At 36.4% G+C, this 261262-nt stretch overlaps 1 protein-coding gene across 1 annotated transcript; it reads left to right on the forward strand.

Moving 5' to 3' along the window:
* The first annotated feature begins 11852 nt into the window (after window positions 1–11852).
* LOC138923694 (collagen alpha-1(I) chain-like) lies at window positions 11853–233008 on the forward strand. Its single transcript, XM_070264300.1, has 6 exons — window positions 11853–12013; window positions 12248–13287; window positions 136138–136191; window positions 156571–156754; window positions 229741–229818; window positions 231497–233008. The coding sequence occupies exons 1-2, from the start codon at window positions 11853–11855 to the stop codon at window positions 12687–12689; spliced, it is 603 nt and encodes a 200-aa protein (XP_070120401.1). The 3' UTR covers window positions 12690–13287; window positions 136138–136191; window positions 156571–156754; window positions 229741–229818; window positions 231497–233008.
* Window positions 233009–261262: the final 28254 nt, after the last annotated feature.

A 261262-nucleotide genomic window follows, 5' to 3' on the forward strand; every position in this document is an offset into this window, starting at 1 on the left:
GCTTCCAAGTTTTGGCAATTATGAATAAAACTGCTATAAACTGTGTGCATGTTTTTGTGTGGACATACATTTTCAACTTATTTCAGTAAATACCAAAGAGTGTGATTGCTGGATCATATGGTAAGACTATATTTTGTTTTGTAAGAAATTGCCAACCTGTCTTCCAAAGTAGCTGTACCATTTTGCAATGAGAGTTCCTGCTGCTTCACATCCACGCCAGCATTTGGTGTTGGCAGCATTTTGGATTTTCGCCATTCTAATAGATGTACAGTGGTATCTTGTTGTTTTAATTTTCAATTCCCTAATGATATATGATGTTGTATATCTTTTCTTATGCTTATTTTCCCTCTGAATATCTTCTTTGTTGAGGTGCCTGTTCACATCTTTGGCCCAGTTTTTAATTGGTTTATTTTCTTATTTTTAAGAGTTCTTTGTATATTTTAGAAATAGTCCTTTATCAGATATGTCTTTTGCAAATATTTTCTTGTGGCTTGTCTTCTCATTCTCTTGACAATTGCCATTCACAGAGAAGAAGATTTTTATTTTAATGAAGTCCAGCTTATCAATTATTTCTCCATGGATCATGCCTTTGATGTTGTATCTAAAAAGTCATCACCATGCCCAAGATCATCTAGCTATTCTCTGATGTTATCTTCTAGGAGTTTTATAATTTTGAATTTTATATTTAGGTCTGCGATCCATTTGGAGTTAATTTCTGTGAAGGATGTAAGGCTTGTGTCTAGATTCATTTTTTTGCATGTGGATTTTCAGTTCTTTTAAGGTTTTAACGTTTGTCTTATGACCTTTTTGTGATAAAAACTTTGAAAATTTCATTTATTTTAATAACATCTTACAAAGTTAACCCTAGGAGTAGCTACCAAGGGAAAATAAGAATTTTAACCACAATTGTTTATGAAAAGATTAGCCTTTAAAGGCATGAGACAAATATTTAACACTTTTATAGAAATCAGAAGAAACAATGAAAACATTTCCCTAATCATTTTAAATTATATGTTACTGAATTATACCTCACTGGAGAAACAGAGAATAGTGATTTCACTTTTAACTTGGGTAGTATTAGTAATTATTTATTAGACAAATTCACATCTAAACCTAACCAAAAAAATGGTGTACGTAAATAAAATGGCATAGTTTCCATAATAAAAGCAAAGTAATTGCTTCTCACAAATGAGAGAAATGATAAGCAAGGAAGATAAATATCTATTATGTTCATTCAGCCTGTAATTTTAACAACTTATATATCAATCACTGTATACCCTCTTGAAGCACTACTGCTAAAAAATATTGTAAGTCTATAGGCTTACTTTAGAAGGTAACTATCCATCCTTTAAATATGAAAAACGCACATTTACCAAAAGAAGATGTGTTGTGTGAAGGGTCATTGTCATTTTAGGAGTCATTGTCTGATATTGTGATACACTAAATGTTTTTTCTCAATCGGCAAGTAATATCTTTTTCACTGTGCATTGTTAGGATGAAAAAGTCACATGTTGTAGTTTGTGTGTGTGTATATGTGCCTGTTGCATACACATACTCTTTTTTCATGTATATGATACGGGGGTGAATAATTTTTTTCCAAGACATTGAGAACTGCATATTTGTCTCTTCCTAAATCAAGCACAAAAAGATAGTGTTAAAAATGGTGAAATATACCCAGAAGTGAGGGGAACAGAAATCATTGACAGAAAACTTAGATATGGAGAGAAGAGAGTTAAGTATGTATGTAGAGAAGTTAAATTGAATCAAGTTTTCCTGGATATAGCTCCATGCACACATTATTTCAGTAACTTATCCTTTTTGTATAAAAACATTTTATTTTTATAAAAGAATGTATTTGATTTTTTTGAGGTATATTATTAAAATAAGCAGATTCCCCCTTTCTCTTTCCTCTCAACTCCTGATCCATTTTCCAATCCCCCACTGATTCCATGTCAGCATGCTCTGTTTTTGACTACACAAATAGTACACAGATTTATTCCTACAGAACAATCTCTGGTAAAATCGTAGAGTGTCTGCTTGAATAATACCCAAAAGTTAACTGCGTGCTTTCCACTGGCAAGAAATAACTCACAGTAAATGAAGCCACAAACCAGTCAATGGAATATTATAACCCTCTTAGGGGAGCCATTGTACTATGAGAGAAATTTGAGGCAGTGAACCAGCCTTTATTTTATACACACACACACACTGTACTGTATATGGTATAAGTACGGTACCATACTGTGTATGATAAGAATGTGAGACTATTGAACCATGAAAAATTTCCACACTTGAAGTCATGTAATGTTATCTTAATATTCCTTTCATTTACATTGTATCATGGTGGTAATTTATTAAAAACAATTATCATTTATTGTTGTAACACTGACAATAAACTGGACTGCAATAATTCTAAAACAAGAATGGACTGATGTTACTTCTTAGCTATAAATTGACATGGATTGGAACACTAGTAATATGGAAACAGTGTTCCTTAAACTGCATTCCAGAATTTATTTCAGGGGAAAAAAAATCTCACACTTTCAGTGCATATGGGGATTCTGTATTTCTGAGATTAACTATAAGCATTAATTTGATAAATTTCTTTTACTACAAGTCACTTTGGAATTTGGTGGCAGAGCTAGGGCTGAAAGTATGGAAAAGTGGAGATGGAAATAAAAATTTTCAGAAATAAAACTCAAATCTGTCACATGGGAAAAGTCATTAACTTTTCAAGTAGGAAGGTCTGACTATTGTTATATCATGGTTCTGCCAATGTGCAGATTCATCATTTTATGCTGACATGTTGTGTTATAACTTTTGTGTTATTTTTGGAAGCTCAAACACTTTACTTTCTGTGAACATACTGGGAGAGGGTCTAATGTGTCTGAAAACAAAGAAAGGTAATTTTTTGAAGGAAATCAGTGCACAATTAAATGTGGAGATACATTTTCAATTTGCATCAATGCAATTTAAATACGTCACATAAATCTAAATATCACTAAGAATTAAGTCTTCCTTTCAGCCTAGGAATTTGGAAAATCTTTTCCCCTTCCAAAATGATATTCCAGGGGATTTCCAGACCTTTCTTCCCTATTACACTTGATTACTTTCTATCTCATCACCTCAAAATCTGATGTTTCCTAGAATATCTACACACTCACCCACAAACACACACACACTAACTACAATATCTATGTTGTGTTCCCTTTATTCCTAATTATATTTCTCACTTCATCCAAATTCTGGGATGGTCATATTTCTTCATCTGAAGTCTGCGCAAGGGTAGGATTTACCAAATCAGGACTGACAGTGACAAAGGGCATGATGGTGAGGTGAGCACACTCTTGCCTTCCACCTTGCCCACCTCACCTCCCCTGAGAATACAGATTTAATCCTGTCATTTTTCAGAGGTGATGCTCCAAGAGATATAAAGAAGTGATCAGATTTGCTGCCAGTTAGAGTGCTGCTGAGTACACAGGACCCTCCACAGGAACCTCCCCTCAAGTTTCTGCACCTTTTCATAATTACTGTTCCTGTGTGCTTATTATGTCTCTAGATTCTTAATGGGGAAGACACACACACACAAGAAAAAAATCAAGAGATAAAAATGGAGTCCTCTTTACACAGCATTTTCTTTCCATTTGTTAATAAATATGAAGATTTTTTTAAAACTTCTGAGTTCTTATTTAAGGACAAGAGACCAGGAAAAAAAGCTGTCAACTTCATTCTGTTCATGGAAGGAGACAGAGAATAAAGGAGTCTGGCAGGAACAGGTAGAGCCAGCACAGGGTAATTATGCAGCCAAAGTCATGGCCTCAGAGGAACACAAAAAGGGTGATAGGAAGATTCCTAAACAGAGAAGTGTGCTCTTAGCAGAGCCTTCCTTCCATTCCACATCTCTATCTCCCTGGTCCTCCCAGACTCTTTGTCCCAGACGTGGTGCCATCAACAGTGCTTAGAGCTCATGAAATGCCAAATACTGCATCCAGGTAGGGTTTTCCTATTCCAGTGTCAGGGCTGCAGTGTGACCGTGGCATCTGAGCATAGGATTTTGACTGAATTTTCCTTATGTTTAATAATTTTTTTGTAATCTAGTACAATTATTGTTTATACAGAATACATAGGTTAAACAGAACATTTTTGGTCAGTCTGGAAACACAAGATTGACTTTATTCATTTGCTCAATAAATATTCATTAAGCATTACAAGGATGTATCTCAATTTACAAGCAAAGGAGAATAAAAGGACCACAATGCCACAACTAGAAGAACCTGCAACTAAGATATACAACTATGTACCAGGGGGATTTGGGGAGATAAAGTAAAAAAAAAAATTGGCAACAGTTGTTAGCTAAAAAAAGAAAAGGACCATAGGTTTCTTAAATTGGTGATTACCTGGATATGGATGGGATTAAAACATGCATGTTGAAGTTATTCTTTTTCAACTTAGAAAAAGGCTTAATGTTATCTTCCAGAAGATGGCAAAGAATGAATTTCAATTATTTTTCTCAACACTATAGATTTAATATTCCTTCTCCAATTAGATGTACTGGGTAAGGTTTTCTTACTTTCAAAACATAGATAATTTATATACATATATAATAGACAGAATATATATATCTTCTATCAAATATGTACCTAATAGCTAATATATGTCTTATATACCTAGAAATATCTCTTTCCATTGAGACAGAGAAACTTTCATCTGTCTTAATAATTCAGATATATATCTCCTTAGTAATAAAGATGTGTGTATGTCTGTGTGTGTGTATACATACCTACCACATCTCAGTGGAATGTAAACTGGGAGAGTACTATATATTTCTGCCATAAAAATAATAAATAGAAAATGACGTGATCCGAAAAAGCATTTTATTCCTATTTTCATAAGATTTTCATAAGATTGATTAAATTCATAAGATGTCTTCCTAATTTAAAGAAAGCAAGCTTCTATTTGAAAAAGACACTGCACCAAAAAATTTATTTCTGAGTCCAGACTCAGGTACAGAGAAACGTTGAGACATTTTATTGCTAATCATATAAATTAAACTATCACATCTCTAATAACTACCACATGGTATATAAATATCTCTGTATCACAGAAATAGATAATATTTAATTTAGTGTTATTTAATATTAGTATTTAATTTTTGTAAATGCATATCTTAACTTAAAACACTCAGAAAGGTTGAGTTCAAGAAAGAAATGGATTGAGGCAAAATTATATTGAAATAGTTGAAGAAATATAAGCGAGCAGTTAGAAAGCACTAAACGGAACTTCTGACTTCTTGTCAAATTCTAATTAACTGTTTTGATTTTAAATTTAGAATTTTTGACTATATAATATTTGTTTATGAAAGAGTGTGATTCAAAGATGTATTGACAATTCTCATAACAGCTTTAAAATGTAACATTTATATTTGTAATATTGTGCTTGACACAATGAACCACAAAAAAGATTTTCTTGAACTAATTAGGTGAACATAAAAGGCTTTTAACAACCTCTATGTACAAAATGATCACCAAAGTTGGAGGTCTTTAACAATATGATACCAGTCTATGGTTTGCAAAGTAATAATCTGACTATAATCCAAGCTTAACTATATTCACAGGGTAATATCATGCATTTTTCTTGAAAATGATACTTTGAGAACCAGTTTCTAAATGATTGCATTTTCCCATATAATTTCATTTATTCAGAGACATAGTTCCAGTTGTCTTTTCCATGAGTAGAATATGGATTGTTTTAAAGTGTTTCTTCTAAAAAGACAAATTACATTAAACGAACCCAATCTTGGAATTTGTAAAATGCTTATTATTGGATGAGAAAAGCTCACTCAAGTTTGTGGTTTGGGGACTGATGTAGCTAGGACATTCTCAATGTTCATGATTTACGATTGCCATTAACATGATGACAAATCTTCAAATAGCCTTGGAATAATTTAGACCTCTGGTATTTAGAACTTTATTCGAAATACATATGTAAATACATATGTATATATTCAAGTATTATACATATGTGTATATAATTTTTCCCCAAATAAATACTATTATAGTAGAAAAAAGTAAAAAGTAACAACTTAATGGGTGACTTAAAGCCATTGACTTGATTTAAAATCTAGTCAAACAGATCATGGTTTTCTGTAAACAAAGCAGCACAGGCTGTATGACTACTGTCTCATTCTTTCCCACACTTGTGTCCTGATGTCAGGAGGATATATATTTGGGTTCCCAAATTCTTGCCTCCCTAGGGGAATTTTAACTTCCATATGATTCTCAGCAGTGAACATGAACCACCATTTCACACTGTATAACATTTCTTTCAACATAGCAGATGCTTAAGATGACATATTTAACTGAGTCACACTTTCACATGATACAATGCATTTTGAGCGTTTGGGTTATAGTTGGAAATAAAAGTAATCTACAGAGATCTAAAAGTAATCTAAAGAAAATATTCTCATGACATATGTAATTTAGATATTAAGAATACTTTTTTTACACTGCCACTTTTTCTATTTTCATATTTTTGGCAAGGAATAAATATTTGGAGATCTCCCAGAATTGAATTTTAAAATTAAAAAAAGTTAAGATGGTAAACTCTAATTTTTTAAATAAAAAATGTTAAAATGTTATATTAAAATGTTATAGACTTTAATACCTCACATTCAGAATGCTTCTTGAGTGCTCATTTACACATGGCCTGTATTAAATACCATGTGAAATAGAGAAAAGAGAAGATATAGACCTTAACTTCAAGAGTACTCCTTATCTGCTTTTAATATGGAATGCCAAACTAAAAACTACACATTTTAGATGGCATTTATGGAAGTTTTCAGTGATAAATATTAGAAAATGGACATTCTTAGGAAATACATGAACCCTGTTAACTTTGCAATCCTTTGAACAGAGATGTTTTGCCAATTATTGTATACGTACGTTATTTTAAAATTTTTATTTTAAATGTACAATACAAATCAACAGAGTATAACTCCTTCAGATAATTACATGTTAATTTCTCATAACAGAGTAGATTTAGGAACAAACTTCTAAAAAGTGTTTTATTGTTGTTGTTGTTGTTATGAAATGACCTATAATATGTAGATGTGGAAAATCCCTATTTTTCCAGTGGTCAGATGTTTTGAACTTCTGTTGACTGAACCATAAAAATGGCTGACTCTACCACTCTGCCACTAAGGAAATTAAACCTGAAAGATATATTTCCTTGTTTTGTTCTTCTTCTTTGTTTTGCCTCAGAATTATTTGCTTTTCCTACAAATTTCAGAATTCCTTCTCTTATACTTTAAAATTATTCATTAACCTCTCAAGCAAGCAAACAAGATAGTTTTAACCAGTTATTTGGCTGAAAGGTGATAAAAAAGAACACTGAACCACACAATTTACTATTATTTTTTAGCCCTGCATAATTTTAAAGGTTTAGATGTTCTGGAATGAAAAAGCTGCACTGGAACAGGATACACTTACAGCCACAGACAAGAAAAGCCTTATTTCCTAAAGAGCCTCTACTTCCCACACCTGTATAAGCCATCACTGGGACCTGGATGTGGGGGAAAAACACAAAAACAAAGACCAATTTAAAAAAAGAAAAGTTGGAAAATATGCCTAAGTGTTGGAGAAGTGAATGTCTGTCAGGAACACCAGATTTAGATACTTTAATTATCCGCAACAACAGTCCACCAAAAGTACTTCACAAAATACAATGACATTTCTAAGAATTACCTGGAAAATAAATTCTTAGTATATTTAATACCTAAGAACATTCCCCCAACAGATTCTGCAAATAAGAAACTGGCTTTTGAAATTCTGAGAAGAGTGGAAGAATTTTTTCATCTCTGACCATGAATCGCACCCTGTCAGCGCCATCTACCAGTTGCAGTTCAAGCTGCAACGGAAAAAGATTCCAAAACAAGGCTTTTGTAAATAACAAAAATAATTTCTTAAACCATGTAATACACAGTTGTGTCTAATATGAAACATCTTATTTTGAACTCATCACTTTATGCTTTTTCTCTGGCCTCATAATAAATTATATAGATGTGGTTTCCAGTTAGCCAAAAGTATGTTGTCACACGGCCCATGAATCATTATAGACAGATCTACATGTTACACAAAAACACAGCTTCCTAAGCTAATTACTATTTGAAAATTCAATTTATTTTAATCACGACCAACATTTTCTCCAGGACAACACAGTGTCCATAGTTTGTCCATGTCTTTCAAACTGTCATGGGTGTCATACAGTGAATACTTTCATGAGTTTCTGTATCACTGGCCGACTCATGGTATTCTAGGGTCCAGAAAAATCCTATCTTTTATCCTAGTACAGATTTGAGCTTGACATTTAAAGGCCTAGGTTAGTCTTTATTTTTCTCTTGTGGTACTTGAAAATAATTGAAATGAAACATTACTAAATCATGAAAGCTTTATCATGAGATGTTTTCATATAGTCATTTGGTTTGGAGCCTGTGGAATAGGAAGCACACTATTCTAAATTTGGCCTTGGAGCCCAGCTTTAGCTAAAAGACATTAAAGTCTCTCATGGGCATGTGGTATAAGCTTTTCTTTCCAAAACTAACAGTCAATTGGCTCCATTCTCATTTCCTTCCCTCCTTTTCTTCCTCTTCCTCTTTCTCCTCCTCCTCTTCTGACAGAAGCAGACAAATTATTTGAGCATTTTGAAATAAATGTCCTTCTGGGGCCCAACATGTCTCTCTTTTCACTACACAATTAGAAAAGCAGAAGAGGCTGTGTAAACTCGAGAACCAGTCCAAACTGTGAGGCCGAAGCGTAAGCAAGTTTCCAAGAAGAAACACAAATGCTTCCATGCGTAACTGAAGTGGCTTTGGCGCATGAATCTACTCTAAAGATTCAAAAATACAATTTGCTTACAAGCATAAACAATAAAAAGTTGTACACATTAATTGTTTGCCTGTAGATATTTCTTCTTTCATATATAATCTCCATTATGTGTTACAAATGAAATGAATGAAAAGAATATTTGTTGGATCATAAAGCTCTATTTGGTTCACTTCTCCTTTAAAGACTTTATGAAGAAGTTTAAAGGTCCACAAATAACTTTCCAATTGTTTTTCTTTGAAGAAAAAAAGACTATTCAATTTGCACTAGTCCAGATCTCAGCAATATAAACGTCTTTTCCTTTTTGGAAAGGAAGCTTTTTATATACTCGGTTGACTTCAAAAAAAACAATCTGGGACGCAAATGTAGGCAATTTAAACCGGTAGTTTGGGTGAAAATCTCTCTGTCTTCATCTCACTCAAAATATTACCTAAATGTAATCTGAACCATTTAGAGTAGCTCTACTTAAACCATGTTATGTTTTCAGTAGTGAAGACTGATAACTTGATAGTTCCCAAGGGTTTGATTCTTACAGTTTAAGTACAGAGTTGACATTACATGCTATTTTTCCGAAAATCCCCAGGGCTATGTTAGAGATGAGATAAGTAAAGATGTATAGAACTGTTTAGAAATATGTAGGTATCTTCAAACCAAGTACTATAAGTCAAAATCCCTATAGGTTTATTCATTCTCACATTAATATAATCTTGTTAACTGGAAATTAGAAGATAATGAAAACTTGGCCTCAAAGTTCTAAATATTCATAGATGTGTATATTATTTGTACTGTGAAAATGCCATTATGAAACACTTTTTAGGTATTATTTTTTGAGGTTATGAGTTCAATTTTTCATTCTTTCTCTCTCTCTCTAACACAGAATTAGAACTTTACTACCAGAAAGGCTCTTAGTTCAGGCCATCATAACTTCTCTTCTGGACTACTGTTTCCCTCCCTGAGTGCCTCAGCTCATCTCACCATTCTTCAATTCATCCTTTCCACAGTTATCAGATTGATCTTTCTAATGTGATTATCCCACCATCACTGCATAAAAATACACACTGGTCCTCAACAACAGTCCCTCATGATGAGAGTCCATCTCCCCATTTCTTTATCTCAAATATGCAATTCAGCCACACTGAATTACTGACAGTTATTTTAAAGCCCTTGCTCCCCTTCTCTCACTCACTCCCCTACTCCTATTCCGTAATCTCATGTTTAGGACACCCTCATTCACTTTTTAATACCTAGTATAGTGGCACTCCTATGAGAAATCTTTCCTGACCTCTTGAACTCCTCAATTCATCTCCCCAGGTTCCCTACTCATATTCTACTGTAACCATCTATCTGCAATTCACTAGTCGATAAGATTTTAAACGCAGAAGGCATGCTTGATTCATTTAGTAATCCCAGCACTGGACAATGCCTGCTTAGAGACAGTTGATCAATATAAGTTCACTGAATAAATGAATGGATGATTGAATAAACAAATAGATCAACTCAAAAACTTTACAAACTTGGAACTTTAGAAACAAGGAAATTGAGAAGTAGTTTGATTAGGAGATTTGTCTAAGGCCACTCTTTGAAAAAATGGTACTATAACCTACCAGATGACAAGTATCATTCAGTGTCCCTTCCCCTTCTTATATCTTGATAGCAGTCCCTGAAAAGTCTTAGTATCAATAGCATTACTGTATGAGTAAATCCTAGCTACGTACAATGTCCCAGTAAGAATAATATGCCATGCTTCTTTCTTCGTATTTAAACAAAAGTGTATAATCTAGAACAGTGCAATTTGAATTTAGTGGCCTCTGCCTCATGCCTGAGGTGGAGAACACAGCTTTGGGAACTATGATTGAGTGACAGACCTCCCTGTGAAGCAACTAGTCTGCCCACTTAGCCCTTTTTTCCATGATTTCTTGAATTCTTGGGGTTTCCTGACTCCTCCAGGTTTGTCTTTTTGTTAAGTTTGGAGAAATACTGTCAGCTGGCTAGAATCTGCTTCCCATGTGTTCTTAATAACTTTTATTTCCCTAAGGACTAGCCTATGCTTCTCAAACCTGGCTACACATGAGAATCACCACGGTAACTTTAAAAAAAATACCAATGTGTGAACCCATAACCAAAGATTCTGATTAAATTGGTCAGGGGTGGATCTTAGGCAACAGTAGTTTTAAAACCTCCCATCAGACTTAACGTGTAGCTAGACCTGGCCATCTCCACTCTTGACTTTTTCAGGTGGAACACTAGAATGGCCTGACCTTTCATTTGATTCGCACATCATTTCTCCACACAACTTCCAGGACAGGGGATACTGCATGCTTAATATATACTGACTACTCAAATGTGGAAAGAATGATGCATTTGAAGAGACTGTTCTTTCCTTCCGTTTTATTTTGGGAATGTGGGTGGTCAATAATACCTTTGAGGACCAACAGGAAGAGAAGGAATCACTAGATCCCTTACCATCAATGTCTGACTTTGTCTTGGAAAGAATATACTGGAATGTACTGGAATCCTATTCACACTTGGCTTTGGAAAGATCCTCCTTCCCTATGGAGGCTGAAGCATGGGGTCAAAGAGTCGAGTCTCTTGAGAGATTAATTTTGGTGTTGGTGGGGGTTTAGGGAAAGGAGATTGCAGCTAATGTGGCAGTCAATTCACCTGTCTTTTCTGTGCCTCCTGTTCAGAGAAGTTAGCTCTGGCCCACAGTTATCTGTTGACTGACAGCGGGTCTAGAGGCCTCTCCTTCTGGCCATTACTGATTGGACAAGAATAGATATTCGATTTAAAGCTAATCAGTTTACTGGTTGGCCAATGGCCAATCTAATTTTCTTCCAATCAATCTTTCTAACGGTGTCAGAGATATTCACAGGGTTTGGGACACTGAAACCCTAAGGTTATATATTCTGAGGGCTGGTGGCCAACTTCAGCAATGTGTAAGCTGCTGAAGTGAGGAATCTGGTTGCAAATAAAATGTACGGAGTTATTTGGCTTAATGAGTTTACCTCAGAAGGAGTGACAGACAGAGAAGAGAGAATCAATCAGCAGGGAAACCTTGTCGGTCGGCCGGCCCAGAGGCGAAGCAGCCGGAGCGCTTGCCCAACCGCGAGGCCAAGGAGGCTCCGGGGACTCACGTGAGCAAGAAGGCCCAGTACTGCGCTCGGCGCCGTGTCGGTCCCGTGCCCATGCCCTAGCTGGGCCTACCAGCCCGGGCGGACCACCACGAGTTCACGGCCTCCAGGCCTACCTGGCGCCCAGCAAGTTGTCACGGCTCCCCAGCCCCGGCCACCGTCGTAAACCCCACCCCGCCCCTGCACGGCTACCGCGTGGCCCTGGGAAACCTCGCGAGCACTTCCACCTGACGCGAGGCCTGCTGGGGCGCAAGGGCGGAGCCCGACCTCACAAGCACTTCCACCTGGCGTGCGGACTGCTGGGGCGCAAGCCCCGACCGGCCTCGGGACGGAGCGCAGGATCCCGGCCGCCCGCGGCCCCCCCTCAGGCGCCGCCTACCGCAGCCCGGACAGCGCCCTCGCGGGTCGGCCTCGATGGCCAGGAGCTGACGGAGTCGCCCCCTGGGCCGGCCGGCCGCAGACTCCCGTCAGCGGCGCTGCGGCCCCCGCCGACGTCCCCTTCCCACTTGTTCAGGGGCGTCCAGACCCTCTGAATGGGGACGCCGACCCCATGTCCAACGGCAGCCCAGGTGATGTGCATCTCAGGTGCAGCAGCCTGCCACCGTCGATGCCCATGGGTAGTCTCCCAGCTCCTCGCAGCCCGCCGAGCATGTGCAGGGAGCCGGCCGCACACTGCTGACTGGAGACCGCTTGACACGCCCCCATTTCTCTCGCCAGAGCGAGGCTCCGCGTGCCCACTTGCTGGCAGAGACAGGACAACCCTCAGGCCGCAGGTTGTTGGGGACTCTGGCCCCTGGGAACCTCATCGAGCGCGGGCCTCGGCAGAGGGAGCTGCAGGGGGCAGCGCCTGCCTGGACCCTTGGCACTTCGTACGCAGTTCAGCACAGCCTCAAGGGCTAGGACCTGAAGGAGCCACCTCTGGTCCTGATGACTTTTTGGTTCCTGGGAGCCCTGGCTACCTTTTGTTCGAATTAGTTCGAGAGACTCCCTTGTATCCGTCCGAAATACTCGTTTTTCGTTAGCTAGTTTTGGTTCAGTAAATAACACTGTCTTTAAGAAGACGAATAAAGAGTTTCAGAACATAGATATCTAAATTAATTTGCACTTCGATTTTCTTTTGGTGAAAAAGAGATTTAGTCTTGGATTGTCACGTTAACAAGGAAGGCTTTTCACCAAAAGGATCAGACTTCTGGAAAGAACTACAGGCTTATGTGATGGAGGAAAAGCAAGGAGAACTTGGATGACAGCGTTTTGAAAGTTACTGGTACTACATATCAGTAAGTTACTTATATAGTATACATAATATTCTTGACATAAAAAAATTTTGTATGCTTTTACAAGGTTTCATGCATACACTGGTAAGAAACTAAAAAAAGAAAATTCTGTCATTTCTAGGAATGATGATGATAATGACTGATAATATTTATGTGCCAGCCTCTCTGCTCAAACAATAACAAGCGTTTTATGAAAGATAACATTGACTTCTAACAGTTTTACAAAATAAAAATTTTATGAAATATTATTACGCCTGTTTTATGGATAAGTATACCTAGGCTTAGCGTGATTAAATCACATGTCTAAAGTCACACGGCTGCAGTGTGGTAGATGCAGATTGCAAAACCAATTGAGTCATGTTTTAGAGTCTGTGGTCTTAACTGCTCTGCTTTATTATACTTAGAGGAAAACTTTCCTCAATTTCTGGAGTTAAAGAAGTGGAAAATTATCCAGGCTAGAGGCAATGCAAACCATCTGAGAAGGGAGGGTCGGAGAGTGGCTGTCTGAGAGACAACATTTTTATCCCAGCTGGTGTTCTTGGGAAGAGTAGAGACTTTGTAAAAAGACTTAATTTGAAAAAGATTCTCTTGACACTTTGGTGGATGGTTGATCAGTAAAAGGAAGATATGTCAGAAGACTATTTCAGTAATTAGAAAGACATAAACGTAAGTGGCCTTAGCTTATGGTTGTCAAGATTTGTGGAAGTTGGTATAAGAGACAAAGTACAGACAATTCTAAATTTTGAGTCTAGTGGGCTAAAAGATCATGGTGCCATTGGTAGTAATAGGAAAATTGGAAAGAGTCCATTTTTTGATGAGGGAAAGAAAAATAATTTATACTGGTAGTATAATCAAATTGTGAGTGAAAATGTGAGATAGATCTTTTCTTATTCAAGTGAATTGTCTTCCCATTCTGTTCTAGACAAATCTGAGGCTGTAGCTCAGCATCTCAACCTCAAATTCATATTTTAGCTGGTCTTACTGTGATCCTGTTTTTGGTTTGTCTTCTCATCCCTTATCCATATTTCAGTAGCTTGAAAGTACACTGTTTTATGCCCTGATATCTTGTCTTGTTTCCCACATGGCTCCAAAGTTGTGGAGACCTATAACTTAACCTAGTGGTTGAAGTTTCTAACTAGCAGTAGCTCTTTGGTGCCAATTTTATATATATTTGGATCTTTGCTTACTGACTGATGTGCCTAATTCTCATGGTGCCGTATTTTGCCTACCATCCAATATATCAACTTGATAACTGTCCCTAGGTAAGCTTGATTTTCAAAGGAATATCATCATAGTTTCCATAGACCAGCTATTTCCAGTGGGGCTAATTCTACCTGGGCCATCGTCCAAATACTTATTTTCTTTGGTTCCTCCATATATGCTGAATGCTTTGATTTTATTTAATAGATCAAATATAATATATTGCTATAAATCAATAGGTTAATAGCCAGTATGCCATCATCTTTCCTTTCTCTTACTTTTTAAACTTATATTCATGAAAAATGGAAATCACCAATAACCTCAAAAATTTTCTTTCTGTTTTACACAGTGAAAGTCATTCTCATGTTCGGTCAATTCCATCACTCAGAAGTAACCGCTACTAAATTTGCTAAATATATTTTTCTGATTTCCATATATTTGTACATAAATACACATACCTTCTGATACATTTATTATATTCATTAAATGGTTTCTTTGTTTACAAAACTATAATCATGCTAAATACATTTTTTTTATCCACTTAGTAAATTATCATGGGTATTGTTACAGGTCAGTACCTCATTCCATTTAACAGTTTTACAGTAATCTTTGAATGGATATACTCTAATTTTTCTCTCATTTTATTGTTTACTTACGTTGAAACTGCAAGTAATGTTTGCAATGGATATTGCTCTGCATGAGGGTGTGAATGTGTATGTGTGTGTGCATGTGTGTGCTATCATAGTTAGGTTAGTATGACTGAAGAATAATTTCTTAGAAGTTGAATTATTGGGGCAAGGAGTAGACAAATTTTAAAATTACATACATATTCCCAGGTTACTCTTCAAACCCATATTTACTCAGGCTAAATACTTATGAGTGCCCTTTTTACCACATCCTTGCCAGCAGTGAATGCTATCAATTTTTTAATTTAATTAAATAGCTAGGTAGAAAGTATAACATTATTTTAATTACAGCCATGCATTGATTAATGACAGGGATGCATTGTTAGTCAATTTTGTCATTGTACAAAAATCATAGAATGTACTTACACAAGCTAGATGTTATAGCCAACTATACACTAAGGCTACATGGTACTAATTTTATGGGACCATTGCCATATATGCAGTCCATCATTGACCCAAATGTCATTATGTGGCACGTGATTATATTAAAGTAATGAAGTTGAGGATGTTTTTTATGTTTGCTGACTATTTCTATTTCTTCTCACATTAATTTGCACCTTCATTTCCTTTACTTATTTTTTTATTTACTAAATCATTTTGGACATTATTTACTAAGTTTTATTTCCCATATTTTACTAAGTATTATATGTAAGAGCTACTCTTTATTAATATGTTACTGACATCTTTAGTGTAATTTATTAAGATTAATTAGATTTATTCTTCTGTTTGAATATTTTTTCAACAATTGTACTTGGAATGATTAAAAATATATTAAAGTACCACAATTGATTTTCTCTTTTGGATTGTACATTTAGCAAGGACTACATGGAGAAATAGACTTCGTTTATCTAAATGCACATATGGTTACAACAAACTACAACCCCACATGCTAGACTTTAAAAATATAAAATGTATCAGCCTTCTGTCTGCTCTTAATCATTGAAGTATTTACAAAGAATAAAAAAAGTGAGATTATGGCTTGCCTGAAGTACTATGTTTTGTACAGGTCTTCGTGTGCTATATTTTTAATGCACAGCTGATTTGTAGCATATTTATGAGGGGCATGTATAAACAAGTGTACTATACCTCCCTACAAAATATTGCTTCACAACTTCATATTGAGTATCAATATAATAGTGATTATATAATGGCAGTTTAGGACTAGATTTACAGGCAATAATGAGATTTCGGTGAATATGTTTTAGAAGATGAGAACTGAGGAGTTGAAAGAAAAATAGAAAATGAGAAATTATAGCTGGAGAGAGATGCTCAAGAAGCAAATCCCAAATTACTAAAGGAATCAAGATAAAGGTATTTATACAAGGGAAACTTTTCTTCACTCATTTTCTTACCTTTCTTTCAGCCCAATCTCTCTTAATTCCTCTAGGAAAATGAAATCAGTGGATAGAGTCAAATATGTCTATACCCATGTATTAATAAAAATCTATACCATTCTTTTATTATTTTTTTTCTCATGAGTAAATTAGATTAGCAAGAAACTTCCTTTACCACTCCAGAGCATCTTGGGTCATGAAAAAGTCATCTCTAAGAGTTTCAGAAGAGATAAGTTCTTGCTGTCAGAAAATTATAACCAGCACAAATGTCCATTGTCTTCTAAGTGCATAGTTGGTATACATTCAGGTTAAACATTATGTATATTAAAATCAATATGTGTGAATTGGTGAATATTCAATATTTATTATGTACTTATGATATACTAAAGAAGACAATGATAAGCTAAGCCAGAAAGTTTCATGAAACTCATATTTTAACAAAATATATTTTAATTGTTTTTGTAACAATACATAAAGAATATAGTGGTGTAGTATAAAACATGGACTTTGGGGACTTAAATATCTAGATTCTTATCCCAGCATTGCCACTTACTGGCTATATGAGGTCAGGCAATTTATTTGACCTTTCTAAGTGGTCGTAATTATGTTGTCAGAGATTATTTCCTCCTGTCATTCTGGAAGGCATAATGGGAAGAACACTGAACTAGAAGTAGAAGGTGGCTTGTTGGTTTCCACTCCTGGCTCCTTACAACTACTCACTCTGGGCCTCAATTTCCTTATCTATGAAAAAAGGAGATTGGATCAGGTACTTTCTTAAGCCTCTACCATATTTTACGACACAAAGAATCCTTGTCTTCACACTCAATTTCACATTCATGAGGTAAAATTAGCTTTTTTAGTGTTCCTACTGCATTCCTTTATTTTTCAAGGTCTCTTGCAAGGCTGTAGTTTTAAATCAAGGAGCAAAATATGTTGAAAGTTTTAAAGTTTCAAAATCGTTTATTTACCAGAAAAGACCTTTGCCATTGGATTTCAAACAACGATAGGAGTGGTTTTAAGAAACACAGTCTACACTACAACTTATTTCCCAAGGGCTCTGAAAGAAAGACCTCTCCTTCTAAAAGCTACATTTTTGGGAGAGGTGGAGTTGAACTCTCATCTGTAGAAAACATCTGTCAGAATGTATGACTCATTGCCAGAAGCCCTCTTTTGGAGTCTTTTCTTAATAACAACAATGTATAACAAAAAGATGCTTTGTATTTCAGTAATGCCTTTATTTAGACCACCTTTCCAATCCGTTTATAAACATGTCTAAGGAACACAGGCTATGTCTAGACTACCAAACAAAAAAGACATCAAAATTGAACAGGAAGAGTGTTATAGCATTGCTGAACTGCTGTATTCAGTAGTCTGAATATTACATTAGTTTATTCCATTGAAAACTTTCATAAAGACTGTAGTAGAAAATATAAATTTTATGGCAGATTTCATTTAAATCCTTCTCTATAGGTTTGGACATATGTAAAATATCTTTATTAGCTGTGGCTGGTGCTGGTAGCTTAAGGAAATGTGAGCTATGCAGGGCTTACCCACATAAAAAGATAAAAATCAAAACAAATGTGTCTGTAAAATCTTTTGCCCATTTTTAAATTGTGTTATCTTCTAATTATTGAATTAGAGAAATCTTTATATATTCACGGTACAAGTTCTTTCTCAGATATATTTCTTGCAAATTTTCCCCTGAGTCCTTTGCTTGCCTTTTTGCTTTTGTAACAGTGTCTTTTGAAAAGCAAATGTTTTGTATTTCCGTATAAATTTTAGAAACAAATTGTTAATTTCTAAAATAAAGTCTACTGGGATCTTGATCGGGATTGCACTGACTTTAAAGATGAATTTGCATAGAATTGATATCTTAACAATATTGAGTCATCCAAAGTATAAATGCAAGATATTTCTCCATCTATTCAGATCTTTATTTTATCCCAGGTATGTTTTTTAATTTTCAATGTATAGGTCTTACACCTCTTCTGTCAAATTTATACCTAAATATTTCATATATTTGATATTGTAAGTGGCATTATTTTCATAATTCCAATTTCCAATTGTTCACTGCTAATATAATAAATTTTGTAAATTGACCTGGTATCCTTGTAATCTTGTTAAACTCATTTACTAGTTCTGGTAGCTTTCTTTGTAGATTTTTCAGGATTTTCTACAGACAATTGACTTTTGTTTCTTTTTCTACCTGAATGCACAGCCTACAATCTCCAGTATAATAGTGAATAGAAATAAAGAGAATGTATCATTTTGTTCCTAATTTTAGAGAAAAAGCATTCAGTCTTTCACCACTAATTAGAAGCTCTTAGTTTTCTGTGTATTTTTATGGATGTTTCAAAGCATTCACCAGACTCCACCGAGCACACACATGTGAGACAATTATTTAGAGGCAAAGGATAAGGTACAGAAAGAGAAAGTGAATACAGGCAAGCAGCAGGTGTCTGAGAGACATTCCACAAGGGAGTTCCCCAGGGCCACTTTTCATACACGTGTACCACACACGTACCAAGCTGTGTCTCCAACTTGACCGGCTGATCTGTGCAAGGAATTTTGGCCAGGAGAGTTCCCTGAGAAGCTTTCATTGGCCATTTAATTGGTCAAGCAGGCTTGTCAAAGTGGTTAGGCCAGCTGCAAGCATAAGTAAAGAAACTGACCATGAGGGTCCTTAGTGGGGTTGCAGACCTTAAACAGCACATACTAACCTCCACTGCCTTTATCTGTTCCAAAAGTCATCCCCAGAGATAAAGGGCTTTTCCAGTCCAGTAGTAAACAAACTCATTATCTCCTTATAGTTTGAAGCTCACTTTATTCTTAGTTTGCTGAGAGTTTTTATCAAGAATGGATGGGGTATTTTGTCGAATACTTTTTCTGCAGCTATTCAGATATCACATGGTTTTACCTTTTTCAGCTGTTAATAAGGAGAATTACATTGGTTAATTTTCAAATCTTAAACAAGTGAGGTAAACCCCATTTGGTCCTGATGTATTTTTTTTACATATTGTTAGATTTGATTTGCTAAAATTTTGTTAGGAAGTTTTACATCTATGTTCATAAAGAATATTCATCTCTAATTTTCTTTTCTTGTAATGTTTTTATCTGGTTTTGGCATCAGGGTCATAATGGCCTCATGGAGTAGGGAAGTGTTCCTTCCTCTTCAATATTCTTGAAGAGTTTTTTGTAGAGTTAGTATTATTCTCTCCTTAAATGTTTGGTAGAATTTTCCAGTGAAACTAGCTTATCCTAGGTTTTTCTTTATGGGAAGGTTTTAACTAATAATTCAATTTCTTTAATACATTTAGGGCTGTTCAAAGGACCTGTTACTTTCTGAGGAAGTTTCGTTGGTTTGTGTCTTTCAAGGAAGTTTTCCATTTCATCCAAATTTATTTGCATAAAATTCATTATATTCCCTTATTATCCTTTGAATGTATATAAAATTTGTAGTGATATCACCTCTCTCATTCCTAATTTGGTAATTTATGTCTTCTGTCTTATCAATCTGGTTAGAGGTTTATCAATTTTATTGATCTTCTCAAAAAACCAGCTGTCACTTTTATTTTGTCATATTGTTTTTCTGTTTTCAATTATTTCTACTTTTCATATTTATTATTTCATTTCTTCTGTTTCTTTAGGGATTAATTTCTCAGATTTTGCTAGTTTCTCAACCTAAAAGATTAGACTACTGATTTGATAATTTTCTTCTTTTTTAACATAGATATTTAGTGCTATAATTTTATTTCTAAGTACAGTTTTAGCGCATCTCAAAGTTTTTCATATGTTTTCATTTTTATTCAGTTCAGAATGCTTTCTAATTTCTTTTTTGATGTGTTCTTTAACCCATGAATTATTTAAAACTTTGTCCTATAGTTTCCAAATATTTAGGGATTTTCATAATATTTTACTGTTATTGGTTACTAATTTAATTCCATTTTGGTCAGAGAACATACTTTGTATAATTTGAGACCTTCCCAATTGAGCCGTCTTTTATGGTCCAAAATATAGCTTTTCTTGGTAAATGTTCTATGTGCACTTGAAATGAGTGTGTATTCTGTTGTTGAATGGAGTGTTCCATAAATATCAATTAGTTCACGTTAGTTGGTAGTTTCATTCATGTTTTCTATATCCTTAAAGATATTATCTATTTGTTCTATCAATCATTGAGAGAAGGATGCAGTCTGGTCCTACATGTGTAGCTTTGCCTATATTTTATCTTACAGTATCATCAGTTTGTTCTTCATCTATTTTCAAGCTCTGTTATTTGGTGCACCCACATTTAGGACTGTTATATTCTCTGGATGAGTGAGCTGCCTTTGTCATTATAAAATGACCCTCTTTATTTCTTTTAATATTCTTAGTTCTGAAATTCATTATGTCTGAAATTACTGCAGTCATTTTAGCATTGTTTTCACTAATGTTAGTATGGAATCTTCTCCCATTCCATTAATTTTCACTCATTATAGTTGTATCTTGCTATTTTATCCAATCTAGCAGTTTCTGTGTTTTAATTGGAGTGTTTAGTCTATTTATATTGTATGTCATAATTGATATTATTAATTAAACCACCTCCTTGTTATGTGTTTTCTAATTGTCCCATTTTTTTCTCTTTTTCTTTGATTGCCTTCTTTCAGGTTGAGTATTTTTATGATTCGACTTTATATCCTTTTTGGGTTATTAGCTGTAACTCTGTAATTGAGGGCAAATGAGCACATGAAAAGGTACTCAACATTATGAGTCATTAAGGAAATTCAAATTAACACTACAATGAGGTACCACTGTATACCCATAGAATGAGTAAAATTAAAACGTAAGATAATAACAAGTATTGGTGAAAAAGTGGAATAACTAGAACTCTCATGTAGTGCAGATGGGAGTGTAAAAATTGTGTAACCACTTGATAAAACTGGAAGTTTCTAGAAAGTTAAACATATACTTACGTTGTGATCCAGCCATTTAACAACTAGACATTTATCTAAGAGAAATAAAAGCAAATGTCCATGTGAAGATTATATACAAATGTTTGCAGCTGCTTTATTCATAGAAGTAACTTGAAAACAATGCAGATGGGCATCAAAAGGTGAATGAACGAATTGTAGAAGATCCATGCAATGGAATTCTACTCTGCAACACGGATGAATATCAAAATAATTATGTCAAGTGTTAAGATGCCAGATAAAAAGAGATTCATAGTGAATGATTCCTGTGATGATTTATTTTATGTGTCAAGTTGACAGAGCCATGGGACTGGGACGCCCAGATAGCTGATTAAACATTATTTCTGGGTGTGTTTGTTAGGGTGTTTCTGAAAGAGGTTAGTATTTAAATTGGTGGACTGAGTACAGCAGATGGCTCTACCTAATGTGGGTGGGTATCATCCAATTCATCGAGGGCTTGAATGGAACAGAAAGGTGGAGGAAGTTTGAATTCACTCTCTGCCTGACAGTTTGGGCTGGGACATTGATCTCATGCTCCTGGTGCTCAGGTCTTCAGACCTGAACTGGAATTTATGCCATTGGGTCTTCAGCTGGCACTCTCACTCACTCGCTCGCTCACTCGCTCTCTCTCTCTCGTAAGTACACTCTATGATTTTTGCCTAATGATGAAATCACCTAAGGAAGCATTTCTCAGAACATATCCTCGTTGTTAAGTGGTGTATAACTGTATGTTCCATTAATATAAACCCCAGAAAATGCAAACTAACCTATAATGACAGAAAGTAAATTATTAGTTGCCTGGGGATGAGGGATAGTACAGAGTAGTGAGAGGGAAGAATTACAAAGGCTGATGAGAAAACATTTGAGACTGATGGATAAATTTATTATCTTGATTGTGATGATGGATCCACAGATACATAGATGTAGATATAGATAGATATTAAACACTAGATATTGTGGGTCAACTATATCTCATTAAAGTGGTAAAATCAACACAAGATATTTTATACTAAGTTCAAAGTAGAAGGTAGAAGAAATCTGTGTCATAAGAATTCCAAGAATTTGATGATCATTGAGACCTGGGACAGTTACAGGAGGTGTTTTAGAAGTTGTGAGACTTAAAATAGGTCTTCAAGTTAATGGATATGTTCCTAAAGGGTTTATGGTTAAAATGGACCCTGATTTTGGATGGTGCTAAACTTGAGCAATTTCCTGTAACTTTCCACCGAAGAATGTCTCCATATGGTACAAGCAGAAAACAATTGTGTTCTGTTTCCCCTTTGCCTGTTCAAAAGTTTTCCATGAGACTAGTTATTTCCTCTTCTTTGGTGACATCTAAGGTAGCCCTCATGTCTTTGTCTGGTTTTACTTCAGTAGTTAAAATGTCCAGACCCATGTAATTGTCAAAACCCAATTTCATTTAGAATCAATGGTCTCCTCTCTCCACTCCTCCCTTGTTATACCTGTTCAGGTATGGAGCCTGCAGTGAAAAAGGGAACGTGCCTTCATCTTCTCTGTTTTGCCAACCACTGCTTCTTTCTCTCTCCACCCTGCCATTCCCCCACTCCCCACCCCTCTCTAGGCAGCTTGCTAATCCATGTTTCTATCCTCGCCAGGGTGAGAGGAACTGGAAGAAAAGAGAGGTAGGGGAAGGAATGATTTTACTTATCTAGTACTGTCATGATCTTGTTTTAGCAAATGTTTAAATTTGACTCTTTCTCTCATGGAGTGTTCTACTGCACTTCCAGTTACTCAGGTGGTAAATCTTTTTGTTTGTCCCTTGCCCCCCAATTCAAGATTCTTCCATCTGCCTTGGATTTCTGAAGGTGTACATATTTGGTTGGGATATATCAATATATACACTCACGTATTATTGCAGGGGTTTGTGTGATGGCTACCGCACTTGTCTCTTTTTCTTTCACTCTTTCTCTCTCAGAGATCCCTCAGGCACCTGCATGCTCTCCCTTTACTCCAGAGCATCTATATAAAGGTCTCCAAATGGTTAGTTTAAACCCCCTCTGTGTGACTTCAGTAAAAGATAATGTAACCACCTTTGCTTTTCTGTCTCTTTGAGTGGAGGAAGGAAAAAATTACCATAGCAGTTCAACAACTTTATCCAAAAAAAGAAAAATTTCTCTTAGCTTCTTCAACCTCAAAACTTTTACTCTGTGATGAATATTTAACTAGGGCTTGAAAAAAACAGTTTTCATTTTTGTTTCCTTGCTATTTCCTTTGCTAGTCTTATATAGGCAGTATATCACCTCAGTGTGGAATGTGGAAGCACTTGCTAGCTATTGTCTTCTTCTTGGAATTTGAAGTCTCAGCCAAAACTGAAACAGAAAGTTTCCATTTTAACATCCGGTTAGAAGAATGTATACTGCTAAAGATAGGAGATAATTGAATTTGACTGTCAAAGTCTGTGCTTCTCATAACGTAGGATTGCTAGAGGCATCATTTGTAAGCATCTTGAAAGAATGTGTAATTAGAGTTAGGATATTTAATTTTGGGGTTTTTGTATTTATTTCAGACTGTGTCAATATGGTATTAGGATTTGGATTATAAAACAAGATTGAGGATAACTCTAAAAATGTAAAAATATTGAAAAACAGCCTTATTAATATAATAATTTTCTATGAAACCTATCAAAATAAAATTATGTTTTGAAAAATACTTGTTTCCTATAATATCACAGACTTATCTAAATTGACATTAGAATCATAACTTGCTTTTTGCAACTGATAACATATGATGATTATTTTGGGCGTGGGATAATATGACTAAATGCCAAATAGTTTTGTTATGTCTTGAAATTATCAGTAAGAGTTTAAGGTTGAAATATTCATAACAAGTTAAAGTGATAAAGTCTTTAACCCTGTTTCATAAAGCAGGGGAAAATATGTATAAACTTGCTAAGAAGCGTGTCAAAGACAAAAATCCAGACAAATAAGGAAAATTATTTTGTTCAGGCTGTTTCTCTGGGAAGAGCACCCAAGATCTAATATCAGAGTTTCTCATCAGGGTGGTTTTGATTTGGACATATATGAGTAAGAATAAGCAGTTAATAGATAAGGTGATTATATAGTTGGGATTGTTTTTGTAATCAGTGGAAGTCTCAAGTCAGTAAGCTGAATGCGACATGTTTATTTCTGTGTCTAGCTAGTATTAGGGGACAAACAGTTCTGCTAATCATTTGTGAGGCACAGAGTGGGAATTTGGACCGTCTGTGTCTGGCCTTGTTATAGCTAAGGAAGGGGATCATCTGTAAGTCTTAGGGGAGTCACAAAAAAGAGTGAACAGTGAATTTAGTATAAGTCATGTGGAGAAGGTTGGTTCTTTGCAGTAAGCCATTTCCTGGAACACAAAAGGTTGGAGGATTCTAGAAAATAAAGTAGTGGTGGAGATATCGTAACCACCACTGTTTTCTGGGAGCAAAGTGCTCAAATAAAGTTCAACATTGTCCGAGTTACCTCTGGGAAGGTGTTGGAAGGTTGAATTAGGAAATCTTCCTTTTTGTAAATTTTTTTTAAATTATGACATTTTTATAATTTTATTTTTTGCCATTGGTGCTTTACAAATAAAAAAATTCTTGACTTCCTCTTCAACACGTAAAGAGCTTAGGAGTCATCAATCCTATTCTCATAACAAGAGAAAGGATGAGCAAACTGAAAATCAACAACTCTACTTAGAATCCTCAGAGAACTGAAGTCACAGGGTAAAACACTACCCTGAAAACTGAAGAGACAGGGGAATACAGGGAATCACAGTCTACCAAGAACAGAAACAGCCACAGACAACAGCAACTGGGTAGGAACATTGAAGTGTAAGAATATTTTACCTATAGGTAACAATCATATATTGTACACTTAAAAATTTAAGAGAGCAAATCTCATATTGTGTTCTTTCCACAATAAAATAAATTTTTTCCAGTAATTTTATTGAGAATATAATGGTTTATAACTGTTTAATTTCAGCTGTACATTATTATTTATCAATTTCTGAAGACACTTAATTGTGCTCACCACTAGTAGTCCAATTTTTGTTCATCACTGTACATATGTGCCACTTTACCCCTTTTGCCCACCCCACAACACCCTCCCCTCTGGTAACCACTAATCTGTTCTCTTCATCCACGTATTTGTTATCTTCCACATATTATTGAAATCATGCAGAAGTTGTCTTTCTGTGTCTGGATTATTTAGCTTAACATCATACCCTCCAGGTGCATCCATGTTGTTGCTCATTGGACAATTTTGTCTTTTTCTGTGGCTGAGTAATATTCTGTTGTATATATATACCACATCTTCTTTATCCATTCATCCATAGAAGGACACTTGCGTTGCTTCCATGTCTTGGCTATAGTGAATAATGCTGCAGTGAATATAGGGGTGCATAAATCTCTTTGGATCATTGATTTCAAGTTCTTTGAATAAATACCCTGTAGTGGGATAGCTGGAGTGTGTATTTCTATTTTTAACTTTTTGAGAAATCTCCATACTGTTTTCCATAGTGGCTGCCCAGTTTGCATTCCCACCAGCAGTGCATGAGGGTTCCCTTTTCTCCACATCCTCCAACATTTGTTGTATTTTGTCTTGGTAATTATAGCCATTCTGACTCATGTAAGGTGATATCTCATTGTAGTTTTGATTTGCACTTCCCTAATAATTAGTGATGTTGAACATTGTTTCATGTACCTGTTGGCCATCTGTATATCTTCTTTGGAAAAATGTCTGTCCATATCCTCTGTCCATTTTTTGCTTAGGTTTTTTGTTGTTGAGTTGTGTGAGTTCTTTAAATATTTTGGAGATCAACTGCTTGTCACATAAATGATTTGCAAATATTTTCTCCCAGTTGGTGGGTTGTCTTTTCCTTTTATTCATGGTTTGTTTTGCTTTGCAGAAGGTTTTTAGTCTGATATAGTCCCATTTGTTAACTTTTTCTTTTGTTTCCCTTGCCAGGGTAGACATGATATTCGAAAAGATATTGCTAAGACCAATGTCAAATAGTGTACTGCCTGTATTTTCTTCTAGGACTTTTATGGTTTCAGGTCTTACATTCAAGTCTTCAATCCATTTTGATTTAATTTTTCTGTACGGTGCAAGATAATGGTCTACTTTCATCCTTTATCATGTGGCTGTCTAGTTTTCACAACACCATTTATTGAAGAGACTTTCCTTACTCCATTGTATGTTCTTGGCTCCTTTGTCAAAGATTAACTGTCCATGGATGTGTGGTTTTATTTCTGGGCTTTCAATTCTGTTCCATTGATATGTGTGTCTGTTTTTGTGCCAGTACCATGCTGTTTGGATTACTATAGCTTTGTAGAATATTTTGAAGTCAGGGATTGTGATGCCTCCAGCTTTGTTCATTTCTCTCGGGATTGCTTTGGCTATTTGGTGTCTTTTGTTATTCCATATAAATTTTAGGATTCTTTGTTCTATTTCTGTGAAGAATGTCATTGCGATTCTGATTGAGATTGCATTGAAATTGTAGATTGCTTTAGGTACTATGGACATTTTAACTATGTTGATTCTTCCAACCCATGACCATGGAATATCCTTCCATTTCTTTATGTCTTCTTCAATTTCTTTCAATAATGTCTTATAGTTTTCAGTGTATAGGTCTTTCACTTCTTTGGTTACATTTATTCCTAGATATTTTATTCTTTTTGTTGTCATTATAAACAGGATTGTATTCTTGACTTTTGTTTCAGCTAGTTCATTGTTAGTATATAGATATGCAACTGACTTTTGTAAGCTGATTTTGTACCCTGCAACTTTTCTGTAGTTGTTGATTATTTCTAATAGTTTTCTAATGGATTCTTTAGGGTTTTCTATATAATCATGTCATCTGCAAATAGTGAGAGTTTCAGTTTGGATTCCTTTTATTTCTTTTTCTTGCCTAATTGCTCTTGTCAAAACCTCCAGTACTATGTTGAATAGGAGGCTTAGAATGGGCACCCTTGTCTTGTTCCTGTTCTCAGAGGGATGGCTTTCAATTTTTCACCATTAGATATTATATTGGCTGTGGGTTTGTCACATATGGCTTATTATGTTGAGATACTTTCTTGCTATACCAATTTAACTGAGAATTTTCATCATAAATGGCTATTGGATCTTGTCAGATCCTTTCCCTGCATCTATTGAGCTGATCACATGATTCTTATTCCTTATTTTGTTAATGTGGTGTATCACAGTGATTGATTTGTGGATGTTGAACCATCCCTGTGTCCCTGAAATAAATCCCACTTGATCATGGTGTATGATCTTTTTAATGTATTGCTGGATTCTGTTTGACAGTATTATGATGAGGGTTTTTGCATGTATATTCATCAGTGATATTGGCCTGTAATTTTCCTTCTTTGTGTTGTCCTTGTCTGGTTTTCATATCAGGGTAAGCTTGGCCTCATAGAATGAGTTAAGAAGCGTTCCATCTTCTTCAATTTTTTGGAATAATTTCAGAAGGATAGGTATTAAATCTTCTTTGAATGCTTGGTAGAATTCTCCAGAGAAGCCATCTGGTCCTGGACTTCTGTTTTTTGGGAGGTTTTTGATTACTGTTTCAATCTTTTTACTTGTGATTGATCTATTCAGATTCTCTATTTCTTCTTGATTCAGTTTTGTGAGGTTGTGTGAGTCTAAGAATTTATACATTACTTCTAGGTTATCCAATTGGTGGGCATATAATTTTTCATAATATTCTCTTATAGTCCTTTGAATTTCTGCAGTATCTGTTGTAATTTCTCCTCTTTCATTTCTAATTTTATGTATTTGAGCTTTTTCTCTTTTTTTCTTGGTGAATCTGGCTACGCATTTATCAATTTTGTTTATCTTTTCAAAGAACCAGCACTTAGTTTCATTAATCCTTTCTACTATTTTTTAAGCCTCTATTTCATTCATTTATGCTCTGATTTTTATTATTTCCCTCTTTCTGCTGACTTTGGGCTTTGTTTGTTCTTTTTTTTCTAGTTCTGTTAGGTGCAGTTTAAGATTACATATTTGAGATTTTCCTTGTTTGTCAAGGTGGGCCTGTATTGTTGTAAATTTCCCTCTTATGACGTCTTTTGCTGAATCCCATAAGAGTTGATATGTTGTATTTTCATTTTTGTTTGCCTCCAGTTATTTTTTAACTTCTCTGATTTCTTCATTGATCCAGTGGTTTTTCAGTAGCATGTTGTTTAGTCTCCACATATTTCTGACTTTCCCAGTGTTTTTCTTGTAGTTGATTTCTAGTTTCATAGCCTTGTGGTCAGAAAAGATGCTTGATATGATTTCAATCTTCTTAAGTTTATTGACGCTTGCCCTGTTTCCCAACACATGGTTTATCTTTGAGAATGATCCATGTGCACTTGGGAAGAATGTGTATTCGGCTGTTTTTGGATGGAATGGTCTCTGTATATCTATTAAGTCCATATGATCAAGTGTCTCATTTAAATCTACTTTTTCCTTGTTGACTTTTTGTCTGGATGATCTGTCCATTGATGTAAATGGAGTGTTGAGGTCCCCTACTGTTATTGTGTTGCTATTAATTTCTCCCTTTAGGTCTGTTAATAGTTGCTTTATGTAATTTCGTGCCCCTGTGTTAGGTGAATATATATTAATAAGTATTATGTCCTCTTAATGGAATGTCCCTTTTATCATTATATGCTGCCCTCTTTTTCTGTCATTGTCTTTTTTCACTTGCAGTCTGAGTTCTCTGATATAAGTATGGCAACACCTGCTTTCTTTCATTGGCCATTAGCTTGGAGTATCGTTTTCCATCTCTTCACTCTGAACCTATATTTATCTTTAGAGCTGAGGTATGTTTCCTGGAGGCAGCATATTGTTGGGTCCTTTTTTAAAATCCATCCAGCTATTCTGTGTCTTTTGATTGGAGAATTCAGTCCATTTACATTTAGAGTGATTTTTGATATATGAGGGCTTAATAGTGCCATTTTATCTCTTGTTTTCTGGTTGTTCTATGTTTCCATTGTTTCTCTTCCTTTGTATTTCTCACTGCCATTTCATTTGGGTGGTTTTCTGAGGAGGTCTTCTCAGTTTTCTCTCTTTTTGTGAATTGTGGCTCTACCTGCTCTGATTTTTTGTTTAGTGATTACCAAGAGGTTTGCATAAAAAATCTCTTAGATGAAATAGTCAATTTTCTCATAGCCTCTTATCTCCAAAACCTAAGCAGGTTTCATCCCTCTCTTCGTCCCCTTTTCAGTTATTGCTGTAACAAATTATTCATTTTTTAACGTTGTGAGTTTGTGACTAGTTGAAGTTTTTATAGTTACTTTTGATGCTTTCTTCCCCTTTATCTTTTGAGTTATAATTGAGTATTTGCCTCCTTATTCTGATACAGAGCTGCAATTTTCTGATTATGTCTGTCTATCTCCTTGCTGAAAGCTTTGTAGACCTTTGCCTTTTTGTTTCCCACATGAGGGCATCTTTAATTATTTCTTGTAGGGGAGGTCTAAGGCAATGAACTCCCTCAACTTTTATCTATCTGGGAAAGCTTTTATTTCTCCAACATATGTGAAGTAAAGTTTCACTGGATAAAATATTCTTGGCTGAAAGTTTTTGTCTGTCAGTATTTTGAATATATCATTCCATTCTCTCTTAGCCTGTAGGGTTTCTGCTGAGAAATCTGCTGAAAGCCTTATAGGGGGTCCTTTGTAGGTTATTTTCTTGTGCTTTGATGCCCTTAATCTTTTCTCTTTGTTGTTGACATTTGCCAGTTTTATTATTATATGCCTTAGAGAAGGTCTTTTAGCAGTGATGTAATTATATGTTCTGTTCTCTTCATGTACTTGTGAATCTGGTTCCTTCCTCAAGTTTGGAAAGTTATTTCTTTGAACAAGCTCTCTGCTCCTTTCTCCCTCTCTTCTCCCACTGGAATACCTATAATCCTTATCTTGATTTTCCTAATTGAGTTGAATATTTCTCAAAGAATTCCTTCATTTTTTAAAATCTTATTTCTCTCTCCTCCTTCACCTATAGCATTTCTATATATATTTTTTTTTATTAATGTTATGATAGATTACAACCTTGTGAGATTTCAGTTGTACATTTTTGTTAGTCATGTTGTGGGTACACCACTTCCCCCTCTGTGCCCTCCCCCCACCCCCCCTTTTCCCTGGTAACCACCGATCAGATCTCCTTATCAGTATACTAATTTCCACCTATGAGTGGAGTCATATAGAGTTCGTCTTTCTCTGACTGGCTTATTTCGCTTAACATAATACCCTCGAGCATTTCTATATTTTTATCTTCTAAATCACTAATTCTTTCCTGCATAACATCAACTCCATTTCTTAAGGATTCTAGATTATTTTCTATTTCATTAATTGTGTTTTTCATATCCAGAATTTCTGATTGATTTTTTTAATAATTTCAATCTATTTGGTGAAGAGATTCATTTTATTCCTGAGCTCATTGAACAGTCCATGTTCTCTTGTAACTTGTTGAGTTTCTTTCTCACAGCTATTTTGAATTCTCTGTCATTTAGATTGTAAAACTTCTGTGCCTTCAGGGTTGGTTTCTAGAGAATTGTCATTTTCCTTCTGGTCTGAATTGTTGCTGCAGTTTGTCATGGCATTTGATGAACTATTCTTTTGTTGGTGCATTTGTGGTAGTATCAGGCTATAGATTCCACCTGCTACCACTAGGGGGAAGCAGGAACAGATTTTCTGGTCCCACTCTTTCTGCTGGAAATTGAGGCGGGGAGGCTACTCTGGGCACTTGCACTGGCCTGGAGAGCATTTGGACATTTGTGTGGACTGTGCTTTGTGGATGGGGCTTCCTTGTGGGCATTGAACCAGGCCCACTCCTTGGGGCTACAGGGGTGCTGTGGGCTCCCCCACCACTGGGAAAGTGATCTCAAGTGTGTTAAGGGCTGCTGCTGCCTCTTCCTACAGTCACCCCAGGGCACATTCCCACTTTTGGGTCTCACTGGTACTATGGACATTCACATGGTCCTGGACTGCACTTGCCCCAGTGCATAGATCTGCCACCATCTCTGCTTGCAGTCTTGTAAGCCACTGTGCTTGGTGGATGGGGCTTCCTCATGAGAACTGAGCCAGAGCCATTTCTTGGCACCTCACGGGCATGGTGGGCTCCCCACCTCTGCTGGGAAGGCGATAATGAGCAGGTTAAGAGCTGTCACCGCCTCTTATAGGAGTCATGAGGTGACTCCTATTGTCACCCAATGACATGTCCCACTTTTGAAATGCTTGCACCAGCCTGAAAAGTGTTCGCACATGTGCACACGGCTGCTGGTAGGGGGTAGGTAGTGCTCACTATCTCCATCGCTTCCCAGAGGACCAGTCAATCCACCCTCAGATGTATAGCTGCGTGTGTGTCTCAGGCATCCTGTTGTGCTGTGGGGGCTTCCTCCGTTGGTCAATGAATGTCCATTTTAGTTGTAGTTCACAACAGGGAGAGACAAAGGAAACAGCTCACTCTGCCATGTTGCTGACATCACTTCCCTAAAATAACTTTTTTAAGTGTGATTGGCTAATTCCTGAGACTGACTTTGGACTAGCTTGAGAGAGAAAAACTCCTGGTTTCCACCTTTAAGGGACTGCTGTAAGTTCTGAGTTTTACCTCTAAGAGACCATCAGGTTCTCAAGTTGAAAATAGGAAGTAAAACCTGTTATGCTTCTGGTAGGGGAGGGACAAAGTACCATTTGGAAATATGCTTATAGTATTCTGTCATTCTTTTCTTTTGAAGATTTTATTTTTTTTCCTTTTTTCTCCCCAAAGCTCCCCAGTACATAGTTGTATATTCTTCATTGTGGGTCCTTCTAGTTGTGGCATGTGGGACGCCGCCCCAGCATGGCTTGATGAGTAGCGCCATGTCCGCGCCCAGGATTCGAACCAACAAAACACTGGGCCACCTGCAGCGGAGTGCGCGAACTTAACCACTCAGCCACGTGGCCAGCCCCAGTATTCTCTCATTCTTAATAAAGGCCTGGCCGCAGATGAAACTATTTTACCAGCAACATTAACATTCAAAAGTGAAGGAGAAATAAAGACTTTCTCAGACAAACAAAAATTGAGGGAATTTGTTGCCAGTAGACCTGCTTTGCAAGAAATGTTAAAAGTTTTTCAGAGAGAAAAAAAGTCATAGAGATCAGAAACTCAGATCTACATAAAGGAGTAGCATTAGAGAAGGAAATAAATGAAGGCAAAATAAAATATTTTTATTATTCTTAATTAACCTAACAGATACCAATTTGTTTAAAATAATAATAGCAATAACTTGTTGATTATAACTTATGGATTAGTGAAATGAATGACAGCAATGTTACTAGGGATGAGAGGGATGAATTGGGAATGCTCTATTATGAGGAACCTACACTGCCCTTGAAGCAGTATAGTATTATGTGAAAATGGACTTATATTACTTCTAAGTGTATATTAAAAACTTTAGGGCAACCTATAAATATTTTTTAAAAGAAATGTAATTGATATGCTAAGAGAGGTGAGAAATTGGAATCATATAAAATGCTCAACTAAACCAGAGAAGGCAAAACAAGAGTGGAAGACCAAGAAAAAAAAAAAAACATGCAGGACAAGGCTAATGAAAGAAAACAGTTAAAAACATAGTAGAATTTAGGACTTAAATAGGTTAAAAAATAAAGAGATGTTGAAAGATATGCCATGCTAGCATTAATCAAAAGAAAGCTGGAGTAATGATATTCATTCCAGACAAAGCATGCTTCAGACAAGGAAAAGTATCAAGAATAAAAAGGGCATTGCATAAGCATAAAGGGATCAATTCTCGAAGAAGGCATAACAATCTTTAATGTTTATGTACCTAACAACAGAATGTCAAAATACTTGAGACAAAAACTGATAGAACTTTAAGGAGAAATAGACACATCCACTATTATAGTTGGAGACTTCAACAATAAGTGACAGATCCAGCAGGCAGAAAATCAGTAAGTATATAGTTGAACTGAATAACACCATCAATCACTTGGATCTAAATGACAATTATAAAATATTTTATCCGACAACATCAGAATGCACATTCTTCTCAACCTCATATGGAACACTCATCAGTAAAGCCCATATTCTGGGCCATGTAACACACCTTAACAAATTTAAAAGAATAGAAATCATATAATTTATGCTGTCAGTCCACAATGGAATTACACTAAAAATAAGTAGAATAGAATGATAGCTGGAAATTCCCCAAATAGTTGGAGATGAGACAAAACACTTCTAAATAATACATGAATCAAACAAGAAATCTCAAGAGAAATTAAAATATATTTTGAACTAAATGAAAATGAAAGTACAACATATCAAAATTTGTAGGCTATAGTGAAAACAGTGCTTAGAAGGAAATTTCATTGAATGCATATGTTAGAAAAGAAGAAAGTTCTAAACTCAAAAAGCTAAGCTTCCACCAGGAAACGAAAAAACAAGAGCAAATTAAATACAAAGTAAGCAGAAAATGAGGAGTAATAAAAATTAGAGCAGAAATCAATTAAATTAAAAACAGGAAATCAGTAGATAAAAGTAATGAAACCAAAAACTAGTCCTTTTAAAATATCAATGAAATGTATAAACCTCTAGCTAGGTTAACCAAGAAGAAAGAGAAAAGATACAAATTACTAGTATCAGAAACGAAAGAGGGGCCATTATTACTGCTCCTATAGATATTAAAAGAGTTATAAAGGAATATTATAAATATCTTTGTGCTCACAAATTTGATAACTTAGGTGAAATGGAACAATTTCTTGAAAGATGGTGCTGTTCTGGGGCATTTTAAAAAAACATTGCTTTAAATGAACTTACACTGCCATGATTTTTAACTGTTTCTATCAATTTTATAACATCTTCTTCTTTAACATTGAATTACCATTTGCCGCTTCTCTTACATCTTCAAACAGCAACAGAAACCAACACCTCCAATTATATAGCCATTTATTCATCTTTTTTTCTCTGTCTTGGATATCTGCTGGTAAGTCTTCAGTCTGGGATAGGAGTCTCCCTATTCATGAATGAGGAAATCTATCTACATACAAAACCTCAGTACAAGGCTAGTAACAATTCTGTAACACAAAAGAGAGAATATTTTTTTTCAACATTTGGGAAAACAGATATCTGAAAATGATTATAATAAAGCTATGGAAAATGAAGGATGTATTTTGGAAGATCTACTTAATTTTCTCTAAAGATAGAGAAAAACATTACCTGAATCCTTTCTAAAAAACTGACTTGATTATGTTACTGGATATGAATCACAATTGAAGACTCAAACTCTGTTCTGTTGAATTCTCCTATATAAAGAGTAGGACAAAAGACAATTCATCATAAAGGCTCTGTCAGGAATCATCACTGGGGACAAGCAAGGTGGAAGGAATTCCCACGTCATTGAACCTACATGTATGTGCAGGGTATTTCCATCCTTTTACAGTGTAATCTGGCTGATGAGACAAGGGGTACAATTCGCTTTTCTAGCTTGTTTTTCCTAAGTCCTCCAATAGAGTTTGCTACCAGATTGTGAAGTCCAATGAAATATTATTACAACTGGGTAAAAAAAAAATCACTTATACTATAACTATTTGTCTACTATAACAAAGTTAGCTGATATGATACATATAAAACTCTAGAAAAAGTGATATATAATGTTTTCTGGTTAAATATATGTTTCAGAAGGCATAAGCAGATTCTCCCAAAGTATTTCCCTGTGACACTCTGTGGTGCATGTGATTTTCCTGAATACTTTTATGCGTTATTTTGAGTTCAAAATCAGTGACATATGTTTAACATTACCTGTTGAGGAAATTCCGAGTTTACATTCAATAGTTAACATAAACAAATGCTTAGAAACATAGAAAATTCTTATAAACTGTAACTACCTAACTGTCACCTGTCAATGTCAACATTTTGAAGCTAACAGGAATGCATTCACTGGCTGGAGTAATCACATGAAAAGCATGCCCAGATAAAGTTTAGGGAAATAAACATAAAAGTTTCATGCAGATGAAAGAAGATAAAAGAGAAGATGTTTTACCAAAATTTGGAGAGATCTCAGCTGGCTCTCTTCCTGCTTTGTATGCTGCCTTGATAGGATGGCAGGGCACTCCCTGGGTTCTGAGGAGGCCAAGGGGGTAACATGAGTGTTCCACCTGGGGTGGTCATCCTAGGGTAATCTAGGAAGGTCTCTGTCTCTGAATTGACCAGTGTGTGTGACATAGTCAATGTGTATGTTGCCAGCATCCCCAAAGTTGTCAGGATGTAAGAGCCATCAATGTATCTAGATTCTAGAGTGTCATATCAGTAAGCCTGGGCTGCCATTTTATCCAGAAGGGTGCAGGTACTCAAGCAGGTAGATGGTAAGGATATTGGCTATACCTTTTTTCTAGCATCTCTTTGTATTCTTGGTCCTGCCCCTGTAGCTGTAATATTGGCATAGCCAGATTGCTGCTGGGGTGAGATATTTTAACAGCTCATCTTGGAATTCAAACTCCTGGAGCTCCAGTAATATCGTTCTGGCTGGGTACATCTGAACTGTCTATCACTCTCCTTTCCAGGGAAGTAGGCAGGGAATGGATCTGTAGAACATAGCTTAAGTCTCAGGTAATCTGGACAGTAGGAATTTCTTCCTCCCCAAACTCTCTTCCCAAGATGAACCATCTTAAACCTTATAGCAGGTGGGGGCTATATCCCCAGTGGTTGCCCTCTGCCACCTCTAGAGTCTGAATGAATCAAAGTCTCAGTCTTACCAGTTACTTGTTAAACAACTCTTTTAACCCTTCTGTGCCTTAGTTAATTCGTGTAAAGCAAGGATGGCAATAGGATTTAACAGTAAAGATGCTGGAGCTATTTTCTAGCTGAGTGACCATGGACAAGTTAGTTAACCTTAATGTGCCTCAGTCTAGTCATCTGCAGAATGAGTATTATAGTAGTTCCTACCTCATAGAGTTCATAAGAAAACTGAATGAGTTAATATATGTAAGTACTTAAGACATAACCTGGCACATGATAGATATGATATAAGTGTTTGTTACTCTCACTATTACTATCATCAGCATCATTATCATCATGCCCCCAATAATGGAAAGTTGGAGAGTTTTTCATGTGATCATTGGATGTCTTTATATTCATTGGCCAGTGGAATTATGTAAAAATTACACCCAGGTAAAACTTTAGAAAACATAAGTAGATAGAGAAATAGATAAGTGATATAATGTATAGATAATAGTATTTGAGTGGCATTTCAATATTTCAATGGGCTATTATTTTCTCTTCTAACTTTTCTGTGTTTTAAAAAAAGTATAAATAAATGTATTTATTTTTAATAAAAATATAAACTTGAAAAATACTTATATCTCACAAAGAGTAATGATAAGCATGTGGAGAAGGGAAGTATTATTTAACATATGGTGGTTAGCTAATTTAAACAATTGGCTAGCGTCTATCAAAATAAATTTCTAATGGAGAAAAATTTAAATGTTGAGAAGTCAGATAATAAAAAGAGAAAATATAGGGGGAGAATTATGAAATCTCTGAATAGGGATGGATTTTACAAAGTTAAAACTCATCACAATATTTTAGACTTCAGGCAGGACTTCTGTGATGGTGGAGTGAGCAAAAAATATCAAGAAAATCAACTCTTTTAGGACTCTAGAAATTAACCACAGGCTTACAACAATCTGAAGAGTGACTATTCAAGAAAAACTACTGAGCTTCATTAAAAACAGCAGAGTCTTTGATGTTTAACTTGGCCTCCCATCCCCTTGTCCACAGAAATGCAATTTAAAACCACAACAAGATACCATTTCACACCTACTAGAGTGACTAGAGGGAAATAATAAATAAGACAGATAATAATAAATGTTGATAGGGATGTGAAGAAACATGTTGGTAGGTATGAAATTGGTGCAACCACTTTGAACAATGGCTTGGCAGTTTCTCAAAAAGGTTAAATATAAATTATCATATGATCCAGCAATTTTACTCCTAAATATCTACACAAGAGAACTGAGAACATATATCTTCACAAGGAGATGTCCATAATTATATTATTCTTCATATCCAAATGCTGAAAAACTGCCCCTTAACTGGATAGACACAAATAGATGGACAGACAAAATGTAGCAAATCCATACAATGAAATACTATTCAGCAATAAAAACTATTGACATATGCTATGTCATGGATGAACTTCAAAATATTATGCTAAGTGAAAGAAGCCAGACACAAAAGACCACATTTGTATGATTCTATTTATATGAAATGTCCAGAAAAGGCAAATTTTTAGAGAAACAAAGTAGATTAATGGTTGCCTGAAGCTGGGAATAGGAATGGGGGTTAACTTTAAATGGGCAAGAGTAATCTTATTAGAGGGATAAAAATGTTCGAAAACTGATTTATGGTGATGGTTACACCACTCAGTAACATTAATCTTTAAACTTGAAATGAGTGAATTTTATGATATGTAAAATATACCTCGGTAAAATTTTTTACAAGAACATTTTAAGCCTTGTCCCCATCCTAGCAATTAAAGAACACTTTGCTGGGTGCATTCTGGGACCAATGGCCTGGAAGCCTGATTGGACAAAGAGGCCAAAAGAATTGCTAATAATTTGCTGTGCCCAGTACTGAGAGCAGGCATAGAGAGGGAAATTTATGAATCAGTGTCTTGGGGAGCCTTGGAATGAAAAACCCATTGAAAAAAATGACCTGTCTTTAAAAAGAGAGTTCTGGGTGTGAAGTCAAATTGCTGGATGATGGAGAATCAAATATGCGTAAAAGATTTGAAGCCAAATTTAGGAAGCAGAAGCTGGACACAATTTTTAAATGACAAAGAGATAGCTGAGTGGCCTTGGACAGTTCTATATAAAAGAGAGCTATGTTGACTGCCACACGTATTTACTCTCCTCTTAGATTTTGACTAAGGAAGTAAACATTCATGGATCAGTAATAAAAGAAAAACTAAAGTACCGCATTAGTATAGACAAACATCTTTTATCACCGAAGCTGAACTTGGGGAAAATCGAAATTACAAACCCAGTTTTTGTTTATTTTATTGAATACTGCATATTTTACCCTTCTCCCTTAACAGAGGGTAGGATACTCACTCTACAGTTTATAAGTATTTAGTAAACAATTATTGGGCAAGTATTATGTCTCAAGTACTCTTCTAAGAACTTACAATGTAGCAGTAAGTAAAATAGACCACAAATGTACCTTCATTGTGCTTGTGTTCTAAAGAAACAACACGTAAATAAATAAAAACATCAAGTATTTCATATAGCAGTGCTATAGAAAGAAAGAAATATGGAAGGGCATGTGTACTGCTATGGGAAAGGAGTTGCACTTTTAGATAGAGTAGTCAGAGATGCCTCAAAGAGAAGGTGGGCCACTCTAAGAAGGCACATGACCTTGGGTGAGGCAATTCTCTCCATCTGAGGCAATCCCTGCAGTGGCTGACAGCCAAACACTCTTCACCAACGGCACTCCCAGCCACGCTGGAACAAGTCCTTCCCTGAAGAGAGATCCAGGTCCACCATGTAATCCAAGGTTCTCAAACAACAGAATTACCATAATGAATTATTCATCAGTAGTTTACATATTAATCTCTATGTGCAGGTGTTTAGGTCCCATCATAGTCAAACCAGAGGAGGAGATGATGGTGTTTTTGTTTTAAAACTTAAGACATAAACTTAGACTATCTTCTGAAGGATCTTAACCAACTCACGAATGCTCTATTACCTGATATGGGTAAAAATAGCATACATGAAACAATTGTCAAAAAACCATGAATATAATACTTTACTGCTAAATTGTTAGGTACAGAATATGAGTAAGAATTAAAAAATATAACAATATTATGATGGAAGAAATCATCAAGGGGTGGATGGGTTCCAACTTGGGCATTTGCCATCTTTTTAATTCTCAGACCTAGTAATACTTAAATAATATTATGGCTATGTTGTCTTCTTTTTTTTTCTCACATACTTTAAATCTAGGGTCTAAGCAAAAAGATTATAGAGTCATATGTATATTATTAAAGTTCTGTTTAAGCCATTAACGAATTTCAGTTCTTTACTGTTTAATCACACCCTAATACAAGATAATTTAATCTAAATCACTGTTTTTTCACAAAGACTTTTGAAGAGTACATATTTTCAGAGATAATAATAGCTATCATTTATTGAGTAATTTCTGTATGTTATACATTATATGGAATGATTCAAATAATTTATCTCAATCAATCCTTATAATAACCCTACCAACATTAATTACCTTCATTAACATATGAGGAATCTGAGGGTTAGGGAGTCTAAATAACCTATCTAAGATTAACAGGTACTAAGTAGCACATCTGGGATCCAATCCCAGTCTTGGGGTTAGTTGCAAAACTCTTAAGAGCTTTATTGCAAATAATCCTGTCTGATGACAGGAGGAGAAACATTCCTGATATGAAGCTGAGTAGCAGAGATAATAGTCATACATCAATGATGTGAGTACCACTCCTCAGTCTGACCTCAAGCGCCAACTATAGCTCTTCATCTCAAGTCTTGAATGGGACAGTCAACCACCATGGGATCATTCTCTTTTATGATGGGAAGTTAGAGAGCCAGGAGCTAACGTCCTAAATAATGACAGGAGAGGTGATAATGATTTGGAAAAACTAACAAAGTCAATTCAGTTGCATAAAATTTCACAGGGAAAGTTTATGATCTTTAAAATATGCTGTTGGATAGAGTTAATTCTCTGAAGATTTATAGAAAAATCAGTCCAGCATTAGAGGAACGGAATGCAATGTTTAACAAGAGTAAATTGCTGAAAAGTTGTCATTGCATGGAAGTTCTGAAATGTGCAATTACTTTAGCTGAAGCAGATGGAGTTAATCATGCCATACTTGAGATTTTTTTTCCCCTCCCCTTGAAATAATTAGTCACAAGACTATAAGTACATTTTTCATGTCAAATGGACAGTGGCTTCAAAGAAATTGGAGGCCGGAAGTGCGAGAGAGTGAGAAAAGAAGACTGACTTAATGCACGAAAGACAAAATATCAGCATTTTTGGATAACCACTGGACGTGTGTCAGCAAGCTTGAGGTCACTTTTTAACTGGAAACAATAGAACTAAAAAAGGTAGTTTATTAAGTAAAAGAAGCAATGACAGGGAGCTCATCTTGCCTATCAACTCAAAAATTGGCTGAATATTGGGGCAGCACGGGGGTTTAGTTAACTCTAAATTCAATTGTGATAAGTGAAAGTATGATAAAACTGCCAGAAAAAATAAGGTTAAATAAAATGTCTGGAAAAGAAGAGCAAAAATCTAACTCCTACCCTGATCAGATCAAACTACATGAGATATCTTTTGATATTTACTCCACACATTGCATAATGATGGCAAAGAAGGATGTGTCAGGAGAACATTTATGTTATAATGAATATATGTCATATATGTTATAATGAATAAGACAGCATAGTAGGAGCTGTCTTATTCAAGGCTGGCATTAATCAAACCGGTATTAGGCTAGTCAAAATGTCAGTGATATAACTTCTGTCTGTGGTCCTCTGTGCCTGAATTTTTAGTAAGCAGTAGTCAATGAGTTTTATGAGTCTGACTTTAGTTTCTGTCTGATTCTAGTTACATGAGCAGAAAATGGGCATACTTCTGGTTTGGCCGTGCTAGTACTACTTACTGCCAAAACCTGTGCAGTGCATCACCAACCACAAATAATAATAATAATAATTGCAATGTTCTGTTCAAAATACTTTACACATATTAACTCTTGTAACTGTCATAATATCCTTTGAAATAGGTCCTATCGTTATATGTACCATTTACTAATAAACAAGCAGAGATGCAGAGAGGTTAAGTGACTTCACTATGTCACACAGCTGGTAGGTAGCAGAGCTGAAGTTGAAACCCAGTTATCCTACCTTTGGAGTCTATGCTCTTAACCACAACAATATACTGTAAACTGTGACAGCTGTACTGAAGCCACTTTGCTGTAATATGTGCCATACTCTCCCTCTTGGATCTAACTGGAGGTTTCTTACCTGCTATTGCTGACTATTCTATGGAGTGTCTCCTTTTGCTTCTTCTCTAGAGTAGCCCACGTCAACATTTATAAGAATGCCATAGCTTACACGTAAACTCAGTGGAATCAAGTTGCTTTTCTTCAATATTACAGAACAAGATCCTGGGAGACCTAAACATAAAGTGAGTGGAAATTTACCCAATTCAAAAATACAGCATCCTGTATATCATAAAATAAGAATGCTCAGAGGGGCTATATCTAAACTCTGCTTATATAAACTGGGACTAATGATTGAAAAATGTTTTTGAAAAACTCCAAAAAAATGTTCTAAGCAGTTTTGGAATGAGTAATTGATGTTTGTGGTATCCAGGGACAAATTAGTCATTCAGAAATTTAAGAAAGGAAGAAAAGCCCCATGGGTGTTTCTCCAAATCTTATTTTTCTTCTTTTTTTCTATTATCCCCATTTATTGTGATGATCTGTCTAATTTTTTAATACATCATCCTCTCCATATAACTAAGACCACTTAGGAGACACCTGCATGTTATGGCATTTCCTGGGTAGAGAACCAATCCTCAGGTTGGTCAGCGACGATATAAGGAGACAAAACCAGAGAAGTAAACTCAGTCCTGCTCTAAGCTAGGGCTTCTCTCTCCTTACCTTCTATCAACAATACCCTAGATACAAGCCTCGAAGTCTTAATTTTGTTTTTATAAGTTTAGCCACTACTGTAGCCATCATCTAGGGCAATAATACATCTTCTCCTTGCTTGCCCCCCTTTCTAAAACTAAAACCAACTAGAGTTCAACCATTTGAATTTAATTCTTGTAAAGATTAAAACTCCTGCCTTGTAAAGATTCAAACATTGATCTGCCCTAGAAAAACTATCTTTTGAAACCAACTTTTCAGCTTATCCTCCATAATACTTCTGGCCAGAACATCGTGATGCTGATTGTTATTTCAACCACTCCTTGTCTCCTATTATCATTTTTTGGGGGGAATTCTGATCCATAACTTGGTTGACATCTCTAACTCCTGCCCTGTCCCCAGGCCAAGAGCCCACCCTAGGACATCTATTTCCTTTTCTGAGGCTCTTTATGTTCCTTTACAGTGCTATTAGAAATACCAACACTATTTTCAATCAAACATGGTACATTATTTGATGCTTAATTCAAAGACCACTAGGCATAAGCTCCAAGGGGGCTGGGATACTCATTTCCTTTTTCGGGGGTCTTCTCATGGTTAAATCCCTGGTGTGCAGCACATTACCTGGCATATAGTGAACACTCAAAAATACCTGTAGAAAAAGGAAGAAAAGTGGTGGGCAGTAAATGAAGTCAAACATTCTTGCATTCCAACTTCAGCTCAACTTCTCCCTAGTTGTAGGAACATGGGTAAGTAAATTAAGTTCTGTCTAACTCACTTTCCTCACTATCAAGGGGGGTAGTAATACTTTTCATGTTGATTAGGAAAGGCAGCAATTTTTGCCCCTGGGGACAACAAAGAATATTTAAGTATTGGAGTGAAAAAGAATGATAATATAAAAGAAAATTTAGTAACTTAGAAAAATGTTATTAATATTTTAACTTAATAAAAGATCATAAAGAATTTGTATTACATCAGTTTTGCATTATGATCTACACAAAAGACACAGCATAAAAGTATATTTTTCTAAAAGAACTACCAGTAATTACCCTGTGTTGTGGCTTTATCATACTCTCTTCATTGAGCCTTTATGTTTGATAATATATTTTATACTTGCAAATTGAAAAGATATGTATATACATATGTATATATAAAATACCTGAAGTAAATAAACTAAACTAAAAAGATATACATAATTTTATATGATTAGACATAATAATTTTATATATGATATGATATAATAACTGACATATCAGCTAATACAAAGTAAAGGGGAATTTGCTTCATATCAATCTCTTTAGTACATTTGTTTTCCTAAATACCAGATAATTGATAGATAATAACTTGCCCAAAGTAATGTATTAGTATTAGTGTTATTTTTAATCAATTAGTAGTATTTTAAATGAAATGACATAAAAGTCACTTTTACTATTTGTATTTTTTTAATTCCAGATTTTAAACTAATCAGCAAAATTGATATCTGTCACACATAAATTTCTCTTCTTGTACAAGAAATTATACTACCTTTCTAAGTATAGAAAAGTATAAAATATTGAGACAAATTTTGGTTACTTTGAACTGCTAATTGTTGATTATAATAATGGTACATTGAAGAGAAATATGGATGCAATATAGTTTACACTGTCATGATTCAAGGTCTCCCAAAAATATTGTGTAATTTGGCTCACTAGTGGCACTGGTCTGTTTCACTTGTCCTCATGGCAAGCAAGGTAATGAAATAGGAAATTATTTGAGCCAAGTAATTTCATTGGAAGTAATTCAGTTCAATTGTAGTTTTTGAATCTCTCCAGGACAAGTCAAAATACACCTTAACTTACAAGTATCCAGAGTTCTGACCTTTTGATTTTTCATAATTTTTTTTTTACTGACATGAGTTATTCTTCCCACCCTTTTCCAGTTAGTAATTTGGATTCTTTCCTGAAGAGGATTTTTCCATGCACACCACATAAAGCTATCCATCAACTTCTTCCCATGCTTAGGTTTTTATTCATCTTACCAACACCGATTTTTCTTGGAAACAAATCAGAAAGGGAAACTACTAATGGAAAAGATATGACATGTCAACCAGTATAACTTCCTACAAACAGGATTACTTCTTATAATTTATTTAGTTTATTTTATTATATCTGACATCATCACAATACCACCATTATCCTTTAATCATAGAGTGACAATATTATCCTTGTTTAATGCTTAATATAATACTCAGTTTTATTTTTTCTCCCTTTCCAGAGTTGGAGGAAAAAATGAAGAGAAATATTTTGGCTGCATAATTCTCCTCCCATCCCTACCCATGCCAAGTCTTTTCCTTTGAGCTCTGAACCATTAACTCATTAACTCTTAGTGCACTCAGAGGCGTTACTAAGCTAAAGGGGATTTTCCTCACCAGGGAAGAAAAAGGAACAAAGCTATTTATCATTTTCTGGAGAAGAGAGAAAGGAAAACTATCCAAATATATTTTCTCTGATTAAAAACAGCTAGCACCATGATCCTCCTAATTACTATCTCCCTTCTCCAAACTTCCTTATCTATGACTCTTAACTCTCTCATCCAATTATTCAGCAAATATTTAAGTAGTTCATACTATGCAGCAGGCGTTTTTCTAAGCATAGGATTTAAAAAATTGAAATTCTATAATCTCAAACCTCAAAGTGATGGGCAAACAGATGCCAAACAACAACTATATACTACATAAAAAGTGACTCAATAGAGGAATGCACACAGTGCAACGGAGATCTGAAAAAACATTAACTCTGGGATTACAGAAAGGCTTCAGAGAAGGAGGAATTGACTTTGACTTGAGATTTGACGTGAAGAGTAACTAGGAGGAATTCATCAGGCAAGCTGGCCAAGAACTCTGGAGATTGACCAAAGGATTACAATAATACTAGGAGCATTTATTTAAGAAAAATAGATGATTTGGGACAGATGTCTACAATATGGCTAATTAAGACATTCCTCACTGTAACTCCCTGCTCAACAACAACATATGGGCATCCATCCACAGAAAAAAGTACCTTTGCGAGAGCTATGGGATCCAGCACTATGTGTCAAGGGACCTGAGAGGAGTCTTACCCACCCAAGTGTCAAGTAATAGGCATACAGACCTCAGTCTTGGTTGTGGACCCTGCACTGACCCATGAACTGGCTCCAGCTACTTTCAGTGCCCTCTCTCTTTGTCCTTTCCTGGAGAATACTGTCTTAGACAATCACTCATAGACAAGTGAGCCTTTGTGGAAGTCTAGGAGCTCAGCGGAGAACTTCCAACACATAGTTGGAACAAAAAAAATACAAGTTTGAATGCACTAGAGAGGGTAAGAGGAATAATTTGACTTTACTCACATCACCCCTCACCCAAGGTGGCACAGCTCCAAGCCAGGAGAGACCTTCTTGGCCCAAGATTTCTCCCAAAGGGGAAAGTAAGAGCATGTAAGTGAGCACTCAACTTCTCCAGCTGGGTGGAATGCTGCCACAAAGGCCCATTTCTCTCTCACCCCATCCAGAGTACTGAGTTGTGAGCTACACTAGTTGGGAATGTGAAGTGGCTGGGAGAGTGGCAAGTAGGACCCTCATATGGCATTAAAGGGCTGCAGATCCTAGTAACTGCATTGTGGACTTCATCAAGAAGCTGCCCATGAGATACTGGAGATACCTCATCTGTGGAACCCCCACCTGGCTGATGGGCACCCCCAGGGCTCTGTGCACCTCACCCACATGCCCTGTGGCCAACTCCCTGTGCAGGCTCCTGATGGTGGCAAGAATGAACTTTGGCAGAGGACAAGTGAGCATGTACAGAAAACCGACCTGAGTCTTCAGGCAAGAAAGAAACCATAAACTTGAGCTTTTTGAGCTTTAGCACCACCCTTAGGAAACCTCAATCAGGTTAATGGCTGACTTTTCATCAGAAACCATGGACACTAGAAAGCAATGGAATGACATTTTCAAAGTGCTGAAAAAGACAACCAAGAATTCTATATCTTACAAAAGCAGCTTTCAAGAACAAAGGAGAAATTAATTTATTCTCAGATACTAAAAGACTTTATCATTAGCAGACCTACACTACAAGAATTATTAAAGGGAGTCCTTTAGGCTGAAAAAGACACTAGATAGTAATTTGTTTCAACACAAAGAAATAAAAGCACTGGTAAAGATAACTACATAAATTAATAAAAGTGACAGTATACATATCTTTTTGTAAATCTTTTTATAGCTAATATTAAAGACAAATGTGTAAATCTATAATTATAAAACTATATTGATGAGATTATAATGTATAAAGATGTGATTTATAGGATAATAGTAGCACAAAGTTGGGGGAAATGGAGCTGTATTGGAGCAAAGCTTCTGTGTAATATTAAAATTAAGTCCATATTTATCTGAACTAGGTTGTTTAAGATATTAATTGTAATCCCTAGGATAATCACCCAGAGAATAAGTCAAAATATGGTAAAAGAAATGACATGTTTTAAAATAATATGTTAGAAAATTTATGTAACACAGAAGAAAGAACTTATAGAGGAATAGAAGAACAACAACAATAAAATAAACCTCCTAAGACATATAGAGAACAAATAGCAAAATGACAGATGCAAATACTACCTTGCCAATAACCACATTAAATATAAATAGGCTAAACTCTCCAATCAAAAAACAGACATTGGGCTAGCCCCATGGCCTAGTGGTTAAGTTCAGTGTGCTCCACTTCAGTGGCCTGGGTTTGGTTCCTAAGCATGGACCCACACCGCTTGTTGGCAATGGCCATGCTGTGAGAATGACCCACATACAAAATAGAGGAAGATTGGCGCAGATGTTAGCTCAGGGCAACTCTTCTTCAGCAAAAAAAAGCAGAGATTGGCAGAATGGATTTACTATATGCTGTCTACAAGATACCTATATTAGATTCAAAGACAAAAATAGGTTGAAAGTAAAATGATGGAAAAGTATGTACTACTCAACAGTAACCACAAGAGAGCTTGAATGGTTATACTAAAATCAGATAAAATATACTATAAGACAAAAATTGTTACTAAAGACAAGAGTGACATTTTATATTAATGAGTCAATTCATTAAGGTAATAAAACAGTTATGAATATATATCCACCTAAGAACAAAACCCCCAAATAAATGAAACAAAAACTTACAGAACTGAAGGGAAAGACAGACAATTCAACAATAATATTTGAAGACTTCAGTACCCCACTTTCAATAATGGGTAGAATAACTAGGCAGAATATCAAAAAAGGAAAAAAGATGAACAACACTATAAACCAACTAGTCTTAACAGACATCTGTTGATCACAGCCCAACAGCAGTAGAATACATCTTGCTCTCTAGAGCACATGAAACATTCTCCAGTATGGAAAATGTTAGGCCCTGAAAATACTTCCATAAATTTAAAATGATTAAAATCATACTACTATGTTCTCTGGCTACAAATGATATATTAATAACCTAAGAATGATGAGTTAAAATCTGACATGATCAAAATATGAAATCATTAAGTTTTTAAGCCGGAGGAAAAATTATGAGCATTTCTTTTAAGGAAAATTAATTCAATAAGTTGATTTAATATTCAGTGGAAAAAAGATTGTATAATTATGCTTATAATGATAATTGGAAATTTGTATGACCATGTTAGAAGGACTGAATCTAAGAATTCTTCTAAACACCTCACATTCATGAACAGATGTAATCTTTACTAAAGCTAAATGATATAGGAACTATTGTAATTATATTTCCATTTTATAGATAAAGAAATTCAAGATAAGGAATATTGATAATCTTGCCTACCATCACACATACCATAATTTGTTTATCAATTCTTCTGTTAATAGGCATCAGGGTTGTTTCCATTAAGACGCTGTTAAGAATACATCTGTCATTAACATTTGTACACAAGTGTTTTGTGGAACTATAGGTTCATAATTCAGGTCCTCTGAGAACCAAACATTAAAATGAGATTAGGTGTGCAAAAGATTTATTGATGGAAGTAACTGTGAAAGATAAAGGGGAGAATCAGAGAAGATAGAATAGCTTTCAGACCACATTGCAAATCTGATAGTTTGAAGGAAGGAAGTGGGAAGGATAGTTGCTAAGAGTGTTAAGCTGCTGTGTAATACCAAGAAAGTTTACCCAGGGTAATTATAAATGTCCTTAATCAGATTAGTGAAGTTGCTTTCTATTCCCGGTTTGCTGATAGTCTTTTTTTTTCTTTTTTTTATCATGAAAGGCATTAGATTTTATCAGTTACATTTTTTGTCTACTAAGATAATCACAGTCTTTTTTCTTCAGTTATTTTAATACAGTGAATTATATTGATTTTCAAATGTTAAACCAACCTTCCATTCCTAGGATAAATCTGTTTGATCATGATCTATTTCCTGAATTTCCTGGAATGATGCTTGAGAATCTCACTTAAAAAATCACGCCAGACGAATCTTAAGCACACTAATATTTGAGGACTAATATAATCCATATATGTCTTGCATATCCTTTCTTATAGCCATACTGTATATAGATAAAACCATGAGCTCACACCAAAACCTCCAATTCCTATGTAACAGAACAGAGTTTATTCTAGCTTTCTCCCTTTTGATATTTGTAAATCTTTTCTCATACAGTGAGAAACGTGGCTCTGTTTATCTTTAATATTTTATTTATTTGATCATTTTCCCTAGATGTAAACAATTTTTCATCTCTGCTGCCACCATATCATCCTTGTGGAATCTTCCTCACCCCACTTGAGCTTTGACTCCCAGTACCTCAGCCACCCTCCTCCACATAGATGCTCTCCTCAACTTCCTGGGCTTTAGCACCTCACGCTACACAGTCTCTCTGATTGGGCACCCTCCTCACTCTGCTCGGGCTCTGATTCTTCACTCAGGGCTATCCACCTTGTTGCATTGAATCCCTGTTTAGCCCACTTCAGCTCTGACAACTCATACTCGGCTGTCCTTCTACATGCGCTCCTCACCTTGCTTGGATTCTAATTGCTCACGGTAGACTATCCTAATTGCTTGGAAACCCTCCTTGGCCTTTTTGGCCTCTGACACCTCACACAAGGCTATCCCTTCTTAGGAACACTCCACTCACTCTGCTCTTTCTCTGACTCCCCACATCAGAAGTTGCCGTGTGTGCCTTCCTTCCTCATCCAGGAGCTGACACCCTGGGAGAGCTCTTCTACAGGGATGCCCTCCCACCTTGCTTAGGCTCTGACACCTCATGTTAGGCTGACCATCATGTAGACACCCTTCTTAACTCAGAAGAACTTGGAAAATATTTCCAAGGTATTCCTGATTTTTGGGAACCCTCCTCATACCACTCAGACTCTGACACCGCTCTGTGAGCCACATATTTCTCGTTGCAATGCTGACATAGTTACTTGCCTTGTTCTGCCTCATCCTGTGCTTTCAGGACTAAATTATTCAAAAAGAGAAGTAAAGGGAAAAGAAGATAAAGGAAGGAAAAGTGGAAGAGATAAAGAAAGAGGAAAATTAAGCGCTTGCCATAACCTTTTGAGGACTAGAAAGAGGAATCAGAGGTGTTATTTCCATTCCAGGCAGATTCCTGCCTGAATAAGCAGTGACACTGGATATACCATCTGGGAACCAGACATACCAGTATTAATTAGAGTGGCCTTGGAGGATGCCAATTAAAAACAAAAAACTGTATTGAGATAATTGACGTAACATAAAATTCACAGCTTTAAAGTGTGTCAATAATGTTCAATATATTCACAGATTTGTGCAACCGCCACTATAATCTAAGTTTAGAACATTTTCATCACCCCAAAAAGGAGCTCTGTACCCATTAAGTAGTCACTCCCCTTACCCACCTCCCAGATATAGGCAACCAATAATCTACTTTCTTTCCTTATAGATTTGTCTTTTCTGGACATTTCATATAAATGGAACCATAAAAAATGTGGTGTTTTGTGACTACTTTCTTTTATTTAGCTTAACGTTTTCAAGGCTCATCATGCCATAGCATATATCAGTACTTCATTTCTTTTTATTGCAAACAATATCCCATTGCAGGAATATACCACATTTTGCTTATCCACTCATCAGTTAATGGACATTTGGATTGTTTCCACATTTGACTATTATGAATAATGCTTCTACGGAATTCATGTGCAAATTTTTGTGTGGACATATCTTTTTCACACCTTGAGCACAGCATTGTGCCACATAATGATGTTTCAGTCAATACCAACCTTATATACAATGGTGGTCCCATAAGATTAGTACCATATAGCCTAGGTGTGTAGTAGGCTATACCATCTAGGTTTGTCTAAGTATATTGTATGATGTTGCATGAGGGTAAAATCAGTTAGTGATACATTTCTCAGAATGTATTCCTGTCATTAAGTGATGCATGGCTGTACTGTATTACTCTGCTCAAGCTACCATAGCAGAATACCACAAACTGTGTGGCTTAAACAACAGCAATTTATTTTCTCACAGTTCTGGAGGCTGGAACTCCAAGATCAAGGTGCTGGCTGGGTTGGTTTCTCGTGAAATCTCTTCTCCTGGCTTGGAGACAGCTACGTTCTTCCTGTGTCCTCACATGGACTTCTTTCTGTGCATATACACTCCTGGTGTCTCTTCCTCTTCTTATAAGGACCCCAGTCTACTTAAATTAGGCTCTCATCCTTATGATCTCATTTAACCTTAATTACTTCATTAAAGGCCTTGTCTGCAAGCAGAATCACATAGGAGGTTAGGGCTTCAACATTTGGAGGGGGACACAATTCAATCCATAACATTCCACCCTCTGGCCCCCTCAAATTAGTGTCCTTCTTGCATGCAAAATACGTTCACCTCATCCCATCAGCATCGAAAGTCTTAACCCCATTCTAGTTCAACTCTAGTACAAAGTCTCATCTAAATATCATCTAAATCAAGTAAAAGTGAAGCTCAAAGTATGATTCATCCTGAGGCAAAATTCTTCTCCAGCTGTGAACCTGTGAAACCAGATAAATTATGTGCTTCCAAAATACAATGGTGAGACAGGCATAGGATAGACATTCACATTCCAAAAGGGGGAAATCATAAAGAAGAAAGGGGTGACAGGTCCTAAGCAAGTCCAAAACCTAAAAGCAAATTCCATTAGATTTTATGGCTCCAGAATAATCCTCTTTGACTTGATCCTCTACCCTCTGGGCCCCCAGGGTGGGGGCCCTTCCTTCCAGGCCCACTTGAGTGAGGCCTCACTCTCAGGGTCCACAGGACAGCAGCCCCATCCCCTTAACCCTGGCTAGTGGCCCTGCTCTCTCTGCCATGGGCTGCAGCCAAGGGGTGACAGGTCCTAAGCAAGTCCAAAACCTAAAGGCAAATTCCATTATATTTTATGGCTCCAGAATAATCTTCTTTGACTTTATCCTCTACCTCTGGGCCCCCAGGGTGGGGGCCCTTCCTTCCAGGCCCACTGGAGTGAAGCCTCACTCTCATGGTCCACAGGACAGCAGCCCCATCCCCTTAACCCTGGCTGGTGGCCCTGCTCTCTCTGCCATGGGCTGCAGCCTTGCCCCAGAGGCCCTGGGCAGAAACAGTGTGATCTTCGGAAACCATGGAGGTGGCCCACCTTCTGTAACGGAGGAGGAGCAGCCTTGCTTCCCAGGCCTGTGCACTCTGGGCCTGTGGTGGCAATGAATTAATTAAAATTCTGTCCATAACATATACCTAGGAGAGGAATTACTGGGTCATACGGTAACTCTATGTTTAACCTTTTGAGGAAGTGGCAGATGCTTTTCCAAAATGGCTGAACTATTTCACATTCTCAGCAATGAATGAGAGTTCCAATTTCTCCACATCTTCAGCAATATTTATTGTTTGAAGCTTGTCATTTTAAAGGAACTCTTGAGCACACTCACCACCATCATAGTTTTAACCACAATCTCTCACATTCTTTCCTCTGCTCTTTACTAACTTGTTTGCCTTTCTCTATCATTCCTTCTCACCAAGCTAGTGCCAGCTGACACCAGAAGGCAAAATATAAAAGAGACTTTGTGAAGCTATTTAGGTTTTTTATTTGTTTAAGGAAAACTTCGTTTTTAGTATTATGACATTTGCCATCACTTAGCTAATTTGGTTTTGCAAGGGAAGCTGTCTGAAGCTGGTTAATTTTGCTGAGACACTCTCCCTTCTGTTTCCTTCCAAATAGTTACTGATTTCCTAGAGTTTACCTAGGTGAGCCTCAGGCAAGGATTGTCTAATGTCAGAGCATTTACACATGAGCAGAAAAGTCCATTTTAAAAATATCAATATAACTAATTAATATAATAGTAAAAATTATGTAATTGTTCAGTAATTTGTGCTGTTTACTTAACAAATTAACTTGCAGTTTTAAAACAAATTTATGCCCTTATAATAACCTCTTCATGGGCACCAATATGGGACACATCTAAATACCAAGGGAAAAATAAATGAGGTAGTATAAATATTTTTTATTCAGTTAACTGTGAATTTTCTTAATAGCCCAAGTAAAACTTGTGCTTCTGGTTGCCAGCTGTGTAGTTCCTGTCTGTAATTTTTTTTTAAATGGTTCTATTTTGGTTCACAGTGGTCACATAAACCTGGGATATCCTCTTTAATTTCAGTTAAAGATTATCAATATCAGACTGGAATTATGTCATAAAGGATCATTGACTGATTCATTAGAGCTGGTGTTGTAATGTTTCTTCAACTCATAAAATGCATGTACTGTGAAGCCAGAGCTTCAAAGATTTTCTGATACACAGATTTTTCCGTAGTAACAGAGATGATCTTGTCATTTTGTAATTTACTAGACTGAAGTAATTCCCAGGCAAAGCACATGTTTGAGAAAGTGAGCAGATGCTCACAACAGGCATAACAAATTCCAGGCCAAAAGTAAAGACATTACAAATGCCTAAAATTGCAGTCTTTATCTCTAAGGCAGGTGTTTCAAAACTGGACTGGTCCCAAATACTTTTTTCCTTTTTGGTTATTGTTTTTCTAGAAGAAGTTGAAAAGGATGTTAAAGATAAGGCAGGTGTTAAGATAAGATTCCTCACCAAGAATGACTCATCAACAGCCAATCAGGGGTTTTGTATCTGTGAACATGACCAAGGGTGGTGGCTTGGCTATGGTTATGAAAACTCCCTTCAGTTCAGAAAAAACAATATTTTTAAACAAACATTTGAAATAATTCCCACTTAAAGGGGGAAAAAATCTCCATAGCCACTTGTACCAATTAGATAAGAAAGAATTTATTACTATGTCACTATAAAGTTAGCAGCTCTGATTTCATGCCTATTACGTTAAGCATAAATATCCTTAATATTTAAAATTTCATAGGATGATAAATTCATCTCTTAGTATATCTAAATTAAACATGTCAAGCGAATTGTTAAAACAAAATATCTAATAAATGAGCAAATCAGTAGCAAAAGAGAACAAACATAGAGTTTAAGATGTTCAATGCTAGTGTCTTCCAGAACTACAGCAAGTTATTTTTCCTACGAAGAAAATGGATTAATAAATAATACAAAGACAGAAGTTCATTGGCCCCTTTGTCATTTACCTCCTCTGGGAATTATGGCAAGGAACAGTTGCCCTTGTTAACCTGTGAACATTTTTCACTCCCTTAGGTCATTGGCTCTGGCTCAGGGGTCCAATTTTCCTTTCATTCATTAACCACATTGGGAAGCAGAGTTCCTAAGCCTTTCCAGTCTAAATGTGGAACAATCACATCCCCTCACAATCAACTGCCCGTGTGCTGGGACCTTTACGTTTCACTGTGCTCTTGCAGTGACGCAAGTTTTTAACAATTGAAGGATATTAACTCAAAAACTTGTTTTCTAATTGGAGGAGCTCAAGGGATTTCAAATAAATGAACTTGTATAAACTGGAAGCTGGTACATGTGCCTTTCCAATTATTTTTGTTCAAATTAGGGGAGAGGGCACTGCTAATCTCAGAAAGCAGATTTCAGAAATTATTTTAACTATGAAGCCAACACAGGATAACATAACTGAGCAGTGGTGAATTGTTTGGATAGCTAAAAAGACGTAACCTTGTCTTTTATGTTAGTAAAGATACCATATATTCAGAACAATGTCATTTTATTATTTAAATATGTGCATTTTTGTTAATCCACTGGATTATGTCCTTTTATTAAACCCATTGGAAAGAAGGAAAAGAAACATCTAATTGAATTTTAGACTTTTGCTAGACCCTTTTCACTTTCCTCTAATTTGCATAACTTAATTGTGAATTAAAAAGCCAGAGTATCCATTTGGAACAATTATGACCAAAATGTTGTCTTTGTTAATAAGAAAAGACACTTACAAATCTATATTGTTACCATCATTAGAGAACATCTTCCCACACTGTTTAAATTAAATACATCATATTTTGGAAATTGAAAGAAATATGTGATACAGGACTTTCTAAGAACTTTCAAAATATACACTGGTATGATGAGAAAAGGAAACTTGGTTTGGAAGAATGATAGGGAAATCTTTTGTGTTCTTTATCATTTCCTATTTCCTCATACAAGTGAGAGAAAGAGAACAGGGGGGCCCTAATGGTTAATTAAGTCTTTAATCAGGTAACAGATAATTCTTGAAAAGAACAAGACTTAGGCACTTAAAATCTATAATTTATCTTCAGAAGGGGATGTATTCTTTAATAAATTATCATCCAGGAATACCTTTTTAATGTAAAATGATGTATTAATATATAAATATATCAGACAATTCAATGTTAAGAACGTGCCAATTCACACACACACACACACACATACTATATCTCCAATGGCAAAATAGTGTCTTAAACAATATTTTTTTCAGTTAGCCCCTGGAATTAAGGCACTTACTGGGCCAATTGGTAAAGTATGTATATTTGGGTATAGGATGGGAATAATTAACTGCTCATTTAGCTTTTTAAAAATTTGTTTAAATTACAGAAGTAGTTCATAAAGACATAAGTCTTGCAAACGTGTCACACTATACATAACACAACTGGACAACTAGTTCTGTGAGATAGATTTCCAGTAGTAGAATTTTTGGAAAAAAGGATATCTATATTTTTCATTCCCTTATTTGTTCTGTTAATATTTATTTTGTAATATACTACAAATTACTAATTTACTGTTTCACCAAGAGTATGTGAGAGTGCTTGTTTTTTCATAACTATGTCAAGACACAATATTATCCATTAAATAGTGTTCAATGTTTTAGATAAAAAAAATTTATTTTTTGTTTGTCTTTTTCTTATTATAAGTGAATTTGAGCTCCATTCAATACATTAATTGACTATTTTATATTACTTTTATTTTTCTTTTTGTATACTTTAGTTGTATCCTTTAGGTTTCTTTTTTTATTTTTGTATTTGTTTTTATCAAAACTCTGTATGTAGTCTCAACTTGGGTTAGTTGCACTGAATGATTTGTTTTTCAATTTGCTACTAAAGACACTTACTGTAACTTAAGATAGTCACTGTTTTATGTCCTAAGAAAACAGTAATAAACAAGACATTCCAGTAAGGGAAGATAGACTAAGAATAAATAAACAGATGAATATATAAGATAAGGGTTGTGAAGAAAGTAGATTATACAGGAAAATTATAACGGAAACTCTCTTTCATTGCTGGTGGGAATACAAAATACTATAGCCACTTTGCAAGACAATTTGGCAGGTTTTTACAAAACTAAACATACCCTTACCATATGATTCAGCAATTGTGGTCCTTGGTATATACAGAAATGAGTTGAAAGTGTATGTCCACACAAAAACCTGCACACAGATGTTTATAGCAATTCTATTCATAATTGCCCAAACTTGGAAGCAATCAAGATGTTCTTCATTGGTGAATGGGTACATAAACTGTGGTACATCCAGACAATGAAATTCAGTGCGAAAAGGAAAAGAGCTGTCAAGTCATGAAAAGACATGGAGGAAGCTTAAATGCACATTATTAAGTGAAAGAAGCCAATCTGAAAAGTCTATATACTCTATGATTCCAACTATATGACATACTGGAAAAGTCAAAATTGTGGTGATGGTAAAAAGATCAGTGGTTGCCAGGCGTTAGGGGGAAGACGGAACGAATAAGCAGAACACAAAGTATTTTTAGGACAATGAAACTATTCTACATGAAACTGTAGTGGTGGATACATGTCATTATACATTAGTCAAAACCAATAGATTATACAACACGGAGAGCAAACAGTAATTTAAAATCTGGATTTAGGATGGTAATGCTATGTCAGTATAGGTTTATTCATTGTAACAAATGTACCACCACTCAGGTGAGGAATGTTGATGTTGGGAGAGGCTATGCATATATGGGGCAGGGGATATATGGGAACTCTATACTTTCAGCTCAATTTTGCTGTGAACCAAAAACCACTCTGAAAAATAAAGTCTAGGGGCCGGCCCGGTGGCACAGCAGTTAAGTTCTCACGTTCTGCTTTGGCGGCCCGGGTTCGCCAATTCAGATCCCGAATGTGGACATGGCACCACTTGGCTGGCAAGCCATGCTGTCTGTGGTAGGCATCCCACATATAAAAAGTAGAGGAAGATGGGCACGGATGTTAGCTCAGGGCCAGTCTTCCTCAGCAAAAAGAGGAGGAATGGCAGCAGTTAGCTCAGGGCTAATCTTCCTCAAAATAAATAAATAAAGTCTATTAAAAAAGAGTAAATTATAAAGCAAATTCTCATGTTTCTTCTAATTTATTTATAGTTTCGCATTCTTACATGCACTGAGTAGGATGAGGTAATAAGATCTAAGTTAAATTTTTCTAAATGGATAAGGAATTTCCATGTTAATTTTCACAATGCCTTGGAAAACCTTTAAACTCTCACATTAACGTGGGTCAGTATCTAGACTCTGTACTATCCCATTACTTATATATCTATAGTTATGACAATATCAAATGGTTTTAATTACTTTGACTTTATAATATATCTCATCATCAGGTTGCATATGGTATTGGTCAAGGATGCGGGCTCTAGAATGAGACATCACAGTTACTAATGGTGTAAACTTGGGCATATACTTAGTCATTAGTGCCTCATCTGTCAAATTAAGACAGCAGGAGTTCCTAACTGTATTAAATAATATAGGTAAAGTTTTTAGAAGGATACCTGACACATAAGTGCTATCTATTAACATGTTTAGTAATTCTATGATTGTTACTGTTGTGTGGTAGGGCAAGTACTCCCCTTCAGTGTTCTTAGTTTTGATAAACTCTTGATCTTTTATTTTATTTTGCAGTTTTGCCTTCCATATGATCTTGAAAATAAACATGTTGTATTCCATAAAAAAGAGAAAATTTGCTGTCTTGATTTCTGTTACAATTGAATTTCTGTATTAACTTATATTGAATGAGTGATTTAAATTTATGAGTGGTATTACATTGTGTCTTTCCATCTAGGAACACTGAATGTCTTCCCTAGTATTCAGACTTTTATGCCCACTGGTGAATTTTTCTTCATATAGTGATGACTTTGTGTTTATTTTAAGATTTTTATTGTGTTGCTGTTGTAGTTCTTGTTTATGGGAGCCACCATAAACAAGCTTCAGTCTCTCTTTGTCTCTCTCATTACGGTTCTTAACTTTCCTTTTTTGGTCTAAGGGAAAATAAATAATTGGTACTGGTGTTATTTGTGGTTACCTTTTACAACTTGCTTATTAGTTCTAGTGGTTTTTTAGTTGATTCTTTGTATACCTATTTTAATGGGTTGAATTATATCCCCTCACAAGATATTTTGAGGTCTTAATACCCAGTACTTCGTTATGTGACCTTATTTGGAAATAGGGTCTTTGCAGATGTAATCCAGTTAACATGAGGGCATTAGTGTGGACTCTTATCCAATATGACTGGTGTCCTTAAAAGAAGAGCAAACACCACATGAAAATGGAGACACAGAGAATGCCATGTGACTACTGAGGAAAATATTGGAATGACGCAGAGAAGAAAACCAAAGATGAAAGTCACCGCCAGAAACTAGGAAGAGGCAAGAAAGAATTCTTCCCTACAGCCCTCAGAGAGAGCATGTCCCTGCCAATACCTTGATTTTTCACTTCTAGCCTACAGAATACTGAGAGAATAAATTCTTGTTGTGCTACACTGTTGGATTTGTGGTACTTTTTATGACAGCCCAAGGAAACAAATACACTTATGAAGACATGACCTGCAAATAATGTTTTGTTCTTTTCTATTCAATGTTTATATACCTCAATCGTTTTTTATTCCGTGATGGCATTGCTTGAGATCTGTCTGCAATGCTAAAGAGTAGTGGTGATACTGGGCACTTATTCTTGAATTCAGTGAGATTATTATTTTTTTTTGAGGAAGATTAGCCCTGAGCTAACTACTGCCAATCCTCCTCTCTTTGCTGAGGAATACTGGCCCTGAGCTCACATCTGTGCCCATCTTCCTCTATTTTATGTGGGATGCCTGCCACAGCGTGGCGTGCCAAGTGGTGCCATGTCTGCACCTGGGATCCAAACCGGCAAACCCCAGGCCGCCAGAAGCAGAACGTGTAAACTTCGCTGCGCCGCTGGGCCGACCCCTCAGTGAGATTCTTTTCACTGATTTATTAATAGTATATTGCTTTCTAGGGTTTCTATTAGATAATGCTTACTAAGCTAAGAAAGTTTCCTGCTATTGCAGTCAACCTAGTAAATTCCATTAAAATTAAGTTTGGAATTTTTTTTTGGCCATTGACTGAGAAAATTATTTTTTCTTCAGTCTTTTCCTGCTATGACGTCCATTATAATATTTCCTCATGCTGAAACATTCTTACATTCCTGGAAGAAACTATTGCTGATGATGTATTGTCCTTTTAATATATTGCTTGATTCAATTTACTAACATTCTATATAGGATTATTCATACAAGTTCATAAATAAAATCAATCAAAAAATTATCTTTTTTGTGTTCTTTGGTTTGTTTCAAGATTATGCTAGTTTTGTGAAATGAACTGGGAAGTTTTATATCTATTTCCATCTGTTTCTGCTATCTAAAACTATCTTTCTGCTATCTAAAGATTTGAAGCATCTATTCCTTGAATAGAATTCATTGATAAAAATTATGTCATCTGGGTATCTTTTGTGGGTGTTGATCTTCAGCAATCTTTTATTTTTTCAATGAATCTTGGTATGTTGAGATTTTTTTACTCTATTTCTTTTCTAATTCTTGAGCCAATTGTAATGATTTAGATGATAAATTAAGTATTCCTACAAAAACATCTATTTTGTCTACATTTTCAAATATGTTTGTATTAGTTTGTAGAGTTGAGGTAAAAAAATATCACAAACTGGGTGGCTTAAAACAACAGATATTTATTATCTCACAGTGCTGGAGTCTGGAAGTCCAAAATCAAGATGTTTGCACGTTTGGGGTTTTTGAGGGCTGTGAGGAAAGAACCTGGTGCAGGCCTCTCTCCTTGGCTTGTAGATGGCTGTCTTGCCCCTGTGCCTCCTACATCATCTTTCCTCTATGCCTGTCTCTATGTTCTGATTTCCCTTTTTGTATAGACACCAGTCATATTGGATTAGGTCCCATCCTAATGACCTCATTTTAACCTGATTACCCATCTAAGACTCTCTCTCCAAATAAGGGTATGTTCTGAAGGTACAGGGGGTTTGGACTTCAACATATGAATTTTGAGGAGACAGTTCAACTCAGGACAGTTCTTCATATATTTTTTCTTATCCCTTTACTAACACTCTGTATCTGTAATTATGCTTTATTTCTCATTCTTAATATTATTTAGTGTTGTTTTTGCTCTGTTAAAAAAATTTAGTCTTGCCACATATATGTATTCAACATTCTCTTCAAATGATAGCTTATTGCATTTTTTACTCTATTTTTAAAAATTGTGTTTTTATCTATTTAATTTCTCTCTTCTGCTTTATATTATTTTTATTCTTCCTTGATATGAAGCTTGGATAATTATTTTACATTTTCTTATTTTTAATAAATCCACTAATGAGTAAACATTTTCTTTTGAGCATGACTTTAGTCAGCTCCCAGAGATTTTAATATATAGTATTCCTGACTTTATTTTTAAAGAGATTCTCATATTCATCTTGATTTCTTCAGTATCCCAAGAGATAAGGTAATTTATTTTAAAATTAATAAGTAGATATCTTGATTTTGATTTTTAAAAACTAATGTAGACTTCACGGTCTCTGCTTTTTTTGGAATCCAGGGATTTCCTCTCCTCTGTGGCTTAGTGCTTGGCTAATTTGTGAATTCCCCAACTTTTTGAAAAACATGTTGTTTTGTTTGTAGAAAATAGAGTTTTATATATACATTTGTATAATCATGTTTTTCATTTGTCTTAAAATTTCTCTAGATTTTTTTTTGTTAACCCTCCTTGTATTTTTTGAAAACTATTAAAAGGTTAATGCCTGCAACATCTTCTTGGTGGAGAATTGTCAAAAAGAATTATTTCTCTTTGCTCCATTTAATAGTTTTCACATTTTAATCTATTTATTTATTTTTATTGCTCTTCCTAAATTACTTCTAATTTCAAAACTTTCTTTGATAGTAGGAATAGGTATCTCCTGTGTAAGTCTACATCATTGGAATAATTTTAAGCAACCTGTAAATATTGATCTTTATATTAGATTTTAATCTGCTTATGTTAATTTTGCCTAGTGACATGTTTGGATGTCTTCCTGCAGTCATATTTTATATTTTCTATTTACTGTGCTCTTGATAATTTTTATCCCTTTCTGGTTTTGTTCTTTTTGATTTTTTCCTCTAACGTTATCCATCCATTCCTTGTGTTCTGGTGAAAATTATGATTTTTATTCCATAGATCTGTACTTAAATTATTCTGTCAAAGTCTAGGATTAAACAATATTCTGCCCCTCAAGCCAGTTTTCTCTCTCTCAAAACTTTGCGTATTTTTATTCCCCCTTTTCTAAATTTCCCTTTACTCCTAGGCTCAATGCATTTAGATTTTAGGTCCATATTTTACTATTATATTTTGCATTAGAAACTAACTGTTACATAGACTTAACATTTAGTGTTTTTTCTTACCATATGTCTTTACCACTTTTAGTCCTATATATTGGATTTATTTTGAATTTTGTGGAAAATAATCTTCCAATAGTTCTCTTTTGGAAGGTCTACGATTAGTAGGGAAATTTATGAGTATTTATGTTTTACAACGTCTTTATTTTTCTCTTTCCATCAATTGATGGCTTGGCTGGATATATGATTAAGACCTAAATTCACAATCATATTTCCTGAACATGATAAATAACCTATTGCTTGTGCTATATCATCTGCTGTTGAGAAATAAGCTTGTTTCAAATCTAATTCTTGTTCTTTTGTTGTTAAGTTGTTTTTGTCTCTCAAGAAGCTCTTAACTTTGCTCTTTATCCTCAGAGTTCTACATTTTACCATGAATTTGAATATGTAGTTCTTTCTTCATTTGTGTTAGGATTTTTTGTATGTATATTTACTTTGACGATGCCAGTTTTCATGGGGGAAATTTCCTTCTATGTTATTCAGATTATTGGATTTTCTTCATCTATCTGGTGATTCATTATTGACTGCTTATTTGATAGCACCTGTTCAAATTTTATTAAAACTGTTTCTGATTGTATGAATTTGCATGATCGATTGAGAGAAATAGATAGAATATGCCTGTATGAGATATAATTTTAGTTTGTCTTCTGGATATGGGGCTCCATTTCGTTTTAAAGAATTGCTAACTACCTGGAGTATGTCTAATACCTTGACTTCTTCTTGATTAGCCAAAGCAGGAGACAAAGGAGAATCCAGTTCTATGAAGTTTACAATTGGTCATTCGAACAGATCTCCTAGGTATCAATCTACTCCTTTCATTCAGTTACTTTGATCTATCTTCCATGATAGCTTGTCTATAAGTGTTTTGTACCATGTTACGCTGCAGCTTCCCTCAGTCTGATTCCACATGCTTTCTATCTTACAGAAATTCCTCCTAATGTCTAATACAGCAGTGCAGAGCTGCTATACTATGCATGGTAACTTTTGAGTCATGCCCTTGGGCCAGGCAGGCATCGTTTTCATTTCCTAATGCTGTTGAGCTTAATTATCAATTTAAAAATAATTTTTCTTCTCTTTCAAGTTTTCTCTTCTTCCTTCTCTCTTCTTGTCTTTACTTAGGAAGCAAGCCAGAAGTATTTTATTAATCTGTTATCATGTAACAGATCTCTTTATTGACTTTATCAATTATCTATTGCTGTAATCTGTGTGCCATAACCTAAAATCCTTTATATTTTGAAGTAATATAGAAAGATCTTGCCCTGTCATGAACATAAGACTATTACTACAAGAAATCAGATAATGCAATTTTTCCTTTCTTTTTTTCTTTGTGTATCATGACAGTCCACTCTTTCTGAAGAAATCTGGAATATCTTGACTCCAAGCAAACGATTGTGCTCTTTTAGCTTTATCTAAAAATTTAAGATTAGAATAAAATAATGAGTTAATTATTCAAGATAAGCAATAAAGAAAACTACTTTACACTTTCTTAGTCTTTTCAAAAGAGCCGTAATTTGTCAGACTTGGTTGTCTGAAATGACTGAGTTAACATCAAAGATTTTACCTGACTTTTGTACTGGAGATAGTTTGATCCTGACTACAATGTTTTAGGAAATGTAAACATGGCTTTCTAGGTAATAGAAAAGAACTTCAGGAAATAAGATGTGTTCCTTCCTATCCTCTATACTTCCTCTACTACAGAAAAAAAAGCCTTCAGAATTTTTTCATTTTACCTAATCTGACTCCACACAATGAGTTACTGAACTAAACTTCCTCCCATACACAGTCTATTATTTCGCAGTACTTCACCCACTAACCAATTCATCTGGAACTTTATCTAGTCACTTGCCAAAATCCTCCTCCTTAAAGATGTTCTGACCCACCTCTGAGTTTTCATTTCCTCCCACTCTACCCAAGTGATGAGCTCTAACCTCTTCCTTCCAGATGTCAAACCCACCTACTCCTCTGAGATAAAATATCTGCAACAATCTTGCTTCACTGCCAACCATTCATCAAGGTAAAAACGAATTTTCATATCTCTATCTCAGTGTTAAAAGAACCCATTTTCAACTGGAAAAAATTATATCCCCTTTTTAAACTTACCACCACTCTCCCAAAAATATCAATTTGGAAGCAAGAAATTGTTTTCAGTCTTAACCATTCTTACAGTTCCTTCAGTGCACACACACACATATGCAAACACATACCATATTCATGATAAATTGTACCCAAATTGCCCATTTCTGTATATTAACTTATGAAAAAAATTATACTCTCATGTCCCTGAATTATTTGGAGGTAGAATTCCTCAGTATTTCTCACACATATCTTATATTTTAACTCTCCTTTTTATAATTTCTTATAGTATTGGAATTATATAATCCAAACAATAGAAGAAAACATAGAAGTTACTTAATATAGCTTCCTACCCCAGCATGCAAGCTTAAATTTTAGATGTTTACTGTTTTGTGATGAAGTTTATTCAGTATTCATTCATTTAATCAAGAAATACTTATTGAGAGTTTTACCATGTCCCAGGTTTAATCTAATGACTGGGCATAAATCAAAGATCTTCACTTTCAAAGAAATTACATTTTAGTGGGAAGAGACAAAGAATAAATAATAAACATAATAATTAAGTCAATAATATAATGCAAAGGTGTAATCTTGGATTTTACCTTCTTGCAAGTTAATAAGATAGATACCCTGTTACTCTTTCATGGTTGCGGGCAAAATACATGAGACTCCTGGGTCAGAAACAAGTTTCTCTGTTATGCATAGCACAGCAGGAAGTATGAACATTAGCATATTTTGCATGGGAATTGTGCTTGTTGATGAAAATAATCCATAACCAATCTATAAATGAAAATTTGGGAGAGTTTATTCTGAGCTGAAATCTGAGGACCATGGCCCGAGGCCTTTCTTCCCGAAGGAAGAAAGGGAACCAAAGAAGTGAGGTATACAGAGTGGTTATATACCCCCATACAGGACGTTTCACATATGATTGAAATGTCCCTCCCACAATAGTCACAAGATTGCCCTGTCAGCACAGCGCTTGATGGACACAGCAGGTAGTGGGTCTGCTATCTCCGTGGGCGAAGCAGGAGGCAAGTCTATTGTCTCGAGCTGGGTGGTCACAGGTGAGCACAGAAATCAATTCCTAGCCTAAGGAAAGGTGCTTAATTCTTAAGGGAATGCCAACGTTGGGAGTGGGAGGGAAGTTTCACCTTTATCTCAAGGGCCTTTGTTCTTGCCAATCTAAAGCAGATATACAACGCGTGCTCAACGGCCTCTGTCAGGCCCTTTTGGAAAGACAAGATCAGGCCGAATTAGGTTTACACCAAATGGCTTCCTCATATTCTCCAATATATCCTATTGCTTGCCATTTTTATTTGTCATGCTGATGGGACCAGATGGATGCTGTACACAGTAGAGTTGTGTCACAACTGAGGAACACTGAGTGTGAGGAAATCACCATTTTACAACAAGCCATAAGCAAGCCTTTTCTTTGGCTCAGAGACAGACATTAATTTCTCTCTCAAGGTTGCTTCTACCAACCCAATTCTGAGAAATTGTCCCAGTTAAAGAGCTGTTAGGGATTCTTGGCATAGCCAGCAAGGTATGTGAAAGCACAAGTGACCCTTGAAGGTGATTTCCCAAAAGATGGAAGGTGATAACTGCTATGGAATAAAGAATAAAGCAGATCAGGGTCATTAGGACAGAGAGGCAGGAGAGGGGATGGCAATTTGCAGAGTTTGAAGAGGTTGATCAATTAGACAGGGTAGGCCAGGTTATGCTGTAGTAACAAACAATTCCAAATCTTAGTGGCTTATAGTGATAGAGATCTTTGTTTCACTCACCACACATTTTCACCATCAGTTGGCAGAGGACTTTGTTCATGGCAATCATCCTTTCTCTTGTACTCAGGCTAATGAAGCAAGAACAGTATTTTCCAAGTCATAATATTTGGTGAAAAAGGGAATATAGCAAAGCACAACCTATTAAAGCTTCTTTCTCACTTATGTCCCATGAGCCAATGCAAGTCAGATGGCCAAGCCCAACCTTACATTAGGGAGAGGAAGTGGGTGCTGATAATAAAATCTACCACAGTTGTCTTCATTAAGAAGGTGAAATTTGAGCAAATACTTGAAAGAAATGAGGAGCCTAACCAAGTGGACATATGGGGAAGGAAATTCTAGGCAGAAAAAAAAGCTAGAAAAAAGACAAGGTGACAGTGTGCCTGGGGTGCTGGAAGACTATCAGTGAGGCTGCTTGGGATGGAGCAAAGCAGAAAAGGGGGAGCTAATTCCTCTAGGCAAATAGAGAAAGGCCTTGTAAACCACTGTAAGGATTCTGTTATACTTTGAGTGAAATAGGGAATCATTACTGTGCTCGGACTAAACTGTGGGACAAAAAGTACAGAAGTAGGAAGATTTGTTAAGAGCAATTTCAGCCATACAAGCAAGGTGTGATGGTGGCTCAGACCAGGGCGATAACAGTACTATGGTGAGGAAATGGGTGCCAATAGGTAACGCCAATAGGATTCTGATAGATTGGATATGGGGACTAAGGAAAGAAGAGAAAGACAATGAGAGAGAGAGGCTCATTGTGCCACACTTGAAAAGTTTGTGTTATGAAAGGTTATACATGCTGTAAAATTCACATGACATTTATACTACTAATAATTAATAATCATATTCTCGATTTCTTTAAGATATTTTGCCTGCTTTCTTCTATCAGTTTCTAAAGGCCAGGTAGTAAAATTCTCCTAATATGATTATGCAGAAGAATTTAGAATTGTCATATCTTTCTGTTGGATTGAGAACTTCATCATTATGAAATGTCTCTCTGCGTCTAGTAATACTTCCTGCTTTAACATCTGTTTTATCAGATATCAGTATAGGCATATTAGCTTCCTTTTGTTTAGAGTTGTGCATGGCATATGTCCAACATTTTTACTTTTAAACGTTGAGGAGCTCTATCTTATACAGCTTATAGTTAAGTTTTATTTATATTGTTATCGAGTCTGACAATTTTGAATTCAAACTGGATCATTTGTTAATTTCCCTTTAAAATTTTACTGATATGTTGCATTTGAATTCAGCATTTTATTGTGTGTTTCCTATTTTCCTAATAGTTTTCTTCTTTTTTCTTTTTTTTTCTTTCTTTCTTTTTTTTTTTTGAGCAGGATTAGCCCTGCGCTAACATCTGCTGCCAATCCTCCTCTTTTTGCTGAGGAAGACTGGCCCTGAGCTAACATCTGTGTCCATCTTCCTCTACTTTATATGTGGGATGCCTGCCATAGCATGGCTTGACAAATGGTGCATAGGTCTGCACCAGGGATCCAAACCAGGGGATCCAAACCAGAGAACCCTGGGCCACCAAGGCAGAACCTGCAAAGTTAACCACTGCACCACTGGGCCAGCCTCTTCATCTTTTTTTAATCTGTTTTATTATTTTATTTTCCAACTCTTATTTTGTTAATTAGGTATTCCTTAATTATTTTTATTACCCTACAGATTGCAAGATTTGTCTTGGACTTATGAAACTGTTTTTCAAGTTAGTATATACATTTAGCACTTTCCAGAAATACAAGAATCTTCTTTAATTTAACCCCATTTGACTATTTCCCATCTTTTTTCTATTTTGGTAACATATTTTAAATCTGCATATATTTTACACCATACAAGATATTGTTACCCTTGCTTTTGCCAGTCAAGATTCACTTATATTTACCCTTATATTTAAACTTTTTATTGTTTTTCATTCCTGTGTGCATTACCAGGTTTTAGTCTTGGCTCATTTTTCTTCTGCCAGAAAAATTCCCTTTAATATTTGTGTTAATGCTAATGTCTTGCCAATGCATTTTTTTTGGTCTGAAAAGTATGTGTATTTTCCCTTCATTTGTGAAGCTTAGTTTTGTATAGAGTTGCAGGTTGTTATTATTGCTTTCAGAACTTTAAAGATATCATTTCACTATCTTTTGTCTGCTGAAAAGTTGACTCTCAGTCTACTCTGGCACCTATGAAAGTAATGTGGTTATTTTTCCTGGCTGTTCTTAAAATAATCTCTTAGATTTTGGTTTTTCAACAATTTTTCTAGCCCATGATGATGGGTAGTTTTTATTGCATATATCCTGCTTGGAGTTCATAATATTTAATACATAATTTCAATTATTGCATTTTTTAGTTGTAGAATTTCCATTTGATTCTATTTTATAGATTCTACTTCTATAGTGAAATTCTCCATTTTGTACCAATTTTTCTTGAACATATTAGTCACAATTCTTTTAAGATTCATATCTGATAAGTCCAATATCTGGGTCATCTGTGTATTTGTTTCTATTATCTGGGGTTTTTTTCTCCTGATTTTCAGTGATTTGGTTCTATCTTCTGGCATGCCTGGTAATTTTTTATTATATGCTGAACTTTGTATATAAAAGTAACAGAATCTTTCTTTTGCACTGAAGATTTAATTTTTATCTGGTGATAAAGTAAAATATAGGTGGGTTAAGTTGTTTAAATTAAAAATTGAAATAATTTTTGTTTAGATTTCAGTGTTTTTGAAGGCTGACATTTCTAGCATGCTTCTCAACCTAGGAAGGATCTTTTACTAGGACCTCAGTTCATGCGGAAACGTTCTCTTTGGTGGGCACTGAATTCCAATTTTTTTCTCTCTGTAACATTGTGAGACTGATAAAGTGTGTTTAATTTTTTAACTCCTCAGTTATTTTCTAATATTTTTGTTTTAATTCTGGCCCACACAAGAGTAGCTTAGGAGTTAGGAAATCCCTTAAGGGGAAATTGTACAGAGAATATCAGACTCATTTCTCTGTGATTCTTTTTATTATCTGGGATCTGGAATCTCAAATTTTGGCTGCCTTGGTGGTCTTGAATTTCCAGTTTTTCATCTTGTGAACTCAGTTTGGTTGCTAAAACCTTTTTTTTTCTCCCCAAAGCCCAAGTACATAGTTGTATACCCTAACTGTAAGTCCCTCTAGTTCTTCTATGTGGGATGCTGCCACAGCATGGTCTGATTAGCGGTGTGTAGGTCTGTGCCTAGGATCCGAATGGCTGAACCCTGGGCCATCGAAGTGGAGCATGGGAACCCAACCACTATGCGACTGGGCCACTCCTTGCTAAAACCTTTAAACTGATATTTTCTGTTATCCTCTATGATCAGTGCTCTGAATTACCAAATGTCCCAAGGAGAAAATAGCAGTGGAAATGTATGACTTATTTTGTTGCATTTTTCTTCTCTCCTAGGTCTCATTGGTTGTTCTCCAACCCCGACAATTGGCTGTTTTTGTTTTTGTGTTTTGCATTTTATTGTTGATTGTTTTTTTTCCATAGTTAGCCTAGGTGGCAGTATTCTGATACAACCAACTTTGTTATAATCAGAAGCAGAAGTCTGTCAAACGTTTTTTATATGTCATAATTTAGAAGTTGGATTATGGGTTTATGAGTCAGATTGTCATGCTTTGAAGACCAACTTTACTATTTTTCTGACATTTGACTATAAGCAATCTAGTTGCTCACTCTTGGCCTGCTTTCTCATATGTAAAATGGAGATAACAGAGTTTACATGACAGTTGTTGTGAGAAGATATGAGAGTAATATAAGCACTGTGCTAAGCATAGAGCCTGGTACTTGTGAAGCACAAATATAAGTGACAAACATGAATATCAGTCAGGTTCTGCTCTAAAGGTGCTCATCACTCAGCAGAGAGTACAGACATTATATTACTTTTTAAGTGAAACTTTGCCAATGCTTAGCAATTACAACATTTTTTTAGTAATCAAAAAATGTTTAATAGTCTGTGCAAGAATCTACTCAGTGATTGTTGCCAAGTTTACTAAATTGTACTTTTATTATTCTTTTTAAAATCTGGCTTTTTTCTACTGTCCTCTGGCACCTCACCTGTTCTACAAAATTTCCCTAATATTATCTGTAGTAATATTGTACTGTATATGCTTATTTGGACTCAGTTTGGCATGCAGTTTTATGCTGTTGTCTATTTAACTTGTACTTATATTTTCTTTCCAACAAAATTTTACATCCCTAATGGAAACCATGACTATGGTTGTTATTGTTGATAATATTCCCATGAGCAGACTACTGATGCATCATTGCCATTTAATAATTATTTGTTTAATTGGGGCATGAGTTGAAAGAAAGAAATAGGAAAAAAAGAGATTCCCACTCGAATTTAAAATGAGAAGATATATAGGGATTCACAGTTCTCAAAATTGTGCTTTCAAGAAAATGTTTTATTTCTGTTCTCTTTGGTCACCAGAGAAGTAAAATGTTAAGTCTATTAAAATAGATCACTTATTTTATATATTCCAAATGATAAAAAATACTTTCAAATTACGTATTTATTAATTTAAGAAACCAATTACGACTTATAATAGGAAACATTAGCCCGTGCTAACATATGAGAACCATTGCGCTATAAAAATTGCATTAAAGTCTTTTGTTACTTGAAAAGAATTGATGTTATTGTTTGGTTTTATGATTAAAATTTCCAGGCTCTTTGGTAATAGAGATAACTCAGGGAAGGCATAAACTGTGAAAGCCTCTCTTTAAGGGCCTCTTGGCTGCCCTAGGCCAATTAGACCATTCTTAAGACAAGGCCTGGTCTGTTAAACTAAGAGATTTACCTGCTACAGAACCCTGTCTAGCTCTGCCTCAGTTCTTTGTCTAATCCTACTTTTGATGAACTCTATATAAGCATTGAAGCATCTTTCCTTAGACTTTCTACTTTTGACTTTTATTTAGACCTTCCTTGCTTTCAGATTCCCTCCACAGAGGGCTTAATTTCAAGTTTTCTGCTTAAGCTCCCTCTATGGTTCTATTAATTGCCAATATAAAGTTTTTACCAATATAGTGTAATAATTACCCAGAACTCTCTGGAGAAGCTCTTTTTCTCTAGCTTCTAAGGAATACTTTGACCACAACATAGTCTAAAAACCAAACTTTCATTAAAAGAGATGAACCCAGACCTCTCCAAGGGAAAGATATGGGTACTATAAATGGTCATTTAAATGCAGTATACTCTTCTTCTAGGAGTAGTGTTGGATTTGGTTTGATAATCAAAGTCAGGATGCACAATAGATTACCCCCAGCACCAAGTTGGCTTAGATTTAAGAAAGAATACATTACAGAAAGCAACGCAGCATCACAACAGTAGGATTAAACTCCCAGTCACAACTTCCAACGTCCTAACTGTTTCACATTTACGTTACATGTGGTCATGAAAGATGAGGCTAAGCCATCATTCTGGGGGCCTTTCATGTTTTATACCTAGTTAGTCACTTAGCCCCCTCAGGAGTATGTGACTCTCCTATTTCTCCCTATTTCCTGGAGCAACTGTACCTCATCAATACCTTCTACATATTACCTGATAACAGGTGCTTGGTATAATGCAGAGTCCTTGGCCTAATTTCCACGTGTCTTAGATCCAATATAGATAAACTCCTAATAATCAACTGAGTTACAAGGAGAATTATCCAAAGATCAAATCCTCAGGTGTCCTGAGTCCAAAGAAAAGATCACAGAATCAGTTATTAACCACAACTATTCGACAGTGCTTATAAATTTATGAATAATGAATTAATGGAAATAATATCTACAAATATACCAATAATCTTGCAATTAGTCAATGATATTCAGTGAAGGAAGCATTTATTTATTGCTTGTTATATTTTGGAATTAAATGGGTAGCTAATGCAACGATTTTCATTCTTTTAGGTTGGTAGTGTAAGTCCAAAGTGAATTCTGTTATTAAATGTTAGAATCACTTTTTTCTCCTTTTGGTGAGGAAGATTGGCCCTGAGCTAACATCTATTGCCAATCTTCCTCTTCTTTCTTGAGGAAGATTGTCACTGAACTAATATCTGTGCTAATCTTCCTCGATTTTGTATGTGGGACGCCACCACAGCAGGCTTGGTGAGTGCTATGTGGGTGTAGCCTGCGACCCAAACCCAAGAACTCCGGGCTGCTAAAGCAGAGCACAGGAACTTAACCACTACACCACCAGGCTGGCCCCTGGAATCATATTTTTAATGGATTGCTGCAGTGACATTCACATTGCATTATTATGTATTTTAGCTGATATTAACACAGAAAATTTTAGACAGAAAATAAGCTGATGTGAATGGGTTTTGTTGTCAATGTCTTTATGTTCAAAATGTTTGTACCAAACCAGGCTTGGAAGGAAGAAAAGCATCTTCTTTACTTTAACTATTGACAAGCATCAATAACGTGAGACCCTCCAGTAAAATATCTGGGCTTAGGTTTTTTAACAAGATCAAAGTAAGCACTGCTATCTGTCAAAAGCATAGTTAACATAAAATATTTCAATACTAATAGCATTTGTAATATGTTTAAATAAGGCAGTCATAAATTTTGTTAGTCAAAATATTGAAAACAATAAAGTACAATTCACTAACCAATATATTTATGATACTGTTATTTAAAATTATAAAAATATTTATTGTCCGTTCCGAATCTCTCTTCCATTGCAATCATTCCAAGAAAGTGCCTCTGTACTTGGGTCTAAAGATATCATTATGGATCTCTGAATAATCTGCTTATTATTTGATGAAATTCTTCTGAAAGTCTTCCCAGTATTAAGTTGCAACTGTTCTGTAAGAAGGAATATATAGAAAAGCCAATTAGCTTGTCAGACTCCATAAGCATTTTAAAGCTGGTGTTTAAGAGAGGCCCATGGCTACTTTGATTTTACAAATTTCACTAGGTGATAATTTCCCAGCCATCAGAATTAATGAGAATTCAGGAAATGTCAAACTTCAGGGAATATAAAACTTCACATAACAACATTTTAGAAGAAGCATCTAGTAACCTTCCCAGGTGACAAATCAGGCCTTTCTTTATACATATTATGAGGAGAAAAGAAGGTAGAAGGTGAGGGTAGAGAATGTGGGCAAAGCTGAATCTAAAGCTTCTGGCAGAGTATTTTGATCCTCCACTGCACCTGGTTTGGATCAGTCTAATTTAACTAACTAATCCTTCTCACACATTCTGTAAGAATAGAAGAAATGCTATATCTCTTGTAAGATTTAGTAACTGGGAAGGTAGATAGAAATACAGAGAGAGGAAGTAAGAATGGAGCTTGCCAACTTCACAGTCTAAGATGATGCAGATGTCCATCCATGACCCTTCATAAGCCCTTATTCTAGAAGGTGCTGACCACCCTTTAGAGAATTCAGTTCTCACTGCATTATTCTTTAGGACTAGCATCTGTGAAGGTGATAGTATATTAGAATATTCCCTATAAAAGCGTGGAGGGAAAATATCTCTGGGTTATACAGATTGAATTTTTCCTTTCCCCTAAGAAGTGCATGCCTCACTTAGCTAAAGAGAGAAGCATTCTTTTTTTTGTAGCCATCAGCTCTAATGCCTTTTTGAAGTCTCTTAGAAGTGGTATATGTATCTTCCAAAGTCACCTGTATGTACCTAGAGTAACACTTTGCACAGCCCCCACCTTTCCCTGTGCCTTCAACCAGAAAACAACAAATCCCGGTAGTAGATGAGTCAAGGGCTTCTAGGCAATGGTGCTTCGTATAGGTTCCCTTTGGAAGGCAGTGTAGTCATTTGTGCCATTGCATGCTTCCCTCAGTACATTTAAAAATTTCTGCTCTATGACCTAGGGGTCTCAACAATAAATTGGCGTGATATCACTTTTCCTGCATTTTTCACACTGCACACAGCCTAAATTAAAAGACTGTGAATCAGGGTCATGGGAGTCTCTTCTTTTACTAGAGCTGTCCACTGGAAGCACTTTCTCCCTCCCTAAAGAGCTTATGCTTTTACCAGCTAAACTTAAAATGGGTCTTTTCCATGTCCATTTCCTGCATATTTTGTTCTTGTTCCAAAGTATTTTTTCTCTGCCTTTCATGTTAGTAAAAAAAAAAAACACTTCATTGTGCCCTAGTGCATATATTAAAATATAAAATAAAAGAGGATTAAACATGTAAACGGAAAAGTCAGCAAGCAAATAAAGAGCCTAACACCAAAAAACACAAAAAGAAAAAGAAAAACAGTAGGTTAAAAGGTTGCAAAGGAGAAGAATATGGGTTTCTGAAAGTGCTTTAAATGTAAACAGCCCCCTGACCTTGGCTTCAAATATAGAATAAATATAGGGGTTGGACATATTTATTAGGCAGACAATTTGAAAAATTTAATCCTCGGCTAAATTAAAAAACATCCAAGGAAGGCAGTATTTGAATGTCTACCCTCTAGTCCAAGAGGAGGCATCTCTAGGGATTTTCTGGAGAGAAGAAACTCTATTGCAACATTTTCCTGGCCTGAAAGCCTACTTAGGAGGAACTGAACAGGACTCAGCCCCAAGGCCAAATTTCAGGCTCAAGTGGATGGGTTGCCAGGACATCCTACACGCCGGACAAAGGCAGTGAAGCCAAGACTACCCACATTCCCATGCTTTTAAAAACTAGGGAACCTCAAGGGGGTACTTGATTTATGTGGAATAACTGGCCTGCCCAAACAGATTTCAGAAAGAAAACCTTTCCAACACTCTCACCTGGGATTGAAGACTCTGGAAAATGGGGTGGAAGAAGGAAATAGATTAAATTGCTCCTTGGCTAATGCATTAGGACTCTTGGAAAACAGCCTGAGGTTGAGAAAATAATAATAAGTAGCAGTTATTGAGCACTTACTGTGTGCCATGCCATGTAGTTTTACATGTAGAATACCCTCCTATCTGCACAAAACTCCTTCAAGGCATATGCACTTATTACATCAACTTTTATGGGTGGTGAAGCTTAAGCCTAGATTGGTTAACTAACCAATAAACATGCTATGAACATGAAATGAACATCTAGTAAATGGTGGAGCCAGGAATCAAACCTAGATCTGCCTGACTTAGGGCCTGCATTCTTGATGACCTACAGGGTGATGAATGAGCCACTGAAATAAAGAAAATAATGAATTAGGAAGGAAATTTAACAGAGGAATGATTTGTACAATTCTCTACTCAATAAAGCTCATAAGTAAAGGATGTCAAATAAGATTGTTTAGAACTCACGTATAGAACAATAGGAGCTTAGAGGACCTAATGTTGCAGGGCACAATTTGCACATTTACTCAGGTTCTGAAATTTGGAACCTCTATGAATTGTTCCTACTCCTTTGACAACTGTTATCAATCTAATTTATTGATATTAAAATAATGAAAAGTAAAACTTAAAATTAAGTGACTACAATATGTTGTTTTCTGTACTATTGCTATATGCATTCACAGACATTCTCTTTCTTAATCCAATGCCCAACTCAGTGGTTAGTATCAAATATGCATTCAAAAAGTATTTTTTAAATAATGAGGTAGGTAGTATTTCCCTCGTGTTACAGATGTGACAACTGACACTCAGAGAAAACTTACCAAAGACCACAAGACCTCATGTAGGATTCAAATTTAGTTTTTCTAACTTCGAAACCCATACATTTGGTACAATATCAAAAGCCACAAAATTACAAAATTATGTTGTTATAGAAATGAATAAAGGGAGTGGAAAGGAGATTACACTCCTGCAGGGTCTTAAACATGAGCAAAACCTTTTATGGAACAAAAATTGATTGTATATGGGGATGTGGAATAGTGCAGAGGGAAATATTCTTGGCCACTGCTTCCAAATTTGTTCATATAATAGCACATATAATATTTGTATAGCACACTGTGAGAATGAGGAAATAATTCTCAGCTGGAGGCAACTTTCCTGAGAGCTCTAGCCACCACTAGCTCTGACTGACAACCCCATGAGCTGAGGGGATCCTATCTTATCATGCTTTTAATCCATTGGCTGCATACAAATATTCCAGACTTAAAAGTTGAGAATCTTAGTTCTGGGCATATGAAATAGCAGGCAAAAATGTAGATATGAGAAAATGCATGAAATATTTTTGAAACTTTGAGAAGTTCAGCTTGGTTTAGGAGATACAGTGGGAATAACTTAGAATCAGATTATGAAGTTTTTTATATGCCAAGTATTGGGATTGTAAAATTACTTAAAAACTGCAAAAAAAAAAAAAAAAAAAAAAAAGCTAAAATAGTACTATAATAGAAAAAAGGATTTTCCTGTTTCAATTTTTTCTTCAATATCATTTTGTATATTTGAAAGTGTATTTATAACTCAGGATTTCTTGCTGTAGTGCAGTAGTTGGTATTAGACCAAACCTCCCACTGAGATCAACTATTAAAGCAGAATAAAATGAAACAAAATAAAGCAAAAAAGAACAACTACCTAAAATTATTCTCCAATAACTAAGGCAAGAAGGAATTGAGAAATCAAATTCCTGAAGAGAAAGTAAGTGCATTGAAATGAGCCCTACATTTGTCTTCACCTTTTCACCTGGGCTGCCAGTTCCTAGCTGTGAATGTAGACACTGATCACAAAGCAGCAGCCTAGAAACTGCAGGAAGACAAAAAATTGGGCTTCAAGATTACCAGAAAAGCCATAATTTGAGGGGGCCAAAATCAGGGGACTTCAGAGACATAACTCTGATAGTCTACGTATAATTTCTACTCTAAGCATTCACTGACTCGGAAACATGGAGAAACGCTGAGATTCTGCTCAGAAGCTAAATAGTTTACCAGGGATTTTGAAAATCTCACAGTGTTAGAAAGACAAAAAGCAGTGTTCAGATCCCCCAAATAAGAACAGTTCCATTTAAACACGTAAGCTTTTTTTTACATTGAGATTCTTGCAAACATTGCATATGAGGAATAAGAACAAACTAAAAAGAGGCCAGTTTTCCCTGAATGATAATGTTCTGCCTGTACTTAGATGTGTGTTGGAAAACAAATACACTGAATCCTCTTTGGAGGAAGATATCTGGAGCTTCTATGATTTTTTTCTACATACTGTCCAGCATTCAATAAAAACTTATAAAATATGTCAAAAAGACCCCAAATAACCAAAAACAAAGAGAAAACAAATAGGTACAGACATGCAGCTTATTTAAAATTTGGAGACAAACATAAATTTTTAAATAACTGAGATTAATATATTTAATAAAATAGATGATAATTTGAAAAACTTCACCAAATAACATTGTTTTAAAAAGGAATCAAATATACAGCTTAGATAATTGAAATTAAATTAAAAGATGAGTTTAATGGCATCTTAGCAACTGCAAGATACAGGATTAGTGATTGGGCTATAGATTAGTAGAAAATAATTCATAATGTAGCATAAATAAGAGGATGGAAAATAGACCAATCTAAGAAATATATAGATAAACTATTATAATTAATTAAAATTTAGCAATGTTGCTGATTATAAGGTCTATATGGATTAGATTTATATATTAGCTACAAACATTTTTAAAAGTTGAAAGATAAATCAATTTACAATAGTTTAAATTTACCAAATACTTAGGAATTAATCTAATAAAAATTGCAATACCTCTATACAAAAATGTACTAAACATTACAAGAGAAATCAAAGAAAACCTAAATGAATGGAGGAAAACATTGTGGTCAGAGATTGGAGGATTAAATATTCTTAAAATGCCAATTCTCTCTATTTTTATTTATAGTTTCAATACAGTTTTAAAGTCCCAACTTTCTGTGTCAATATTCTTCCACGTTATATGTGTGTCACCACCACAGCTTGGCTGATGAGTGGTATAGGTCTGTGCCTGGGATCCAAACCTGTGAACCCAGGCTGCCAAAGTGGAATGTGCCAAACCTAACCACTGCACCACAGGGCCGGCACCTTCAATTTTTTTTAACTAACAGGCTGACTCTAAATTTATATGAGAATGCTAAGGGCCAAGAATAATCATGACAATCTTAAGAAAGAACAAATTTGGTTTGTATCACCAGATATCAAGGTTTTTATGAAACTATTATAAGGAAAGAATATGAGATATTGGTATGTGAACAATTTGACCAAAGGAAAAGAATATGGAGTCCAGAAGCAGACTCATTTATATATATTCACCTGATTTACAACAAGATTGCCGCTAAAATTTAGTAAGGATAGGATTATCTCTTCAGTAAATAGTACTGAGTCAATTGAATTTTTTATGGAAAAAGTGGTAATTTATTCCTACCTCACACCTCATTTACAGAATTCAGTCCCAATAAATTATAGACCTTAAAGTAAAATGTAAAAAACGTAAGGTCCTACAAGGTCAAAGAATATCAACACGTCCATTTGGTAAAAAATATTTTTTAGAATCTTTCTAAAAATTATTTTTTAAATCATAAAACACTATCCAGAAAGAAAAGGATGAGTAAATTGGACTTTATTAGAATTAAAAAAAATTCTGTTGATTGAAAACACACCATTAAAAGAGTGAAAAGGCAAGCCATACAGTTTAAGATGACATTAGGAACACATATATTTGGCAAAAGACATGTATCCATAATATATGAAAAATGCCTAAAAAAAGTATAGGGAAAAGACAGCCCATTTGATTTTAATGGCCAAAGACTTGAACAGGAATTTTGAACAAGAGGATTTCCAGATGTCTGATAAATATACGTAAAGGTGCTCAAACTTATTAATGATCAGAGAAATGCAAATTAAAATCACAGTAAGACAATACTAAGTGTTGGTGAGCCTATAGGACCTTGAACTCCTGTACATTAGTAGTGGGAATATAAATTCTTCTATTTTGGGAAACTGACAGTATCTATAAAGCTTAGTGTATGCATACCTTATGACCCAACAATTCCACTCCTAGCTATGTAATCAAGAGAAACACATGCCATGTTACACCAAGAGACAGATGTGAGAACATTCACAGCAGCGTTAGTCACAATAGAAAACTGGATACGATTCTCTAGCAACAGTAATTTTTGTACATTTGTGTGATGAGATGATATAGAAGAATAATAAAGAAAAAAACCTACTGCTATATGCAGCAATTAGATGAGTCTCGCTGATAGATGAGCCAAAGAAGCCAGACACCAAAGAATACATATATAATATAACCCCATTTAGTTAAAGTTCAAAACTGGCAAAATGAATCTAGTTGATAGAAGTGAGGATATTGGTTAACATTTGGGGGCATTTTAACCGGTAGGCTTTTAGGAGGAAGGCTTTTTGGATGTTCTGTATCTTCTCTTTTTTCATTTGGTTGTTAGTTACACAAGTATGTTCCCTTTACAAAAATTCATTGAGCTATACATTTCACATGTGTTTACTTTACGGTACGCCAGTTATATTTCAATAAAAAAGTAAAATATCTATATGCATAATATAAATAAATTTTATACATTTTTATTATACATAAATCTAAACCATTCCCTTCTTGGTCAATGTTCTGCCATCACTCCAAACTAAACTGTATAAGGTCATCCTGTCTTCAGTTTCAGCCACCTACTCACATCTCTCTCTCTCCCCTTCTTTGATCCTCACAGGTCATAAAAGCCTGAAAAAATGAGTTTACTTCTTGGGCTGCTGTTTTTACATATGTAAAATATAAAGATTGGGTTACATTACTTCAAACTTTCTTTCCTTTTATTGACCCTTCCTTCATACCACTGCCACTCCAGTCTTTCTCACATATAGCTTTCATTACTCCACTGAACAGAGTCTGACAACATCTTCTTCAATAAATTTAAAATTTTCCACTTGGTTTTGAAGACAAAAACTATTCTGCCTGTCCAATCTTATGTCTTACAGCTCCCAAGAACATCCCTCTCTCCTATCTCATTGGTTCAGAATGCTCAATGCCCTGAGATTCCTACGTATTAAATTCTGTTAGGTCTTTTTCTTCCTCTCTCTTTGATATCTGCTAGCTGTTCGAGTCCACACTCAAGCCTTCCTTCACCTTACTCCTCTAGCCCTCATTGATGTGCCTATTTTCAAGTACTTTGCAGATAGAATGGTGTAATCTTATGCTGTCATACATATGCCTTATACGTGACCATTATATCCTCCCAAGGGGGTATCAGCTCTTCAAGGAGAGGAAATATGGGTTTGCATTCCGTACCACTAATTTAACGTGTGCACTCTCTGAGAAGAAGCAGTTTTTCCCAGTTTTACTGAGATACAACTGACATACAACACTGTGTAAGTTTAGAGTGTACAGCATAATGATTTAACTTACACATATCATGAAAATGGTTAGCATAATGTTTAGTTAATATCCATCACCTCATATAGATACAAAAAAACCCCAAACAAAACAAAACAAAATGTATATAGTTTTTTCCTTGTGATGAGAACTCATAGGATCTACTCTCTTAACAACTTTCATATATATCAGACAGCAGTGTTAACTATAGTCACCATGTTGTATGTTACATCCCTAGTAGCTATTTATCTTATAACTGGAAGTTTGTGCCTTTTGAGCACATTCATCCAGTTTCCCCTTCCCCATCTTTTTATCTGTTTGTGATTCTTCTACTCTAATACACTGTCAGATTCTGGAGGCCAGGCTTCAAATTGCATTCTTCTTTATTTTCTTACAAATTGAGCCTAACGTCCTACACAAAGAAAACCTTCAATATATACTTATTAACTGACTTTTACTGAATCTTTCAAAGAAACAGGCCATATAATATTAGAAACTAACACCACAGAAGTTTCCTTTACTCAAACCCTCTACTCTGTCACACTCTGCATAGGATTCTAACTACTTATCATGTGCTGCCGGGCCCTGTGGGAGCTAGCCCTTGCCTAACCTCCTGGCTTTCTATCCCTAACCATCCCCCCTCCTCCTCTTAGTGGTTAGTCTTCTTTTCCCTCTGCCTGTAATGCTCTTCCCTCAGGTCTTCACACTACCTAATTTTTCACATTCTTCAAATATTCCCTCCTTAGAGAGGTCATTATCCATCTTATCACTCCATATCCAATATTACCTTTTCTTTTTCTTTGTTACTTCACCTATACTTAACCCAAATATAAAACACTTAAACGTAGAGACTTTGAGTTTCTTATTTTTGGTGTATATTCAAGCCTTGCACATGTAATATGTTCAATAAATATATATAGAAATAAACAAATGGAGTAAACATTTACAATGACAATTGAAAAAATTCTAATTCAAAGCGTAGGTTCAGAGCGAATTAAAGCTGAAGATCCTGAAGGAAAGAGTAATATATCAACCATATGGGAAGAAGACAATCTCAGTATCTGTGAGTATAATTAATAATAATAGAGTGAATGTGACTTGTGGACAAATTGTTCTTATAAAATGATAGGGTAAGTGAAAGTGTTTTAAAACTTCTGAATTCAGCCTAAGTTGAATATTGAGCTATATAGTAAATGATGAATGAAGTTGATTGTCTATATCTAATCTTATTATAAAGAGCATCTAGAGGCCAGATGACTTTAGAATCACGTCATAGACAACTCTTTAATTCTCTAATTTAGGTGGAGACAGGGATCATTATACCATTTAACTGACTTTAAAAGTTGAGGCAGTAAAAACAAATGGCCTGTCTAATATTTCAACATTAGTTTTAGCATCATGTTGAATTTCAGTTCATAGCCACATGTTTGTTCCTGCATTTACTACATAATTTGTCACATAATTTATATTATGAACATAAATTTCAATGTAGTGAGAGAAGCATCACACTCTGCACTTTACAATAGATTTCTCTTCTGTAATCATCCAATTATGGGTAACCAGAAAGGCAATGAATACAGGAATAAGTATTAAATGTGGACATATTCCCCATTAATTTATTCAAAAAGTGTTGTCAGGAGTTGGTTCAGGTTCAAGAGTGGGCTGACTTATGGAAAGACGTGAATTCAAGCCCAAATTAGAATCTTAAAGGAATTATAGTGGGTTTGTGGTGGCAAAGTTGTAGCACATACCAATTAGATGACTCTTGACAAATCACATAGAAGCAGTTTATAAAAATTAAATCTAGACAGAAATAATATTAGTGATATATAATCATTTTTCCTCTTGTGTGATACTTCCCATAGATTTATCCCTTTACTTTCATTTATTTTTTATTCATAGATATCCAAAATTCCCCTCTCCCCACCCCCAAGAAAGTTCCAGTCTCAAAGTTGTTAAAGTAAAAACAATTGTTGTTAAAATGGAAAATAGAAGCAATTTTTATCATGGGCCTACCACAGTTTGGCTCAGGTCTTCCAGTCTCTGCTCTAGTGAGAATGAAGCCAGACCACACACTGAGGCTGAATTACAACACTTCAAAAAGAAGAAAAACACTAATGGAAAAAATCAAATGGGTTTCCAAATAGGAGGTGGTAGACAGTGCAGAAACCTCTTAGAACAGCTCTTACTACAGCTAAACTCTGAATCCAAGGCCTCAACACTCAATCATGAGCTTGCATTCCCATTTCACTGTGACTGTAGGACAGGAAATGTCCATGCAACTACATGTTGTACTAGAGTCTATCAGCTTGAATGGAAATGCAGTTTTAGAGCCTTTTACCCCAGTCCCTACTTTTTGCAAACTCATCCTATCATTTACAAAAATAAAAATGAAAGGTGCATGGGATATTTTGTTCTGTAAAATTATTTCAGCAAGTGAATGAATAAATTAGGGGGTGAATAATTGGAAGGAAGACTTTAAATTGATAGTGACAGAGAAAACTAACTTCTACAATCTTGGGCACACAGGCAGCTTCCTAAGTCCTCAAATCCAAGTAAGTGTTGATAAATCAAATTGTAGGAAGAGGAGGGGTGAAGATGAGTGTTAGGGAAAACTCAGAAAAGGTAATTGATTCCTTCTGGAATGTTCCCCATCTCTTATCTCCAGCCTAGTCACTTAGGATACAGTAGCCAGCAGAAGAAAATACTGCCCCTTCCTTCAGAAAGACAAATATAAATTTAAAAAGAGCCACACAGATGCAAAATTAGAACTGCTGTGAGTGCTAGAAAAGAGAGATACATGTTAATATGAGAGCATATAAAATGTATGACTTGACTAGGGATTCAGAGAAGGCTTTTCTGAAGAACTATGACAGAGCTGACCTATACTGTAGGCACATCAATCTCAGAATCACGAGGAAGTTCATATCCTGAACACAGCCAGTCTGAGAAGGGCTTCCCAACATTATAACTTGGTTAGACCTGGGAAGGTTAGGGTCATTTGGCCAGACATATATGTTTCCATGGCTCTTTCACAAATATTATGCAAACTTCTGAAAATCTGGACCTAACTTAGCATTTAAGGAGTCCTTTGGGGAAGAGTACAAATAGGAGCTGAGGAGATGCTATAAATCTAAATCAAAAAAATAAATAAATAAAAGGGAAAAAATAGAGGAAAGAAGCAATAGGGAAGAAAATGAACATTTTTAAGCAGCAAGTAGAAACTAGGTGTTGGGTATAAGTTATTTCATTCAATCTCCCCCAAATACTATGGGCATTTAGTGTAATTATCCCCATTTTATACGTGTGGAAACTGAGGCTTCCAAGAGTTAAGTAATTTAGTGACTATGAAAAATCAGGTAATAGATATGCTGGGATTTGAACACAGGACTCTTGCTTCAGAACCATGCTCTTGTTTTTTCCATGCACAGTGCTTCTTCTCTAGAGAAATCTCACTAGGCCTTAGGAGTAGATTAGATGTGTCATTCTAAACTCTATGTTTAACCCTATTTAAATAAAGGGAAATGCTCCTGAGAACTCAACCCAATTGCCTTATCCCAAGAGAGAAATCCCAGAGATTTGCCTTAACTCTGTGTGTCTTTGATAACTATTGTTTCTGTCAACCTAGTCATGCCCTGACCTTTCTCTTGTGAAAGTAGATTGTGCCCTCCCCTAACTATGGAGATAGACCTATAACCCAGGCTGGAATAATAACACTTTCCTATCCTCCAGCTATTTTATATGGAAATGGCCTAGAATAACCAAAATAACTTTTGAAAACAATGATATAGTTGAAGGACTAACACTTGATTTCAAGACTTACTAGAAAGCTATAGTAAACAAGACAGTGTGGTACTGGCATCAAAATAGACAGACCAATTAAATATAATACAGTCCAGAAATAGAACCACACATATATGATAATTGATTTTTAGAAAAAGTGCAAAACAATTCAATGGAAAAAGTAAACGCAAATGGTGTTAGAATAATTGGCTGTAATTATGCAAAATGTAAACTTCAATCCATACCCCACATCATATATATAAATGAATTCAATATGGGTCCTAAAACTAAATGGGAACCTAAAAACATAAAACTTTGAGAACAAAACATAGGAGAAAAGCTTTATGACATTGGATTAGGCAAATATTTCTTAGATATGGCACTATTGCAGGAGGTCGATAATGCTATTTCATTATGATTTTAATTTTCATTTCCTTATTGGCATGATGTTAAGTATCTTTTGTCATTTTTATATCTTCAGAGAAATGTCTTTTCAAATTTTCAGCCCATTTTTAAAATTTTATTTTGTCTTATTGAATTGTGTGTTCTTTACGTATTCCAGATACAAGACATTTATCAATTGTTTTGCAAATATTTTTCTCAGTTTGTGGCTTATCTTTTCATTTATAAAAAGTAATTTCCTTCTAAAAGTTTTTAATTTGATGAAGTTTATTTTGTGTTTTTTTAATAGATTAACTTTATATATTTTAAAAAATCTCTGCTTACCTGAGGTTACGATGATTTACACTGTTTTGTTCCACTAGTTATATAGCTTTCACTCTTACATTTAGGTCTCTAATCTTCTTGAAACGTAGGGTAAAGGTTCAGGGTCACATTTTTCTGTATGAACATTCAGTTCTTCCATCATCTGTTGTTGAAAAATCTGTCCTTCACCCATTGACTTATCTTGACACCTTTGACAAAAAATCAATTGTTCGTATATGCATTTCTAGACTCCATATTCTCTTTCACTGATCTATTTACACATCCTTAATACCAATATCACAATGTCTGGATTATTCTAGCTTTATTAAGTTTTGAATTCTGGTAGTGTGTTAACTGTAGCTTTTACACCTACTTCAAAATTAATTAGCATATTCTATGCCCTTTGAATTTCCATATAAGTTTTAGAGTCAACTTGTACATTTCTAAAGAAAAGGCTCTCCCTTTGTACAGCTTCCTTTTCTTTCTTATTCTGACTCACAGATTCCAGCTACCTTGGCTTCCCCAAATCCTGATGTCTGTCTTTTTAAATCTGCAAATCCACGAGGCCACCAGGCTCCATTTAGGCTCATCCTTCCTACCCTGCGGCCTGGAAATTGCTTCTAGGAAGTACACTGGAGTATTTATGGGGCTGACCTTGTTTGTTTCCCTTTTCTCAGGGATCCCAGGCCTCTGCTGCCTTTTGTTGAATGTCTGGAAACAATTGTTACAAATATTTTGTCCACTTCTCTGTTTAGGTTGAGAAGGCAATGCCTGTAGCAGTTAATCCTTCGTGGGCAGAAGCAGAATTCCTGTCAGTCATTTTAATTTTAGTTATTCTAGTGGATGTGTAATGTATCTTATTGTGATTTCAATGACTCATGATCTTGAACAACTTGTCGTGTGCTGTTGGTCTTTCACATATCTTTGTTTATGAAAAGTTTATCAAATATTTTGCTCATTTAAATGTGCTTGTCTCCTTGTTAAGTTATAGGAATTCTTATATATTCTAGAAATCAGTCCTTTGTCAGAAATATATATTGTGAATATTTTCTCCAAATCTTTATCTTTCTTAATCACGTCTTTTGAAAGACAGAAGTTTTTAATTCAATAAAATTCAATTATTGATTTTCTTCTTTTATGATCCATACTTTTTGAGTCCAAGAAATCTTTGCCTACCCCAATGTCACAAAGATTTTCTCCTATCTTATTTTTCTAGAGGTTTTATGGTTTTGACTTCTACAGTATATCTATGATCAATTTGAAATTAATTTTGCATGTATAGTATAGGGTAAGGGTTAAGGTATATATTTTTTCAAATGGATATCTAGTGGTACCTGCACCATTTGTTGGAAAGAAAATTTTTTCCCATTTAACTACCTTGACATATTTGTTAACATTAATTAACCATATATGTGTGTTTGTTTACTTTGGGGCACTATTTTTTCTTCCGTGATTTATATATTTGTTTATACTTGAAGATAGGTGGGTTAAGTCCTCCAGCTGTGTTCTTTTTCAAAATTGTTTTGGCTTGAAGAAAGGATCAAAAGTTTACAGGAACCTGAGGTCATGTCCAATGGTAAAGAAGGAAAAAATTGAGAAAAAACGGAAAGAATTATAGTGCTGAATTTTGACCCACAAAATAAAATAAATATTTATGTATCCATACTAATGTAAATAAACAATTTTTAAAAATGAATATATGAAGAGAAAGGACAGCTCCTCCATTCAGAGATTTCCAGATAATAATTATAGAAGGAATGAAGGAAATTCTAAGTTTTGCCATAAATGAGAGTTGAACTGCATTATCTATTGAGGTCATCATGTGGTATTCTTTTTAGGTTTGTGAATGTGCTGAATTAAATTGTTGATTATTAATTTTAAAAATCAATAAAAATTATATAATAAATATTTATGTATTGGTAAAATAGAAATATGTTAATATTATTTATAAATGTTTATTTATGTTGTTTAATAGTATAATAATAATTATATTAATGATATAAGGTTATATATATTCTTTTTTTTTTATTTTTTTTTTTTTTATTTTTTTTTTTATTAATGTTATCATAGATTACAACCTTGTGAGATTTCAGTTGTACATTTTTGTTAGTCATGTTGTGGGTACACCACTTCCCCCTCCGTACCCTCCCCCCACCCCCCCTTTTCCCTGGTAACCACCGATCAGATCTCCTTATCAATATGCTAATTTCCACCTATGAGTGGAGTCATATAGAGTTCGTCTTTCTCTGACTGACTTATTTCGCTTAACATAATGCCCTCGAGGTCCATCCACATTGTTGTGAATGGGCCAATTTCGTCTTTTTTTATGGCTGAGTAGTATTCCATTGTGTATATATACCACATCTTCTTTATCCAATCATCAGTTTCTGGGCATGTAGGCTGGTTCCACGTCTTGGCTATTGTAAATAATGCTGCGATGAACATAGGGGTGCAACGGACTCTTGAGATATCTGATATCAGGTTCTTAGGATAGATACCCAGTAATGGGATGGCTGGGTCATAGGGTATTTCTATTTTTAACTTTTTGAGAAATCTCCATACTGTTTTCCATAGTGGCTGTACCAGTTTGCATTCCCACCAACAGTGTATGAGGGTTCCTCTTTCTCCACAACCTCTCCAACATTTGTCGTTCTTGGTTTTGGATGTTTTTGCCAATCTAACGGGGGTAAGGTGATATCTTAGTGTAGTTTTGATTTGCATTTCCCTGATGATTAGCGATGATGAACATCTTTTCATGTGTCTATTGGCCATATTCATATCTTCTTTTGAGAAATGTCTGTTCATGTCCTCTGCCCATTTTTTGATCGGGTTGTTTGTTTTTTTGTTGTTAAGCAGTGTGAGTTCTTTGTATATTATGGAGATTAACCCTTTGTCGGATAAGTGGCTTGTAAATATTTTTTCCCAATTAGTGAGCTGTTTTTTTGTTTCAATCCTGTTTTCCCTTGCCTTGAAGAAGCTCTTTAGTCTGATGAAGTCCCATTTGTTTATTCTTTCTATTGTTTCCCTCAACTGAGGAGTTACAGTGTCCGAAAAGATTCTTTTGAAACTGATGTCAAAGAGTGTACTGCCTATATTCTCTTCCAAAAGACTTATTGTCTCAGGCCTAATCTTTAGGTCTTTGATCCATTTTGAGTTTATTTTGGTGTGTGGTGAAAAAGAATGGTCAATTTTCAATCTTTTGCATGTGGCTGTCCAGTTTTCCCAGCACCATTTGTTGAAGAGACTTTCTTTTCTCCATTGTAGGCCCTCTGCTCCTTTGTCGAAGATTAGCTGTCCATAGATGTGTGGTTTTATCTCTGGGCTTTCAATTCTGTTCCATTGATCTGTGGACCTGTTTTTGTACCAGTACCATGCTGTTTTGATCACTGTAGCTTTGTAGTATGTTTTGAAATCGGGGATTGTGATTCCGCCGGCTTTGTTTTTCTTGCTCAGGATTGCTTTAGCAATTCGCGGTCTTTTGTTGCCCCATATGAATTTTAGGATTGTTTGTTCAATTTCTGTGAAGAATGTTCTTGGGATTCTGATTGGGATAGCATTGAACCTGTATATTGCTTTAGGTAGTATGGACATTTTAACTATGTTTATTCTTCCAATCCATGTGCAAGGAATGTTTTTCCATCTCTTTATGTCATCGCCTATTTCTTTCAAGAAAGTCTTGTAGTTTTCATTGTATAGATCCTTCACTTCCTTGGTTAAGTTTATCCCAAGGTATTTTATTCTTTTCGTTGCGATTGTGAATGGGATAGAGTTCTTGAGTTCTTTTTCTGTTAGTTTATTGTTAGTGTATAGAAATGCTACTGATTTATGCACGTTAATTTTATACCCTGCTACTTTGCTGTAGTTGTTGATTATTTCTAATAGTTTTTCTGTGGATTCTTTGGGGTTTTCTATGTATAAGATCATGTCGTCTGCAAACAACGAGAGTTTTACTTCTTCGTTACCTATTTGGATTCCTTTTATTTCTTTTTCCTGCCGAATTGCTCTGGCCAGCACCTCCAGAACTATGTTGAATAGGAGTGGTGAAAGTGGGCACCCTTGTCTTGTTCCTGTCCTCAGAGGGATGGCTTTCAGCTTTTGTCCATTGAGTATGATGTTGGCTGTGGGTCTATCATATATGGCCTTTATTATGTTGAGGTACTTTCCTTCTATACCCATTTTACTGAGGGTTTTTATCATAAATGGGTGTTGGATCTTGTCGAATGCTTTCTCTGCATCTATTGAGATGATCATGTGGTTTTTGGTTTTCATTTTGTTGATGTAGTGTATCACGTTGATTGACTTGCGGATGTTGAACCATCCCTGTGTCCCTGGTATAAATCCCACTTGATCATGGTGTATAATCTTTTTGATGTATTGCTGTAATCGGTTAGCCAAAATTTTGTTGAGGATTTTTGCATCTATGTTCATCAGTGATATCGGCCTGTAGTTCTCCTTCTTTGTGTTGTCCTTGTCAGGTTTGGGGATCAGAGTGATGTTGGCTTCATAGAATGTGTTAGGGAGTTCTCCATCTTTCTCAATTTTCTGGAACAGTTTGAGGAGAATAGGTATTAAGTCTTCTTTGAATGTTTGGTAGAATTCTCCAGAGAAGCCGTCTGGTCCTGGACTCTTATTTTTGGGGAGGTTTTTGATTACCGTTTCTATTTCCTTACTTGTGATTGGTCTATTCAAATTCTCCATTTCTTCCTGATTCAGTTTGGGGAGATTGTAGGAGTCTAGGAATTTGTCCATTTCTTCCAGGTTGTTCAATTTGTTGGCATATAGTTTTTCATAGTATTCTCTTATGATCTCTTGTATTTCATTGGTATCTGTTGTGATTTCTCCTCTGTCATTCCTGATTTTATTAATTTGCGATTTCTCTCTTCTTTTCTTGGTGAGTCTGGCTAGGGGTTTGTCAATTTTGTTAATTCTTTCGAAGAACCAACTCTTTGTTTCATTGATCCTTTCTATTGTCTTTTTTGTTTCAATATCGTTTATTTCTGCTCTTATTTTTATTATTTCCCTCCTTCTACTGACTCTGGGCCTTGTTTGTTCTTCTTTTTCTAGTTCTGTTAGGTGTCGTTTGAGGTTGCTTACGTGAGCTTTTTCTTGTTTAGCGAGGTGAGCCTGTATTGCGATGAATTTCCCTCTTAGGACTGCTTTTGCTGCATCCCAAATGATTTGGTATGTCGTGTTCTCATTTTCATTTGTCTCCAGATAATATTTGATTTCTTCTTTAATTTCTTCAATGATCCATTGTTTGTTGAGAAGCGTGTTGTTTAGTCTCCACATTTTTGCACCTTTCTCTGCTTTTTTCTTGTAGTTGATTTCTAGTTTAATAGCGTTATGATCAGAAAAGATGCTTGATATTATTTCAACTCTCTTGTATTTATTGATGTTTGCTTTGGTTCCCAAAATATGGTCAATCCTTGAGAATGTTCCATGTGCACTTGAGAAGAATGTGTAACCTGCTGTTTTCGGATGAAGTGTTCTATATATATCTATTAAGGTTATATATATTCTTAATGTCATAACTTCATAGTTAGGAAATTTTCCTCTTTATTATGGTAATAATCTTTGATTAAATTCTGATTTGTCTGATTTAAACATAACTATTCCCACTTTCTGTTGATTAGAGTTTAAATGTTACACATCACTCCATTCTTATACTTTATATTATCCTTTTTTTTTTTTTTGGAAGATTAGCCCTGAGCCAACATCTGTGCCCATCTTCCTCTACTTTATATGTGGGATGCCTGCCATAGCATGGCTTGAGAAGCATTACCTAGGTCCGAACCTGAGATCCAAATCTGCAAACCCTGGGCCACAGAAGCAGAATGTGCAAACTTAACCACTGCACCACCAGGCTGGCCCCATACTATTCTTTTTTAAAAAAAATTCTAAATGGGTTTCTTGTAGACAGCATATAGTTGTATTTTGCTTATTATATCCAATCTGACATCTCGGTCTTTTAATGGGGTTGTTTAATCCATTAATATTTAATGTAATTATCAATATGTTTGAATATAAATCTACCATCTTTCTAGTTCAACATGATCCATTCACATTTTGTTCCTTTTTTCTCCTTTCCCAAATTCTTTTGAATTATGTATTTTTCATACTCTATTTTATTTCTATTATTGCCTTATTACATATACCATATTTTTAAAAAATTGTTTTGGCTTGTCCTAGGGTTTCAACTGTATAAATTTAACATACCATAAGATAACCTTAGATGGTCTTACACCAATTCATGTATATACAAGAATCTTGCTATTAAATACTTTTATTTCTCCTTTCATTCTTTATCCAATTATTTTCTTACATTTTTTTCCTACATGTGCTATAATCCCACAATTCATTATTAATTTTATTTTAAAGAGTTAATTATCCTTTTTTTTTTTTTTTTTTGAGGAAGATTAGCCCTGAGCTAACTGCCACCAATCTTCCTCTTTTTGCTGAGGAAGGTTGGCCCTGAGCTAACATCCATGCCCATCTTCCTCTACTTTATACGTGGGATGCCTACCACAGCATGGCTTGTCAAGCGGTGCCATGTCCGCACCCGGGATCTGAACCAGCAAGCCCTGGACCGCCGAAGTGGAACATGCACACTTAACCTCTGCACCACCAGGCCGGCCCTGAGTCAATTATCTTTTAAAGAAATTACCAATATGAAAAAATATTCTTTGTCTACCCATGTATTTACCATTTCCAATATTCCTACTCCTATTTGTAGATCTAAGTTTTTGTCTGTGTATTTTTTTCTCTTGCCAGAGAACTTTCTTTAACATATCTTGTAGTGCAGATCTTCTGGTGACAAATTATCTGTCTTTTTTAATCCTTTTTTATTTTGTCTTCATTTTTAAAAGATGTTTTCATTGTGTTTACAATAGTCTTTCTCAGTACAGGCATACCTCAGAGACATTGCAAGTTTGGTTCCAGACTGCAAAAGTAAAGCAAATATCACTTTATTATGAGTAACACAAATTTTTTGTTTTCCCAATGCTTGTAAAATTTACGTTTACACTATACTGTAGTCTATTTTGTGTGCAATAGCATTATGTTTAAAAAAATAAAGTACATACGTTAATTTAAAAATACTTTATTGGTAAAAAACTGTAACTATCGTCTTAGCCTTCAGCAAGTCGTAATCTTTTTTACTGGTGGGTATCTTGTAAAAGACACATCATCTGTGAAGCACAATAAAGCAAAGCACAATAGAATGAGGTACACCTGTTAAGAATATCATTTTCTACTGTCTTAATAAATTGCTTAAGAGAAGTCTGCTGTCACACTTATTTTGTTCCTTTGTGTATAATGTGGACTTTTTTCTCTTGGCATTTGAAATTTTCCCCTTTATTGTTAGTTTTCAGCAATTGGTTATGATGCACTTTGGTATTTGTGGTGGGCAGAATAATGACACCCAAAGACAGACACGCCCTAATACCTAGAATCACTGAATATGTTACCTTTGTGGCAAAGGAAAATTAAGGTTGCAGATGGAATTAAGGTTACTAATCAACTGACTTTTAAATAGGGTAATGGTCCTGGAGGAGCTGGGTAGATCCAATGTATTCACAAGCTTTAAAATTATAAAAGAGATTCAGAGAGTCAGAGGAAGAAGTGACTGTGAAAGAAATTCACAGTGAGATACAATGTTGCTAGCCTTGAAGATGGAGAAAAGGGTCCCTGAGCCAAGGAATGTGAGTTGCCTTTAGGAGATAGAAAGGGCAAGAAAACAGGTTCTCCCCTAGAGCTTTCAAAAAGGAATGTTGCCCTGCAGATGCCTTGATTTTAGACTAGTGAAAGTTATGTTGGATTTCTGATATACAGAATTTTAAGGTAATAAATTTGTGTTGTTTTAACCCACTAAGTTTGTAGTAATTTGTTGCAGTAACAATACAAAAATAACAGAGCGTAATTTTTTTTATATATTTATCCTCTTTCTGGGTTGTTAATCTTCATGGATCAGTGGAATCATACTTTTCGTTAAATTTGGGAAATGTCCAATAATTATTTCTTCTAATATTTCTTGTGAGTCTCATTTCTGGGACTTGAATAACACAGTTTGCCATTACTTCACAAATCCCTGACTGTCTGTTTATATCTTTTTCAGTCTTTTTTTTCCAGTCTGGATTTTATTTTGTAGTTTCAATTGCTGTACAGTTGGCCCTTCATATCCTCGGCTTCTGTATCCTCAGATTCAACCAACCACAGACTGAAAGGCCTACAGTGGTCATGTCTCTACTGAACATGTATAGACTTTTTTCTTGTCATTATTCCCTAAACAATACAGTATAATAACTATTTGCATAGCATTTATATTGTATTAAGTATTATAAGTAATCTAGAGGTTATTATACAGAAGGATGTGTACAGGTTATATGCAAATATTATGACATTTATATAAGGGACTTGAGCATCCTCGGATTTTGGTACCCATGGGTGGCCCAGAACCAAACCCCCATGGATACCTAGGGACAACTGTACATCATGTTTACTGATTTTTTTTTGTGGTGTCTAATCTGCTTTTAATCTCATGCAAGAAAAATTTTTATTTTAGACATTGTATTTTTATTTCTAGAAGTTCTCTTAGGTTCTTTTTTATAACTGATATTTTTTCCTCATTTGTTCTGTTTTCCTTTAAATACTTGAAGATATTTGTAATAATCCCTTAAAAGTTATTATCTGTTAATTTAATCTTTTCTGTCATTTTTGAGTTTTTTTCTATTACTGGTTATAGGTAACATTTTCTTGTTTCTTCATATGTCTATTCATTTTTATTTGATGTTGGCCATTTGTAAATTTCATATCATTGAGTATTGTAGTTCTTTAAAAATTCTTTCAAAAACTGTTGGACTTTGGTTTGGCATATAATTAAGTTACTTATTTTGAGGCTTACTTTTAAGTTTTATTAGTGCAAGTTTAGGGTAGTTTCACTCTAGGACTTTTTTTTCAGTCCTACTGTAATGTCCTTCTGCTGTCTCTACTGAGTGTTGTGAGTGTTCAATGTAATCTCTCCATTCTGGCTGTCCAAAACTCAAAATTCGTCCAGCCTTGTGTGAACTCTGCATATTTTTTAGTTTACCTCTATCAGGTTTTACTTTTCCTGGACTAGTGGATTTTTTTCCTATGCACAAAGAATTTAGAATTAGAATTTTCCCTCTGTAGTACCCTCTTTTCACACATTCTACTCCTCATTTTCTGGCTGTCTCCACATCCTTGAAATTTGATCCCTCCCTCTTCCTCTTCCAATAGACCAGAATTCTATAGTTAGGGTTCCCCTCCCTGCACCATGAGCTAGAAAGTGCCTTTAGAGAGAAAGCCACAAAGATAATATGATTTACCACATTTGTTTAGCTTCTCTTAATATCAAGATAATAGTCCTGTAATGATGATTGCCCAATGTCTGCAAACAGTTATTTCGTAGATTTTGTCCAGTTTTCTAGTTGTTTATGGCAAGAAGGGAAGTCTCATCCTGGTTTCCCCATTCAGACAGGACATATAATTGCTTTCTCTAGTTTTTAAGTGATAATTTATATGTTGAAGGATTACCAGTATGGCTTTTCAGAAAAGGCTGTTTTCTTTTATCTATACTAGATTCTTACCTAATTGTAGGGATTCATTTCTAAGAAAGAATAGACTGAATTAAAACATTGCCCCTTACACATTTTTGCTTTAATACCCTCTAAAAGAATTTTGTAAATATATATATATCTTTGCACATTTTCAAGTTAACATCTAAATACTTTATGAGCTATTTAAACAATTTCTGCAAGAGATATGATATCTAATATATTGCAAAAATTGACGTGAAAACAATCTCCCCACTATTTTAAATGTTTGATGTTTTAATAAGTGTCATAGAAAATTTGATGTCCTCTATAATCTATTTTTTAAAATGTGTTTACTAGCTTCTTTCTAACTTAATTTCCACCAAGGACTAGTTTGTCATAATGTAATATATTTTTAGCCTTGAATTATTTTTTAATTTTTTTAAAGACTGGCACCTGAGCTAACATCTGTTGCCAATCTTTCTTCTTCTTCTTCTTCTTCTGCCCACAGCTCCACAGTACATAGTTGTATATTCTAGTTGTAGGTCCTTCTTGTTGTGCTGTGTGGGATGCTGCCTCGGCATGGCTTGACAAGTGGTGCCATGTCCACGCCGGGATCCTAACCGGTGAAACCCTGGACCGCCAAAGCAGAGCATGTGAACTTAACCACTTGGCTATGGGCCAGCCCCTAGCCTCAAGTTATTTTATTGACTTCTGTATTACACTTCTCTACCACAATAATATGCATTGAAATTGCAAGTTAACTTTTTTCTTCATTTCCTGGGATACAATGTTCTAAATTTTTTAAAGTGTTTTCATCTATATATTATTATAATTATTGCTATTATCCTAAAAATTGATCCAAGTAACATATATTGCACATTTTATTAAGTAATTATTAAACTTTTAAAGTGAAGTTTTTTATGAAATACATTTTTTAATATGATGGATAGGACTTTTTTTAAGTTAGTTCTTGTGGCCTTGGATGAATATTACTTATTGCTAGAATAAGATGGGTTTCAACATCATTAGCTACCCATTTTTCATTTTTATAGATCTAAACCCTGAGGAACTATGTACTCATAAATAAGAAAAGTGGAATGGAGGGAGTTTTATTTTATCCATGTCATTCAATTCTTTGTACAGCCTCCGAGTTATATCCCAAAAGTGACATGGCAATTTATCATTAAAAATTATTTTTGATAATTCATAAGTGGATAACTACATTACAATCTACTTCAATCTTATTCACTGCAAAGAATTTGAAGCCATCTGATGTGCCAAAAAAAAATTCTTAGTCAGTAGTGTCATTCATTTTCATTGGGGTCATAATACCAATGTTTAGATTATTTTGAATTCTTCCTTTTTTCAGCTTCTTGGAGGTTTTAATACCATGGGTTATGAATGAGAGAAAGATTCAAACTTTCTGTTGTAAAACTGGAAAATAGCTATTAATTCCTTGGCTATAGGCACTTTCTTAGGTAGGTGACTCTAAGGAAAGAACATAGATGGAAGTACAGGATCTGGAAATTTGCCCAATTTTTTAAGCTATCCAAATCTATGTATTACTTGGGAAATATGTACCCCCTGGGGTCACAGATTCTCAGTTGGAAGATCACAATACTAGAAGTCTCTGGTTGTATGCATCTACTGTGAACAGTTCTAGACGTTGTACAATACAGACTATAAGACGAGAAGTTCTACTTTCTATAGGATTACACTTTATTTGGAAGCACAATATTACACACTTAAACTGTATATAAATATACTGCTCTATTTTTACAGATGAGGTAAATGAAGCTTAGAAAGATGAGGTAGTATGCCTGTTTTTCCAGGGCAGTAATGTGATGGACCTGGAACTCAAACCTGGGCTCCTGTTATTCCAGAGTCCCTGCTCCTTTTACAAACACTGTCTTCCAAATGGCCAGAAAAACAATAAAATTCGACAAATTTGATAAATGGAAGCTGCTAGGTGAATATGTGTTCTTTGGAAGTCTATATAAAGAAGGAGAGGCAGAAAAAAACTGGCCTTAATGAATAAGGATTGCTATAGGTAAAGCAAAGGGTCAAGCTGGGGAATAGGACAAAGCAGTGGGAACGTGTAAGCCACATTGTAGGGGAAAGGGGAGACAAGAACAGCTAGATAGGGGGTTTGTTTGGAAAGTAGAGAAAGTTGGCAAGTTGCTGTGAAGTCAGGCATGGAACAAATCTTAAAACAATGATTCTATCCTTGAGAATTAGGAGTCATTGATGAGTTTTGAACAGGAGACTTGGTGAAAGTCATGTTTTAGGAAGAATTATCTGGTAGCAGCCTGCATTATAGTTTGAAAATGGCTTTGACAAGACTACCTAAGTAGGCTATTGTAATAATCCAGATGTGAGGTTATAATGGAATAGAGTAGAGTGTTCGCTGTGGGAATATAAAGGAGAAGACAAATGCCAGAGACAGTATGAAGAAAGAAATCACAGGCTGGAATAGGTAATTCATATGGGGAAAATAGTGAAACATTAAGCAAGAGCAACTGCCTTGGGTTGTACAGAGCCTTTAATGCAAGCTCAGGGTTCTGGATATTGTAAGTAGTGAGGAGCCAAAAACTTTTTTGAGCATGAAAGTAAGAGCTAGTGATATAAATATTTATCTCATCCTACAGCAGGAACATTAGGATATAATTATAAAAACCTAGGAATCTAACGTCTCAATTCGATAAATTACGAATTCCACTCCTCAAAGGGTAATGTAAAGTTATTTATTTTTCATATTAGGTCACAGCCAGAATAGCTTGTTTCTGCTATTTTATGTTTAAAAGAAAGTGTAAGTAGATATTCAGTGAGATTTTGGATTACTCTGCAATTGGCTTCTATTAGGAGACAAGAGGATGTAAACAATTTGGGCTCAGACACCCTCTTCAGATAGTAAAGCTTGTTTAAGCAAAAGCTGCTACTTCCAACTATCACCCCACACCACACCCAAGAGGACCGGCTGCTGTTAAGAATCCTCACCCCCAGGAGCAGTTGCTGACAGGAGTATTGGAAGAGGAGAATTGGAGGTGGTTCTCCCAGGTCAGGGAAAGTGCAGGGGGAGGCTTGCAGCAGAGTTTGGAAAGAATTTACCTATAAGTCCCATGAGAGAAGCAGAATATGAAGGAAAGGTGGTCCTGGCAAGATCACGCTAGACTAGCTGTCTTCTTCAGTGGCCATTTGACTTGGAAAATTTTTGCTAAGCATGCAGGCTCTTTTCTCTTTCCCTCTCTCCCTCTCTCCCCAATGCCCTCTCCTATTTTCACTAATTCCCTTTTCCCCCAACTAAAAGGAACAGAAAGTAGATTGGCTATTCTTCTACAGAAACAGATATCTACCTGGACAATGAGACACCAGTCTCCTCACTTTGCTCCCAAAGTTTGTAAGTGGCTCTTATGGAACCTCTCACAAGTTTGGAGGCAGGGAATATTTTATTCCCCTCCTACACCCTAAAGAAAGGAAGGAACTGTTAAAACTTTCCAATGAATGATGACCCAATGAGTCATGACTTCATTGATTCTTTCCTTTTACTTTCTGCTTATAAAGTCTTATCGGGGAGGTAGTGATGAAAGGATGTTTGGGGGGTAGCAGAGCAAATTTGGTATCTTCCTAAGAAGATTGTAAGTAGATCTGACCCCTAAATTTTTAAGACATTTTTATTTTGGGGTAATTTTTAATTTAGATATAATTTTAAGCTTCCTGAAAATGTAAAAAACACTAGAAGGAAACTTCCAAGTGCCTGTATTCACATATTGTTTGCATTTTATTTTATCACCCTATCATCTGTCTGTCATCTGTCTATCTGTCTATCTATCTATCTATCTATTTATCTATCAATCATTTATCACCTGAAAGTTGGAGGCAGTGAATCTCTTTACCCTTAAGTACTGTATTATGTATTTTCTAAGATATCTGGTTCTTTTTAGAATGTGCCAGGACCAGAAGTTTGTCCCTAATTTTCAATTCTAGTGATAAAATTCAGAGCAACTAAAAAAGTCCCTCTCAACATCCTATTGTAAAAACATTTTTTCTGGAAAGCCAATTGATAAATAGTAATAACACACATACTCATCATCATTATATAATAACAACTACATATTAGTATCTCAAAATATACTTGGCAATTTATTTGTCATTTTATATATTATTTATTGTTCCCGTTATATTTTTCTAATCATGCTATTCTTCTCAATAACAACTTATAATGGAGGTTCTTTTAAACAAAGTAACTACAAAATATTATTTCACTGAGTAAGGAAATTTAGAAAGTGTTATTAGTTAATACTGGATTAAGTATTAATTTATGACCTTTATATCAGAAAGAATGAGTTTGTATCCTGTTAACACAAAACATCATTAAGTGATTGAGAACATGCACACATTCTAGAAGACTGGACCAAACAGACCTTCAAGCTTTTATTGAAAGTGTTCACTTTGGGCAGGGAGTTTGGGTTGCTTTCATTTATATTAACCTTCAAGCTTTTATTGAAAGTGTTCACTTTGGGCAGGGAGTTTGGGTTGCTTTCATTTATATTACCTTTTCTTTGCTCTGCCCTTCTTCAGTGTGTAGCCCAGTAGTTCTTTAACCTTGAACCTTATGCTTGACTACTTGTTCATTTCTCTCCTGATGCCCCAATGTTCCTTTCCTCTTCTATCCTTTTTCTTTCCCTGGTCATATCTGAGGAGGCCTTTGGATCTAGCTGGCATAGGAGAAGAAAGAACAACACAGGATCAAATATCCACAAAATGATTAGATCTTTTAAGTAGCCCAGGGTAAATTTTTCTTAGAGTAACTTCCATGCTAAGATCTTCTGGGGTCTTTTCTCATCTTTGAATGTCATTAACAATAAAAAATATGGTTAATTTAGCATCTTCTCTGTGCCATGCACTGTTCTATCATTTTATACATAATGCGATTTAATCTTCAAAATAATCCTCTGAGGAAACAATGTAACCAATAACTGAGAAAATATTGCTATTGAAAAATCTGTTACTAGAATATAAATATTACATAATATTACAAGATAGAATATTGTAAGATACCAGAATATAAATATAAAATAATAGAATGTAAATAACTAAGAATAAGTCACTATTTGGGGCTCATCTTATAAAATCCTCATTTTTTTCTATTGCCATTGTGTATCACTTTGAGAAAAAAAATCCTTAGATGTTGTTTGAGATGCTTTTCTTTCTCCACCCTCACTCTTTATCTTCTCTTTCTACTACCTGGAACAGATAGGATGGCTGGAACTCCAGCAACCATCTTGAATCATAAAATTGTCTTGAGAATGGAAATCTTGTGCTAAAAGGATCCCTAGTCATTGATGATATTGTGAAAACTCCATATCAGCCTAAATCTGCTTATATCCAGAGTTTTTTATGAGATAGAAATACAATTCTCTCTTTTATAACCAACCCTAGTATCATTTTTGGCTTTTCTATGATATAGAAAAAAAACCCAAGCTCCTAAACTATAAGTACTTAAATATTCTATATATTTAGGTGCTTGTACTTATGGTGAAAAAATTTGATGGAGACAATAGCTATTAAGCAGGGTAGAATAAGATCAGATTTTTTTGTTTCAGATTTTGCTGACTACAGTATAGGAGATAATTTAAAAAATAGTAACAAAAATATTGGAGTCAGAAAACCCATAGGAGGCTGTTACAGTCATCCAAGAAAAATATGATGAAAGCTGAATTTACGAAAGTTGTGATTGGGATAGAGGGGAAAAAAAGAGCAGTTAAACAGATACTTCAGATATAAAACTATCAGGAATATAAGACTGAGTGGAAATGGGATGACAGAGAAAGAATAAAAAAGTTCTAGAAACTCTCAGGTTCTGAAACTGGTAGTGAAACCAATATAGTTTTTGAACACTGAGAGGAGAAATGTCAGTGGGAAAGTTCAGCTTTGCACATGTTGAATTTGAGTTATTTATGTGAAAGCTGAATGGATATGTGCAGGATGCAGCTGGATAAGGAGACCATTGCTGTTGCTTAACAGAGGAATTCTGGCTGGCAGGATGTGTGTGTGTGTGTGTGTGTGTCTTGAGAATGAAAACTATCAACCTGAGAGAGGATAGAGAGTGGGGTCAAATAAGATAAATAAATAAATAGATAAATAAATAAATAAAATCCTGGGGAACCTCAAAATTTAGGGGTTGGTGGAGGACAACAGGTGTCCAAAAAGGAGACAGATAAAAAAGAGTGAGTGAAGAACAAAGATATCCAAGAGTCATTTCAAAAAATGTCATTTCAAGAAATGTAATTTCAAGAAGGAGTGAATAATATAATGTGCTCAGTGCAGCAGATCACCACTGAATTAGGGAATGAGGAAGTCATTATTGTTATTGAGAACAATTTTGGTTGAGTTGTTATTTGGTTGAGGAAATACTACAGTAGGTGAGGAGCAAATGGTAAGTGATTCTTTAGAGAGGCTTAGGTGAGAAGTAAAAGGAAACATTCAATAATAGTGAGAGCAAAATGTAGATTAGAAGATGATTAAAAATGAGAGGATTGAAGCGTTATTATGAAATAATTGACTAGGAACGTTTAGAGAAACACCTGTGTCAAAATGATACCCACATCATAGGTCTAGGGAAATTTGGTCTTGGCTTTAATTGTTCTAAAGAAAGAGCAGCAATTCAATACAAATTTCCAGTTCTGCATAGTAATGGATGAAGTTATTTAGATAGGAAATAATAAATAAGTTACTTTTGTTGGATTTTGGTATCAATGGGAGAAAAATGAAATAAATCAAGAAGACACTTAGGCAAATGATCCGTCCATTAATGTATTTCCAGACTTCTGCTGGCAATTAGGAAAATGTTACACCAATCACATCTGTACTTTCTCAGTCAGCATAAAAATCCAGAATAGACTCTAAATTAGTTACCATGAAGCCAGCAAGCTCATGCAAATGTTGTAACTCACGTTTTTGAATTTCACCATTTCCCAAAGCAAGTTGACCCAATGATCTATATTTGGTGGTGATTTTTATTCCCAGATGTTGAAAACAGCTTCTTTGCTGGCAGTAGGTCCTTGAGGATGCATTTTCCCTAAGCTTTAAATAGCACACTTTAGGGAATTGGTATTACCCAAGATATAAAAAGATTAATAAGGATTTAAAATTGAATAACTCTAGTAATTCCTTTAATGGCTGTGCATCCAAACTGTTTCCTTGGTTAATATTATAATAGTTTATTTATCACCACATTCCTTAGAGATAGCTCTCTTAAGTTTGTGACCATAGGGTTTCCGTCATAATGCAGTGCTGAGGCCGCACGCCTTATTTCTTGGCACAACACAAGCAACCTTGCATAAGTCCATGTGTGAGACTTTGGAGAGCCTAGTCCCTTCGATCCCCTGTGTAAAGTTTCTTTTTAAAGACATCTGAATTTTATCTGTGTCTTTCTGGCTTTCACTGAGAATGTTTATTCAATTCAATGTGAGAGAATTGAACTCTCGACAAGGAGCATGATGAATTTTCTAATTCAAACTGGGTACCAAGAGGTGGCCTGTCATCATTTTCCTTTTGTTGCACTGAAAAAAAAAAAAACCAGCAAATGAGTCTCCTTGAGAGCAGTTCCCACTTCTGTTTCAAGTTCCCCCACCAAGTCATTAAACATTCTCTGGATTTTGTCAACAGCCTGGTAAACATCCAGAGAAAGAATCAAAATAAGATCGTTTATTTAACATTCTTCTCCTCCAACTGCTGATTAGGATAAATAGTTTGGATAAAACTCCTATCTGATCCAACAATCACAAAAAGAAAGCGTTTAGCTATTGGAGAAGTTTAGATTAAGTTAGAAATACTTTAAACAGCAAGGAATTTTTTGCACACTTTGATATTTTCTTTATCTTCAACTCATCTTGTTAAGGCAATGTTAGAGCTAAACATTAATGTTAAATAACCACTGAGAAAGCTCCATAGAGTCTAAGTGAAAATATAGGCACCCATTTCCAGAACAGGCTATAGGCTGGAAAACCTCAAACTCAGTGCTCCATTTTAAGTAACGGAAAGAAGTTGAGTCTAGATAGCTATTTCCAAAGGCTGTGTTTTCAGACTTTGGGTGAAATGTGTGCTGATTCTGCTTATCTCTAGAGAATATCCAATGACTTAGCCAAAAGGGAAAAAATGTTTCTAATTATCAAAAAGACTTTTAGGCTTGTAGGAGATCAGACGTAATATTATAATGCCTCATTTTACATCTCTGTGCAAGATTTTCCAAGAAAATATGTTGTAATTCTAAATAAAGATCTAATGAAATACACTGCTATGTAAAAAACATGTTACCATCTTTTATGATCTATAATCCAGATTTTAATGAAGTAGTTGTGATTCAATAAGTAAAATAATTAGTAGGTCAAATTTGTAACATAGCATTCAAGATTCTGTAATAGCTCACAAAATCACCTCTACCTCAGCTCCTACCAGCTTTGCTCTGAATATCTATCCTATGCTCCAGAAAAAATAGCTTAATTACGGGATCCATAAGATGCCACACACTTCAAAGCATTTGTGTCTTTTCTCAGGCCACTACTTACAATGCTTCTTTTGTTCTTTGAGACTGACTATAGTCCTATCATTCCTTCTAGAAGGACCTCAAATGCCATCATGGAAAGCTATCTTTGCTAGACATAACGGTTGTCCAACAAACTATGATTCTTCAGACTGAGGTACTAGGCAGCTATTTCAAACCTGGCCCTTTGAGAAAAACAACTGACAGTAATTGTGATAAAATTAGAGCTGTCAAAAGAAAATGAGAATTTTGGAAAATCTTTCTCTACCACCATGAGTTTTATAGTTTCCTGATACTTTAAACACTTTTCTGAGGAAATTGGTGAGGACATTAATGATTGTGACTTTTTGGTAATGTATAATGAAATACGTCAAACTGTGGAAGAGCTACATAAATCAGTGATCTGTTTTCCAAATGACAAATGTGTGAAGTTACAAAATCACATATGAGTAAAATAGTCATTTAAAGTGTAAGAAAAACTGGTGGCTTTTAAGAAAACAAGGTAAGAAAAGTTTATTGATATGATTTCAGATTCTAAATTCCAACTAACTTTAAAGAAATTACTCCTTGTCAGGAATATTTGCAATTATCTGAAAATTCTGCTCCCTTTTCCAGTTACATATCTGTGGGAAAATAGATTTTCTTCATATACTTCAATAAAAAACATACTACTACAAACTGGCTACAGAAAAAAAGGATTGTGAGAATCCACTGTCTTCAATTAAGCCATCACAGAGATTTTCAAAATGGTAAAACAATGCCACTTTTGTCACTAAATTTTGAATATATGATTATTTTTCAAAATAACTCCCAATGAATAGGTTTTAATGTAGCAAGTATAAATTTCCCCATGAAAAATTTGGATGTTTAAGAAATGCAACTTCATAAACTTTAGCTCAATTTATTTTCTGAATCCAAGTGAATTATTTGCCTGATAAAGAAAAAAATATATATATATTCCCGATAATCTCATTTAAATTTGAGAATTTCCTAATAATTATAGATTTAATGCAAATTATTTTAATCCTTTTCTTCCCACTTAATTTGGTGAAAGGATGGGAAATGGAGATGGGGCTGTGCAAGTGCTACAACTCTCAGTGGAGAAAGGAAGTGTTAACTTCTCAATTTTGGCTACTTCCTGTACCAAATATGCAATAATTTGTCATGGGATCTTCTACATAGTTAGGACTTGAGATTCCTTTAAGGTGCATGGTGGATGCTGGGGAAGAAGTTTTAAGTAATGTGATGTGAGAAGAGGGATGAAAATCATATTTACTGGAATTTTGAAATATCACTATGTTGTTATATATATATACACTTTACATCTTCTTATTTGCCCATTGGGGACATTTTCTTTTGTCATTAAATGTTGCTCTACATTATAATTTTTAAAGATTGCAGAATGTTTCATCCTAAGGACCTATTATACTTGATTTAAAAAGTCTCTTGAACATTTAGATGTTTCCAATTTATTGTTATTATAAACAATGCACTCAAGTGAATATCTGTTTACCCAAATCTTTGTATTCATTCATGATTATTTTCTCAGGACAAATATCTAGTAAGGAGCTCTTGAGTCAAAGACTATTTATATTATTAAAGTTTTGGGATTATTTTCCAAAATTATCCTCTAGAGTAGTGGTACAATTTACATTTCACCAAGAACTATAGGAGTCGAGATTATTTCAGACATGAAATAATCGTTTACATATTTTTTGTGAATATCCTATGTATATTTATTGTCCATTTTATTATTTGCATGTTAGGCCCTTTGTTATTGTTTTAATTATTTGTACTATAATTCTTTCAATGATGTTCAAATGTTTCCCTGTTCTTTCTTTTGGTTGCATTTACCTGTCTATCCTTTTACTTTTAAACTTTGTCAACCATTATTTTACGAATCTCTTTTTAAGGTAACAAATGCCAGATTTTCCTTTTTGTGTCAAATTTCAATAGAGAAATTTAACCTATTTGTATATTTTACAACTAGTATCTAAGTTTCGTCTTAATTCTGTCGTCCTCTTTGCTTTCAGTTTTTAATTTTTTTAAGTAAGCTTTGCCCCCTCCTGTCTTGTGCTATTTAGATCACATTTTCTTTGCTCTTTTGTTTAGTAATATATATACTTTATTTTTTTAGCTTTATTGTGGTTTAATTGACAAAATTATAAGATATTTAAAGTGTACAACATGATGCCTTGATATTCCTCCCCTTGAATTAATTAAGAAATCCATCACCTCACGTATTTACCTTTTTTTTTTTTTTGGTGAGAACATTTGCATTCTACTTTCTTAACAAATTTTGGTTATGTAATACAGTGTTATCAACTGTAGTCACTATGCTATACATTAGATCTTCAGACCTTATTCATCTTATAACTGAAAGTTTGTACCCTTTTACTAACCTCTCCCTATTTCTTCCACTGCCCAGCCCCTGGCAACCACTTATCTACTCTCTGTTTTTATAAGTTCAACTTTTTTTTCCAGATTCCATATATAAGTGATACTATGCAGTATTCGTCTATCCCTGTCTGGTTTATTTCACTTAGCATAATGCCCTCCAGATTTATCCATATTGTCTCAAATGACATAATTTCCTTCTTTTTTTAAGGCTGAATAATGTTCCATTGTGTGTATATATATATATATATATATATATATATATAAAACTCTTTTTCTTGATCCTTTCATCTGTTGATGGACACTTAGGTTGTTTCCATAAATTGGCTATTGTGAACAATGCTACAATTAACATGAGACTAAAGATGTCTTTCCAAGATAATAGTTTTGTTTCCTTTGGATATATACTCAGAAGTGGGATTGCTGTATCATACAGTAGTTCTATTCTTAATTTCTTGAGGGAACTTATGCTATTTTCCACAGTGGCTCTACCAGTTTACATTCCCACCCACAGTGCACAAGGTTGCCTTTTCTCCACATCCTTGCCAGCAGGTGTTATTTCTTGTCTTTTTGATAATAGCCATCCTAACAGATGTGAGATAATATCTCAGCGTGGTTTTGATTTAGCATTTCTCTGATGATTAGTGATGTTGAACACTTTTTCATGTGCCTGTTGACCATTGTATGTCTTCTTTGGAAAAATGTCTGTTCATGTCCTTTGCCCACTTTTTAATTGGGTTATTTGGTTTTTTGCTATTAAGTTTTATGCAGTCTTTGTATATTTCGGATATTAACCCCTTATCAGATGTGTGGTTTGCAAATATTTTCTCCAATTCCTTAGGTTGCCTTTTCATTTTGTTCATGGTTTTCTTTGCTATGCAGAAGGCTCTTGATTTGATGTAGTTCTACTTGTTTATTTTTGCTTTTGTTGCCTTTGCTTTTGGTGTCAAATCCCAAAAAATCATTGCCAAGACCAATATCAAGGAATTTACACTCTACGTTTTCTTCTAGGAGGTTTACTGTTTCAGATTTTAATTTCAAGTCTTTAATTTATTTTGAGTTGATTTTTTTTTTAAGATTTTTTTATTTTTTTCCTTTTTCTCCCCAAAGCCCCCAGTACATAGTTGTATATTCTTCGTTGTGGGTTCTTCTAGTTGTGGTATGTGGGACGCTGCCTCAGCGTGGTCTGATGAGCAGTGCCATGTCGGCGCCCAGGACTCAAACCAACGAAACACTGGGCCGCCTGCAGCGGAGCGTGCGAACTTAACCACTCGGCCACGGGGCCAGCCCCTATTTTGAGTTGATTTTTGTGTATACTGTAAGATAGGGATCCAGTTTCATTGTTCTGCATGTGGCTTTCAGTGTCTCCAGCACCGTTTAATGAAGAGACTACCCTTTCCCGGTTGTATATTCTCGGTTCCTTTGTCAAAAATTAATTGAACATATATATATATATAGGTTCATTTCTGGGCTCTCTATTCTGTTCCATTGATCTATGTGTCTGTTTTTATGCTAAAACCATGCCGTTTGGATTACTATAGTTTTGTACTATAGTTTTAAATCAGAAAATTGTGATGCCTCCAGCTTCGTTCTTCTTTCTCAAGATTGCTTTGGCTATTCGGGGTCTTTCATAGTTCTGTAACATAGATACTTCAGCTCCTGCTTTTTATGGAAGTTGTGATTACTTTTTAGTTATTAAAATACATTTAACCATAGCAACCATGCTTTTACTTAGCATCTGTTTCTAAATTAGAGTAATAACACTTGAATTCTTTCTCTGTTGCATTACCAATCCAATTGCTGCATTCCATAAGGAAAGAACTCCTTGGTTGAGTTTTTTGGTGATCATTGTTATGTTTAGCATGGCAATTTTAACATATACTGAAAATTAAAAGAGCTCAATGTAGCCCCATAGCCACATCATCCAGATCCAAGTGAGACTGATACAGCTGCCATCTATCCTTTTTTACATAAAAATATTTAAACCAATGTTTTTCTAATTATCAATGTCAATGATGAAAAAGAACCTATATAATATCTTTTATAAAAATTTTAATTCTAGCTCAGTTTTATTCTCTTCTTAACTCCTTATTTTTCCAAGTCTTTATTGATATATGCATATTAATATTACATTATTATGTATATTATATGCACAATATGTAAAAATATTTTGCACACATATATTATTGTATGTGTAATGAAAACAATTATTTAAACTTAATTCTATGTTTCCTGGTTTTTTTGGAGCACCATAATTTCTTTCATACCATTATTTTCCATACTTTTGAAATTTTTCATTGTCCCCCAGTCTACTATAGCATGTATTTGAGTCATCTTTACCAGGAAAGTATATGTGTGGCATTCTTCCTAAGCCACTGCATGTCTGATAATATCCACTTTTTTGTCTTACACATAAATGAATTTGGCTGATCATAGAATTTTGCCATGCATTGAAAACATGACTCCATTTTTTTCTGTTTAACTATTTTCTAAATAATTAAACTATTTTTGTGTCTGGATACTTGCACTATTTTTAAAAGTTTATCCTAAAATTCAAAACTTTCATGAGGTTATGTGTAGAAAACAACTGTCTTATTTTTCCTGAAACTTAACAATCTCATACTCTGAGTATATTTTTCTACACTCAAGAAAATTTTCTTCCATTGTCTCTTAAACTTTTGCTTTTTGTTTGTCATGACTGTTATCTTTTCTTAATTTCTATTACATACATTGAAATTCTTTGGTCTGTCACATATATGTCTTAATTTTCCACATTTTAGTCCTTTTTGTCTGTGTTATGAGAGACTTTCTAGAGCTTGACTTCTGTTTTATCTATCCTATTTTCTACAATCCTGATATGTTTTCTATAATCTCTTTTGGAGTACTAAATTCAGCAACCATGTTTTCCCTTTCCACACCTCTTTCTCTGACATTAGATTTTTATCATTGTGACTGCCTCCTTAGTTACATAAGTATATCTTCCTCATATTTTCTTGAAAGTATCTCACTCTTCTCAAACAGAGAATATTAATAAAGTACTGCCGCGTTAAATATAGTTTTCTTTCGTGTGCAAAATATTACTGTTGGCGAGGGCAGGAAGGGAAATGAAGTGGTCACTTCTTTAATGTTTGAAATCAGCTAGTCTTATTTTCAATATTTTTACCAGGAATTGTTCAGTTTCTGTTACCATTCTCCAGTTGCCAGCACAGATAAAGGTGTTTCTCTGTATTTATAATTCATCTTCTCAATGCCCCATCTGTGATGTAGCTGTTGCACTCTAATAATCTTATCCATAGGGAAGTAGGCTTTTGGTGACATTTATGTGACTGTTTTGACATTTCCTCCAAAGTCCTTGCTGTTCTTCAGGATATTTCCAGCCATCCCCACACAGTGCTTTAGGCTTCCATCACCTGTCACCAGGAAAGTTTTAGTGACCTCCATTATCTCTTCCTCTAAACCATTATGTAGACATTTCAGACTGGAAGTTGACATTCACTTATTTCAGTGAGACTGGTGGCATTTTCATAATTGTATCCCCAATTTCCCTCCTCCACCAAGTTTAAATGGGGGGAAAGATATTAAAATGATTGTGTTAAACCCAAAATCATTTAGAGATCTCTCTAAAATATTGATTTCATCACATAACTCTCCTGGTTCAAAAACTGTCAGTGGACCAAAACTGCCTATGGGATAAAATGAAAACATTTCAATTTATCATCCAAAGTTGGTCATAGTATGCTTTTAAATAGTTTTTCCAGTCTCAGCTCACATATCTCCTCAGCTCAGTTTTTTGCTCCAATAAGATCGTTTCCTCATTTTTTCCAAATAAACTGTACTCGGTTCTACTTGCACACTTTCCCTCACGTTGTATCATTGGTCGGGAATGCCTTGTATGTAGGTAAATTCTCTCCATTATTTTATTCCTAGCTCAAGACTTACTTATTTAATTGAGCTATCCAAAACCATCGCAGCTTATATCGCATTTTCTTGCCTGTGTTACTCATCAGTAGTTAATTAGGTGATGTTGAATATTTCATGATATAGTGAATGAGGAGTTGTCTCATATCTTCTACTTAGATAATACCTGGAAGTGGCACTTAACTTTAATACTTTTTGATCTGCATTTTGCCCCCAACATTAATATATGTAATAGTTCTCAACAAATGCTTGCTATACAAAAGTATGACTAAACAGAGAAAACAAAACAGAAGACCTAGTAATTGGTTTTCATTTTAAGATACTTCACGCATTCTTGGAAAAAAGTCTCTCACTGAAAAGTTCAACTGAGTTAGAGTTTAATCAATAGTTTTCATAATAAATTTAAAATTATTGTGAAAGAAAATTGGACCACATTCACGGGGTATTTAGAATGACCTTCAAGGGTATCTTTTCTAAGGAGAGATGATAATTGCCTCATCATGAAGGCAGAATGGTGAAATGGGCTTTGAAGTAAGATCAAGTGGATGCACTTTGAAGTGAACTCTGAGTTCACCACTCTGCTCTGCCACTGTCTAATAGAGTCCTCTTGGGGAGGTTTCTAATTCCACTTTACCATTTCTTCATCCAAAAAATGGGAATAATAATGACCCATGAATGATATGTCAGGATATTAAATGGAGACTAAATATTTAAAATATCTCTAGAAGTTCAGTGTCTATTACATAGGAGATAATCAAAATCCCATTTATTGAGTAGTTTATATCCCCGTAAAATAAATTCATCTGCCATAATTTGATGAGGTAAGTAGTATTATTACCCCAATTAAAGATGAGGAAACAGAGAGACAGACAGGATAAATAATTTCATAAGATCACATAGTTAAAAAAAAAATGGTGGCAGACCCAGACAATTTCTGTTTTGTATGTCTAGAGCCCTCACTCTTGACTGCTAGGCTATCCTGCCACCCAGATGCAAGGGATTCTTGGTCTCTTTTCTTATCTATCTTGACTCACACCGGCAGTCAGATCTCATGTAAGTTACTTACCTCTTTTGCAGAGCTAGTGTAAGCTTGTTGGGATGTTAATGGGAAATGATAACCCTCTATTTCCCTTGAGATATGAACACGAGACAAGAGGGATTTAAGAAACTATATCACATTACTACAGAAAGTCTTAAAATCTCTTTTCTGGAGATTTTCAACAGTATTGTTTGGAATGGCTAAGGTATTTCTGGATGAATTTTACAACATTCCATTGTCCCCTTTGAGTCCTATGTTCATATAATTTGATTTTCTAAATCCATTGATGTATGATACAGATAAGTTTCCCTTCATGTGGAAATGAAATAGCTAGTATCCTAAGTGGGAAAGAATTCACATTTCTAAATTTGGCTTCTATTTATATTTATATATTTTGGAAAAAATTAAAGAATTTTTATTGTGTATAAGTTTAAATGAACCTATACCTTTTATAGTTAATGAGGCAATTGCACTTCAACAAAGTTTAAAACATCTAATTTTCAAATTCCTTTTCATGGCTTTAACACATTCTGAACATTTTAGTCAAAGTAATTAAATGACATCTTAGAACATTGATAGCATAGACATATTGAAAGATATAGAAACAGAAACAGGCAAGGAAAGAAAAGGGAAGTGACAGGAAAGCAATAGAAAAGCAGCTCACTGGGCTTGAGACACTGCTGAATATGTATCTATCTCAGCCTCAGTATCCATATCAGAACATGATGACAATTCTAAAGTCAGCTTCCAGGATCAAACTTTTGGACGTGGGTGGTGTGAACATGAATGTGTGTGTGAATGTTTTTTTCCGGCTGGACAGACATTTTTCCTTTTTTGCCAAAGCCATGTTGTGTATAAAAGATGAACTCTCTATTCCCAATGCTGATACAGGCACCAGAAAGCAGTAGGAACACACTGGGAGCCAACTCTCTTTTGGAAAACCAGAACAACTCTTGGAAAGAAGCCTCAAAATATTGAGTTAATCCTTGTGTAGAAAATCATTCTTCTGGGGTTTGCATATCAGTTATTTAAATATCCTGAAACTGAGATAGGGAGACAGCACATTATAAAAATAGAACTGAAGTGGCCTTAAATGCTCATTTGGATCAAGTCTTGGGATACTGTCATAAAGCCAAAGATAAGAAAATCATGCCAGATGGTGGCCAGTCAACTTCCACAAGGCAAAGAGAAATATCACAATTTTCACATGTGAGACCATTCCTGTATCTTATCACCTTTCAGTAATGAAATTTCTCTTTATAAATAGTAAACATAGACACATGAAGGTATGGGGTATGAAAGAGAAAAAGGAAGTGGAAAAAATATTGTTTAGGTGATTTAGGCATATAGAAGGCATATAGAAGATGGTCAATGGATAATAGTCCCTTCCCCTTTACAAAAATCCTCTCAATAACCCTTAAATATTGACATTATGCCCAAGTTCCAGAAATGAAACTGAAGCCTAACTACGTATAAATGATGGAAATGGACTGGGTCTGTTTGACCACAAATGCCACATGTAAGCTTTCCACAGTATCAGGCTCTTCTTCAGATTGTACTGGCTTTCCCAGAACTATAACAAAGATCTTTTTTACTGCTTTATTGGTGTAGTTTCTTCTCGAGATGTCTGCTTTAATGAGCATACCTTTCTCTCTCAAAGCACTGTAAAGTAATGCTTAAAAGTTTGAGTCTCTGGAGTTAGTCTGTTTTTTTTTCTTTTTTTTTTTTTGAGGAAGATTAGCCCTGAACTAACTACTACCAATCCTCCTCTTTTTGCTGAGGTAGACTGGCCCTGAGCTAACATCCATGCCCATCTTCCTCTTCCTCTACTGTATATGTGGGACGCCTACCACAGCATGGCTTTTGCCAAGAGGTGCCATGTCTGCTCCTGGGATCGGAACCAGCAAACCCAGGACCGCCAAGAGGCGGAACGTGTACACTTAACCACTGTACCACCGGGCCGGCCTGTCTGGATTAAAGACAAGCTCTGTCAACTGCTCTTGTGTGATCTTGGAAGTTACTTTAAAAATTTGGTGCTCAGAACAGTAAAAGGACATTAAATAAGAACTAAAGAAATCTGAATAAAGTGTGGACTTTAGTTAAGAATAACATACTGATGTTGGTTCCTTAACTGTAACTATAATAATGGGGTGTGTGGGAATTGTGAGGTGTATGTATGGGATGGGGGATGTATGGGAATTTTCTGTACTATCTTTGCAGTTTTTATGTACATTTGAAATTGGTCTAAAAAATAAAGTTCATTTTAAAAAAACTATGCTTCAGTGTTCTCATGGTTTTCTTAAGAAAATTTGATGAATTAGTACATATACAGTACTTAGTTTCTGGTAAATATGAGTATGAAAATAAGCATTAGCTATTTTTGAAAAAGTGTTAGCTATTTTGGAGAGTATTTAGGAAAGAGAGAGGTTCGGGCAGAGAAGGAAACTCTTTTTGTTGGGAATATACTCAAAGTATGCAAAGAACCAGTAGTTAGTCTAAAGAGTTCCTACCTTCCTATGCACCAAAAGTTTGTGTAGCAAAGGCCTTATCAGGGATGTGCATTTTAAGATCAACGAGTATCCCTAAATCTTTTAAGAAGAGTTTACCTGCCTGCTTCTCTCCAACCTGTCCCCAGTTACGAAGACGGGTCAGATGAGATTGAAGAGAAGCACAAGGAAAAGAATTAAACTAAGCGCTGAAGAGAAGCAAATTAATCCCACATAGAAATTACGGATATTTTGCTGAACTTTCAATGTGACTCTGGCTGTCTGAACTATGAAACTCAATGTTGGAAACTCAGTATTCTGCTGCCTAAGTTTCTCAGTCACCCGTTGCCAATCACCAAGTCCTCTCATTCCTCGATACTTGGCTGTATTGCCTTCTGTTGCAATTTTCTTACATAGGATGAAAAATTCCATGTAGTGCCACAGAAAGAAAGCATATGTGAAAAGATAGCATGTTCATTAGGAAATGAAACTAGGTGTCAGATGAAAAGAATTAACGACTAAAATAAATATCTATGAATCATCTTGAGAAAGCTTGCTGCTTGGTTGACTCCTTGCACATTACAAATTTGGGGGATGATGTCCCCCTGTCCCCTTCTTAACATAGTGCTCATTTCATTTTCTAGCATAAAATTGGATCACAAAAACAGTGAACCTCTAACTTCAAAAGACTTTTCTATAGCTGAAATTATATATTGATTTTTCCCAATCTTGAATGTGCATGCAAACCTCCCTGGGAAGTCTTGTTAAAAGTTATATTATAATTCAATGGTTCTCAGATGGGGTCGAAGATTTTTGCATTTCCAACAAGCTTCTAGGCCTTTGAACCACACTTTGTTGAGTAAGGCTATGAAGGGTTAGCCTAAGATACACTATACTATGCCTGCACATTAAGATATATTACACTATGCCCACACATGAAGTTTGAACTCAGTAAGGACCATCAGTCCTGTCTATCACCAGGTAAATAAACTCCTATGTTTTGAAACTCTAAAGAGACATATATGCCTTCATTTTTTTAAATAAAAATGAGAGCTTAACTCAATAATTCTCAACCCTGGCAGTACCAGAGAAAGTTTCACAAATTGCCCCTACTAGTCTATGGAGATTTTGATTTAGTTGGTCTGGTGCAGACCTGGAGATTAGCATTTTTAAAGCTTTCCAGATGATTCTAACATGCAACCAAGATTGGGAACCACTGTAGAACTGAGATAAGCGTAATTAATTCCTTTCCACTTGAGCTTATTCATTGATTAGCTTCCTCACATCACCCAAGTGGCGCTAAATTCTGAGGCAAAACAAAGTAAGTGGCTACCAGCCTCTAGGATTCTGAAGTCAAATGTTTGAGAAATACTGTTTATTTCTTATCCTTGCTTAGAGATTCACTAAGCATCTATTAAAACTATATAGATAATCAGAATTGGTGTTGAATATGAGTGGAATTCTAAAGCTATGGGGCTCAGTCAGCAAGCTGATAGAAAATGGACTTGGGGCAGACATTTGTGTAGGCTTTACACATCTATATGGTGTGTTTAAAGTCTGACGTGTCAAAAACCAACTGGTCTCTAGAGACGACACTGAGAATATAGTGGGTGATAGAGTCTCCCTAGCCTGACTAAGGACATGGGTATCAAGTTGGTATCAATGTAAAACATATTAATAAGAAGGTCTTTAAATAGCACTGTCGCAGCCCTCATCCCTCCTACCTGCCTAACAGAAAGGAAGAGAAAATTAAAAAGGTATTACAAACAATAGGAACAGAATTTACCTTTCCTTGGATCCGTGCAAGAAAGGAAAAGTGGTGTCTTGTGTACTTAGCATAGGACTTAACACAATCAGGACGGACTGCTGACAGATTTCTCCTTCACTCCACCCTTGGAACCAGGCCAGAAGTCGGGCTTCAAAGTATATCTAAGTGAAAGTTCATTTCAGCTTTATCAACAAACATGAGTGCAGCCAAGTAATTCTGAATTGCCCTTATATAAACAATGTTTATCTGTTATTTCCTTTTGAAAATAGCTATTGTGTTTTTTGAATAAGCCAATAAAATATTGTTTTTCTTTGTGATTCCTGACATGTTTTTATATAAATTCTACCAGTAAAACCTACTTTTGAAGGTTCCCAAGATTTGAAAAACACTTTGTGTTTTGCCCATGAATAAGAATTCAAACACAAAAAGGGATATTTTATATCATTGACTATTTAAGAGTGTCGTGATATTGAATATTACCACAAAATGTTTCCCCTCTTCAAACGTAGTTTCCTTATCAGTAAAATGGGGTGAATTGCACCTACCTTAGAGGATAATGAGGATTATGTGAGAAAATATTCACTGTATTTAATGACTTTTAAAGTCTTCTTTTGTCAGTGGTTAGCTACATGGTCTCATCAGATTCGAATTAAGTCTGTCCTGTCCTACACTCAGACTGTACTTGACCCACTGGTGGGGATTGTAGTGCACTGAAAAGAATTGTGTCATGCACTTAGGGTTAACCCAGGCAACTTCTTGAGTCTTCATCAAACTCAAAGGCAGAGACACACTTTTGGCTTCATCTACTCTGAAACGCATTGAGATTCGTTTTGCTTTTAATCAGTGCAAGCAGGCACAAAAGGTTGCATTTACATCACCTTTTTGGCCTTTACTTTTTAGAATCAGTGCTTTCCAAACTGGTTCTCAAGGAGACCAAACACTTCCTCAGAGGCATTTGGTGAGGGAGACGGAGGAGGAATGAGCATGGATTCAAACAGGTGCCTCTACCTCCTGTTAGAGTAGCTTCACTCCTACTCACCTATTACTTCTCTGGAATAAGACTTCTAGGAACGAAAGAGTTTTACAGCTAAAATAGGCATGATAATCATGGCTTTAAACAGTTACAGGAGATGGAGCACTGCCTAAACTTGAACCTGTCTCAATCTTCAGTCAACAAAATAATAAATGAATTAATGACCTCCCATTTTCCTACCAAGTCTATTAATATTTCTTTGAAGTGACAATTTGTATGTTGAATTTCATTTCCACATCAACTTTCTATGTGCTTTCAGACCTCTGTTTCCATTAAAAAGTGTTTGTTTTTTTCTTTCTCACTGAAATGCTTAATCAATAAAAACGCCTTGCCAATTTGATTAAAATTCATTACGTGGAATCTCATTTTATTGGAACATGCTATTCAAGCCATTATTCTGGACATTAAACAGTTTAAAGTGTGCAGAAATCAAATCAAGAAAAGAAAAGGCCACATGGATATGTTTTCAGGCGGTTGTGCAATGAGTCTCTAATATGCGTTCTGAAGTGTCTTTAAATTGCTGTTAAGATTTTAAAGATATTTGCTGATCTCTGCATAGCAGCTTTTGTGTATTTGCTGGCAGGATAATTCCAAATATAAAGAGAGGGCACCAGATAAACAAATCAAATTACAGTAACACTTCATTAAATGCAAGTTTCTAAAAGTTCATTCAATAAATATGAATACAAAAGACTGCCCTATTAAATGTGTGCTTTATTGAAAGTGTATGTGTCTCAAACACTCCTTCTTAAATATAAAATTTAAAACTTGCTAATGCTATGCAAAATTTTCAGAACAATTTAATTATTCACCAAATTTGATTCAGGCCCCTGTATACATTTGGATGAACTTTCCAAATAATCACAGGTAAAAAAGATTATTTTTATCCAAATTAACCCAAGTAGGTTTGGGGGGAAGTAGGAATTATTTATCTTTCATTAAAAGCAATGAAGAGAGAATATTTTTCTTTCCTTTCTTCTTTTTGCTTTTCTATTTTTTTAAATCAGTTCATCACTCTAGAAAGCACTACAGAAAGAATAAGTGAATTATACCAATTATTTCATGTAGTAAACTATAATCCTCATAAAGTTATCATAAATAGATTTTTTTCAGTATTTCTCAGGTTACCAGAAGAATCACAAAGGTTTGAAATCCCAATAGATTCCTTTTTGCTAAAGTTTGTTTAAAATATAAATTGGTGGTATCTACCTCAAAATTAATATGTGTAGGTCCATCAAGGGATATGTAAGAGGATAACCATTTTAGCATCTTTTTTAGTGGTGGGGATTTGGAGGCAAGCTGAGACTCCATCTAGCAAGAATGGGTAGGTAAAATGTGGAGGATATATAACATGGAGAATTGTGAAGCAGTTAGATATTGTGAATTAGATTACACGTTGCAATAATGTAAATTGACCTTAAAGACATAATGGTCAATGAAAAGAACAGAAGAGAATATGATATCTAACATGGTACTATGTAGGTGAACTAAACATATGTGCACCCAAAAAAACAAAACATAGTTTGCAAGAGTGCATATAAGCCAAATAAATAGTGCATTGACTGAAGAGTAAGATTATTTTATTCAATCCTGTGCAACCAGCAGCCACTAAAAAAAAGGTCTATGATGTCAGTACTCCATCATATGTTGTTTAAGAAATACAAAGAAAAGAAACAGACAACTTAGTGCTTTATCATCCCTTTTCCCTTTTTTTGCATATACTTTTTTAAAAAGAATTAACACTGAGCATTTACAGGACTTATGATAAAAAGGTCAGGGTTGGAAGTGACCTTGAAGTTAATTTAATGTAATTTTCTCTCTGATATTTAAATTTTCTTTATAATACTCTCTCGAAGTACCTGTCAAGCCAACAAGAACACTTGTATTAAAGAGGGCTCCATATCTTTTGAAGGAGCACATGCTTTTGGAGTGTACCAAGTTACTCCTGTAACATGGGAACCAATGGGAGACTGAGTAAGAATATCCCACTTTGTGCAAAATTCTATTCCTCATAGAATATAAAGTGTTTTCTCAAAGTTGAGGAAAGACCACTGACATTAGTATTAAAAAGTAGAGAGAAAGACAAAATTTTTAAAATGCAGATTCCTGGACGCCACCGCAGACCTACTGAATTAGAATCTCTGGGTCTAAAAATCTGGGTTTTTAACAAGCCTTTACCCCCACATCCATTAAGTGATTCTTATGCTCATGAAAGTTTAAGAATTCCTTGTATAAAGAAGCAACATTAAAGTATAATTTACTCTACTCATGTTTCTATTAATAAAAAACATTTAACATGTTCTGGTAGTAAGCTATTTTATATTTTTCCTGTATATGAAGTTCACACTTCATCTTTCTTCTCATTCATTGCTCTAAGACACTGTATTCACAATGAAATTTAAAATTGAGGAAACTGCAATCTTTCATCATAATTTAAATTTATGATTTTTGTTGTTGAAGAAGAATCTAAAACCACCAGGAATAAACTTAAAATGTGTTTACAATTGTATTCTTCTATCATAGCAACAAAGAATTATTTCTTTAATAAATATCCCTGTAGTTATCCAATTCAAAAATTTCTTTTCTTTTCAGTACTGTTGAAATAGAAAACAAACGAACGAACACTCATTCACTGGCAGAGTTGAAAGAGAGAATTGGGGATAAAACGTGAAGATCTGGCACTGAAGTTCTATTTATCACATATGCGTATCTATTTTACTAAGAGAGAATACTAGATGAGAATTTTGAACAAGACCAACACTGTTTTCAAATGTAAGTTCTGAAGCCAAAATTCATTGCTCTGACCTAATGAGAGGACCACTTTCCCCCTTTTCATTTTCTCATCTTTAAAATTTAAAAATTTACATTTATCCTGAGGAAATAAAGGACAGGAAAGAATTTACTTTTTCTAACCACATCCAGCTGAAATGGACAGCATATTATTGGCCATATAGTGATCAAGTTATTGTGGTTTGTAAGACTGTTATCCTCCTCATTGATTCAACTTTGCAAATTTTGGAATTCTGGCAATGATGCCGAGACGGGACTTGTAACATTTTTCCTTGTTTTCTCTCCCTAAAAGCTCAAAGAAAACTACTCATACTGCTGACACACACTCATTGACTACACACTCACACATGCACGTGCATGCATGTGCAAGCATGTGCATGCCTCAGACACACATGGACGCACACACAGCATATCCCTCTGAGAATAGAAATCTGGCTTTTTGGTGCATTATAAAGAATAGTGAGGGCCAAACCTTTTAGGGCTGGAAAATAGTTAATGTTCTTGCCAGTGAGTTAAAGCTGGAGTATCCCCTTTGTCATAGCTGAATTTATGACATGGATCAAAAACTATAAAAAGCTATGTTGCATCCTGCCATTAAGGAGAATTAATATTTTCAGTGGTGTATTAACCAACGTTTTTCCAGTGTCTCTCGTTAAAAGAAGATTGTTGACTTTTCATCATGGTGTGCCAAACATTTTCATTGAAACCCTAACAAGACTTTCATCTTAGAACCATTATTTCTTAATGGACTTGGATAGGGGCAATGTAAAGGAATGGCTTTGCTTTGCAGCATTGCGGCATGCGGCAATGGCCCGTCATTAGCATGTTGGGCCTTGCTGAATCATTACACATGTAGACATTTAAGGCGTTTCCAGTGAGACTGATCTTTTCCTTGGAGCACACTTCATGTTTTATCTATTATGCTTAAGCAACATAAGTTCTTTTTCCACTTTCATGTATCTTTATTATGATTTTTTCTATTCAACTGTCCAGTAAAAACTATAATAAATGAGATCATTCACACACACACAGACACACACACACACACAGAGCTTTTTTTGCTTCTTATTTTTTATTGAGGATATCTATCTGTGGAATTTTCTTCTGTACTTAGGAAATCAATGAGTCTTTTAAAAACCCTTAAGCCCCAATAATTTAGCAATAAACTACATGACATCAGTTGTTCAGATTCCTCAAATATATATATTCTCATATATCGTCGTCTTCACATGAACTGGAACTGATTGTACTATAGCAAAGGAAGTCTGTAGGCTAGAAGACAAAAGGTGCCATGAAAATAGAATGCCTCCTTCTTCTGGAACCTTCCAATTTGACTGAGTTTTTAAATATATGGTGTGAAAATGATTATGATACAACTAGTGAGCTGATGATGACAGGCTCTAATTTGCCCAATAGTCCTTCCTTTCTCTCAAATACATATTTAGAGTCAATGACAATTACACATAGAGATGGGAATTTTGGCTTTTTGCTTGGGTTCTCACTTGAATGTGTTGGCCTATATCTCTATTGAGTGTTTTATGATGTGGTTGATCAAATTGTAAGGTATGACTATAGACATACCACTGACTCTGAAACCAGTAAGCTTGGAGTCACCTAAGGTTAGCTATCAAAGTCAGATAAACTTCTGAAATCCAAAAATGCATGGAAAAGGGCTGTTTATCCAAGAAATAATACCTAATTCTAGAATCCAGATTTCACAAAGTTTAATATGCCTCCCAAGAAGTTTTATGATTTGGAAATCTGCATTTATTAAATACATATTTCAAAATCCTTTGTTGGGTATATAAGTATAGCTATTCAATTTTTATTTCTGGGATACAAAAGTCATCCCACTTCCTCTAGATATATTATTACAGTTCATATGCTTTTGACTGAAACTAACAGATTTCCAAAACAAAAGTGTATTAAACAAGGAAAGTTATCAATATAGCTCATGTAAGAAATCCAGAGACTGCCCAGCTCAGGTGGGTAATTGTGTAGCTCAAGTTTGTAGGGCCCTGATCAGCACTTTGGCCATTAGCTTTCCCACATAATTGCAAGACTGTTGCAGCTCTGAGTGTCACTTCCTCACACAACTATATCCAAGGCAAAGGCAAAAGTAGTTGAGGCTTTCTACTCACAGTTCTCTTTCTTTTTCTTGAAGAAAAACATTTCTCAAAAACTCAATAGATTTCCCTGTATGTTTTTGTTTATTTATTTGTGTGTTTGTTTTTAGCTTGATATGGAACATATGAAAGGTAAATAATTTTTTTAATTGTTTGAGGGAATCCCAAATTATTAAAGCTTCTATTGTGTCTAAACAGACATGCTATTAAAAATATTTAATAAATGGTACAGCTTGGGGACTAACGGGACTAGATGCAGTATCAGAATGGATGCCAGGTGTAGTGACTGGAGCCTATTCAATTGAAAATTGGCTGAGTTGACTTGTCTTGATTTAGCCTAAGTGTTTAAATGAAAAGGCTTGGCTAAAAGGTGATGGAGACCCAGACTGTGATGTCCTCCACCAGACTACACTGTCAGTTTCTTGAGGGCAAATAGTTTGTTTTACTCACGATTGAAGCCCTAATTTCCAACATGGTGCTTGAAACTCAGGGAGAAGTTCAATATTTGGTGAATTAATCAATGCCTACATGTAGTCAATCACAGAATATCTGGATTTGCTTAATATGAAATTAAGGAGTTCTTTTCTTTCTTAACTCTTCCTTCTGTTATATTCTTTAATTGTATTTTCAATAGTTTCAATACTTTAAGATTTTATTTGTCTTTTTAAGGAGTACTTGTGTAACTACAATTGGTTAGAATATTTTTTTCTTGATATGATGAAATACCTAACCATTTTATTATTGGCATTATAGAGTTTGGATGGTCTGTAATTTTTGAGGAGGAGTAGAATTTGCCATCTTAAACTGTCTCTTTGTCATAAGGATTATTTTAGCTGACTATTTTTAAGAAACAGCCGACATAAGAAAAGCTCTAAAAACTGAGTAGAAGTTACCCTTTTGTAAGAGACATTTACATTTATAGGAGAAATATCCATTTGTAAAGGTGTCTCCCTCTGTCCTGGGAAGAGAAAGATGACTCTAAATCTCCAGAATCTCTTATCAATGGAGAAGGCAATGACCTAAATCTGCATGACAACCTTCCCTTGTTTACTGTGCTTTTCCTGATAGCCTCCCATAACTGGCTCCCCCCACCAACATCTTCTTTTGTCTTTAGCTGGAGATGGTATTTAAGGTGGTGGCCTGGGCCATTTGGGGAGTTACTCAGTTTTCCTGGGTATCTCCCGTGTATACAGAAGGTATACATATTATTAAACTTCTGTTTGTTTTTCTCCTTTTAATCTGTCTTTCTTTTTACGGGGGAGTCTCAGCCAAGAATCTAGAAAGGTAGAAGAAAAGTGATTTTTCCCTCTCTACACTTTATTTTTTAATCAAATAAATGTAATATACATGTTTCAAAATAAATATATTCTTCCTGTGGCATGTTTTGTTTCTACTGTGATGGCAATTATGAGATTAGAAAAAACATGGCATTTTATATTTTAGCATAAGCGATTTGGTTCATACTTCCTCTTTGGGGAGAGACATACTAGCTGAATTTCCTAATTTTACAAAATCCAAAATAAAAGATATCTTTAAGAAACACCTTGCTTTAGCATACAAATATAGCATGCCCTAGAATATGTATAAATGAAAGACTATGATAATGAAATTGCCTTAAAATTGTAAATGAAAGACTGTGATTATGAAATTAACTCCTTGTTAAATAGGTCCAAAACAAAAGCAGAGTACTTTTAAAATTAATACTTAAAAAAAAGAGCAACCTCACCAAAGGGAAAACTATGGGAAAAAGAAAGGTTTCAAAACGAGATTTAAAAAACGGAACCAGAGAATATCAATAATACAAAATTTGATGTGCTAAAATTCTTTTAATTATTTCAGAATTCAAACCTGCTTTTGCTTACTTGAAATTGTTGCATAACTCAAAAGCGCCATTGTAATTCAACCCAAATGGTGGGGTACTTCAATGAGCTGGTGGAATTGATTCAGGACATTAAAGAAATGCCGGCAAAGTTATAAATTGCTATTCTAATCGGGAGTGAAGAGGTTAATTCAAGATTCTACTGAAAAACAGACTGGCAGAAATGTTTCCAGGGACGTGCGTATTTTTTTTCTTCTCTCTCTCTCTCTCTTTTTTTTTACTCAGTAGGGGTTTGGAGAAGAGGTTTGGAAGGGAAGGAGAGGGCTGGTTCCAGGCCCCCTGCATTCCCCAGAGCACCGTTACGGAAGGGGGAGGGCTTCCTGCCCGGGCAGCCATCTGTAACATTCTGCGAACAGCAGGAACCCGGGCTGCTTCTGTCGGTAAGCCCGGGGTGAGGATTCTGTCTGCAGTCAGAGAAAAAAACTGGAGGAGTTTCCCCTCTTATTTCTCGCATTCCCTCTGCCTCTGTCTTCTCTTTTATCTGTTTTGAGTGAGCAATGGAGTTGGCCTTTTCAAGAACTGTTTGTATAAATAAAATAGCATCTCAACGATGTCAAAACAATACTATTGAGGAGACTGGCTTGACTAGTACCAAAATACCCAGCCTGACTCCTGGAATGTGCTGGCAGCAAGCTGGGAATGTCATCATCCCAGCTAATGTCACACTGTGGAACACTTCTGGGATCGGTGGACGTGTGTCTGATGTTCCCTAACGTTACTGCTTTCTAGGCTTGAGTCAATTAGAGCTGGCTTTTTGGAAAGTGGTGTCATTTAAAACCTATTTTATGAAAGTTATTTTTGTGCCTATAATTTGGGGCTCAAACGTCTGTTATTTCCTCCAGTCCTTGGCATGCACAATATGCCGCCTATGGAAAGTAGTAAAGAGTGACAATGGAAAAAATAACAAGGCTTTTTTACTTTCAACATCTGGAGAAAACACTTTAAGGAAATGTTAACAAATAAGTACAGGGATTGATAAAGTAAAATATATATATATATATATATATGCTTCCTTATAGAGGCAAAAACAATCAATATAGATGGAATTTTTTTTTAATCAGTTTTACACAAAGAATACAATAAAATTTACAATGAAAATGATCTTATTTAAGAAAATTCAGTTCACATCCTTTCCTAGGGTTAACCAAATGACTAATGTCAAATCCTCAAAGCACATAGGTACAAAAACATTTTCTCAGTAAAGAAGAAAAGCATAGGATTCCAATTTTCAAATTTTCCTATTTTCCACTTAAGCTTTCCTATTTATTTAACTTCCTGGCAAGAGTAGAGAAGCAAGCAAATTCTACTGTAGAATCTGAAACTTAAAAATCAGACAGAAAACTTCAAGAAACATTCCAACGCAGAGATAAATATTAGGATGAACAATGCAGCCATAGTTTTATTGAGAAAAAAAAGTACAAATGTGAAAGTGCTCTATTCTTATACAGCAAAATAACTTAAAGACAAAATATGCTTCAAGGGAAAATAAATCATAATGAATATCTACTACTGTATTACCAAAAGAACGGTGGATACATTTCAGCACAGTTTTTCTACTTCAATTTTTTCACATTTTTATATCTTAAAGTAAACATTAGTAAATATTCCCATCTGGTCTAAGTTTTTATTTTTGACCCTGAATTACAGTTTTATGATATCAGTGTAAGCTAATTTATAAAGGCATTGCATCAAAATTTGGACACACAAAGAATCAAATATAACAGTTTTTTTTTCCCCCTAGAATCACCTAGTATTCAGATGAGAAAAAAAAAACTTTCCAAATCAGTATTTGGGGAAAAATATAATATCTTGAGAAAATACTTTAACAAAACTTATTGAAAACTGGAAAATCAGGTTAGTAGAAATTTTTAAAGCTTTAGAAAATCAGTGGATTGCTCCCAGGTGCATGGGGCTAGTGCTCATGGCCTTAGCGTCCCTCTGATGGGGGATATGGCAGGCACTTCCTGAGGTTGCGTTGATTCCCTTCTTATATCCAGTCTTCTTCGTGTCAATGTCCAGGGTCAAGCTTTGAGTTTTAACACCTCAAAACTTAATTTCTTCTTAATATTGCAAAGCAAAAGACCAATACCATCACCAGGATCGTGAGATTGCCATATAATACCAGAAAAACAAATTATTAATTTACAATTTTATAAAGACAATTATTCTAAAGAAGGAGGCTGCCCTGATCCACACAACCAGTGTTTCTTGCCTGTAGGCAAGCCGTCTAGGAATCCAACCAGTCAATAAATTTGCCATGAGAACTTGCTGTCCAAGATAAGAATGGTCCAACTCCTTGTGACCAGCACATTTTCTCCATGAGAGCAGATTTCCCTTCTTTAAACAAATTAATACATTGAATAATGTTAAAGTCCAGATAAGAGGTCCTGGGATACATTTTGTCTCCCTAAGGAGAATGGAAATATATTGGATGATGCACAATTCTAAAGTACCACTCTCAGCAAACAGTTTTATCTCCCTCATGCCTACATTTTTCCAGGCACTTTTTGTTTTGTATACTTCTGTGTACTGACAACAGAGTTTACTTCCATTTGTTGACTTTTTTCAATGACTATTCAAGAGAAATGGTTATTGACAAAATCACTAAGTTAATGGAAGCCTCCATTTTTCTGGGCTACAGCAAGATATTCATGAACTCTTAGCTCTATAAGTCCCAACAAAAGACTGAAAGTCATTAGGAGGATGTGTAGATCTGGTTAACCACTTTACTCTGTCCATATGGGTAATTCACAAAACCCTTGAGCAAGAATAATTACCCCTATTTTTCAGATGAGGAAACTCAACTTAAGCAACATTTCCTAGTCATTCCTCTGGTAAAGACAGAGAAAGTATATGAGCTAAGTCTCTGACTTCTCAGTAGGACTACATGGCACTACTCTGTTTTGACCTATACTTGGCTAAAGAAAGATAATGCCCTGTAAACTATAGATGGGTTTATTAGAGGACAGGATCTGTGGGGTTTGGTTTATACATTCACAGAATTGAGTTCAGTGAAACACAAATGAGACTCTCAATTAATATTTGCTGAATGAATGAGTGAATGAATGGTATAAACTCAATAAAGAGTTTAATTGCCACTTTGTAAAGCTGTAGATTGAATATAAAATATTTCATTAAGCTATTTCCTTCAAATTTATACTAACCCCTTTAAAAATATACTTATAGTGTTAAAATTATGCTCACAGTTTTGGAATTTTCTTTTTATTTAGCACTTTTTCATAGAATTGTCAAGTAGAAGGAAAAGAGTTTCATGTCTATACAATTTAAAAATATAGTCATAGCTCATCACCAATAATTAAGAAAATGCAAATCAAAACTAAAATGAGATACCACATCACATCCATTAGGATGGCTACTGTTTAAAAAAAAAGACAAAAATGGAAAATAACAGGTGTTGGTTAGGATATGTAGAAATTGGAACCCTTGTTCACTGTTGGTGGGAATGTAAATGGCACAGTTGCTGTGGAAAATAGTATGACAGTTCCTCAAAAAAGTAAAAATAAAATTACCATATAATGCAGCAATTCTACTTCTGGGTATGAACTCAGAGGAATTGAAATCAGGTTCTTGAAAAGGTATTCGCACACCCATATTCAGCAGTATTATTCATAATAGTTCAAACAGAAATAGTCCATGTGTCCATCAACAGATGACTGGGCAAGCAAAATGTGGTAAATACATACTGTGGAACATTGTTCAACCTTAAACAGGAAGGAAATTCTGATACATGCTATAATATGGACGAAACTTAAGGACATTATGCTAAGTGAAATAAACCAGTAACCAAAAGACAAACACTGTACGATTCCCCTTATATGAAGCACTTAGAGTAGTCAAAATCATAGAGACAGAAAATAGAATGATGGTTGCCAGGGGCTGGGGGAGGAGGAATGTGGAGATATTGTTTAATAGATGCAGCGTTTCAGTTTTGCAGATGAAAAGTTTTAGAGATGCCTGGTGGTGATCGTTGCACAACAATATGAATGTACCTAATACCAAGGAACTGTACACTTAAAAATGGTTAAGGTAGTAAAGTTTATGTTATATGTATATTACCACAGTAAAAATATTGGAAAAAATATATAATCAGAGAAAGAGATATTGATCCGCACATATAAGTCCCTTTTGGGACTCTACTCAGCATTATCTCTCCTGTTACTTGGTTCATTATTTTAATATAACTAACTTTTAGTACTTAACTGTATGTTTTATTATGAGGGAGAGAGTGAAGATCTGTGGACCCTGGTTAATTATTTAAGTGAATCTGAAATCTTTGGATTTACAATAACCTCTTTGTTCTCAGGGAGTCCTAAGAAGCCAATGCTTAGATGTTCACAGGAAAATATTGCCAAAGAGTCTTAAGAAAACCAAGAGTTATAAGAAAATTTGGATCTTTAAAAAACAAACCATCATAGTATTAATTATTTATTAGCAATAAAATTTAAATTATTGATTAAGGCCTAGGCATAAAGAGACAGCAGCAGTGAATGAGCTTGGTCTCTTGCCCTGCATTATAGGGATTCTATGAAGTGATTGTGGAATTCTAGCCTCTGAGCAGTGAAGTTTCCATGGGCCATATGATAGTGTACTTACTCAGCAGCCAATTAAAATATTTATTTAAAAAATTCATTTAGCAAATATTATTGATCACATACTCTATAGTAGCTCTGATTAAGTAGGACGTATACAACAAGTATGACTAACATGGATGTATTGACATATGTGTTTTGTAAAGTAACTTCCTAAATCTAAATAGTTATTGTGTATTGTATGTTTTCTTTTAAAAGTGTTTATAATCCAAATTTCCAGCATTGAATTAGAATGGCTAAAATGTAGCACTATAATTGATTGTCAAAATTTTAAATGTGGCATCCTTCTATTAGAGTTTACAAGTTGTAGTGGTCAAATTTACACATTCATAGTTAAAAAGATCTTTCATGATCTTTGTTTTAAACTGTTTAATGAGGTTAAGTAAAATTTTCTTACTCTGAATTTTATCTTTTATGATTAATTAAATAAACTCATGTATTTAAGAATTCAATTAAGGAGACAGAGATATGCAGAAAGGATTCTCAATATTGATGCAAGTCATCAAATATACTTTTTTGCCATGGAACACGTTTTACATGTTATTAAAGAAGTTAGTCAGTGTGCTGTGTGGCACACTGCCATGGTTTTTCAGGAAAGCCCTGGTGGCAGTGCCAGCAGCCTTCCTGAGGTGGTTCCAGGACACTTGACTTTCAAAGAAGACACTGAGGTAAAAAACCTGAACCTGGTTTTACACACAAATCGGGTAGCCTCCAGAATCTCTGATAGCTACACCTTTGACCCAGCATTTATCTTCTACCACCTTGGATTTTTATTCACATTTCTGTGTGCTTAGATTTCGTTTCTCTAGTAGAACTCCAAATGTCTTCATGGTATATGGAAGAGCTTTTTCTTATAGAAGTTCAGCGGGTAAATCAGCAGAAGACACTTTTGATACCAAGGAAACATAAAGCAGAGAAGGCTGGGGACCTAACCATCAGGATTCACCAATTGCAAGATTCACAGCACTGGCTTATGATCATATATGTTTGGTAAAGGGTAGCAACAAATAGTTTGTGGAGGAAAAAGAGATGGATCTAAATTGGGAAGTATAGATGAGTAGTTTCCCAGCTGTGATTGGTTATTAATGAAAGCAGTCATCAAAAGCTTTCGAGAGGTAGAGATACCCAATTTTCATTTTCTAATTTCAAGTTCTGGAAAGAGCTTTGCAGAAAAACAAATTCTATATTGGTGGGGAACATACAGATAGAAGAGAGATATTTGGAATATGGTGATTTTCCCTTCTTGCTGGCTCAAATCAATCTTATCATCCCAGAGTATTTTTATCCTGGGCAGGTAACACCGTCAAGAAGCTGCAGGTGGAGTTGGGTGGGGAGCAAATAACAACTTTCCCCCCCAATGCACACATTGTACAGTTTTTCCTAAATAAGAAGGAGAGGTGTTAAAATTGGAAGATGGTAATCTGATGTAGTAGTGATAGATTTTGCCCCAAAATGGCACTTATAGTTTATCTTTGTTTTGATTGTATACTTGACTTAACATTTGCAATGTTTAGACTGTTGTAAGACAGGTTAAAGTGTACATATATTTCACAATTTATGTAGCTAATTTCGTGTACAAATTGAGTTTTCTTGTATTATAATATTTGAGCATGTAGTTTCTTCCCCACACCGGGGTGTTCCCTTGCCATGTTGTTACCTGGAGGTGAGGGTAGGGGCAGGTGGCTGGGTTGGTGGTGGTAAATTTATAATTACAATTATGTGATAACGTGGGTAAAGGAACATTGTGAGCTACTGTGATGAAGTAATTTTCATATTTGCCAAGTGACAGCCAGGGGGATTATGAGATTTGTGAGAAGTAAAAACAGAGTAACTTTTTTGGTGTATACTCAACAGTGCCCACTCCTTGCCCTTCCCCACTGTTTCTTTATACACTCACATTATTATTTCATTTGATCTTCACAACCATTCTATATTAACCCCATTTTACAGCTGAAGAAACTGAGGAGGTTTCACCCAGTAGTACTAGAAGGAAATAAAGCTGGAACAAGGCCTCTAAGTCAAGGAGGCTGTGCTCCACTCACCAAGCAGGCTCTCAATAGAAACATTCATCTACAGAGACAGAGAGTTATTTCCTGAATGTCCTTGTTTTCCTGAAAGGCCTTTCAGCAACCACTGCTAAAAAATAAATTGGGGCATGGTAATTTAATGCTCTTGTGTCACTGTCTACTCATTGTCTCTCACTTAAGCAAGAACATATTGCACATCCATTTCTCAACAGCATCACAGACTATCACTATCTAATTTAGGCTTCATCCAGGAAATAAATAGCAGGTTCTAATATGGACTTGGGAGGTGCAAATACATGTGTATACATAGCAGCATGAATGTACATAAGTCCCTTTCCTCTGCCCAGTCACAACAATTACTATGAAAGCTTCAATAACTTCATTTTGGCAAACAGAATAATGGGTCTGTGAACCAAATGTTAGCCTTAAGTCTGTTTTTCTGTTAGATCATTAGGTTTCTTTTTTCTGTGCTTGACAGATGTGTGGAAATTAAATGGGTCTGGAGTCACTAATATTTTATGAATATGAAAAGCACTGTGCTTCCTGTGAATAAAACCAACCATTATCCAGTTAATTGATCTAAATAAAATATTTTCCTGCATTTAAAAAAATATTTTCTGCTGGGAGAAAACTCTTACTTTTGCATTCTTCTCTACTTGCCTATTAAACTTGACTCATGTCCTCTGAGGAGGAATGAGTGGCAAGTCCTCTGCCCCCACCACTGTAAATAATGCCAGAACGTGTGCTATGTCATCACACACTAATCACTGTGCGGAATAACAGGAAGGGCCTTTGGAGATTACCTGGTTTAATTCCCTCACTTTATAGAGGAGGAAACCAACCAGGGTCTAGAGAGGGAAGTCCCCTGCACAAGGTCACACATATAATTAGGGGCAGACCATGTTTGTTTATATTAATACAATTCAACCTTCACTGTTCTACAAACAGCTGGTGGCTCTGTGATGGGAACAAAAACATAACACTGTTGCTACATGAACAAACTTCATTTATTCATGTAATTTATTCAAGCAAAATTTAACTAACAGTTATTGAGCCCTTCTTTATACAAGGCAGCATGCTAAACATTGGAGATCTGGAGCTGAAAATGTCAGATGAGCTCCTAGCAGGCAAGAGCTGCTCTCAGCTTCTGTAGGCAACAATCAGATTGAGTTGGTCCTTAAGAAACAAAGGTCATTGAGGACTCTTCATAGCATACAACTATTGCAGCAAGACAATGGCTCCTGCCACATGCAGTAATAAAATTCAAGGGGTCATACGTTAATGTTTTCAAAATCAGTCAAGGCCGCTGCTTTCTGTTAGTAATACAATCATGAAAAATAACATGTAAGTAGCAAGAATAGAGCTACAGGACACTGATTCACATACTCCACTGATTCTTGAGTTGCAGTTTTCCTCAGACTTCCTACTCCTTAAAATCACTACTTCAAAAAAAAAATTATTCTTGTAAACTCTGGACTAGAGGTCGAGATTGGAGGGTTCTTCTCTTAGGTGGATATTCTCAAGGAGTTTAAAAAAACGGCCAACAAAAAACCAACTTATACTCCTTTAAAAATGTCAGTCTAGATAAAAGCCAATATCCCTTTGAGCTAAAAATTCTTTCAGGAAATACCTCACTTCACGTTTTGGTAGAAAATATATTTTTATCACTGAAGTATTTTTTAAAGAAATAGAAATATGTATAGCATGAGTGATTATTTTTTTGTGTGTAACAGGATTACACAAAGTGGAAGAATCAGAAATAAATTCCTAGAAGGCAAGGGCGGTGCCTAGCATGTCTTTGTACATGCAGCTCATAAAAGAGCACTAAAAAAATAGTGGTCACTCAGAGACTTTGCCAAATCTCAAGTAGGAAAGATTCAAAGTCATAGAGATAAAAACTAATAGAAAACATGGTTAATTTCAAATATAAAATTGCATTACTCATGATACATCCAGTTCACTAAGCAAAGACATGGAGAGACTCTGATTTCTAATTCTAAATAGTACAGTGTGTTGGTTAAGAGCCTTCACCTTGGGGAAGACAGATCTGGTTGGAAATACTGGTTCTGTCAAAATAGTTTCAATAAGATTCAATAACATTAGCAACTATGAAGACGAAGTAGTGAGAGCTGGTGATTTATATTCCTAAATTGAAATATACTTGAAACTGCAAAATTTTATTTAATATTTTAAGCAACGTTTCAGAAATGATACAGATCACTTCCTAGATCTCCTTTAGTCCAGTAACATGCATTATTCACCAAATTCTGCAAATCCTTTTCTGGTTTCCCCACATTAGATCTTCCATAGCCAGTTGTTATTTTTATCTCTTAAGGACACAGACAGTTAACAACAAGTGGATTAGAAACTGGAGTTAAAGAAGTGACTGAGAACCAAAAAGGATTTACTTAATTGTCTATTTTATGTAAAAACAAGCCTTGGGCCCTAAAGAGGAAAGTGAGTCTGTTTCTTAACAGATAATTACCCTGGAGGATAGTTTCAGTGACCATTCCATTGCCAGAAGAGTCAGCAAATTGGCAGCCTGGTCCTTCCATTCCTCTCTTCTGGTATTTCAGCAAGATAAGGTGGTGTCAGATCAATTACCCGCACTTTCTCTCACCCTGGGCTTTCCATTTTCCACTAGCAATCAAGGACAGTTCCTTTCCTTGTTTCAATGCCAATCACCCTCTCCCCCCTCCCTTAAAAATCAGTGGAATCTGCCTTGGGTTAGGAAAGTTCCAAAATACTTTCTAGGCAGAATCATGGAAATTAAAGATGTGGAGGACCTCATTGGATCATCTAGTTCATCTATTTCCCATTAAGGAGTTTTCCAGATGGAAGATTTTCATATGCTGGATGCCTCCTCCAGTTTCTGCAGGGCCTAAAGTCAGATTTTGAGCATCTAAGACTAATGTGGAGAGGTGAATAAGGCCTGCATTCAATAATTTCATAGACAGAAAAGTGCCTTATCCCAAAGGTGTTATCATGTTACAACAGCTTTTGGATGGAAAGAGGTGACACCTCATCAGAACAGTTCCGTGAGAGGGCTGTATGGTGCTCCAAGCACCGTGGCCTGACATTTCTTTTGCAGAGAGCTGTGTTTGGTTGCTGTGTCCTGAGCACAATGGAACCCATTGGGAACTCAGTCTTTTTTTTTTTTCTTTTTTCCTTTTTTTCTTTTTTCCTCTCTCTCTCTCTTTCTTTCTTGTTACTCTAGTTTTCTACACATAGAAACTGCTGTTTGGGGGATTTTTCTAGAAGTCTCCTGGAAGAGAGAAGTAATGTCTAATGGGACATGGATAAATCTACAGGAGGACATCAGTCAGTAAGAGACACGTTTTTCATGAGCAATTTATTTATGAAAGTCTCCTTCATATATTTCCATCAACATCACACAATGCTGCCAAACATTTGTAGTGTTATATTAAAGAGCCACCTTAAGTGAGTGCCACGTGGTTACATGGTTATGGTCACAATATGGTCTAGAACAGCCTTCTGATTTTTTCATGATACAGAAATCCAACTTTAAAATCAGGTGAGGTGGAATCCTGGCTTGCTTGCTTTCATAGCTGTACAAACTTGCATAAGTTATTTAGCCTCTCAATCAACTCATTTGTGAAATAATTTTTTATAAGACAAAATAAATGTTAAAATATCTGGCCCAGGCTCAATGCAAAATAAATAGTAGTTTTTCACTTCCTTTATTTTTCAATGGTAATTAATCCAGGAGCCTTGGAAGAATCCCAAAAATGAGGAACAAATGTGAAAATGTTTCTTCCCCCTGCCTCACTTTAAGAAAAAGCCCAAATTAATTCTGCATTTTTTTGGTAATAGTGGTTTGCTTCTGAGTACACAGCTCCTTGATACTTTTTTTAAAAGAAAAAAGAAAATCTTGCATCCAGTGTAGAGCTGACAAAAACACAAGAATTTTAGATACTAAACTATTAAATCCTACAGGACTCCATGATGCCCTTGACCTGACACACTAAAATATACGTTAAAAAATTTAATAACATTGGAATTATCAGAGGTGCTGTACGCATGGGTCAAAATGGTTAAGTCTCTTGATTGCCATTAGCAGGTATAGGGGATCAGAATTTGCTACCCCAAAATCTGTCTCTTTGGCTTGATTATTTTTAAAAACAAAAGACTCAGAAAGAAACTTTGACCTTCCGCCTAACTGCCTAACAGAATTTAAGACAAAAGACCTGTTTCAGGAAGGAGCTATCACCATAAGTAACTATAATGGTAAACAGGGAGGAACTTAATAAGACCCATTGAGTCAATGTCCTCCCCATGTCCCATTGTCTTTGCAAGCTATGGCAAACACTTGTGTACCAAACATTTGCTTTTCCACCTCCCTGTGAATTGCCTTTCTCCCCCTTGAAGTCCCAAACTACTACCCTCAACATCCCCTTTTGTCTTTAGCTGAAGATGGCATTTAAGGTGGTAGCTTTGACCATTTTAGCAAGTTACTCAGTTTCCCTGGTTTCTCCCATGTATACAGGTTATTAAATTTGTTTGATTTCCTCCTGTTATTCTGTCTCATGTCAACTTAATTCATAGGCTAGCCAGAAGAACCTAAAGGGTAGAGGAATATGCCTTCCACCCCAACACAGGGAACAGCTTGAACTAACAATCACAAAGGGCATCTTTAGGAATGATTTGAGGAACAGCTTTCCTTGAAATACTTTTCCCTCAGATACTTCACATTTTTCCTCTTTCCTCCTACTTTGTTATTCAAATGTCATTTTTTCAGTGAGGCCTGATCTCCCTTAATAAAATTATAATCCCCTACACACTCCTGATACCCCTTCGCAAACCCACTATATATTTATTTATATTGTTTGCTTTCTGTCTACTCTCAATAAATGCAAGATCCACAAGGGCAAAGATTACAGACCATTTTATTCATTGCTTTTGCTTTGGCAACTAAAACAGAACCTGGCATACAGTGAGAACTCAGTAAATATTTATTCAATAAATGAATGAATCTGAATCTCATGAAATCTGACGAAGAATAAAAACTTGGCTTCAGAAAGAGAAAGGGTCATGTTCTTTAGAAGCAGGAGTATTTAGATTTTCCCCCTGGAGCTCTGCCATTATGATGGAAGTCCACATTTATGGGTAGAATGTGTCTTCTAACGTCTCACTCAATGTTAACTCTCTGTTAGCATACCTAAAGGATTCATTTGAAGGAGGGTATAACTAACTTGCCTGCCATTAGCATCAGATGGCACCTCAAATATTTCTGCTTAGATTCTGGAGCAGTGGCCAACAGTTAAATGCTTACCAAGTAGTATATAGGTTTGAAACAGACTGAGTGTAGTTCACTGGGAAGGAGAGTACCCTAGTAGTGTACATTAGGGGATAGTGTATTGAAGCAGAGAACCAATTCCCCTCTTAAAAGGTGAAGCCCTTATTCGGTATGGCTGGTGTTCTATTGGGCCAAAACCCACTTTTCCCAGAGCTTCTGATTTTCAAAAGAAGCTGCAAATGTGGATCTTTCTATAAAATCTCCCAATTTCAAAATTGTGAAAACTTCTTAAAATATTGTGTTAAAATCTATTGCAAAGGTCATGCAAAGCAAGTCTAGAGGACAGATGTGGTCAACAGGCCCTATGTTTGTAACTTCTGATCTAGAGTATCTCCCAGTTCTAGTTATTTGAATTTGATAATGTAAGCCATCTTCACTTTATTTGTAACATTTAAAAAATTGCTAACAAAATTTGCTGCTTTCCAAACTAGATTTCTAATATGCATATTTTTTTAGTTTCTCTTTCTAAAGGATCCTCTTTATTCTCTTGATTATTTTAGTGCTGTCCTTTAAGGCCTTATGTAGTTCTGCACTTCTATATCTCCCTTGAGTGCTAAGCGGAATAGGTAAAAGAACACTGAATTTGCATGTAGAAAAATCCAGGTTCTATCTCTGGATTTGCCTGCCTCTTACTAGTTATGAAAGCTTGAACAGTTATTTAAACTACTTAGATCTATGCTCTTCTACCTTTTAAATGAGAATGACAGCACCTATTCTTTTCATCTGATGTGAGACCTTGCACCTGAAAGATTTTGCAAACTATAAAGTGCTTACAATGTAAGATTTATTCAAGGATAGTAACACCCTTGCTTTATATAATAGTTGAGTCCCATTGAATGCTTTATTTCTAATAAAATGCCTTATTGCCAATAAAATTCTTTATATCCAATAAAATTTAGAATGCATAATTGCATGGTTTTGTTGTTGCTGCAGATCAACAATTTCCATAACATTCTGAGATGTTCTCTAGACTCTATGATCTTTTTCTTAGGTCGTAATTTATAATTCACTGTGTAATAGCTTATAAATTCATTTTTTCCTCAACCTAACTCACCCAAGCCTTTTTGCCCTTCAAATCAACTTTCTGAATATGTTCTTTTTGTTGTCAATTATCTCCTCTCAGTCACACTCAATTGTATTTATGAAGGGATATTTGATCCTTTCTCACTCATTCTTCATTTGAAATTACCTTTCTGGGGCTGGCCTGGTGGCACAGTGGTTAAGTGCCCACGTTCCACTTCAGCAGCCTGGGGTTCGCCAGTTCGGATCCCAGATGCGGACGTGGCACTGCTTGGCAAGACATGCTGTGGTAGGCATCTCACATATAAAGCAGAGGAAGATGGGCATGGATGTTGGCTCAGGGCCAGTCTTCCTCAGCAAAAAGAGGAGGATTGGCAGCAGATGTTAGCTCAGGGCTAATCTTCCTTAAAAAAAAAATTACCTTTCTCCTTAATCTCCACCTTCAAAATTCACATCTAGACATCACTGACTGCTCAAATAACATGTTTTTCATGAAACTCCCAAATCTTCCACCTAAAAATTACCTCTTACTCTTCTAAACATGTATATAAGCTTAGTGCATTTCACTTTGATTAATGTTTGTACTCATGTATCAAAATAAGTACAATGACTCAGTCTTGTTCACTTTTGTAGCCCCTATAACTCTTAAAATAGAATGTGGATATAATAGGTCCTCAAAATAAACTGGATGAAAGGATTTTTCTTTAACTCCATTACCTTTATTTTCCTACATCAAAGTCAAGTGTTATTATTCTTTATTTTCATTGGTTGCATTATATTCTGGCATGTCATGCCTGTCAACTCATTATTTCATACACAGAAGACCTTGGCAATTAGGAAAAATAAAACTTAAAAGATTCTCTCTGCCTTTCTTTCTAAGCAATATATTTAACATGCTGGTTGAGATTGTGTTCCAGCATCAGTCCCTGGGGAACCTCAACACTAACACTTTTCTAAGTAGAGAGATGATCACTTATTCCTACACATTGCTTCCTGTCATTAAGCCATTTCCGTACGTAAGAAAACATTTTCCATAATAACAAGGAAACCATGTTTTTTTTTTAAATTTTTGCTTGACCACCTATAGGATACACACTTTCAAAGTCTTTTTGAAAGTAGAAATAAAGTTACCCTCTCTTTTGTCGATGTCACCTCTGAGAAATCTAAGAGATTCATTTATTCAATAAATCTTTGTTGAGAACCTGCTAAGTGCCAGGCACTGTAATAGACTGTAAGGACACATAGGAGGAAAGCCCATTTAGCCCTCAAGAAGCTTCATCTTCTGCAATTGGCTAAGTGCTCTAATGAGAGTACAGAGGGGCAAATTTCTAACTCTACCTTGGAAGGAGGCCAAGGTTTAACTGAGGTGGACACTTAAGCAGAGTCTCCAAAGACAATTTACTTGGTGGTCAAAGGACAGGAAGTACATTTTGAGGAAAAGGAATAGCACATGCTAAGGCATGGAGGCATGCAGCAGCATCACAGTGTGGTGAACTACATGCGGACTGTCAAGCATTTCTGGAGAGGAGCCATGGAGCAAGATGAGAATGGAAGATGCCTTGTTGTAGAAGGTCTTCTGAACTACAGTGGAAAGTTCCTATTTTATCCTGCAGTCTGAGCAATTAAACATTTGCAAGCAGGGAATGGGACCATAAGATATGTCCTAGTGGTATTACTCTGATGATGAAATAAAGGCTGTACTACGGAAGGTGAGGCTGTTTGCAGATTATCTGAAAAATCTAGTTCCACGCTCTAAGCTGTTGGAGCAGCAACAACAAGGAAAGGAGGAAACAAGATGTAGTATTTGGGAAGTTTAATCAATAGGAATATACAATTGTGATTGAGTTAATTAGTAGAGCATTAATTTCTCCTTGTGGAAACATATCCCCCCAAAAAACTATATTTTTCTAGGAATCCTTGATACCATCTATCATTCTTTCCAGGTGCTGCCATCCTGACAAGTATGGGGATACGAATCACCACTCTGAAGTTCCCAGGTTTGCTTCCAATTTCCTCCCAATGGACACTGTGAACTGGAAACCATTAGTCTTTGCTACCACAAGTCAGCTTAGCATGACAGTTTGCACATTCTAGCCAAAAGTTTCACCAGGGTCCCTAATGACTTATTTATACGTAGTCTGTCAATTAAATATAGAACATACTCTTTATTTACTCAGTACAACTTTGTTTTTAGATATTAACTTGCCATAATTTGTGCATCCCTTGCTTTCCTTTAAAGATGATCTTATCCCTCCCTTGAACAATCTCTGCTCATCCCTCATTTCTCATTCTAGCTTGCCAATGTGAGACATAGTTGAGTTACTTTTGTTATGTGACACACATTTTTCCTTAGGTTTCTAATAAGGTCATTGTGGGTGACTGGAGGCTTCCTGTGTCCTAGTTCCTCTCTAAATGATTCCTATTTCCTTTACTGATTTATGCCAATAAGTGAGGATAAAGAAATAAGGGACAGAATGGAATTCTGATACATTATATATAATATTCCATAAAATGAAAACTGATGGGTCTACCCTTAATTCTTTAATTTTGTTATTTCTTAAGATCCTAGAAATATAATTAAAGCATACCAATTGTCCTATTAATTCCATATATTCATTCTAGTATTGCTTTTAAGCACAGAAAAAAATTGGAAACAACCAAAATGCACTAAGATGGTATAGTGACATAATTATGGTATGTCTAGATAATGTACTAAGCAGCTGTTAAAAATTATTATTTTAGTCTGCATATTTTGACATGAAAAGCTATTCATTATATATAATAAAGGAAAAACACATTACACAGTTAGATGTGGAGTATGATCTTATTTTGTGCTAGATTTCCTTTTACATGATTCTATTTCAGTGACAGAATTTCAGGTAACTTTAACTTAATTTTTACTATTTTATATTTTCTAGTGGAGGGAGCAAGGTGAAAATTTAGAATACTTGCTCTCTTTATTTGGGAATATTTGTCCTGAGTTTGAGCTTTGCTAACGTTTTCAGAATAAAATATTAGCAATAAAAATGATCAACATCATGTTTTAAGAATGTTTTCATGACATGTTGCAAAACAAAACAAAATAAACCCCAAACCTGCCATCATTGTCTCTGAGTTGGCAGCTCTTTTTTGACAAGGGAGAGACACTGGGTCTCCCCTATACCTAAGTCTAGGTAGGGTTAATTTCACAAATGGTAGTGCCACTACGACTAAATCAAATTGGCAATGCCAGATTAAATATTTCTGGGTTTATATTTAAACTTTATGTCTATTTTTTAAAAATCAAACTGAGCTTTTTTTTTTCTTTCTCTACATTCTTTTTGTTGAAAGAATCCCCACTCTCCCACCCTCCAGTCCAGTACACAAGGGCATCGTTCGGCATTATTATTCCAGACTAAGAAAAGGAAAGGACAGCTATTGGGTCAGTTGACATTCAGATCTGTCCTTATTTTCTTGGTGGCACGCATCTTGACGTTTCCCTCTTGATAACTAGTGTTGGTAAATTGTGTGCATTTTTCTTTCCTTTTATTTTATTCCCTTTTACTTTGGCAAGTTTCATAGAAAGAGGGGATGACTCCTTCCAATATCCAGTGTTTTGTTTTGTGTTTTTTCCTTTCCTTCACAATCTGGAAAATTTCACTATGAAATCTGAAACCCAATAATATGCGACCAACACATTTTGCATGTTAATTCACCAAGAAGATAAATCACATTTTCTCATGTTTCCAGAATCCCTAGGATTATAGGGCATCCCACACTTGCTCTCTGGATGCTCTGCACTGGAGCCCCATCTGGTTTTCTTTTCTAAACATCTTCCCCTGAGATCCTCTTTAATTTGAATTGTATTAAATTCATCAAACTTCTTAATGAGCCTTGAGCATTGTTCAACTTCTGTGGTGGTCTCTCCTGGATAGTAGCAGAGGGGAATCTTAACTGCCTTCAGTATATGTACTTCTGGGCGTTCCCATCAGGTCTAAGCACTGTTTCACATTATGTGATTGTCATAAATAACTTGGTTGAAAGGGTCAATGTTTTCTTATCTTGAAGAGAGTCAAAGGCCAGTTCGCATTTATCTAGGAAATGCACCTCACAGATGCTAGTCTTAAAAGCTCCTCAGGGGATGGGTGGGGAAATACTATTATACTTACATAATTCTAAAAACCTGGGGGGTAGTAACCAACTACACAAATTCTTCCCTTTCCTTTTCATCAAGGCCACAGCAAAAGAAAAAGAAAAAAACACCACTAGTAATTTTATTTTTCTTACAATTCACAGTTTCTTCTCAGTAGTATATACTTTCCTTGTCACGTCTTAGCTTATTTCCTTTAGGATGTCTTTTACTTGTATACGAAGTGAGTTGTAAGAGCAGAAGCCAAGGGCTTTTTTATTTTGTTTTCCTATGATGAACTGGGATCTAACTTAAGAAATTTAACTCAAATCAAGTTTAAAAAAAATAATAAAGTTTTGTAACAGTGTTTTAAAGGCCCCCTACACAGTCTACAGCTGTCTGGATCTGTTCCTGGATAGAAATCATAGATGAAGTCTGTGATATCTCCCTATTGAATTTTCAGTCCACCACCCAGTTTCAGTTCATGCTGTCTGCTCCTTGCCAAATTCCACTTCCTTTAGACTATAATCCATGTGCATTTATTTATGTTTGAAGTCTGGGAAATCAGCTTCTAAATACCAAAGTTGAATTTTACCAATTCACTTTAAATAATTGGTAAATGCCTGCAAAATTCTTCTTAAAACAAATATTGCGAGACCAATTCTACTTTATTGTTGACTTCTGCAACTGAGTTACAGGTTCCCTTTTCTTTAAATCAGCTTTGTTGAGGTGTATTTTATATACAATAGAACGCACTTAAGTGTACAGTTCGATGAATTTTCATAATACATACATCCATGTAGCAACCAATCCAAGCAAGATATAGAATCACCCTAAAAATTTCCCATATGCCTCTTCCAGAGTGCACAGCTAGGGCAAAATTCCTACAGTAGGACCGAGCTTGGCAGGTATAGGGAACTGAAAGAAAGCCAGCAGAGCTGGCTTAGTGAAGAATGATATGAAAAGAGGTCAGAGAAGCAGGTGGGGTGTGATCTGGCATGAAGTAAAGTTTGGTTTTATTCTATTTCCCATGTTAAGAAGATGTTGGAACCTTATACATAGAGGAATATTATGATCTGATTCACATCTCATTTTCCTTCCATTTCCATCTGTCCAAGCTGATACTTTCCACCTGGCCTAGATCCCCTGCTTCATGCTTCCCTCTTGTCATCCACAAGAATCTTTGGAATCTTTTTTACTGCCTGAACTTTCATACTACATTTTGTCTTCCATTACTTACACCATTACTTCCATTCTACCTTCTAGCATGTAAATGGATGGAAGGAAAGGAAGGAAAGAAGGAAGGAAGTGCTGGGAGCCTTTTCTTGGTCAATTACTTATACACGAATGCTCATTGCAAGGAAGCTCTGCTTCTGAGGAGCCAGCCTTAAGGCAGCCTTCCTCGGAGGTCACTGGTAGTTATAAATATAAAAAGAAGCTGAAAGCTCTGCAAAGTAAAATCCCATTTAAAATTGTTATCCAGCATGTCTGAGTCATTGAACCATGTCTAACACGGAGTAGATTATTCAAACAGTCAAAGAAAAACCGCTTTTAATCCTTTGGTGGCATGTTCAACTTCTTAAAAATTCTACATCCAAAAGCTATCTTATATTGTAATTACATTCTAAGGAGATTATGGACACATATATAGTAGTTAATTTTATTTTGACCTTTCATACCCAGACTATCTTTAATTGTGCTGCCAACTCATCTCATATGGATACAGTTAGGGTGACCATACATGCCCTCCTTCATTCTCAAAAGTGTTCTGGTTTGGACGATCAGTTATATACTCTTAATTATAGTGAAATCATAACTTTCAAAACATATTGTCACCTTGGCCATGACACTAAATTATGTAATTATTCTATAATATAGGACTGCCCTACTTGGCAATTTATTGATATATAAGTAGTTATATGACAAGTGGGACAGAGTAGAAAAACAACCATTTGTGAAATACATACTATCCAGCATTACTCCAGGCACGGTAGCAAGTACTCTACAGTATAGCATTTAATTAATAACTACCAGGCTCAGTAGGTGCTGTTTGCATCAGCAGATGAGGGAATCGTTTCAGAGAATTAAAATAACTTGCCCAAAGTCACCTAAGTAGTAAGAGTGCCCAGGTCTTTATGGGTGCCAGAACCCCTTCTAGTCTTCTAATATGTAATATCTCTTTAAAATTAGGATTCTCTTTCTGGGAGAAATAATATAAGCACTTTAACCACGTGAACAGAAAGAGGTATTTATTAAACTCCTAGTAGGTACTGCTCACTGAGCCAGGAATTCAAAATATTATCTCTTTTAATTATTCCAACAAGCCCAAAGGAAACAAATTGTTTTCCATATTTCATTGAAAATGAGGCTCAGAGATGTTAAGAAGCTTGCTCAAAGTCACATAGCTCATTGAGGTCAGGCTGGGATTTGATTCAGCTATGTCTGGTTCTGGTACCCATGTTCTCTGCACCTAACCATGCCATTTTTAGAAGGAAAAGTTGGCATAATCTTCCTAGAACTAGACTTAAAAAGTGCATAATATACTTATTCTGCAGAAACTTTTATCCAGAGATGAAAGTCTTGCCACAGCAGGGAGGGGGCAGTAATGTCCCTCCACTTTCTCCGTGTCTTTGAAAGCGAACGTGGTTGTCAAGTACCCTACTATTAAGGTTGCCTTTTGATGGAAGCATAAGAAGGTCTATGCTTCAGGACTCCCAGCCGCAGAACAGGAAATGGAGCTGCTTCCAAGAGAAATGAAGTTACCTTCTCTGGGGGAAACAAAAAGGAGCATTTAAACAGGCAATTGATCAGTAGGAAGACTGCAAGGTGATAAAAGAACTGGGAGTCGTGAAAGCCCTTGGCATACTAGTTTTAATAAAGATGATTGTCTCCAGCTACACTTTATGCAAGGAATTCCTTGACATATGTTTCCAAGTTTTATCTTTAACAGTGCAGGTGTTTCCATTCAGAGCCAACCCCTCTCTTTACCAAGGATAAAAGACCCCTTTGGACTATTTATCTGATTAGCCAATCAGGATGTGCATTTATCTTGTTACTGATTTTAACCAGCATGTTTGCTGCTCTCCATTGTCCCAGACAGGGTGTGCTAGAGTTTTGGATGTGTGACTTTTTACTGACTAAACCCAGAACTAATTTTGAAATCATTCAAAAGTAGGCATTCATTAACATTTCCTTTTTTTAAATTAGATTACTACTTGACAAAAACCCTAATAATTCTGAGTAAAATATTAAACATTTCAAATTGATTTAACTTATGAAGACATATCTTAAAACATTAAAGGAAGTTAATATTTAACATGTAGACCCTTATAATATGCTGACATATAATTTATTTTGTAGTAATTATGTTAGAATCTCACAAACAGGAACTAGATCATTATAAAGGTAGCATAACAATCACAAATGCGTACATGACCCATAATATCTCCTCACTGTGACTATATCACTAGATGTCATAGAACAATACTAGCTAATAACATGGTTGTCAGCTCCACACAGAATATTAGCGTTACTCCTGAGGGTTTCCAGATTGAAAAAACAGTGGTAGCTCTAGCACCAAATTATACTTCTTGGTAAAGAATAAGAATCTCTTTGCCTATGTAGAAACAGCTTTGTATCATGGTGAGACAATCATGGTGAAGCTTTCTCTTTTTCTCCTTAGTACATTCAGAACTAGCATTCGCCTGGCATTCCCTAGCATCCATAAATTTAGGATTTCAGTACTACTGCAAAACAGCCACTTCTCAAAATTGGTGAGACCGTAAACCATAAGCCGCAGATATCTTTCCTTCTGAAATCTATTGGAGACTATTTGTTTAAAAGACCCCAGAGAAATTCAGCAACACATCAGGACCCTTTGTCCATTGTGATTAACTTAAAATAGACTGGAATAATGTAAATGGCATCTCTAGTGGTTTCAGGGGGTAAGAAGGGAAGAGGAGGACTGGGGGGGCAGGCAGCAGAGTCCTTTGACTTTGCAGATTAAATGGCCACAACTTGTGTACATTGCTTCTATTCACAATCCTTTGGGAATATTTCCTGGAATACAGGAAGAGAATGATGAGACTCTCTCGTGGAATACTGTATCTATCTATCTATCTATTTATCTATCTTCACAATATCAGATTCATCTGAAAGTTACCCAAAAAATACCAAATATCCTTTTAAGTACAAGAGAATGCATTAAGATGTTAAGGGATGCTTTTCTATGAACATAGATCAGCACATCAAAGCTATGATGTGTGCTTGGCCTGAGTGAACAATTACTTCATGTCTTCTTCTTATATATGCTTTTAAAGGACCCAATAAAATAATAATAATTCAAGGTAGTTGAGAAATTTAAAAATAGACTAATGTAGTCTAATGTTAGATGTTTCTGTCTCCAGCTATTTATTTATTTATCTGTTGTAATCAAAGAAGGACTTTGTGCCTGCTACAGCCCGAGAGACATATTTTGGCCCTGATTTATTACCAAAGTTTGTTGTTGCTGCTGCTATTGTTGTTTGTTATAAGCATTCTTTCCTTTACTCACATTACACTCTACTTGTGATATTTTTCAGATCTCTGAGTGTAGGTCTCACGGTGGAGATATGTCAGGGAGTGATTTCCTGAAAGAAAAACCTCAAAAAAAAAGAAATAAATCATATTCAAGAAACCAGTTTGGAATTTGTCATCTTATTTGTTGTTCATTCACTTTAGCACTACTTAGTGAATTGCATATAAAAAACGAATAGGAACTTTTATTTTTCTTTGGGTTAATATATCAACTCTGAAGGTGTAAACATAAGATTCATATCTATAATGAAAGCAATACTGTAGTTCTCAGAATTCACAAATCCCCAAGGAGGTAATGCCTCAAGTATGAACATTGCTGGTTGCATTTATTCACTTATTCCTCTGGATATGTTAAAAATAAAAGCAACAATAATAACAACAGCTTTTACAAAAGACATTATTATGGTGGCTTCGCTGTTCTCCAGAGCATCAGTTGCAATTGACAGAAGGCCGGGATAACACAAGATTGTGTTTATTTTTAAAGTTACCTCTATAAATGAATCTTCTAATTTCTAATTCTTATGTTTCTCCTTTATTGAAATAATATTTTGAGAAAACACAAATTAAAGAGTGTTTACTCAACTAAAATGGGGGCTTGCTTTAGAAGAATTTCTTTCATAAAGCATAGATCAAACCTAAGCTCATATTTTCAATATGGAAATTCTCTTGGTGATGAAAGTTATACTTAGTAAATGTGGAATGTGTGCCTCATACTTTAAGTGTTCTTGAAAATAATAACTATGCCAGTGAACTTCAAGATGATGAAGTTTAATGGGCCCTGGAGTCTGAACAGATCTCACTGCTTGCATCCAAATGTGAACTTGCAACCAGAAGTGTGTGTAGAATCAGCACAAATCAGCAGAGAATCATGGCCCTGGTGGGAAAAACATGTGTGCCAGTCAGAGGAGCCCCTGGCTGGTGTAAGTGATTGAGGAATTGAGAACTTTGGCTCCACTAAGTGTAACTGGGTGCTAGACAGGATTCCACTAGGAAACTTGCACTGGGATTAGAGTCGTTTGTACAGGATGCCAAGAAAAGCACAGTTGGTGTTGCTGGGACAGACTGAGGCACGAAGAGTGAAATCATTAGACATTATACAGTATTCTAAAAGATGAAGAATTATCTAAGAAAAAGTATTGTCTCTAATCTTTGGACCTGCTTTTTTGTTTGTTTTCTTTTTCCTTTTCCTTCTCCCTGTTGTGGTCAGCGGTTGACCTACAGCTAGGTTCAGTTATTCGGATTCTCTGGCACTAATGTCATCTGGTCTGGGAATTCCAATTAATTATTTTTGTGAAATAGCTACTATCTTAAAGCAATTCATTTATACTGGCAGAAGGTCAAGGCTAGTTTCATAGGTTTGAGCGCCTAAAATAATTGGAAAGTTTTCCCTTTTCATGTCCTGACCATGAAAGCAACTAGGTAGTACCAAAGAGAACTGTGGGGCTTCTGGCATTATTGGCCTTTGCTTCAGTAACAAGAAGAAAAAGGAATGATTTGGAAGGACATAGGAAATTTAGCTCTTACCTGGATGGATCATGTCAAGTTTTGGTTTTTCCATTTCCTTGTATTTCATTATTTTTGGACAATTATCTAATTTCACAAAGTGGTTGTGAAAACACTGCTGACAGTTGAGATTGCATCCATGGGTCATTAACAGTCACCAGGAGATTGAGTCTACAGTGAGCGAGCAGCAAGAATCTGGGAAGAGGCAAAGGGCACAGAGATATTAGACTAAAAAGAAACTATGTTAAAAATTCATTTTAAATAGCACAAGACTTCTCCACTCTTTTTCCAATCAATATAGTTACAAGGTAGTTCAACTCTCAAATACAGTGTGGGGATAAGAAAGAAGTAAACCAGGTAAATTAACATACCAATGGTATTATTTTAAGTCTTCAAAACTCCTTATAATTACAAGAAAGGTGTATTAATATATTAGGAATTTACAGTTAAAAGTTGAATTACTGCCAAATAATGAATGAGTTATCATAATTTCATTAGAGTCAGGGAAAGAAGGAAATCAAACCAACCAGCTGAAAACAATTATTTACTAAACAGTACTTTGTTGATAGAAATTTAGGAATTAAACAAGTCCTGTGACCTATAATCTAGTATGAAAGAAAGTTTACCTATCTATTGCTTTCACATTCTTTGATGTAAGCTGTAGACTTTTAGAAACTCTCAACATCTTCCAGTGGTGTGCCTTGCTGTAAAGGGAGGAGACAGAGAACAGTGTTTACAGTTTATTTTAAGTCAGGTGTTTAACACACACTATCTCACACAGTCTGGATTAAATGCCACTGGGAGAAGCATTATAGTCATTTTTTATTTTTTTTTGCAGGGAAAGATACATCTGTTGCCAATCTTCATCTTTTCCCTCCTCAAAGCCTCAATGCATAATTGTATATCCTAGTTGTAAGTCCTTCCAGTTCTTCTATGTGAGCCACCGCCATACCATGGCAACTGAAAGACAGGTGGTGTGGTTCCACAACTGGGAAATGAACCCAGTGAGACAAAGCAGTGAGAGCCCAAAACTTTACCCAAGGCTGGCTCGACATGATCATCTTTTTAGTGAATTAAAACATGAACCTTGAAGGTAGAAAATAACTCCACTGAGGATATATTGTTAATACGTGGTGTAGTTTAGGTTTTAAACTGAATCATTTCTATCTACAAACTCATACTTTGTTTACTTCACTGACGAGCTATAAGTGGAAAGCAACTAAACATATTTTCAAAAACCTGTACTTTTACCCTAGCACCATAGGAGTGAAAAAAAATCAATGGAAAAAGCCTGCTTCATTCACACTTCATTCATTCAGGGAGAGTGGTTTTGAGCAGTGAACTGACCAGGGCCAAGCAAAGAATCAGCATACGTGCCCGTAGCCTTCTCCACATATCCTCATTGTCTGGAAAAGCCTGATGTTCTGTACTTTTTTGTGTGTTGGTCAGTCAGGTGTGGCCACAAAAGGAGACATAGAAGAGGCTCAGGAAAACAAAGTTTATTATTTACTGACAGGTCCAAGGCGCAGGAGGCATGGCACGCTGGGCAAGGCCACGTGGGAAAGACACCAAGGCCGTCAGGAGGCAGAAGACAAGAACAGTAGCAAGAGAAAGCACTAGACCAGTGCCTTTACTGGTTTTTCTACGGGAAAGGCAATGCAGGGCAGGGTGGACAGTCTAGGACTGGCTAGTTTGAATAATTTTGGTAGGCTTTATATGGCTATAGGGGTGGTCCCTAGTTGCCTGGCCTCTGGCTCTAGGATGGTAAAGGAAGACAAATACTTTCTCCTGGGGTGTGTGGGCTTGGTTAGTTTGCACATCAAAGACGTGTTCCTTGCTGCATTCTGCTATCTCTAAGAACTGGCCGGCCTCCCTCCCAGCTAGAAAGGTTTTTTAAGATGTCGAAACATCATAATCTTCAGAAAGTTTAAAATACATACAATTCACCCAACTGCCTGTCTCACAGGCCATAGTTATTTTTGTCTCTTGGCTTTCAAGTCACTGTCTCTTCAGGTCTTTGGTTTGAGAATATAGTGAATGTTCTTGATTACCTTATTAGCAGACATTCTTCATTCCACCTCCCAGAGAAACCCAAGTCTAAATTGGTTCAGATTTCTAACTTGCTTCACGTAACCCATATGACTCAAGAAAAAGCTGACCACATCACCCTCTGCTCATAGGTGAGCTTGATTTGTCTAAGGGTAACCACCCTGCTTTATTAGCAATTGAGTCAAGCATGAGTATGTGACTCTATTTTGACCAAAAAGATGTTAAGATTTCTGGAGAGTTTTAGAGAAGCACTTCATGGATCTGTGAGAGGGATACAGGAAGCCTCTCTTTCTCATGCTGGATGTGAAGTAAAACACATGTGACAGAACTTCTAAACTAAAGGTATTTTGGGGCTGAGGGCTCAACAATCGTACCCCTGGATGTCCTCTCATTATTTAAGCCAGGTTGAGTTGGATTTTTTTTTGCACATATGGTTCCAAAAGCTTGCTACCTTATACAGGAGCTTTAGGTAAGTTGGAAAGGGCTTGAGAGGACCCCACTCTAACACTGGCTCTGGTGTTTATCCAGGACCACTGTTTAGAACTTCTGCTATTCTACTTTCGCCTTCCAGAAGGTTTTGCATTGGAGGGAATCAGCACAAAGGAAAGCATTTTCAGTGATTTGGGTTCACACAATGGGAAATTAGTTGACCATCTACACTGTGTCAGCCACTCTTCTGGGCTGTAGAGACATAATAGAAAATGAAACAAAATCTCCAGCAACAAGTTCTGTTTCAAAGGAGGAAAAAAGGCAATAAACAAATAAACAGATAAGTGTCTATGTCAGATGGCATGAATATTTTCACGCCAAGGCAGAAGAATATTTTAAGTAAATATTAAGTGCCATGAAGAAGAGTACAAGTAAAAGAGAGTAAAAGAGTACAGAATGGCAATGGGAGGGGGTGCTATTTTATATAAGGTGGTAACAGAAGGTCTTTCAAAGAAAGAACATGTAAGCAGAAACCCAAAAGCATGGAGAGAAGCAGTAATGAAGTTTTCTGAGGGAAAAGTCTTCCAGGCAGCAAGAACAGCAAGTGCAAAGGCCATGACATAAGACCATGCCTGGTGTGTTAGAAGAAAACAGAAAAGACCAGTGGGCTGGAGTAGAGTGAGTGAGAGGAGTGGCAGAAGACGAGGACAGAGAGAGAGGACACATGCCTTGTAGGCAGACATAGAGATATAATCTATGTAGAGTTTCATGGGCCACAGTAAAGACTTTGGATTTTCCTCTTTTCAGGAGTTTTGTGTGGAGGAATGACATTCTTGCTGAAAGAAGAAAATAAACTATAGGGAGGCAAGATTAGAGGTAGGGAGATATGTTAGGAGGCAAGTGCAATTGTTCAAATGAGAGGAAATGGTAGCTTACATTTGGAAGACAGCAGAAAGGTAGTGAGAAGTAGTCAGATTCTGAATATATTCTGAATATTACTAAAAGATTGGCTATGGTGTGTGAGAGAAAGAAAGGCATCAATAATTATTGCATGGTTTTGCCTTAAATAAATAATCTTCTCCTAGATTGTCATAACTGCAAGACAGCCTCTTATGGAGGGGGGTGGAGTTACAAGTTCAATTTTGGAATCAGTAATTTTCAAATTTACAATTAGTAAAAAAAAAAATCAGATTTAAAAAATTTTTTTGGTGAAGAAGATTGTGCCTGAGGCAACATCTATGCCAATATTCCTCTATTTTGCATGTGGGATGCCACCACAGTATGGCCTGGTGAGTGGTGTAGGTCCACGCCAAGAATCCAAACCTGTGAACCTTGGGCCACCCAAGCAGAGCATACGAACTTAACCACAATGCCACCAGGCTGGTCCCAAAATCAGATTTTTGTAGATAACCATGAAGAAGTGTCAAGTAAGTGAGTGGGTTTCAACACTCTAGAATTCAGGAAAGAAAGTTAAGATTAAAGACCTAAATTTGTAAGTTATTCAAGTATAAACGTATTAAAAGTTCTAAGACAAGATAAAATCATTTGGAGAGTGAGTACAGATAAAGCAGAGTTTTAAGACTGATTCCTGGGCACACCAATGTTTAGCAGTTAGGGAAGATGAACATAACCCAAGGAAGCAGATTAGAAGGGCAGGCCAGTGAGTTAAAAAAGAAAAAAGAAAAAAATGCTGAGACAAGGATGTTCCAGAGGCCAAGTGAAGAATGTGTTTCAGTGAGGAATGAAAGAGCAAGTGCATCAAATGTTGATAACTGGTAAAGATGAGAACTGGAAATTCACCATGATTTTATGGAGAAAGGCCAAATTCAAGTTGCTTGGCTTTTCTTTTCTGCAGGTACCACCTTATATTTCTCCAGCATTTGGAATGTAGACTAATTAGACTATTTATTTTTGAGATTATATTTGATTTCTTATCCTAATTTAAAATGAGAGCCAATAAGTGGTATAATCTTAAGTATGATTAGAAAGCTGAAGACCCCAGCCTCTCTGCCTCCGGTTTGATGCGTGGATTAGGAGTGCTCTGAGGGTCATTCTACACAGCTACATGAGACTCTTGAAAATATACAAATAAACCTCTGAAAGCATTACATCTTTCATTAGGCATGAATGCACACATTTCCAAAGCCACCAGGAAATAGTTTTGAAACCAGTCTGATTGTTTTCAGCAACAGTCAAAGAACAAGGACAGAATAGATTAATGCTTTTTTGTGGACACAATTTGATGCATGATATGATTGAATATTTAGCAAGCCATTTGGAGATTTTTATTTAACTTCCATTATACACAAGGGTTAAACTATCAGAGGACCACATGCCAATAAGATAGGGTAAGTCTTCCAAACTAAAACATTTTCACATCTGTGAAACACCTGAATATTTGTTAAGTTTGTAAGTCTATGTAGTTATAAATTTAATTAAGTTCCAAGTGATATATTAATGAAGAATTCGGGCTTCTAAAATGAATATTGTACTCAAATTTGAGCCTCTCTTCCATATATTCCTTAATATTGACAATCAAATTGATATGAATCCTGATATCAATTTCCCTACATTAAACCCAGCATATATGGGGTTAAAACCAAAATACTCATTCCCAGCTTACTCTCTGTCTTCCTGGCTCCAGAATCCACTATCCTCCATGGAGACAGACACCACCAAGGACAAGCACCTGGATTCATTATCTCCTCCCTGGAAAGAGATACAGGCTTATGGGAAAGCTGCTGACCAGCAAGGTCATGGGCTCCCCCTTCTCTGCAAGTAGTCTCAAGGCCAAAGAGAGACTGGTGGGAAAGCTCCCACCAGCAAGGCCATATGCTCCCCTCCCTTCCCCTCCTTAAAACCCCAAATAAAAACCCTTCCTTTTAGCTTTTTGGGGCGTTTGGGATTTCAGCATTAGCTGCCCTCTCTCCTTGCCTTGCGCTGTGCAGTAATAAAATTCCTACATTCTTCCACTATACCCGGTGTCAGAGATTGGCTTGCTGCGCAACTGGTAAGCTAACTCACTTCAGGTTCGATATCAGATTGTTCAAAGTAAAGGCCTTGTATTTTATTTTTGTTGCAAAAACAATGTCTTTAGGCTGAAGGGAGCTAACAGGGTGCAGTGCAACAAAATGGAAGGTTATATTCTTGTTTAAATAGTAGTTAGCAATTAACCTTGTGCTCCTGCTTGATTATTTCTATGTGATAAAAAGGAATAAAAACAAAGAAATGGCCAGCTTTTTATTAAATTTCAGTTCTTACTACTGTGTTTTACAAGGAGATTATTTTGTATTCAAATGCATGATTCACAGAAATTTTAGTTTGCCTTATATTGGTGTTAGTGATTTTCTGTGGTTAAAGATTTGAGAAACATCTCACTGACAGTGAATGAGTTAAAAAGGAATATATTGTAGACAATGTATTTATTACTGATTAGAGATAACTAATAGTCAATTTTTAAAAAAAGGAATAAATTAGCATGTCCATAAACATAAGTAGCTATAATACCAAATACGTATTTATTAACTTTTCATGTTCCAGATACTGTACTAAGCTCTTGATATGTAACTAATTTCTCAGAAGAACTCCAAGGGATACGACTATTTTACAGATGAACCCTATTTTAAACAATGGAAACTTGAGTTTGAAAATTTTAAGTAATTTGGTGAAAGTCACAATCAGTAAGGTGGCAGCCAGGCTTTTAATCAATACTCTATACTGTCCTGCTATGTACAAGTCCAAGTCTATACACCAAGACTAATGGTATGAGAGACTGTAAATCTTTTACAACTACCAACGTCTGTTCCCAACAGGCTTATCATTCAGTCTTACAGTTCCATCATTAGAATAATTTGTGAAGGTTTTCTGGGCTTTTTTAAAGGCCTAAGACATAATGTTCTCTGAGGTTGACACAACCTCTAGCTAACAACAGCACAGATTCATTACTCATTACCAGTCATTATTTCCATGAGAGCCTAGAGACTAGAAATGACATAAAGCTTTTTCTTGCCTAGTGTGCCCCCAAAAGAATTTTTCTAAAAACAGTATAATGCCTTAGACACATTTCAGTGTATATTTTTTAGAATATACTCTTTAAATGTATCCATTGTAATGCAAGTACAATAGCCATTTGACAATCATCATTGTCTATCAAAATAGTAATGAATAAGCTCTTTTTCAATATTTAGACATTTCACTTTGGTTCATTTTTTCCCTTGAAATATTATTTTCTTTCTCCTTTCTCCAACTCAAATTCATCCTAATGTAAAATATTTTTTGTATTTAAAAGTCTTTATGTTAATCACCCTTTCTTTTCATCCTTAACAGTGACAGACAACAATATAACATTTATATATATGTGAATTCAAATTGAAATTTTAAAAATTTGCTGGGATGATTTGTTCTTAAAAGTTAAAATTCTTCTGGATTTAACTTTTATCATGATGATTGCTAATATTCAAAGGATCAAATTATCATATTTTAAATTCTGGTAAATAATTACTCATCATAAGAACATGAAATTAATTTGTAAGTATATCTCTTAATGAAGTGGATATTAATGTTCCTTCATCTTGTGCTCTATGTTTTTATAGATTGAGGCAATATATTATAGTAAGATTTGATAAGGGAAAGATCTACACCTCTTATTTGAAAAGTGTAAGTATGATGACTGGGATAACAGAGGCAGGAAAGAAGAATCAACTTGACTCTTGACCACGGGCAGACCAGATTTATGAAAATGTACACAGAGAATTCAAGGATATTGCCATGAATTGCCATCGAGCCATCTGTAACATTAACAGCACCTGTGATGAGAAGCCTTTGAAAACTTTCTGGTACCACTGGTACTCCCCCACAGAAGAGGCAGGGATGTTTTGCAAGTAGACCCTGGGGGTCAAAAAGCCTGATGCCATTGTGTTCCAGAGAAAGAGAGAGACACAGAGACACAGACAAGAAGGACATTGAAAAGAGAAATAAAGTATATGGTAGAAAATAAATAATCTACTATATACTATTTTACTGGTTAAGATTGTACAGTGCTAATAACAGGGTGATTGTCTTTTACAAACTCTTTGGTTTTTATTTAACCAGTATTTTGAGCATAAAAATTAGCACATACAATTTTTAACTTATTATACTTAATTTTATAACATCAATTATAATATAGGCTTAAATTTTATTAAATGGTTATTCAAATTATTAATTTCATCAAGCAATGGCCAAACCTATATTACTGATTCTTTTCTTAACTCCTGTAGATATCAGTTGAAATGTTGACTCAGATGTAATCATATAAAGAAAATCATGATACCTTTTTCAGAATGTGTTTATTCAATCATTCTTTCCTTCAATAAGCATTTATTGTGCACCTTGGATGTACTAAGAATTCTTCTAATTTCTGGAGATAATAGTACTGAATGAGACCAAGTCATAGCCCTTATGAACTTTATATTCTAGTGGAGAAGGAGCTAGACAACAAATAAATAAATCAATATGTGCAATTTTCCCACATAGATATCCCAAAGTTTCTCAAGTTTTTATTTTTTCTGAATGGTGAATAGATCTACCAAATTTTACAAATTTTCTATCTTGTCTATTTTTTAAATACAAGATGCTTATTTTATTTAACTTATTAATAAATGAGGAAACCAGTAAGATATTAGATCATGTTCAAAAGAGAATTCAGAAGCACAGATATGAACGGTCAGAATTGCTGAAATGAATTTCTTAATAGATACAAAACTGACTTTTTTGGAGGTGAAATAGGCAAATTCACTTTTTATGGATAAGGATTATTGTCACTGCTACCAATTTCTGCAAATCACAGAGTTATAAAATAGCTTAAAAGCAATGAAATGCATAGACAACCGAAAAGAGTGTGCTAGACACAACACCAAATAATCTTTTGGTCTGCTCAAAGTCTCTAATATTTTTTCTGACAGTCTATCCCTCTTGTGATCATAATAATCTCAAAGATTATTCTTGATTATAAAACGGAATATTAGGTTTGACCTGATTATTTACGTAAGTGTAGCAAGAGTGTTAATTTATCATACTCCTTGGGTTTGCTTTGCAATTCCTGAGTCATACATACAGCACTGAAAAGCTACAAAGGCCATAAATTAACTTCTGCCTGGATATTTTCATAAGGAATCTCAGATTTTACTTTTAAAAGCGTCTATTTTTCTATCCGAAGGCCAGGAAGCCAAGCCCAAGAATCTCTCTCCACCAGATTTTATTGGCAGTACCTATACATCAAAGTGAATTCCTATCTTCTGGAAGTCCCCCAAATTTTTAAATTTTCCTAGTCTGCCAGGAATTTTCCTTACTACCCTTAAGGGTAAGCCTGGAATCTTGTAAGCCAGGTATTGGGCCAGTTTCTTGGGAGAAGTTTAGGGCATTGGCTCCATAAGTAAAGCCTTTTTTTTCCCTTAAAGGCAGCTTGTCATATCTGATTAAAAGAGTGTCAGTCTCAAATACAACACCCCAGGGAAAACCTTGTAGTGTAGATTCCTAGTGTGCCTGTGCAAATATTTCCATTAAAAGTAAGGAGACAAACTAATTTTCTGAATTCTGGAGAAGGATGTATGTAGTGGGTTGAATTCTGTTCCTCCCCACCTAAAACTCTCAAAATCTTAACACCTGTGAATGTGCCCTTATTTGGAAATAGGCTCTTAGCAGATGTAGATAAGAATTTTCGAGGTGAGATCATCCTGGATTAAGGGTGGGCCCTAAATCTAATGACTGGTGTCCTTACAAGAGAAAGGAGAGGAAGATTTGAGACTTGGACATGTTGAGGGAAGTCCATGTGAAGATGGAGGCAGAGACTGAAGTGATATATCTGCAAGCCAATGAGCCCCAAGAATCGCCAGCCACCTTCAGAAACTAGGAGAGAAGCCTGGGACAGATTCTCTCCTCAGAGCCTTTAGAAGGAATCAACACTGCTGACACATTGATTTTTGGACTTCTCGCCTTCAGAACTGTGAGAGAATAAATTTTCTGTTGTTTTAAACCACCAAATTTGTGGTAATTTGTTATGGCAACCTTAGAAAACTAATACAGGCAGTAAATAAGAACCAAATATAATTTTTAAATGCTGCATTTCAGCTTTAAGAAGCAGATTTTACTATGTTGTATGCATTATAGATAGCTTAAGAAAGAGAAAGAGCTTCTCGTATATCTGCTAAATGGAAACTTAAAGCTCTACCAACAATATTCCAAACAAATCATCACAGTAAAATTTTCTTCATCAGTTTACTCAGTCTTAGGAAATGAACTCTCATTCTACTAGATCTTGGGTTAGTGGTCTAATTTCACGAAGCAGGCTACTAGTATGATCTGAAAGTTGTCTGTGTGATGTCAGCTCCAAAGCCTGTACTCAAGTCTATTCTTTGAAGTATCAATCATTCAAAGTCTCAGAGACCTTTGTTAATGACACAACTCTGCTCTGTAGCTTATGGCAGAGACTTCAGGCAACCATCAAGCAAAACAAAACTGTGTAGAGACTTAATTACTTTTGTTAACTTATCACCATAATCAATAATATCGTATCATAATCAATAATATCTAAACAAAAGAGAATAAAATTATTCATTGGGATATAGCATATAACTATTTTATAGGAATTTTGATCAATTTTGCCCCTGGAAGTAAAAATGTGTTATGCATAGAGAGAGCATCGACAAATTTCTGACGACTTCCCGTATTTCTGAAATATCTAAGTTAATAACATTTTACCTACACACACATTATCTAGGAAAGGCTGAGTGTCTCTTGTGAACTCACAAATTTTCCCACAAAATTCTTACAATAGGTCTTGTGATAGATCAAATGAACATAACGTTGTCTCATGCTTCTTTATTTATAAGATTATATGATAGAATAAATCTTTGTGTTTTCTCAGGAGACCTGTGGGAAATCTCGAAAATAGTTTTCGGTGTAAAATATATCCTGGAAATGTTTTCATTCTTTTCTAAATTCAGGGACAGATTTTAGGAAGGCAACATCAAAAGAGTTGTCAGGGGCAATTTGGACACTGTAATAAAATCGAATGATGAGTGTCTCAGAAACAATTCCTAGTTACCTATTTAATCAAAGTGACAGCAAGAGGTTTTAGAAACAAATCTAGAAGACAATAACATTGTAAGAACTTTAGCTCTTCCATAACTGTGGAAGCTTTCTTCTTTTTTGTTTGTTTTTGTTTTTAATTGAATAATCAGGGACATAATTAAGTCATCAGAAAATTGTTCTGATGAGACACAGTTTCTGCTATCTAAGCAGGTTACAGAGAAAGTAAAGAAAATCCTTTCATAATATACATGAAGGCGCGAATCACTAAAGCCAGGAAGTAAGCCCATCGAAAGTGAGCAAATGCTGTTAAAATTTTGACATACTTCATAGCTTCTTTTCAGATTTAGCTCTTATAAACCAAGGTTAATAAAGTCCAGCTTTCCAAGTTTTATCCTATATTATTCTGTTTCATATTCTGGAACATAGCGATGCTTTATTTCAGGACAACGTACATTCTGAGGACTCCTAGGGAACCCTTAGCAGTCTGTAAGGGCAAACTATTTTCATAGTAATATTAAGATGTTACTTGTCTTTTTCATTTTCATTCTCTCACAAGTGTACATTGGAGTTTTCCAGAAGCTACATGATGTGTGATATTGCAACAAATTGGATGCGGAAGCTTGTTGAGAATCTAGCTCCCATCTATTAATTCCTATATTAAACACCTTATAAAAATGTAAAGCAATGTCACTCTTCTAGCCAAAAACTTTTAAAAAAAATAGTTGTTTTCATAAAAATATATTCTTTGTATTGACGTGCAATTGTTTTACCACTGCTATCTTTAAATAAACCAATAAACCAGTATTTTAGAAGTCTCTCAGTTTTAAGTATTAATATGACAAATATCAACAGTTATAACCCACAAAATAATGATCTTTGGTGTCAAAAATAATTTCTAATAGTTTAAGGATATGCAGAGACAAAAAAGTTTGGGAAAAGCTACTTTAGGAAAAATCTACTCCTTCTCCTTAAAAACCAAAAGCACATACAGAGTCGTGTTTCTCTGTCACTATTACTCCCTGTATAGTCTCAACCACCATATTAATTGTAACTTTTAACCAGAGTAATGAACTTCTATTTCTAAAGTCATGGAAAGAGACACGTTTCTTAAAATGTAATTTGAATATATGTGTAGGCCATCCTTTTATAGAATACACAGAAAATCGGAACTGCACTGACAGACAAGATAGCAACATCTAGATCACAACAACAAAAAGTAGCTCAGGAAGATGAGAGGCACTAGACACAAAAGAGCACATGTTTTAGAGATTAACAAAACTTCATTAAAATCACAAGTTATCACATAGAGGAATTCAATATTCACCAAGAGACAGGCTTCCTATTTTATGAATGTAGCCAGAAAAATCTAACAAGAGCACAGGAAGGAGGCCTGTCAGAATCACAGCCAAAGGAAATAAGACTCCTGTTAGACCCACTGAATAGCTACACGCTCTGGACCATCTTACACCTCCCTAAAGGGCTGGGAAAACCTGCACTTATCTAGAAATTCACTGAAGATCTAATGACAGAGAGGAGCTACAAGCAACTTTCTTTGTAAAGATTATTTTAGCCATGGCAGGTCTTATTTGTTGCTTTGCTCTGCAAAAAGACTAATATCATTCCTGTTATTGGATCTTACTAGGAAACGGTGACACAACAGCAGAGTACAGAGTCTGGTGAATGGGAAGAGAGAATGCATGAATGAGAAAAGTCAACTCGATTTGAGGAATCTGTGGCAACTGCCCTGAGCAGTCCAAGAAGGTGCTACCGACTACTCCTGAAAGCAGTCCATGTGCTTGTTGGCTGAAAGAGATACTACCATCTAGGTTTGTGAGAAACTCTATTTATAGTTTTAATTTTTTATTTATAGTTATTTACTTAAGTTGCATGAATATAAAACATTGAGATACCGAGTTTTTAATATCATCTTGAGGAGCGTTAGAGAGAATGAATATACTCACTATAGCCAATACATTGGTCTAGAGACATTCACATATACTATTCAGGAGTGTGACTGCATTTCTTCCAGAGGACTATTAACTACATAATTGAAGCCTTAAAACTGTGCCAATCCTTTCATGCAGCAATTCCACTTCCAGAAATTTATCTTAAAGGGACATTCAGATATTGTCAGAGTGTTAAAATATAGTGTGTAAATAATAGAATAGTAAAGAAATAGAAACAAACTAAACATGCATCAATGCAGAATTGGTTAAAAAAAAGTAACAGTTCATCCTTGTAATGAAATACTATTAGTGGTTTCAAATAATGGTGTGACTTTATTTATTTCTCCGTTCACTCAACAAATATTTACGTGCTCCTAATATTCCAGGAGCATAAAGAAATGAATAAAACGAAAAAATCCCTGCCCTCTAAGAGCTTACATTCTAACTGGAGAGACAGACAAAAATGATAGTAAGTAAATATACATAGCATACTATGATATTACTAAGGAGATAAATAAAGCAGGGAAATGGAGTGGTGGGATTTAGGATAGGGTGGCTGAGGAAGGACCCATGGACAGGATAAAATTTGCATAAAGATGCAAAGTAGGTGAGAGGATAAACTACACAGAGAACTGGAGGAATAGGATCCTACACAGAGAGAATAACTAATACCAAGTTCCCTGAAAAACAGCAAGGGCTCAGCACAGGCAGAGGGAAGTGAGCAAAAAAGGTGAGTAGGAGGAGATGAGGTTAGACAGGAAAAGAGGTGCCAGTGAAGGAGTTTGGCCATTGGACAGAATGGAACAGAGAAGTAATGTGATCTGTCCGACATTATAAGATTATTCTGACTGCCATTTTAAGAATAAATTTGAATGAGCTAAAGGTAGAAGGACAGAGACCAGTTGTAAGTTTTCTGCAATAATCTAAACAAGGGATAATAGGGCTTGGGCCTGGGTGTAGCAGTGGAGGGGGTAAGTGGTAAGATCCAGGGCTCATTTGGAAAGTCAACAGCAATTTTATCAGATCAGATGTGGGACATCAGTAAAGGATTTAAAAGATGACTTCTAGATTTTGTTTCTTGAATAACAGAAAGGATGGAGTTCTCATTTACTGAGCTAAGGAAGAAGAATAGCTTTGGCAGATAACATCAATCAGATTTGAACTTGCACTTTGAAATTTTGAATCTTAAGTTTGAGATGCCTATGAAATCTCCTATAGATATGTCAAATCGTCAGTTGCAAGTATCAGTCAGGAATTCACTGGAGAAGGCCAGGCTGGAGATGTATATTTGGGAGATGCCAACCTGTAAAAGGTATTTAAAGGCTTCAGACTATACGTGAGTACCAGGGGGAGGGGTATAGAGAGACAGGAGAAGAGGTAGTAGGACTGAGCCCAATAACACTCCAATGTTTGGAGACTCTGGAACTGAGGAGAAACCGGTTAAGGAGACCAAGAATGACCAGCTGGAAGAATAAAACCAGAAGAGGCTCTGGAAGCCAAATGAAGATAGAGGTTCAAAAAAAGAGAGGGACCTATGGTGTCAAGTAAAGGTCGAATAAAACGAGGAATGAGGATGGAACACTGAATTAGAAGTTACTGGTGATCTCATCATAGAACAGGTTCAATGGCATGGTTATAAAATTGGGCATAAAAATGGATCTAACTGAATCTATATTTATAGATATGTAACATTTTTGAAGCCTGATTAAGAGAAAAATCAGGGTATAAAACAATACATATTTGGAAAGTTTAGTACAAACTCATTAAACATATATATGTCTATATCTGTGTGTGTCTATATATATGCATATTTGCTATTAAAAGTACATATATAGGAAAAGTATGAAATAAAGTCCACTAAGATATTAACATGGATCATTTTTCAACAAGTAATATATTAAAATTTTTACTTTTTAGCTTTCTTTATAGCTTTTTAAAAATGAGTATGTATTAGTCTTGCAATCAGAAATAAAAAAGCCTAAGCAATTCCTAAAGAATAAGGAATGAAAATACACCATGGAATTATAAGGTAATCTTCATTATGGTAAAAATATCTGTAAGATAAAAAATAAGCTAAAAAGACTTTTGGGGGGGCCGGCCCGGTGGCGCAGCGGTTAAGTTCGCACGTTCCGCTTCTCGGCGGCCCGGGGTTCGCTGGTTCGGATCCCGGGTGCGGACATGGCACTGCTTGGCAGCCATGCTGTGGTAGGCGTCCCACGTATAAACTAGAGGAAGATGGGCACGGATGTTAGCTCAGAGCCAGGCTTCCTCAGCAAAAAGAGGAGGACTGGCAGTAGTTAGCTGAGGGCTAATCTTCCTCCAAAAAAAAAAAAAAACAACAAAAAAAAAAGACTTTTGGTTCCTCTTAAATTAGGAAATGTTTTGGAAAAATTTGGTTGTAAAATATATTTGTACTTAAACACTTGAAGAAGTTGATAGAACTCTTTCTTCTTACACTGTGAATTATTATTTACTAAAGAGTGTTCTTTTACTTCAAAATAAAAATCTGATTTCAATTGCCCTTAATGGTCTAAAAACAAGATGCTGCATTTAAAACACTCATAAGAATATGGATTAAAAAGTTGGAATTTTATTCTTTTTCCTGACAAATCCAAGCTTTATTTTTCCTACGGCTCAATAAGTGTTTAATGTAGTAAAGACTTATATTTTACGTATTTTAATAGAGATACTTCAGGAAGGCCTCAGTTTACTAAAAAGATCCTCAAAAGTAAGCATGACCCAGGAAGCAGCTGTATCCCATTTCCAAAGGGAAAAAATGCACCATGCTGGATTGTTTAAAAGAAGTAATATAGTGGTAAATTTTTTTCTTGTGATTTAGTTTGAAATACTGTGCCTAAAATGCTGAGCTTGAAGTCCCATAAAGCTTGGTATGCTTTGCAAAAAGCACTCCCAGCCTAATTTAGGCCAGGCGTCCTTTTGCTTTGAAGGAACAAAAAAGAAACATTAACTATTCCTAGCCTTCTCCTTAGGAACTGACTCAAAATTTCCTCAGTGGTCATGGTGATGTTCATGGCAAACTGAGCTAATTCGTGAATGAATGAATGAACCAATGAAATCAAAAGAAAACAATAAGTCACATTTTATCTTAAAAGAATGTAAATGTAAAGTCTTGAGTGTAAATGTAAAGGCTTGCAGTCAAATATATTTTTCTTTTCATGTGAGACAGTTTCCTTTCAAAGCTTTAGTAGCTTCAGGCATGTGCTACCATATTTAGATCAAGTCTCACTGTGCTGTATCACTGTTTAAAATCAAATATAAGGTAAATTTAAAGAAAATATTTATATATTTATTCTTCAGTCCAAATAATATAAATGGAGCTTCAGTCTTATCTGATATTTGTTATTCCTGTACTTCTTGCTTTCTTTTGTAAGAACTACCTTCCTCCTTTTTCTTGTAGTCACTCTGAAAGTACCCTATCTTTCAATACCTCCATAATCTGAGCTTAGAATACAAATAACATTAGTGTCAAATAGCCAAATATTTCTTCTACTGATCTTATATAGAGGAAAAGTTCGTATTCAAAAACCAACCAAATAAAACGCATATTCTAGTCAATAAAGTAATAACTAAAAATATAAAGCTATGAGGTATAAATAAAAAGTCATTAAAGGGGATCATATAAAATACTTGAAAATGTTTGATTGTTCCAAAGGAATGCAGGAAAGTAGGAACAAAAGAAGAAAAAACACATAGGACAAATAGAAATAAAATAGATGGTAGACTTAAACTCAACAGTGCCAACAATTACATTAAATGTGAATGGACAAAACACTCCTATTTAAAGGCAGAGATTTTCAGAACAAGTTTTCAGAAGGATTCAAGTATATGCTGCTTACAATGATAAAGTTGAACAAAGTTGAAAGACTTAACTATCTGACTTTAAGGCTTATTATAAAGATACAGGGTATAAGAGAGCTTGTCGTGTGGTACTGTCATAAAACTAGATAAATAGATCAATGGATCTGAATATAGTCCAGAATAGACCCAAATATATAGTCAATTTATTTTTGAAAAGATGCTGAAGCTATTTAATGGGAGAAAAGAAAGTCTTTCAACAAATGGTGCAGGAAAACTGGATAAACATATGGAAAAAAATAAAACTTGACCCAAACCTCACACCATACATACATGAGGTGAATTGTCAGCATAACGTAAAAGCTAAAACTATAAAGTGCCTAGAAGGAAAAAAAAAATAAGATAAATATCTTTGCAAACGAAGGAAAACAATTTTTTAGAAATAAAACGGCACTAGCTGTAAAACAAAAAATCAACAAACTGGACTTAATCAAAATTTTAAAACTTGCTCATCAAAAGATGATATGACACCACGAAAAATCAAGCCATGGAACGGGAGGAAATATTCACAGTTAACATTTCACAAGGAACTTGTATCAACAATATATAAAGAACTCCTACAAAATAAAAACATAAAGACAAAAGAAAAATTTGAAATGGGCAAGAGACTTCAAAAAGATGTGCGAATGACCATGTGTATCTCTTATCATCAGGGAGATGCAAATTAATACCACAATGAGGTACTGCTTAACAAACATCCACTGATATTTCTAAAATTGCACACAGACAAACACATATCACAAATATTTCCAAATGTTGAACAGGATACAGAACAACTGGAACTCATGCATTTATTGCTGGTGAGTATTTAAAATGTTACAACTACCTTAGAAAGTGTTTGTCATTTTCTTACAAAGTTAGAGAGAAACCAGCCTAACGATCCAGCAACTTCTCTTCTGCATATTTACCCAAGAGAAATTAAAGCATGTTTCTACAAAAGTATTTGTACAAGAATACCCACAGAAACTTTATGCATAATAGTCTAAAACTAGAAACAATCAATGTCTATCAACAGGTGAATGGGTGAACAAGTAATGACGTATTTATCCTACTTGGCAATGAAGAAAACTGATACAAGATGAATCTCAAAGACTGTATATTGAGCGAGATGAGCCCAACACAAAAGTGTGCATACTGCATTTTCTATGGTGATAGAAATTAGAACAGCAGTTGCCTGGTGGTAGAGAGGTGGAGATTAACTTGTAAGGGGCAGGAAGGAACTTTTTAGGTTGGTGGAAATGTATTATGTCTTGATTAATCTAGTGGTTATACAAGTGTGTACATTTGTCAAGAATCATCAAATCGTACACCAAAAATCTGTGCATCTTATTGTACAAAAATTACACTTGTGTGATCATATTATGGAGCTCTAGTTGCTTGGATTCACCTACTGGGTTCCCAAGTATCAAGCAACACACTATCTTTGTTTTACCTAGGAATCCTAAAGCTAATTCTACCCATAGGATATAGTGATAGTAAGTGATAATCCTTTATAGCAATCCAGTGCATAGAGTTTTAGAACAAATATAGCTCCCTTTTTGCCTTAAAATAAAACCCTGAAGCAAGAAGGCAGACATGATTATTTCATGTCATAAATGAGGAAATTGAGGCTTGTTAGCAGGACAAATTAGAAAGAGAACTTGAGTTTTCTGACCAGTCCAGCTCTTGTTTCAGTACATTAATAGAGAAGAGCTGCCTTCTTAAGGCGTTAATTGATTGCCCCATTCAACAAGCACACACTGACCTCCTAGCTGGGCTATTGGGTAACAAGGATAAATACCACAAGACCTCTATCCTCAAGGAGATTGTAGTCTGTGCTTTGCAGCAGCACACTGTAGGATATCTGTTTTCAAAGCACTGTGCAGATGTGAAGATGTGACTGCATTTTCCATATTATCTTTTATATTGAAATTGTTAGACATCTTGATCAATAATCTAACAAAATGTATTCATTAGAAAGAAAAACTTTTGGACTTTTAATTCATCACTTGTTCAACTCTTCAAGTCTTTAATAGTAGCTTTTTTTGCAACAGACCAACCCACTAAATGTGTGCCTTTACTTCTCAACTGGAAGTGGAGGCCTCAAAACCCCAGAAGAGAAACATTTGTTTTGGCCTTTATTTAGCTGTCCTAGTTGAGAATATATGGATAGCCTGGAGAAGGAGGGATCCTGTCAAGTTTCCATAAAACCACCAACTCTGACCCCACAGAACAGTTTGTTCCTTTTGTTGGTTTTCACATTCCCTGAAACTTGGAGGTGATGACAGGAAGAAGAAAGCCTCATCAGCAAAGAAATGGGAAAGTTACCTTAGAATGATTTGAAGCTTGGTACTCCTGTGCTCTATTTTTTATCTAATAAAAGATATAGTTTCAATTTCACTGTGAAAATTAAAGCAATTTTAATTATTTTGAAATGGTGACCTTACCAAGGATATCATTCAGCTATAATATTTTTTTCCATTATAGCCTTAAATCTAGAATTATGATGCTTAATTTTTCATTTTTAAATTAACAGAATAGAATAAATGTACCTATTGCAAACTTTTAACTTATTCAGATATATTAAAATTCATACCTTTCAATCTGTATAAAAATAAAATATGTTGGTATTTTATATGGCCTTTCTGACAGATTACAAATATCCTAAACTGCTGTATAAATAGTGAGCTTTAGAGCAACTGAAAGCTTCACTTGTAACTTTAATGAATGTCGAGTAATTCTTATTTAACATTTTAGAGGAGGTTAATACCATATTTGTTATCCATTTTTTCATACAAAATGTGATTTGCAATTAGTCTGCAGAATAAAAAAACACTTAAGACTATAAATTTTATCATAAAAATCACCAAAATGAGAATTATAATAAAGAAAGATTTAAATAGTATTCAGTAAGAAAGGCGATGGGTGTTTGAATTGTGACCTTGAATATGTTGAATAAATTGCTAAATCTTGCATCTAGCCTGAATGAGAAACTCTGATCAAAAGGAGAATCAGTCTCCTTTCCTAGTTTCACCACTAATTAGATGTGTGATCTTGGGAAAAAATAGAGAATTTTAGAATGCGATGAGGATCCAAAGGACTCTGAAGAAATTTTCGCCAATCGCAAAGACCACAACAGCTCATCTTACAACCTCTGCCTGATCACTTACATTAACGAGAATTAATGGCTTCACCAAGCAGATGTTCTATTTCCTATAAATTATCTGAGATTACTTCGGTTTAAATAAATATTCATGTTAGTTTTAATCTGTGCCCTGGAGACAATTAGTTTACTTGAAGAATCTTAATCAAGACTACACACTCTAGGAATGGTTAACTACTACTTGGAAAATCCTCATCAGAGTCCTACTCTGCAGAATGATGGTCATAATCAATTCAATTATCCCGAGTCTTGATCCCTCCTCTGTGTCAGATGGTATGGAAATTAGCCTAAGGAAAGTTAGCAGTGATTGTTTTGTGGTGAAATGAATATTATATAAGATAGCATGGACTGATCACTTCTGCTTTTGGTTGAATGAGGTATAAGAATTTGGGTTAGCTCAATGGTTCAAAATGGTGGCCTGCCCCTAGGGTTATGTCCCTCATTCTGACTAGTGGACTAACCTAATTTTACTACTGGAATATTGTCACATTTGCCTCAAGGGACTCTTTTGTTTAAATTTGTCTCAATTCATTGCAAGAGTGCTCAAAAGAACAAAGAAACTGCGTCAAGTTTGCGGGTTGAATTCCTGACTTGTGTGTGTTTGCTAATAAATACATGTGTGGCAGAATTTGGCCTGAGACTTGCTTTTATTCTATCACACCAAATGGTAGTGAGGTGCTGGAGGCTAAAGATATCTACCCAAAGGAATCTAATAATTATTTTTTTCCAGCTTTATTGAGATATAATTGGCATATAACTGTGCAAGTTTAAGGTGTGCACGATGATTATGTATATGTTGTGATGTGATTTCCACAACAACAGGAACCCAATAATTCTGAAGGGCTAAATCAGTTTAGGTAAATTCGCAACAGCAACCCATTCTGTTTTTATTTTTGTGTTAATGTCTCAGAATACCATTTATTAATTTGCAAAGAGAATATCAAATTTTAAGTGAGCCAGAAGATGTCTATTAGCTGATGAACACATTACCCCTTCTGGTTTTATAGCCCCCTTAGGAAATATTCTTTATATTGAGCTGACACCGACTTCTGTAAAACTTCCATGCATTTGTCATGGTTTTTGCCTTCCGGGCCACACACGTAAGCCTAATCCCTCTAAAGCAGGGTTAAATTTTTAAACATAAACTCAAAGTAGAAGACCCAGAACATGACTTAATTTTTCTATTTTGATTGAGACCTCATTTACCAGAACAGTATAAAATTCAGTCTCAGTTCATTTAAATGTTTACCCTTTCCAAGGCACGTGAAAACCCCAGAGTCTCACAAAAGTTAGCTCATTCAGGGAGTCCTTTCTGGTCTTCAGTCCATATTTATCACTTCTGATTTAGTCATTATTTAAGACCAAGTGATCCCTTGAAGAAAGCTGCTCCTGTGCAAGGTGAGGATCCTTGCTGTGATCCACAGCCCTGGTGCTTAAGGTAGGGCCTCTCTAGTTGCAACAGACCATTCTACTCTGACAGTCTGCCACATCCCTGGAAGACAGCATTTTGGGAATCTTTGCTATTGGTAGAATTCCAAATGTTGGCCCTTTCCCCACTAGGGGAGAAACTTCCCTAGCTCCAGGAATTCCTGCTTCCCCAGCTCCGAGAAATCTGTACTTATTTGCAAGCACACACCTGCACATTACCTTCACCCTACACCGTTTCATCATCCCCTTCCCCACCAGGCCCCAGCACCATCCCCCTAGAGGGAATTACTTTTCTGATTTTTTTTAACCATAGATTAGTTTTGCCTGCTCTAAAATTTGTATAAGTAGAATCATACAATATGTCCTCCTTTTTTTGGGTGAGGCTTCTTTCACTCAGCAACATGTTTTTATAATTCTTCCATGTTGTTTGTATCAGAAATTCATTCCTTTTTATACTACTATAGTAGTGTTCCATCATATGAATATACCACAGTTCTAGTCATTCTCCTATTAACAGACATTTGGATTGTCTCCAGTTTTTTAAGTACTATGAAAAGTGTATTTGTGAACACATTTTCTATTTTTTCTTGGTTAAATATATTAGGGAGGAATTGCTGGGTCATAAGGTAAATGTATGTTCAGTTTTATAAGAAACCACCAGAACTTTATTGAAAATGTCTGTACTATTTTATCTTCTCACTAAAAATAAGTTGCTCCACATCCTCCTCAACATTTAGTATTGTCAGTCGTTTTAGTTTCAACCATTCTGTTGAGTATGTAGTAGTATCTCATTAAGACTTAAAGCCTATCTTGTCCCATAGACTTTCATATCTTTTGGTATTATTAACTTCAGCTATAAGCCTTGGTGAAACCATGCCCTGTGTGTCCAAGTTTCAAATCTTAAGAAACATCCCAGTTGGAAAATGATGACTATACAGGCCTACTCTTAGTATTTCCAAGGGTTGAAACAGGAGTATAAATGGAGATCAACATATTATAGTCTGATACTTAAAAGTTCTCAACCAAGCCAGCAAATGTTATTTAAACATGTTGTAACCTCCTACTTTGATATATCTACCTTCAGAATGACCTAGGGGGTTAGATTCACAGTTTACACCTGAATGTAGAAGTGTGCGGAAGCCAGCCTGAAGCCCTCTGGCCTCCATTGTATCCCAGCCCTGGCTCCCTCCCACCCACCGTGAGGTTCTTCTGTGCATATCCACATGGACAGTCCAGGCCAGGCGTCTAAGCTTTGTTCTTATCCCCATAGATGGCTTCCCCATAGCTACCCCTTGGGTCTAGGGAAGCACACACCAGTGTAGTAATCTGGAAGTGTGAGGGGGCACTATGGGCAAGGAATTCTGGGATTACAGGCACCTGAAGGGTAGGCCAGAAGGGGAGAATGTGGACTTTAGGTGGGCACATCCTTTGACCCTCACTCAAATCCTTGCTTTTTGGGAGAAGTGTGGCCAGAGGCAGAGACCCTTCTTGCACAACTCTGAGCATAGTAGTGTGAGAACATCCATTTTATCTACTACTAATGTTTCATTTTACTACTTGTCTGAGTGACAACAATTCCTTGCTGGGCCACCACTGTTGCTGCATTGGTAGATCATGAAGGAACTTCTCATTTCCTCAGTCTTTCCCCAGTGTTTGGCTGAGAAGAGAGTGATATTTTCACGTGGAAAACAGGAACAACAAAACCAGTCAACAAACACAGAAAATGCAAAAGCATAGAAATGGATGTTGACCTCCTCAGAGAACTTCTAATGGCTGATATCTAGCGATATTACTGAAATAGCCAAAACATAAATAACTAGAGAAAAAGAACACTCCCCCCGCCCCGCCTCCCAACACACACATGCATGCACATAGCCTGGCCAAAATTACATACATTTGGATCATTCAGAAATTCAGAAAACATTTATCAACCATAGTTAATTTGATTGAACAATGCCTATATATGGTAGTCACTGTTCTAAGGGCTTTACATACATTATTTATTCAATACTTACTTATTATCATCTCCACTTTACAGATGTGGAAACTGAGGCATAGTGAGGTTAAGATAAAAAGGTTGCTCATTTACTTGCTCGAGAGTGGCAATGGCAACATTTAAATCCAGACAGTCTGGCTGCAGAATCCATAGGCCTGGCCAGGAGGCAATGCTGGGCAGTCTATGTGTGAGGTGTTTTATGAGGTGTTTTATATAGATTAGCTAATTCTAACTGTGACATAGGTATAATTATCTCTCCTTGACAGATGAGAAAACAGAGGCTAATTTGCCAAAATTATAAAACCAGTAAATGGCTGAGCTAGATTTTACTAACTTGCCAAAGTTATATAACTAATAAGTAGCTGAACTCAGCTTCAAACTTGATTAAATTATATTTAGGGCACATAACATATGAAGGCAAATTGTAATATTTTTTAGGGTATTTAGAAAAATGTTTTTCGTGTTTTTCATTTTCAATTCACACATAAAGCAGTGAAATTCAAGTATCTGGGCATTTCTTTTACATAGAGCACTTCATCCTTTAACAATGCCTAATAAATGAGGCATTACCGTCCCTCACTACACACGGGGAAGATGTAATTTGATTTCCAGTCCTGCAGCCTAAGCCAAACCTGGGGTTTTGAAAGTCGTGTTATAATTGGCATTAACTGTATGTGATTTTTCTCAGGGAGGAAAAAAATTTTCCCTCTTACATATAGAAAGCAATATACCCACTAGGTATCAAACACATCATTTCATTTCTGTATAAATCTATAGATAAGATAACCTAGTAATTTCATATTTCCCTGTGAATGCAATAAAATCTGAAGAAAATTGAAGAAAAAATATCTACAGCAGTCATTCAATATGCATTCCTCAGTACATTCCAGAGCTTGGAGCACATACAGGAAAGTATGGAAAAAATGACTGCCTGAGCTCTCCTACTTAGAAAGATTTAATTTTCCTTCTGAGCCCTTAGTGTGAGCATAGGTGCGGCATTTTATAGTACATCTGTCACACGTTTTCCAGTTGCCACTGAATTGAGCATGTGCTTCTTGAATGTAATAGGGATTAAAAAACTAGAAGTTTCTTAGAGGAAGCAAGCACTTTCTCTCCTGCACAGAGAAGTATTTGCACATTTAAGCATAAACTGAGACTTCGGCTCACCACAATAGCTTACCACCCTACTCCTCAATGCACTGCTTTTAGGATAAGGGGTCTTATTTGAAGAGCTATTCATTGACTAATTATTCTGGTTATTTTCTCAAGCCTCACAGTAAAATTCGTTTTTCACAGACGTTGAACATGCTAGTTCTGAGGAGAGAGTCCCTCCACAAATGGGGAATATTAGTGTGTGAGTGTTAGTGAGTGTGTTTTACTTTCCTTAAACCCTCCTCATAAAATGTCAATGAAGACTGTTGCAAAATTTATCTGTGCTGTTTGTTTAGCTTTGGAACTTGACTTTCCAAGAATGCTTCAGCAATGAATGAGAGGCCCATGGTACGAATGGACCCCACGCAGCTGCTGGCAAAAGGGTGCCTGGGCACAGCCCATACGGAGCAGGAAGTTGCTCCCAAATATTTGGCAGTCCTACTGGAACATGGAGCCACCAGCAACCTGGCTGCCCCAAATCCTTTCCTAAATGATAGGGTCTCTTTGGAAGGATGAGAGCCGACATTGCCTGCGGCAAGGCTTAGAAATGAAAACTTGGAGCAAAGGGAGATGAAGAGGAAAACAAATAGGATGTGGCTTCCTTCCAGCACCAACAGTCATTGGAGAAATCCTTTAACTTACTGGTTTAGGAAAACGAGGCTTCAAGGTGAAAAATATTTTTCTTTTGTTGGGTGTTTGAACTCTGCGCTGCTTTGATTTGTGATTTATACTTCACTGGGGTTTTTTGTTGTTGCTGTTTGTGGCTTTGTTTTTTTTTTTTTAAGAAACAAAACCAAATCCAATAGGAAATGAAAACAAATGATTACCCTTTATTATAGAATAAAGATTGTGTGGAAAGTATTTTTTTATTAACTTTAAAAAAATTTATGGGGGGGGGAATACACTATTTTGAGGATTTGCTACATGCTAGAGAACACGCTAAGTGTTTAACACATATTCTGTTTGGTGCTCATAATTACACTCATAACATATTTATTTTTAGCTCACTTTTGCTGATGTAGAATTTAAGATGAAAGGAGGTAAAGTGACATGCCCAAGGTCATACAGCCACAAGTATGATTTGTGGTGTTACCTTTGTGCAGCAGAGAAATTCATTCACTGTCACCACACTGTAAAGCAAATTGCCTGCATTTCTCATTATTATTAATTATTAAATAATTTTGTCACATAACAATATTTTCTACCAAACACAAATTTAGATGTTTTCCAGAAAATTCCATTGTCCATTTTATAATCTGACTTTAACAGGATTTCCATAGAGATATACATTTCCAACCTGTCTGGTTACATGATTAGAATGAAACATTATTACACGGAATCAAAAAGGGATTAAATTAGGAGACTGTAGAGATTGTCAAGTCATGCACTGCCCACAGTAGCCACTAGCCACATGTGGCTATTTAAATTTAAATTAACGAAAATTAAATGGAATGAGAAAAATTCATTCCTTAGTAAAACTAACCACATTTCAAGTGCTTCATAGCCACTTGTGGCTGGTGGCTACTGTATTGGACAGTACAGATTCTAGAATATTTCCGTCATCACAGAAAGCTGTAATGAGTAGTGATGCTCCATTCCTCACCACTTTACATTTCAGATTAAGGAGCAGAATTCCAGAGTTACTGTTTGTATAACAAATAACCATGGTGTGCTTCCTCATCCAGGCCTCTTGTTCCCACACCACGCTGTCATGTACTAAATTTTATATGATTAAAAAAAGTGAACACTGAATTATATGAACAGTAAGAAATTTATTTCTTGTTTATGACATGCCAAAGTGAGGGGAAATGATACTTTTTGTTTCAGGATCTTATTGTAAACCATATGATTGATGGCAAAGTTAGAATTCTTCTACCCAGATAACATGTTTCTTATCAAACTGCTTCATAACCTTGAGGGGACAAAGAAATAATGCTATGAAACTTTGATCAATAATTCTTTTTCATATATCCAAATACTTGTAAGAATTTACATCTTATTATTAAATGATGATGCTTTAATACAAAATGTTTTTCAAATTCCAATTTTGTGATAAAATAAAGTGATCTTTTCAATTAGACTTAATAATGAAATTTAAAATAAAAACTACCAATATATTTTGTGAAAAGGAAACTAATTTCCAAATGTTTTAAGCCTTAGTTTTCACAATATTTGGAGGTTGTCATTTCTTCACTGACACTTTCATATAATTAGTAATATGTAGATTATACACCTAAATCTACATTTTCTCATTTGAGCCTAAAACTTCTTGTAAACGATTGTAAACACATAGACCAGTACATTTTGACTAAGACCAAAAAAGTTTTTCTCTATGCTTATTTAATGTTAACACATAGGATTATTTGACTGCCTATTTCCCCTACAGTAGTTACAGCTGACTTTAAATAATACTCCACTGGGTCTTTGCAATAATACTGGCCCTGCTACATTGTAAGTCATACTAGTCTATTAGGAAGGACTCAAAATGCATTAGTTATTAACTTTCCTCACAGTGTTCTGATATAGGAAAACAGCTGGCTAAATTCTGATTCACGGGAGGGAAAAAGGAAGCACAACACTGTGATTATTTGAGAAGTTGTTCAGTATACCAAAACACGCAGCAACTTGAACGTCAAGTAACCTGGATCTGATGGCTCACAAATGATCATAAAGCATGGAAGTGTCTTAATTTTCACACATATAAAATCAGTATTATAGTTAAAGTACCCTGATGGATGTAACATTTTATACTCAGTGTATATGTGGGTGTATTTATTATTTAGGATATAAACCACAGTGAGTTATCTTTGCTAGATTTTTTGAAGTAGATTGGGTGTGGGGTTAAGTCCTGATGTGATTATACCATTTGAAGACACAGAATCTTTCACCTTAATCAACTCAGCCCATCCTTCTCCACTGTTAGGGGTATCTCAGGAGAGAGGTTGGACAAACAAGAATTTAATTCATTACCCCTCAGTGCAGAAGTTTCAGATTTCTTTAAGTTTATTTTCCACATTGCTTCTGTCTCCTCCAAGTTCTTATTTCTTTCCTTTGCTTATTTTAGTTGCTTTCTTTTCTATTAGAGGTTTTTCTAAACTGTTTAGCAATTTTTGGCAGGTGTCTTGTGTTAAAAGTGTATCATGAAAATAGGATCAAGAAGGCAGAGCCTGTTCATTGGGAAGCTACATTAGATGCCCTTTGGCTATGCTGTTTCATGGGGGGTCCCCAAGTGTGACATCAGCAGGCCTTTTCTCTTAGGCTACTCCAGTTCTTCAGAGATGCGTCCTCCAAACTATTCCTAGGACAATTATTTTCTGGAAAAACTGCCCTCAAAAAGGGAAAAGTCCTCTTTGGAGTTGTCTCCTCTTTGCCTGACCCCACACAATGAAGTTTCAGAAAAGGAGAGTTTCTGGAACTTACCTAAGACCACAAAATTGGGAAAAGAAAGAGTTGGATTTTCAAAGCCAGATCAGACTGGCTCCAGGACTTAAGCACTTAACCACCTATTGCTCCTCACATCTATTTCATCCCTTCTAATCACAATGTCTCTTCAGTTTTTGAACCCTTATTATCTCTATTATGTTCCCCTTTAATGTGTTTCTTTTCCTTGTGTTGTTCTCTCAGTGCAGTTTGCAGGACACTATCCCCAGAGCAGTGGTTCTCAGACTTTACTTGTGAGTATGTGAAGGTGTGTGAAAACGTAGACTGCTGGGTGCCGCCTCTAGAGATTGTGATTCAGTATGTGTAGGATGGAGCCTTAAAATTTGAATTTTGAATAAGTTCTGCCCAAGTGATGCTCATGCTGCTCATCCACAGACCACACTTTGAGAACCACTGCCATAGAGGTTAAATTCATCCAAAGATCATCAGGCATAGAAGCAGCAAATGACTTCAAGCTACACTGGTGGTGAGAGAGCCTCTAATCCCATTCAAGACTGGCTGGGTTAACGTTAAGTGGAAGTCCTGTTTAATTTTGACTTCTGGTAATACCTACTTTGATATTCAGAGTGCTATTTTTCATTTTCTGCATATTTATCTCTTCATTCATTCAGCATGTCTTTTATTGAATGATAAGGTGAGAGATAGGAGTGAACTGTTCAAGGAAAGGAAATAGCACCATAAAAGGAAGAATATGAAAAGAATGAGCTGGGGTTTGGGGACCCACAAGGGCCCAGTTTTGCGGAATTATAAGGAACTTATTGAATAATAATCATGATGGTTAATTTTATGTATCAACTCGACTGAGCCAAGGTGCCCAGATATTTGGTCAAACATTATGCTGAATGAGATTTACATTTCAATCAGTTGATTTTGAATAAAGCAGATTGTTCTCCATAATGTAGGTGGGCCTCATCCAATCAGCTGAAGGCTTGAATTCAACAAAAGTCTGACTTCTCCCAGAAAGAGGGAATTCTGCAGCCGAATGCCTTTGGACTTCTGCAACATCTGCTCTCTCCTGGATCTTCAGACTGACAGCCTTTGGACTATAAACTATGAAATTGGCTCATCCCTGGGTGTCCAGCCTGCCAGCCACTCTGCTGATATTGGACTTGCCAGACTCTACAATCATATGAGCCACTTCCTTAAAACAAAATCTCTTTCTATATAGACACATCCTGTTGATTCAATTTCTCTGGAGAATACTGACTTGTACAGTGATAGAAGAAAGGTAACAGAGGAAATTTGCAATAAGAAGCCATTGGGAATTTTTGAATAGAAGAAAGACAAGATCAAGTCATGTTTTAGGGGGATGAATCATATGGTGAAGTGTAAATTGCACTGAGGGGCAAAACACATGGTAAAGAAACACATTAAGGGGGAAATGTAATAGAGGTATTAAGACTTCAAGAACAGAAGTGATATTGTGATTAGGAGAGAGGGAACGGGTGTGAGAAGCTAGGTGGTGAAGCACGCAGGTTCTGGAGTGAGACTGATCTGGATTTGAAACCTCAGCTCTTTCCTATTTGTTTGAGCTTAAATAAGTTCAAGAAACTCTTTCTTTATCTGAAAAAGGGAAACAATCATATTCCTACTTCAAAAGGTGATTGGAAGATTAGAATAAATAAAACCTTACTCCTATAATGTGTAACAAGGTTCTGTGTCTCTCCTATAGTAACCACTCAACAAATACTAACTCTTTACGTATGTGTATATATGCACATACACATATATGCTAGCTAGCACATATATGGAGAGTTAGCGTGTGTCTATGTGTATATAAGTGCCAGCATATATGTGTGTATACACACACACACAGTGCTAGCTCTCCATATATGTGCTAGCTATCATATGTATGTACGTATACATATATGTATATATAAAATGTGTATAAAGTACATGGTCTAACGGTTTCAAGTTAATATTTTAATAACTCAGTAGGAGTTTGGATAAGAAGTTAAAGGGAAGGGAGGAAAATTTGAGCTAAGGGGACACAGAAAAAAATGGTACCATTAACAGAAAGAGCAAAATCAAAAGGAATAGACGTTTTTGGGTAGGAGACAAGGAAGGATAATGAACTTGAGGTTCGTTTTAGAACATGTTAGATTTGCCTTACTAAATGGGAGCCCAGGAAGAAAAGTTAAGTAGCCAGAAGTGAAAGATTAATAATACATAATCAAGTAATTGGGGAGGAAAACAATATCTTAATTCCAAAGTCACTGGAATGAAATTGGCCAGATTTTATTATATGAAAATGTATATTTCTATTAAAACAACATGAAGCAAAAACAAAAATTTTAATGAAAGGGGAAAATACTGCATTTACAGTCATTTATTCCAGTATTTATATTAGTTAAAATATAGTAAATTGTATGGCATAAAATCATAATGCATTAATTATGTTTTCATCTCTGTAATGCTTCAAATGAACTGCCGCTTTTTAAACGTGCACTTGTGTCAGATGTCAAGTACTATTAATTGGAATGGTATTAATTAATTAATGTTGAACTATCAAAGTGAGAAATCATGGTCAGATGTACATATGTATGACTAGTTAGTGTTAATCACCTACTACATGCCAGATTCTGTGCCGTATTTATTTCTTCCTCAGAATATCCCTATTGGGTCAGTATTTCTTCCCTAATCTATAGATGAGGCTCTAATTAATTCCTTTGAGAATACATAGCTAATAAGGATACAATTTTATTTGAAGCCCAATTCTATGTGATTTTGACAGCACTTAGATGTGTGGACTAGTTACCAGAAAGGATTTTTTTACCCAACGGTTATCAAAATTAAACATTCCTATTGGTGAGAAATGCCTCAAGAGGGTTCTGTGGCTAAAGATTTTCTATTCTTTTTGGGTTCTGCTCAGTCACAGAGGAAGTTGTAATAAAAGTTCTCTCATGGTAAGACACTTAATTTTACTTCAGCTACTGTCTCCTCCCACTGTCTATAAAAAGTTTATGTACCACAGACCATAAAGAATACAACTGAAGACAGAAACTCACAGGATAGGGCTGAGGTAATCTGTGCTCTGCAAACACTCTTCCCATACACCATTTGTAGAAAAGCACAATAAGACTTTTCAGACATCTGTTTTTGAGGTTACGAAAACCGAAAACATCTACAGACTTCAAATAGCTTTGAAAACTTTAACACCGTCTGCCATGTTGGAAACTAACACCAGTCAAAATACATTAGCTTAAAGCGAACTATTCTTCTTCCATGTTTTATTTGTATAATTATTCTATTATCCACAACTCTAGCACCAAGTATATTTACTGCATCTGGGGACACTTTTTAGAGTTAAAATAACATTGTAAATTGAAGTAGATTGCATATTTATTGTCCTTTCACATTTTCAAGCTTTGACAAAAACCAGGGCAAAGGCCTTTGAAGATGGTCCAGAATCCTGCAACAGAAGGGGATGTGTCAGGAAATCGGCTTCTTGACGTGGCGAAGTTCCTGGCTGCTCCGTGGCTGGGCCACAAATTGGCTAATGAGCAGCGCAGGCAAGTGATTGCTTATAAAAAGCACTATAACAGGTGACTATAAAGGGTGACTGGAAGGCGACCCCCAAAAAGAACTTCATTGGTTCCTTCTCAATGCTCGCTCATAGGTCAATCCACTTTTTTTTCCTATAGGTGAAATGTTGCAAACTACACTAAATTCCTGAAAACTCATTCCATACCATGAAAATACCAAAAAAAAAAGAAAAAAATATATATACATAAATGAAACGCAAATGTATTGCTTTTAAAATACTCATTAAGTAAGTAAAACCAAATAGAATATAAAAGCCGCTTTGTTAATGTCCCTTATTGTGGATTATCCTACCTGAGTAGAAATGCCAAAACTACTTTAAAAGGTACTTCTAGTGAAGTTGGAAGTATGTATTCTTTCAGTAACAGTAAACTCTTTTTTGGGAAACAAACATTTCTCTTTATACCAGGATCAAAATTAGATTCATTTTAAATTTTTTGTTTATTACACTTTGAAAGCCTTTGAATTCATAAATGCTGGAGACAGGCTTACCCCTAATATTTGCAGAGCTGGAGGCATACTGCATGTCTGAATATTTTAGAGCTATAAATCAGGCTATAGTGATGGCCCTGCCTGGCTCTCACCAGAGCCCTCGAAGGCTGCTCCTGCGCTCCCATTGCAGCTGAGGTTCAAGGGATGTTGCTCTCTCCAGGGCTGCATCCCTGTAAACCCAAGCAGCCACCTGGATCTGCTGGCACAGGGCAAGGCAGAGGCCCATGCAGTGCCCAGGATGCTGGGCCCTCACTGGAACGGCCCAGCTCAGAAAGGGATTGACCTAGTCAAGCTCCCCAGGGAGCCAGAGTGGACAGGGTCTTCTCCCATTCTCCTTACATTACCCACTCAGGATTTCCAGACAGTTCTAATCACTTCCAAAAGCTACAGCACCCCAGCAGAGGGAGGGATGGAATTCTGTTATCTGGAGTGTCCAGGCTGACTGAGCACCTACTTGGGGTGATTTGGGGCAGCCGGTTTAAACAAAAGCAGCTCCTATCCCTAGCTTCCAGGGCAGGATTGAGATTTTCCTCCCCTCCGCTGCCTCCCCACATCCCCTGAACACGCACACTCGTTTCTCTCAGACTTGCATCCTCTGTGTGTGTGTGTGTTGGCGGGGGGTGGGGGGGTTGGGGGTGATGGAAGGTTCTGTTCTAGACATTCTTCCCGAGTAATTCTGTTTGTTCATCCAATTGGTTAATGAACTTTCAAAAGCCTTCCTTAAAAGATCAGAAAGAAATAAAAAGGCCTTTGTATTTTGGTGTTTGAGATATGTGTTGGTTCCCCTAACATAGCGTGGGGCCCGACTCTGAGGACTTATAAGGCAAAACTGACTTGGAAGATAGTCATCTTGTTCACATGTTTCAATGACATCTTCATTGCTTTTCTCGTGTCTAGCAATTCAACCACATCTGCAGGAGAAATTTCTAGTTGTCTAATTGCCATTTCATTAGAGTAGTATTGTTTGTCGTTACACAGCATTTGGTATTAAGCCTTTCAAATCTCATTACCTTCTTATGTGTAGACTGAGTTTCAGTAGGACCAAAATTTGCCCCCCTTCCAGTGGAGATTCATCCCTCTCCATCCCATGTGGTTCTTTGAGGAGGGTCAGTCGAGGGGCTTTGCTTGGGCCCTGGCCCCTGGGCTGGGAATGTAACTCAGCATTAGAGTATTTCATGCCCTGGTAACATGATTGGTGCATGACAAACCGGGCTGATGGGAGTCCAGGAATTCTGACAGTGATATTGGGAAGAACGTATTATCTCCCTCAGGCATCGAGAGCATGTAGGATTAGGGCTGTCTGTAGGCATTTTGCTGCCTCATGGAAAGAGCCTCTGAAATGGAAGCCAAACAGAAGCAAAGAGAGATGAGAGATAAAGTCCTAAGGACAATGTTTAGATCTCTGAATCCAGCTGTGCCCACTTGAAAAAGCCAATAAATCCCTCGATTTGGTTTAAACTAATTTGAACTGGGTTTGTGTCACATGCAACAAAAAGTGAACTGAATAATAGAGTTTAATTCTGAAAGCAACAATTCCATCTGATCCCAGGCAAATCCACCCAGATGTCCCACAGGCACATCATTTTGAAAACTAAACTTTTCTCTTTTTTTCCCCATCCATGACAAATCTGTTTTCCTCCTGTATTCCATACTACCAGTTAAAAACCCACTCCTTCCCCTAATGGGCCATTTCCATAAGTACCACAACACTTACTCCTGAATATTCTTGAGTCCATCTTCTCCTCTGTTCTTCTACTGATGCTACTTATTCTGTAATCTCAATATTGTTTTTGGCTGAACTGTTGCAGTAGCCTTTTTCTCACTGGTTTTCCCCACCTCCAGTTTTGCCCACTTTCAAACTTTATTTCATGTTGTTGCCAGAGTGAGATTTCTGAAGTGTAGGTTTAAACCTGTGAGCCCCCCTCCCCGCAACATTAGTAGCTTCAATAGCTCATCATTGCCTAAGATAAAGTTCAAATTCCACAGCACAGGTTACTTAGATCCTTTCTAATTTGTCCTCAGCCTGAACTCTTCTAAGCTGGCTTCCAGCCACTACCCCACAAATGATCTGTGGTCCATCCATAATAAATTATTCTGGTTCCTTGGGCACACTAATTTGTTTGCACATGCTGTTTCTCCTTTACCTGGAATGGCCTTTCCAACATTTGTCCTCAGCAGAGAACTGCTATGTGATTTTCTAGACTCAATCAAGCCTTTCTTCCTTCTAGCATATTTGGTCTTTCAAGGTTCTATGTAACCTGGAAACCTCAAATCCTTCTACTTCATAAACTCAGCATTTTGTTTGTATCTATTATTCTTAAGTTCACTCGGAGAATCTGTGAGATGTGATCATAGAGATACAGGAGGTAGTAGAAATGTGTCCTATAACTTTGCTGTGAAGAGGCAATTGTTATTATCTATCTTTCTGGAAGCCAATGGAAATGCAAAAATTTAGATCTCTTGATCCTATACTATTTGGCTGGATCAATATATCCATAGATTACACATTCTGGTCCCATAATATAAGCCCTAAATATGCACTGATATGTGCTGAAATCATAGGGGACACTCCATGCTGTTTATTATCTGCCTACATCAATGTGGCTTCTTTCCCAGGATCCAATTTGTAGCTCTGTTTCTGAACCTTTAAATTAGGAATTTTCCCTTATTTTCATCAGCTTCTTACTGTGGACATTTCCTCAAGGTCTCTGACTTCCCACTGCACACTCTTCCCACTTCAGGTAACTTTGTAGGGCACATCTATTGTAGCCAGTCTGTTGGAACCCACCCCTTACACATACTCCTCACTCTTTGGGACTATGGACCTTCTTAATAATGACCAGAGCCTCCTTTTAAGTCTGCACAGCAGGAAATATGAATGTTGGCTTAGTCATGAGCACAATTTAAAGACCCAACAGTAATCATGAAATCCAACTAGATTTTTTTGCAGTTACTTAGCACTCCTTCCTTAGTCTTGCTTTTTCAGCCTCTAAATGGAAGGAAACCAAAGTTCTTGTTTATGTCTCCAAAGTGCCTGCCTGCAACACTGATTTGTACATTTTGAACCAGAGAGTAGTTGAAGCCAGCAACAGTGTGATTCATTCATTTGAAATAATTACTTTAGTCCATCTCAGCAGCCTGGCTTGTTGAGCCTTTCCAAGGCAACAATGCCTGCCTAAAGGTGGTTTATCATTAACTCCCGGATCACATGATGCCAAATGCTGGATTTTCGGAGTCATAGGTGCTCTGCAAAACCCTCAGTGCCCAAACGAGACATGCTGAATACATTCTGTGCATTCTGGTAAATACATCAAGGTAATAATTACTTCCACATTTCCCCTTTTAAATACACATTTTTACTCAGGGCCACAGTTTGCCCTTACATACACCCAATGCATTTCAGATTTCTGTGTAATTTAAAGAAAAAGCATTGCTGAGGTGAGCCAAATTTATATATGAGTTCTTTGTGTGATTTCAGAGCTACAAAGGCTGTGTCCCCATGCTTTATACAGTTTGTTTCCTCATAATGGCTTTCTGCCATCGATTGGAATACCTTTCTTACAGAGCCCTAGATCCTAATATGAAAAGAGTTTACTTATTTTCTTTATTATTTTTTTAAAGAAAGACTTCTTATGTATGTTTCTAAGACAGGAGGACTGGTTTACATTTTCAATACCCTCAATCTGGATATAGTAAAAGAGGTGATATGTTGAGGGGAAAGTAGTGAGTTGTAATGCCAATGGAAAGAAGGGGCTCCTTTTCTTGCTTTCGGAGCAAGGGAGAGTATATATGACATTTTACTCTATGAAAACTGAGGACAGAAGTATTATAACATGTCTTTACGAGACAGAGCAAATATAATAAAACATCTTTTTATAAAACAAAGTAAATTTATAATATTACTTATAAATAGAATTAGCTTCTGTTGCACCCATTTTCTTCCTTGTAGAATGCATATAGTCGTCTAGTTTTGCAATACTTTGAAAAATCTTCCTTACAGTTATCAATTAGATTACCATTTATACCACTCTCTGTGCAGTATTGATAATGTCATTCAGAAGGGCATTGTTCATCTCCACAGATTTTGTTTTCCTTAATATTTGAGAATGACTTTAACACTTCTTTGGTCACAAGTTTTCCATATAGAATTAGTTTTCTTGGTTTCAATTGCTCCTTCTAATTATATTTGATTCAGGAATATGTGGGACTTGATTTTGCGGGTGGATTCTCCTTGTGCATTGCTTTTACATTTTCCTAAAACAGCTGACAGTTTATGGATGTAGTGGGAAGTCACTAGGTTTTACTGTGCTGCTTACTATCGTCCATGCTTTCTATTAAAATATTTATTTAAAATAGCACAAAATTTTGTGTTTTGAGGAACATTAAACTTAAGTACATCCTGTGAATCAAATATGTGTCTATCCAGAGACAACCAAAAAGAAAAGCAATAGAAAACTGAAGTGCAATGTTGTTATGTTTTATTGAAAAGAGTGTTTGAAAAGCCAGATACTGTGGTGTCAGATATGTTACTTTAACAGTTAACTCCTTGGCATCCTGTCAAAAGGTAGAACTTGTATCTGGAATAGCCTAATGGGATAAAAATGTCATAGGTTTGATTTCACTGCCACTGACTACACAAAATTGCCTGTTCAAGTTTTACCTGGTTAACCCTACAGTCATTGGTCAGCACCATCCATGGAGGTTTTGTGGAGGAAGTTACTCAAGACCACAGAAAGTATCATTTTTATGGCATCTTTACATTGTTTGAATAAGCTTTAAGTTAAAAAGGACCTTTGAATACCTTAACATGAGTTAAGTTCCAACCTAGATTTAATTGACCTATTCTCCAAACGAGAAGTCTAGAACTCTCAGTAGAATCTCATGAAAATATCTTTATTGTGTTTACTTGAAGCTTTTGGATGAGTGAATCAGAAGTCTCAGTAAATATATTTTACAGCAGACATTCCCTTTATCACATTTATTCCTCTCTGTTGTAATTAATATATTCATATCTGACTTCTCACTAGACAGAAGGCATCTAGAGGATGGGAACAGTCTCTTTGTATCTTTAGTAATAGGAGCAAAAAACTGGGTAAATCTAAAGAACTCGAATGCCTCATCTGTAAAATGGGTCAATGCCACACAGGAGTAGGTACATGTCATACATAAAGGAAACACTCGCGCCTGGTAGTCAATTCACGCCAGTTCCTTTTTCTTCCCTGAGTAGTGGCTCATTCTCCACAAACCGCTGAAGCTTATATCTTCTTTGTAATTTGCCTGAGTTGATCCTCCAAATAATAGTTTAGAAGCAGCTCATACCTAGAGGATGAGGAAAAAGAGAGGCAGTTACCAACTGCTTAGCACCTACTTACTGTCTCTGAGACAGGCCATGGTGCCTCATTTGGACTGATGCTTCCAATTGTTTCTAGTCCCATAGCTCTTTTTTGGAAGACAGTATAATCAATCAGTTAAAAGCTTTGGCTCTGGAATCGTATTGAAAGTGTTCAAATACCAGGTTTTATGTTTTATTGTCATGTGTGCTTGGAAAAATGATTTGTCCTCTCTGAGCCTTAATTTTCCCTGGAAAATCTGAATAAACGTGAACCTACAATATAGAATTTTGGGAAGGATAAAATGAGATTAATGCAAGTAAAAAGTATTTATCTTAGATCCTGGCATTTAGTAAGTTTTGTTAAATCATTCCCCAAGTGTTAGAGATGAGGGCGAAGGTAGGGAACGGGGTATTAATATGCCGCTGATGCACTGATCAATGGCATATTGATACCATTTGCGACCTTTCTAACAACAGAAAGAAGTTGATAAAGTTTAATGTGGATCCGTCCTTATCTTCCCATCTCTGTTAGCAAGTCAGTTGCTAGCTCTAGTAAACTCAGAAGCAAAGTGGGCATTCTGAGCTGCCCAAAGAGAGTGGCAAGTTAGAGAATGATGATTATCTGTTAGCCCAGCAACCACCAACACTGTTAATACTGGGTAGTTTAGTGACTAGGCAGACAAACACTTGGCTTACAGTGCCCCAAGTGAGATCATTTCTGTCAAACCAGTTGCTCTTGATCACAGTTAATGACTGAGAAAATCGAAATGCGAAAAATGTGAGTTTATGTGAATTCACAAAATTTCTAAGAGATACAAGTCTTGCTGATGTTTTCTACAAAAGGAAAAGGCAATATCTGTAATCCTTGCTCATAGTTTTAGAGGAATTGCAAAGGAAAGATAATTAGTTACGTGTGTATTTACTGAGTTGTTTCCTTTAGGAAAGAATGTATGACATTTACAGGGCTGATCCAGTACAATATAAAAGCAACTGTCAATGTCAAAAAATTATCAACAATATTTTTTCAAACAATTGACATAAGAACTTATTACACTCATATGTGGAATGAAGATTAAGAGGGAACTTAGCGTAATATCCTTGGTTCAAGATGATGAGTCTATGTAGACAGCCTGGCCTGCAATCTCTTGTTTCTGTGTTTCTGTATCAGTCTTTGCTTCTCCACCCACTTTTTTTTTTTTTTTTTTGGCAAGGAAGATTGGCCCTGAGCTAACATCTGTTGCCAATCTTCCTCTCTTTGGCTGAGGAAGATTGTTGCTGAGCTAACATCTGTGCCCATCTTCCTCCATTGTGTATGTGGAATGCTGCCACAGCATGGCTTGATGAACATTGTGCAGGTCCACACCTGGGATCTGAACCCACGAACCCCAGGCCACTGAAGTGGAGCGTGTGAACTTAACCACCACACCACCAGGCCAGCCCTTCCACCCACATTTTAAGTTCCTTAGGTATCGGGGCCATGTCTTATCCTTCTGCTAAGAACAGCTAATACCAAATGACACTGGTTTTAACAGGAAGTTTTTCTTCATTTGCAGAAATGCTGCTACTGAGGCATTGTCATCAACACACCCACTCTGAAATATGTCACCCTGGGGTGGATGGTGGTGCTGAGTCACCAACACTCTGTCACTTGATCCCCTTTTTGATCAACAGCAAACATTTGCAAGACAGCTGGCTGGAATCATGGTTAGATCCAGGATGGGCAGAATGCTAGTTTTTCTTTTTATATATGATTCTAAAGGGATAAATATTACAACTCTGGCATCATTAACACTGTATTCTATACAATCACTAGATATACATGCTGATATGTATATTTGAACTGGGACCAAATTCACTGTGGCTCACTAGAATCATTTTAAACTCACTTATGTTGAGAATCTCAAGTCCGAATTTCTATGTGTTTTGTGTGCCTAAGAGATAGATGGATCAGAGCTGTGGTTTAGGAGAAAGAGACACGGGTTCTAGGCCTAAATGGGTCATCCTTCATTGAGTTAATAATTTCCCTGGATCTCAAGCTTTATATCTAAAAAGAAACACTTTGGACTAATTTACTGTTTCCCAAACACACTGAATCTTAAAAAGCTCAAAAAGTGCTAGATAAAATTCACAGTTCCCCTTTCTTGAACATTGCTATTCAGTAGGGATAGAGGCTGTGAATCCACGATTTTACCAAACCCTCCAAATAGCTGATATGATAAGAAAAGTTAGAGAAACATTGGATTAGGTGTTGACTTCCCCACCATCAACCTCAAAAAGTCAGTGGTGTAGGAGGCAGCAGTCATCATGCTGTTATTAACATATTCATCTATGAATGGCTATGGTGAGAGATTTGCCTATTGTAACAGTAGAAAAATCGAGGAGATAAATTCCTTTAAGGACACATTAGTTTGCTTTTATTGCATAACTAAATGGCAAAATATACATTCGCAAGTAAGTACTAGGACATTGAAACCAACTGGTAGAACATAGTAGTCCATAGAAGAAAGGCTTGTGACATCAAGCTGAATGAAGTCTGATAACCAGAGGAAAATCAGTCTTACTCTCAGACTTTCTAGTCTTATCTGTAGTTGAAGAATCCCTTTGCAACATACTGTTGTAAGGTCTAGAGTATGATGAAGTGTTACAGAAATCATGGAAATTTAGGCCTGATATGATCACAGCTGTAGAGATTATGAGCGTGAGCCCTATTAAATAAAATTTTAGAACACACACACACACACACCTTTGCTCATGCTCAAACATACACACACACACAAACACACTCATGCCCCTACAAATACGCACACATGCACAACCTCTTCGGAACACATGCTGTGTCACACTCTCAACTCTGAATTGAGTTTTTACTTGATGAAACACATGAAACTGAAACTATCCAAATAAACTCTTCTGGCAGTTATTGAAAGTCTTTTGAAGTAAGCCAGAGGACTCTGCAGTCGATATTTCCATACCGAATCAGTCCCTGTCACACTGATATTATGTTTATTTTTTATGTTGGAATGGAGATTTCTTCTTTCATTGCACCAGCTTGGCAAAGATAAAAATAAAAGCTAATAAAGCACCATTCTCTGGGTTTGAAGACCTCCTCCCTGGTGAAAGCTTATGCCCTAATTCTTTTTACAATCTATTTGTAATAAGATTGGGCTGCTACTTTGTAGCAGTAATTTCAGACTCCTTCTATCCCTTCAAAAAGGGAAAATATTTTCTCACCTCTACAAACCAGAAAGGCTTCTCATACTTGGTGATTTCCTCATTCCTTTTGTTTCCAGGGCCATGTGGTCTCTTCGAGTTTGTCATCTGTGACAGAACTGACAGGGAGGGATCCATGTGGGAAATTCTAAAGGTAATTTTGAAGATTTCCCCAAAAGCTTAAGTTTCTTTTTTAGGGCCTTTTACTATTCAGGAGCAAAACATTTTGATACACCAAATTTAGAACTTGGGTACAAGATACAACACTATTAAATATATCCATAAGTTAGCTCATAACTTTGTACATCCCAGAGAAACCACTCCCTTCCCCCAAGAGTCCCTGCTTCAGAAAAAGGCATCAGACTCAGTCTTGAAACCATAAACTGAAGATTCACCCTCACATCCTTCCTCTCTCATCAAATCCAGTTAATCACATGCTCTCTACTCTGTCTCCCAAATAGCTCTTATTTCTCATCTCTCTGCTCTCTCCCCACGGCCGAGGCCTCAGTGTAGGATCTCACTGAATCGAGCCAATTCATCTCCCTGCCACTAAACTCTGCTCCCTAAAGTCCTAACTTCATTGTCAACAGTCCTATCTCTAAAGTACAGATCTGATCTCGTCTTTAAGAACTTTAAGAATAGGAAGAACAAATGCTTTACTCTTGGGATTGTTAGTTCCCTGTATAACCTGGCCCCAGTCTGACATCTCAGACTCATAAGCTTTCATTTCCCGTAGCCCTCATTCACACTCACTCCCCATTTAGGGACACTGACCTTACCATTAAGCATGCCTTGTTATTGCCTGGAGTATCTCCCTGGAGATGTCATTTCCCTACCTCTCAGACCACTACAGTCTTGCTCTAGTCTGGCAAACTCATTCAACCTTCAATATTCATCTGTTGTCACATTCCCTATGACACTTTCACACTTGCCTCCCAGAGCACTGTGTTGATACTCTATTATAGTGCAAATCATGTTATGGGTAGTTTAATGAGTTCAATGGTTGTCCCTCAACAGGTACAGCCACACTATAACCCCCTGAACCTCTGAATGTGACCTTGTTTGGAAAAAACTTCTTTGCATATATAATTAAATTAAGAATCTTAAAATAGGATCAACCTGGATTATACAGGTGGGCTTTAGATCCAATTAAAGTGTCCTTATAAGACACAGAGGAGAGACACACAGGGAGAAAAGGAGACCATGGGAAGATGGAGTCAGGGATTGGATTGACCACAAGCCACAGAATTCCTGGAGCCATCAGAAGCTGGAAATTTTTTCCCCTAGAGCCGTTGGAGGGAGCATGACCCTGCTGACACGTTGATTTCAGACTTTTGGCCTCCATAACTGTGAAAGAATAAATTTCTGTTGTTTATAGCCACCAAGTTTGTGGTAATTTGTTATGGCAAACCTAGGAAACTAAGAAAAATAGTAATTTTTATCTCTGCCCCAAACTAGATCTTGAAATCTGGGAGAGAAAAGATCATATATATTTTTTTAATTAATAGACTTTAGTTTTCCTGAAAAATTGAGCAGCAAGTACAGAGTGTTCTCATATATCCCCTCTCCTCCAGTTTCCCCTATTATTAACATCTTGCATTAGTGGCATATATTTGTTACAATCAAGGAGCCAGCATTGATACATGATTATTTACTAAAGTCTTTAGTTTACTTTAGGGTTACCTCTTTGTGTTGTACATACTATGAGTTTTGACATGTGTATAATGACGTGTACCCACTGCTACAGTATCATGCAGAATGGTTTCACTGCCCTAAAAAGCTCTGATGCTCCATCTATTTATTCCTCCCTCGTCCCAAACCCTGGTAACCATTGATCTTTTTACTGTCTCCATCCCGATTGTCATATATTTGGAATCTTACAGTATGTAGCCTTTTCAGATTGGCTCCCGTCACTTAGCAATATGCATTTAAGTTTCCTTCATGCCTTTTCATGGCTTGAAAGCTCATTTCTTCCTATTGCTGGATAATATTCCATTGTCTTAGCACCTAGGTCAGTGCGTGGCACATAATAAATGTTCATTGAATGAGCAGATACATAAGTAGGTACATGATAGATGGATGAATGATTGAATGAACAGGGAATGAGTTTAAATGATTTACTGAAATAAAATGAAAGCATGAAATCCTATAAAATGACCAAAGTGATTGCCTTATTTTCTTGCTGTCATTGAAAGCACCCAGACTGTTAATCAGTGGTTCTGGGTTAATTCTGGGTTCTGCTTTGTGTTGAAGTGATTTGTGTTAGATCCCAAAGCCGAAGAACTAAATGAACTGATGATGATAGCTCACCTAAACAATAACTTGTTACGGGAGAAAAAGTAGCCTTAAACCTCCAAAAGCCATAGAGTTCACATTCATAGGTTGAACCCACTTTGAGTTTCATTACTGTTAACTTTGGTCATTGATTTTAAAAACAGTTAAAAAGTAACTAATGAAACATTTAAGAATCTCCTTTAGGACCAGTCTTCGGGTTGAACCTTATCATTGCCCAGCCCATAGCTGAAGGGTTGAGATCAGAGATACTTGATTCAGTTACTCTTTTATTTTGCTCCATTTTTCTTTTAGAAAAGAGTTTCTTCCAGTAGCATTCAATATTTATGAAGGAAAGGATATGAGGTAGAGCTTTAATTCAAACTAATTTTGAGAGGTCTTATGGGAAGAGGTATATATGAAAGAAGATTGGTCCTGAAATGATAGTTGCTGACACCGAGTGATGGGGATATGAGGATTTGTTTTATCATTCTCTCTATATGTGTTTGACTTTCTCCAGAGTTAAAAAGCTCATTTTATGATAATAATGATAAGGAGAATTTCAACATATTTTAAGATAACTATACTATAAATGTGAATTGAAAAGTACTTTTTATCTCATCTCAAAGTAGAATTTTTTATATCCCTAAAGAATTCTAAAAGACCTAAAATTCTGTATTAGTTAAGCAACTTAAGGATCTCAATGCAAACAATATATGTGTATATACATATACATATGTATGGTGTGTATAACTTAATGTATTTTTAGAAAAATGAATATTCCAAAATTCTGACTTTTTTCAAAGTAAATATTTTTGAATCATATTTATAAAAATTCTAGAAGAAATATTTTTCATAAAATGAGTCACTTTATCTATTTGCATCAGGCAGTACATAATCAAATGGAAACATGTCGGGTTCCATTTAAGATCTAAAAGCCAAAAATAAAAAATTCCTTCACTATTAAAAAAACGTTTCAAGAAAGGATACTTGAATAGCCTCACAAAGTTGTCAGCATATAATATGATTTTGGGTGCAGTTTATATGTGATGACTTCAGGGAACACATAGGAAATAAATGTATCATGCAACTTCATAGTAAATAATTTAATTTATATTCAATCAAATTATTGATATATTACAAATAGGAAGGATTCCCCTCCCCTCAATCTAAGACTATCTTTAAATAAATTGTAAATTTATATTACAATGGACAGAAGCAGGTTAATCATTTCCTTTTTGAATAATGAAAAAGTTTCCTTCAAAATGCCCCAAAAATATTGGACAGGAAAAAACCCCTAATATTTTGTTTACAATTTCAAATGGTTTTCAGCATATGAAATCCTACAACACAAACTTGCTTTGATCAAGCTAATATTACTTAGCTTTATTTCTTATTAATAAATATATTTATACTTATATAAGAAAATTCACACTTAAGAAAAGAGCAAAAGCAAACATACCAGCCTCCAGGGGCTGGCCCTGTGGCCGAGTGGTTAAGTTCGCGCGCTCTGCTGCAGGCGGCCCAGTGTTTCGTTGGTTCGAATCCTGGGCGCGGACATGGCACTGCTCATCAGACCACGCTGAGGCAGCGTCCCACATGCCACAACTAGAAGGACCCACAACGAAGAATACACAACTATGTACCGGAGGGCTTTGGGGAGAAAAAGGAAAAAATAAAATCTTTAAAAAAAAAAAAAATACCAGCCTCCAGTTTTCAGAAAAATATAGATTGCTGAAACATAGCATCCTGGTTCCCCATAGCGCTCCAGCCAGCCCCCTCCCAACACCTCTAGCTGTGGTCTTCCACTTTTGCATGCTTCTCTTCCCCATTGTTTATGATAAAAATTTCTGGCACATTTATCATCATTGGTTAAGTAAATTGTTGAAATCTGAGTTGCTGCCAGCCTGCTGGTGAACATAGAAAAGAGCTGAAATCTGTGTTTTGGAATAACCTTTTCTTATTTGCTTGGTTCTTCTTTTCTGCCTGTAGCAATGTTATTTTGGTTTTGCTTGTTTTTAAGCTTCTTTGATTTTTGCTACATTCTTTGACATTTGCCTAATAAAAACATGTTTGCTTCTTTTCTTAATCATATTATGTCAAGTGATTCATTTCTTCTCTGTTTTTTTTTTGTAACCTCAGGCATTCTTAGTGGTGCCTCTAAATTCATCATGCAGCTCTTAAAAAATCCCCACCAGAATCCTAACATGTGCACTTGTACAGTGTTAAGAAGCATGCCTATTTTAAAATATTTTATTCGTACTTTAGTTTATGTAGAATACAAAACAGCATGTCTGAGTCCATTGCCTGTCCTAGAAGTCAGAGCAGACTATACAAAAGACTGTCCTGGTACAATGAGTTTTCAATAACTTGGATTATAAGTAGTCACTGCCTCCTTTTTTGGGGGGCTAAAATAATTTTCCCCTTGTCCCATTCGTTGACCACTGCTTACTTGCCATGCACTAGGTTAGATACTAGAACCATAGCATGAATGAGACACAGTGACTGCATTCAAGTAGCTCACACTTCCCGAAGCACATCCTTGTTCAAAAGGAAGAGACACTGTTGTTAAAGACATGAAAAATGGGAATAATAATGTCTTTCTCTGACACAAGCAAAGCCGAAAAAATAAAACTATAATATAAGCAACTTTGGAAAAGAAAGGGGCTTTCTGAAACATTTTAGTTTGGGAGCAAACATTTGCATTTAAACACAAGACAGAAGGGAATTAAGGAATATAAAGGAAAGGTGAAACTGCTAGACTTGGAATATTTAGAAATTGGGTGCACTACCCAACCTGACAATATTTTTCATGTCTTTTACTGGAGATCTTTTATGTTCCCATTCTATACTCCTTTCATATGTGAGCTCGTTCTTTCCTTTGGTTTTAAGTATAGTCCATAACTCCTAAGTTTATTTTTCTGGCCTAGTATTCTCACTAGAGTTCCAGACCTATACATCCCACTGCTTTGGAACCACCATCAGGCATCTCGTAGGGGCTGACTCAACGGTAGTTTCCTTCAGATCGTCAGTCTCCACCTCTAGTGCTTCCAGATCGCAAGAACTTCCACCTGGTTTTCAAGCCAGAATGCTGTTTTTGTTGGTCCTTTTTGACACTTCCCCTTCCTTCAATGTTGATATCTAATCCACTATCAAGTCCTGTGGATTTTGATTCTGCCATAAATTTTGTATCTTTCTTCACTGTTCTTCATCTCCCCAGTCACCAAGAGGCCTCCCTGGTTGTTTTCTGGCCCTTTTCCAAACCAATCTCAATATTGCCCTCCAATGAGATCTCTTGGTAAAGTCAGAGCTGGTAATGTTGCTTTGACTTCTTAAACCTCCTTCACTCTTGATTCTTCAAAGGCTTTCCATTACATTACATTAAAAGTCAAAATCCTTAACAGGACCTAAAGGATACTACATGATCTAGCTGCTGCCTATCTCTCCAGACATGTCTTAAGCCACTCTCTCTCTTGCTTCCTCCACTTCACAGTGGACTTCTCTAAGTGCTTTGGAGGGACGTGCTCTTTTCTAACCCCAGAACCTTCGCACACGGTCTTCATTCTGCCTGAAATACTCTTCTCCCGCCGTTTGCCTTTATATTGCCTTTTTATTATTTTAATCTATGTATTTCTTCACAAAATGAAAAGGCTTATCTTGAATCCTCCTGTAATAAGTACTGCATGCTTTACCCAGATCCCTTTTTCAGAAGTGATTTGAACAGCTGAGAGTATCAGCTATCAACTGCTCACAGTAGCATCTTTCACTGGAAATGGTCATCTGCAGAAGGCTATACCATAGGGGATAAAAGGTGGGGATAAAAATGTCTGGCCCTTTGCCTCAATTTGAGACAACTGAGCTTCAGAAGTCCATGCAGGATTGACTGAGGCCTCAGTTGTGTGGAAGATCAACATCTCTCTCTATCCAATCCTGCCTTCCCCACTTCTTTACAGATATATCTCCTTAGAACTCTACCCAATAAACTTTTAGAACACATTTTTTTCCTCAGAGTCTGTTTCCAGGGAACTCAACCTAAGATAGTATCAAGAGTGGTCCTCGGAAGCCAATTGTAAACCGAAAACCTTAGAGCTGGACTGCTCAGTGTCTGAGTGGCAATAAGAACACCACCACTGGTGTTTGGAGGGGCATGGATAGCCTCTGGCATGCTCTAGTTTAAACATTCACTGGTGATAAACTGGGAGGGCATACCAGTGGGAGGGTATAATATTGACTGTAATATTTCTGGCACGTGGGAGGGATAAGCAAATTAGGGGTTATAATGCCAGTGGAAATAGGTGGCTCTTGATGAATTCCATTGATTCATTGAAGAGAGATAATATCAGCTCAGAGTAGTTAATCCCCAATTTAATGCAAAACGTAAAAACTACAGGACCTCATCAGCTGCATTTAAAGACACCCTAATCTCATGCAGCAGAGGGAAGACAGAGCAGAGCATCAGATACATGTCTTATCTTAAGGATAACAGAGCTTCAGATAAGGCTGCATTCTCAGCTCAGCAGGTCTTCTGTGCTGAGGTCAGAGCCCAAACAGGAATAGAGTGGGACCCTAAGATTAAAATGAGGGTTTCTAGATAAATGCTGTTCAGAACTTTGAATTCCCAAATTCCCTTGAACCTATTGGGCCTGCAAAACTGACCATATGCCCTCTTCATGAGAAATTAATGACTCCTCTTGCTTGAAGATTATATAGAGGCATCAAGTAAGACAGGTGCCTTCCAGGACAATGCTTACTTCTCCAGCAATCTGCTCCTGCCTACCGTCCTGGCAACAATTTCAATAACCATACAATCAAACAAAATCAAATCCCAGTATAGCCTGAATAGGAATGAGATGGGTCTGCTAAGGAAGGTGAGGGACTCTCTACTGAAGGAACTCCAGGATCTGGCTGATATATACTAGCAGGAGCAGGGAGAGAATGTATGGAACTGGATTCTGAGATTTAGGGATGCAGGCGTAAATCTGACAAGAAAAATGTATTGATGTAGGGTACTTGTCTGTGATATAAGATTTAAAACTCTGGCAAGGACCCCAAGAGACAGTACTAATACAGGGTTAAGATGACGCTTGGAAACTTGCAAAAATTGATAGTCATGGCCTAAGTGAAGTATAAATGCCAGAACTGCTGTGGCATGTAGGGGAGGAAGGTTCAAAAACTAAAAGAGGTGAACATTCTAGAGTGGATGTACTACCTAAGGCTGGGAAATCTACCAGTTGAATAGGTTCCATGGGAGGGCCTGGGGAACATTCCACTTATCAAATAAATAAGGAATGCCTGGTGAGAGGAGCGCTATTGTCATTGAGAAGTTCAGTGGATGCTGTCTTCTGTAGGCGACGGCTGATGGTAGGAGATTCTGTTAGAGATCTGAGCGTGATGATAGTGATGGGGATGACGGGTTGATGGAATGATAGGAGGCCAGGTGGCAGTACTTAACTGTTAGAAATGCTGTGGATGCAGTTCTAACAACGAGCAGCACAATGAGACTGGAGACAGGGCAACTCCACAAAGAGAGAGGTATGTAAACAAGACAGATAGACATCCAAGAGGGGTATTTCTTAATTATACCATGAAAATTAATTGAGGGAAGAAGTACATGGATGGACTTATGGGAGGGGGCAGAGTGTGAAGATCTTTGTATTGCCTGTTAATGCCACTGGAGAGCATGAACCCCAGAAGAAGAACTAAATAACTAAGTAGAGAGAATGACTAAGACTTAAAGTCAGCCAGTTGCTATCATTGGTCACCCCAGTGCTGTGACAAGGGGAGTATAAATGGAGTTTCCATGATGGCAGGGATGGAGGTTATGTTTGGGCAATCACTCTCCAAAGCTGACCTAGGTCCTGTCCCTGCTGAATCTCTAAAGGCCAACAACAGATACCAATGCTGAGCCTCTGATATGGTGATAGCCCTCGAGAAGACCAGACAACTTGGTGGGAAGTTGGTTGCATTGGACTTCTCCCATCTAAAAAGATCCGCAAGTCAGATTCGTAAACTCATTATACATTTTCCTTTCCTACCCACAAGGCCCTGGCCATCCTCTCTATCTGAAGAGATACAGAAAAATGTATTCTCTATTGACACAGCATCCCACATGACTATGCCTTGGACAAAGGGATCACTTCTATAGCATCCGAGGTGTGGCAATGGGCATATGACCAAGGGACCCACTGGTTCTATAATATATAAAACCACCCAGAAGGTAGTGACCTGCTGGATGGTGGAATGGGTCTCTTAGATATGTAGCTGATCATATGCATCAGTTTGGTTTGAGAGTGGCTTAAACAACAGAAATTTATTTTCTCACAGTTCTGGAAGCCAGAAGTTGAAGATCAAGGTGATGGCAGGTTTGGTTTCTCCTGAGGCCTCTCTTCGTGGCTTGCAGATGGTTACTCTTTTGCTGTCTCTTCACAGGGTCATCCCTCTGGGAACACGCCCCCTGGCCTGGTGTGATCCTTTCTGTCCCTGTATTCTCTGCTTAGAAGGATGCTAGATTGGATTAGGCCTCATTTTAACTTAATCACCTTTTTAAAGGCTCTATCTCCAAATACAGTCTCATTCTACAGTACTGTGGTTTATGGCTTCAAAATATGAATTTGGAAGGGGGACACAATTCAGCCCATAACAGAGAGGGAGGGATGCCATCCTCCAGGACACTGTATATACCTTGAATCAAGGAACCTTATATGTTGGTTTTTCCTCAATCTCTGAAACACATGAGACCGGGAACCAAAAAGTCAGAAGTGGCAGTGGCCCCACTTTCCAATGACCCACTAGAGGAATTTGGTCTCCCTCTGCCACCAGGGATGCAATAAAAGTCCCACTGAAATTTCAACCTGAAAGTTGCTCCCCAGTAACTTCAGACTCCTGTGCCAAGAAAATATGCAGAAAAATGAAGAGTCGCCATCTTGGAAAGAGACACACCCTGATCATAATGCTGCATAATTATGCATAATGCATACTGTGAGGGTGAATGTATTTTGTGCTCAGGTGTCTCACTGCAGTACCCTGCAGTTTCCATGAACGGTTTTAATAATGAACAAGCACAGCAGCCATTGTCTGAAGAGAACATGGTAACCAGAGACTCAGATCCTTCAGGGATAAAGATCTTGGTCACCCCACCAGGCAAACCACCTACCAAGTAAAGAAGTTGTCTGCGAATAAGAAAAATCTGGAATGTGTAGTGGAGAGGGCTGATGAGTATTAGTTACAGATAAGAGATCACATGCAGCAGCAGGAATGGTAGTTCATCCTATAACCCTTTTCTTATAAATTTTCCGGGAAAGAAGATCAACAGGAATCATGGAGGAGCTGTTCCCAGATAAGGAAAACTCACTAGAAGATGCTGGTGGATCTGTACCACTTAGCAGTAGACCATAATCAATCATGTGATCCTTCACTGAGATACCTTCTTTAGAGCTGATACACTAGCCCCAGCTGCAGGGAATACGGGCTGCTGAGAGCTCACTGCTACGTCCCTCATTGGATTTCCCTCAGCTGCAGCAGAGAATGCCCATGGTTATAAATTATAAATTACAAATTATTCCAGAGGGGGAGCCTGTGGCCAACGACTGTGTGATATGAAGATACAAAGCCCTGATCCCTTGCCTCAATTTGGGACTGCTTAAAGGGGCCATCACAGCAACCGGACTTGCCGTAGGATCAGCTGAGACTTCAGGTGCAACCACACTGTGGGCCCAGCTTCTCCTTCAACCCAATTGTGCTTCATCATATCTTCACAAGTCTCCTAGAGCACTCCACATTAAGGCTTCTTTGTGAAGTTCCCATTCTCAGAGTCTGTTTCCAGGATATCCAACCTAAAACATCCCACCCTTTGTGTTCTTTAGGCCCTCATCATATATTTTAATTTTCTTTCAAAGCAATTAATATCATTGGTAATTATACACTTATATGAGTATTTATTTATTTCTATCTCAACTAGTCACGTGATTGAGGACAAGAACCAAAGCTATTTTGCTTGTCCTGGTATCACCTTACACATGGTACATAATTGATACATATAAATAGTTCTTGCTTTTCTTTCTGTCGCTACTCAAACTAGATAACATGATCTATTTTTTCAATGCCTCTCTTAATAATACACTCACATCCCTCTCTGTTGAGTTCTTTAGTCACCAGAATAGAAAAACTCCAAGCATAAATAAATATAGTTGTCTGCCTTCTCCAGGATGCTGAATTCTTCTGAAGAAAATAGTACCAACTCCCCGATCATGCCATTATCTGTAGACTCAACTTGTTCCTCAACACTGTTTACCCATTCTTTTACATTCTCCTAATCAGGTGCTTTCCCTTTTCCACAGACAGCTAATTCAGTCTTCTCCAAGCTCCTTAAGCATCTCCTCCTTCTGTCTAATCCACTGTATCACTGAAGAGGACTTCAGCTTCTTGGCACTATTACATTCATTTACAAACTATATACACCTAAGCCTATATCCATCCCTACTTTCTTAGTACCAAAATTGATTAGGAGGACTTTTTGTCTAAGCTTATTAGCACTATTTTTACATATCCCTTCTGGCCAGCACCCATTTTTGCTCCTGCCCTTTGCAGATGAGCTTTTTAAAAATCTTAAAATTTTTTTTATTGGGTAACACTGGCTTATAATATTATATAAATTTCAAGTGTACATTGTTATATTTCGATTTCTGTGTAAACTACATCACGTTCACCACCCAAAGACTAATTACGCAGATGAGTTTCTTAAAGAGTTGTTACTTTTACTATTTCTGCTTCTTCATCTCCCAGTTCTTTCCCCAGTCAACTTCAGCTTGTTCCTGGAGTCCATCATTTCACTGAAATTACTCATACCAAGATTGCCAACAATCTCATTGATAATAAATCCTACAGAATCTATTCAATCAGTAGATAACAAAGCCTTTCTTAAAAACGTATGACAGTTGTCCTGTCTCCTGAAATGCCCTCTTTCTTGGCTTTCATGACACCTGCTACTCATCACTGTTCAAAATTGTTGTCAGGCAACTTTGTCAACTCCCTATCTTCTGAGACTCCTATAGTTCTTGCGGTTTTCCTGAGTCCTTGGCTATCTTCTTTTAGTATCTTATAATGCTCAAAGGCTAACCCTATTTAGTTGCTTGGCTTCATTCACTCCATCCAGAATGCTCCTGCAAATCTCTATTTGCGTGTCAAATTCTACTCGATCCCCTACTCCTCTCAGTGCAACCCCACATTTCCGAACCTGAGTTCATCATCTCTCTCACTCCTTCTCTACTGTCATATAAATATTTCATTTACCCAGCAATACAACCAGAAACTTAGGAATAAAACTTGACTATTTCCCACCTTTCCTGCCTCCAATTCACCACACAACTACCAGATAGAGCTTTCTGAAGTTGCACCCAATTATGTCAGCCCCTCACTTAAATTCCCTCAGTGACCTACATTGTCCCCAACTAAAGCACCATTTTGTTTGCAAAACTCACTAGGCCTTTCATGAGCTGACCTCTCACACCAGAAATATTTTAATTATCCTTCTTTGTCTTGCCTAGAAAGGCAGGAAAATTCAGAAGAATCAAACTTCCCAAATTCTAATTCATTGTGTACTATCTGTGTGACAGTGTGTGAGGCAAGAGAATAATTTTTTCCAGGTCTCATTTTCCTTTAATTTTAAGAGAAAAATAATAGTACCCACTTGTGTATGTATGAGAATTAATTGACATCTGACACGTAAAATTCTACAACAGTGCCTTGTAATTAGGAACCACTCAGCAAATTTTACCTATATTTAATATTATTGTTACTACTACTACTACTACTAACAGTAGTAGTGGTACCTCAATCTAGACATTAAATTTCTTCAGGGAGGGTTCTATGCTACGCATGTAGTCAATATTAATTAAATGATTATTTTAGGGATAAAAACTAGATGAGTTCGACTTTATAAAACAAATTCATTGCACTACCTGATATTTACCACTTTAAACTCTGAAATAATTTCAAAGGTCAGAACATTTGAAAGAATTTCGGTAGTTCAGAGATTACGGTACAAAGAAAATATTCTGATGTAAAATGAGAAGGGAGAGTAAGACTATCCCAGGAGACTCAAGCACTTCACATGTAGAGGCTTGAGAAAAAAAAATTTTCTAAAATATTCAAAAAGAAAATGAAAACTTGCGCCATAAATTTATTGTGCCTATGCTATAGGAGAAAGAAAGTTTTGCAAAATAAAGTTCAACCAAAGGATGATTTTCAAACTTTCTTGTTTAAACCTTCTGGCAGAAACTGAAAACTCAACAACCTGCCTTATCAAAGGCTGCAATCAATACAGCAAGGCTTAAGAAAGATGGGAATGAACAAGCTGCTCCACAGACTCCAAAGGTTATTAGAGTTTGACAGAGTCAGAGCCAGCCACACCATATGTTTGCTGAAAAATTCAATCATCAGGAAGAGCCATAAAATTGCAGTATATTTCTAGAGGCATAAAACTCCTACCTATTAGGAATAAAAACAAAAATAACCGCTCAGAGAATTTGCCAGGAAGGAAAGTGAAGCAAGATTAGAATCTTTTAAAATGCCCTTATGGTGTTTGTGCTATGTACTACTATGCAGTAGACAGGGAAATGTATTGTGGGGGCCACAGAGACAGAGAGATGTGCAGAAACTCCAGGCTGTTTACGAACTGTCTTTAGATGTTACTGACTCAAGATTCACCCACTACTGCCACGTGCCCCTCCAATGGCCTGTTCACCCACTAAGTGTCCTGAATCAAATACCACCACGCATTTCCTCCTATTCCACACGCTTTTTGGAATGAAGCAAGTGCTATTTTTTTAAATAAAACCACAACTACTTAGGTATCAAAATATATATGTTTCTAAATCAAAATAAGTCTGACTCTGAATCTCTGGTGAGAAATTTGATCTCTCATATTGCAGATCCCCAGGTCCCAAGGATTGTACATAACCCAGAACATTCGAAGAGGGCCTCCTGGTTCTTTGGATTTCATTTTCCATTGTCTACACACATTGATGAAGTGAGTATGGTCTCCTGAGGGTGGGAGGCCCCACTGGTTCCTCACCAGGCTTGGGAGAGGGCATTTTGCCTAAATTTTTCAGCTTCAGTGCCCAAGATCTGCTCTTCCTAGGAATGCCCTGAAGCTGTTATGCTCTGAGATCCTGCCTCTCCCTCCAAAGGAACAAGAATCATGGATTGTAACTGATCAAAATGCAACTTAGTTTGTTTCCTGCAGCCCCTTCAAGTCTTATTCAATGGGAGAATTCTTCCCCATTCTTGGATGAAAACTTAAACAGGCCCTTGGTTTTCTGATCATTATTTATGTAATTGGTCACTTTGTCACAAACATTGTCTTATTTCAGCTATTAGCATGTCCAGAACAAGATTTTCCTTAGAACTCTTAACTTGATTAAACATAAATCTTTCTCTAGCCTACATCAGCTTTAGGCTGGAGCCTGCAAAACAGACCAGAAGACTGGGAGTCAGATATTTGTCAGCTGTTCTCACTGGTCTTGGCCTATGGTTAAACTCAACTCTTTTCTCTTGCGAGACACTTTCATAGGCTCTTCAGTGATCCTCAACTCTGGAACCCTCTATCCTGCAGCCCAATGACCATCTCTATTCTGAGCAGATACTTTATGTTCTTTCAGCATCCAATGATACACCCTATTTAATATCTCTCAGCTGAGATCTCCTCAGTCTTGTAATCAGTCTCCTTGGCATGATCTTAAACAATCTTATGCCAGTTCTGTCTCCCACATGGCCCACACCAATCTGCAAAACACATTCTCACATACTTTGCCCTGACAAACTCTAAGAGTACAAGCTGTTCCGCATTGTTGCACTCTGCTGGCTCTGTCACCAAGCAATTAGTTTGACCTTCTCCTGCCCACTAGTGCTCTCAATGTGACTGTCCAACTGCAGAGACACACATATCTTAGCTCTCCAAGTCATCTCATGAAAGTCCTGACCAGGCTTTAGGAAGTGGCTCAGACCCACATGCCTTTGCTAGAGGGTCCCCAGGGTGGATATGGAGCTCACAGCACCATCTTCTCCAAAGATATTATCCTCAGAAATTTCTCTGCATAGTTCAAACTCTTGTGTATGCTTCATCTTCTAAGAGCTCTTGGAGTGGTTACACCGGTGCTCAGATATTTTATATGAATATGTGTTGCATATAAGGATATGTCTCCTATCCACTCTGGTATCTCACTCAGTCTCTCTTATTGGAACATATTTGAAACTGAGTCAACATGAGTCTCATTCTAACGTCCTGTCATGGTGGCATGATCTGCTAACACCCCAGCATTTTCAGTTTTGGGGGAGACTTCCCATCTTCTCTGTACTCTTGCTGCTTCTCTCCTCCTTGTAGCTTTCTAGAAAAATACACACAATTTCCCCTCAATTTAAATTGGCTTTTAAATCCTCTATTCTTGTATCTGTGTGGACAAATAAGAGGCTAAGAGCAGTCTTAATTTTTTCTCATCAACTGACCCCATTATATGGATAACAACAATGAAAGAATTGCAAGAGTTTCCTATTCTTACACAGGTCAGTCACTACTGAAAAATTATGTGTGTGTGTGTGTGTGTGTGTGTATACTTTTAAGTTTCACTATCCAAACATCCAATACATCTGAAAGATCTGACAACTTTCGCAATGAATGATAAATCTTTAGTACTATTGAAACAGTCCTTGGACATGAGTGTATTCAAAAGGAAATTTAAAAACTTTTATGGAAGATGAATATACCAAAACCAATAATCACAATTAACAACCTCTGGCTATTCCCAGAGATATTCTGACAGGTGAGAGCCAAAATCATTAATCTCTAAGGTTTTTTTCCCTTCTCTTTCTCTAATATTTGACATCAAGTGAGTGTATCTGAGTCTTATTTGTATGCAAAGGTATGAATAATGCAATGAAGAATCACAAACGAGGACCCTCCTCACCAGTGGTGAGCCATTTGTTTTTCAGTTAACAAAAGGGAAAGACATGGACCATTCTAAAACATGTGCCTGGGGCTCAGAATTGAAGCTTGATACCTTGTTTCTTAACAGCAATTTGAAACTGAACCAAGTATTAGAATAGACCAGTATATAAAAAAATGACAATGCCATCAATTATTTGAGACCTCAGATAAAATGCTATCAAGTTGAAAACTAGAAAGCATGAAAACTTCATATGGAAAAGAAACTCTACTATAGATGTATTGCTCTGTTGTCTTATACATAAGTTATTGTAAGGAAAAGCAAAGAAATATTTCAGCTGCCAAATGAATAACTAATAATGCCACTTACTCCACTCAAATATAAAGATCATTCACCTAATTCATTTCAAAAATATTTTTCTCGTGCTTCATTGTTTTAGGTTGTCACAGAATTTCCCTCTATTTGTGTATGGTTGTGTGTTTGTGTCCTTCTCTCTGTATACATATGCATATATGGAGAGAGTTTATTAACGGTAAGGAGATAATTCTGTTAATGAATCAAATTTTACAATGTGGGAGGAAGAGTGGCTCACTGTAAATGTTGTACGATGTGTAATATTTTCCAATCCAGGGTTATATAGTGAGGGAGTGATAATGTCCCTATCATCTACAACAATTGGAATGTGCTTGGTGTGTGCTAAATGACGTATTTTAAAATGTACTGAGATGAACAGTAACATCTCAAGATGTGGAGTTAAGAAAATAAACATGACACCAAATCACATTTTAAAAATGACAGAAAGAGCTAAGAATGTTTTCTCTGGAGAATTCAATACTCAAGTGGACATGTAAGCTGAGGAACATGAGTACTATCTTCACATGTTTGAAATGACCATGTGGAATAGAAGATAAATGTTTTTCTAGGAGCCAGAGAAAAGTGAGCAAAAGGTAGAGAGAGATCATGTTTGGATCGAAGGTAAAATGGGATATCTCGGAAGGAAGTGAGTTCTCTGCCATCTGAAGTGTTCCGATGGGAGATGTTAATCATGTCTAGGACAGAATTTCCTTGGCTCATTTTTCTGGGTTCATGAATCCTGGTCCATCACCTACTACCACATTAGACTCATATGGAACATATTCAAATGGGCTAAAGACGCAAACGTATTGGGCTATCCGTTGGCTTCCTATCCTAAGTAGGGGCCCCATATTGACTCCTACTGTTGAGCCAAGGCTGAGTAGAGAAAGCAATCCAAAATCCCCTAAAAAAAGGTTTTAGACCTTTTGAAATGGATAACTTCCTCCCCTGGGCTTTAAATCAATTCTAAGGAATCGTGTATTTCTTTGTTTAATTAATCCGTACTCTATTTTTTGTTGTCAATCATGAAACTATTCTTTATGGATTTCATAACTTAAAAATTCATGTGATACATTGACAGACCAAAAAAGCACTTTCCCTTTTCAACATCTGTACTATTGTGATTTATGACCTCTTTTTATTTGGTTTTCTGTCTTACATTTTTTAAGCAGTAGGTGGAAGAATGGGAATCAGTTCTTTCAGCTGTATAGTATATAAATATCTGAACTGAAGTACAATAGCAGGTCTTGTGCATCACACAGCAGAACCGGTAAGATAAATAATATAGTTGCATGAAAATACCTTATCATTCATATTATAAACACCTTTGATTGTATCTAAACATGGCCAACTACAGAGTAGCCATATTACCTTGGTGTTTTGCATAGCAACCATGAAGCACATAAACTTGTATGGGTATTTGTCTTCAATATTTTTTAATCATTAAATGGAGGTTAGAGTTAGTTCATCTTTAAATTCAGAATATTATGCTACACATGTGGAGCTATAACATTTTTTCCCATATGGTGTCATATTTATTTCCACAAAGGAAAAGTGATGACAGAACTTTTTTTAAAAAAAGTTTCCAAAAAATACGTATTAAAACAACAGTAGATTTCCCATTAAGCAAAGAATTCAGTACCTCATTTTTCAGCCAGTTGAAGGAGCGCCGAGAATGTACTGGCTTTGGAAAAGATACTTCTTTCCAGCCAAAACTCTTCAGAGAAGTTCAATAAGAAAAATTTCCATTCAGGAATTCCATCTTTCATATGCCAGGTGTCAGGACTGTCAAATCTTTGGACTGTTTAGTCTTATCAAACCTAATAAAATAATCGTACATTACCACTAGGAAACATTCTGTTGCTTTTTTCCTCACAGCATCACTTTTAAGTTCAACTCGGCTTACTAAAAACCAGTTTTGCATTCTTGAACATCTTGTTCAGATTTCTAAAGAAGATTTTTCTTGAAAATATAACAATAGAAGGAGTTATTCAAATATACACACAAAAAAAAGAGCAATATTTAAGTGCTTATATATTGAAGGTAAACCATGAGACATCACGTTTAAATGGTATCCTTTCTAGGGGGAAAATATTGGTGGTAGAAACCTTCCAGCCTCATCTTACTGACAGTTCATGGGGAGTCAGATGAGGCTGAGTGGGTGTTGCTTTGTACCAAACATTTGAAATTCAGTGCAGACAAGGGATGTGTAGATTGCCTCCTCGCACCGTGATTCAGTGGTATGATCTGGTGGCTTGCCTTGGAGAGCTGTGAATTGAAGCTATCCTTCTTTTCCATATTTTCCACAGCTTGTAGTTCTACAAAAGGGATGGGGCAGAGAGAATTTCTCAAATCAAATATGTTAAGTATTGCCTACAATTGATATTGCTTAAACTAATTCCTTAGCTTAATAACATTTAATTAAAGTCTCTTTTAATATCTCCATCAATGTATTGGTGAATAAGAAAGCAATTCATTTTCAGAGAGGGCTGATTTGGTTTTTAAGTGTTGCTGTAGCATAAAATAAGCATGATTGCATTTTTGGAATCCTCTCTGGATTAAATTTCTCCTGATTTATGAGAGAACAATATAAATCGCTCTTTACAGATTGGTCCTGGAATGATTGTGGATGGCATTTAAGAAGGAGAGAAGTAGCTATATTGACCAAGTGTCAGACTCTGGGCTAGATGCTTTTAGGCTTATTGTCTCATCATACAGTCTCAATTGTCCTTGAGGTCCTCAACAAGTCCTGCCTTTGGTTGAGAGAAAGTCTAAGCCCTGACTTGTTTTCAAATCACTGGGTTCTTTAGATCTTTTCTGATCATAAGTTATAGCTTTCAATTCAAGGATTCTGTCCTAGGTTTAAGACCAAGTCAATAACCTCTTCATTAGTTTTAGTAAGTAGGTGCCTGGTTCATTCTTCCAGGCCTGAGTCCTCATCTCTCAGTACTGACCTAAAACTTCAGTTCCTCCAAGAATGTTTGGTCCTGTTTTCTTTAACCATATTTCTCCAGAGACTGGAATCCAGTCCTAATACTTGCCACTGGATCCTGATAGTTTATTACTGACTTCCATGAGATCCGGGCATCAATCTGCTGTAGCCTCTATGATAACAACTATCACCTTAGAATTCCAACTAGTAACCAGTAGAATAGAAATATTCATAACTTCATATTCCCATAGCAGTGCAATGCATTTTAACATCAGGTATCATATTTTCCACACTAAAAAAAGCTTGAAAAGCACTGATTTCAGGAATTATCAAGGTAATATGGAAGTAGAGTTTGTCATTTTGTCCCGAGTGTGCAAAATCCTCAAAGCCAGAGAGCCCTTTTCAACATTGTATCCATTGCAACCAATGGGACCTGGCCCATATGCCTCTGTTGTACCTTGAGTTGGCAGATCAAGTTCCTATGTTCTAGTCTTTTCCAATACGTTTCCAGAGCTTGATTCTAGCACCTGATAGCTTCCTTTTAGAGTCTTAGCAGCATTAAAAAAAAAAAAAGATGTTTAAACGAGATTAGCTATTGCAGAAGTTGGTGGCAGACTGAGCAAACAGTTAATAAAGAAATTGAGGTGAAAGAAAGAAGGCATGTCTCTTATTACCTCTAAAGAGCATTATATACATAGAATAAATCAAGATGACTTAGTGATTGTTCATAGAACCACATTTGACAAAGAACATGTTGGTAAAAAAAATTGATATTTTAGGGAAATAGTATATGACCTGAATCTTCTTCTTCAAGATTACTTAATACTTTTAAATTACAATTTTTTCCCACATCAGTTCCCATGGCAGTTGACGCTCCCATGCCAGGTGCTGCGTGATCATACCCAAATTCAGGCACCAAGTCTAGAATTATTTCCTCTGTAGTCAAGAAAGCACGGATATGAGAACAACATAATTCAGATTACCTTAATTCTTCTTTAATTACTATTTAAAGTAAAATGTATAAATTTATATATGTATAAAGATTCACAAATTTGGTACATCTACTCTTCTTGGTAGTAAATATCTAAGCAAAAAACAAAGCATTATGAATAATCACTATGAAACAAAATATGGAGTGAACATAAACCAAATGTAGAGGTTAATCTCTATCTTCCAAACAAACAACATTTGAACATAAAAATAGGAATTATCAATGAGAACAAATCATTTAACTAATGCAGGAGAAAAATAATTTATTGAGCAGGAAAAATCTTTTGTTGAGTTGAGTCTAGTTTGGTAATGAACAGTATATCACTCTAGCCACCAAATAAAATGATCCTGTAGTAGGTGAAACAGGAAATATTTTTGGAATGTGCCAAAATTTTATAAATTAATGTATGCAAGGTATATAAAAGAATTTCTAAGTGATAATTTTTAGATGGTGGTGCACAAAATTCTTGTAGCATATAGAGCTCAGCAGGATATTACCCCTCTTGAAGACATATTCTTGAAACAATGATTATTTGCTGGGTTTTATAAGAACATTAAAATTAAAAGCCAGTAATTATAGTGATTGTAAAACTATATATATAAAGAAAAGGCATTTTTCAGAAAACGTACATAAATAATTAGTATGGGATTGAAAGCATTTCTCCAGAACATGATAGGAAGAGGTATATATCAGTAAATTTCTCGGCCACATGTTTTCATGTAATCTCAGTCACATCTATATACTCCTGTCTCTTGTCTAAAATCTCCAGCTTTTCACTGAATATTTTAGTTGAAGTTTCCACAGAGATCAAAAGACAGCTATGTGAGAGTGTATGTGTGAAGAACCTTCTAAATTGAGTGCCATTAATATGGTTTCTGTTTCTATATTTATTTTACCCATACTTCTACTCTTCTATCTCAATTTTTTAACGTATTTTTCTTCAAAATTTGACCTGCACGTCCTGAGGTAGTTCTCCTGTTTCCTGACACTTCCAAATATAAAACTCTCTCACTCATTACAACTAGCAGAGACCATGGTTTCTGGTCATGAGAAGCTGTGTTGTGGGATTCAATCTATCGCCACTCAACATAACATCTTTCTAATCCCTGGTGATGGTCAGAGGTCAAGCTGGCACATAATACTGTCACACGCATCAGATTGAAGCACAAAGCATGAATATTCATATTCAAATGCATATAAAGATTACTGCCAATGTCTTTGAATACACATGACCACACAGGTGTTAGTAGCATATGTGAGAATCAAGTCTTCTATTTCAGCTAACATATCTTCAGTGGATTATTTTCCATGTTTAATTTTAAAATACCTTTATGATTTAAAAATATAATCTTGAAGGAAATATCATAAATGTAATTTGTGAGAACTCACAATAGTGACCAGAAAATATTTGCAGCAAGTTGGAAACTATGTTTTATTAATAGTTCACAAAAAAGTAGGAGTTTGATAATCTATTCAAAATTAGTGTTGAATTAGTGTTTGAAATTAATTTCTTCTTCATTTTTAAATTTCTCATGTCATCTATATAGAATATGTTTAAATATTCAGAAACATTCCACAAATATATTTTATTTATATATATTATATAAATATATGTGTGTGATATATGTATATTTATATACATGTATTTTGGGTGTCCATGTATATACACACACATACACATTCTTTGGAAAATATTTATCTGTGTATTTCTTTGGTCTGCCATGACTTTCAATTCAAAATTTTTGAATAAGATTCATTGTTCTGAATAAGATTATAAGTGGTTTACTTGTTAGAATCTAATTGAATACTCTTCATCTTCTGCATGTATGATCTCCTTACTGATAATGCTCATGTTTTTAGCTAGCTTCTCTTCTATAAATTATCATTCCAGATGGTACTCCATTGTTTCAAAACTGATGCCACTTGCCTTCTTTTAGGAAAAGATTGTATTTAATAGGAAGTCTGGACAGTGTTTTTCTACAAGAAGGGAGAGAGGGTGTAGCTTGAGGAACAATATTAGGCTTTGCAATTGAATTGTTCTTCTATGAATTACTTCCTAAAAACTGATGTAAGCAAATAACTCTTCCAAGTCACTAAGAATGGTCTTACAACAGGAAGCATCTCAACAATTTGCTGAAAATATTTGTATCTCTTTGCTCAGGAAGTGAGGATCAGAAGTGATTATTATCTCTTTTTCCTTAAAGAAACCCATCAGAGTTGTCGAGTGCCATCCAACACACACCCTAGCCATGGGTGTGCACCTGTGTTGAGAAACACTAATACATTCTTAAAAAGAAACATATCTCTTTTTTTCTCCTACCATATATTTTTTAATGAATTAAATATAAAGGTCACTGGGTATGGGAAAAGACATTTTATTTATTACAGACATCTCAGTGCCTAGCTCAGGATCTGACACAGATGCTTGATAAATATTTACCAGATGAATGAACGAAAGCTGTTCACAGTCTCAGCTGCTAAATGGCATTATCTGAGTAAACTAAAGGACCTCTCTCTTCACTCACTGCATCATCCCCATAGCTAAGAAAGGCCTCAGGACATCTCAGTATCAGGGTACCCTTACAGGTGATAAGGCTTAAGAACTGCCTATATTGTGTCTGGGAAACACCAAATACGGAGATAAAGCCTATGTAAAAATTAGGTGGAGAAAATATCACACAAGACCAAAAGCTAGTCAAGAGACCTTTTATTATAGTCCAGGCTATCACAATCTTATTGTTAAGTGAAGGAGATTGTCTTGGTGTCTAGATCTCTTTCAAGTTCTATATTCTATCATTCTATAACCATTTTGCCCACAATACACACTAAATTGGCTTATATTCATGGGTTGTTTTTGCACTAACAATAAACTTACACAAAACCATGTTACTCTTTCTCTTCTAATGTTCCAGTTATCGATAATATTGACTTAAATGTCCCAGTAAACTTTGTTTTCAGTAAAAATAGGGATCACAGATTTTTAATTTTTTTGTATTTATATATGCTTGATAATAGAGTTTTATGGGTATGGGAATTTACATAAGGACATACTATTAAAGAATTCTGAGCATTTCAGTCATTTATCACATTTCTTATACTGAAGAAAGACAAATGATTACTTCTCCCAGCCCTTTGGTGGTAAAGCTGAAACAATCCAAGCTTCCCTCTCTTCCCCTTTAGGTTCTTCCACTCCATTTAACTGTGCTGGGGGCCTTGGTAGTGAACACATAGTTTTTACCAGGGTACCACCCATTCTCCCTTCTGGTATAATCATCCTGATTTTGCTGAAGGAGCTACCCCTCTCCAAGTCTCAACGATGTGGTTAGAATGTGTCTGACATTGCTCCTGATACCAGCTCAACACAAGGCTGACATAAGGGAAGGCATATTGTAGAAAAGAAATGATATTGTAACTTTGAATGACCTCTGATTAACTAAACCAGACATGTTCTGTAGATTTTGTGGCCCGTCCCAAAGGTTATAAGTTGATAACTTGGTTCTTTTGAGTTCCTTAGGAATGTGATGACCCCCAGGCAAAGAGTCTATGCTGATAGGCATCATCAATGACAACTGAAAGATCAGGATACAGGCTGTCACTCAAGTCTCTGATGCATAGCCAGTAAAATAAAAGACTTATCAGGAACTAAGACCAGATGTCTGGCCCACCTGGAGATGAGATGGAGGCCCCAATGGGATTAGGTCTATTTTTCAGGGACTGTTAAAATTTGAGTTGTCTATCCTTCTTATCCTTCTCGTCTGATACTTGATTATAAAATGTACCTTTAGATGTTGTTCCAAAACTGTTGAGCAAGGTATAAAATTCTAATAACACAAAATGTCAACATGAAGCCGGGAACAAGAGACTGTTTCCAAATGAGTGCTAAACAGTTTCATTCCTCTAACCCAGATCTACTCCCCAAAGTGGATTATGGAACTAAATGTAAAAAGTAAATTTATAGGAGGAAGATCCAAGATGGCACCGTGAGTGGTCCTCTTTGTCTCTCCCCCTTCGAGTCTACAATTATCTGGACACTCATCGCTTACCAAAGGATATCCAGATAGCATCTCAGGACGTCTGAGAGACCCACGCGACTATACATCGGAAGGCGGACGGACTGCCCTCTGGGAGGAGGTGGAGATAGGTGAAAACTCTCCGACCCAGACTGAACAGCCTAGTACCTGCAAGCGGCTTTCTTCCAACAGACGCCCCCAGAAGATCAACACACACCTAGGGCAGGAGCGAGCACACACCAGAGGAGCGACGGTGGAAACAGGTGACCAGAACCCTACCTAAACCCCCCCACAATTACTCCTAAACGCAGAGGGAAACTCTAGAGTTACACACTTGAGCCCGCGGGGAGAGTCTCGCCCCGCCATTGGCGGGGAGATCCCGCCTGGTGTCCACAGTGCCCGGAGGGTCCCAGAGAGAATCACAGAGGGTGTGGCGGCCCCCCGGCTGCCACTGCCTGCACGGCCGGGCAAGGGATTGCCAGAGATCTCGGAGAGGACTGGGGCTGGGTGAAGCTCCAGAGGCCGGATCTGCGGCCCAGGGGCGAAGCTCCAGAGTTCTGCCCGGGCAGCAGAAAAAACTCCCTGTCTGCCACTAGCGGAGGGGCCACGCCCAGCAATCACAACTCCGGGAAAGTCCCGGAGAGAATCCCAGAGGGCGAGGCGACCCCCAGCTGCCGTTGCCCGCCTGGTGGGGCAAGGGATTGCTGGAGATCTCGGAGAGGACTGGGGCTGGGTGAAGCTCCAGAGGCCAGCTCCACGGCCCGGCCCGGGGGGGAAGCTCCAGAGTTCCGCCCGGGCAGCAGACAAAACTCTCTGTCTGCCATTAGCAGAGGGGCTACGCCCAGCATCCACAACAGCAGGAGGGTCCCGGAGAGGAGAATATCAGGCAGGGCAGCAGCTGACCAGCTACCACTGAAATCAGGATCTCCTGCTATCCCCCAGTGAGGGCAAAGGGCTCCCCGAGTTCCTGGGGAACAGGACTGGGGCTGGGTGGAGTTCCAGCAACCCGGATCCGTAGCCTAGGGGGAAACCCTACAGGCTCACAGCAGCCTCAGCGAAAGCCTCTGCACAGCACTAGTAGAAACACCCATCCGGCAGCCACAAGGCTGGAAGACCCTGGGACAAAAGTAGCATAGCTAGGTGAGCTAACCACAGACTGTAGAAGATGCCAATAGCTCTGCTGCAACCCATAGTGAACAAGTGAGATTTTGTGGGTGCCGACAGTGATGGAGCGGCAAATATAAGTGATCCTACCCCTGGCCACTGGAAAAGCCCATAACACCATTGCAGACCCCAAGGAGGGAGCATGTCTAGGTGGGCTGCAACAGTAGGCACCAGCAGCCTGAAGCCCCCCCGTGACGGCCCCCATGGCAGAAGAGGGAATCCAAAGGACCACTGTGACTACAAGGAGGGGCCCAGACCCAGTTAGCAACTGCAGATAGGGTTCCTGGTTGGTGCAGTATAAACAGCTGCTCCCCCACCACACCAGGAGAAACAAATGGAAGGAGCAACTAATCTCTATCTCTATGCAGAGGCACAAATATACAACATCAAGCAATATGAAAAAGTACATTAAATCTCCAGAACAGAAGGAAAACAACAAATACACAGACAACAATCCCAAAGAAAATGAAATATATAACCTAAATGACGATGACTTCAAAACAGCCATCATTAAAATACTCAATGAGTTAAGAGAGAATTCAGATAGACAACTCAACGAGTTCAGGAGCTATGTCACAAAAGAGTTTGATACGATAAAGAAGAACCAAACAGAAATATTGGAAATGAAGAACACAATAGAGGAGATTAAGAAAAATTTAGATGCACTGAACAGTAGGGCCAATAATATGGAGGAAAGAATTAGCAATTTGGAAGATGGGAATATAGAAATGCTGCAGGCAGAGGAGGAGAGAGAAGTAAGACTAAAAAGAAATGAAGAAACTCTCCGAGAATTATCAGACACAATTAGGAGATGCAACGTAAGGATTATAGGTATACCAGAAAGAGAAGAGAAGGAGAAAGGGGCAGAAAGCCTATTCAAAGAAATAATGGCTGAGAACTTCCCAAATCTGGTGAGAGAGATGGATCTTCAGGTGACAGAAGCCAATAGATCTCCAAACTTTATCAATGCAGGAAGACCAACCCCACGGCATATAGTAGTGAAGCTAGCAAAAGTCAACGACAAGGAGAAAATACTAAGGACAGCCAGGCAAAAGAAACTAACGTACAAAGGAACCCCCATCAGGCTATCAGCAGATTTCTCAGCAGAAACTTTACAGGCTAGAAGAGAGTGGAATGATATATTCAAAAATCTGAAGGACAAAAACGTACAGCCGAGAATTCTCTACCCAGAGAAAATATCCTTCAAATATGATGGAGAAATAAAAACTTTCCCAGATAAACAAAAATTAAGGGAGTTCATTGCCACAAAACCTCCTCTTCAGGAAATCCTCAGGAAAACCCTCATTCCTGAAAAATCAAAAAAAGGAAAGGGGCTACAAAACCAAGAGCAGAGGAGATAAGTAGAAGGACAACAACAGAGAGTAGCAGCTCTTCATCAGAACAGATTAAACCATGGGACGAGAAACAAAGGAAATTGAAGAAAACCGGAAAACAAGACATAAAATGGTAGTGGTAGGCCCCCACATCTCAATAATCACTCTAAATGTAAATAGATTGAACTCCCCAAACAAAAGACACAGAGTGGCAGGATGGATCAAAGAACAAGACCCAACAATATGCTGCCTCCAGGAAACACACCTCAACCCCAAAGACAAACACACACTCAGAGTGAAGGGATGGATAACAATACTCCAAGCTAATAATGAACAAAAGAAAGCAGGTGTCGCTATACTAATATCAGACAAGGCAGACTTCAAAGCAAAACAGATAAAGAAAGACAAAGAGGGACAATATGCTGCCGACGAAATGAAAACACGAACACCAGTTGCTGTGTAGTCTCTCTTGGATTTCTTGAGCTCTTTATTATTATAGCCTCTAAACAAAGCCGGCCTTTTGTCAAAGCAGTGAGTCAGCGACCTAAGCCTGCACAAGTGTCCCACAATAATGACCTTTCCCCTACATATCTGTTTATAACAGGTTCCTTCATAATGTTTCAAACTCCCAAGGCCCCAGGCTTGTTCCTTTTGAGGAACTGATAAAACATCCTTGTTTGCAAGCAATGTTTTCCTTGGGGCCTTGTGAATTCACCAGGCAGAACATTCTGTTTGCAGAAAAGTCCAGCCAGTCTTGTGGATGCCTCGCGTGCAAGCACAACCACATTTCATGACAGGTCTCCTTCAACAATACATAATGATAAAAGGGACTCTCCACCAAGAAGACATAACACTTGTAAATATATACACACCCAACACAGGAGCACCAAAATTTGTAAAGCAACTCTTAACAGAACTAAAAGAAGACATCAACAACAATACAATAATAGTAGGGGACCTCAACACACCATTAACACCAATGGACAGAACATCCAGACAGAAAATCAACAAGGAAATAATCGAATTAAATGAAAAATTAGACCAGATGGACTTAATAGATATATATAGAACACTTCATCCAAAAACAGCAGGTTATACATTCTTCTCAAGTGCACATGGAACATTCTCAAGGATTGACCATATTTTGGGAAACAAAGCAAACATCAATAAATACAAGAGAGTAGAAATAATATCAAGCATCTTTTCTGATCATAATGCTATGAAACTAGAAATCAACTACAAGAAAAAAGCAGAGAAAGGTGCAAAAATGTGGAGACTAAACAACACGCTTCTGAACAAACAATGGATTATTGAAGAAATTAAAGAAGAAATCAAATATTATCTGGAGACAAATGAAAATGAGAACACAACATACCAAATCATTTGGGATGCAGCAAAAGCAGTCCTAAGAGGGAAATTCATCGCAATACAGGCTCACCTCACTAAACAAGAAAAAGCTCACATAAGCAACCTCAAATGACACCTAACAGAACTAGAAAAAGAAGAACAACCAAACCCAGAGTCAGCAGAAGGAGGGAAATAATAAAAATAAGAGCAGAAATAAACGATATTGAAACAAAAAAGACAGTAGAAAGGATCAATGAAACAAAGAGTTGGTTCTTTGAAAAAATTAACAAAATCGAGAAACCTTTAGCCAGACTCACCAAGAAAAGAAGAGAGAAATTTCAAATAAATAAAATTAGGAATGAGAGAGGAGAAATCACAACAGATACCAATGAAATACAAGGGATCATAAGAGAATACTATGAAAAACTATATGCCAACAAATTGAACAACCTGGAAGAAATGGACAACTTCCTAGACTCCTACAACCTCCCCAAACTGAATCAGGAGGAAATGGAGAATCTGAATAGGCCAATCACAAGTAAGGAAATAGAAACAGTAATCAAAAACCTCCCCAAAAATAACAGTCCAGGACCAGACGGCTTCTCTGGAGAATTCTACCAAACAATCAAAGAAGACTTAATACCTATTCTTCTCAAACTATTCCAGAAAATTGAGGAAGATGGAGTACTCCCTAACACATTCTATGAAGCCAGCACCACTCTGATCCCCAAACCTGACAAGGACAACACAAAGAAGGAGAACTACAGGCTGATATCACTGATGAACATAGATGCAAAAATCCTCAACAAAATTCTGGCAAACCGAATACAGCAATACATCAAAAAGATTATACACCATGATCAAGTGGGATTTATACCAGGGACACAGGGATGGTTCAACACCCGCAAGTCAATCAACGTGATACACTACATCAACAAAATGAAAAACAAAAACCACATGATCATCTCAATAGATGCAGAGAAAGCATTTGACAAGATCCAACATCCATTTATGATAAAAACCCTCAATAAAATGGGTATAGAAGGAAAGAACCTTAACATAATAAAGGCCATATATGACAAACCCACAGCCAACATCATACTCAATGGACAAAAACTGAAAGCCATCCCTCTGAGGACAGGAACAAGACAAGGGTGCCCTCTTTCACCACTGCTATTCAACATAGTACTGGAGGTGTTGGCCAGAGCAATTCGGCAGGAAAAAGAAATAAAAGGAATCGAAATAGGTAATGAAGAAGTAAAACTCTCGTTGTTTGCAGATGACATGATCTTATATATAGAAACCCCCAAAGAATCCATAGAAAAACTATTAGAAATAATCAACAACTACAGCAAAGTAGCAGGGTATAAAATCAACATACATAAATCAGTAGCATTTCTATACACTAACAATGAACTAACAGAAAAAGAACTCAAGAACTCAATCCTATTCACAATCGCAACGAAAAGAATAAAATACCTTGGGATAAACTTAACCAAGGAGGTGAAGGATCTATACAATGAAAACTACAAGACTTTCTTGAAAGAAATTGACAATGACATAAAGAGATGGAAAGGCATTCAATGCACATGGATTGGAAGAATAAACATAGTTAAAATGTCCATACTACCTAAAGCAATCTACAGATTCAATGCTATCCCAATCGGAATCCCAAGAACATTCTTCACAGAAATTGAACAAAGAATCCTAAAATTCATATGGGGCAACAAATGACCGCGAATTGCTAAAGCAATCCTGAGCAAGAAAAACAAAGCCAGCGGAATCACAATCCCCGATTTCAAAACATACTACAAAGCTACAGTGATCAAAACAGCATGGTACTGGTACAAAAAACAGGTCCACAGATCAATGGAACAGAATTGAAAGCCCAGAGATAAAACCACACATCTATGGACAGCTAATCTTCGACAAAGGAGCAGAGGGCTTACAATGGAGAAAAGAAAGTCTCTTCAACAAATGGTGCTGGGAAAACTGGACAGCCACATGCAAAAGATTGAAAATTGACCATTCTTTTTCACCACACACCAAAATAAACTCAAAATGGATCAAAGACCTAAAGATTAGGCCTGAAACAATAAGTCTTCTAGAAGAGAATATAGGCAGTACACTCTTTGACATCAGTTTCAAAAGAATCTTTTTGGACACTGTAACTCCTCAGTTGAGGGAAACAATAGAAAGAATAAACAAATGGGACTTCATCAGACTAAAGAGCTCCTTCAAGGTAAGGGAAAACAGGATTGAAACAAAAGAACAGCTCACTAATTGGGAAAAAATATTTACAAGCCACTTATCCGACAAAGGGTTAATCTCCATAATATACAAAGAACTCACACTGCTTAACAACAAAAAAACAAACAACCCGATCAAAAAATGGGCAGAGGACATGAACAGACATTTCTCAAAAGAAGATATAAATATGGCCAATAGACACATAAAAAGATGTTCATCATTGCTAATAATCAGGGAAATGCAAATCAAAACTGCACTAAGATATCACCTTACACCCGTTAGATTGGCAAAAACATCCAAAACCAAGAGCGACAAATGTTGGAGAGGTTGTGGAGAAAAAGGAACCCTCATACACTGTTGGTGGGAATGCAAACTGGTACAGCCACTATGGAAAACAGTATGGAGATTTCTCAAAAAGTTAAAAATAGAAATACCCTATGACCCAGCCATCCCATTACTGGGTATCTATCCTAAGAACCTGAAATCAGAAATCCCAAGAGTCCCTTGCACCCCTATGTTCATCGCAGCATTATTTACAATAGCCAAGGCGTGGAACCAACCTACATGCCCAGAAACTGATGATTGGATAAAGAAGATGTGGTATATATACACAATGGAATACTACTCAGCCATAAAAAAAGACAAAATTGGCCCATTCGCAGCAACGTGGATGGACCTCGAGGGTATTATGTTAAGCGAAATAAGCCAGTCAGAGAAAGACGAACTCTATATGACTCCACTCATAGGTGGAACTTAACATATTGACAAGGAGATCTGATCGGTGGTTACCAGGGAAAAGGGGGAGTGGGGGGAGGGCACAAAGAGGGAAGAGGTGTACCCACAACATGACTAACAAAAATGTACAACTGAAATCTCACAAGGTTGTAATCTATCATAACATTAATAAAAAAAAAGTAAATTTATAAAACTTCTTTTTTATAAAAAAAGTAAATTTATAAAAAAAGAAAGTGTAGGAGAAAATCTGTGTGAACTTGGGGCAGGCAAAGAGGTTTGTGACCCAAGTTTGATGAATCAGACACCAAAGCACAATGCATAAGAGGAAAATCGATAAATTGAACTTTATTAAAATTTCTCTCTGCAAAATCTCCAGTTAAAAGAAAGAAAGGACAAACCACAATAAGAAAAAAATCTGTGTGAAGTATATGTGCAACAAGGCTATTAAACCAAAAACATATAAAGAACTCTCAAAATTCAACAATTAAAAAAAGCTAATAACCAAAATTTTTAAATAGGCAAAAGATTTGAACAAACATTTCACAAAAGAAAATGTAAGAAGGGCAAGTATATGAAAAGATGTTCAAGATCATTAATCATTAGGGAAATGCAAATTTAAATCACAATGAGACATCATTACACGGATATTAGAATGCATAAAATCAGAACAACTAGCAATACCACATAGTGGTGAGCATGCTAAGCAGCTGAAACTCTCATAGATTGCTGGTAGGGTTAAAAAATGCCTCAGCCATTTCCAAACTGGAAAAGAGTTGGGCAGTTTCTTATGAAATTCGGTGTACACCTGCCATATGACCAAGCAATCCCACTCCAGAATAAATGAAAAGTTATATTCACCCAAAAACATGAGTATTTATATCAGCTTTGTTCATAATTGCTAAGATTTGGAAATAATCTACATGTCCTTTAACTGATGAAAGTCTAAACAAACTAGTGTGTATCTGCAATGGAGTGATAGCAATAAAAAGGAGCAAACTGGGATTGGCCCAGTGGAAGAGTGGTTAAGTTTGCACATTCCACTTTTGTGGCCCAGAGTTCACCAGTTCGGATCCTGAGCATGGACCTACGCACCTCTTATCAAGCTATGCCATGGCAGCATCCCACATAGAAGAACTAGAAGGACATACAATGAGGATATATAACTATGTAACGGGGCTTCAGGGAGGAAAAAAAAAAAGAAGATTGATTCACACACAACATGCATGAATCTTAAATATATTTTGCTAAGTGAAAGAAATCAGACCCAAAAGGCCACATATCATGTGATTTCTTTTACATGGAAATAGAAAAGGCAAAACTATTTGGTAAAAAACAAGTCAATGGTTGCTAAGAGTTGGGGAATAGGAGATGAGGATGTCTATAAAAGTCTAGCTTGGGGGGAATTTTGATAGAACTGTCCTATAAGAAATTGTGTGAACAAATGACTCTGCGCATTTGTTGAGACCCATAAGATCTTACACAGAAAAAGTAAATTTCAGTAAGTGTAAATAAAAAAGTAAATCATCCAGGATGCGCGTGTGGTGGGGGTTGGGAGAAACGAAACAGTATTACATGTAAATCACTTAGTCACTCTAAAGGGAGTGGGACAAAAAGAGCTGAAACAATGTGTTCTGACTTGTAAATTTGTTTCCTGGAGGTGTATTGATGAGAATTCTAAAACTATTCTACTTGTAGACTAGGGTTGAGCAAATAAGTAAACATACTGTAGATAATAAGAGCAAGGTCTCACACTAGCAGAGAGAGAAGTTGTAATAAGGAAAGGGGGAAGGTTATAAAGAGTCCTGCAGTGCTGGATTGGTGTGGATGGTACCAATATCGACTCATTTTATAAAATAAAGATAAAAAAATAACTATGGATGTGTGTGCATGCATGAGTTAGTATACAGACATGTATTTCTTAGCTTTATCCGTTGAATGGGGCTAGAATTTGTGACACCTTGTTACCAAATTAGTACATCTAGTGCCCAGATGTTGGTTTCTAAATGCCACTCTCCAATGAACGGAACCAGGACTCCTGGGAGAAATGGCTGTTTCCAAGGTTGAGACAGGAAAATACAAGATGAGCCTGGAGCATCATGTACTGCCAGAAGTAGAAGAGTGGGGGAAAAAAGAAGAAAACAAAGGATGTAGGCATATTGAAAGGGCACAGGAGCCAAACTAAAGGATCTCCCAATGGGCAAACTGTGAAGAGCCTGAACAAAAAAATAAGCTACTGTGGTATTTGAGAGTAAAACCTAAAGAATAAAAATCTATGAGCATATACTAATAAAAAGAAATTATTTAAGGGGCTGGCCCTGTGGCATAGCGGTTAAGTTTATGCTCTCCACTTTGGCGGCCCAGGGTTCACTGGTTCAGATCCCTGGCGTAGACACAGCACCGCTTATCAAGCCATGCTGTGGTGGGCATCCCACGTATAAAGTAGAGGAAGATGGGCACAGATGTTAGCTGAGGGCTAATCTTCCTCAAAAAGAAATTATTTAACATACAAATAAATGGGAGAAAATTGATGAATCTTTTTTACAGAAGAATTTCAATTAACAAATTTAAAAGTACTGAGGGAAAACCATTAGAATGCCACAGTAGAAATTGCCACAGACAGCATATTTGCATATTATTCTTCCATAGTATTTAATAATTACAATAGGAAAAAATAGTAAGTTGAGAGTGGAAAATCTTAGCTGACACTACGATAGGCAAGTGATTAAGGTTAACACACTAGTAATATATATCAACTTCATGTACCTCCTGATATGATGTACTGAGAAGGGAATACCATTTCTGTGGGATTCTTGTCGTTAATTCATAGCCTCAATCTAATCATGAGAAAACATTAGACAAACCCAAATTGAGGAACTTTCTACAAAATGAACTGACCAGTACTCTTCAGATATGTCAAGGTCATGAAAGACAAGAGAAGACTGAGAACTGTCACAAATTCGAGAATATTACTTGGGCATGACAATTAAATGCAATGTGGAATCCTGAATTAGATCTGGAACAGAAAAATGATATTAATGAAAGAATCAGTAAAATTTGAATAAAGTCTGTAGTTTACTTAATACTATTGTACTAAGGTTAATTTCTTAGTTTTGATAAACGTTTCAAGTTATATAAGATGTTAACAGGAAGCTGGGTAAAAGGCAAATGGAATTCTCTGTGCTATTTTTGCAATTATTTTACAAATATAAAATTCTCTCAATATTAAAGAATCAAATTTCTTGATCATTTAACCGGTAGTAGGTTATCAATGCTATTGGTTCCATGCTGACAATTTGAGTGTTTCTATCACTTGAGACATTGCTCAATTTTCCCCAATGTGTTTTCTGTGATCATAGAGAAAACAAGGAAATATCTCAAAATATCATAGGTATAATTTTTATTAGTTAAGATTGACTAAACTGTTGTATCAAACAGGCATCGAAGATTCAGTGGCTTCAAAACTACAGTTTATTTCTCTACCCAAAGCAGTACAGGGTGGGGCTTCCAGGGTATCAGGCAGCCCCCAGTCCCTTTGGCCCACAGGGTGACTTAGAGACCTATATTTCGTTCACATTTTTCTCCACTATCCTCTAAGTTGTCTTCCTCATGTGTTGCCACCATGTCCAAGTTGTTGCTGGTGAGCAGTCAAGGAAAAGTTCAGGAGGCACTGTCCGGTCTTAAGAAATTGTCCTGGAAGTGGCACACATCACTTTCACCTACAAAAACTGAGACATCCGGCCACTTCTAACTGTAAGGAAGTCTGGGAACTGTATCAACTACAATTCTATTGCTATGGAAGAAGAGAAGAAAGAGTTTGGTGGTTGGCTACCAATCTCGAATGCAAGAATAAAGAGCATTTTTAGGAGAGTCCTAATTTAAAACTCATATACCATGTTGATGAACATCATACACGGAAAAGAATCTTTAAGAAATGTGAATAGTGGCATAGTGGTTAAGTTCACATGCTCCGCTGTGGCAGCCTGGGGTTTGCCAGTTTGGATCCTGGAGTGGACCTACACACCACTCATCAAACCATGCTGTGGCAGCATCCCACATGCAAAATAGAGGACGATTGCCACAGATGTTAGCTCAGGGCCAATCTTCCTCAAGGAAAATGAGGATGATTGGCAGCAGATGTTAGCTCAGGTCCAATATTTCTCAACCCCGCTCCCCAAAAAAAGAAATACAAATTGTGTCATAAATATTAACCATAATAGCTGACATTTGAATAGTAGGTTATACTTTACAAATAATTTTCCTGTGAAATATCACATTTAATTCTGTGAAATAAGTATATTTACCCCAATTTACACAGGAGAAAATTAAAGCAGAGAGAGATTAAATAACTAGTGGCAGAGCGGGGATACAATTCTAGATTTTCTAACCCAATACAGTCATTCTCTTTATAGATTGTTTATGCATACTCTGACTTAATTATCAAGAATGTTTTGAAAAATAAACTCCTATCATTAAATTCACAGTGTTAGAATGGTATACTCTGTTTTCAGGGAATTAAGAGTTTAAGAATAAGTCAAACTCTCCTGAACATGACTTAACCATATTTGTTCAGTTTGTCATGACTGAATATTTCATTTAGACCAAAGAACCACCAATTCCAGGCCCTAGTTAAAAGCCAGACCTCGAAGTCTTCTATTATTCCAAGAGCACATTTCCAAATATTTTAGTTCCTTAATTTGTCTCATGCACTGGTTTTGTCTCAGGCAGATCTCCTTCAACTCCAAATTCAAACGAGCCTTCAGTCTCACAGTCTCTCATCTCTCCCTTAATTTGTTTTGGCTGATCGCCTCCCACTATAGCCACACTATTTCTCTCACTGACTTAGTTGATGCCGGATGTCACCGATGTTTGCAAGGTAGTGCTTGAAAGTGTAGAGTCATTCATAGGGAGCATCATGACAGAACCCAGAATGAGGAACTCCACAGTCCTTAACATCCATCACCGACCCCCTTACTATGGAGTGATAAAACCCCTATAAACCAAAAGATCCAAGATAAGCGTTCTGGTCCTTCCTTCCTATCCATGTGAAATTGGTGTCAACGTTGTAAAGAGGCTGCCAAAGTGCTAATCTGATTTTTCATCAATGGTAGTTCATCCCTCTGAATGGAGGAGTTAGTATATGCTCTGGAAGTTTAGGCTAAAGTTATGGTGTCATACTTTAAAGGACTATTCACACCTGCAGAACTGTTGGAGAGGTGAATGGACTCAAGGACCTTGCACGAGAAATAACAGGAGACTGGAGAAGAGGAAACTGCAATTTGAAGAGCTGTCTCCAAATTCCTCAAGAGCAGCCCTGAAGCAGACTTCAGTGAGGCATTGTTTGCATTACCTTTTGGGGAAAGCCAGACTTTGGTAATTATTAGGAATCAGATACCAGCTCAACATGAAGAAAAGTAGGTGTAAATATAAGAGATGTCCGAAAAAAGAACGGGTATCTCTACAGTGAGCTCGTTTCTCATCCTCGGAAGGCTTCAAGCAGAAGAATATGTGGTTACGGAACAGTATGAGAGTCTGTGGTTATGAGAACAAATGCTGAGCCCCGCGGCCTGGGTCTGCAACCTTGGACACACTGTTCTTGAGGTTCCTTGCAATATTCGTGCAATAATACTACCTATCTGACATAAGTTTGTGGTAATTAGTTTATACACAAAGCACTGAGATAAATTTTTAGTACATACTAAATGCTCAACAGATGTTTGTAAATATCTTTTAAAAGCCAGAGCTAAAGAAAAACCTGGTATCAATGGAAAAAAAAAACATACAGGGGATTGAAGAACTGCATTGAGGGTTATAACAGACCTATAAACTCCCTTTAAGACTCTCCATGGTCTGCTTTCCACACTATCTTTATTAAACTGCAAAGTATTAAAGGACAGAGAATGTTCCAAGAGAATACCAATTTGAGGCCAGGGAACACGAAACAGTACACCGTTTTACAGCCGATATCCCATGGCTTATTAGAGGGCTGTGAACGGGTTACAGATATGACTGCAGGAGATAACAAAATTGAAATCAATTTTACACCTGTTCAAAATTTCTATCAGTCGAAATTATCGCATGTAGCCATTTCAAGCATCAAAACTGACAGAAAAATGCTACGTTCATTTAGCAGGTTTAAGTTTCTCATTAAAACTTTTGAAACGTTAGTTTTTGAAAACATATGTGTTTTCATGTTTCTTACTTTTTTTTGTTTTTAGTGCCATGGAGTCGATTCCAACTCCTAGTGACCCCATGCACAGCAGAGCAGAACCCTGTGCAGTGTTTTTGCGCCATCCTCTCACCTTCCAGTGCTATATCAGACAGTGCTCTTCCGCTATGCATAGGGTTTTCATGGACCGTTTTTTCGGAAGTGAGTGGCCAGATCCTTCTTTCTAGTCTGTCTTAATCTAGAGGCTCTGCTGAAACCTTTCCACCATAGGTGACCCTGCTGGTAATTGAAATACTGGTGGCACAGCTTTCAGCATGACAGTAACAGCAGCTGTCACATTATGACACTGACAGACAGGTGGTGTGGTTCCCTGACTGGGAAATGAATTGGAACCCGGGGTCTCAGCGGGGAGAGCACTGAATCTTAACCACTAGACCTCCAGGGCTGGTGGCCTTCTTGTTACTGATAAATAAAATTCAGATAAATATAATGATGTCTCTCATCAGTCTCACATAAACACCCTCTCAAATGACTTCCAGATAACGTCAGTGTGTGGATTAAAGATAATGATATTGTCTTGCCATTAAAATATGTGAGAAGTGCAAAATTCTGTGCTCTTTTTTATAATCATTTTATTTATTTATTTACTTATTTAAATCTTTCACTAAATCCCAATATATAAATTGCCAAAAAGCTAAGTTATTCTGGTTGAAACAGTGGGATAGATTTAGCTAGATATTTTCCTTCCAAGGAACATTGTTTAAAAATTACATGAAACCCGCACTGCAGTGATCTTGCATGGTACGGGCTAGGATCTCCCGGTGGGCAGAAAGAGTTTACCCAATGGGTAGAAATGTATCCAAAATGCGAGTTTGTTCTTCTGTTCTTATGACCAAATGATGGTCGACTCCACACAAATATATGTTTATGTATAACTGAGGATCACTTTTTAAGTGAGTTATTATGCTTTACTAAATGTAATATCTATAAACAAAAATTAATTCATCCTTGGTATTTACTGTGAGATTTTTCCTACTCTGAAGTCTGGCTCCCAGACAACATTTGCGAAGCTGCTATTGTGTGGTACTCATACATCATTGGAAATTCAGCAGTATTCCAGAAGGCAGGGCATCGTTTATGTCAGTCTTGAGTTGGACATATTTTTCAATTGCTCGTCTTGCTCTTTAATAAATTCTGTTTTTAAACCACCCTGAACAAGTTTCACTTAGACTGTGACATTTTGTTTTCATCAAAATTGCTCCTCCTTCCTCCACCAATATGAAAAGTGCAAATAGGAGATTTATGCGAACTTTGTGCACCTAAATGTATTATAATCAAAATAATTTGGGAGCCAATAGTACAGTAAAAGAACCCTGAAACTTGAGTCAGAATATTTGACCCTTAATAGTTAAATCACTTTAACAATTTCTTTTGCCACATTGGGTCTACTTTCCCAATAGTAAAAAGAGAGTAATAATATCCCTATTTTCAATCTGTTATAAACAAAGAGAGAATTGAAGAATTGCTATATTATAGAAGCTCAGTGATGTGAGTTGTATCTGTGTCCAAATGTTTTTAATGATCGATTTAGTCTTAATATTGTAATCCTGGATTCAAAAAGGGCTACCAAACAGAAGCCCTGGTAAACAATCTCCAGTAACAACAAATGACATGAAACAGGCTCTCCTTGAATCATTTTCTCCCAGAGTACCCACTGACAATTGGCTAGCTGTGATGCAGACATTAATCTATAAATACATTCAAGCAAAGAGTATAATGACTAGACAGCTGCAACATGGCTGACAAAGTTTATTTAATCATTGTTAACAGTCTTCTCGGGTTTATTGCTGAATTTTTTTGATTAACTGAGCATAAATCTGTTAAAATAAATGTAAATAAAATCTCATGGAACTAGTCAAAGCCAAAAAAGTGAATGAAAAGGCAAATACAGGAAATCGGGGAGGCAAGCAAATAAATTCCTAGATACATATCTTACATTGCTAGTGGCAGAATATTCTAATACTCAACATGAAACCCCAAGGATGATCAGAAATGAAAAGCATGTGGCAGATACTGATGGATATAAACTTAGAGACAAATGTACACTGAATGTAGTTGCAAAACTGACAATAATAGAAGTAAAGCCACGGCATAGGAATGGTTATGTTAGATATTGTCAGGAAACTGGGTGGGCTGACCTTGGCAGTGAATGAATGTCCATGGACAAAAAGTCAGCATTCTCATTGGTCACAATATTCCTCGTGCTTGTGGGCAGAAAAGATGGATTCTGTGAGAATGATGAAGACTTTGCGTTATCTGACTAGACTCAGACGCAACATAGATAAAGTTTTCTTCAGCAAACTTTTAGGTTCTATTCCTCACCCAAACAGTACCCAACAGCCCTCTCAAATGCAGTGAAAGAGGAAAAGCAACATTATATGCCTTGCAGCTTCAGCTATGCAGGAACGTGTGTTATTCTGTCTTCCCAGGACTGTTTCCTGGTGAGCACTAGCAGAGTTGTACGGGCAGATCTGTGAGGAAACTTCCTTAGCACCAGTTGGATGGGGTTGATTTTCTATTATCAAAGAAAATTGAGAAAAAGAAAAAAGAAAAATCTCTATCCTTAAATCTTGCACCTATTAACTTCAGGTTACCTATTCCCAAGAGACAGTCAAGCTACTCCACTTTTTCTTGAGGTAGAGAATAGCACAGGGTGATTGCATTGTAACAGTAAAGTTGCACAACCAGGCAGAGAAGAGTCTGATTACAGAAAAACAACTTAATTTTCTTATATTCATTGTATAAATTGTTCTGGAAAGAGCAAAAGACTTCACAAGGTGTTCAGATAAGTAAATAGAATCCATTAGGACCAAAGGATCCTAAAGAACAAGAGTGACACTTACCTGGGTCTGCTGGGCTTTGGAACTTAAGTTAAATCACAGCCAGGAAGCTGATTAATGGACCATTTTTGCTAAGCTGACAAGAAATCTAAACCTGCAACTCAAAAGGGCTTCCAATAGTCTGCTAAAAAATATTTTTAAAATTCAAAGAGAAAGGATCCCAATGTTTCTTTCTTTTTCTTTCTTTCTTTTTTTTTTGAGGACGATTAGCCCTGAGCTAACATCTGCTGCCAATCCTCCTCTTTTTGCTGAGGAAGACTGGCCCTGAGCTAACATCTGTGCCCATCTTCCTCTACTTTATATGTGGGATGCCTGCCACAGCATGTCTTGACAAGCGGTGCACAGGTCTGCATCCAGGATCTGAACCAGCAAACCCCGGGCCGCCAAAGGGAACGTGCGAACTTAACCTTTGCACCACCAGGCCAGCCCCAAGATCCCAATGTTTTGAAGATGAATAGAATAGACTTGTCATAGAGGATAAAACTTGGTAGGGAATCAATGTCTCCAAAGCTCTGGGGCTGGATGCCTTGTCGAGAAGCTAACTTCTTTTCTCCTTTCCCTGTTGAGCAGGTAAACAGCTCCATAGGAAGTCATTTCAGGAAAGACATAAAGGCAGGGCAGAAAAGAGGAATGAGCCAGAAGTCTTTGTGGGCTTTCTTCCAAATTTTTAAGTTCTTAGGAGAACCTAAAGGATTTTATGATGTAGCCAAAGCTTCTTTGGTTTAATGGGCATAAATTTTTGAACATGGAGGAAGGAGAAGGATTGTCTTTAGGCTCAGAAGATGTGCCCTGAGGCTATGAAGAAGAAGAGATACAGAGATGGCTATAGATTCAGAGACAGAGAGAGCCACAACTTGTTCCTTAGCAGTTCCTCTGTGGAGCTGAAAGGACATTCAATAAATAAATAAATAAGTAAATAAATAGCTGTATTATTCAGTTGGGCACACAAGATCCCTGGGAGATATGTGGAAGGGTCCTGTGTGCCACACAAGTAGAGGAAGCAGCAGGGAGCAGCTGAACTTGCAGAGCCTGTTAGCCCTCTATAATAGTCATCACAAAAGCAAACCACAGGAAGCAAAAACCAGGGTCTACATGTAGGATGACCCACATGTCCCGGGTTACCTAGGACTTCCCCAGTTTTAGCATGAAAATTCCCATGTGTGGAAACCCCTCAGTCCCAAGCAAACCAAGACACGTGTCACCTCCCCCCCCCCCCGACACACACACATACAATGTTTAAGTACGTGGAACTATGGAATAGTCTAAGAGGGATATTTCAAGAAGGATTAAACTTTCTACCTATCCTAAGGAATAGGGATTGAGAGCCAGAATTCAAAAGGAGTTGTGGAAAAGAAAGTTCTATTTCTTATACACCAGAGCTTGTGAACTAAGTGACATCTACAATAATCGAATACTGTATTAAAAGGAAAGAATGTCAACAGAGTTTTTCCAGGGAAAATCGCTAGCCTTAATTTCTATACTGAGCTAAAACACTGTATAGAACCACCAAAGAGATAGTGTCATCATTTTCAAAATCCAGAAAATGCAACAGCACTCCTGAAAAAGGCGCATGAAGAACCATTAGTTGATCTAGAGATGAATCAAGGGGAAAACTCAAGAATTAGAAAATTGTGTATTAAAAAAATCACATGGAAGCCAAAGAACAATTAAAATTAAGTCTAAATAATGTTTGTAAAATGACAGTACGTTAAATGATAAAAAGGTGAAAGGTTTCTCAAAAAAGACATTTAACACAAGAATGATAATTCAAAGAAATCTTCACCATTTGGGTCTATGTTTACAAACTGCACTTTCAAAGATGGCGAAGTACAATTTGGGGGCTGGCCCTGTGGCATAGTGGTTAAGTTTGACACACTCTGCTTTGGTGGCCCAGGTTTTCAGGTTCAGATCCTGGGTATGGACCTGCACCACTGGTCAGCCATGTTGTGGTGGTGACCAACACATAAAGTTAAGGAAGATTGGCACAGACGTTAGCTCAGGGATAATCTTCCTCAGCAAAAAAAAAAAAAAAAAAAAAAAAGATGAGAAAGTAAGATTAAAAACATTATCAATTTTTTAATTTACCTAAAAAAAGGCTAAAAGATTTGCTAAAGCATTTGATTTTATAATAATATGCACAGTAAAGTAAGTGTCTAGAGACTTTCTTAATAGATTTTTCTTAGTGAGAGAAAAAAGAAAGCAAAGGACAAAATAAAATAAATAGGAAGATAGTACAAATAGACAAAATAATTACTAAAGTAAGTCAGATCATATTGCTAATGATAATAAAGGTTGACAAGTTAAACTCTTTAAATTATAAAACTTCCCATTTACATTTTTAAAAATAATTTATCATATGCTATTATAAAAGAAATGTCTAACTTCAAAGATGGCTTTGTGACATCCAATATTGCTGTCTCCTGAAACACAACTGTAAGATCAGTAAAGAGATTATTTCAAAAGACATAAACCCACAAGCATAGAGAAAGTAGTAGAGACAACAGCGGCAGGAATTTGACAACAGGAAAGCATATGAATGACTTGCCTTGGCCTGATTTGCTCTACAGAATCTTCAAAAGACTCAGGAATTGATGTCCACAGATACCTCCGTAAGTGAAGGTGGTGGCTGAGAAAAGCGAGGTTGGATGAGAGCTCCTTGAGAAGAAATTGTCTGCCTAGATCTCCTCTCCCACTCTCTGCCCTGAGTAACTGCCTCTTCCTCACCCTATTGGATGTCTAAAGGTTTACTCTCTGGAAACTTGAAAGAGAGGATCTCTGACCTGAGGGACACAAGGAAAAGTTGAGGCAGGTGTGCTATAACAACAACATCCAAAACCTGGGAGACCAAGGGAACATCTCAAACTGCCCGATGAGACTTCCTCCTCATTCCCCATGCCTTTTTACCAGAATGCCACAGGCAGGACTTAACTTTTAAGCAGGAATTTAAAGAGTTTGCCAATGGCAAATCTGATCACCCCAAGAGAAGAGAACTAAAGAGACTGACATTGAGGGAGCCCCAAGAAATGGCCCAAAGAATCTTACCGTGAATCTCAAGATCAATAGGTCCCATCACCTGCACAGAGCTTATACTCAGCCTTTCAGGCTCTTCTCTCTTAAATACAGTAAAGAACCCAGGATTATCAGGCATTTTAGGAAAACCTCTAATATGAAAGATAAGAGACCAAAACAAACAGAAAAAGAAGACAATTTGGAAGAAAAGAAAACTGAAAAGTGAAGAAGAAAGAACATTGAGATAATCTAAGGGAGGCACGGAATCTGAGATTCAAGTATACAAAGAATATATTCTTCAAAGATGAAAATTATATCCACAATAACATCTAATTTTGATGTATTTAATGAAGGTTAAAAAATCATTATTAATGCTATAAAAGTTGTGAAATATATTGCTAAAACCTTGTCGGAATGAAATCTGGAGTAGTAAAGCAAGAGACATAAAAGCTTTTAAACAGTTTTGCGCAGATAACCCAATTCTAGCAAGTGATCTTAAGTAAATAATTATGTATGCACAAATTGATATATAAGAACAGTTAATCTGGAAGTATTTATAATAGAAAAAAGTGAGAAATATTCCATATGTGCATCAAAAAGTGAATGGTTTGCATATAAAGTAATTCATCCATGTAAGAAATTGTTTTAGTCATTGGAAATCATATCATGTAGCAGTAATTAAAACTTTGGAAATTTTTAAATATGATGTTAAATTAAAAATTACTTATGTGTTGCAATCCCAATTTTGAAGATAAAAGTTTGGGTACGTGTGTATATGTGTTAATGTATGTTTAACTATCCATAAATGCTAAGGAATAAAGAGGACTGAAGAATATACCAAAATTTTAACTGTGTTTCTTTCTGAGTGATAGAGTTATGGGTTAAATTTATTTTCTTTTCTACACTTTTTATTTATGTTCTACTAATTTTCTAATTCAGAAAAAGTAAATATTATTTCAAATAGGAAGTTGAGATCCTCTTCAATAGAATTGGCAAGTGACAAGCATGGAATGAATGATTCTCCAAGGCATTTGATTGCTATTGTAGACTTAGTCTTCCTACTGGCAGAAGAAGCCCAAAATAACCAATAAAACTTGTTCGCACAACTGTGCTGACAATGATATTAATGCCTAGAACAACACAGCAGTTAACTAAGGGAAAACCATGCTGGGTTCAACTCAGTGAGAACCAGAGGAGGGTATAAGCAAATGGAAAAAGATGAAATTGACAGGGAAAGCACATGCTCAATTCAAGCTCCCGGCCTGGGTGGGCACTTTGAGTGGGAAACTAACCTTTCCCGAGTTTGGGTTCACTGACCACAAGTGGAACAAGGATTGGCAGAGTAGGCCAGATTGAAGCAAGTAGCTATAAAAGTGTTCTGTCCTGTGAGTACCACCCTGAAACATAATTAACCACCTGAACAAAGGGAAACAGTGCCCAGGGTTTCTCCATTCAGGAAGCAAATCTAAAGAGCAGGAACTAGAGCCGTGTGCCAACACTTCCCCAAGATCAGAGGCCAAGAAAATATCATAATATCCAAAAAACAAATCTGGTCAGCTTTTCATAAGACTTTCTAACTCAAATACTTTGAATTGGCAGTGTATTTCTAAGAAGTTGGGTATTGGTTCTATCCTAAAACCATGTGACTTTATGAGGTTGTTTTTCCATGGTCACAGACTTTGCTGAGTTATACAAACTATTATTTCTGACGTTGGAAAGAAAGCCAGTCTACCTGGATAGTGAGAATATTTCTGCTACTTTAAATATATACATATTAATACCTTAAATATATACATTTATGTATATATTTAATAGCCTCAATTCCTCTTTTTTCATTAATTCATTTGAGCATTCAACCACTCAGCCATTCAGCCACTGTTCTATATATCCTGGCCATTTATTATGCCTAAGCACTAAGGAATATATAAAAACATCCAAGTCACATACACTCTTCTTCAAAACTAGCAGAGGGAATAAGATATTAATATATAAATGTAATAAAAGGGTGTTTATTAGTCAGGATAGCTAGGCTATGTTTTAGCAATTAAAAAACCACTTTGATATGTCAGTGACTTCACATAATACAGGTTTACTTATCCATCATAAAAGTCTAAAGAGGGCAAGAAGTTCTCTGGAGCAAAGCTCCGCCAAATGGTGACTCAAGAATAAAGGATGCTTCCAAAACATGGCCTCCAAATTTGCTGCCAAAGGAGAAAAGAGATGGAAGAGGCACACTGGCTCTTAAATATCTCAGATCAGAGGTGATGTATTTCTTTTTACAGTGTCGTTCATCAGAACTCAGTAACTGTCTTTAGGTTGGTTTCTTTGAAGCAGACTCTGAGCCAAGGATTTAAATCCAAGTGATTTATTTAGGAAGTAATCCCAGGAAAAATTAGTAATGGATGAGAGAAACAAGAAAAGAAAGCCAAGCAGGGATGCAATTTCAGTCATTAGCGATGGGCTGTGCCATTGGGTGTGGTGAGATGAAAAGAGATGTAAAAGTCCTGGGCATTTCCACATCCTGAAGGTGAGGCAGCTCCAGAGCTCAAAGCAAATGTCTGAAGGTCAAGGACAGCCATTAGCAGCAAGGTGTGTCAAAGCTGTGGTGTGGGCACACAGACTGGTTAAAGAGACCTGAGGGAATGGGCAGGGCAACAAGAGTGTGCTCTTGAGTTTGCAACAAAACTCAAGGGAAGCTAGAAAATACTGGCTTCCTCTGTACTTATGAAAAGGAAATTTTGTAGTAAGCACATGGGTTGAGTCTGTGACATGATTCTAGGAGTGTCAGTAAGTAGAGAAGAGCCCTGCAATAATTTGGTTATAATTGACAGTTGGCTCTTGTTATCTTTCCAGCCACTGACATTGATGTTTATTGATCAAAGAATAAACGAAGATGTGTGTGTGCACATGTGTGTGTGTTTCATATGTCAGGTAAGTACTGTACTATTATCTCTAATAAAAAAATATGTACAAAACTTCAGACAGCAAGAGCAGTTTCAAAAAGCATAGGAAATCAACTTGAACCCAAATAAGGCTAAGTAATCATTTATTTTATTTTAATTTTGTTTAGCTTTTATAGATTTTTTTCGATGTTTCAGTTTTTTCCAGCTTTATTGTGGTATAATGGACAAATAAAAATTGTATATATTTAAGATGTACAACTTGATGATTTAATATACAAATACATTGTAAAATGATTAACACATCCACCACCTCACATAGTTATCTTTTTATGTGTGTACACACAAGATCTACTCTCTTAAATTTCAAGTATGCAATACAGTGTTCTTAACTATAGTCACCATGATGAATATTAGATCTCACAAATTTATTCATCTTATAACTGACTGTACCATTTCATCAACTCTCCTCACTTCCTCTACCACCACAGCCCCTGGCAACCATCTTCCTATTCTCTGGTTCTGACTTCAACTTTTTTAGATTCCACATATAAGCAGGATCATGTAGTCTACATTTCTGTGTCTGCCTTATTTCACTTAGCATAATGCCCTCCAGCTTCATCCATGTTGTCACAAATGGCAGGATTTCCTTCTGTTTTATGGCTGAATAATATTCCATTGTGTGTGTGTGTATGTGTATATGTATTTCACATTTTCTTTATTCATTCATCCATCAGTGGACACTTAGGTTGTTTCCATGTCGTGGCTATCGTGAATAACGCTGCAATGAACATGAGAGGGCAGATATCTTTTCAAGATACTCATTTCTTTTTTAGATATATACTCAGAGGTGAGATTACTGCTAGTTCGTATAATAGTTCTATTTTTTAAATTTTTTGAGGAAGCTTCACACTGTTTTCCATAATAGTGATACCAATTTACATTCCTAACACCAGTGTAAAAGAGTTCCCTTTTCTCTATACCCTCACTAACACTTGCTATCTCTTGTCTTTTTGCTAACAGCCATCTTAACAGGCGTGAGGTGATATTTCATTGAGGTCTTGGTTTGCATTTCCTTAATGATTAGTGATGTTGAGCACTTTTTCGTATACGTGTTGGTCATTTGTATGTCTTCTTTGGAAAAATGTCTTTTCAGGTCCTTTGCCCATTTTTAAATCATGTTATTTGTTTTTTTGCTACTAAGTTGTATGAGTTCCTTATACATTTTGGATATTAACCCCTTTTCAGATATATGGAATGAAGATATTTTCTCCCATTCCATAGGTTGCTTTTTCATTTTTTTTATTGTTTCCTGTGCTGTAAATATGCTTTTTAGTTTGATGTAGCCCTGGTTGTTTATTTTTGCATTTGTTGCCTATGCTTTTGGTGTCATATCCAATAAATTATTGATAAGACCAATGTCAAAGCTTTTCCCCTATATTTTCTTTTAATATTTTCAGGTCTTACATTTAAGATTTTAATGTATTTTTAGTTCATTTTTGTGTATGGTGTAAGATAAGAGTCCAGTTCTATTCTTTTGTGTCTGGATTTGAGTTTTCCAAACATCATTTATTGAAGAGACTATTCTTTCCCCATTGTGTATTCTTGGTGCCCTTGTCAAGGATTAGTTGGCTATATATGCATGGCTTATTTCTGGGCTCTCTGTTCTCTTTAATTGGTCTATGTGTCTGTTTTTATGCGAACACCAGAGGGCTACTTCAAGATTCACAGTTGGACCAAGGTCGTTGGGCCTGCCTCCAGGGGCAGATGGGTGTATCTCCCACCAGTCTCTGGGCAGGCAGGACTGCTCCCAGACCACAGCTGAAAGGGACTGGAGCTCAGTTACACCGCCATTTCAGGATCTGCTGTCAAACTGAGGTTGGTGGACTTGCCTCGGGGGACCACAAATGGGTGCATCTCCTACCTGGTTCCTGAGTGGACAGGACTGCTTACAGGTTGCAGCTTAGCGGGGCTGGAGTCCAGTCATAGGACCACACTGAGGACAAACGTCAGAAGGCCTGTTACCCAAAGTACAGGTGGGCATGATCCTGCTGGGTCCCTTGGTGGATTGTGCTGGTGGCAGGACCAAGGCCAAATGGGACTGTAGACAAGTCAGGCCTATCACTAGGTCTGTAGCAGGGACCAAGGCTGGCAAGTCAGCCACCTGGGCATGGGCCTGCCATCTCAAAACAACTCCTCTCTGCCTTGGGCTCCACTGGGGTTTCAGTCTCCTGTCTGGATCCGGAAGCTCTCACAAGGCACTTTTGTGTATGGGTAGCTGCCAAATTATTGTTGCTGAGGAGGGAGAGGAGCAGGGACCTCCCATTCTGCCAACTTGCTAATGTCAACTATTTCCTTATTTTTGTATTTGACATATTAACCTTAGAAAAAAATGTTGAGACCATTTATTTAGAATTATATTTTTATTAATACAAATGAAGGAGCTTGCTTAGCACAATGCCTTCACATAACAAGCTGTTCATAACTATTTATTTTGACACTTGTATTACCTAAGGAACAAAAATAAGAAAGTGATTCCTTAGCAAGCACAAAATAATTTCCATGTGTGATATGGTTAAGCTTTTAAGAAATTCTCTTTAAAAATAGTAAAATTGATTTTAAAGAAACGAGAAAAGATAAATAATCAGGTATTCTAGAAATAGAAGATCAGCCCTCAGGTCTAAATCAACCCAATTTCTAATCCAAGTTAAGAAAACAAAGCAATTTTTAAAAATCAAAATCATAGTGGATGTTATAATTTAAGTGATTCTTTTCCCAAATCTTTCTACTCACAACTTTGTAGAAATTGCTCAACCAATCTTGTTTCAATCTTATGTTTTATCCTACCTTTTACTCCTCTTTTGTTGTTAGCTGGCTCCATTTTCATGTAATTATGCTACTCGTATATGACGATTTCCACGTCAGCTTATGCAGAACTACTATGCTATGTGATTATTGTGATGGTGAGCTATGGTCCAATGTTTCCATGGCATTTCAGCCTTCACTAACCAGTGCTGAGAAAATGGTACCAACCTTGCAATATACTATAACTGGGCTTAACAAACATCTCTATTACAAAATTATCATTACTGAAGGTATAAACCAAATAATGTACTGTTTAATCTAAACAAATACATTAGCGATATTTCATCTATAATAGTATACCTTGAAGCTTGGTCTTCTCTGATTCTACTGGCCTCATTCACTCTAACAAGGAAAAATTCTAAAAAGAAGTAAATTCCAAAGACAAATACTGCTGAACAAAATCCTAGCACTTATCTCTAGAGCAGCCAGAATACAGCTCTCAATTGGCTTTAGTTGCTGAAACATAACCCAGAGGTTATAAAAATCCAGGAAAAGCAGTTTAACTGTTTAAACATATTTTGGAATACCTACTAGGTGCTGGGCCCTACTGGCTTCTGAAAATACGAAAACATGTATGGGATTTTCATGATGATACTGGAGTAAAGACATTTAATCAGACACTGATGCTAAGTCTGGATAAATTATTGCTACCTAAAGAATATTCCCAAAGACATCCTTTAGCATTATGACTCAGTCAACACTTGTGCTTAAATATTAATTAACAATAATTTGTTAAGCTTCTATAGCATTCTAGACTGTGAAAGCCACCTAAATATATAAAACTCTCACTTACTCTCATGGTGATTTTAGGAATAATGGTCCTATTGTACTAGGATCTCTCATCCCTAATTACTTCTTTATCTGCAAAAAAATAAAAAATAAATAAAAAGCACCATGCACATTGAAATGCTTTATTTCATTATATTAAACGGAAAGTTTACACATGGAGCCTGCACAGTCCTCTGTACATATGCTACACTATTTGTCCTTAAGTCTAGGGATTTCCTTTACTTGGCATGAATTATAGGAGAGGTGCCTAACACCCAGATTGGGTGAGTTATTCTAGCTTATGGTGGTGTTGGAGAGAAAAGTGCATAAACCAGAGGATGTCATTAGACCAGTGACAATGGAGGAGAAAATATCCAGCGCTGACAGCCCTGCTCACTTGCAAGCTGATTGGTGTCAACATGCAGAGCAGTACAGACAGAAGGGCTTAGGAAGGGGTTTGCTGCATCTGGCAAGAAAGGAAGTGTAACAGCAAAAAGAGAACAAAATATTGTATGTCTGTGTTTGCTCCACCTAGGAAAAGCAGACACAATGAATCTACAGTATGTATAGAGAAGGAACTAACCACATGTATTAATACAGTCTTTGTGCCTCAGCTGTAAAACAGGCTCTGGGCTTGTAGTTAAAGTGGCTGCACAGATGGGGCCTTTTCCCCTTTCTTTGCAATATTCCATATTCTAATTATGACTTGTACTGCTTCTGGCAAGAAAGCAAGGCCACTGATGTGGCCCCAAGAGTAGGCATGATAAAAAGCCAGGCCCATGAACTCATGTGGCTGCTCTTTCCACTTCCCTTCTCCTCCCTTGGCTAATTCAGTCTGGTTTTTTTGACAGCATTTGGAATTCTTCAAGCTGTCTCTGGTTGCTTTTCACCCACTGAAAGAAAGAAAATCGGATCTTCAGAAGTAACTCTATCGTTACTGGCAGGAGGGGAAGCATAGACTGATTAACAATCTGGTGCAAAACGCCCACAAGCATATGAAGTGCTGATAACTGATTACAGTGAAAAGGACCCTGTAAGGGCTGAAGGAATTGTCCAGGATTCTATGTAAAATCCAAGTGCAAAATCTACATCATGGGTGACAGGTCTCCCCACTTTATATGGACTTCATTTTGGCCCTGAATGTTAGGTTATCCACTGTAGTCCATAAATGAATAACGCTAGAAAATTAATGAAAATCACTAAATAAGATGTTTTAAATCGTCTTGTTCTATTTCTGTTATTACTGGTGGAGACTTGTAAATTATGTTCTATACAAATTGGTGTTTTACTATTAAATATCAGACAATGCATTGAACTTTACCTTAATATTCCATCGAACTCTTGTGAAGAATACATGTTCTTAACAATAAGTGATTCTCATCAAACTGTGTAGCTGTAAATATAGAAAAGACTCCTACGTAATTTGTACTTATGTTTAGCTCTTTGGATATCTAACACAATTCTTAGGTAAAGAGTTTTCTATTTCAACACAATCTTTTTTAGACATTTAGAACAATTTTTTTTTCTCTTTTTCTCTCTTGCAGTCATTTTTTCCCTGAGATCTCAATAATGCCTTTGGCCATTTAGTAATCTGGAACATTATTGTATTCATTCATTGTTATTCATTCAAGAAATATTTACAGAATGCTTGGAAGTACAGTAGTTAACACAACAGAATGAAGCCCATACTCTACCAAAAGGAGATAGGTAATAGACAAAATAAACAAGTAAAATATGTAGTAAGCTAGATATTGCTAGGTGTTATAGAGGAAAATAAAGGAAGCAAGAGGAACAGGGAATGGAATTTTAAATATGGTGGCCGGGAAATGCTTCACTGAGAAGGCTGTACTTCAGTAGAAACAGAGAGAATCCAGTCATGTGCATTTATGGTAAAACTTGTTCTGTAGAGGAAACAGCAAGTACAAAAGCTTTAAAGGAAGATTGTGCATGGAGTGTGAGAAGAAGAGCAAAATGACCAGACAGGAGCAACTAGGAGAGATGAGCACAGATATAACCAGGGCCAGATTATGCAGACCAAAGTAAGGACTTTGGCTTTTACCGTGAGATGAGAAGCCATTGGAGGGTTTATCTAGAAAAGTGATGTTTGAATTTATGCTTTATAAGTCAGCTATATTAATAACAAACTGTTGGGGTGACAAAGGTAGAAATGGGGGCATACAGCTTAGCTAAAAGGTTACTACATTTATTCATTCCAGAAATGATGATAACTTGGACCAAATTGATGAAAATGAAGGGAAGGCAAACTGGTTGGTTTGTAGATATATTTTAAAGGTAGAGTGAGCAATACTTGGTGACAGATTGAAAGCAGGTCATGAGAAAAGAAGAGAGATTGACCCCAGAGATTTGGGCCTGGACAAATGGAAGTGTGGAGTCGTAATTTATGGATATGGAAAAGACCCTGTGAGGAACAGATTTGGAGGAAAATGTAAGAGTGTGATTTTGGACTTGCTAAATTTGAGATACCTACTACATATTTAAGTGGAGAGATATTAAGTTGAGAGAAGAGGTCCAGGATGGAGATATCCATCTGGAGTTGTCATGGGGGAAATGAATTTTAAAATCACGAAAAAGATGAGTATGCCAAAATAGTGAATGTAAGGAGAGAAGAGAAGAATCTGAGGACTTAGCCCTGGGCCATTCAGTAATTCTTGGTCAGGGAGGTTAAGAGAAATCCACAGAGAAGACCTAGAAGGAGCAGCCAGTGAGAAAAAAGGAAACCTGAAGAGTATAGTGTCCTGAATTCCACCTGAGGAAACTTTCAAGGAAGAGGGAGTGATCAACCATATTAAATTCTGACGATGAGTCAAGTGAAATGGTTCACCTGACCTGGATTTAGCAATATGGAGGTCATTGGTGATTCAATAAGAGCAGTGTCATCACATCAGTGAGTTCAAAAGCCTGACTGGAGAGGTTTAAGAAAAAAAAGGTAGAGGGAGAATTAGGGACTGTTAATTTAGACAACATTTTGAAAGTTTTGTTTTTCTTTTTCTTTTTCTTTTCTTATTGAGATCATTATAGTTTAGAACATAGTGAAACTTCAATTGTACATTATTATTTGTCAGTCACCATATGAGTGCACCCCTTCACCGTTTGTCCCCACCCACTAACTCCCTTTCCCTCTGGTAACCAGTAAAAAGTTCTCTTTGTCTGTGTGTTTGTTTATCTTCTGCATATGGGTGAAATCATGCAGTGTTTATCTTTGTCTGGCTTATTTCACTTGACATAACACCCTCAAGGTCCATCCATGTTGTTGCAAATGGGACAATTTTGTCTTTTTTTACAACTGACTGATATTCCAGTGTATGATATATACCACATCTTCTTTATCCGTTCATCAGTCGATAGGCTCTTGGGTAGCTTCCACATCTTGGCTATTGTGAATAATGCTGTAATGAACACGGAGGTGCATAGTTTCTTTGAATTGCTGATTTCAAGTTCTTTGGATAAATACCCAGTAGTGAGATAGCTGGGTCATATGCTATTTCTATTTTTAATTTTTTGAGAAATCTCCATACTGTCTTCCATAGTGGCTGCACCAGTTTGCATTCCCACCAGCAGTGTAGGAGGGTCCCCTTTTCTCCACAACCTCTCCAAAATTTGTTATTCTTTGTCTTGGTGATTATAACCATTCTAATGTGTGTAAGGTGATATCTTAGTCTAGTTTTGATTTGCATTTCCCTGATGAGTAGTGATGTTGAACACCTTTTTATGAGCCTCATCTGTATATCTTCTTTGGAAAAATGTCTGTTCATATCCTCTGCCCATGTCAGGATCAGGTTGTTTGTTTTTTTGTTGTTGAGTCGTGTGAATATTATAGAGATTAACCCCTTGTCAGATATATGATTTGCAAATATGTTCTCCCAGTTGCTGGGTTGTCTTTTCATTTTGATCCTGCTTTCCCTTGCCTTGCAGAAGCTCTTTAGTCTGACGAAGTCCCACTTGTTTATTTTTTCTTTTGTTTCCTTTGTCCAAATAGACACGGTATTCAAAAAGATCCTTTTAAAACCACAGTCATATATTTTCTTCTAGCAGTTTTATGATTTCAGGTCTTACCTTGAAGTATTTGATTCATTTTGAGTTTTATTTTTGCGTGTGGCAAAAGATAATCGTCTACTTTCATTCTTTTGCATGGGGCTGTCCAGTTTCCCCAACACCATGTATTGAAGAGACTTTCCTTTCTCCATTGTATGTTCTTAGCTCCTTTGTTGAAGATTAGCTGTCTTAGATGTGTGGTTTCTTTCTGAGCTTTCAATTCTGTTCCATTTATCTGTGTGCCTGTTTTTATACCAGTATCATGCTGATTTGATCACTATAGCTTTGTAGAATATTTTGAAGTCAGGAATTGTGATGCCTCCACCTTTGCTCCTTTTTCTCAGGATTTCTTTAGCTATTCGGGGACTCTTCTCGCCTCATATGAACTTTAGGATTCTTTGCTCTATTTTCATGAAGAATGTCACTGGGATTCTGATTGGGATTTCATTGAATCTGTAGGTTGCTTTAGGTAGTATGGACATTTTAACTATGTTTATTGTTCCAATCCATGTGCATGGAATATATTTCCATTTCTTTATCTCATTATCAATTTCTTTCATTGGTGTCATATAGTTTTTGTTGTATAGGTCTTTCACCTCCTTGGTTAAATTTATTCCTAGATATTTTATTCTTTTTGTTGTGATTGTAAATGGGACTGTGTTCTTCAGTTCTCTTTGTTAGTTCATTATTAGGGTATAGAAATATAACTGATTTTTGTAAGATGATTTTGTACCCTGCAACTTTGCTGTAATTGTTGATTATTTCTAACAGTTTTCTGATAGATTCTTTAGGGTTTTCTATATATAAAATCATTTCATCTGCAAACAGCAAGAGTTTCACTTCTTCATTGCCTATTCAGATTCTTTTTCTTTCTTTTTCTTGCCTAATTGCTCTGGCTAAAACCTCAAGTATGATGTTGAATAAGAGTGGTGAGAGTGGGCACCCTTATCTTGTTCCTGTTCTCAGTGGGATGGTTTTCAGATTTTCCCCATTGAGTATGATGTTGGCTGTGGGTTTGTCATATATGGCCTGTGTTATGTTGAGGTACTTTCCTTCTATACTCATTTTATTGAGAGTTTTTATGATAAATGGATGTTGGATCTCGTCAAGTGCTTTCTCTGTGTTTATTGAGATGATCATGTGGTTTTTGTTCTTCATTTTGTTAATGTGGCATATCACATTGTTTGGTTTGTGGATGTTGAACCATCCCTGTGTCCCTGGTATAAATTCCATTTGATCATGGTGTATGATCTTTTCAATGTATTGGTGTATTCAGTTTGCTAGTATTTTGTCAAGGATTTTTGCATCTATGTTCATCAGCGATATTGGCCTGTAATTTTTCTTCTTTGTGTTGTCCTTATCTGGCTTTGGGATCAGGGTGATGTTGGGATCATGTTAGGAAGTATTCTATCTTCCTCAATTTTTTGGAATAGTTTGAGAAGGATAGGTGATAAATCTTCTTTGAATGTTTAATAGAATTCTCCAGAGAAGCCTTCTGGTCCTGGACTTTTATTTTTTAGGAGGTTTTTGATTACTGTTTCAATCTCTTCACTTGTGGTTAGTCTATTCAGATCCTCTATTTCTTTTTGATTCAGTTTTGGGAAATTGAAAGAGTCTAAGAATTTATCCATTTCTTCCAGATTGTCCAATTTGTTGGCATATAGTTTTTCACACTATTCTCTTCTAATCTTTTCTATTTCTGTGGTGTCAGTTGTAATTTCTCCTCTTTCATTTCTAATTTTATTTATTTCACCATTCTTTCTTTTTTTCTTAGTGAGTCTGCCTAAGGTTTTCTCAGTTTTGTTTATCTTTTCAAAGAACAAGCTCTTTGTTTCACTGATCCTTTCTACTGTCTTTTTGTTTCAATTTCATTTCTTTCTCTTCTAATTTTTATTATTTCCCTCCTTCTACTGACTTTGGGCTTTGTTCTTCTTTCTATAAGTCTGTTAGGTGTAGTTTGAGATTGTTCCTGTTTGTTAAGGTGATCCATATTGCAATGAATTTCCCTCTTAGGACCACTTTTTCTGCATCCCAAATCAGTTGTTATATTGTGTTTCCATTTTCATTTGTCTCCAGATAATATTCGTTTTCTCCTTTAATTTCTTCAATGATCCATTGGTTGTTTAGTAGCATGTTGTTTAATCTCCACATATTTGCCCCTTTCCCAGGCTTTTTCTTGTAATTGATTTCTAGTTTCATAGCACTGTGATCAGAAAAGATGCTTGGTATTATTTCAATCCTCTTAAATTTATTGAGACTTGCCTTGTTTCCCAATATATGATCTATCCTTGAGAATGTTGCATGTGCACTTCAGAAGAATGTTGTAAACTGCTGTTTTTGGATGGAGTGTTCTATATATATCTATTAAGTCCATCTGATCTGGTTTTTCATTTAATTCCCCAGTTTCCTTGTTGACTTTCTGTCTGGATGATCTATCCATCCAAGGGGTTTTGAGGTCCCCTACTATTATTGCATTGTTGTTAATATCTCCTTTTATCTTGTGTTTGTCTTTGGAGCTGAGATGTGTTTCCTGGAGGCAGCATACTGTTGGGTCTTATTCTGTAATCCATCCAGACACTTTGAGTCTTTTGATTGGAGAATTCAATCCTTTTACATTTACGGTGATCAATGATATATGAGGGCTTAATGCTGCCATTTTATTGCTTGTTTTGGGGTTCTTCTGCATTTCCTTTGTTTCTTGTCCAATATATTTTCGACTACCAATTTAATTAGGTAGATTTCTATGCTTGTTTTTTTTTTTAGTTTTCTCCTTATTTATCATTTGTGTCTCTGTTCTAGGTATTTGTTTAGTGGTTACCATGAGGTTTGTATAAAAAATGGAGATAGTCCATTTTCTGAAAGCCTCTAATTTTCTTAGACCAAGCCACTTCCATCCCTTTCCTCTTCCCCTTCTAAGTTGTTGTTGTCATAGTTTATTCTATTCTGTGTTGTGAGTTTATGGTTAAAATGACAACATTATTTTTATTTTTGGTGTTTTCCTTTCCTTTATCTTTTATGTTATAATTGTTTGCTAACCTCTTCTGATAGAAACCCACAGTTTTCTGATTTTATCTATCTATTTATCTCCTTGCTCAGCGTTTTGGAATGCCATTCACTTTTTTGTTCAGGTCTGAGTGCCTTCTTGAGGATTTCTTGTAGGGTGAGTCTTCTGGAAATGAACTCCCTTAGCTTTTGCCTATCTGGGAAAATTTTTACTTCTCTCTCATATCTGAAGGTTATTTTTGCTCAATCGAGTATTCTTGACTGAATGTTGTTGTCTTTCAGAATTTTGAATATATCATTCCACTCTCTCCTAGCCTGTAAGATTTCTACTAAGAAAGCCACTGAAACCCTGGTAGCGATTCTTTTGTAAGCTACTTTCTTCTGCCTTTCTACCCTTAATATTTTTTCTTTGTCATTTCTTTGTCAGCTTTCCTACTATACGCCTTGGAGAAGGTCTTTTTGCATTGATATAATTTGGATACCTGTTGGCTTCTGTAACATGTATTTCCAGCTCCTTCCCCAGGTTTGGGAAGGTCTCAGCTATTATTTCTTTGAACAAGTTTTCTGCTCCATTCTCTTTCTCTTCTCCCTCTCATACCTATAACCCTTATGTTGCATTTCCTAATTGAGTCGGATATTTCTCAGAGAATTTCTTCATTTCTCTTTAGTCTTAGTTCTTTCTCCTCCTCCATCTGAAGCATTTCTATGTTTCTGTCCTCAAGACTTCTGATTTGTCCTTCCATAATATCAGCTCTACTATTCAGGGAGTCCAGGTTTTTCTTTTTCTCATCCCTTGTGTTTTTCACCGCCAACATTTTTGATTGGTTCCTCTTTATAGTTTCAATCTCTTTTGTGAAGAATTCTGTCTGTTCATTAAATTTGTTCCTGATTTCATTGAACTATCTGTATTTTCTTTTTAACTCATTGAGTTTTTTTATGATAGCTATTTTGAATTCTCTGTCATTTCAATTATAAATGTCTGTGACTTTAGGATTGATTTCTGAGTACTTGTCACTTTCTTTCTGGTCTGAAGATTTAATATTTTTTTTCATACTGCTTGATGGCATGGATTTGTGCCTTTGCATAGAGACATTATTTGGTCACAGCTTCCACCTTCTTCCACTGGGGACAGGAGGCGGGAGCTGTGTAATCTGAGCCCACCAGGATCCCTGTTCTGCTGTGTTTGTCTAAGCCTGGGCCACTTCTTGGGTTTGCAGCAGCCCTGTGGTGTCTCCCACCAAATGGGAAAGCACTCATGCATAGGCTCTGGGTTGGGGCTACCTGCTCCAATAGTCCTTCCCAGACACACTCCCTCCTTCGAGACTGCAGCAGTACTATGCATGTTGCTCACCTGGACTCACAGGTCTGCTGCCATCTAGTGCCATGTTGTACCAGCTGTTTTTCTTCGTGGGCAGGTGTAGCATCCCCACTGGGGCAAGCCTGAGCTATTCCCTGTGGACCGTGTAGCCCAGTGGATTCTCCTACTGGATGGGGAGGTGATCACAAGGGGTCTTAGGGCTGCCATCACCTGTTTACACAGTCATGCCAAGGTGCACATCCCCACTAGGGACCACAGTAGTGCTATGAGTGCTTCAGCCAGGACAGCAGCCACATGCAGGTAATGGGCTGCCTGACAGTGGGAGAGTGCTCACCTATCTCCACCACCTCCCTGGGGGTAGTTCATCCCCCTTCAGATGTATAGCAGCACTGGTCTCTCAGGCATCCTGATGTGTTGTTTGGGTATCCTCCAGTGATCCATGAATGTCTAGCTGTAGTTCAAAGAGGGAGAGACAAAGGGAACAGTTCACTCTGCCATGTTGCTCACACCACTGGAAAGTTTTTATGTAAAAAGAAATAAGAAATTCAGTGGTAACTGATTGAGGACAAGGTCAATAAAATCTTTTTTTCAGATGAGCTAAAGAAGAAGATACTTGTAGAATGATATAAATGATCTATAGAAAGTGGAGGAAAATGATACAGGAGGGAGAACAGTGTCTAAAAGTGGGAGAGAAAGCAAGCAGTTTCCTGCCAAGTGGAGGACATGTCTTTAGATAGGAACACCCATAAGTAATCCACTGTCAAAGGAACAGATGCAAGTAGGTGGATAGTTATTATGGTAGGAGCTTGTGGAAGCTCTCTTCTGTTTGTTTCTATTTTCTCTGGAAGTAAGGTCATCAACTTGGAGTTAGGACCTAAGAGAAAGTATTGTAAGTTTGAGGAGAGAAGAAAAAGTAGGAAACATTTTTCAGGGAGAAGGGGAGAATGAATTGACTAGGGAAATATGATTGCCAGGCAACATTAAAAGCCCACTTGAGAGTAGAGGTCATAAATTTATTTATTTATTTATTTTTTGAGGAAGAATGGCCCTGAGCTAACATCTGTGCCCATCTTCCTCTACAGGTGGGACACCTGCCACAACATGGCTTGATAAGTGGTACGTAGGTCAGCACTGTCATCCAAACCAGTGAACCCTGGGCCACTGAAGCAGAGCACACGAACTCAACCACTACACCACTGGGCCGGCCCCTAGAGGTCATAAATTTAAAGGAAGACAATCACTCTGGCTGTGTTTGTATGCAGCCATATTTAGCTGTAAGAGAGAAGATGTGGAGTAGGCAAAGAGATGGATTCAAACATGGATGAAATTCTGCAAGACAGATACAATGGAAGAGAGAGAGTATTTGTAATGATGGATCATGGAATGTAAGGCAGGTGACTAGAAAAGGGAGTTGATAAGAAGGACAATGAAAAAGTGGCATGACCAATTGGTTTTGGCCCCACTAGGGTAGAAATATGTGTGAACTGGAAAGACAAAAGGTAATGGTCATGGAGACAGATTCCTGAAATTGAAATTTCTGGAAGTTAAGAGTTGTTAGTAAAAAAGAAACTATATGGTATAACCTTAGTACTGATTACCTTATGTAGATGGAAGGTAATCATTTTAGAGGAGAGGAGGTCAAGGTGCTGAGACGCTAAATGGAAGGATCTACATAGATTTTGAAATTACCACAAATAAGACAGGAACAGTTTAGGAGAGAGTGACTTTTATCTAAAAACTAAACTCATGAAAGGAAAAGGAGAGCGACCCTGAGGTCAGCAAATGAGAGTAACAAGGAAGGGCAACATGAGCTGTCACAGAAGGTCTAAATCTAGAAGGATTGAAGAAAGAAGGAGAAGGCTTGCTTAGAACTGGCAATGAGAAACAAGTGGACTTGCCTAATCTCCATACCCGGGGTTAGGAGAGCGTGGAATAAGAAAGAAACCGTAATTAAGAAGACTTCCAGGGAAACAGTGTCCTCAAGGAAGAACCAATTTCAGTTACAAGAGTGGTTCTCAATCTTGGTTGCTCATCTCATAAATAAATTACATAGATGATAGATACATAGATACATACATAGATTTATTTTAGATAAATATTTTTCAGTTCACTAACGTTTTCCCCCAAAATTCTCATAGAAGACCTGCCATATGATTAAAACAAGCAATTTTTCAATCAATTAAATTACGTAAATGACATTACTTACATCCTCTGCTATGCGGTGGGAAAACTATCCACAGTCATGCACACCATCAGTTTACATTATCCCAGAAGAATTAATCAAACATAATTAGACAGGAAATAATCTCACTTAAACATTCTTTTGGTATTAAGTGGGAATTCTCCAACAATAATAAAGACTAATCCTTCTTTATATGTTACATGGAAGGTATGGAATTGATTGTGTCATTGGGTACAGTTTTGAGACAGCTGCTGATAAATTTCCCAGGTAGGCCCTGCAGCCATGTAGAACTAAATGTCTATGCCACACCGACCTGACAGGCACTCTACTCAAGAAGACCTAGAATTACAATGTTTGTCTACAAGATTAGTGAGAAATTTTGTGTTTGTTTCTTTCCTACAAGGTGTTACGGTATACAGTTCATTGTGAATCAATGTACAAAAGGTGTTAGAGAACAAGTTCAAGTGCTTAATAACAAGAGAAAAAAGAGCCAATTCAACACGGTTTTTAAGGCTGAATATTTTATCATTTTTTTCATTTATTCCTTCTGACAAGTTTTGAGTGTTTAACACACTTGAGGCACTCTGTTGGTCAATGGGCACACAGCAGTGAATGGAAATCCAGCGTCCTGTAATTTACACTCTTCTTCTCTCTTGTGAAGGATATTTTTCATTCACCACTTAGAAATACAAGATACATGCATGCACCCAGATAAATACAGGGGGCAGGAGTTAACTCTCACTTGGCTATTTCCTCCTAAATTTATTTCCTGACATCTCTTGTAAAAACTGAATATATACAGGAATTGTACCAAACTTAGAAAGGGAAATCACAAACTCAGAGAAAACTGGTTTCCTAGTAAATCTTTTATGATTTCAAAAATCAAAAATAAATGTTTCTGTCACCCCTCACAAGTGGACAAGTCAGTTAAAGTCAACTCATGAGTCTTAGTTTTTCTTAAATGAATACTAGGAACACAGATGAGATTGAATAAGAGAGAGAGAGAGATCTGAGGGTTAAAAAAAGAAAATGAATGCATTTGACCATAGTTCCTTTGAGAGGAGCAGCTAGGACAAAGTAGAATGACATTGCAGAAAAAAAATTAAAACTCCAAAGGCAACCCAATGAAGGAAGAAGAGTTTCTCTTAAAGTATAAATGGGTCTTTGTTGAATTTTAACAAGCCCACAAAGGACAGATTCCTGGAGATGTCTGAAGTTCTTCATTTAATGTGAAAATACTTTACACTTTTCCTTAAACAAAGAAATCACTCCACTGGCCAGGAGCCAGAGCTTGCACATTTTTTGAGGCACCACAGGAAAAGAGAAAAGAAGAAAGCCAGCCAAGCACTTCCACATTCACCCTAGGGGAAGAATGTGCCCCACTTCCCAGAGTCCTAATCAGTGGCAGTTCTGGACCCTGATTAATGAGTCCTTCCATGCTGCTGGCTTTGCTGCCCCCACTGCTGCTCTAAAGTTTCAATTTTCACCCCAAATCTGGGAGTGCCTCCTCAGTGAAGAAAGCCCTGAGATCATGTGGAAGGAATAAAAGGGAAATGCAGATATTAGCGCTACCTGACCAGCAGGAAATTTGAACTGTATCAGCTGAGATGGCCCAAAGAGCTGTTGAAATGTGAGATAAAGTTCAGAACAGGATTACTGTGTCATAATTTTTTCTTCAGCGGGAGAGGGGGCAAAATTTGAATTAAAAGTTTGTGAGTCAATGTGGCAGACCATCACTTTTTCATTGTGTCCTGCTCTGGACTGGGACTTCTTTGAGTCACAGCTGCAGTGAGGTTTTCTATTTAATGTCTTGAAAAAGACTTTCTGTGTCATTTGGGTGGCTGAGCTGGGATAGCTTATCTGTGGCTTATGATTTATCTAAGTATGTAACTATGATATCCACAGACATATGTGATAATAATAATACCACCTACATTTGCATACGAGCTGCTAGACACTCTTAGGGCTTTATAAATATAAAATAAGTAAAACTCCACAACAAGGCCATATGGTACAGAAACAGAAGCACAGTGAATGTGTGTGATTCACTCATGGTCCTACAGCTAGGACATGGTGGTCCCGTGCTCTCAAGCACTCAACCATCTACATCTCCTTCCTAGTGGAAACCCTGATATGAGCACTAATTATCATTTTCAAAGACATACAGATGCTCCTTTCAAGAGAATCTAACATTTTATAAAAGTAGAAAAGGAAAGACTATCTAAGAAAGCAACACACAGCAGTAGTTAAGAGTTAGGGCTAAGTTTGGATCCCATCTTCTGGCTGTTTCCAAGCTGTGTGATCTTGGACAAGTAGCAACCTTGTTAAGACTCAGTTTTCCCATCTGTAGAACAGGGGTAATAAGAGTAGCTTTACTATAAAGATTAAATGAGATGATGCGTATTAGGTAGCACATATCCAAGACAATAAAATTATAATAAATGATACCAAGCAATTTCATGTTTTTAACATACACTGCTCCCAAACAACCAAATTGTGAATTCACCCCAATGAAATCTAAAATTTCCACTTACTTTACTCCCAGAATGTGTATCAGCAGGTTGTGTTATATAGATCAAGGACTTGAAAATGGCAGGGATATTTTTGGGTGCAAGAAAGAAATATAAAAATTAATTTTAGCACTCAAATTCTGACAAGCTGACAACACGAAACAAATAACTAAACTTAGAAGAAACAGAAGTGGCTGTACGAGACAAATTAGAACAAATAATGTCTCCTTCTTAGTTTGCTCCCCAAATTGTTCCTCAGCCTTGCTTTCTTCTGGGCTATTCGGTTCATAACCACTGTGCCCCTGGAGTAGCAGTTGCCTGCAGTTCAGTATCGTGGCTTCTCGCACCAAAGGAAGCTTTATGACCAGATCACCCTAAGTCACTCCGTTTCAAGCTGCCAAAGACTTTGTGGTTAAGAAGAATGGTAGAAGACTTCTATAATTTAAGACCAGGGTTTGTTTTTTTTTTTCCACTGGAGTGATTCAGTGTGCATTGTGTGTGCACATGTGTTCCAGTACAGACGGAGACTCAAATGACTATCAGACTCTTTGGTGTGAGTTCAAATTTCCTGAAGGTGTTGGAATGTCTGTAAAACATCAGATGCCCTTCTGCCTGAGTTTTTTAAAAATAATAATTCTCCGCTGATTTGAAACCTTGCTTTATTTAGGGAAAGACTTGACAGTGTCTTTGAAAACTTGTCCATAAAAAAAAATTTTGAGTTTCTGGCAGGTAACTGATTTTCATATTAGGAAGTTAGATCCAATTTGTCTATAACCAAAGACCAGTCATTGTGTTTGTGTGTGTTCTCTCTCCCCCCAAAAAATCTAAAATCTTTATTCTTGTTCCAATACTATTAGTCATATTTTACAGAATTATTGGTGAGCCGCTGTCATCGCTCTTACAATGCATTTTTCCTACTTACGCTTCAGAAAGTTTTTTCAGAGAGGCTTGGGCAATGTTGTCAATGTAAGTGCTGGAGTTTTATTTCTCAGCCTTTTAATAATTATAAAGTAGCTTCCTCTGACTTCTTCATTTTATACTAATCACATTTATCAGAGAGAGGAAAGAAACCCTCCTTTGATGTTGTGCTTTAATTGGTAGATTCTGCAGTCAATAAGTTCTACTTGCTTTCTTTGTTTTTAGATGATATCTGAGACTCAAAATGTTAAGAAAGTGCTGCGAAAAAGAAGAGCATTTGGGGCAGATATACTCTTCAGTTAATGCCCTTTATTTTTGATCTCAGTCAAAAGACGAAAACACCAAAATATCCATCAGTTAAACCATCATCAGCAACCAACCCTGCAGGTAGGCTGAATCTGTAGCTGCTTATATAACAGCTTTGGGGTGCATATATGGTTTCTCTTTTCTTTCTTTTTTCTTCTTCTTCTTCTTCTGCCCCAAGCCCCCCAGTACATAGTTGCATATTCTAGTTGTAAGTCCTTCTGGTTCTGCTATGTGAGGTGCTGCCTCAGCATGGCCTGATGAGTGGTCCTAGGTCAGGATTTTGATGAACAGTACTAGGTCCGCACCCAGGATCTGAACTAGCGAGGCCCTGAGCCACTGAAGTGGAGCGCATGAACTTAACCACTCAGTCACAGGGCCGGCCCATGCATATACGGTTTCTATTTGCCCCAATTATTTCCCAGCTTAGGATCTCTTGCTCCCTTTCCCGTGGCAGAAAATCTACCATTAGAGTCACTCCAGTGGATTCCAAACCAAAGGTTAAAGCAATGCCTCCAGAATGCCACAGTGCCAATATACCATATGATACTAGATCACTCAGGATAGACTTGCCCATGCTATGGTAGCAAATGGCCTCCAAGTCACAGCAACTTAAAATAGTAAAAGTTTTATTTTTTTTCTTGCTTACAACATGTTCATCACCAGAGCAGGGGGCTTCTGTCCAGCACAGTCATTCAGGGACTTTTCTCATTATCATTCCAAAAAAAAAAGGGATTCCTGAAAGGGTCTTGCAGTTGCAATTAGGTACTCAGATCCCCAAAGTGACACATACCACTTCTACTCAAAAGTCATCCACCAGCTCTAGTCACATGGCCCCCACGGTCACAAACAGGCCAGCAAGTGCCTCCAGTATGTGCCTGAAGTCGTGAGAGCCTGAAAGCATTTGGTAAGAGCACTAAGGATGACCAAAAGTTATCTCAAAGGAGGAGCTCTGAATTTGAAATTAGCCTTTACCTTCTCACCCCAGAAATTCTCGAGAGTAAGTGCTGGATGAGCAGAGAGGAAGTAAAGCAATCCTCATTGCATTGAGAGGCCTCATGGGATGGAAGCCAGAAGGAGAGGACCTTGTTTGCTTGGAAGCAAAGAGCAAAGAGTAAGGGAAAATCAATTTGCTATGCAACTTTGCTCATATCAGTTTTGCTTAAAACTACATTGTTATAATGAGCCTCAGGTTTTTTTTAATGTAAATGCAACAAAACATAAAATAATCGATATTGTACATGAGATTATCCTCAAAAATATTACGTGCACTTACATTCATGAGGCGCTACAAATAACAAAGCGAGATGATTCCTTTGCTTAGCATCAAAATAAAATAGTTGAAATTTGAAATGTATGTACACTAAGGTTTATGTGTACAAGTTTCTATGTTTGCTTAAGGTAAGTGTGTTATAAGTATCCTCAGGATTTGCCAATATGGATAACTACTTGCCAGAAAATCAACTTTCCTTTAAATACTATAAGCAGCAGCCACATTTCAGTTTGCTTCATTCTTGGATGTCAATGTTTTCATAATTAATTGCACTTTTATTTACAGTCACTCTTTCCAACAGTGAAGCCAGCCATAAATGCTAGATTACTCAACTGTTTCTTAATTGTATCTCAATAGTTAGTTTCTTTTTATTACGTAATAGTATTACGTTGTATGGATGCACTGCAATTGATTATCAGTTCATCTGTTGATGAACATTTGAGTTGTTTCCAGTTTTTGGTATGACAGATAAAGGTGCTTTGAACGTTTAGGTGTAAGTCTTTGTATGGATATATACTTCCCTTTCTCTTGGGCATATATCTAGAAATGGGATGATTGGGTCATAGGAAAGTGTATTTTTAACTTTTTAAGAAATTGCCAAACTGTTTTCCAAAGTGATTGTACAATATTCCATTCCTTTGAGCATTGTAGGAGAGTTCCAATTGTTCCACATTTTCACAAACCCTTGGTATAACCAGTCATTTAAATTTCAGCCATTCTAATAGGGATGTAGCAGTATCTCATTGTCGATTTAATTTGCATTTCTCTCACATTGAGCATGTTTTCATATGCTTACCATTTGAAATATTTTTTGAGGTGTCTTGTCAAATCTTTTATTTATTTTTCAATTTGAATTGTCTTTTTTTTTTGTAATTGACTTGTAAGAAGTATATATATTCTTGATACAAATTGTTTGTCTGATATATGTGTTGTAAATGGTTTCTGCCAGGCTATGATTTGCCTTTTCATTTTCTTAACTGTGTTTTTGGAAGAGGAAAAAACTTTAAAAATAGAGGCGACTTACATTTTAGGTTAGATATTAGCTTTTCTAAAGGAAGGGGCTGTCCTCAAAGTTGCATCACATTCCTTCTGGGTCTAAGATATTGGGCATTATTAGGGAATGAATAGTTCAAAACTAAGGACAATCATAACAAGCACAAAAACAACAATATCCATTTCCTGAGTGCCAAGCTGTACCATGCAATGTGGGTGGCTACTCAGGGAATAACTGAGACAGAAACCTTCCCAACACCAAAATTATACAACTTTTATCTCTGCCAAAGCCAGCATATTTCTAGTAGTGTTCTATAATTTAAAAAATAATGAATAAAAAAATACATGTTTGTAAACATCCACTTCGATGAATCTAGCTCTTTTAAATACTGTGATACTGAGACAGAAAAGTTGAACCATATAGATAATGATCTCAAAATTAGAGGTCAAATCTCTTTGCATTCGTCTTACTTTTAGGAACCAATTGAGCCAATGATATAGCATTGCATCAAATAACTAAGAGAGGTTGTTTATTTCTGTTTATTTATCTATTTATTTTCATAATGGTTACCTAACATGCTGTTTAAATTTTAAAGCAAACAGGTAACTATGAGGGAAATTGTATGACTTTTTAAGGTAAAACGAAGTTTCTGGAAAATGTTATTCTTATGGTGGGTTATTTCAATTGTACCCTCATGGCCCTCGGTTCTTTATTCACTGTCATTTGTCATTTGGTTCCCCCTGAAAAAACAGGTAGTAATTGAGTTTCAAGGAGAGTTTGATGTTCAAGTCTCAAATGGTGGTAAAAAGTTATACACACATACAGTAAAGTTATGATCTTCAACCTAATGAGTTGAGATTAAATAATAAAAAAATTTTCAAACCAAAATAAGATAGAAAATGGAGCAAATATGTATATACAAAATGTGGAAGATATCATCAGCAAATAGTAAAATGTAGATTTAAACATAATGTGTCATTGATTGCAATAAATGTTAATAGATTAAATTCCCTATTAAAGTCAAATATGTTTTCCAGATTTAATTTATCAACTACAGCAACAACTCCGCTTGTTACAAGAGACACATATAAAAATATATATATAAAATAAAGTGAAGAAAAAAATAAAAAACATGAAAGCAAAAAAAGCAACTGTAGTGATAATAATATCAAAGTGTTTTATAAGGCAGAAAGCATTAGTAGAGATAAAAAGGAATGTTTCATAGTGATAGAAGTTTCAATTAACCAAAAGATATAATAATTCTAAATATCTATATAGCTTCAATTTTAGGAGACAAAAATTAACAGAAATTCAAGGAAAAGTTGAAAAATAAATATGGAATATTTTACAAATTATAACCCCACAGTGGACTGTAAAGAAAGAATTAAAAATAACATAAACAACAGTACAAAAATTTTTTTTAACTGTCCAAACCAAATCTAACAATATATAAAAATTTATAAAATATTCCAGTCAGAAATGGATTATTCCAGTAATGCTAGGTTGAAAATTAATCAGTATATTTAATTATATTAACGTAATAAAGAAAAAATGTAAGATTTTCTTTTTATGTTCAGAAAAGGAATTAGTCAAGATTTGACATCCATTACTTACAAAAACTTTTATAAAACTGAATTAAAAACTTCCTTATATGATAAAGTGTATCTACAAAAATCCACAGCAAAGTGCAAAATTATGAAATGTTAAAAGCTTTCTTCACTAATATCCTGCTATCAACATTGTTATTCACGTTTTATTGGGTTGCCTAGCCATTATAATAAGACAAGAAAGGTGAAAAATGTATATGGAATGGAAAGAAAGCAATAAAATTGTCACTCTTTGCAGTCAGAAAAATCAAAAATAATTTACTTTATAGTCATATGTCACTTAATGACAGAGATACATCCTGACAAATGCGTCATTAGGTGATTTCGTCATTGTGTGATCATCATAGAGTGTACTAACACAAATCCTAGATAGTATAGCCTACTACACACGTAGGCTATGTGGTCCTGATCTTATGAGACTACCATTATATACATGGTATGTTGCTGACTGAAACTTATTTATGTGGCACATAACTGTATAAATTATGATAATTAATAAGTTATATAGCAGAGTTAAATATAAGATTGTATTAGTTGGGATTCTCTAGAGAAACAGAATCAACGTAATATGTATATATAGAGAGAGAGAAAAAGAGACATAGAGAAAGACAGAGAGACAGAAAGAGACAGAGAAAGAGGATGACAGAGAGAGAGCTTTAAGAAAATGGCTCACAATATTGTGAGGGCTAGCAATCTGAAATCTGTAGGGTGGGCCAGCCTGCTGGAAATCCAGGTAAGAGTTGATGTTGTACTCTTAAGTCTGAAATCTTCAGGGCAGGCCAGCAGGCACAGTTTCTATACTGCAATCTTGAGGCAGAATTATTTCTTCTTTGAGAAACATCGGTCTTTGTTCTTAAGCCCTGCAACTGATTGGCTATTGTTCTCCCATGATATGGAAGGTAATCTGATTTGCTCAAAGTCTAATGATTTAAATGTAACTCACATTTTAAAATTAGCTTCACAGTGTCTTGACTGGCATTTGACTAAATGACTGAGCGCCTTAGCCTAGCCAAGTTGACTTCACAGTCCACCCCTTGTCAACTTGGCACCCATACACATCTCTTTGAACATATTTAATCTCTAAAGACAACAACAAAGTCGTACTTCTGCCAAATAAGATACAACTATTCTGCGTGTAACTGAATCCACAAACCCTTTCACCAGAACATAATGCAAAGTTCTTGGGTAATCATTCATCCCTTCATAGCCTGTAACTTCAATACCATGAGGTAAAGTTAACAAAACTTAAATACTATGATGCAAAGTTATTAAATCTTATGTTATATGATAAGAGAGAAAATAAAAAATATTATGTGTACATGCACACAAATATTTCTTAACAAAATAAAGAAGAAATACTCATAATAATTACAGTTCTAGTTTTTGCAACTGGTCATGTGGTCATAGCTGGTATTTATAACTACCAGTTCCCACTATCAATTCCATATTGTCTGTCGTCAGGAAGCTTCTCAGCTGGTCCTGTTTCTTTACTTGGTAGGGTGACCCAAACCTCATTCCTAAAGCTTCTAGGCCATTAGTAGTCCTGCCTGAACTGAGTTGTTGTAGTTTTCCATTGACTTCAATCAAAAGGCATGGTAGTACTAGGAGATGGCCTAACAGAGCTTCTGTATTCTAGATATACTTTTCTTACCTCCATTGTATAGTAGCAGCCCAAATTCCCCTTGGTAATCAGGCCCGATCTCCCCACCCAGAATAGTAACTCCCTTCTTTGCCTGTTTATTCAGAGGCATGAGGAGCCGAAAGTGTCCAAGTGGCAGTCTCAACTTCCAGTTCAATAGAATCATGTTATGTCACCTGATGGAAGCATTCTCCCCTTTGGAACTAAGACTTTCAGACCAATAAAGCATAAGATGGTGGGAACAGGAAGGAATTCCTTGATTCCTAGACCAGAGAGTCCTGGATAAGGGAGAAACAGCACCATATGCTGGGCACTGATGTAGAGCATATATAGCGTCCTGAAGAACCTGCCCTAGCCCTGCAAGATATTGCCACCTAGCTGGCCCTGTAACTGAGTCTTCAAAAGGTCATTCTACTGTTACAGCAAGCCAGTTTTTTCAGGGTGGTGGAGAACATGGTAAGAATAGTGAATTCCATGAGCATGGACCTGTTGCTGCATTTGCTGTGAAGTGAGTTCCTTGATCAGAAGCAGTGCCCACCACAAGTAGAATGAATGAATAAAATGTAGTATATGCATATAATGTAATTAAACAGCAATAAAAAGAAACTATAGCTACATGGAACAGAATAAGTCAGTTGCACAAAACAATATTATTTTTTATCCATTAATAAACATTTCAAAAATAGGCAAAATAATGATTTGATACCAAAATTAGGATCTTTGAGGGGGCCGGCCCCGTGGCATAGTGGTTAAGTTCGCATGCTCCACTTAGGCGGCCCACGGTTCACCGGTTTGGATCCCAGGCGTGGACCTAGCACTGTTCGTCAAACCTCACTATGGCCGCATTCCACATGAAATAGAGGAAGAGTGGCACAAATGTTAGCTCAGTGACAATCTTCCTTAAGAAAAAAGAGGAAGATTGGCAACAGATATTAGCTCAGGGTCAACTTTTCTCACCAAGAAAAAACAAAAATTAGGATCTTCCAGGAGGAGGTAACTGGAAAGAGCTATGAAAGTGAGTTTTGAAAGAAAACATTTGCAATTCACATAATTGGCAAAATATTATATTTAGAATATAGTTTTTCTATATTCTAAATTTAATTGTTTAATTCTACAGATTAAAATTTTGACACACAAGCAAATAATATAATAGAAAATGGACAAGGGATATAAACAAGCAATTCTTAGGAAATGTAAATGACCGAAAATCCTATGAAAATATGATCACTACATTTACAATGAGGGAAATGCAAATTTTAAAATGAAATATCATTTTACACCTACCTTTCAGAGAAGCAAAGTTCTTAATTCTCTTAGTGCTGTATGTTGGCAAGGATATGAGGAAACAGGACTGCAAGAGGGAACATAGTCTGGTACTTGAAACATTTGGTAAAGTTGAAGATTCCCAAAACCCTCTGAACCAAGATTTCTATTTCTACTTTAGGAAAGAATACCTTAGAAAAACTCTTACACATGTACAAAAGGAGATATGTACATGTTTCTGTCAGTACTGTCTATTTTAAGCAATAACTTGAAAACAACCTAATGTCTTTCAAAAGGGGAAGGGATAAACAATAGTATATTCTTACAGTGGGATATCATTCAATAATTAAATACATATATTTGCATGGCTCATTCTTTAATTCATATCTTACTCTTACTATTTTGAAGATTCCTTGATATTATATATATAGTATGTAACATATACACATACATGTTTTATACATATACACATACATACACGCATATATATGGGAACCTTGAAAATACCGAGTAAAGCACAAATTAAAGAATGAGCTATAAATTATGATACCATTTTACATAACATATGAAAGCACACATCACAATGAAAAATATTGCTTACAGATGTATAAATAAGTAGTAAAGCATTAAAACCTAGGCAGAAAAGATACACAAAAATGCAAGGATAAGGGTTATTTTTGGATAAGCAATGTGTTATGATTGGAGAGAGGCACAAAAAGGCCTTCAATTATAAACTTCTTATCTGCAAAAATTTGAAGCAAATATGGCAAAACACTACATTTTTCCAATGAGGCACATGAGTCGATGCTGGACTGAATTGTGTCCTCCCAAAATTCTTATGTTGAGGCTCTAAACGCACTGTGCTGATATTCAGCCGTGGGGCCTTTTGCAGGTGATTAGGTCTAAATGAGGTCATGATGGTGGGGCCCTCCTGTTGGGATTAGTGCCCTTATCAGAGAACTTGCTCTCTCTTTCTCCACCCTATGAGGACACAGCAAAAAGGTAGCCATCTGCAGGCCAGGGAGAGAGCTCTCACCAGAACAGGGCCATGCTGGCACCCTGATCTCAGACTTCCAGGCTCTAGAACCGGTGAGAAAGCAAACTCCTGTCGTTTAAGCCATGCAGTCTATAGTATTTTGTTATGGCAGTCCAAGCTGACTAAGTCATCATTTTATCATTCATAATGTAATTTCTTATATTTGAAAGATCACCTCCTGTTTTAAAAAATTCATTGCCAGGAATACCAAGGCGATCTTGCCCAAAGAATACATAGAAAAAGAGAATACTACAACAATTAAAAGTGAGTGAAGGCATCCTTCAAAGTTAAATCAGAACTATCAGATATTGTAAAATCCTTGAAGGCAGGAGTTGCACGAGTATCCACAGTGCCTGGTGCAAAATCTGCCATGTCCCAGTGCTTGATGTCAGTTACACAGGAAGAGTATGTAAATTCAACAGAAGTTATATTACCTGGGGAATAAACTCTACAAACCACTATTCTTCTGAAATCCTGTAAGAAAGAGATGAGGCAAGAACAACAACAATATTTCTTGTCAGGGGGTCAATATAAGTAATATGGACCTCTCAGTCTGATCAAGCCAGTCTCCTAACATCCTCTTTACACAAATTACTAACTCTGGCTTCTGAAGGTGATTAAGCCGCTGTCCCTTGTTCTCTTTATAATCTCCCTTCCCTACTCTTCCTTTCCTAGTCCACATCCTGGATTGTTTCCCACTTAATGGAGACACGTGATGGCTTCCTTCTTTGCCTTCTTTTGAGCTAATAGCCCCAAAGAGGGAATCACTCCTATTTTGTATCCATACCAAGAGGTGTACTTCAACTTCCTCAGGAAAAGTGATCACATTTTGTTTATTAACCTGCATCACACTAAGCTCAGAAGATTTTTGATTGATATACCGTTAAGGTGTCATTGTAGAGAACCACATCCACATTATGGGCCTGGATATAATTTCTAGAAATGGAGATATCAGGGGAAATTTAAAAAGAAAAGTGTGTTTCCAAGAATCTTATGTATGGCTCTTTCTTTCTTCCTTTTTTTTTTTTTTTTTTAACATCATATGTGTTTATACTTTCACTAACTTTCCAAACGTGTTAATTCAAATTGGTCTCCTAAGTATTCCCTCCTGGTGGTAGCATTTGGCTGTACAGTAGAATGAGCAGCTGCCGCAGAGCATTTGCTAATGCTTCCTTCCTCAAGGGGAGATTAGTACAAATTTAAGTTTGTGTTAATTCCCACCTGAGGCGCCACGGCCTCTGTTGGTTTTTGGTGGGTTCAGATAATTGCTACGTAAATAGTTTGCTCTTATTTGCATAATATGGGACTATAGCAAGAATATTTGCACTGTGTTATTAACCTGTTTTGCAGCAAATGGTGTTTACTTACGGCCTTGTACATGTGGTATCTATTAAGTAACATCTCCAAGAATGGAAGCTTACTTACTTGCTAAGTGGAAGCCAAAACGTCAAAAATAATTTGGGGAAAGGTAAAAGTAAATGGACAATGTTGACAGTCCTGAGGCTTACTGAAGTTATCGAAAATTCAGATTACTTAGATGTTAATAAAAAGAAATAATAATAACAGTTTTTCAGGCTTGACTGGGACCATTTATGGCAAGATTTCAACATCACTTCACACAACATAACATATTCACATTTTCCCAGTGCAGTTAAGACTTCAATTTAATGCAATACAAATTTTATTAGTCATTTAGTACTACTGTAGAATAATTGAAAGAGGCAGTGAATGATTTATAAAACGAGGACATTAATTCCATGAGGCCTTCTTGAATTTAAGAAGAAAAAAATTAATAAAACATCTTTTATATAAGGGAAAGCCCCATCTTTCATGGTTTTGTTACTGTTGCTGAATTTATAGCTTATATTTCAGCTGTCTTTAAAAATGATTTGAGGTGGCCTAGCATAAACATAATGTAACACATGTTAATTAAAAGTGTTTGTAAGTGTAAATGATCAGTCTCCATTTGGGAGAGGAGAGGCTCCAGTCCTTTGGCCTGGAGTTACCTGAGGTGTCTTACCAAGTGTTTTCTGCTCAGAAAAAGAACTGCTGTTGCTGGCGTCTCATGTGACCAGATCCAGTACCAGAGACCTTCAATTATTCTTCTCCAAGACCGTGCTACTCAGACCTTGAGCAAGGACTTCCTGTGAAAAATTGTTCTGCGTAGTGCAACTACCTCATTCACAGTGTAGAAGAATGATGGGAACTGACATAACATCAAAACATGTTGGTACTACTGATAAGTAAATACTTTCGAGCTATGCCTCCCCTGAGTCCTCAATGTAGCAGAGTATTATAATAGGAATTCCAAGACTGAAAGAAATTTGGAGAAGTGTACTGTATTTATGGATAGGTAGAAGAAAGAACGGATAAAAAATCTACAACTTTAGGTGTGTAATTCTTAAACTTAGCAGTTTTCATTGATAAATCATAAAAATTCATGATACAAGAAATATTGCATTTCTTTCTCTCTCTTTTTTTTTTTTTTTTTTTTTTTGCTGAGGATCATTCACCCTGAGGTAACATCTGTGCCAATCTTCCTCTATTTTGTGTGTGGGTTGCCACTACAGCATGGCCGCTGATGAACGGTGAGGGTCCTTGTGGAAACCAAACCTGGGCCGCCGAAGCAGAGCACTCCGAACTTAACCACTAGGCCAGAGGGCTTGCCCCTCCTTTTTTTGTTGTTTTGTTTTTGTTTTTTTAATAAAACTGATTTCAAAACTGAGTTCTCATCCTGCAAGGCTGGTGGAAGTTTTTCTGGGGCTTCCTCCACACACACTAATGCAAGGGTCCCAGTGTTAAGAAATGGGAAATCTCTCCGGTCACATATTGACAATTGACACGGGCTGAGACAGGGGACCTGATGTCTTGTTGCTCTCAGGAGCTCTGATGCTGCTTTATAGGAATCTTTGAAAAAGCTGATAATCCAAGAGCCTACTTCTCAGTGAAGCTCCAGAGGCTTGTGTGACCTATGGATCTCTGTCCCTCTCTTGGGTCACAGAAAACCCCCATATTTTTCTGCTTCTCAAAGGCATATCCCTCTCCTCTGCCCTCCCAGGACTCAAATACTGTGCCTTCGCTGAATTTAGGAGCAGTCTATGTCATGCAGCTTCTATCTTCTGCCCTGCACAAACCTCCAAGGAAGGAAATGACAGAGATCAGCTCCCTGCCTGGAATGAAGGGATGGGGAAACTTGTAGGAAGCACAAATGCTATTTAATATTGAAACGAAATATTGCTGCAAAAATGAGTAAAAGAATGATGAAAAGTATGCCAGATAATTTTAATTTTAATACTAACTGAAACAAAATGCACAAGATATTTTGTCTTGTCCCTTCAATGCAACGCGTTCTTGGAAGCTGTAAAGCACATGATGATTTTTTCCGCAGCCACTTTTATTATGTTTCCTTTGAAATTAAACTAAAATTGATTTCATCACTCACTAGACTTTCCTCTCCAACCTCCTCCCAATCCAGTCATTTCTCCTCTCTTGTCTTGTCAGCATTGGCAATTGCACTGCCCAGGTAAGTCCTGAGAAGTGGCAGATCTATCTGTTGACTCTCAATGTTTCAGAAGTATTTGTTGATGCAAGCTGGATTCTGTTGCTGGTATATTCCTTCACCAGTCAACTGGTGATGCTTTGCTCCCTATAGACTCAGTTATCAGGTTCTATTGATTCTATTTTGTCCACTAATTTCTTTGTATTAGTATTTATGGTGCTCTGGTTACCTCACAGCACTTCTTCTAGAGCCTTCTCTTGAGAAATATGCCTCTGTACACGCAGATTCCCTTCATTCTATTCTAGACAAGATTACATGAGTCTTCGGAAAATAGTTTTAGCTCGCTGTGTTTCTGCCCAATAGTATTCATTCTTTCCCTATTGTCAACAGGATTAATTGCATGCCATTCAGCTTGGCATTTCCAATCTAGAAAAATATGGACCCAACTTTCTTCTCTCACCTTGTTTCTTCTTATGTCTCTTTAAAAAAACTCAGTTAATCTAGTCAACCCCTGATGGTGCCCTGTACGCCTCCTACAGATCCCTTAAAGATCTTTGTTTTTATGAAAGGTATTTCTCTAGGATATGGTATTGCTCTTCTTCTACATCTGGGGAAATCCCCAATATTCTCTAAGTTCAGGTCAAGGCCTACTTTCTCCAAAAATGTGCTCCCCAACCATTTTAGAAGATAGTGCTGGTGCCAGCCCCATGGCCGAGTGGTTGGGTTCGTGTGCTCCCCTTCGGCAGCCCAGGGTTTTGCCAGTTCGGATCCCAGGCACAGATATGGCACTGATCATCAAGCCATGCTGAAGCGGTGTCCCACATAGCACAACCAGAGGCACTCACAACTAGAATACACAACTATGTACCAGAGGGCTTTGGGGAAAAAAAGAAAGAAAGAAGATAGTGGCTTCTCTTGTCTGAAAACTCCCAGCTTTGCTTTTCTGTAACCATTCATTATTTCCTTGAGTACATACTTGTTTTAGACTTCTCGTTGTTGCTCTCCTTGTTATTTTTCAATCGTTCGTATTATTAATGAAGTTTTACCTGTGTGTCTATAGACTATGAGGTTTGAATGTGAGGCTCTGGTTCTTCTGTGTAGAATCCACACAGAGGTCTGCACAGCCTGTGATACTGTTTCATCCTGCCATCATGACGTTTGAAATGAATGCACAGCCATGCCTCAGCCTGGTGACTTTCGGAATGTAGAGAGGAAAATGTTTCCAGTGTAAATTAGCATAGAATAAATTGGGTAAACGCCTAAACACAGTCATTTGATTTCTTCATAATTTTCACATATTACACTAATATTTTTAAATGTGTCCCATCTATCTATCTCTCTCTGTATATATATATCATCTATTATAAATAAAATGGCTAAGTACACATCCTGATTTTTGATAGAGTTGGAGAAATGGATCAATCCCACATTCCTCTGGAACAGAGAAAAAGGAAACTTAACTAGTGTAGGGGCTGTCTTTCCTTTAAGAGAAAGGAAAAAATTTCCTCCAGCAACCAAAATCCAATATAATCTAAAAAAGTATTCTGTATACATATAAAAATGGATAATATTTGAATTATCCATTCATCAAAGCAGTAAAACTCAAAAACTCATTTCTGCTCTCCAGTATGGCGCCATTGCACATTTCTGCTCCAGAATAATTTGTGTACATGTATCTGGCAGCCAAACATGAAAGTGTGGGTGCTGAGTGGCTGGCAGCTGGCCCAGTATTTAACCCTGCTGTTTTAGAATGCCATAAAATAAGAACAATTTAATCTTTTCAAATCATTTGGTCAATGGCCGTGATTTCCGCAGAAAATAACTTCAAAGAAGACAGGCACCTCTCTTGATGCTTATTTAAGCAGCCTTGAGTACGAATGTGTTTAGAATAGGAAGCAAAAACCTCAAAGCCTGTAATACATTCTTGGGATTATACACCAAGGGGATGTATAGACTGGCCTATTAAATTTCCCTGGTGGCAAGGATGTGCACAGATGGATACAATTAAGAGAGAATGTCATCCAACAAAAAGTCATCACAGGTGGATAGATAGATAGTGCTTCTTGCAATCTATCAAAGCAGAGACTGATATGGGAAACACAAATCAGTGTATAAAACAGCAACGTTTACTTGTGACCTGGAGAAAAGCCTCACTTCTCTAGGACACTCTATGCCATAACCTTATTTAATTTATGACATGGGTCTGAAATAAAGATTGCATCATTTCATCTCATGGTACTTAGA

This window comes from Equus caballus, chromosome 4, assembly GCF_041296265.1.
Source record: "Equus caballus isolate H_3958 breed thoroughbred chromosome 4, TB-T2T, whole genome shotgun sequence".
Lineage (NCBI taxonomy): Eukaryota > Metazoa > Chordata > Mammalia > Perissodactyla > Equidae > Equus > Equus caballus.

Excerpts from the sequence above, each read along its gene's own strand:
- LOC138923694 (XM_070264300.1), top strand. The coding sequence starts at position 11,853 with ATGTACGGAGTTATTTGGCTTAATGAGTTTACCTCAGAAGGAGTGACA. Across the intron at positions 12,014-12,247 it reads AGGAGGCTCCGGGGACTCAC|GCCTGCTGGGGCGCAAGGGC; the intron begins GTGAGCAAGAAG and ends ACCTGACGCGAG.